The sequence below is a fragment of the Mastigoproctus giganteus genome, chromosome 6, assembly GCF_048544385.1.
Source record: "Mastigoproctus giganteus isolate SK-2022 chromosome 6, ASM4854438v1, whole genome shotgun sequence".
Lineage (NCBI taxonomy): Eukaryota > Metazoa > Arthropoda > Arachnida > Uropygi > Thelyphonidae > Mastigoproctus > Mastigoproctus giganteus.
Window position 1 is genome coordinate 176,502,284 of NC_143580.1, and position 223,419 is coordinate 176,725,702.

At 37.7% G+C, this 223,419-nt stretch overlaps 3 protein-coding genes across 3 annotated transcripts in view; 2 read left to right on the forward strand and 1 right to left on the reverse strand.

The window, feature by feature from the left end:
* Positions 1-14,556: 14,556 nt before the first annotated feature.
* Positions 14,557-133,088, reverse strand: LOC150084769 (GDP-D-glucose phosphorylase 1). Its single transcript, XM_090376351.1, has 12 exons — positions 132,868-133,088; positions 119,108-119,270; positions 106,328-106,501; positions 88,688-88,804; positions 77,581-77,688; positions 69,340-69,390; positions 61,217-61,306; positions 58,217-58,275; positions 38,446-38,548; positions 26,913-27,013; positions 15,133-15,287; positions 14,557-14,576 (listed from the first exon to the last, which is right to left on the reverse strand). Exons 3-12 carry the CDS (start codon positions 106,415-106,417, stop codon positions 14,557-14,559), a joined length of 894 nt encoding a protein of 297 aa, XP_090232477.1. The 5' UTR covers positions 106,418-106,501; positions 119,108-119,270; positions 132,868-133,088.
* Positions 133,089-151,640: 18,552 nt separating this feature from the next.
* On the forward strand, positions 151,641-163,842 carry LOC150084770 (uncharacterized). The gene is made up of 2 exons (XM_090376352.1): positions 151,641-151,716; positions 163,543-163,842. The coding sequence occupies exons 1-2, from the start codon at positions 151,651-151,653 to the stop codon at positions 163,840-163,842; spliced, it is 366 nt and encodes a 121-aa protein (XP_090232478.1). The 5' UTR covers positions 151,641-151,650.
* A 39,604-nt stretch (positions 163,843-203,446) lies between these two features.
* The window catches only part of LOC150084771 (potassium channel subfamily K member 1-like), a 313,713-nt gene continuing 293,740 nt past the window's right edge, over positions 203,447-223,419 (forward strand). The window contains exon 1 of the mRNA XM_090375524.1: positions 203,447-204,005. Coding sequence (XP_090231650.1) covers positions 203,831-204,005 — 175 coding nt within the window. The 5' untranslated portion in view covers positions 203,447-203,830. The remainder of the gene's footprint in view (positions 204,006-223,419) is intronic.

Here is a 223,419-nt window from a genome sequence, read left to right on the forward strand (position 1 = left end):
ACTATTAACTTTGATGCATCACAGCCTATCTCCATCAGAGAAAAATCATGTAATCTTGAAATGAGTTCTTCCAAATTATGCTTTAGTAGTTAAAAGGTACATTAGCTATTCTGAATGTTCTGGATTTTTTTAACCAAGGGAAAAAATCCAGAAGATTAAGATCAGAAGACCTCAGTGGCCATGGGGCACCACTACACTGTATTCTACAACTACCTTTGAAACTATGCCCCCTCAGGTTCTTAGTCTTAGCAAGAGGAAGAATCTCATTAGCATTCAGCTTGCTCAACCCATTCAAGGCCTTATGTGGACCAGGGTTCTTAAACTTTTATAAAAAAGTTTAAGAACAACTATGCACAAATAAGTTTCCTGTATATGCTGTGAAACTGCCACAGACTCAGGAGTTTACAAAATAAACCCAACATTACCTTGGTGGTGGTATCATTGATTCAGTCATATAGCATGCATATCTCTGTACTTGAGTTAACCACTCAGCTATGGTCTGAATATTAGTATGAGTATGCACACAAGCAACAATCAGCTTTAAATGTTCAGTTCTTGGCATTTTTTTTTTTGTCCAGCCAAAAGAGATGCTGATATTCAGGCTATTTGCCCATATTCAGAATATGGGCAAGCTACTAAAGCATCTTTGATCCATAAATGTTCTAGTTTGGTGAATGTGGTTTAGTGCACCTACTAGCTGATATGTATCTTTCCAGATTGTACCCCCACTATTGCTACCTCTAACATAATGCCCATTATCTAAGGTCAACTCTCCTAGAAAAACACTGTCAAAATGCCACCCCCTTTTCCCCAACCATTGTATCTGAGTCAGTTATTGCCCACCAGCTAAGCCAGTGATGGCCAACCAGTAGCATGCACAGGAGTAGATAGCAGCCACTAAGTTTACTATTAACAAAATAATATTTCTTATTTGAAGAACTTGTTTTATGTTATATTGGCCACATTAAGCAATAAAAACCATGTAATTATACAGAATTCTTTGGCAGCAGTAGCAAAGTTTTTAGAAGGCTTTCCCCCCCCTCTCAAAATTGAAACTCAGAAGACCTGTTGATGCAATGTATACTTGTTTGGCTGAATCTTTCCAAGTTGGTTAACTTTTAGTAGTCTTAAGATGGAGTGGAGAATCTTTTCTTGATACACAGGCCAGAAAATATTCATTATTACTGTTGTATGTCATGTTAAGATTACATAATCAGATTAAAATTTATTTGCATTATTACTAAAATGTCAATACTGATATCATCTGAAGTCCTTAAATTTTAAGGCCTGACACATAGCCAATATGAAAATACTGACTACTTGGCTGTCATACAGGCCCTACACACATTTGAGTTGATTAATGATTAGCTGTAATCTTTTCTGTTCTATGTGGTCATTCTGAAGTATAAACAGAACATTTTTATTAAGTAATACTTGCAAAATCCTTACTTTTTATAGGCAAATGGCCTGCTAGTTCACATAAAGCTGGGTTAAAAGCTTCATCATTTTTTGCTCCTATTAAAAATGAGAAATAACCACTTTTTATGAAAAACTTATTTAAGAACATCAATTTTGTTATTATATTTAAGATTTCAAAACTGCTACTTCAGTTTCCAAATAGAAACCTTGTTTATCACTAAGATTAATTGAGTAACTGGGCTTACTGTATTACCAGTATGTATTTATCACAGTTAACTATTGGCACACTAAATGCCGTAAATTTTTCATCATATACCAATCAACAACTAGGTTTAATTTTATACAACTATGACATGATTTTTAAACAACTAATTGTTATAAGAGCAATCAAAAATAAATCCTTCAAATTTGATATATTCAAGTAAATTGGGTAAAAAGCCTTTGTTTTGTATGAAGTGAGCAAACTAATTTAAAACTAATCTCAAATTAAGGGCTGTTACATTATATTAATGTATATAACCCATACTACAGTTTTGATACTGGTACCCCATCAATGGGTCAGTAGGCCCCATGAGTAAACTTTGTGATCCAATCTGATCAAACATTGAATGTCTTGCTGTTTGATCTGCACATGTGTTTCCTAATATTCTGACATTCCTGGGAATATGACACAAATTACTAGTTTACTTTCAGTGAGAAAGATTAACTGGGATCTAATCTTTGTCAACAGTAGATGGAAAGTCTGCAATTCATTTTGTAAGGCCATCACTGCACTTCAGTCTGTATATATTATGACTTGCAAACTTAAAAGAACTGTTAAGAAGGGTCAAAGCTGTCTTGATTGCACAGAGTTCAGCTGTAAACACATTACATTCAAGCAATAACAATACAAACATTCCCACAGATGTGTCAGTTTTTGAGCCATCAGCGCTGAAGAATTTTTGCATTGGCCAAGCCACAAGCTGCATGTAAAAATGTAAAGTTTTTTTTGTTTGTTAAAGAGTTTTCTCAAACTGCCAAGGTAGTTATGTCATGAATCATATACACTGTCCTTAGTAATTGTACTATGTTTGAGGCTTGGGAGACATTTGCAAGATGCACATTCCATTGTTAGTTAGCATTAGCATTAGTAGAGGCATTTGATGCAAGAAAGCAAGCTTATGCAGCATCACCCCAAAAAAAAAAAAAAAAAAACCACTTCCACTTCACCCCTCAGTTCGTTCAAAATACCTGTCCAGCTGAGCCTTAAACTTATTTAGGCTATCAACCTCCACCACAAGGGATGGGAGTCTGTTCCAACCAACCAACCACCTGCTGGCTAAAGGCAAATTTCCGCACGTCTATCCTACATCTGTCTTTCCTCAATTTGAATTTATGCCCTCTCAGGTGATTTTTCTGAGCTAGAGGAAGAATCCCATCAGCATTGAGCATGCTTAAACCATTCAAGGCTTTATACACCTCTATCAGATCACCTCGCTGGTGCCTAGTCTCCAGACACTGTAATTTGCAAAACTTAAGCCTTTCTTCGTAAGAGCACCCCTTTGTTCCATTCACTAATCTTGTTGCCCTTCTCTGTACTCGTTCCAGCAGCTCTACATCCTTCTTGAAATGAGGCCTCCAGATCTGTATACAGTACTCTAGGTGTGGCCTGACCATTGCCTTATACAATGGAATAATCCCCTCCTTATCCCTGCTGGAAAAATTCCTGTATATCATTGACAATACTCCATGAGCTACTCTTGCAGCCTGTCTGCACTGCTCAGAGAACTTCATATCTGCCTGCACAACCACCCCCAAGTCCCTTTCATTCTCTACCACTGTCAGCGTAGTACCACAGAGTTGATACGTTGCTCTGGGGTTGCTGTTTCCCATGTGTAGTACTTTACATTTGTCAATGTTAAACTTCATTTGCCACCTCTCAGCCCATCTGCTCAACCTTTCCAGATCCTGTTGCAGCAGCAGCATAGTGTCAGTAGTGTCCTTGACAGCCCTGCCAACCTTTGTATCGTCTGCAAACTTGGACATTAAGCTTGATATACCATCATCAATATCATTTATAAATACAGAAAACAATAATGGACCCAACACTGAGCCCTGAGGGACTCCACTAATAACATTATTCCACGATGAGCAGTGTCCATTGATTACCACTCTCTGTCTTCTCCCCCTCATCTCCAGTGCTGTCTGTATACAGATGCCAATGACTCTCCATTGCATCTTTGAAGAAAGGCAAGTCTTCTCAACTATGCAGCCAATTCACTTTTCATTTCATCTGGACATATCTCTGATACTCAGTGAGTAAACATATAGAAACAAAGCCAAAGGAAATAAGCCATGGGAATCCAACTACAAGAATATTTGCTGATGCTATCGAGGCAGTGTTAGGTGGGTTGGAAAACTGCTAGCTTGGGGGGAGACAAAGACCAATAGATTGACAGTAGCCACTGGCAGAGGTGAAAGAGATTCTTGCACTGCTTCTATTAGAATGAGCAGAAGCCTGAAAAACAAGATGCATGGTATTTCAGAGACTGCTGGGAGCCATTGCGGTACAAGTAAACACATGGGTTGTGTTAGGGTAGCTAAGAATAGAAACAGGTGCAGGTATACTTGCGTGTACACCAATGCTAGGAGTTTAGTAAATAAATTTGATGAATTTGAAGTATTGCTCAAAACATCAAAGGCAGATATTGTTGGGATATCAGAGACGTGGTGTCACACAGATATAAGGGATGCAGAACTGCAATTTGGGGAGTACAACGTTTACAGAAAGGATAGACAGGACAGGAGGGGTTATGCAAACACAAACTTTCCATATGATGATAACAGATATACTTAGTTATCTTTCAATGACATGGGGAGCTAATCGTTTTACGCTGCACCTATATTGAATCTTAATCAGATCCCACTTAAACTATGAAGCCTCAGTTTATGATCTGAATGGACGACTGCATTTGGTGTCACTCAATCCTGTTAATTGCTCTCAGGAGTGCCTTAGAAGCCTTCATGACATTAGCATTAGTAGAGGCATTTGATGCAAGAAAGCAAGCTTATGCAGCATCAGCCAAAAAAAAAAACCCACTTCCATTTCACCCCTCTGTTCGTTCAAAATACCTGTCCAGCTGAGCCTTAAACTTATTTAGGCTATCAACCTCCACCACAAGGGATGGAAGTCTGTTCCACCAACCAACCACCCGCTGGCTACAGGCAAATTTCCGCACGTCTATCCTACATCTGTCTTTCCTCAATTTGAATTTATGCCCTCTCAGGTGATTTTTCTGAGCTAGAGGAAGAATCCCATCAGCATTGAGCATGCTTAAACCATTCAAGGCTTTATACACCTCTATCAGATCACCTCGCTGGTGCCTAGTCTCCAGACACTGTAATTTGCAAAACTTAAGCCAAGGAAGTGAAGCCAGTTGACATCGCTGGACAGTGCAGTGTTGAGTCAGTTTGGTGTGACATAAGCATTGGGAGATCAAAATTGAGAGTAGGAGTGTGCTATAGGCCTAATGACTCTGATGAGTATAATAAGGAACTGTACAGGGAAATAGAGTGGGCCAGTAAATCAGAGAGTCTTATAATGGGAGATTTTAACTTCCCAGATATTGACTGGAATTTGGGGGCTGGTTACTCACACACTAGCAGGGCTTTTGTGGATTTATTGGATGATTGTTTTCTACATCAGCATGTTCAGGAGGCAACAAGAGGGAGTAATACTCTTGATTTGATTATCAGCAGTGATTCTTCATGCATTAAGAATCTGCAGATAAATGAACCACTAGGTGGCAGTGATCACAGTGTGCTGAAGTGGGATTTACTCAAAGAGGTAACTACCATCAGGGGTAAAGGGAAGGGTTATTGCTTCCGTAAAGGCGACTACGATGGACTGAGACAGTATTTAAATTCTATACAGTGGGACCAACTGATGATGTTACCAACGGCAAATTCAAAATGGGAAGCATTCAAAGAACTTATCTTGGAAGCTACTAGGCTTTACATACCAACTAAGAAATATTGTTCAAGGTTTAGGCCAAAATGGATGTCAGATGAACTAATGAGGCATATGGCAGAGAAGAAAAATGCATGGGATACTTACAAATTAACACATGACACAAAAGCCTATGATAGATACAAGTTGATATGCAACCAAGTTACAAAGGAGGTTAGGCAGGCGAAGGCAGATTACGAGAAATCTTTGGCAAGGGAAGCAAAGAAAAACAGCAAAGAGTTCTTTACTTATGTAAACTCTAGAAGGAAGGGGATGAATCAGATTGGTCCACTTGATATTGATGGGTCAACTGTTGATGATCCTGCTCAGGTAGCTAACAAACTAAATGAATATTTTGCATCGACATTCACACATGAGGAGTTATTCAGCAAGGGGAATGCCATAGGTGTATTCAACTCTAGCAGTAAGCTACAGAATCTTGAAATAACTGGGAGTAAAGCGGAGGAGAAACTGTTGAAGATAAACACAAGAAAGGCACCCGGGGTGGATGGGATCTATCCAGTTATATTAAAGGAGGCAGCAAAGGAAGTAAGCAAACCCTTAGCCATAATTATGAGAGCTTCCTTGAACTCAGGGGAGGTACCCATAGACTGGAAATGTACAAATGTGACCCCAATTCACAAAGGAGGATCAAAGGCTGACACAAGTAACTATAGACCTGTGAGCTTAACTTCTGTTCCAGGAAAATTAATGGAGGCACTGGTTAAAGAAGCACTGCAGGATCATTTAGACAAGACTTCAGTTATAGCTCAGACACAGCATGGTTTTGTTAAGGGGAAGTCTTGCCTGACCAACTTGATTGGATACTATGATGCAGTCACAAAAGAACTGGATGCAGGGAATAACTTTGATATTATATACTTGGATCTTAGAAAGGCTTTTGATACTGTTGCACATGGAAGACTGCTACACAAATTGGAGCAGTGTGGCATTGGAGGCAAGTTGCTGCTATGGATAAAGGGGTGGTTGAGGGGGAGAAGACAGAGAGTGGTAATTAATGGACACTGCTCATCGTGGACTAATGTTATTAGTGGAGTCCCTCAGGGCTCAGTGTTGGGTCCATTATTGTTTTCTGTATTTATAAATGATATTGATGATGGTATATCAAGCTTAATGTCCAAGTTTGCAGATGATACAAAGGTTGGCAGGGCAGTGCAGACAGGCTGCAAGAGTAGCTCATGGGGTATTGTCAATGATATACAGGAATTTTTCCAGCAGGGATAAGGAGGTGATTATTCCATTGTATAAGGCAATGGTCAGGCCACACCTAGAGTACTGTATACAGGTCTGGAGGCCTCATTTCAAGAAAGATGTAGAGCTGCTGGATCGAGTACAGAGAAGGGCAACAAGATTAGTGAATGGAACAAAGGGGTGCTCTTACGAAGAACGGCTTAAGTTTTGCAAATTACAGTGTCTGGAGACTAGGCACCAGCGAGGTGATCTGATAGAGGTGTATAAAGCCTTGAATGGTTTAAGCATGCTCAATGCTGATGGGATTCTTCCTCTAGCTCAGAAAAAATCACCTGAGAGGGCATAAATTCAAATTGAGGAAAGACAGATGTAGGATAGACGTGCGGAAATTTGCCTTTAGCCAGCGGGTGGTTGGTTGGTGGAACAGACTTCCATCCCTTGTGGTGGAGGTTGATAGCCTAAATAAGTTTAAGGCTCAGCTGGACAGGTATTTTGAACGAACAGAGGGGTGAAGTGGAAGTGGGTTTTTTTTTTTGGCTGATGCTGCATAAGCTTGCTTTCTTGCATCAAATGCCTCTACTAATGCTAATGCTAATGTCATGAAGGCTTCTAAGGCACTCCTGAGAGCAATTAACAGGATTGAGCGACACCAAATGCAGTCGTCCATTCAGATCATAAACTGAGGCTTCATAGTTTAAGTGGGATCTGATTAAGATTCAATATAGGTGCAGCGTAAAACGATTAGCTCCCCATGTCATTGAAAGATAACTAAGTATATCTGTTATCATCATATGGAAAGTTTGTGTTTGCAGTATATGCTTTTGGAAAGGAAGTGCAAAGTCCAGTGTTAAAGCCTAAGGACCAGATAACGCTGATGTTACTTGTTAGCTCAGGATGAAACTGACAGGTTTTTTTGCAAAAGTGGATGGCTGTGGTTTTTAATGCAGAGAAGTAGTAGCCAGTATAGGGTGTCCAGGGATATTTATTTATTCAGAACTGAAGATGTCATTTAATGAAGGCACATTTTCCACTGGAGCAGATAAGTCTTTACCATTTCAACTTAACATAGTAATAGAGACATGTGATGCAAGAAAGCAAGTTGTATGAGCTTTGTAGCAGCAGCCAAAAAAAAAAAAAAAAAAATTCACACGTCCATTTCCTCTAATTGTTTGTCCTGTTTCTCCTTGAATTTTTTTAAGCTATCAACTTCCACAATGACAGATGGAAGGTTTGTTCCAGCAATTAAGCACTTGCTAGCTAAAGGCAAATGTACACACATCTATTCTACAGCTGTCTTTCCTCAATTTGAATTTATGCCTGCTCAGGTTCATAATCTGAGCAACTGAAAAATTCCATCAGAATTCAGCATGCTCAACCCATTCAAGGCCTTACACACCTCAATCAGATCACCTCACAGGTGCCTAGTCTCCAGCCGTTGCAATTTGCAGAACTTAAGCCTTTCTTGGTAAGAGGACTCCCTCGTTCCCCTCACAAGTCTTGTTTCCCTTCTCTGTACATGCTCAAGCAATTCTACATCCTTCCTAAAATTAGGCCTCCAGACCTGTACACAGTACTGAAGGCATGGCCTGACCATTGCCTTATACAAAGGGATAATCTCCTCCTTTTCCCTACGAGCAATATTCTTGTCTGCATTGATCAGAAAACTTCATATCTGACTGCACAATTACTCCCAGGTCTTTTTCATTTTCTAACACCCTAAGTGTAGTACCACACAGTTGATATGTTTCTCTGGGATTACTTCTACCCATATGCAGTATTTTGCATTTGTCAACGTTAAACTTCAGTTGCCACTTCTCAGCCAATTTGCCCAAATTTTCTAGAACATTTGCAGGAGCACACTGTCATTAACAACCTTGCCAACCTTTGTATCATCTGCAAACTTCAAGATTAAGCCTGTATACCTTCATCAATATCATACAACAGTGTGCCCAAAACCAAACCTTGGAGGACTCCACTAATAACATTAATCCACGAAGTGCCTACGATTACCACTCTGTCTTCTCCCACCCAACCACCCTTTTATCCATTGTAGCAACTTACCCTTAATACCATACTGCTTCAATCAGTAAGTGGCAAAAGATTTGTTGAAGTCCAAGTATATGGATATCAAAATTACTTTTTGTATCTAGATGCTTTGTAACCACATCATTCATCTCCTTCTAGAGTTTATATAAGTAAAGACCTCGTCGTTTTTCCTTAGCCAAATATTTCTTGTAATCTGCCTTTGCTTGCCCAACCTCCTTTGCAACTTGATTACAGACTGGCTTATATCTGCCATAGGCTTCTGTGTCATCTGATTTATATGCATTCCATGCATTTTTCTTCTCTGCCACGATTAGTTCTTTTAGTGCTTCCCACTTAGAATTTGCTGTTGGTGACATCATCAGTTGGTCCCACTGTACAGAATTTAAAAACTGTCAGACTGTGGTCACCTTTATGGAAGCAAAAACCCTTCCCTTTACCCCTGGTGGTAATTATATCTAAATAAATCCCTCATCAGTACACTGTGATCACTGCCACCTAGAGGTTCCTTTATCTGCAAATTCTTAATGCACGAATAATCACTGCTGATAACTGGATCAAGAGTATTACTCTCTCTGGTTGCCTCTCAAACATGCTGCTGCAGAAAACAATCATTCAATAAATGCACAAGCCTTGCTAGTGTGCGAGTAACCAACCCACAAATTTGTTTATAACTAGGAAGTTAAAATCCCCCATTATAACATCATCTGATTTACTGCCCATTCTACATAATAAAAGAGGCCTACGTGCTCCGGATTCATAATGTGAAAAAATTTATTTGTTGCACAGAGCATTAAACTACAATACATAAAATTAGCTTTCGGCTGGGTGGCAGCCTTCATCGGATTAAAATACTTGAATGGCAGCTAATTTTTTCGCATTGGCCCATTCTATTTCTCTGTACAATTGTTCATTGTACTCATTAGAGTCAGTAGGCCTATAACACACTTCTACTCTCATTTTTGCTTTCCCTGTGCTTATGTCACACCAAACTGATTTACATTACACTGTACATCTATGTCAACTGGATTCACTTCCTTAGATTTTGTTTTTCTTAATTAACAGCATAACCCCTCCTCCCTATCCTTTCTGTACACATTGCACTTCCCAAAGTCCAATCCTGCATTCCTAGTATCTGTGTCACACACCATGTCTCTGATATCCCAACAATATCCACCTTTGATGTCGTAACCAGCACTTAAATTCATCAAATTTATTTTTACTGTGCTTCGAAGATTGGTGTACATGCAAGTATACATGCACTTATTCTTAGTTACCCTAACACATTATGTATTTATGTTTCATGATGACTCCCAACAGTCCCTGACAGCCCCAGCACCCCACCCTCTGCACCACTGCTCATTCTAATAGAAGCAGTGAAAGAATCACTTTCACCTCTGCCTGCGGCTACTTTTAACCTTTTAGAAGCCTCTATGTTCCTAAAAGAGACATAACAATAGATGAAAGCTTGATGCTATACAAAGGAAGACTGTGGGTGCAGTACATGCCATTGAAGCATGTACTGCACCCAACGCTCAAGATTTGGCATAAAGTATTATACACTGTGTGAATCCGAAAGTGGCTATGTTTGGACTTTCATAATATATGTAGGAAAAAGTACAGAAGTGGATCCAGACTTTATTGGTCTTCCAATAAAGTATGGAAGAGTGATTTGTTTGTGTGATTTGGTTTTTAGGAGCATTAGCAACTAAGGCCATATTGCTCCGGGATATGCAGGGGTCATTCACAGACCTTTTTCCGCATCCTCCGTATTTGGTGGTGACGGGCTCGAACCCCGGTTTAATCAAGAAGCGTGTGCTACGCACTGCTGCTCCTTCCCACCTGGCTACGGAGGCGCCTAAAGAAGAGGATATTGCCTCACAGTTAACAATTATTATACCAAAAAATACTACAGGAAGGTTTTCTTTCACCTAATGGATCTAGCTTTGTGGAATTCATTTCTCCTGTATAAAGCCATGATTTCAGATGGCCAAAAAGCTCTTTCACCCTTGAATTTCAAATTGGACCTGATTGATGAACTTGTCAAGAAATATCACCAGCAAATTTCACCAGTTAGTAAAAGAAGACTGTCCTCAACACCCCATCCAACTCGTTATTCACCCCATTGATATTCCACCAACTGAGAAAAACTTTCCAACTAGAACTTGTTGGGTATGTTCCAAAAAGCAGAACAGACATGGTAAGCAAATCTGAAAGGAGACATGCTACATGTGTGAAACATGTGAAATTGGCCTTTGCATCACTCCTTGCTTTATGATCTACCACAACAAATAAAATTACTGTTTGTTTTTGATGCAATTCCTTTTTTTATGGAATTCAATTTGTATTTCAGGAAATAAAGTAAATTTGCATTGTTTTGTGTTTTCCTGTTCTTTTCTTTTAGCTAATTTATTAAGAAAAGCTGTATAATTTGCACACTTTTTGGCATACACGAGATAACTCGGCATAGCACCAATGGCTTAATTACTCCCATGTATTTTCTACTAAAAATTTTTTTAAAAAACAAAAACTATACAATGAGTATTTGCATGATGCATACTTTTAATCTGTAAAATAAAGAAAGTTGATCCGTTATGGCACATTTTCAGGGAAAAAAAAATGTTCCAGGAAGGGGTTAATGAGGAGTTGGTTGAAGGGTTGGGTAGATGCCCTTTAAGGGCATCTACCCAACTCCTCAAACTCTCGTAAGCATCCATTAGAACACTTGAGTTGCCACCTAATTTCTTGACATTATCTGCACTTAGCACACACAAACACATCCTTGGGCTAGATCATGTCCTGTTCCAGATAGTTCCGCAAACATTTCACAAGTTGCACATTTTTTTTTAGGCTGTGATGCAGTGGAGAATTTCTCCTGCTCGATTTTCCCCAGAGTCACAGCACTCCTGCTACTTTGTGCCCATTGCTTTGCTGCTCTAGTCTGGGGCATGAAATTAACAATGAAAATTAATAAGATTAACAAATTTAATTAATTAATTATCAATAATACACTATCTAATAGATTCCTAAATGCAGTGATATGTATTATGCTATCTAGTTTTACGTTAGAGCTACCTATTTACCACAATTAAAAATTTGAATTCCTACCACTCACTCTATACGAAAACAATGGCTGCAAGATTTGAAAGAAACAACAGTTTTACATATATTAAGTAGTAACCTACAAAAACTATAAATTAAAATAATGAGCTTAGCTAGAACTAAAGCTAATTATAAAGTAAAATATAATATGACAATTAAGTAAATAAAATAGCAAAACATGCTGTGGAGCTTGTTCACAGCTGTAACTTGTAAAGAGAGTCAGCACCCTCTCTGTCAGGAAGAGATTTACCATTCAGTTGTTTGATTTTATTCCAAGATTTTTTACTGTCCACATTCTTTATAACAGTGAAAAACCTGGATCCATGTGCATGTCTTAACTTTAAGGTTTTTGAAATTAATAAACTTATCAGTGGTTGGATACTTAGTGAACATATTAAGTTGTTTTTTTTTTTTTGTTTTGCATGATAGTGTGACAGATTCTTGTAGCAGAAAAAACAAACACTATGTTTCAAGTAGTGATGGATATAAAGCAAGAAGTCATAATTAAAAATTTTACATAATACAAAATCATACCTATACACACAGCCAAGTGGTGGTGTAGGACTTATAACATTATTTCCTGATAATGTCAATTCAAATATTATTAATTTTTTTTAAATGTGTCATTTCTGATAATGCCCATCATAACTTTCAAGCAGCAGCACACTGGCAATTATTTAAAGCTCTATAAGCATGTATATAATGTAAGTTATTGCAATTTTCTCATTAATTTTTTTCCTGCCTCCCTTTTATATGTAGATTTGAGTGCATTTAGAATTGATTATTAGAAAAAATCAACTAATTGAAATACTCTCACTCCCAGTTGCTTCAGATAACTAGAATTCTACCAATGGATAAGGCGCCTCCATAGCCAGGTGGGCAGGAACAGCAGTGCATAGTACACACTTCTTGATTAGACCGGGGTTCAAGCCCATGCCCACCAAATACGGAGGATGCGGAAAGGTCAAGGAATGACCACCGCATATCCCCGGAGCAATATGGCCTTAGTTGCTAATGCTCCTAAAAACCAAACAACAAACAAACAAACCAATGGGTAATCCTCTTCTAGAAAATATATATGTTGATTACTAGAGCTTTCTGGTTATTTTGGTGCTACATACATCCTGATAAAATAATGTGCCACATTTATGTGCAAATGGTCTTAATATTCTAGTAGGCATTGCTATCTCTTATCTGAATTCCCAAGTGGCTGTAAACAAAGTTGCAAAGGATGGCAGCACCAAAATATCCTTGAAAATCTGAGAAAGTCATCACGCTTGTCCAATTTGGGCTACAAAAGCAAAAATTCCTCTAGCATTCAGACACACAAAAGTTGAATTTAATGATATGTAAATAGAGCATATTATTTCACTAAAAAAAAAAAGTAATTTTTTTTTAATTTTTGGATGATAATTTCACTCTAACACTGTGAAACTAAGTCAAAGTAATAGCAAATAAATATTTAAAGGCATTTAACTTGCATGGGCTTGAGCAAGCTCAAGCCCATGCAAGTTTGCCAAATTCACTCCTGAATGGAGTAAGGAAGTATGAAACTTCTATAAAATTATACAATTTTTTTAAAACAGAGAGCAACAATTATTTACGTTATTATTTAAAATAAAAATATTTTACAGAGCCTGATATTTGCAAATTATTTGTTATTAGCATGCAGCCTTGGCTTCCAATATTCATGATATCTTATTTAAACATAAATGTTATTTAACTTTCCTCTAACTCAACCACTGACCACTACTTAAAAAAAAAAAAATTATCAGAAGAAACAAGAATCAGATACAAGAATTCAGATACAAGAATCAGAAGAAAAGTAGAATGCTAACAAGTCAGTTTTACAAAATTCAGGATGCAATAAAACATCAGGTTGTATAACAGATGTGAAGGTATAGGAGTATATATTAGTTTTCTACTCAGCCTGTTCAAAATGAAGTTTGGATTAATAACCATTTTACAATAGTTGCGAGGTAATGTAGGCAGAAAATGAAGCTGGAGATTTGAATACAACCCAATTGTGATATTCTACATTCTTTTCTTGAACAGCCTTAGCATATTTATTGGAAAACCAAGGTTTAGATAAAGAACAAGATTTTAGGGTGAATGAAGGATTTTATTTGTTGGTTTGAATTGGCTTGATCTGAGCAAACAGGATCAGAAAATTTAAAACAATCCACTCAAGGACAAAACAAATATAAATCATGCACAATGTTAACCTAATGGTACGAGGTTGATAATTACTGCAAGAGCCCACTACCAAGTTATGATCTGAAGTACCTAGAGGACTGCTAACATTGACTGTTCACTTTGATGGGTTGCTGCTGAGGGAAAAGTCAAAGATGTTGGTACCTAATTAGGATCGCCTGTATTCAGGTAGGTAAATGCAGAAGTTATGTAAGACTAGCTGGGTCCATATAACTGGAAAACTGAAGCTAGCTGAAGTTATGAACATTAAAATCACCAAAGAAAAATAGACTGGGGAAAGTAGTTTCAAAGACAGGAAGTCAAGTTCTGAGTGAGTTGTAAATTTGGGGGAACAATAGATGCAACAGATGATAACAGAATGAGAGTAAAGAGAAAGCCAGAAGAATCATAGAACAAATAATATAACCATGTTGGTTGAGGTACTTATAATTGAGATTCCTTTAGAAAAGTATGGGGACTTGTCAGATTGTGCGGGGAATTGAATCACTGAGACTAGATTGAGATCATGTATATTTGTGAAATGAGTGAGATTTTTTTTTTGGAATTTAGATATTTTTGTTGATGTTTGTTCCATTTGTTTAACTATTCATGATGCATACTATGAATAGTAAAACATTTATGAAAATATGAAATTTTTTAATGTTGTGTGTACATATGAATGTACACACAGCAAGACTCCTTGAGATAATGACCGAGCTCCTTGAGATAATGTGGCCTTGACAGTACTCTCTCTCTCTCTCTCTCTCTCTCTATCTATCTCTCTCTCTCACACACACGTCTCAAGCCAGCACGATTATACACTGGTTCTGGATTCTTCCCACAGAATTATCAATAGGTTTAGTTTAGTGGAATATTAGATCTTGCCATGCCTCATACCACTACACATAGAAGAGATGGGAAGTTGCTAGAGCTTTGCTCTGGAGACTAAACATGGTTTTCACCATTTCAAGCCTCTAATTAAGCAAAAATGGTCATACTGCACTGGGTAACGAGAATTATCACCCAGTGCACTGAGAACTTGAATATAAAATGCAAGCTTTGTACAAAGCTAATTTTTATATTCAAGTTTGCAAATGTGAAAAAAGAGGAAACCATGAATATGGTTCTCACAAGTTTTTATCTCCTACTACACTATGTTTTTAAATATCACTTACCAAATGATGCTTTTCGAGCCCACATATATATTCGAACTGCTTTATAAGTTTTAGTATCCTCAGTACAACTTTCTTGAAATTTAGTTCCTCTAGTGATGAATAAATTATATGGAACAGATTTTTGAACTAGAAATTTAGCCACTTTCATTATAGACCTAAAACAGTAAATTTATCATTTATTAGCCATTCGTATTATAAGTTTTTATATACTGTACTGACATCCCCACCCACCCATCTAGCACACTTATGGATACTTGCGGGTTAAGAGAATTTTCTAGAATTTAGAGCCTCAACATAACTTAAGATATTAGAATAATAAAAGCATTCTGAACTAACATCAGAGATGTGCACTTAGAGAACAAGTAAATCAAAGCTGTAATTCAAATGCAATTTTTTTATAGTCAATTTATAAACTGGAATTACATTCCAGATAGATATAATATGAGAAAAATTATTAATGGAAAAATAGGTTAAAATTATTAGCTAACAACAATTGTAAATAATACAATAGGTACAATTATAAAATAACTAATCAGAACATAATAAAAATGCAAAAATAAAACTACATGCACAATTTTGATAATCTCGTTGAAATAAGCAGAGTTGACAAAGCATCAGCAAAAACTTAATATATAAAATAATATATCTAAAAAGAAGTAAATGAGAACATGTAGCTATACTTTATCACTACAAAAGTTAATGCACTAATATCTACAGAAAAAAAAACTGCAATAAAAATCAAAACAATTTAAACAGAAAAGAACTCTGAATGTCAAAAAAAAAAAAAAAAAAAAAAACAAGCATTTTCCCTCATTATTCATAAAGCAAAAATTACAATTAAAGATGACTTATTTCTAAAACAATTATAGCAGGTAAAAAATATCAAGTACATAGTATGCTAAATTCAATCAGTTTTGAATGTAACTGGATTTTGGCACACTGGATAAGTGATCTGGTATCATGTCATTATGGAGGGGTGGGGAATCTCATTTTTGTAGTTTATCTGGACCTACTAATAAATATCTTACAGCAGTGAAGTGCATTAATATAACATACTCTAATGGCTTCCACAAAAGCATCCTTTTTTGAAATTCTGCAATGTGGACAAGCCATATTAAATGAAAACAAGAGTACAATGCATCACATACTCAAAGGAAGCATGGCTATATTTTATTCAATATTTACAAACTAATCAAGTATCTATTCGAATTATTGGCCATATACACCAGTCAATGAGGACAGAACAAAAAAGATACTGGAATAAACAATTTTCTTTAGGGTACACTAATCGAAACTTTTTCCTATGAGGTGCAAAGTATTTACATAACAGAAATTATTTAAAATTTAAAATTGTAGTAATAAAAACCTTAAATACTTGAGTCATGTGGATCAGCATAGATGTTAACACCAAATCCACCCTCTAGAATGGCAACATCACAGACCATGCCTGTTTTTCCACTAGCCTCAGAACCTCTAGAAATATACACACACATAATACAAACCCCAAAAAGAATGGCAAACATGTCAATTGGAAAACTATATAACTACATCTTAAATGGAATCTCAAAACTTAAAGGAGAGAAATACAATATGCTTTCTGCCACATTACTTCCAACATAGCCTTATCAAAGTTTGCCAAGTGGTCATAAAAGAACAGTCTCATGGAGAAATCATGATTCACCATTTCACCAAAATCAAGTACATGCTGCAAGAAATGAATACCAGGGGATAAAAAATAAGAAAGAATTACATTGATTAATTTATACCTGAAAAAGACAATCCTATAAAGATCTTAGATGAAGCTGCTGGGAATATGTCCCCTCCACCCAGATCTTCAGTCCCATAATGAGGAACAGGCACTAAGAAAATATCAAATGAGGAATCTCAGCAGTATAGTGGACAAAATAATATACCAGGATAACCAAGAGCCATCATAAGAAAAGAAAATTAAAGAAAACATGATGCTTGGTTAGAGCTGGAGTTCTAAACCTAAACCTATAAGTAAAGCATTCCAAAGACATTAAACTGCAGATCTTGGAAATGCACTTTAGCTCTTACCTAAAGGAGGGTATCTTCCCCTCAATCTGAAATATGACCTTGGTAAAAATCTTGCTGAAAATCCCAGAAATGCCCCTAACAACAATCAACTTTTATAGATCATTTCATTATTATCAACCTTGGGCAAGACATTTCAACATTTAATCAGTGCCCTCTGTGAAACAAAGGGCCTCACTAGGAAAACAAACTTTGTGGCTTCAAACTGGGAGGAAAAAAAAAAAAAAAAAAAAAAAAGAGTAGAAAGTTCCCTTGGAAATTATGATGAACATAATCCAAGATTCCATCAAAAAGTATATTTTGTCATCATCATTGATTTAAAGGAGCCTTTTACATACTCTGATGGCAAAATGTTGTTAGGCTGCTTCAGACAAATCTATAAGATTATTTCAAGGCCAAAAATATAGTGGCATACCCAAAAATTCAATAGTAAAGAATACCAGTGAACAAAGGTTTTCCCCTCAAGGATCGATCCTGGGTTCTGGTTGTGAAAATAGTCTTAGATCAGCAGTTCCCAACCTTTTTTGACTCTCAAACTCCTTTCAACATAATATTTATATCGAGAACCACCAAAGTTTGCCTGACGTGTGACTGACCAGTGCGTTACATATTGGCACGTTCGCACCCAATCTCCCTCACTAACATCCTGTCGCACACAGCGCACTATATAAGGGTGTGTGACCCAAAAAACAACTAAATATAAACTAAATCTAAGCAGACACCATTACAAAAATTTTAGTGCGAATCCCCAAGGGTTTGCAAACCATCGGCTGGGAACCGCTCTTAGATGAATGCCTACACTCACTCTCAACCTGGTGCCAGATGTACAAACAAACAATCTTCATAGCAAAGAGCAACAAATACTGTATATAACTATGATAAAAGTGCTGCCCAGAATCATTTTTGCACACATCTATAACAATTTATAATATTTTGAAACAACAATTTATGGCAAAACAAAGTTTGCCAATAGACATCATTATATTGCACCTGATATTGTAAATTGCTTCACAACAAGTTAGCATTAGCAGTGGCAAACAATGCAAGAAAGCAAGTTTACATACAGCATCGGCAAAAAAAAAAAGAAAAAAGACATTTCTTCCCATTTTACCTTTTCATATTCCCTCCAATAGTTTGTCTAGTTCTTCCTTGAATTTATTTAAGCTATCAACTTCCACAATAACAGATGGAAGTCTGCGCCAGCAATCAACCATCTGCTGGCTAAAGGCAGACTTCCACATATCTGTTCTGCAACCATCCTTCTCAATTTGAATTTGTGTCCATCGCGTGTGGTCTGAGGAAGAATCCCATCAGCACTGAGCTTGCTCAATCCATTCAAACCCTTAAACACCTCGATGAGATCACCTCACAGGTGCCTAGTCTCCAGAACAAGGGTTCCAGCAGCTCCACATCCTTCCAGAAAAATGAGACCTCCACCTATATGCAGTACTAAAGATATGGTCTGACCATTACCTTATACAGGTAATGGTCAGACTAATTACTCCTTATCCCCACTAGCAAAATTTCTCTATATCACTGACAAAACCCCATAGGTTGTCCCGACAGCCTGTCTGCATTGCTCAGAGAACTTATCTGACTGCACAATTAACCCCAGGTCTTTTTCATTTTCCACTACTCTGAGTGTACTACGATACAGTTGGTACATTACTCTGGGGTTACTGCTACCTACAGTATTTTGCATTTGTCAATGTTAAACTTCAATTTCCATTTCTCAGCCCATCTGCCTAACTTTTCTAGATCCTGTTGCAGTAACATACCGCCATTACTCTCGTAAACTACCCTGCCAACCTTTGTATCATCTGCAAACTTGGACATTAAGCCTGATATGCCTTCATGAATATCATTGAAAAATATATAAAACAACAATGGGCCCAACACTGAACCCTGGGGGGGGACTTCACTAATAACGTTAGTCCACAAAGACCAATGTCCATTGATTACCATTCTCTGTCTATGTTATCTCTCTGTTATCCGTAGCAGAACTTGTCCTTAATGCCATGCTGCTCCAATTTGCAACAGTATCAAAATCTTTCCTGAAATACAAGTATATAATATCAAAATTATTTTTTTGCATCCAGTTCCTTTGTGACCACTTTGTAGTCACAAAGGAACTTTGTTTCCCCTTAATAAACCCATGCTGTGTCAGAAATATAATCGTGGCCTTGTCCAGATGATCCTGCATTACTTCTTTTTTTACCAGTGACTATTATTTTCCCTGAAACTGAAAAAACTAACAGGTCTGTAATTACTCGTGTCATCCTGTGATCCCCTTTGTAAAATGGGGATACATTCGCACTTCTCTAGTCCATAGGGGCCTCCCCAGAATGCAAGGATGATCTCATAATTATGGCTAAAGGTTTGCTTATTTCCTTTGCTACATCATCATCATCATCTTCTTCCTCACTGTTCTAACTTAAGGTTGGGTCAGATGAGTCAAAGCCGTCCATCTTTTTTTTTTATCTTCCCAGATCTTGTCCTCTATCATTCACTCCCACTTTTGTTTTCACATCTTCTCTAATCTGATCTCACCATCTCTTCCTAGGTCTTCCCTCTCAGCCTCTTCTTTTCCATTTTGATCTCAAATATAGTAGAGTGTAGAAAATCCAAAAGTCAATAACCTGAATGACCTTTAAATAACCTGAATAACCAATGTTCATTGATTACCATTCTCTGTTTATGTTATCTCTCTGTTATCTGTAGCAGAACTTGCCCTTAATGCCATGCTGCTCCAATTTGCAACAGTATCAAAATCTTTCCTGAAATACAAGTATATAATATCAAAATTATTTTTTTGCATCCAGTTCCTTTGTGACCACTCTGTAGTATTCAATAAAGTTGGTCACACAAGATTTCCCCTTAATAAACCCATGCTGTGTCAGAAATATAATTGTGGCCTTGTCCAGATTGTTTGTTATTTGGTTTTTAGGAGCATTAGCAACTAAGGCCATATTGCTCCGGGATATGCGGTGGTCAATCCCTGACCTTTTCGTATCCTCCATATTTGGTGGTGACGGGCTTGAACCCCGGTCTAATCAAGAAGCGTGTGCTACGCACTGCTGCTCCTTCCCACCTGGCTACGGAGGCGCCTGCCTTGTCCAGATGATCCTGCATTACTTCTTTTACCAGTGACTATTATTTTCCCCGAAACTGAAAAAAAACAAACTAACAGGTTTGTAATTACTCGTGTCACCCTGTGATCCCCTTTGTGAAATGGGGATACATTCACACTTCTCTAGTCCATAGGGGCCTCCCCTGAATGCAAGGATGCTCTTATAATTATGGCTAAAGATTTGCTTATTTCCTTTGCTATATCATCATCATCATCTTCCTCACTGTTCTAACTTAAGGTTGGGTCAGATGAGTCAAAGCCTTCCATCTTTTTCTTTTTTTTTCTTCCCAGATCTTGTCCTCTATCATTCACTCCCACTTTTGTTTTCACATCATCTCTAATCTGATCTCGCCATCTCTTCCTAGGTCTTCCTCTCAGCCTCTTCTTTTCCATTTTGATCTCAAATATAGTAGAGTATAGAAAATCTGAACGTCAATAATTTTAAATGTCAATAACCTGAATGAGCCAGCATTTATTTATTTATTTATTTTTTTATGCTGATGCCATAAAATAATTACAGTAAGGGCAGGTTATTGTGATCACAGTTGTGAATTGAATTTTGATTTTATTAAGCAAAAATCAGAGAAATATTATCCACAGGCTATAAAAATGAAGATATAAAGCACAAATTTACACTTTTATTACCTTACCAATTAACAAAATTAAATGATACAAGATTAAGTGAAAATCGGAAGAATATTATCCACAGGTTAACAAAATAAAAATAAATTTACGCTTACAAACATAGCTTAATTAATATACATACAGTACTAACTAAACATAACACTTTGTAATCTGTTATTTATATCTGTGCACATTTTTTTTTTTTTTTTTTTTTTTTGGGAGTTGTAAATCCCAAATAGTTAAAGATAAGCATCAATCAATAACAAAGCAATCAGAAATTGCTGCTAAGATTATATGTGCATGAGATACGGAGTAAAAAGTTTACAAAGTTTAGATATAACAACTGAAGAGAAGAGTCTGAACATTTACAGAGGTTTATTTTACTGTACTGGCAGCTTCTTCCTCGTCTTTTAAAAGAAAGCAGAAATTTTTAACAAATGAATAAAAGACAGATTTTAAACAGACTTTCAAAGGGAGAAGTGGGTCATCGTTAGCAAAATTTTACAAGGATGGAAAGTCAACCATAACAGATACTAAAAACAACAAGGAAAAAGTTTTAAAAGTTTGCATCGAAACTTGATTCAGATGAGAGTGCAAAAGAAAAACTATGAGTATAGCTAATGATCCATCCCTCGAAGATGCTGTTTATTTGTGGTTCACACACAGATGAAGTTTAGGAGAACTCATATGGACCTTTGTTGTGTGCAAGTGCTGGATTTTAACAAAAAATTAGACATCCCTCAGATTTTAAAGCCAGTACAGGTTGGGTAAAAAAAAGTAAAGTAAAGTGCAGCCATTATCAACCCACTGCAGGATGGAAGCCTCCTCAACAATTCATGTTGAGGGAAATGGACCATAATCTGCCACGCTGGTCCAGTGCGGGTTGGCAGATTGACCGTATTCAGCAGTCAGGGGCTTGAACCCCGGTCTACTCAAAGAGCGTGTGCTACTGCACTCCCGCTCCTGCCCACTCGGCTATGGGTAAAAAACTTTAAATCACGGCACGTCATTAGAGAACTTCACATTGAAGGTGAAATTTTATCTTGTGATTTTGCTGCAGCAGAATCGTTTAAAAAAAAGTTTACCAGTCTTATGGAAAGTGAAGGATATTCCAAAGATGACTTAAACAACACTGACGAGACTGGAATAAACTGGAAGTCACTGCCTCTGAAAATCTCTTATATCTCACCGTGAAACAGCTGCTCCCGGGCGAGTTAAAGTGAGTAAAGAGCAGGTTATAGCTATGGTTTGTGCTAATGCCGATGGGATTCATACTTTGCCATTTGATGTTAATAGAAAAAAGGCCTTGATTATCCTATACAACATCCTCCAGTGGAAACATTAAACAAAATAGACGACGGATTCAAGGTCATGTTTCTTCCACCAAACATTACTTCACTCCTCCAACTGATGGACCAGGAAGTCATTGAAAAGTTGAAGAGAATCTACAAAAAACAACTCCTGCGTTGTTTACTTTTAGCAGAAAACAACAAAGAAAGCATCATAGCTTTTTCAAAAAAGCTCAGTCTTAAGGACAGCTGCTACATGTTAGTTGACGTGTGGGAATCACTCACTGCTCAGAATTTAAAAAATGCTTGTAAAAAAACTGTGGCCTATTGCACAAAAAACCGTAGGAGATGAGCAGAATTGAACTGAAGATGATCAACTCATTTCACTCAATCCATGGGTTTGAAGGTTGCGATGAAGGTTTGAAGATGTGATGATGCAAGGGCGTGGGTGGAAAAGAATATTGATGCTACAGGGCTTCCTGTTTTAGATGAAAATGAAATTACTGGGGCTCCTGCAATATATTAAAATATTTATTATTTATTAAAATATATTAATAAAAACAGATCAAATTCTTATTCTTCAATTAAGATTACAAAACAATTAAAAACGAACAATTACAAAACAAAACAATTAATGAGAAGGATGAGCCTGGTTAACCAATGATATTTGGGTGCAATATTTGAAATTGCTGACCTTGTGTCATCTTCTGGATCAAGTCAGAAATGCTGTTTTGTTTTTATAGCTGTTTATTTTGAGAGAAAAAAAAAAAAAAAAATATATATATATATATATATGTAGACCCGAAAGGTAGCAATGTTTGTATCACCATTTTCGATAATTTTGTATACTCGTCTCGAAGAGATAGCCAAAATTTTTCACAAATAGTCTTGAAACGAGCATATAATGCTTCATCAGACAACAGGTCAACAAGATCTTCCTTTTGCTCAATGAAATTTTCAGACATGAAAAAATTTCAAAGGCAAAGGCAATATAGGCCACAAATCCAATACAACTTTTTTTTTCTGGAGATACATTAAATCATTTAGAAAATTCTTAATTAGCATTGTTATGTGGGTGGCAATGATATCCCTAAATTGTATAATGTCAATATTATTGCTATTAACAAAATCAGAAAAGCATGGGAACATTTCAGTATTATCACTCTCAAATTCAGTCTCCCAGAGTTAAGTTTATTTTTGAAAGCTATTTTATCACTGAGTATTAATATATTTGTTCCCTGTCCTTGAAGGCTTAAATTTAAATCATTAAGTTTTTGAAATATATCAACAAGGTAGCTAAGTTTTCCAAGCCATTTTTGATTTGTAAACAATTGAGCAAGGTTCTTATCTGTATCTGATAAAAACAAAACTTCATGTTTGAAGCCATGAAGGATCCCATTTCATGAAAAGGTATAGTGAAAAGTCTGCTATTTAAGCTTCTATTTTCAGTAAAGTTGGTATCTGGTATAGTTGTTAAACAACCGTGTTGGTTAAAATTATTAAAAACAATCCTGGTTGTTAAAATGTTGCTATGGTTTTTAACACAACCTAAATCTTGGTATGTTTGTTAAAACAAATCAGAGCCATCAGTCCCTCTGACTTCTTGAGACTGATGACTCTGACATAGTGGTATCTCATTAACTACTTTGTAATATGCAACTTTGTACAGAAATATAGTCCAGGTTACTAAAGTACAGAAGTCTGATAATTCAGCATCCATGGGACTGGGGCAGATATTCCAGACTACTGGATGTTTACCTCAAAAGGCTTAAAATAATCTAAAATTTTTGGTGTACAGAAACACATCTGTATGATATTCACTTTATGTTCCATATAGCCATTATTTTATGTAATAAAATAAAATAAAAATACAAAATAAAATTAAATTGCACCATAGCCTTATAGCACTATGGTTTTAGGTAAATGTTGGAAAAAACATTGCTATATCTTCCAGATGCAGTGTTTTTGTCAATACCAATCAAACTCAAGCTATTGTATGACTTTTAATAATTAAACACAGTGAAAAGGCAAATTAAAAGCATTTAAGTTTTTTTTTTTTTTTTTTGGTTTTTTTTACAAGATTAACTTAACTTTCATTCCTATGTGCTCAATTAATTTTGCTTTTCAAACACCAGGGTATCAAAGCAATAATGGCATATGTACTCAAACCTAGACTAGTAGACTTTAACTGAAAAAATAAAATATAAAGTATAATAATCAATTTACACTAAAATAAATCTGATAGCGCAAATCAACACAGCTGCACTTATGTGCTCAGGTTTCTTGGCAGTTTTCCAATGTTACAGCTCAAGGAAGCAATTAAACTCATTGTCAGAGAAAACACACCCTAAAAGTGAGTACTGACAATGCTATCAAGCTGAAGGGGAAAGTCATTAATATGCAACCAATATGCAGGATAGAGGTGGAGAGTGTCACACTGACGTTGTCCAGGTGCTGATTTACATTTATGATTTCATTTCTTAAATATCTCTTTGAATAGGGTCAAGCAAAAACTATAGTCTAAAAGTGAAATGGCTACTGTGCAAATTGGAAAAGACATATATAGGGTAGTGGCTATTTAAGGGACATCATTTTCAAACTCTGAGGAGTGTTACATCAAAATATTTATGTTACACTCCTCAGAGTTTGAAAATGATGTCCCTTAAATAGCCACTACCCTAATGAAATTCATTCATTTTCATCATGAAAGTTTTGTTTCAATTGCTCAGGTATCTGTGGACGATTTACATAGACTTTGGATTTTAAGAAACCCCATAAAAAGAAATCACAAACAGATAAGTGTGGTGATCATGGTCGCTAATTTATTACCAAAATGAAACAGTATAATTTCAAAGTGTCCATACAAAGTCTTGCGATATGTGTCATAGCACCATCCTGTTGAAACCAGACATTTCACAAGTTGATTCCTTTTTTATGAAGATCCTCTCTTACACATTCTTCAGTTTTGACAAATTCAGGTTTGCAAATAGGGCTGAGTAACTGTGACACCTCAATCATTAGCATTTTCATAAAAGTATGGACTGATAATACTGAAAGCTGACAGGAGCTTTTACGCCCTACTCCAACTAGTAACTTTTTGTTCATGAAGGCAATTTTCAGCTACCCAAATCTAAAATTTTGTTTATTTGCATACCCATTCAAATGAAAGTGGATCTCACAATTAAACAAGTGATTAAGTCCAGATTGTTGTTAACCTTCTGCAGGAAAAGATTGCAGAAATTCGAAAGTGTGTCCAGATTACAAAAAAGTAATTACTAAACCATTTGCATTTTATATGAATGGAACTTTAAATCAATACACAATATATGGCATACGCTTCGTTCCTATAAGTTCAATTCTCTTGATTGATGACCAACAGATATTTGAGGCCTTTTTGAGGAGATATCTGCAAGGTTTCTGATTCTTTCAATGTTTTCCAAAAGTATGTAGGTTTCACATCTGCTATAGTCACTGTTCTAAATTTGTAAATCCAACGTGTTAAGGTCTTTCAACTTGGAACAATACCATTTCTTCCAACACTGAAGTGGAGTCTAAATTCACTTTGAGTACCCACAAGAGTCACCAGATATAAAAAAGGTTTCAACAGCATATGCACAGTGTTTATTCAACCACCACTCTATTTTTACTGAATGCATTAGTGTATTCTATTCCAGGGCACAAACCACAACACCACTACTGCAACCACTTATGAAATGGCACCACTTCTAAAATAGGCAAGTGTTTTTGCCTGACCCTGTATAATTGCATTTTTTATATATATACAAAAACTATAAAACTATTATGAAGAGTAAAAATAATGCAATAAAGGGATGATTGCAAAAATAAGTAGCTGCCTATGCAGTATCCAACAACATATCTCATAATATACAATAGGTAATATAGAGGCAATATTGCCTCTATATATTGTATGCACACTGTAGTACTGTGCTTAACGGTGATAATCAAAGAAGCCACCCAACAGCATTTATAGGTGAATTAATATTATGAATCTGCAATAATATCTAACCATAAGCACCATTTTATAATGATCTTGTTTAATATTATTTTTGCACAATGCTCTGCTCTCAGGAAACAAAAGGACAGAGAACAGAGTTGCCTGTACGTTTGATTTTAAAGGTGTGATTATTAAAAAAGTAAAATCAAAAACTTATTTTTTAACAAATTTTAAAATCTTCGTAACAATTTTACCATTATTACTGAAATCAAACATGGTTGCTTGACAATAACTGAAGCATGAAATTCAGTTTATTCTTTTTGCAATGTAACATCTATATTACAGAGGGAAATTATTACTAGAATGACTTCTTTTAAGAAAGTATGAGGTCATAATCAAAGTGATAATCAAATAAAGTGATTTGATAGCCTAAATAAGTTTAAGGCTCAGCTGGACAGGTATTTCGAACGAACAGAGGGGTGAAGTGGAAGTGATTATTTTTTATTTTTGGCTGATGCTGCATAAGCTTGCTTTCTTGCATCAAATGCCTCTACTAATGCTAATGCTAAAGTATATTAAATTATAATTTTACAGTTCTCTCCACCCCCTCCCACTAACAAAAAAAAATAATTAGTTCATTTCAAGATTTTTACTAATTTTATTTATAGTAACAGTAATGAAGGTACCATACTAGTTAATTTTTTAATTGTTAAGTCATATTTCTTACCTTACAATATTGCAGACATCTTTGTCAAGCAACTGAAATGCAAATCCTTTTGAGGGAAAGTCAGCAATCTCAAAACACTCTCCAGCTATACACGTTACAGGCTAAAATTAAATGTGTAAAGTTTAAATTTAATAGCCCTATAACTTTTTAATAGTATTATAACAATTTAAAAAGTATATTCTGTCATAATGTACTTGAATGGTGTTGAAGATTTTTTTTTTTTTTTTTCATATTAATAACTGATCAGAAAGCCAAAAACAGGACAAACAAATTTCAGAAACATTATGAATATGCTGATTTCATATGCCTCAATGCTATAGCCATGGAGGGAGGGACCAACCCACTTTAATATGGGTCTTACAAGTTTTTTAATGAATATCTTGTAAAAACCACAATGCATACTAAAGGGTTGGAAGAATCCTTTCTTAAGAAAAATAGTTTTTGTGGACATGCACACTTTTTTTTCTTTCAGCAATAGGTACGTAGTTTCAGATCTAGGCAGCATTAACACCAAAACTTAGTATCACATTTAATTTCCTCAAGGGGTGTGTGTGTTCTGAGACCAAGTAACAGAGGAATAACCCCACCCCTCCGTTCCTAAGTTATGTGCAGCAAACTCATCAAACAAAAACAGAGTAAAATGTTTCCATTCTAGCAACCACTCTTCTCATAGAACATAATTACTCTTCATTGATATAACATTTCACCTAGTGCCATTGGTCCTATCTGGCTCCATAATGGACTGAAATATGCCCAACTTCATTTGAATTAAATACAGTAGAACCCGGATAAGAAATTCCTGCATGGGAAGTTTTCCCCTGTACTAGGTTTGGTTTCTTAAGTCCCAATTCCAACTCTATATGCTGTAACAGTAGTAATAGCGGCATGTGATGCAAGAAAGCAAGCGTGTGAGTTTATGCAGCATCAGCCAAAAAAAAAAAAATTTTTTTTTACACAGCCATCCCCTCTAAATGTTTGTCCAGTTCCTCCTTAAATTTATTTAACCTATCAACTTCCAAACGACAGATGGAAGTTTGTTCCAGCAATTAACCACCCGCTGGCTAAAGGTAAATTTCCACAATTTTCATAATGTATTATTTTCCTGCATAAGTTTTCCAGGTAAAAAGTTTGGGATAAAGAATATTATTATAATGACGTTTTCCCACTTAATGTTCTCAAAATATAGAAATTATTTATTTTTATTATTAAAAAATATTAAATGATATAAACATTTGGTAATCGAACAAGTTAGTGCCAAGCATCATTTTAGTTCGCAGTAAACCGCTGAAATAAGTGAAATGGCATCGTTTTTGATATATATGTATTTCACATTGTGAATGCCTTCACAATGAGTTGCCCTGATATTGCACTACCTCCAATAAGCAATGTTTCGCCAATGAAGAAAACTAATGTTACTCATTCTCGGTGGATACCACAACGCAGGGGTGGCAAAGTGTTGCCTATTCGAGAATCCGTTGTTGGAGCGTCGCTTATTCAAGGTAGTTCCATATCAGTGCAACTCATTGTGAAGACATTCACAATATTAGATATAAAAGGAAACGATGCCATTTCATCTACTTCCATTGGTGATTTACTACAAACTAAAATGACACTACGCACTAAATTGTTTGATTAGTGAATTTTCCGTTCTGAGGCTTTCAACGATAAAACCTTTTTATTATAAACATTTTGATATAATGGAAGTGACATATTGCAATTATTTTCATCAATATCCATAATTGGATACGTAGACAAGTTAAGTTCTGATGGTTGTGAAAAATTCTGAATTACTTAGTGGATTGTTGCTCTGTCTTATTGTAATTGTGACCTCTTAAGGTATGTTGAAACTCCACAGGAACTCATTCTTCCAACTTCGTAATGAGTTTAAAACAGAATGTTAAGCAATTAGAAATCCTCAATTTAAAAATTTTTGCTATAGGCAGAGTAAAATATTCATAAATTCTGAAATAGTACTTAAAAATCATCATTAACTTATGTATATCTTTTCATTTTTATTTGTGTAGTTAATATTTTATACCCTCAGGTCATTTTCCCTTCTAACAAGTTTTCCAACGTAAGAAGTTCTAAACTTCCAGTCCCTTGGAAAACTTATTCAGGTTCTACTGTATGTCACAACAGTTTTTTAAAACCTCTGCTATACATAAGAAATCTAGTTATAAAATTTTGGAAAGTTTAAGTTAAGCTGGAAAGTTTGAAGTATATTAAGGAAATAACATGTCTATTGTTTTGCTATAATTTTATTTTAATTTAAATTTTCAGGGTGGGAAAGCATGCAAAGATTTTAGTGCAGTGGAACAACAGTGCGCCTACTTCAATGTAATTGATCAAGGAGTAGAAAATGCAACAGTCTTGGGAAGGTATCAATTTTTGAATGAAGGCAAATGACCAAAAATTGGTTAATTGTTATCTTATTATTGTAATGGACAGAATATATGGAATACACACCATTTTGTCCAGTGATAAGCTGGATTATGCTTATTCTCAAAACACAAGCCGTTTATGCTAATAGCATTTTGCGAAGGGACATCACGGAACAGCTGGAAAGTGATATTTGTTGACTGGGCGCATGGGTTCTGGGACCGTAAATGGCTCGAGAGCTTGCAAATGTGCTTATCCGATAACAATACCATTAATAGGGACAGAGGCATGCGTATGCATCCCCTCTTTGAAACTGTGGTCCTGAGTACGGATGAGCGGTTCCGTTTGACACACTCCCGAGCTATTCCCGCTTCCAGTTCAGACCATACACTGGTTGAACCACGTGTGGAAGCACCGTGAGCCTGCTATTTAAGGAGATGTTGCAAGAAGCTTTGATACTGTTGAGGAAGGAAGGTGATGCTTCCGAAAGCTACAGGTTTTACTGCTTTTAATTAAGCATATGTTTTATAGTATTTTATTATATTTTATTTTATAGTAACGATGTTTTAAATACAGTTATCACATTTTATAATAGATTACATCAGTTTCATTTATTTTATTGTAAATATAATTTATTATATTTTTGTATCAATATTTTGTTTACAGTGATAACTGAACTTAAGGTTGGTGTATGAGTTGCTTATTTCATTGACACGAGTTTTCCCAACCTCGGAGGACTTTTTCGGGATAAGTGATATTTGTTTATTAAAAAAAAAAAAATTTTTTTTTTTTAATAACTGCAGTCCAGATATTTTTGGATCATCATCATCATCATGAGCCATTTTCAATCCACTGCAGGATGAAAGCCTCTCCAGCAACTTTCCAGTTCCTTCTGTTTTGTGCAATGGTCATCCATTTACTGCCCATGAACTCTTCAATTTCATCTGTCCATCTCCATTGTTGCCTTCCAGGTTTCCTTTTAGCTCCTCTTGGTACCATTCTGTTATTTTCTTAGTCCATCTGTCATCATGTCTTCAAGCTGTATCCTGTTCAAGTTCATTTCAGTTCTTTAGTTTTGATAAGAGTGTCCTTTACTTGAGTTTGCTGCTAATCCATGTGTTTCTCTTCTTATCCAACAGTCTGAATTCCTAATATCATTTGTTCCATTCTTTGCTGTGTAGTTTTCAGCTTCTCTTCCATTCTTTAGGTGAGTGCCCATGATTCACTTCCCTAAGTCATGGTGGGTTCTGTTTCAGATAAATTGGGATATTGCTCCTCAGGTTGTGACTATATTTCCTGGATGCTATCCATCCTAAATTTATTCTTCTCTTGACTTCCAGCCATTTATCATTATTACAGCTAATGAGTTGTCCAAGGTGATATGAATCCAACTTTTCAATTTCTGCTCCCTCAATGATTACATCCCTTTCTGTGGCATACTTGTTCATCATTACTTTTGTTTAACCATATTCATTTTTAGTCCGAAATCCTTACCAACTCTGCATAAATGATTAAGATTTTCCTCTTATTCTTTGGGATCATGGATTTTTTTTGGATTCTTGCAACTGCATTCATTTTTATGTTTCCTACATTTAATGTAGACTCCTGACAAGCAAAGGAACTGAAAACATTTTTCAGAGTTTTTTTGAAAACACTAGAGTTCTTTAGCAATGGGATGCTACAGTTTTGTGATGTCATATCAGGAAGCAAGGCTGTAATGATTATGCTGGAATAGGTAAATAATGTAAAAACACACACTCACACGAAAATGTATGTGAATTCACAAAACAATGTTATTAAAATAAAACATGAAATGCCTGTTAATTATCCCTAGTACTGCTTCCTGTATTTAGTTCATAGAGGGATGGCACAGATCTCAGAAAAAACATGCACTATGTGTTAATGCAATTATTATTCATGATAAATGTACTTCCAACGGCAACAACATCCTGAACACACAAAGTTCCTGAAGAGTGTTTATTACAGTAGTGTACACCATACCTCTGACATAAACCCACAGAAAAAAGTCAAAAGGATTCAGATATGGTGACTGAGCACACCATTTAATCAGCAGCCTCTAGCATCCTGCATAATGGATAAACCCACAGATAAAAGTCAACAGGATTCAGATATGGTGACTGAGCAGACCATTTAATCAGCAGCCTCTAGCATCCTGCATAATGGATGGTCAGGAAGCACTGCACCAGTTGGGTGAAGCGTGCAGGTGCACTACTGTGCATCAACCACGAGGTTTTAACACTTTCCAAAATCACTTCTGAAACAGATAATAAAGTCCAAATACTCATTTCCACCAAGATGATCTTGTGAGGTGTGGCCAAAAACTATGCCCATCACTATTCTGATTCAGATGTTGAAGGGAAAATGCCACTGGTGTATGTGATACACATGTTATGTAATAACCATGTCTTTGTTAAGAGCTGACTTGTAATCAACCAACTCTTTGATTGGAACATTGCCTGTATTCATTACAAGCATTGCTCCCTCTAACATAAACATAGTTATTTATTACAACTAGAACATCCATAGTGCAATGTTGAGAAAAACAATGTGGTACAGCGATCCAGAATGCCAACCGACAACAGAAAAAGAAATCAACAATAACATTAAATACAACTATTAATCAAAAATAAATGTGGCAATCAATACGTTATTAAAAAATCAGCAGTAATAATATTCCCAGTTTAAGGTCTAATAAAAAAAATATATATAAATTAAAAGTATGAAACTTTATGTGATCTGATCAACTAATGATTACAAAATTAAATTAACTTTTTTTAACCACATGCAAATTTGCTGTCAACTGCACCAAGTTTTATGCTTGCGAGACACTGCTTCTGCCTGCATCCCAGCTGATATTAAACAGACAAACTAAACAATATGAAAGAAAATTAAATTAACCAGCAAGAATCAATACTTATCCAGGGAAGAACAACAGCACAGAATTCCGCAAAGGTAGCTGTGAAAGAAGCAACAACTCCACATCCAAAGCACAAGCCTCAAAGCAATGCTGACATACAGTCAAAAGAAGAAAACTAACACAAAAGAAAGTTTGAGGGAACCATTATAACAACTTGAGCAGGGAGGCATCAGCTACTGTGAAAACAAATTACACTGGACAACAGCTAAAATGTTTTGGTAATCAAATTAGTCAATTTCAACTATTAATGTGCTAAATACAAATATGACACTTAAAATTGATTATTAGCTCTAGTTCTGATGATACTATACATGTCACTTCATGTATAGTATGTTTTTGTATCAACATGTTTTTGCTTGATTTTTGAGAAAATTTGGCCTTGCACAGGGAAGGGCAACGAGATTGGTGAGAGAGAACAAAGGGTTGCTCTTACCAAGAAAGTCTCCAGACACTGCAATTTGCAGTGTCTGGAGACTAGGCACCTACACGGTGATCTGACTGAGGTGTATAAGGCTTTGAATGGTTTGAGCACGCTCAATGCCGATGGGATTCTTCCTCTTGCTCGGATTACACACCTGAGGAGTGCAAAAATTCAAATTGAGGAAAGACAGTTGTAGAATAAATGTGCAGAAATTTGCCTTTAGCCAGCAAGTGGTTGATTGTTGGAACAAACTTCCATCAGTCATTGTGGAAGTTAGGTTGAATAAATGCAAGGAAAACTGAATAAACTTTTTGAGCAATGGATGGGTGAAATGGGAAGGTTTTTTTTTTTTTTTTTTTGGACGATGTTGTATAAGCTTGCTTTCTTGCATCATATCATATAACGGACTGTTATTTTTGTATAGTACCACCTCTTCAGCAGAGGGATTTCTAAGGGGAAAAAAATGGACCTTAAGCTACTCAAATATACCATCTGCTATTCGACCAGTACCCTATGGAGGACTTCCTGTTTGTGAGTCACCAGCTGAAATTGTTTTAGAATTTGATGAAGAGTCAGGTGATTGCTGAGATAAATAACCTGAACGTGCCATATCAACAGATCCTGATTTCATTACCAACTAGCAGATTTGAAGTGACTTAAAAATTATTGCCACCTTGTTTGGAATGTAGCATGTAAACTGATCAGCAAATATATACTGATCAGCAAAATGCATAAAAGCACTTGATTCACATTTTACACTTCACCTGTCGTTTGTACCCCTTCTCTTGTCACAGTCCAGCAATAGTCAGCTAGCATTGTGGAGTTCCATTTGCCTTGGTGTGTGTATATATATATATATATACAGTCAGTCCTCGTATAGCACGATAGTTGCGTTCCTAGAAACCCTTGTGCAATGCAAAATCGTGCAATATAAACAACAGGCCCTATGGGAAAAATGGGGTTAGGTGCCAACCACCCAAGATTGAACACACATTTGTAACCAAAACATTACCAAACACAATAAATAATCGTAATAAAATACTTACGCATTTTATTACGACTATTACGTAAAAATATTGCTAATGCTTTTACTTCTATCGTAAGCAAACTTGTTTTTTGTTTGATTTTCTATCCAAACAGATGACAGGCTTTCCATCTCTTCCAATTCTTTGTTTCTTAATCTAATGGATTTTAATTACACTTTGAGTTGTTCCTGCTATGAAAGATTTTATTTTCTCTGCATTCTTTGTAATTCTCGGCGTTGCCTCATTTAGGTCTGTAGCACGTGCAATATCAAATGGTCTTTCATTTCGCTCAAAGCGTTTCACAATTTCATATTTTTTCTCTATCGACAGAGGCGGACTGGCCACAAGCCTTACCGGGGAAACCCCGGTGGGCCGGAGGCTGCTGTGATTTTGGCCATAAACCATAGTATGAGGCCACTATAAATTTTCCCGGGTAAGAATTTTTGACCCAGTCTGCCTCTGTTTATCGATATTGTTTTTCTTTTTCTCTCTGAATCTGCAGTGTCTTCACCAAGACGCTTCCTTTTCACACCTTTTAAGTATTTTATACATTTTTAGGGAATAACGAACAATTACAAAACGAGGAGGCACGCTTGATATACATAAACAAAGCTGCGCGTGTGTAGCAACTGAATAAACAACACCGTAAAGGCAGATATACACTATTAACACCTCACATTTTACTAAAGCACATTTCTAGGGGTTACTACCATAAAACAATAAAAACAATTTCCAGTTGTTTCTGCTAGTGAAATCTGTTATAAACTGGTAGTAAACTCGATCTAATTGCATTTGCGATTATACTGATAGCTGGAATTGTGTTGGTTTTTACGTTATTATGATGAAATGTGTTTCCCCTTCACTGATATAAAAAACAAATACATTTTCAGAATCTTCTCTTCATTCCTATCGTGTTGCGTTCGGTTGGGGTGATTCTGCGTTCGACTGCCATTTCTTGTAAACACAAAGGCGAATCGTGCATAAGCGAATTCGGTTGGTGATATATAAGATATCGTTCCCCTATTTATAAATCGTGTATGATTGAATTCGTGTAGTGTAAACACGTGTTATACGAGGACTGACTGTGTGTGTATATATATTTTTTTTTTTTTTTTTTCAATAACTAAAAACGTATCAATCCTTATTATTTTAAACTGTTTTTAAAGTATTTTTATAATACTTAATGGTCCTTGAGGTTGTCACAGACATTGTCTCAGATAGGCCAGACAAGCTGTACTTCCTACCTGGGAGTCTAAAACGCTGATGGAACTGATATTCGGGTGACACTCAAGTCAAATGGACCCAATTTCGGCGAAGTCCGGACAGTCCGTGACAGCCAAATCCTTTGCCCGCACCTTCATGATGGCGGGACTGTTAGCAATCCTGGGTATAACCTCCATGCACAAGTACATGGTGGGTGACCACCCAGGTGTGAACCAATGTAAGCAGGGGTCGAGGTGTGGCACCCAACACCACATGGAGGAATGCCGCCCCTCTATGTTACCAGGCAGTACTAGGTGGTAGATGACTCTCATCAACCAGTGCAATACCACCACTTTGCTTATTGGAGGCTTGAAGTGGTGGAACCCATGTTTAGTCTCTAGAGCTAAGTTCCGGTCAACCCTTCCCTATCTCTTCCATCATGCAGTATGATTTATGACTTTTGAGGTTATGACGAACATCGTGGCGAGATCCATTATTCCTTACATTTCGAGGGTACAGCTCTAAAACGGTGTTCGCAGGCCGGCCGCTAGTCAGTACACCGGACCGAACCTATTGGTAACTCTTAGAGGCTTCCGGATCAGCTAAATTTATTCAATTTCAGCTTTTGTATCAGACAACTGTTGTTTCATGAGGTTTTTCTTCAGATTTTCAAATTTTCTAACTACTATCTATTATAAACGGTTTCTTTCTTCGATTATCTGTTAGCACCAATTTAGATATGGCAGTACCCATCTGAAGTCTTAGAAAATTCATACATAAATAGAGACATTCTCTGAAATTAATTGTAATGCACTCCACTGAGCCCACACATGAAAAATATATATACATGGACATATATACAAAGGGTACTAGGAAAGTTTTGCAATACAGCTTTGTTTATTTAATTTTTTCAAAGTAATTTCCTCTACATTCAATACACCTCTCCATCCTCCGAAACCAATCTTTAAACCAGTTCTGCCAAGTTTCACTAGGGAGTAAAGCACACTCGTTGTCCCAAGCCCGTAGAAGGTCCTCATCACTGGAAAACCGCCTCCCTTTTAGCTTCATTTTCACATGCAGGAACAGTGCAAAGTCGCAGGGAGCAAGGTCTGGCCTGTAGGGAGGGTGCTCGAGAAGTTTCAGTCCTGTCGTGGTCAAATATTCGGTGCAGGCTTTGGCGCGGTAAGCTGGAGCATTATCGTGATGGAGGTACCAAGTGTCCATTCTTGACTTTGGCCGCAGGTTCTTCATAGATCCGATGACTTTAGGCAAGCATTGTTCAGTATACCACTTAGCTGTGACTGTCTTCTGCGTGTCCAAAACGACACGTTCCACAATTCCACTCGATTTGAAAAATACAGCTATCATTTTCTTCTTTACAGATCGGGATTTTCTGACAATTACGGGTGTGTCGTCATCATCAAAGACCCAAACTTTGTTTCGAGCCTTGGTCGGCAGATCGTAATAGTACAGCCAAGTCTCGTCACCTGTCACGATGTTGTTCACATACCGAGATTGTCCCTTATCAAACTTTTTTAACATCTCCCGGCACCAAGTCACACGTCGTGTCATCTGCTCTTCAGTCAGTTGATGCGGCACCCAGAGAGAACAAAGTTTCTTCACGTGCAAATGATCTTGCAGAATCGAACGAATTGCTGGTGCATTTAGGCCCAAAGTATCCTCTATCTGTTGGTAGGTCACTCGCCTGTTTTCGTCAAGCATTTTCCTCACAGCAGTAACGTTTTCCTCCGTAACTGATGTTCGTGGCCTTCCCGGCCTCTCAGAATCCTCCAGAGTGAAATTTCCCCTTTGGAATTCTCTATACCACCTGAATATCATTGTACGATGTGGACAATCATCATCTAGTGCAAGAGTCATTTCTTCTAAGCGCTGGTCTATGGTTAAACCACGCACGAAATTATACCGCAAAACTGTCCTTATCTCATTTCGTGACCGCGATGCCATCGCAAGCACTTTACACTCTCACTACTAATGAATAACTGAGCCCATCGACTTGGCGCGGCGGCTACTATGCACGTATGAACATGTTTCAACATGCAGCAACAAGCAGCTTCCTGTGATTCATTGTTGCGTCATATTGCAAAACTTTCCTAGTACCCTTTGTATGTGTGTACGTGTAACTATAAAAATAATATGAAAAGGAAAGAGAAGAAAGAGTGGGAAAAAAATTTATAGGAAAGGGCCACTGATAGAAAGCACGAAACAACCATAATTGCATAATGCATAGATAAATAATAGCTGCCGAGAAAAGAAAAGATGAGTAGGTAGTATAGCTATTAAAAAAAATTAATACAATTTAAAGCACTATATAGAAATAAATATGTGTAATTATATAGTTCTGTCATCTCTTGAAGTGTCAACCATCAGAATTACACAACAAAGTGACAACAGTGTCCTCTGTTTCTAACAAAGTATGTGCCATGGTAAAGTAAAATTAAATAGAATTAAGAAAAGAGAAGGAAAAAATTTTTTTAGACACATCCAAAGTAAAAATATATGTGAAAATAAGGGTATAATGGAGGAAATATAGAAAGCCAGCATGTAATATATGGTTGGCACAACAGAGGAACAAAACCAAAATATATCAAAAGAAAAAAATATATATATATAGATGAGAGACTAAATTAAAACAAAGAACTATTAATGTAAGATACAGCCCAGATTAGCAAGCAGCCAGTGGCAGGAATAGTGGTAAGAAGCACATGGAAGTTGTAACTAAGTAGCATGTGGTAGATGTACAAATTACTGACAAAAGCAAATGAAAATTAAAGAAAAGTTATGTAGAATGCAGCAGATAGAATGTGTAAATAAGACAGCGAAATGGATAATTAAAGCTAAAGAAACATGGAAATAGAAGCAAACTTACCTAATATGAAAGAAACTAATAATATGACGGAAATGAGTCAAAAGAACCACGTAGGAGAAAGTTAACTAATTAAGGACGTAGATAGTAGTGACCTCAGGTCAAAAATGTGCATGGGAGGAAAATGTATCCAAATTAAAATTTTGAATTCCTGTGACCACACAGCTAATTATCCAGATTTGGACATAAGTATTAATGATGGTCTACTATTATTAACATTTACTCCTTTTTGGCTTTCAATTCAGGTTACTTTTGTCTTATTTTTATTTTATTCAAAATTTAATTTGGATACATATGAAATCCAATATGTTTGGATTTAATATTTTCTCATGTTTTAGATCTTAGTGTACTAAGATCTTGGAAGGGAAAATAAACAATATAAGATGTCCACACTATAATCTTTTAAATTCTGGGCCCATCAGATTCTCTCTACCCCCACGACTCCTCTGAATCATACATTCATAAAATGTAACAAAATTTTTAAGGCACAAAATTGATTTCTGTGCTACTTATGGATATGCTATGATATAAGGATATTCACATATCAACCAGAACTTCTGATATACTTTTCTGTTTACACTAGGGCTCATATCAGTTGATTTACATCTCGAATAAACACCAATAAATATTTTCCTCATTAAATAAACAAGTAATAAAAACTAGTCAAAACATGCAAAACTTACTGCACTTTCCAAATACAAATGATGTTGAAGATAATAGACATGAAAGTGACAATGGTTAACTGAAGCATAGGCACCTAAACTGTTAAAGCCCATTCGTAAACCACTGGAAATGAAACAAATACTAATCTAAACATATCTGGCCATTGTGTAGTTACTACAGTTACTTTAAACTGTGCTTCTTAATAATAGCTTATTATTATTATTACACATATAACTCAGCACATATAATTCATATAGATGAATTATATACAACTCAGTTTTAATAATATTAGCAAGGTTCTTAATTATAAAATGGAAAAGAAAGTAGAAAGTTTAAAAGAAAGCACAGCTGATACAAAAATAGTTTTTTTTTTTTTTTTTTTTAATTTTTAATGTTTTAAGTTTACTGAAACAAGTTAAATAATTCTGACTGTGCATAATCAAATCCTTCTGCTGCACCTTCATGTTGACAGGCCTATTAACAACTCTGCATGCATATATTCCCCAGACAAGACTAATCATAATACACTTTCAAACATACAGATATTAAAAAATTATTGCAATTTAATGTGGCATACTCCCATCCCTCAATGATGAAAACCTGTTTTACAAATTTTTGTTATAAAGCTTTTCATGTTTAATACCTTTCTCAAAATTAATTATGAAATCATCAGTCCACTTCTAAGCATTACACACACACACAAATTTTTGTTATAAAGCTTTTCATGTTTAATACCTTTCTCAAAATTAATTATGAAATCATCAGTCCACTTCTAAGCATTACACACACACACACACACACACACACACACACACACACACACACACACACACACACACACAAGAAATATATGAATGATTTCCATGGCTCTGATGATATTAACATTATTAAGATAGAAATCTGGCAAAATAAGATGAGATAAGAAAAAAAAGTTGACCTGCAGGACATTCAAAAGTAGGTAGCAGCATGTTTTGAATAATTAACTAATGCAGACTTAACTGAGAATGATTTCCATGGCTCTGATGATATTAACATTATTAAGATAGAAATCTGGCAAAATAAGATGAGATAAGAAAAAAAAGTTGACCTGCAGGACATTCAAAAGTAGGTAGCAGCATGTTTCGAATAATTAACTAATGCAGACTTAACTGAGCTTGATACTGAAAAGTTATCTTCAGAAGATGACTGAATTATCACTACACAAACCAAAAAGACTGGGCACTAAATCTCTTGACAACACACTTGCATGGATAAAAGATCAAGACTTGAACTTGAAACATTCTTTGGTACAGGAAGCTTTAAGGAGGTAGAGAACAATAAATCAATTCTTGCTTCTTCAAGCCTCACATATCTAATTTCCAAATTCAGCAGAATGAATGATATTAAGCATTAACCACGTAATCAAAAAAAATCTCCAAAAACTCATTTTTTTGGCCTACTTTGCAAAATCTGGTTGGCTCATGATTCATGTATTGTGTCCCACCCTGACTGGGGGTGGGAGGTAATTTTTATCCACTATTTTGAAACAATGAAGCCATTTTCTGATTCAAATCAAATTTAAATACTGCTAGGAGGGGAGAAGATGCACCCTACTTCTATTTTGATCCATCATATTTAAACAAGATGGCTGCCACTTAAAATATATGGCAAGCTCTTTGAATTCTGTTTATAGTCTAATCAAAATAAAATTTCTCATAGTTGATTTACAATACAAAATTGTCTAGTTGCACCAAAATCATTCCCAGCGTCACTTTCTGAACTAGTAATACCTGATAAGTTGTAAATGTCATAATTATGAGAGCATCCTTGGACTCGGGAGGTTCCCACGGACTGGAGATGTTCAAATGTATCCTCAATTCACAAAGGGGGGGTCGAAGGGTGACACGAGTAATAACAGACCAGTTAGTTTAACGTCTGTTCCTGGTAAAATAATGGAGTCACTGGTTAAAGATGCGTTGCAGGATCATCTAGACAAGACTGCAGCAATAATTCAGACACAGCATGGGTTTGTTAAGGGAAAGTCTTGTCTGACAAATTTGATTGGTTATTATGATATGGTTACAAAGGAACTGGATGCAAAAAATAATTTTGATATCATATATTTGGATTTCAGGAAAGCTTTTGACACTGTGCATGGAAGACTATTGTACAAATTGGAGCAGAATGATGGTATTAAGGGTAAGTTGCTACAATGGATAAAAGGATGGTTAAGTGGGAGAAGACAGAGGGTGGTAATCAATGGGTGCTGCTCTTCATGGACTAATGTTATTAGTGGAGTCCCACAGGGTTTGGTGTTGGATCCACTGTTTTGTATATTTATCAATGATATTGATGAAGGTATATCAGGCTTAGTGTCGATACAAAGGTTGGCAGGGTTGTTAATGACAGTAATGGCAGTGTGCTACTGCAACAGGATCTAGATAATTTGGGCAGATGGGCTAAGAAGTGGCAACTGAAGTTTAACCTTGACAAATGCAAAGTACTGCACATGGGTAGAAGTAACCCAAGAGAAAAGTAACTGTGTGGTACTACACTTAAGGTGGTAGAAAATGAAAAAGACCTGGGAGTAATTGTGCAGTCATATATGAAGTTTTCCGAGCAATGCAGACAGGCTGCCAGGGCAGGTCATGGGGTTTTTTCAATGATATATAGGAATTTTGCTAGCAGGGAAAAGGAGGTGATTGTCCCTCTGTATAAGGCAATGGTTAGCCTTGAGTACTGCGTACAGGTCTGGCGGCCTCATTTTAGGAAGGATGTCGATTTGCTTGAGCGTGTATAGAAAAGGGCAACAAGATTGGTGAGGGAATGAAGGGATCCTCTTACCAAGAGAGGCTTAAGTTCTGCAAATTGCAGTGGCTGGAGACTAGGCACCTGCGCGGTGATCTGATTGAGGTTTATAAGGCCTTGAATGGGTTGAGCACGCTGAATTCTGATGGAATCCTTCCACTTGTTCAGATTACGAACCTAAGAGGGCATAAATTGAAATTAAGAAAAGACAGATGTAGAATAGATGTGTGGAAATTTGCCTTTAGCCAGCGGGTGGTTAATTGCTGGAACAAACTTCCATCTGTTGTGGAAGTTGATAGGTTAAATAAATTTAAGAAGGAACTGGACAGACATTTGGAGGGAATGGTGTGATTTTTTTTTTTTTTTTGGCTGTTGCTGCATAAGCTCATACACTTGCTTTCTTGCATCACATGCCACTACTACTACGTGTTAATATGGAATCTTATTCAGTAAGAAATTTCCATTTCTGAATCGCTGTTATCTGCCAATTTTCTTTAAGAAAATCAAAATAATATAAAAATAATTATCATAACTATTCTTGAAAGAAAAGCTCCAGCATTATTTTTTTTGCTATTTTTACAAATAATAAAATGACAAACACCCCAATGCTAGTCAAAGAAATGTTCATGTATGCATTTATGCAATAAGTAAAGTACATACACATTGATATTATTGAACTGATGAAAGTACAACCATCTAGTAGTCGAAAGATAATTATAGAAAAATGGCACCATTTAAAGGTAAATAACATAGTGCTATGATAGTTTAGTGAATATCTGTGTCCAAAACAAAATCAAGATTGATACAAAAGGTGCAGGTACCACATACAGGCACGCAGTTAATATTATTACTATATTACATGCAGTATTCAGTATATAGAAGAGACAGTGAAATAAAATTATTTAGTACAGAAGAATATTTAATTAATACACACTAATTTATTTATCTATAAAGATAAGTGTAGTTTTTATGCAATTCCATTTCAATGTTTTAATATACATCATAAATATTTCTTTTTAAAATAACTCTAATGCCTTTTTCATTCACACAAAATGATTTTCCTGAAAACATTCCTATCATAAATCAAGAAATAACTGTACACTCTATAAAAAAATAATAGATTTATATCAAATAAAATATATAATCATAAAAGTTTAAAAAATGAAGTTAAAATGGCATATTATCATTATAAATAATAATAAACAATTATCAATATCTATCAAGCTGGAGAAAGGTGTACTCACGACAAGTGCAGCATTCACACTAACACACGGAAATGTCAACCCTCTAGCACAAGTCAACTACACAATACTATTACATTTGTACAATGAAATACCTGCACAAAATTAAACCTCTAATTGCAGTATTTAATATTATATTTTTTGGTGTGATAAATTCCAAAATAATTAGTAGTAATTAGGTTGCTCCTTTTGTATAGGTTAACATGGAGTGGGGCAACAAAGAAAACCGAGCAGTTGTTATAACACTGCACAAACAAGAGTAAGTTTCACCCAACATTTAAGTTGCTTCACTAATTAGGATTTAACAGAAAATTTTCCTATCATGCTATTAAAAGATTTCAGTGATACCAATGATCAGCTTATACACAGCTAGAACTCTAAAAGTAATCAAGAACTATTAGAAATGCAACGCAAATTTATTGAAATCCTCTCTACAAACAAAATGTGATCATCAGGGAAATGGACATCTCAAACAGAACGATGACAAGATTAATAAAATCAGATTGAGGGATGTATGCTTTTTACAGGAGAACATTGCAAGTGTTAATTCCTGCTTTAAAAGAAATCAGGAGATTGTGGGAAAGGTCATTATCCTGTATTCATAACTGTTTGGTGGAAGTGTGTGTGTGCTATGAAGACATAACACACATTTCTCTGAACAAGGAGTTAAAACTTCTACAGAAGATTATAAAGCCTCTTAACAAAGAGATATTTCACTGAGGCCAATGAACCCTTTCAGTAGGATTCAGCTACTTTTGAAAAGTTCAACACTGCATCACAAGTATAGCTACTGAAACATAAAGTAGATTTCATCAATTCTTTGGAATGGCCTATAAGCCCTGATCTGAACTTGCTGGTCTACAGGTTATAACCAAAGTTGGAGTTTGTGACATGCCGCAAAACACTTTCTAATACCGAGGACCTGAAGCAATCAGATTCTCAGCATTAGAAAGGACTGGTCAGAGTAGCAGCTAATATTTCATTGGACACTGTGTGCATTGTAATATATGAGTGCTTTGTTAGGACTGTGTAGCACTAGCGATGCCCATTTTCAATAAAACTGCTGAGTTTTGTTTACTAATACAAAAAAATCCCACTACAATGAATACCATTTTAACAAAAACTGTTAAACACTATCACAAGAATATTTCCAAGTATTTGAAAAAAATAATTCAATTCAATGAATCACTTCCAAGGTCTGTCATGAATAAAAGGCATTTGTTTCCAAAGAAAGAAAAACTGCATGAATCATGAATGTTTACTGCAAGAATGAATAAACACTAGTTTACTTTTAGCAGTTGCGTTTGAAACTCATTATCTAGACAGAAGTCAGTAGCAAAGTTCATTCTGACAGAGATTTCAGTGCCAGGTTTACTCTGGTTTATTGCCTTTCTGGTGTCAGTGATGAATTTTTCAAACCAAGTGGGATGACTTAAATTCTTTGGAGGGGTGGCTCCACCTTTTATAGAATTTACAGTTCTGCCCCTGATTTAAAATGCATTAAGGAAAATCATTCTTAATCACATTATTTTTGAAAATATAGTAATATATCTATCATAATAATGCACACAAGATGCTGACTAATTGAACTAAAACTGAAATGAGAATTGTTGCTTGCCAATGCCTTACTATTGTGCATGTCAACAGCATTCATATCATGCTGTAGCTTATTTTTTTCCTGTACAGATCAGTTTTTGTTTGTTGCAATCAGTTAAATTTTGATTCAATGTGCCTCTTTATCAGTGTTTTAACATTTCAGTGAAAAAATGAGTTATCATAATTTAGAGCAAAGAATTGTTATTAAATTTTTAGTGAAACTCACTAAAAATGGTGCAGAAACGTTGGAGATGTTACAGAAAGCATACAGTGATGAAACCATGAGTCAACCAAGTATGGATGGCACAAATAGTTCAGAGAAGGGTAAGAAGATATCCACGACAACAAGAAGACCACCAACTTTAACAACAGACAAGAATGTTGAAAGAAAATTCGAGATCATGCACCAAGACCATCAGATGAGCATTCGACTAATTGCAGAACACTAACACAATGACAAAGAGATAGTAAGAACAATTTTGACAGAGCAGTTGGGCATAAAAAAGATATGTGCACAAATGGTTCTGCATGCCCTGACAGACAATCAGAAGCAGAAACATGTGGAAGTTTGCATTGTAAATTTGGGTGAGGGGGAATTGTGAAACACACTGCTTTTTGGATTCAGTGATTTAACAGAAGATGAATCCTGGGTCTTTCAGTTTGATACACAAATCAAGTCAAAACATGGTGGCAAACTCCATTTTCTCCCCATTTAAAGAAAGCAAGAATGTCTCAATCAAAGATCAAGTTTAATGCTAGGAGTTTAGTAAATAAATTTGATGACTTTGAGGTGTTGGTCAAAACATCAAAGGAAGATATTTTTGGGATATCAGAGACATGGTGTCACACAGATATATATATTGCAGAATTGGAATTTGGGGAGCATAATTTGTACAGAAATGATAGACAAGATAGGAAGGGTTATGCTATTAGTTAAGAAACACACAAAATCTTAGGAACTGCAGCCAGTTAACATGGGTGGACAGTGCAGTGTTGAGTCAGTTTGGTGTGATATAAGCACTGGGAAAGCAAAATTGAGAGTAGGGGTGTGTTATAGGCCTAATGACTCTAATGAGTATAATGAACAACTGCATAGAGAAATAAAGTGGGACAGTAAATCAGATTATCTTATAATGGAGGATTTTAATATCCCAGATATTGACTGAACTTGTGGGTTGGTCACTCACATACTAGCAAGGCTTTTGTGGATTTATTGGATGACTGTTTTCTTCAGCAGCATGTTTGGGAGGCAACCAGAGGGAGTATATACAATATTCTATACAATACTCTTGATCTGATTATCAGTAGTGATTCTTCATGCATTAAAAATCTGCAGATAGAGGAACCACTAAGTGGCAGTGATCACATTGTGCTGATGTGGGATTTACTGAAAGAGGTAACTACCATTAGGGGTAAAGGGAAGGGTTTTTGCTTTTGCAAAGATGATACTGTGGTCTGAGACAGTTTTTAAATTCTATACAGTGGGACCAACTGATGATGTTACCAACAGCAAATTCTAGGGAAGCATTCAAAGAATTGATCTTAGAAGCTACTAGGCTTTCATCCCAACTAAGAAATACTGTTCAAGATTTAGGTCTAAATGAATGTCAGATGAACTAATGAGACATGTGGCAAAGAAGAAAAATGTATGGGATACGACTTATAAATTAACAGGTGACACAGAAGCCTATGGTAGATATAAGCAAGTCACAAAGGAGGTTAGGCAGGCAAAGGCAGATTATGAGAAATCTTTGGCAAAGGATGTAAAGAAAAACAGCAAAGAGTTCTTTATTTATGTTAATTCTAGAAGGAAGAGGTTGAATCAGATTGGTCCAATGATATCAATAGTTCAAGTGTTGATGGTCTGCTCAAGTAGCTAACAAACTGAATGAGTATTTTGCATCAACATTTACACATGAGGAGTCATTCAGGGAAGGGAATGCCAGACGTTTATCAAACTCTGGAAGTGAGCTAAATGATTTTGTAATAACTGAGAGCAAAGTGGAACAGAAATTGTTGAATATAAACATAAGAAAGGCACCTGGGGTGGATAGGATCTATCTAGTTATATTAAAGAAGGTGGCAAAGGAAGTAAACAAACCCTTAGCCATAATTACGAGAGCTTCCTTGAACTCAGGGGAGGTACCCATTGACTGGAGATGTGCAAATGTGACCCCAATTCACAAAGGAGGATCAAAGGGTGACACAAGTAATAACAGACCTGTTATAGTTGAACTTCTGTTCTGGGGAAATTAATGGAGGCACCGGTTAAAGAAGCACTGCAGGATCATCCAGACAAGACTTCAGTTATAGTTTGGATGCATTAGCATTAGCAGAGGCATTTGATGCAAGAAAGCAAGCTTATGCAGCATCAGCCAAAAAAAAATAAATAATAAATAAATAAATAAATAAAAAATAACCACTTCCACTTCACCCCTCTGTTCGTTCGAAATACCTGTCCAGCTGAGCCTTAAATTTATTTAGGCTATCAACTTCCATGACAAGGGATGGAAGTCTGTTCCACCAACCAACCACCCGCTGGCTAAAGGCAAATTTCCTCACATCTATCCTACATCTGTCTTTCCTCAATTTGAATTTATGCCCTCTCAGGTGATTATTCTGAGCAAGAGGAAGAATCCCATCCGCATTGAGCATGCTCAAACCATTCAAGGCTTTATACACCTCTATCAGATCACCTCGCTGGTGCCCAGTCTCCAGACACCGTAATTTGCAAATCTTAAGCTTTTCTTCGTAAGAGCACCCCTCTGTTCCATTCAGTAATCTTGTTGCCCTTCTCTGTACTCGTTCCAGCATCTCTACATCCTTCTTGAAATGAGGCCTCCAGACCTGTATACAGTACTCTAGGTGTGGCCTGACCATTGCCTTATACAAGGGAATAATCACCTCCTTATCTCTGCTAGAAAAATTATTATATATCATCGACAATACACCATGAGCTACTCTTGCAGCCCATCTGCACTGCTCAGAAAACTTCATATCTGCCTGCACAACCACCCCCAGGTCCCTTTCATTCTCTACCACTGTCAGTAGTTGCTCTGGGGTTGCTGTTTCCCATATGTAGTACTTTACATTTGTCAATGTTAAACTTCATTTGCCACCTCTCAGCCCATCTGCTCAACCTTTCCAGATCCTGTTGCAGTAGCATAGTGTCAGTAGTGTCCTTGACAACCCTGCCAACCTTCGTATTGTCTGCAAACTTGGACATTAAGCTTGATATACCATCATCAATATCATTTATATATACAGAAAACAATAATGGACCCAATACTGAACCCTGAGAGACTCCACTAATAACATTAGTCCACGATGAGCAGTGTCCATTGATTACCACTCTCTGTCTTCTCCCCCTCAACCACCCCTTTATCCATAGCAGCAATTTGCCTCCAATGCCACACTGCTCCAATTTGTGCAGCAGTCTTCCATGTGCAACAGTATCAAAAGCCTTTCTAAGATCCAAGTATATAATATCAAAGTTATTCCCTGTATCCAGTTCTTTTGTGACTGCATCATAGTATCCAATCAAATTGGTCAGGCAAGACTTCCCCTTAACAGAACCATGCTGTGTCTGGGCTATAACTGAAGTCTTGTCTAGATGATTCTGCAGTGCTTCTTTAACCAGTGCCTCCATTAATTTTCCGGGAACAGAAGTTAAACAAACAGGTCTATAATTACTTGTGTCGCCCTTTGATCCTCCTTTGTGAATTGGGGTCACATTTGCACATCTCCAGTCCATGGGTACTTCCCCTGAGTCCAAGGAAGCTCTCATAATTATGGTTAACGGATTGCTTACTTCCTTTGCTTCCTCCTTTAATATAACTGGATAGATCCCATCCACCCCAGGTGCCTTTCTTGTATTTATCTTCAACAATTTCTCCTCCACTTTACTCTCAGTTATTACAAGATTCTCTGGCTTACTGCCAGAGTTGAATACACCTCTGGCATTCCCCTCGCTGAATAACTCCTCATGTGTGAATGTCGATGCAAAATATTCATTTAGTTTGTTAGCTACCTGAGCAGGATCACCAACAGTTGACCCATTGATATCAAGTGGACCAATCTGATTCATCCCCTTCCTTCTAGAGTTTGCACAAGTAAAGAACTCTTTGCTGTTTTTCTTTCCATCCCTTGCCAAATATTTCTCTTAATCTGCCTTCGGCTGCCTAACCTCCTTTGTAACTTGGTTACAGATCAACTTGTATCTATCATAGGCTTCTGTGTCACGTGTTAATTTGTATGTATCCCATGCATTTTTCTTCTCTGCCATATGTCTCATTAGTTCATCTGACATCCACTTAGGCCTAAACCTTGAACAATATTTCTTAGTTGGTATGTCAAGCCTAGTAGCTTCCAAGATAAGTTCTTTGAATGCGTCACATTTTGAATTTACTATTGGTAACATCATCAGTTGGTCCCACTGTATAGAATTTAAATACTGTCTCAGTCCATTGTAGTCGCCTTTACGAAAGCAATAACCCTTCTCCTTACCTCTAATGGTAGTTACCTCTGAGTAAATCCCACTTGAGCACACTGTGATCACTGCCACCTAGTGGTTCATTTACCTGCAGATTCTTAATGCATGAAGAATCACTACTGATAATCAAATCAAGGGTATTACTCCCTCTAGTTGCCTCTCGAACATGCCGATGTAGAAAACAATCATCCAATAAATCCACAAAAGCCTTGCTAGTGTGTGAGTGACCAGCCTCCAAATTCCAGTCAATATCTGGGAAATTAAAATCCCCCATTATAAGACTCTCTGATTTACTGGCCCACTATTTCCCTGTACCGTATCTTATTATACTCCACAAAGTCATTAGACCTATAGCACACTTCTACTCTCAATTTTGATCTCCCAATGCTTATGTCACACCAAACTGACTCGACACTGCACTGTCCAGCAATGTCGACTGGCTTCACTTCCTTGGATTTTATGTATTTCTTAACTAATAGCATAACTCCTCCTCCCTTCCTGTCCTGTCTATCCTTTCTGTAGACATTGTACTCCCCAAATTCCAGTTCTGCATTCCTTATATCCATGTGACACCACATCTCTGAAATCCCCACAATATCTGCCTTTGATGTTTTGAGCAATACCTCAAATTCATCAAATTTATTTACTAAACTCCAGCATTGGTGTTCACGCAAGTATACATGCACCTGTTCTTTTTCTTAGCTACCCTAACACAACCCATGTGTTTACTTGTACCCCAATGATTCCCAGCAGTCTCTGAAATATCCTGCATCTTATTTTCCAGGCTGTAGCTCATTCCAATAGAAGCAGTGCAAGAATCACTTTCACCTCTGCCAGTGGCTACTGTTAATCTATTAGTCCTTGTATCCCCCCAATCTCATTTCCGACCCACCTAACACTGCCTCGATAGCATCAGCAAACATTCTTGCACCTTTTCTATTTAAGTGTATCCTATCCCATCCCTGTAGAAGGAGTCTCTCCTGTTAACAAGTACAGACCAGGCTGAAAAAAATTCTACCCCTTGAGACTTGCACAATCTTTCCAGGGCCGAATTGATCGACAGGGCTCTCATCATATACTCCCTCCTATCGTGTCTGGGCACAATTGCAGACACTTTCAAATTCAACCCTAATTCATGGCTTTTTTTCAACAGTGACCTGTACTTGTTAAGTAATTCCGCCGGTCTCCTACTCTTAATATCATTAGTGCCAACGTGTACAACTATATCACCTTTTGTGCCCTTAAAAGATGATATCCGCTCTACAACGTCATCAACCTTTGCCCCTGGCAGACATACCCTGGTCCTGTTCCACCTATCCTTTTTACAAAGCATGTTTCCCGTTTCCCTGACAATAGAGTCACCAACAACTACTAGTTCCTTTGGGACCAGCGCATTCTGCCTTGGGGCTGCCGTTGTGTCGCGTGATGACCAAGTGCAAGCTCTGGCATTGGTGTGGGCAGCTGAGAGCTTGATGGGCCCTCTCACTTTTAATCCTTCGAGGGCATCCACCCTGTCCTTCAAGCTCTCATATAGGCCCATAACAACGCTGAGTTGTCGCCTGATTTCCTTACATCGCGCGTGCACACCCCCCATGGCAGTATCATGTCCCGTACCGGACTGCTCCACAAACATCAAGCAAGTAGTGCATTTTAATAGGCTGTGATTCAGAGGGCAATTGCCCCCCTCAGTTCTCCCCTGAGCCACAGCACTCCCATTAGCTTGAGCCTTTTGCTTTGCTGCTCTGGTCTGAGTCATGATTTCGATTTAATTTCAATAAAATTTCAATTTCAGTACAAAATTAAAACCCTAAACTTAGATCCCAACACAGTTATAACACTATATTTATGTTTCAGTATTGAGTGTTATCTACGAAATCCCTTTATATAACTTCCGTATCAAGTTAAGTATTAATTATTTATTTATGTTACGTAACCCAAGTCGTTATATGTATAGTTAAAAGTACAATTTAATTGACAATGAAGTTCAACAAGATTAATTATCTGATTAATTGACAATATTATGTACTATACTATACTATATTAAGCTTATGCTATCTATTTCAAGATATTTTGTATCGCGTAACAATGGCGGCAATTACGAACAGTAAACACGTGGATTTGATACCCTTTCCGATACTAAGTAATACCTACAAAATCTCTATCTAAGCTACTTTAAGTATCATAAATAGGAATATTAAGCTACTCTAGAAAATAAGTTAATATGCCAATTTAAGCTAATAAAACAGAAAATAAATCAGAAAAAACTTCTGTTCCAGGAGCGGCAAAAATGTACGTCCGCACAGGCTATTCTCGTTCTCAAACTCTATGCAGCAAACAAACCTATGCAGCATAGGTTTGTTAAGGGGACGCCTTGTCTGATCAATCTGATTGGATACTATGACGTGGTCACAAAGGAACTGGAAGCAAAGAATAATTTTGATATCATATACGAGGATCTTAGGAAGGGTTTTTGGTATTGCACATGGAAGGCTGCTGTACAAATTGGAGAAATGTGACATTAAGGGCAAGTTGCTGCTATGGATAAAGGGATGGTTGAGTGGGAGAAGACAGAGAATGGTAATCACTGGACACTGCTCTTCATGGACTAATCTTATGGAGTCCCCCAAGGTTCAGTGTTGTTTTCTGTATTTATTAATGATATTGATGAAGGTATATCAAGCTTAATGTCTAAGTTTGCAGACAATACGAAAGTTTGCAGGGTTGTTAATGACAGTAATGACAGTATGCTACTGCAACAGGATCTAGAAAAATTGAACAGATGGGCTGAGAGGTGGCATCTGAAGTTTAACATTAACAAATGTAAAGTACTGCATATGGGTAGCAATAACCCTAGAGTAACGTATCAACTGTGTGGTTGTTGTTTGTTTGTTATGTGGTTTTTAGGAGCATTAGCAACTAAGGCCATATTGCTCCGGGGATATGCAGTGGTCATTCCTTGACCTTTACGCATTATCTGTATTTGGTTGTCACGTGCTCGAACCCGTCTAATCAAGAAGCGTGTGCTATGCACTGTTGCTCCTGCCCACCTGGCTACAGAGACACCAACTGTGTGGTACTACACTAGCAGAGATAAGGAAGTGATTATCCCCTAGTATAAGACAATGGTCAGCCACACCTTGAGTACTGTATACAGGTCTGGAGGCCTCGGTTTAGGAAGGATGTAGAGCTGCTGGAACGAGTAAAGAGAAGGACAACAAGGTTAGTGAGTGGAACAAAGGGTTGCTCTTACGAAGAAAGGCTTAAATTTTGCAGATTACACTGTCTGGAGACTAGGCACCTATGAGGTGATATGATTGAGGTGTATAAGGATTTGAATGGTTTGGGCAAGCTCAATGCCGATGGAACTCTTCCTCTTGCCGAGATTAATTGCCTGAGGGGACATAAATTCAAATTGAGGAAAGACAGTTGTAGAATAGATGTGCGGAAATTTGCCTTTAGCCAGCGGGTGGTTGATTGCTGGAACAAACTTCCATCTGTTGTAGAAGTTGACAGCTTAAATAAATTCAATTCTAGACAAACATTTGGGGCGAATGAATGGGTGAAATGGGCAGGGTTTTTTTTTTTTTTTGGCTGATGCTGTATAAGCTTGCTTTCTTGCATCACATGTCTCTAACTAATGCTAAAGTCCATGCTTGTCGTTTCCTTTGATTTTCGTGGTGTTATTCTTCATGAATTTGTCCTGCCAAATCACACACTTTACATTGATATTTTAAGACTTCATGAAATAAAATCTGAAAAAACGGCCCAATTTACGGCCGTACTTTTTTATCGTGACAATGCTATGTGTCATACCTCTGTTGCAATGAGAGTTTTTTAAAAAAAAACAAGATTACAACATTGGAGCATATGCCTTATTCACCACATCTGGTGCCATGAAACACTTTTTCTGTTCCAAAAAATTAAATCACTGCTTCCACTGCTGTTTTAGATCCTGGAAATTGCAAATGGAGCACTGCTTAGGCATGGCTGGAAAGTACTTTGAAGGGGATAAATACTGAAATAGTATTTAAAATCATAAATGATTTTAAAAATATTTCTCGTTTCTTTTTAGCCACATCTTGTATACACTGCCCTACCATTAATATCCACATCTTCAAATAACCTGTACTGAAATCTGACAGCCTCTAGTTCCAATAGAACTCGCCACCAGATTTTTTGTGAATGTCCTCTGATATTTTCCACCATTCAGCTTTCATTGCAGTGACCAGTTAAGCTCTGGTTTAGTCTTTTCTTACATGCACCTGACAATTCATTTTTTCCTAGAGGTTCTCTATAGAATTGAGGTCAGGGTTCTGGGCTGGCCAGTCCAACTTTTCAGTACTCGTGTCCTCAAACAAAGTCTGTTAAAATGCAAGCAGTATGAGATAGAGCACTGCCTGCTAATACAAGTATGCCTTTCTTGACATGCTGCCACAACACAGGTAGTAGTAGTAGTAATAATAGTGGCATGTGATGCAAAAAGGAAAGCGTATGAGTTTATGCAGCATCAGCCAAAAAAAAAAAAAAAACTTACACAACCATTCCCTCTAAATGTTTGTCCAGTTCCTCCTTAAATTTATTTAACCTATCAACTTCCATGACAGATGGAAATTTGTTCCAGCAATCAACCACCAGCTAGCTAAAGGCAAATTTCCGCACATCTATTCTACATCTGTCTTTCCTCAATTTGAATTTATGGCCCCTTAGGTTCATAATCTGAACAAGTAGAAGAATCCCATCAGAATTCAGCGTGCTCAACCCATTCAAGGCCTTATACACCTCAATCAGATCACCTCGCAGGTGCCTAGTCTCCAGCCACTGCAATTTGCAGAACTTAAACCTCTCTTAGTAAGAGAATCCCTTCATTCCCCTCACCAATCTTGTTGCCCTTCTCTGTACAAGCTCAAGCAAATCTAAAATCCTTCCTAAAATGAGGCCTCCAGACCTGAACGCAGTACTCAGGCATGGTCAATGGTCAGGCATAGCCTGACCATTGCCTTATACAGAGGGACAATCACCCTTTGCCCTGTTAACAAAATTCCTGTATATCATTGACAAAACCCCATGACCTGCTCTTGCAGCCTGTCTGCATTTTTCAGAAAACTTCCTATCACAATTATTCCCAGGTCTTTTTCATTTTCTAGCACCTTAAGTGTAGTACCACACAGTTGGTACATTCCTCTGGGGTTACTTCTACCCATATGCAGTACTTTGCATTTGTCAATGTTAAACTTCAGTTACCACTTCTCAGGCCATCTTCCCAAATTTTCTAGATCCTGTTGCAGTAGCACACTGCCATTAACAACCCTGCCAACCTTTGTATCATCTGCAAACTTCGACATTAAGCCTGATATACCTTCATCAATATCATTGATAAATATACAAAACAAGAGTGGACCCAACAACGAACCCTGTGGGACTCCACTAATAACATTAGTCCACGAAGAGCAGCGCCCATTGATTACCACTCTCTGTCTTCTCCCACTCAACCATCCTTTTATCCGTTGTAGCAACTTACCCTTAATACCATTCTGCTCCAATTTGTACAGTAGTCTTCCATGCGCAACAGTGTCAAAAGCTTTCCTGAAATCCAAGTATATGATATCAAAATTATTTTTTGATATCATATATTTGGTATCATATACCACATCATAATATCCAATAAAATTTGTCAGACAAGACTTTCCCCCTTAAGAAACCCATGCTGTGTCTGAATTATTGCTGCAGTCTTGTCTAGATGATGAACAGAAGTTAAACGAACTGGTCTGTAATTACTCATGTCACTCTTCGATCCCCCTTTGTGAATTGGGGATACATTTGCACATCTCCAGTCTGTGGGGACCTCCCCTGAGTCCAAGGATGCTCTCATAATTATGGCTAAGGGTTTGCTTGCTTCCTTTAATATAGCTGGATAGATCCCATCCACCCCAGGTGCCTTTCTTATGTTTAACTTCAACAATTTCTCCTCCACTTTGCTCTCTGTTATTACAAAATCATTAAGCACCCTGCTACAATTTGATAACCTTCTGGCGTTCTTAATCCTTAATAACTCATGTGTGAATGATGCAAAATACTCATTCAGTTTGTTTGCTATCCAAGCAGGATCATCAACAGTCAAACCATTGATATCAAGTGGACCAATCAGATTCATCCCCTTCCTTTTAGAGTTTATATAATGCATTATTGTCCAGTATGTCTAGATAGACCTCAGTATTCATGGTATTGTCCAAAACAATCAATGGGCCTTAATATGAAAAACAGCCCCAAACTATCATGCTGCCTCCACCAAACTTCATTGTCAGGATGATACAGTCCAGCAGGTAGCTTTCTCCAGGCAATCTGGCACACCTAAGCATAAATGTCAGACTGGTAGACCATGTACCATGACTTATCACTCCAAAGCACAGTTTATCATTGGTCTGTGGTTCAAGAATAGTGGGCCTGACTGTAGTAACCCACATCGCACAGCATCCTGCACAGGTGCTGATAGTGGTTCCAGTCATCTCACTAAAGGCTTGTGTGTATGTGCGTAACAATACTGACTTGCATTCTGTGCAGATGATTCTTTGCAGGCTTTCTTGTTACTTTCTGTCATCTTTGGGGGTTTTCTGGTCATTTTATAATAGTTTCAGCACTAGTCCACTTCCATTGTCGACGGAGGGATATTCAGATATAGACTGATTACTTATGTGACACCCTATTATAATTCCACACTAGAAGTCTGTTAAATCTGTCAACTGCAACTTCTCATATTCAGAATTGTACTACTATCTCTTTTGAAGGCCTATAAGCATACTTATAGCTGTGTCTAACATGTGGTGCTTGGGTAAGGCATTATCAATTAAACATAATACACACGTAATATAGTAAAATGTCATTAATACAAAGTTCAAGGGACCAATATTTTCTTGGTTTTTAATAATGAGGTCTGCAGAAATTATCAAGACTGCTCTCCCCACCCCCTTTTGTACATATACTGATGGGCAAAACTTAAGGCCCAATACTATTTCTAAAGGTTACAACCACAAAATCAAATGAAACAGCCTGTGGCAATTTGAATAACTGTGGCCGTTCAGTAGAAAGCTGGTGCACATGCAAAAATTTGAATCCTGATGAGAGGACTCACATAAACAGATAAAGGCAGAAGTTCAGCAGTTATGTGTAAATTACTGAATGGTGAGCACAACTGTTACAGACGTTTGATTGGTTTCATACAGTGCTACAAACAACAAAATGGCCAGTAGACAACATCTGGATGACTTTTACCAGGGGTTGAATAATTGGGAAGCTCGAATTGCGAGGAGTGTGGCTGCAGAGTTTGGTATCGCCCATAGCATTGTCTCACATGCAGCTGTTCGAAGGACCAGTAGTCATCGTTCACGAAAAACAACGCCCAATGATGACTGCTATATACTCCTACAGGACAAGAGGGACCGACACCAGACAGCGGGATTCATTGCAAACCAATTGCACAGGACATCGTGGTTTACTGTGGCCAGGCGACTCCACAAAGGTGGGCTGTTTGCCTGACAGCCAGTAAGCTGTGTCCTTTTAACACTTGCCCATCTGAGACACTTTTTACAGTGGTGCATCGAACACAAGGTCTGGACAGCAGTGCAATGGGGTAAGGTACTCTTTACTGATGAGAGTAGATTGTCTCAGCAGCTAATCTGGTGAGAGGTTGGCACATGGTATCACCCCACAAACATTACTGAAAGGGATCGATATGGCGGTCAAGGTGTTCACGTCTGGGGAGGCATTATCTTGGATGGATGTACACAACTCCAGATACTGGAAGGCAGTACTGTGACCAGTGCACGCTACCGTACTGAGGTAATCCTTCCCCCATGTGTGTCTGTTCCGAGGTGCCACTGGCCCCGAGTTCGTGTTTATGGATGATAACACCACACCCTCGCACTGCAACTGTTGATATGCTTTTGGAAAAAGAGGACATTGTTCATATGGATTGGCCTGCCCGTTCCACAGATCTAAATCCCACTGAACACATATGGGATGCTCTGGGGAGATGCCTAGAGGCACGCCCACTTCCACCAGAAAATGTTCACCAGCTGAAAATGACACTGACAGAGGAATGGATGATGTTACTGCAAGAACTTATCAACAACATTGATAAGCCACTATCAACAACCAAGCTACACGTATTTAATTAAATAATAAAATAAAATAATAAAAATAACAAAAGCCTTTCTAACAATAATAAGAATAATACATTTTCTCTTATTTTATTTATTTATAAGACAAACTACAGAAAAAGAAACAATTTAAATAAAAATATAGTATACATTTAATTTAATTCTTCTGACATTATCAAATGCAACAATTGTTTCTTTATCAACGTTACTGAAGGCTAACACATTCTCTATTATGTTCAACACATTTTGGACAACTTTTTTTAAAAGGCAGAGTGAGTGCTTTTTCACTTTCACCACTGATAACTAAAACATTGTTTTGCTTGGTACTCAGCTCTTCTCGTGTGGTAGCAACTCCATCATTCACCTTAACAAATGTCTAAATTTGTCAACAAAATCCATATGCTCCTTCAAAGACCTCCATTCTTCAATGTTGCTATCACATTCGTTTTGTGGACCATGTTTTTTGATGATATTCTCTCCAAAGCCACTCTTTTTGAAGCACTTGATTGTTACACTTGATGCAATACTGTCTGAAACAAAATAAACAACCAAAACATTCCACTTTGGCTGAAAATTGTTTCCTCCTTCTATGTTGTGGATCAGTGGGATTGAGATTACAAATAATGCCTTGATCTAATAGCTGCATAAAACTGATGTTAATGGGAGGTAAAAACAAAAGCTGTATATTCATCAACTTAAGCCTCAGCAGAAAGTGTGGTGCAATGATCTAGAATCATCAAAATGTTCCTTTTTTTTTTTGAAGCGATTCTTCTGCCACTCTCAACAACCAAGAATGAAAATTCTGACCACAAGCTATGCACTTCAAGTTGGCCTTACAATCACAAAGAAGTTGATAATTCCTAAAATACCTTGGGCATGGAAAATTTTACTGCTGCCACAGATGGCAGTACAAAACAGAATAGCAATTTTTTTGCTTACTTAATTATAACAAGTTCCATAAAGATATCAGCTCAGATCCTTTTAAAAATGCATTATAACAAAAGATGGTACAACTGCAACTGACATACAACTGATATTTTTCAGAGCGTATTTATGTTGCATATACCATAAACAGGTTTTGTTTACATAAAAGTAAATTAACAAGTCAGTCTTCCAGGAAATTTGAACAAGGTGGCCATACACACGCTGGCAGTAGGGCAATAATAAGATGAGTGTATCGAGCTCCATATTAACCACACAAAATGACATTACTTATTCTCATCATGGGGTAAAAACAGACTTTGTAATACATTAACTGAATTTTATAATAAATGAATATGTTCACATAGAAAAGCTATCCTTTTGCAGGGGAATGATAAATGCTTCATACAAATGGGAATTTATATTAACAAGAGTTTATATTAATAACTTTGTATTAAAGAGATTCTACTGTATATATATGATCTAAATGAATCATATCATTTACACTTAATACTTTGGCTCAACTGGTATGTATAATTGCATTTTAAAAATAATTCAGTGATTCCAGTAAGTCATTAGTTAAATCACAAGTTTAACTTACGGATTTGAACTTAAGAGGATAACTTCCAAAGCAAGCCTTAATCCATTTTCTGTGAGGATCTGAAACAAATTTATTTATACATTTTTTATTGTACATGTTATTAGTAAATTAGTACATGTTATTAGCAACAAACATTTTCTCCTTAGTGTAAAGTATGTGATTCTTGTATTTTTTTTATTCCCTGATTATAAGAAAAAAAAAAAGAAAATGAAAATTGTGTGAAAGGGGGAAAGTGGGGCCAATATCTGGTTAGCCATTAATTATGATTCAAAGGAAATTAAGGTTGAAGAAGTGGATCATGCCAACTGTCACTTAATATTTTGGCAATGTTTCGAAGTTCAACTGAATCCCATCATCAGGCCTATATGGGAAGTAAAAACACGAAGAAATCAAATCAGATGTTGTAGGGTTACAACAGGATTGCATTAATGAATTTTAATTAAAAAAAAAAAAAATTAACATAAGTTAACTCTCAAAGGGGGGTGACACAGAAGTAAAATCTAAAGAAGGAATATCAAATAAATAAGATTGTGGAGAGGGCTAACCTGAATTTTGGAGAGAGAGAAAATGCTTGTTGTTGTTATTTGGGAGCATTAGTGTTGTGAAGACCCAGTTGTGAAGATAATCACACAATATGAGAGATGCCAAAAGGTGTATAAGACAATATTTAAAATAATTAAATGCACAAGGCATAATACATTAAGAGTTTAATATCTATATAATATCGGTCTGTAGATACACCATAGACAACCCTTTGTGGGCATCATTTGCTCTTTCTCATATCTTCACAACTGGGTCGTCAGGTGCAATACTAGGGTACCCGCCCACCCACTGATGATAGGCCAATAGCCTTGAAACATGTCTGGGTGGTGGTACTCACTGAAAATAAGTAACAATAGTCTTCTCTATTAGGGAAGCGTTACTTATTTGAGGTAGTGCAATATCATGGCAACTTGTCGTGAAGGCAGAGCACAATATGAGAAAGAGCAAATGATGCCCACAACAACTACTTTGTAGTTTTCTAAGAGTTGTCTATGGTGTATCTACACACCGATATTATATAGATATTAAACTCTTAATGTATTATGCCTTGTGCATTTAATTATTTTAAATATAAAACTAAGGAAAATCTTTCAGCAACCTGCCAGTTCATGAAATGAGCAGAATATAAACCAGCCAGTTTGTGAAATGGAGGAGTTTTTTGCCCAGTTCATGAAATGGGGGAGAGGAGAGGACAATGCGGAGAATGCACAAAAATTTTCCCATTTCATAAAATGGTCAAATTCACAATCCAGGTGTAACATATACGTATGATTCTCAATTATTATTCAATTGAATTTAAAGATTGCTAACTCAGACTTCATTAATGTTCATTGAAAAACACCATTATGGGAATAATGGAATGTTTTTCAATAAACATTAATAAAGGTCAATATTAAAAGTCAGTGCTAATTAAATATCATTAAATATTTAATTAAATAATTAAATGCTTTTCTCACAGCCAGTTTTGTGTGGCATGTTTATAATATTAATAGTGTCAAATGTGGCAAAAGCAAGCTAATACAGCATCAATCAAAACAAAAACAAAAAAAAAAAAAAAAAAACCACCAACACTTTCAATATCATCTGTCCATCCCTTCTAACAGTGTATTTAGTTTCTTGAATTTATTCAAACTACCTACCTCTACAACACCAGATGTAAGTTTATTTCAACAATCAACCACCCACTGGCCAACAGAAAATTTCCACACATCTATCCTGCAATCATCCTTCCTCAGTTTGAATTTATGCCCCCCTTGTGTGTAGTCTGAGCAAGAGGAAGGATTCCATCAGCACTGAGCATACTCAATCCATTCAGAGCCTTAAATACCTCAATCAGATCTTGCAGGTGTTTAGTCTCCACACACACTACAGTTTGTAGAACTGAAGCCTTTCCAGGTAAGAGCACACCTATGTTCCTCTCACTAATCTTATTGGCCTTCTCTGCACCCTTTCCAACAGATCCACATCCTCCTTTAAATGAGGACTCCAGACCTGTATTCAATATGCAGCCTGACCATTGCCCTACAAAATAAGATAATCATCTCCTTATCCCTGCTGGCAAAATTCCTGTATATCATTTACAAAACTCCATGAGCTATCCTAGCAGCCAGCGTGCAGTGCTCAGAGAACTTCATAACTGACTGCACAATTACACCAGGTCTTTTTCGTTGTACCACCCATGTGATAGTAAATGGTCACTACATTAATGTGAGATTACTGCTCCCCACATGAAGTACTTTGCATAGTCTTCAAGCAGTCAATATTAAACTTAAATTGTCACTTCTCAACCAATCTATCTAATTTGTCTAGATCTTGCTGAAATAGCATACCCGGATTACTGTGATTAATCACACTACAAACTTTGTATCATCTGCAAACTTAGACATTAAGTCTGATATGCCTTTAGTATTATTAATAAATATAGAAAACAATAATGGGCCCAGAAATTCTTGGAATAATAAGAACATTAGTCCAAGAAGAGCAGTGCCCATTGATAACCACTGTGTCTTCTATCACTCAACCACCCCTTTATCCATAGCAGTAACTTGCCCTTAATGTGTCATGTTCTTTCACCAAGTAGCAATAATGTCAACATTTAGTCTACAAGGTTGCACTGCAAAAGGTTTTTTCATTATGTTAATTCAAAATTATGGGAGTTTGATAACAATAATAACCTGAATTATCAAGATGCTAATAAACAAACATTTTTATGACAAAAAAAAAACAAAAAAACACAACTGGATTTTAAAGTGTATCACCCATTTCAATATAATGCTTACATCACAAAACAATATAGCTGTGTTTATCAATCAGAAATGCATCTATTCAGTGAAGATAATATCAGACCATATCAGATAATATCAGTTGACTAATTAACAAGTGTCCAGACAATTCTGGCAAGAAGCAACTTTTAATGAGGATATAATAATTATACAAATCTTATATATATTTAATTACCTGGGGTAAACAACTGTCCAGAAAAGGTATTAATAAACTGTTGCAGAATTCCAGAGGACTAATATTAATGATCAGTAAGTGACTTGAAGGCTGTGATAAATGGATAAATGAACATTTAATGTAGTAAGATGTGGATGTACTGTTACTTCAAGGATTAAAATCCATCTGAATATGCAAAGAGAAAAAAAAAAAAAATTTAATTCATTGTTTATATATTTTGTTATTCATATGAAAAAATTAACTTTTTAAGAATATAAAGCAGCTAATTAAAGACTAAGCTTTATAAGTAGTTTAAAACAGTTATGTTATATAAAAGATTGAGGACCAGAAAATAATTGTTAACTAACTGTAGTTTAAGTATCAATTTTAACTGATTAAAAAGAAAAGATTTGGTAGTTAGTTTGGGAAATCACAAAAAATTCAAAAATTTATTTAAACAAAATCTATGAACCTTATATATGGTAATCACTTTCTAGGAAAACATAGCTGCATATATATTTAACAAGGAAGACTGCTGTAGATAAAAGGAATCACATATCAATCAATGCTATAATTACCATTATATGTAGAATTATAGTTTTGTGGTATAATAACATCTTTTTTCTACAACAGTCTTCAAGAAATAGCCGTGTGGGGTCTTAATTTTATTAAGACACACACGGCTATTTCTTGAAGACTGTTGTCTCAATTTTATTAAGATACATGTGGCACGAAAATCATAAATAACAAGAATAATTAGTTAACTTAAACAAGCCATATATCTGGCTTGCACCAAAATTTACAGTTTCATTTCCAGCCTATAATAAAGCTGAAACCGTTGCAAACAAGTTAACAAATCCAAACTTGATTTTGAAAAATCCAGAGTGGAAAATTTGTCTTCTGTCCAAATGGCGGTCAAAGTTTCTAGCCCTCCCCACTTGCAAAAGCCATTGGTTGCACTTTCTATTCACTCTTACTTCTACCTCTTATGTTCTGACTACTCTATTGCATTTTCATTTAAAGATAAATTTGTACTACTCGCATCTTGCTTTTCTTGCAGGGGTAATCTGGGAAAATCTCATGTGATTAAAGATTAGAAGAATCATGGAAACCTTTACAGCAACAATGAATTAAATATGAATAAAACCAATTAAAACACATGAATTGCTGTTGAAAAACACAAGTGAATTTTATTATGTACGAAGTATTACATTAAATATGTTAAATTCCCACACAAGAGAGCTACTTGATAATTGACAATGTTTCTGGATCCCATATTGAATCCTCCCAAGAGTGAATTTTATTGTGTAACTTTACAGGGTAGAAGACTATTCTGTAAAGTGATACAATAAAATTCAGCTTTAATTAGTATTGTTCACATTTAATTAATTCATCATGAATACTCATATTACACTCTCCTCTCAACACAAAAAGGTTTTTAGGTCCCAACTACTTTCCTTTAGATGTTCTTAAATCTGTGCTAGATTCAATTCTTGTTCTGTGTTGCCCTTTGGTATCTTTCCTTATGCAAAGAAATCTGTCCATATCCAGCTAAGTAACTAAGAGAGGGGGAATAACAAACATTTGGCATTCACTTTTAGTTCTTTCTAAAGTAACGGAGAGGTCATTCTTCTATTAACCTGTACCAGGCACATATATATATAAAAAAAAAAAAAGAGGCAGTAAGCACACTGATGAAAAAATTTCGCCAATCAGATTTTTTTTGGGATAAATGAAATAGCTAAAAATGAACTGCCTCAGCAAAAATTATTTTTTCCATAGCGGTTCACTGGCCACCTTGACCCTATCTTTTGCTTTCTTAGCTACTGATTTTTCATAATCATCCTCTGCCAGCCTAACCATTTCTGAAGTACTGCTATATACCGATTGATAGCTGTTGTAGGCCTTCAGTATACTTTCCATCACTCTGTAACTTACCCATGCCATCTTTTTTCTGCTCTACTAAACTGGCCAGCTTATTATTCAACCATCTCAGCATCTTGTGTCATATATTTTCTTAATGGTGTATATATATAAACATTTGTGATTTCTGTGACTATTGCTTTATACAGAGCTGCCAACTCTTGATTTTCAAAAAGCTGGAGTTCAGGTAACTGTAAGCAGAAGGAAAACACAAGACTTTTTTAAAATCCACACTACACTATAAATTAAACTTCACTGAAAACATATACAATATATACATTTTATATCAAAATATAGCCACAGGATTGCTTACCATTATAGTAATCAAGCATTACCTTAATTAGGATTTCTGTCTGTGGATGTTTATTTGAATTATCTGTTAGACATCAACTGATTATGATTTCTTCAAGAAAGAAACTGCTGCAAGCCTTGTCCTCTTCAGAAATGCCGAGTTCTGTGTTTTAAAAGTTTTCTTTATAACAATAGCGCTGCTGTTTAGACTTGAGTGTCAAGAGTATTTCCAAAACTTTACCAGAAGAAGCTCTGAAGTCACTTATTTTCTGACCTTTCAATACTCTCTCACACTCAGCATTGCTATGAGAAACTACTAAAATGCTAAGCATGACTTGGAATTTATCCAACCAAGCACCATCTTTATCTTCAATGATACTGAGAAGTAACTGGAAACTTTGTGTGCTTTTTTTTTTTTATTTATTTATTACAGTAGTGTCAAAAATCCGAACGAGCCAGCATTTTTTTTTTATTTATTTATTTATTACAGTAGTGTCAAAAATCCGAACGAGCCAGCATTTTTTTTTTTATGGTGTCGTAAAATAATTGCAGTAAGCTCCAATTATTGTTGTGTTTGCAAACCGAATTTTGATTCTATTAAATGGCAATTCTAGTAAGCAAAAATTGGAGGAATATTATCCCACAGGCTGTAAAAATGAAGATAAAACTTGCACTTTTATTACCTTACCAATTAACAAAATTAAATGAGAGAAAATAGGAAGAATATAATCAATAGTTTAGCAAAATAAAAATAAAGTTACGCTTACGTACATAGCTTAATTAATATACATACAGTATTAACTAAACATAACACTTTGTAATCTGTTATTCAACAGACTTTGTAATCTGATATTTCACACACCTTGTAATCTGATATGGTTTACCAACGATTTTATTCCGAATGTCAAGAAGTATCATGAATGAGAAGGCAAAATGGGCAAGGTTTTGCTTATCCTAGACAACGTGCCATTACATCCTTCAATAGAAGCATTAAATAAAATAGACACTGGATTTGAGGTCATGTTCCTTCCATAAAACGTTGCCACACTTCTCCAACTGATGGACCAGGGAGTCGTCGAAAAGTTGAAGCGAAGCTACAAAAAATAAGTCTTGAGTCGTTTACTTTTAGTAGAAAGCAACGAAGAAAGCATCATAGTTCCTACGTGTTAGCTGACACGTAGGAATCATTCACTGTGCAGAATTCAAAAATTGCTCGGAAAAAATTGTGGCCTATTGCAGAAAAAACTGTAGGAGATGGTCATCTTATTTCAGTCAATCCTTGGGTTTGAAGATTGAGATGAATGTGATACAAAGGTGTGGATGGAAAATGATATTGATGCTGCGGGGTTTCCTGTTTTAAATGAAAACAAAATTGTGAATGTAAAAGAAACTGGAGCTCCTGAAAATGATACAGACAAAGATGGCGACGATGAAGAAAATGACATCAACACTGGGTCTATATGCATTTGTGCAGTCTCTAGCACAGCATGCATTTGCTGTGCTAGAGACTGCAATGGCTTGGTACAAGCAACAAAGTGAATGCTGTCCAACTCAACTACTCTTGCTGAAAAGAGTGAGAGAGCAAAGAAACGAAGTTCGAAAATGGTGCAACAAAAATAAGCAATTCTTTTTTGCTGCACCTTATACATATCTTATTGTAGCTGAAAGTTCCATTTGTTTTGTTATCTATGAATAAAAATACGTAAGTACAACCCAGTGATTTTATTTCTAAACTTACTAAAACTTTTTCTTTTTTTTTGTTTCCAAACAGTATTTTTGATAAGTTCAAAAATCCAAACAAATCGGAAGTCCAAACTACCCGCGATCCCAATTAATTTGAATTATCAATGCTCTACTGTATTTAACTTTTAGTTTTTTTATTAATCTTTACTGCTTTCTAAATTGAGAGAAGGTATCACCCTTTAGGCTGTTATCGTATGCATTTGTTGGAAACAAAAAACCTGCCGAAAAAAGTCTGCTTTTTTTATCGTTAACTGAAGAATTAAGGAAAACTGTCAGGTGTTTATTATATATTCATTAATAAAAATAAAAGAAATTCACATGATTTTTAAAAATAATTCTAATGTAGTTTTATTATTTTTTTTTGTGAAAAGAAAAAGATGGAGGAAACTATGTTACTACATAGTACAGTGATCACAGTGTAACAGCTTAAACTGCCCCATAGGCACCCAACCAAAAATTAAAACACGTGCCTTAACATTTAACAACAGCAATTGACTGCTCTCACTCTAAAATCATCCAACTTATAAAACTCTGCAATCATGCCCCACTAATAGTTCCTGTACTGTCCGCCCTATAATGCTATCAGAGAGCATGGGTGATTATCAGTTCAGGAATATTCCTGGTCCTAGTACCTTCCCTAATATGCTGCTACAAAAACCATCTACTTCACTTAAAAACTGTTAACCATGGTGATTTTCAATATCACTTTCTCCACTCAATAATGGGCAAAGTGAAATCACCCAACAAGGTATTGCCACTTGTTTGCCATTATATTTGCACGTAGAGGCTCTCATCATACTCTTCACAATATTCTTGTTTGTAGCATACCTCCACTCATTTTACCTTAACTTCCAACTATCTCCCACAGATTCTATCCTGGCATGCCTATGTACTGAATCTGGGAAAGATCTTGTCATGTGCAAGCTGTTGTTGATAAGAAACATGATCCCCCATCCCACCATCACCACCCCTTCTATCTTACCTATCCTTCCTAAGCATAACACAGTGGACTTCATTATCCCTTATTTCTGGATGACATCGTTATTGTTATTTGGTTTTTAGGAGCATTAGCAACTAAGGCCATATTGCTCCGGGATATGCAGTAGTCATTCCCTGACCTTCCGCATCCTCCGTATTTGGTGGTGACGGGCTCAAACTCCAGTCTAATCAAGAAGCATGTGCTACGCACTGCTGCTCCTTCCCACCTGGCTATGGAGGCGCCTTGGATGACATCAAGTTTCTGTTAGCCCTATATGTTAATGCTAGTTTAACATTTAACATTTAACATATAATAGTGAATTGGAACTTCCTAACCAGAAGTTCCAATTCACTCATTTTATTGACAACAGTCTGGCATTATTGTAGATAAAGTTAAAATAAACTGTACTGGTATTTTTTATGACTTTAACATGCCCCTTTAAGTTATTTTAAGTTGATCCCTAGCATTAGGTTCTATTTCATTTAAATTTTTATGCTTCAGAAATTCATGGCATTTCTGAGTGTACTTTTAGTGGTAATTCTAAAAATTCAAACCACTTTTTACCTATTCACATACAGCTTTTTTAAAAACAGTAAGAATTTCTTCCTTAGATATACATTTCATAACACATAATTAGCATACTATTTCCTTTGTGACTATCAGGTACAGATGGGCTCAGATATGTTTAAACATGTTGAGACCTGTAATTAAGGCAGCTGTATAAACCTGCAAACTGTTTCTTCTGTATTCAGGTGCTTTTTGGTACAGTCATGCTAACTATTAACTACTTCTAACATGATTTTTGTATTCTGTGTCACTGACAATGGCAACTTGTGGTTTTGTGAACAACAATCCAAGTATATTTTGTTACATTTGCAGTAAACAAAAGGCAAGATATAACTTCATTTGTGAAAAACATATATGTTGCATATTTCGGAATTAAATTAGATGACCAAGATAAAAGTTTGCTTCCCCCATAAAGCGTTCCATACATGGATGGAGGGCTTGCAATTGTGGGGGAAAAAAGACATTTGCCATTCCCATGGTATAGAGGGAATCTTAGGATCATATTAATGACTGCTACTTCTGTCAATGTAGCTGGTTATGGCGTGAAGAATAAGAGCACTCTATACCCAACAACAGTACTTCAATTGTAAGGCCAGTACCCCATGGACCTGAACTGCCAGAAGCAGCTCCACCAACTGTTCTTGAACATACGTCATCAGATCCTGAATCTGACATTAGTGATCTAGAGGATAATATAAACTGTTGTAATGAAGAAATTGACAACAGTGGATCACATCTGTTTATACAAAGTAATCTGACAATCTTAGGAGAAAGCCCAAAGTGTTTGTGCAGCTTTAAGGTGAAAATTGAAATCCCAGAATCTTCTGACCCCAAGGAGTGGTTTTTTCATGGTATGAATATCATGAAAAAGAACTGGTTCCCCAATTTTCCAAAGGCTCAAATGGTATATTGCAACAACATTCCTGCAGTTATGAACTTCTCTGGAATTTTCTACCAACCAGAATGGAGCTATTAAGGTGGGTCTCCAGATTTCTGACCCCTGTGCAAAAACGATTCAAAGTCGATGTTGTGAATAGAATTTAGAACTTTATGGAAGGGATCCTGAAACTTTCATCTCCAGAACTGTTACTGGTGATGAAACATGGGTTCATCACTGATCCCAAGACCATGCAAGAATCAATGCAATGGAAGTACAAGGGTTTTCCCCACCCAAAAAAAAAATTTGGACACAGCCCTCAGCTAGGTAGATTATGGCCATCATTTTTTGGGATGCTGAGGGAATTTTGTACATTCACTACTTGGACACAAGCAGACAGTCACTGGGTGTCACATGCATCCCTACTGTACAACCTAAGGGACATCATACAGGAAAAATGCCATGGTAAACTTTCCAGAGGTGTGCTGCTTCAGGACAATGCATCAGTGCACAGGTCACATGCTATTACTGTGGGAGACTGTGACTTTAGAGAACTTAACCTTACAATTCAGATCTGGCCCCAGTGACTATTTCCTGTTTCAATACCTCAAGAAAAACGAACGTGGACGTTGCTTTGCTGATGATAATGAACTGAATTCTGCTGTTTCTGTATTCTTTAATGGACAGGGAAAAAAAAGAATTTTATTTGTTTAGTATTTCTTCATTGCCAACAAAATGAAACAAGTGTATTGAAGTTCAGAGAAGTTACACTGAAAATTAAAAAATATTTTTGTCTATCTCATTTCCTTCATAGGTAGGTAGATAATTTATTGAATGCCCCTCATAATTTTGAATAATTATTTTTTTGGATTCTTTAAAGTTTTTAGGGTGTTAACCTGTAATTTATGACAGTAGAGTTTTCAATAAAATTTCTTTATTTTTCCTGTCTAATTATGTCTTGAAAATAGAGCCCAAAGAGGTTCCAAAATATTGACTACTGTATGCTTTGATAAATTTAGTTTGTGGAATTTGTTTTGGCATAACCTGTAAATTTCATTAAATTAATTAGTTATGCATGATTTACATAAATTTATGTGCTCAATGAATTATGCATTAAAAATTTAATCTGCTCTGATGCATGTCTTTCACACACATATCAGTAAATAAACTTATTTTTTGTCACATTATGAGTTTTTCTTTTATTTTGTAGTCCAGTGTTTCGATTATCCACAAACTTATTTCCCAGTCACCCTGAACAGTCTAATGTAATGTACCTGGAGTATACAGTAATAACCTTTGTAAGCCAGTATACTCTGTGATATGGAATGTTTAAATAAGTGTTAATACAATTAATCATCAGCTTCAACCATCCTGATGGTTAGAAGATTTCTTAGCATAGCAGAACAAATATTGAGTGAATTTTATTACAATAAATGCTTACACAGTAGTTAATATTTTTTGATTTTAAAAATATGGCATAAATCTTTATATGCTTCAAAATTATAGTGAAATAATTACTACAACTGTATAACAAATTACTGTCTAGAAAAAGTATACATTAGCATATTCCGAGATGCATTAAGAGTATGTGTTGTAGTTTCAGATTAACGTTCAATAAATATACTAAGAACAAGCATGATGAGAATGTCATATTACCAAAGTATATTATTGCCTGCTGTAAAGATATAATATGAAATTCACTCTGTGAAAAGTACTTTCCATAAATGTTTCAAAATATTTGAAAGTAACAAATATTTAATTTACCTCACAATTTGGTTCACTATCCCAATCTGTTGGCATTGGTCTGAACAGAATCTATAAAAAATAATTATATCAAAAATGTATAGAGTTCTCAATTTAGTAATAATATTTTTTTTATTTACAATTTATATAAAATCAAACTAAATTTTGGTATACTAAAATCATATTACTCTCTGTGTTATTGTAGGCTGACTTTCACCCAATGAAAAGAATGCAGATAGAACTCTGACATGGGAGTCATACGGTAACAGAGCACTGTGCTTGGCAGTTATAAACTTAACATATTTAATAAATTATTCCAATATACAGATTAGCCTTACTATTCAATCGGTGCATATAATAACAGAAAGACCATGATATCAAACATTTACAAATGACAGAACATGTACATTAAATTATTACAGAAAAATTCCAAATAAAACCATTCAAATACTCATTATAGACAAACTGATGATTAAAAGAGTATGAGTATGTAATGGCTGAATAAATCCAATGAAATTGAAAAATTCTCTTCAGTATTCATTATTTATGACCATCCATTGCATTACTCCCTTCTGCTATATATTAGTGGTGATTTCTGTTTTGGTACTGTAATGAATACTCATTAACCATTATTGGTTCCACTCTGGGAAGTGATTAAACAACAGATAACCAATGGTAGATCAATATCACCGAAAAAAGAAGATGAAAAAAATATCTATTCTGCCCTATGCAGAATTAATGTAAGTTTCCCCCTTTTATAATAACCACAAACAATAAATGTTACCAGAACATATAGTATTTTTGTACCATATATGGGCTGAGGACTGAATTTGTAGTATCACTACAAACTCTGGATCCATCCCTATGAGATTTCTGAACAAGCCTTTTCATGTTCTTCAAAACCACAAAAACCAAAGAGCTAGTACCATATGAAAAAAAAAAAAAAAAAACAGGAAAACAATTTGATAACAAGTGCATATTTGCCAACTTTTGGCTTTCAAAAGTTGGCAAAATTGACATTTGAAAATTTTTCAAATTTTCAAATGTCAATGTATATCATTGACAAGACACTACACGCTGGGAATCAGGTATTGGTAAGCAGGAGGGAAACAGGAACACGGGTTTTTGGGCCAAAACAGGCAAAAAAAAAAAAAAAAAAAAGTAGATTTCTGGAGGAGGAAAAAAAAAAGTAGATTTCTGGAGGAAAAAAAAAGGAGTGCTTCCCAAAAAAATAAATTTTGAAAAAGTAGGAGGGTTTAAAATACACACTGCACTACTAGAAATTAAATTTCACTGGCAAATACATTTTATATTAAAATATAGCCAAGGGATGTTTACCAGCATATTAAATTATTAAAATGCCAAACATGATTTGGGATAACCTGTTATATTTCAAACTTCCTTGTGCACTTCTCAAGGACCACTGCACCACCAATTCATCCTTCTTTCATAATAGCATATAGTAAGTTCTCACACCGAAACTAACAGAACCGATGCTGCAAAACATATGTTTCTTTAACTTTCACAACACAAAGTACAGGAAACTTGTCCAAAAAAATTTCAAATTTAAGAATGATGCACTGACAACTGATGAAATTTGTGCTACCTTGGCATTTATAAGAACAATTTTTCAATGGAAACTTGTGTACCATGTAGTCATGGTGCACAAGTATAGATTCATGAAGTCATTCCATAAAGTACTCCCTCACTAAGCACCAATAATAACATTAGTCCACAAAGAGCATTGTCCATTGATTACCACTCTCTGTGGTAATCAATTGACAAATATAAAGTACTGCATATGGGAAGCAGTAACCCCAGAGTAACGTATCAACTGTGTGGTACTACACTGACAGTGCTGGAGAATGAAAAGGACCTGGGGGGAATTGTGTAGGCAGATATGGTTTTCTGAGCAGTGCAGACGGTCTGCAAAAGAGTAGCATGTAGTGTCTTGTCAATGATATACCAGAATTTTTCTAGCAGGGATAAGGAGGTGATTATTCCCTTGTATAAGGCAATGGTCAGGCCACACCTCGAGTACTGTATACAGGTCTGAAGGCCTCATTTTAGGAAGGATGTAGAGCTGCTGGAGCGAGTGCAGAGAAGAGCAACAAGATTAGTGAATGGAACAAAGGGTTGCTCTTAGGATAAAAGGCTTAAATTTTTCAAATTACAGTGTCTGGAGACTAGGCACCTACGAGGTGATCTGATTAAGGTGTATAAAGCCTTGAATGGTTTGAGCATGCTCAATGCTGATGGTATTCTTCCTCTTGCTCAGAATAATCACCTGAGAGGGCATAAATTCAAATTGAGGAAAGACAGATGTAGGATAGATGTGCGGAAGTTTGCCTTTAGCCAGCGGGTAGTTGGTTGGTGGAACAGACTTCCATCCTTTGTTGTGGAAGTTGATAGCCTAAATAAATTTAAGGCTGAGCTGGACAGGTATTTGAAACGAAAGGAGGGGTGAAATGGGAGCGTTTTTTTTGGCTGATGCTCCATAAGCTTGCTTTCTTGCATCATCATGTGCCTCTACTAATGCTAAAGTACAGGTCAATGTTGAAAAAAAGTCACAAGTTAGGGTTGAATGCGATTCTGCCCAGAAATGATCAATTCGGCCCTGGAGAGATTGTGCAAGGCTCAAGGGGTAGAATTTTTTTCAGCCTGGTCTGTGCTTGTTGACAGGAGAGACTGCTTCTACAGGGATGGGATACACTTAAATAGAAAGGGTGCAAGAATATTTGCTGATGCTATTGAGGCAATGTTAGGTAGGTCAGAAAACTGCTAGCTTGGGGGGATACACAAACTAAAAAGGTTAACAGTGGCCGCAGGCAGAGGCAAAATTAATTCTTGCACTGCTTCTATTAGAATGAGTGGCAGCCTGGAAAGCAAGGTAATGGAGATTTCCAGGAATGCTGGGAGTCATAGTGGAACAAGTAAATACATGGGCTGTCTTAAGGTAACTGAATAGGAACAGGTGCATGTATACTTGCATGTACAGCAATGCTAGGAGTATAGTTAAATTTGATGAGCTTGTGCTAGTCAAGACATCAAAGGCAGATATTGTTGGGATATCAGAGAGGTGCTGTCACACAGATAAAGCAGTGCAGAATTGGAATTTGAGGAGTAAAATGTGCACAGGAAGGATAGACAAGACAGGAAGGGAGGAGGGGTTATGCTGTTAGTTAAGAAACAACATCTAAGGAAGTGCATCCAATTGATGTTGGTGGTTGAGTCTGTTTGGTTTGAAATAAGCACAGGAAAGGAAAAATGAGAGTAGGTGTGTGTGTGTGTTATAGGCCTAATGAATATGATGAGTATAATGAGCAATTGTGCAGAGAAATAGAGTGGGCCAGTAAATCAGAATGTCTTTTAATGGGTGATTTTAACTTTCCAGATATTGACTGGAACTTGTGGATTGGTCGCTCACACACTAGCAAGAATTTTGTGGATTTATTGGATGACTGTTTTCTACAGCAACATGTTCGAGAGGCAACCAGAGGGAGTAATACTCTTGATCTCATTATCAGCAATGATTATTCATGCATTAAGAATTTGCAGATAAAGGAACCACTGGGTGACAGCGATCACTATGTACTGATGTGGGAATTACTTAAAGATATAACTACCATCACGGCTGAAGGGAAGGGCTTTTGCTTTCGTAAAGGTGACTACAGAGGTTTCAGACAGTTTTTAAATTCTGTACAGTGGGATCAATTGATGTGTTACCAACGTTGAATTCTAAACTGGAAGCCTTCGGGGAATAAATTTTGGAGGCTACTAGGCTTTTCATCCCAACTAAGAAATATTGTTCAAGGTTTAGGCCTAAATGGATGTCAGATGAATTAATGAGGCTTGTGGCAGAGAAGAAGAATGTATGGGATGCATATAAAGTATCAGGTGACACAGAAGCCTGTGGCAGGTATAAACTAGTCTGTAATCAAGTCACAAAGGAGGTTAGGCAGGCAAAGGCAGATTACGAGAAATCGTTGGCAAAAGATGCAAAGAAAAACAGCAAAGAGTTCTTTACTTATGTAAACTCTAGAAGGAAAGGTATGAATCCGATTGGACCACTTAACATAGATGGGTTGACTATTGATGATCATGCTCAGGCAGCTGATAAATTGAATGAGAATTTTGCATCTATATTCACACATGAGGAGTTATTCAATGAGGGGAGTGCCAGCAGGTTATCAAATGCTAACAGGGAGCTAAGTGATTTTGTAATAACTGAGAGCAAAGTGTAGGAGAAATTGATGAAGTTAAACATAAGGAAGGCAACTGGGGTTGTTGGAATCTTTCCAGTTATATTAAAGGAAGTAAGCAAACCCTTAGCCATAATTATGAGAGCTTCCTTGGACTCAGGGAAGTCCCCATGGACTGAAGGTGTGCAAATGTATCACCAATTCACAAAGGGATTTAAAAGGTGAAACAAGTACAGACCTGTTAGTTTAATTTGTATTCCAGGGAAAATAATGCAATCACTGGTTAAAGCACTGCAGGATCATCTAGACAAGACTGCAATAATAGTTAAGACACAGCATGGGTTTGTTAAAGGGAGGTCTTGTTTGACCATTTGATTGGATACTATGATGTGGTCACAAAGGAACTGAATGCCAAAAATAATTTTCATATCATATACTTGCATTTCAGGAATGCTTTTGATATTGTTGCACATGGAAATCTGCTACACAAATTGGAGCTCTATGGCATTAAGGGTAAGTTGCTACAATGGATAAAGAGATGGTTGAGTGGGAGACGACAGAGTGGTAATCAATGGACACTGCTCTTCGTGGACAAATGTTATTAGTTGAGTTCCCCAGGGTTTGGTGTTGGGCCCATTGTTGTTTTGTATATTTATCAATGATATCGATGAAGGTATATCAGGTTTAATATCCAAGTTTGTAGATGATACAAAGGTTGGCAGGGTTGTTAACAACAATCAAGACAGTATGCTACTCCAGCTGGATCTAGATAAGTTGGGAAAATGGGCTGAGAAGTGGCAACTGACATTTACCATTGACAAATGCAAAGTACTGCATATGGATAGCAGTAACCAAAGATAAATGTACCAGCTGTGTGGAACTACACTCAGGGAAGTGGAAAGTGAAAAAGACTTGGGGGTAATTGTGCAGTCAAATATGAAGTTTATTGAGCAGTGCAGATGGGCTTCCTGGGCAGATCACGGTCTTGTCAGTAATATATAGAAACTTTGCTAGCAGGGACAGGGAGATGATTATCCCGTTATACAAGGCAATGGTCAGGCCACACCTAGGGTACTGTGTTCAGGTCTGCAGGCCTCATTTTATTACGGATGTAGAGTTGCTAGAACGAGTACAAAGAAGGGCAACAAGATTGGTGAGGGGAACAAAGGGGTGCTCTTACCAAGAAAGGCTTAAATTCTGCAAATTGCAGCACCTGAAGATTAGGCACCTACGAGGTGATCTGATTGAGGTGTATAAGGCCTTGAATGGGTTGAGCAAGCTGAATGGATTCTTCCTCTTGCTCAGACTAAGAACCTGAGAGGGCATAAATTCAAATTGAGGAAAGATAGTTGTAGAATAGATGTGTGTAAATTTGCCTTTAGCCAGTGGGTAGTTGATTGGTGGAACAGGCTTCCATCTTTTGTTATGGAAGCTAATTGCCTAAATAAATTTAAAGCTGAGTTGGACAGGCATTTGGAACGAATGGAGGGGTGAAGTGGGAGGGTTTTTTTTTGGCTGATGCTGCGTAAGCTTGTTTTCTTGCATCGTATGCCGCTACTAATGCTACTCAAGCTGCAATTACAGCCTTGCAACAATCTGGCATAGAGTTAATCAACTTCTGGACATACAGTTGCCCAATTTCGTGGTATCACACACTTACAATGCTCTCCTGCAGCTGAATCTTACTTGTTGGCTTCTTCTGAGCAATTTTATATGACATTATGTACCAGAAATTTTCAATAGGGTTCAGATCTGGACTGTTGCCGGACCAGTCCAACACTGTAATGCCAGCATTTCTGAGGTATGACTGCACCTTAAGGAAAAAAACAAGGGAAAACATTGGTGTCAGTATGTTTTTAAGCCTTGTGAGCCAAGAAGACAAACTCATCATTAAATCTAAATAGCATAAAACTTACTAATTTTGCTGTGTGGCAAGGTGCTGAGTCATGTTGAAAAATGCAGTTTTGGACGTCTGTGTGGTGATCCCTAATAACGGGTTTCAGGCACTCCTTCAAGGTAGCAATGTAGGTTTCTGCATTCACCGTTTTATGCATCCCCAGACCATCTGAACAGCAGGAAACTTTACAGTGTGTTATGCAGTCAGGATGGTATGCCTCCAATTTTCTTTTTCTGACATATCGCTTCCCATCCAAGCCATGCAAGGCTGAATTTCAATTAGTCAGAAAAGATGCTCTTTTGTCCATGAAACATACGCCTCATGTTTCATGGACAAAAGAGCTTAATTTCGTTTGTTTGGTGTTTCGTGTTTCATGAAACTCCACACAGATGTTCATTGCTCTTTTGTCCATGAAACATGAGTTTCAGCCCAAGAAAGTCACTTCTTCCTCATTTGTTCGGTCAACAAAGGCTTCTTCTTGGGCCGATTGGCATGCATACCAAATTCCAAAAGCCATCTTTGGATAGTTTGTGCACTTGTTTCAACACTAGAGGCCATCTCAAAGTCCAATTTTAGATCAGGAGCACTAGCATGGCGATTATGAACGAATGGTGGTTTCAAATATCAATCTTGGGAAGGCATAACCACTTTCTTATGGCCTGATCCAGGTCTTCTTTTCCATCGCCAGTTTTTTCACGTTTTAATTTCAGCATCCGGGATACTGTTGACTGGTGGCAGCCTATTTTATCAGCGATACAGAGAGTAGTAGAAAGCCCTTCCTGGTACAGAGCAACAGCTACACTTTTTTTTCTTGATATCAACTGAACATATGGAGCAATGCTTATACCTCTGCAAAACAGGATGCTAATGAGCGTGTATACCCTTCCAATGCTGTATTTATAGAAATGGCTGATGCAATACCTTGAAATTACTGTCTGATGCATGATGCAATAGAAGTGTTATCTGACTCAATATCTCTGCTTTGCGACAAACAAAATGACTGTAATCAAACAATATCTTATACATTTCACTACAAATGTTACTTCTTTTTAAGGTGATGCAGTTTTTTTTGTCCGTCACTGTAAATACACAAATCAAAGGAAATATGTGCTGTCCTCATATGAACACTTTCAGGAGTAACCTGTAGATCTACGTTTTTCATGTGCCAACTCTGGGAGTAAGTATACAGTTCTACAATCTAAGGGCTGCTTCAAACAGTGTATCCATTAATGTACGAAATATTCTTGAAATGTTTCGAGTACACGTTGCTATCTCTTATCTGTGTTTTCACATAATTGTAGACAATTTATAATAGATGGCAGCACGAAAACACCTTTGAAAATTACAGAAGGATATTGCACCCGTTGACTTCGTTTGTTTTGATTTGGGGCTTACAAAAGTTGAAACTAAAGAATTTTTTTGTAATCCAGATTCAGAAGTTAATAAAACTGTTCCAAGTAGATATAAATAGATGTAAAAGATACTGATGGATCAAAAAAAAAAAAAAAAAAAACGAACAGGTTTTATTTACATTTTTTAAATTCTGATTTTAAAGTTTTATTTGTGTTGATCAACTAATAAGGTTCTACTAAAAGTAATATAAAAACAATATTAGATTGATGATCATTGAAGAAAAGTGATTCTTTTCAGTTTTCAGTTTCACGCTATGGGACTATATCTGGACTATTACAGTTATATCTATAGCACTGCTACAGTTGCAAGATGCCTCCGTAGCCGGGTGGGCAGGAGCAGCAGTGCGTAGCACATGCTTCTTGATTAGACCGGGGTTTGAGCCTGTGACCACCAAATACGGAGGATGCAGAAAGGTCAGGAATGACTATCACATATCCCCGGAGCAATATGGCCTTAGTTGCTAATGTTCCTAAAAACCAAATAACAAACAAACAGCTACAGTTGCAGTTATAGCTTTAATATTCTTAAGGATGCTACCATGCCCAGCACCAGCTCAAAAATGAACCACTGCTTCTGGATATGGTGACATCTTTGAGAGGAATTATGGGGGTTGGGGGGGGATTTTTTTTATTTTAGCATTAATAAGATTGAAATATTTCCTGCACTTGTGTCACTGTCCTCACAAGAATTACAAAATCACATTGACAGAGTAAAATGAGGTGAATATAAGATAAAAATAACCCTATTAACCTCTTCTTCTTTAATCTTCAAGAAATTGAAAAGGGTCTTATCAAATGGCATAGCAATACTTGAAACACTTTGAGGTCTTCTCCTTTCTATGGCTCTTCTTGTATTTAACTGAAATGACACAAATTCTAAGATAAAGGATATATTATTCTAAGACAGAAAAATTTCAAAACTTTATTTATTTAGTATATAATATTCCTCATTATCTGCAAGCACAAAAAAAAAAAAAAAAAAAATGTATAATTTTTTTAATACAAAAGTAAAAAAGTCTGTATAAAGATATCTACTAAATATACAATTTCATAGACAGAAATCAATAAGGTCTGCTATGTTGTCATCCTTTAATTTTTGTAGCATAGGTACTTGGGGCATCATTTTGGTAATCAAATGATATATCCTTTTACATCCTTTTCCAATTTCTTAACAGGGAGTATGGGAAGAGGAGGATATTTCTCTCACATGCCCCTATATAAAAACTGGAAACTGATTCAATTTGCCTGTGTGGTTTCAGCATTCAAATGATATTTATATTATATCCCTTTCCAGTTCATTAACAGCAAAATACGAGGGGATGAGTAGTAGAAATAAATAAATAAATTTATTCTTGAGACAGCTGAGGACAGATGACATTACATATTCATTATGATTCCATGTATACTGATTTATTACGGCCTGCCAGAATTTTTTGGTGATACAGTTCACGATGGGCTATGCATTTTTCATGACAGCACACAGGTTTGAACTTGTGACTGCACCAAAGCTGGTCAAGTTTCTTCATATGTTCTTGCATGAAGAAAGGTGAAATTTTCATTTGGTACATTGAATGAAATTCCTACATTTATGCTAACTAAATTAAACAATTATAATGACTCTAGGCTGATTCAAATAGCGTCATGCTATTTCATTAGAATCACTGAATCACAGCTTGAAACTGAAATTTTAAAATCTTATCTAATGTGACGTCTCTCACATACTTGACATTGTAACAATGACATAAGTAACACTGATCACCTCATTTACAAATATGCCTTGATCAATAATGATATAAAAATGTGTGATTTCCCAATGCAGATGCTGTACATCTTCTACATGCACACGCTCAACAAAAGAGAGAATATCAATACTTTCAAAATGGAGGATAAAAAAATTAATTAACTATTTTTTTTTTTTTATGTGAACCCCAAACACGAGAGGTATTAGAACCTACAGTACTTAGTACCGTGCTTGGGTTGGAGGTTGAGAACATGAAAGAATATTTGCTGACATTGGACTTGAACTTCTGTAGATTGTAATTTTCACGAAATACGTATGAAGGAAGGTTGTTCCAGAAAACGGCAGTTGAATGAATAAATGAGGAAGATGAAAAGTTGGTTCTGTGGGTTTGAAGTTGGACAGTAAATGGATGTTGGCTGGTGGTGGCACGTGTTCGGACTGTTTTGAAAGAGAGAGCAGGAATTATAGAAGCCAATTCAAAAGAACAGTGCCCATGGAAGTATCTGTAGAAGAGGCACGCAGCAGAAACAGAGCATCTATGAGAAAGCGAGTGGAGAGACTCTGTTAGAGATGAATCATTAATTAACCTAACTGCCCTCTTCTGAATGGAATCAAGAAGACTGAGAGAGGTTTTGGGGGCACCACCCCAGATGTGGGAACAATATTCCATGGTAGGGCGGATTTGCGATTTATACAGAGTGAGCAGCTGTTTGGAAGAAAAGTAACGCCGAGAGCGAAACAGAAAACCAAGTTTTTTAGATGCAGAGGAAGCAATATTTGTAATGTACTTATGCCAAGAGAGATTAGAAGTCAGAGTAATCCCCAAAAGAGATATATCATTTTGCCTAGAAATAGGAGTGTCACTAAAGATAAGCATAGGAGCAGAAGAATCCTTTTTGCAAGATATAAGACAAGACTGAGTTTTAGAAGGGTTGAAATCAACTAAGTTGTCTTTGCCCCACTGGAGAATTACTTGAAGATCAGCATTTAAGGAATTGGTAGCAAATTTTCGAGAAGTTGAAGCTGATTGAGCAGGACAAGGTTTCTCAAAACAGAAAGTGGAATGCAATGTGCTATCATCAGCAAAACTATGGATAGGATTTACAATCAATGGAAGAAGGTCATTAATATACAAGAGGAAAAGAGTGGGGGGAAGAACTGAACCTTGGGGGACACCAGAATTAGTGGAGAAGTTAGAAGACAGAGAGCCATCTACCATCACCCTCAGTGAGTGGTCAGAGAGAAAACTGGATAACTAATTACTAAAAACAGTTGGCAAACCATAAGATGGAAGCCTGTTTAGAAGACTTTTATGCCAAACATGATCAAAAGCCTTTGAGATGTCAAGGGAAACTACTTGTGTTTCACCGAACCTTTCCATTGAATTAGTCCATAAATGGTTAATATAAGCAAGAATATCACCAGTGGATCGACACTGACGGAATCCATACTGGCGATCATTGATCAGACGGAAGGTTTCTAGGTAGTTTAAGAGTTGGCGGTTAATTGATTTCTCCATTACTTTAGAAAGAGTAGAAGTAATTGCAATGGGACGATAATTGGATGGGAGGGATTTGTCACCCTTTTTAGGAACTGGCTGGATATGAGCAAATTTCCAAGCAGAAGGAAAAACACCTTTGGAATAAGAAACTGAAAAAAGGCGGCAAAGAATAGGAGTAAGTTCAGGAGCACAGGTTTTGAGAACAAGTGGAGAAACACCATCAGGACCTGGAGCTTTCTTAGCATCAAGATTCATCAAAATCCTTCTGATATCCTTTTCATGGAAGATCACAGGAGGCATTGAATGGAGCATGTTGGGAATGGTGGGAGGTGTTTTACCAAGATCATTAATACATGAGCTGGAAGAAAAATGGGATGCTAGCAGGTCAACTTTATCCTTGGCTGAAATGACAACAGAACCATCTGGTTTGGACAGAGGTGGGAGCAGAGATGGGCAAAAGTTGCAGCCAATAGCTTTGGCAAGAGACCAGAATGCTCGGCTACCATTAGGGCAAGAAGCAAGTTTTCTACTCTTAGCCTGTTCAAACTCTAGTTTGGACTGATTAATAACTGCTTTACAATTGTTGCGAGCTTTGGTGTAGGCAGAAAATGAAACTGAAGAATTAGAAACAAGCCAATTACGATATGCAACATTCTTCTCTTGAACAGCCTTAGCATATTTATTGGAAAACCAAGGTTTAGATAAAGGACGAGATTTTAAAGTGGAGTGTGGGATAAAGGATTCCATTCCTGCAAGAATAATTTCACTGACACAATCTGAGCAAACTTTGACATCAGAAGTTTTGAAACAGTAATCAGACCAAGGAAAAGAAGTCTCGCAGGTCATCCCATTTTGCATTCTTGTAATGCCAAACAACACGAGAATGGGAATAGCCATGAGATAAAGGTTCCATTGGAGAAGAGACAATCACCAAGTTGTGATCTGAAGTGTCTAAAGGACCTCTCACTTCGACTGTGTACTTAGAAGGGTTGTTTGTGAGAAAAAGATCAAGAGTATTGGCTGTATGATTAGGATTGTCTGGGATTCTTGTAGGTAAATGAACAATCTGTGCTAGGTCATTAGTAATTGCAAAAGCCTCAGCATCTCGACCTGCTGGGTCGGTGTGACTAGAAAACGGAAGCCAGCTGGAGTTGTGAACATTAAAATCACCAAGGAAAATTACCTCACTGTTAGGAAAATTGGACTGGAGAAAGTCAAGTTGCAAAGAGAGGAAGTCAAAGAGCTCCAAGTGATTAGTGGAGTTGGGAGAACGGTAGAGACAACAGATGAATTTGACACAATGAGGTAGAGAGATTTTAAGCCAAAGAAGATCAAAGAGAGGAGATTCCAAACTGCCAAGTCTCTGACAGGGAATATCAGAATGGACATATGCACAAGTACCACCTTTGCGGCAAAAGGATTGAAGTATGTAGAAATATTTTTCAATTTCTCACATGTAATAACAAAGATCGTTTCATTTTTTCTACCACAATAGTCATGCAGCTCGATATATATGAACCATACATTAAAACATGAGCTATGCTGATTAGTATGTATAACTGTACTTAACTGCTAAAAGAGATGGTATCCTCATTTTGGGATATTATTTGCTGTTTAATACTTGTATCCAGGCAAAAAAGTGACATTCCTCTCTTTTAGCTTTTTCACTTATTCAGTAAATGTTGTCATTCACTTATGCAGACTGTTCTCACAAATTACAGTTACATAACCTGGTAGCTAGTCATATAGTGCTTGTATGAACACATGATTGATTTGACTTGCATCAATGGTTGAAAGTGAAGAGACAGAAAATAAACAGCGTGTATGGGTACAGCTGGAAAATGCACATTTGATTATAATTATTCATCTAGGTTGTGTGGAATTAAATTATTTTTTGCACATGTTCAAATTGGAACATCGAACATGTTCGAACATCTTGCAAATCAGTTGTTGGTTTAAGGATTTATTAGGCGCATCGGCAACTATGGCCATAGTGCACTATACATATGGTAAGTATTAATGCTATTTCCTGTCAGATAGAGATAATTGCAAAAAATAGTACCAGCAAGTTAGTTTTTAACTAGTTAAAGGAGGTGGTATACATTAATCATTTTGAGAAAGGTAAAAATGCTTGAGACATTTGCTTTATTGCCTAAAAGTGAAATAAGTGTAAGAGGGTCTTCTGTTGTGGCTGGAGTGAAAAGATTCTGGTGTTCACTTGTATATTTTAGACATTCAAATGATTGCAAATCAGTGTGTTTTTTTTTTTTTTTTTTTTTTAAATTGTGCTTCATCGTAGTGTATAGTTGCATGTGATATTTCCCTTTCAAGCTACTTCAGGTAATCTTTTCCATAAATTAGAAACTTATTTAAGCACACAAAAACCTGATTTAATTCCACACAACCAAAGTAAAATTTCACAATTCAACTGTAATGAAATATACAATTTTATAGCTGTTCTAAATTGACATCACACAGATCATCAGCTCACACAAACACTGTATGACCAGCTTACATAGCTGTAATTTGCAATAGTGCATCCAAAGTTAAAGTTCACCGAATGAGTGAAACACACACACAAAAAAAAAAAAAAAGTTAGTTAATGTACACAATGCACTACATTTCAGGAACATTAACAAATAGTAATAACTCATGATTTATAACAAAATAAGTCAACCCATCAACACAAAAATTTGTTACAAAGATTTCTAAAATAATCTATATAAGCATTAAAATTTTGTAGTGAATCAGCACACATGTTCCAAAATTATAGTAATATTTCTATAGGGGGTAAAACTGGGGAGGAAATGCTATGAAATCAGCACTGAACTTAGAACAACAGAATACATGTTGAAAATTTGGTAGCAGCCTACACTTTTCTTGTCAATTAATATGAAAACATACTTTCATTTATGCTGAGTTTTGTAAGGTGGAGGAGGGAATGAGGGCTATGAAATTGTAACTGGACCTAGAAATTTCCCAAGAACCAGCTGAACACAAACTAAAAATTTGGCCTTAAAAAAAAAAAAAAAAAAGTTCTTCAGCCCACCCCCTCCAGTGACCAGGAGGAAATCTATTCTTTTATATGAATAGATTTCCTGGTCATGAGAAGAGGCTATGATTGATCTTAAAAGCTTTCCAAGGACCAACACAACGTATGCCAAAAATGTGATATCAATTGAACTTTTTCTTATTATTAATATCTAAACATCCAGTAACATAATTTAATTACAAGTTAGGTAATCTAGATAGTGACATTTCAGGCACATACTACTTTTTTCTAAATTGATTTTTTTCCTTTTTCTGTTATTAACTGAAATGAAAAGTAAATACAGTTATAAAAGCCCTATCAATTAATTACTAAGATTATAACTTTACAGAACACTTAATAAAACTATAGTTTTTATGTTCTCGAAATTTAGCCATTCAATTTAACTACAACTGTATGTAACTGTTGGTTCTACAAGTTTGAAATAGGACAGTAAAAGGATGCTGACTGATTCAGCATGTGTTTGGACTGCTTTGGAAAGAGAGAGAGAGAGAGAGAGAGAGAGAGAGAGAGAGAGAGAGAGAGAGAGAGTGAGGAGGGGGGAATTACAGATGCCAATTCAGAAGAATAGTGCCCTTGGAAGTATTTATAGAAAAGGCATGAAGCAGAAGATGGATGTGCGATTTGTACAGAATGAGCAGCTGCTCGGGAAAAAAGTAAAGCCAACAGTGAAAGAGAAATTTTTAGTTGCAGAGGAAGCAATATTTGTAATGTGCTTATGCCAAGAGAGATTAGAAATCAGGGTAATCCCAAATAGAGACATATGATCCGGCATAGAAATCAAAGCGTTTTCAAAGATAAGCATAGGAGCAGAAGAATCCTATTTGTGAGAGAAGACAGGACTGAGTTTTAGAAGGATTGAAATCAACTGAAGAATTACCTGGAGATCAGTATTTAAGGACCTGGTGGTGGATATTCGAGAAGTTGAAGCTGTTTGTACAGGGCAAGGTTTCTTAAAATTGGAGGGTGGAATGTAATGTGCTATCATCAGCATAACTACAGATAGCATTTATGGTCAATGGAAGAAGGTCACTAATATACAAGTGGAAAAGAGTGGGAGAAAAAAAAGTGACCCTTGGGGAACATCAGTATTAGTGGAGAAATTAGAAGACAAAGCCATCTACCATCATCTGCAGTGACTGGTCAGAGCTGGATACCCAATTACAAAAAACAGTTAGCAAACCGTAAGATGGAAACTTATTTAGAAGACCTTTAAGCCAAACATAATCAAAAGCCTTTAACATGTCAAAAGTAACTGCTTGAGTTTCACGAAATTTTTCCATTGAATTTGTCCACAGATGAGTAACATAAGAAAGAATACCACCAGTGGATCGACACTGATGAGATCCATACTGGTGATCGATGATGAGATGGAAGGTTTCTTAAAAGTTTAAAAGTTGGCAGTAAACTGATTTCTCGATTACTTTAGAAAGAGTAGAAGTGCAATGAGAGGATAATTTGATGTGGTCACAAAGGAACTGGATGCAGAGAATAACTTTGATATCATATATTTGGATCTAAGAAAGGCTTTTGATACTCTTGCACATGGAAGAACAAATTGGAGCAGTGTGGCATTGGAGGCAAATTGCTGCTATGGATAAAGGGATGGTTGAGTGAGAGAAGACAGAGTGGTAATCAATGGACACTGCTCATCGTGGTTGTTTGTTTGTTTATTTGGTTTTTAGGAGCATTAGCAACTAAGGCCATATTGCTCCGGGGCTATGCAGTGGTCATTCCCTGACCTTTCCGCATCCTCCATATTTGGTGATCACGGGCTCGAACCCCGGTCTAACCAAGAAGCGTGTGCTACGCACTGCTGCTTCTGCCCACCTGGCTACGGAGGCACCCTCATCGTGGACTAATGTTATTAGTGGAGTCCCCCCAGAGTTCAGTGTTGGGTCCATTGTTGTTTTCTGTATTTATAAATGATATTGATGATGGTATATCAAGCTTAATGTCCAAGTTTGCAGATGATACGAAGGTTGGCAGGGTTGTTAAGGACACTAATGATAGTACGCTGCTGCAACAGGATCTAGAAAAGTTGAGCAGATGGGCTGAGAGGTGGCAAATGAAGTTTAACATTGACAAATGTAAAGTGCTACATATGGGAAGCAGTAACCCCAGAGTAACGTATCAACTCTGTGGTACTACACTGACAGTGGTAGAAAATGAAAAGGACCTGGGGGGTAATTGTGCAGGCAGATATGAAGTTCTCTGAGCAGTGCAGACGGTCTGCAAGAGTAGCTCATGGTGTCTTGTCAATGATATGCAGGAATTTTTCTAGCAGGGATAAGGAGGTGATTATCCCCTCGTATAAGGCATTGTCAGGCCACACCCCAAGTACAGAGAAGGGCAACAAGATTAGTGAATGGAACAAAGGGTTGCTCTTATGAAGAAAGGCTTAAATTTTGCAAATTATAGTGTCTGGAGACTAAGCACCTGCGAGGTGATCTGATTGAGGTTTTTTTTTTTTTTTTTATGAAAACCCCAAACACGAAAGGTATCAAAAACCTATAGTACTTAGTATCGTGCATGGGTTGAAGGAGAAGTATGGGGTGGAGGGGGTGGCAGAAACTTTGCTCTAGAGACTAAACATGGGTTTCACCACTTCAAGCCTCCAATAAGCAAAGTGATGGTATTTCACCAGTTGATGAAAGTCATCTAAGCCTTGAATGCTTTGAGCATGCTCAATGCTGATGGTATTCTTCCTCTTGCTCAGAATAATCACCTGAGATGGCATAAATTCAAATTGAGGAAAGACAGATGTAGAATAGATGTGCGGAAATTTGCCTTTAGCCAGCAGGTAGTTGGTTAGTGGAACAGACTTCCATCCTTTGTTGTGGAAGTTGATAGCCTAAATAAATTTAAGGCTGAGCTGGACAGGTATTTGGAACGAAAGGAGGGGTGAAATGGGAGCTTTTTTTTTGGCTGATGCTCCATAAGTTTGCTTTCTTGCATCATCATGTGCCTCTACTAATGCTAATGACTGGTTGGGAGGGATTTGTCACCCTTTTTTTAGGAACTGGCTTGATATGAGCAAATTTCCAAGCAGAAGCGAAAACACCTTTGGAATAAGAAAGTGAAAAAAAAAAAAAAAAAAAAAGAAACAGAACAGGAGTAACTTCAGAAGCACAGGTTTTGAGAACAAGTGGAGAAATACAATCAGGACCTGGAGCTTTCTTAGCATCAAGATTGTTCAAAATCCTGCAGACATCCTTAAAACGGAAGGTCACAGGAGGCACTGAATGGATTGGTACTGGGAATGGTAAGAGGTAGTTTGGAAGAAAAGTAGGATGCTAGCAGATTAGCTTTATCTTTGGCTGAAGTGGCAATAGAACCACCTAGTTTTGCCAAAGGTGGGAATAGAGATGGGCAAACTTTGCGGCCAATAGCTTTGACAAGAGACCAGAATTCTCGATTTGGATAAGAAGCAAGTTTTCTACTATTAGTCTGTTTGATATCTAGTTTGGACTTATTAATAACTACTTTACCACTGTTGTGAGCTTTGATGTAGGCAGAAAATGAACTTGGAGATTTAGATACAAGCCAATTGCAATATGCACCATTCTTAGCATATTTATTGGAAAACCAAGGTTTACATAAAGGACAAGATTTTAAGGTGGAGTTTGGAATAAAGGATTTCATGCCTACAAAAATAATTTCACTGACACGATCTGAGCAAACATTGACGTCAGAAGTTTTGAAACAGTAATACAACCAAGGAAAAGAAGAAAGGAAATCTCGCAGGTCATTACATTTTGCATTCTTGTAATGCCAAACAACACGAGGTTGGGAATAGCCACGAGATAAAGGTTCCAATGGAGAAGAGAATTCCAGGTTGTGATCAGAGGTGCCTAAAGGACCACTCACCTTGACCATATAATTAGAAGGGTTGTTTGTGAGAAAAAGCTTGAGCTTTGGCTGCAAGTTTAGGATTGTTTGTTATTCTGGTAGGTAAATGAACAATCTGTGCAAGGTCATTAGTAATTGCCAAAACCTCGGCATCTTGACCAAGTGGGTAGGTAGTGTAGTGATGGTTGTGTTAAATGCTTATGGAATTGTGCTCCTTTTTTTTTTAATGTTTAAGCATGGTTTAAAGAGTAGTTATTTTTGTAAAATATTTGACATGGATTGAGATAACTTCGGTGAGTCATAGGATAAAATTTTATTGCAGGTATTGAAGAGACACACAAGATATCAGTGTTTGGAAATTGTTTTCGAACTCTAAGAGCGACATATATAGACCATAGCTTCCTAGGCTTACCATAGAGGATTTTCCCTTGTGAAAATTCCCATAGATTTTACATTGTCCCATTGAGATAACATTACGCAAAATGGAGACTTGTTATCTTATTGATTTGGAAATTTACTGGCTTTGGGGTAGCCCCCTTTAGGGAGAAGCCATTAAATATTTATATGTCACTATATACTGGGAATATATCAGTCTTTATTAGTTAGAGTTCACATTTACATTTCAGAAAATGTCCCATAGATTAACATGGTGCTAGTTTTGGGCTACTTTTAAAGAAACTTAAAGTGGCTATAACTCTCTTAATTTTGGAGTTGAGCATCTTACTTTGGAGGAAAAGAATCTACTTGAAATTACTCATTTTGTAAATAATTTTGTGGCACCCCCTGCCTGTTAGGGGCTGAGACCCGTAAACCAACCTTGACGAATTCTTCAACTCTTATGCAGATTTCATCCCGGGTGGGGTAAAGCATCTATATAGACATATATTAAAAATTCAGATATAAGACAAGACTAAAGCGGGTGGGTAAAGTGCCTGCCTGGCAACCCAAAGGTCGCGGGTTCGATTCCCGCCTCGGGCTTGGATCAAAGTACTGCAAAAAAACCTTGGGAGGTGCATTATGGCCACAGAAGCCTATGTGCCAACAATTACCAAAAAAAAAAAAAAAGACTAAAGGTCATTACTTGCATCATTATAATCTTTTTTTTGCCCCCCAAAGCAATTTTAGCAAGGAACTGATTGGGAAATTCCATCAAATAAAGGAGATGGAAAGATATCAGGAAAGCAGAATGTAAACGTGAGAGTGAATAGCTGTTCTCTGAAAGGGGATGTCTGGAACAATTCATAAAAGAAAAACTACAAATTTCATTTGAGACAAAAAAGGCCTTAAATTTATTGCAAGAAATATGGTCAACCTTTGTAAGCATTCACTTTTGTATTAATATTCTAGTTTTTTCTTTAACCAAATTTTGTTCATTTCATTACAGAAGAGTACATAAATTGTTATCTGAAAAACTTATATATAACTTACGAAATAAAGAAAAATGTGTTTTTCTTTTTTTCCAACTTAGAAAATCTTAAAATGTAAAAAGTGAATGTCAATTTAAAAATTTGTACAGCTTAAGGATTGTAACAATATATCAGGAACCCTTATATTCTACAAGTTTCAATTTTCAGGCCTGTGTAATTAAAGAATTTGATGTTCTGAAACAATGCTCAAACTAGGGTTACCTCTGAAGAGATTTAACTAAATTTTGAAAAATTCTGAGAATACAAAATTACTCAAACTATTTTAAAAATAAAAATAAAATTTCTCACTTGGGTTACAAATCCATACTTTCCAGAAAGAATCTTGGTTTCTAACTGGTTTATAGTATACCTAAAATATCCTTTATCTGCAGCATTCTTCCATTTTGATTGAAGTAAGTTGTCAAACTGAATGAAATTCAAATAAAATCTAAGCAAGGAAACTGAAATCATAACCTTATATATAAACAATAGTTAAATTGGAAAGTTAATTAAATTTAAAGTAATCTTTATATTTTTTCAAATATTTATTAACTGTATTTATACAAAATTTACTATAGATTTCCAGTGCTTCTTGACTACTAAGAGAACAAAAAATTCACACATTAAGTTCAATTAATTCTTTATCTGGCAGGTTAAAGTATGACTCACCAAAATCAGTAAAACTTGTCAATTTAAATATCTACTAACGATCATTTAAGTGTGAATTTTAGTATTCCTCCAGTATAATATTCACTTTAGATCTCTATAATTGGAAAAGTTTAGCTGTAAAAAAATTCTTCATGCATGTCGAAAAAACATACTAATGGTATAGTCGCTTCAAAGACTGGAAAATTTCCTTTTGACTACCACTCATGGTTCCAATTTTTAGTATTAATAGTGACATATGATGCAAGAAAGCAAAGTTTATACAGTATCAGCAAAAAAAAAAAAAAAAATCGCATTACCTATCCATCCCTCCAATAGTTTTTCTAGTTATTCCTTGAATTTATTCAAACTACTGACATTCACAACAACAGATGGAAGTTTGTTCCAACAGTCAACTACCTGCAAGCAAACTTCCATCTATTTGCATCTGTCCTTCCTCAATTTGAATTTGTTCCACTCTTGTGTGCAGTCTGAGAATGGGAAGAATGCCATCAGCATTGAGTTAACTTGATGCAATCAAAAGCCCCAAATACCATAATCAGATCTTACAGGTATGTCATCAGATATCAAAATTTGCAGAACTGAAGCCTTTCTTGGTAAGAACACCCTTTTTGTTCCCTTTACCAATGTCATTGCCCCTCTCTGCACCTGCTCCAGCGGATGTACATCCTTTCTAAAATGATGCCTCCAAATCTGCATGCTGCACTCAAGATGTGACTAACCATTGCCTTGTTATTTGTTATTTGGTTTTTTTTTTTTTTTTTTTAGGAGCATTAGCAACTAAGGCCATATTGCTCCGGGATATGCGGTGGTCATTCCCTGACCTTTCCGCATTCTCCGTATTTGATGGTGACGGGCTCGAACCCTGGTCTAATCAAGAAGCGTGTGCTATGCACTGCTGCTCCTTCCCACCTGGCTATGGAGGCGCCAACCACCATTGCCTTACACAATGGTATAATCACTTCCTTATACCTAGCAAAATTCCTGTATATCATTGACAAAACTTCATGAGCTGTCACAGTAGCCTGCCTGCACTGCTCAGAGAACTTCATATGACTACACAATTAAATTAATCCCAGGCTTTTTTCATTTTCCACCAGCCTGAGTGTAATACCATATAGTTGGTACCTCAATCTACAATTACTGCTACCCATATGCAGCACCTTGCATTTGCAAATGTTAAACTTCAATTGTCATTTCTCAGCCCATCTGCCTAATTTTTCTAGATCTTGTTGCAGCAACATACCTTCATTACTGTCATTAACCACCCTGCCAACCTTTGTATCATCTGCAAACTTATACATTGGGCCGGATATACTTTCATCAATATCATTAACAAATATAGAAAACAATGGACTTAGCACTGAACCCTGGGGGTCTCGAGTAATAATGTTAATTCAAGAAGAGCAGCATTCATTAATAACCAATATGTCTTCTCCTACTCAACCATCTCTTTATCCATAGCAGTAACTTGCCCTTAATGCTACACTTCTGAAATTTGTGCAGCAGTCTTGTATGAAAAAGTATCAAAAGCTTTTCTGAAATCCAAGTATACAATAAATTTTTTTTTAAAATTCAGGTCCATGCAAACTTAGTTATTATTTATTTGTTACTTGGTTTTTTTTTAGGAGCATTAGCAACTAAGGCCATATTGCTCCGGGATATGCGGTGGTCATTCCCTGACCTTTCTGCATCCTCGGTATTTAGTGGTGACGGGCTCGAACCCCGGTCTAATCAAGAAGCGTGTGCTACGCTCTGCTACTCCTTCCCACCTGGCTACAGAGACGCCAGTCAGTCATCATAGTATCCAATCAAACTGATCAGACAAGGTTTCCCCTCAACAAATCCATGTCTCACTGCAGTATAATTGCAGTCACATCCAGATGGGCCTGTATTACTTCTTTAACCAGTGGCTGTATTATTTTCCCTAGAACAGAAGTTATGCTAACAGGTCTATAATAATTCATATTATCTTTGATCCCCCTTTGTGACAGGATCCTCTGAATCTAAAGATGCTCTCATAATTATGGCTAAGTGTTTTCTTACCTCCTTTGTTGCTTCCCTTAATATAATTGATAGATCCATCTGCTAAGGTGCCTTTTTATGATTTAGCTTCAACAATTTCTTTTCTACTTTCCTTTTCACTGATCATAAAATAATTTAGTTCCCTGTTAGACTGTAATACACTTCTGACATCCCCTTCTCTAAAAAGTTCCTCACATGTGAATGTAGATGCAAAATATCTATTCAATTTGTCAACAAACTGAACTGGCTAAACAATAGTTAACCATTCACATAAAGTGGTCCACATTTAGCTGTACAGGTGATTGAGAAAAAAATTTTTTTTTTTTTTTTTTAATAACAAGAGTATTGTTTCTAATGGCATTTTTTGGCCTTATATGCAACATAAGATCAGTATTAGAATAAATTTTTAAAGTTTTTCCATTTTAAACTATTTCCTGCCTTTTTTCCCCAAAAAATTGATCGATAAAGTACAGATAACCATGTGATGTGTTTACTGTTGTTATCATTTTTAGTGCACCAGCTAGATGGTTAATAAATTGAACCTATTATCTAAATAAAACAGCAGATTATCCCATATCTTTTACCAGTTACAATTAAGGAAGGAGGCATCCAAGTAGTTTAATTATTTGGTTTCTAAAAATATTTATTCTGAGTAAAGCTTTGATTTGCTACCCAATAAATAATAATAATGCTGCAAATAATCATTAGTAAAGACATGGAATTTGAAAATCAAGCAAAGTAAGTGAACTTTGCTTACTAAATTTTGCTTGCTTGCTTCTTACTTTTTTTGAACAGTTGGGAAGACCAAATAGTTTGCACAGTAACAGAAAACAAAGGAATCTATTCTCCCCCCCCCCTTTCCCCCACCCCACGCCATTGTGCCAAACAGCTAAATATAGAACCTACTTTTGTCTTAACACTGAACATATCATGAAGTTTGATACAATAAGGAAGGTTGGGCAGTGAACAATTGATGATATAATAAGATTAGTTATTAACTTAAAAATACATTAATAATTCCCTACACAGAACCAGAGAAACCATACAAAGAGATATGTGTATGTGTAATGTCACAAAAATATAACATTTGCTACTATAACATAAATGTTAAAAAATATAACATTTTGGGAGAAGCAGCACCAGATCTCCCCGGACGATGCTATCATCGCCGATCGGGAGCATAAGTTCTGGGACCGCAAGTGGCTCGAGAGTTTGCGGATCTGTTCCACAGTGAACATTAACAGAGATAGAGGAACGCGGATCAATCCCCTCTTTGAGGCTACTATCCCCAGAAGGGATGAACGGTTCCACATGACCCACCCTCAAGCCACTTCCGATTCCATAACATAAGAGAAAGGAACACGTGGGAATGAAACACGTGATGAGTACCGTGAACCTGCTGGTATTTAAAGACGCACCGCAGAACAAAGAAAATACCACTGAAGAAGAAGGCAGGAGCCTTCAAAAGCTATGGTTTTATCACTTTTAATTTAGTATATTTTAATATATTTTATTGTTCTTAACCCAGTATATTTTAATGTATATTTCATATATTTTAGTTGTAAAGTTAAATATAATTTATTGTAAATACAGGCAAATATAATTTATTATAAATACATAGTTATCAAGATTTCAGTTTTCGTTTTCTTTGTGTTTTCTTTCTACATAAGGTTGGTGAAAAACATTTAAAACTACAATATATAATAATTTGCTACTATTATAGTCAGACTGCTACTAATAATAAACTGCAGATAATCATGTAGAAATCATTCTAAACGTTCCAGGGAAAAAAAAACAAAAAAATAAACTATGGCTGAAGAGAGGACTGACAATGACAAAGCAGCCATTCACATTCAAAAAGAAACAAGATTGGTGGCAGTTATCCATTAACACTGATCTAGGTTAATGTTAACTGTTTCAGGAGTATGTAGGCAAATTTGTTTTCCAAGGTCGTTTCATATACAATCCAAATAAATCATCAGTTAATGTTTTAAAATCTTCCAGTATGTGCTGCTATTTCATAGTTGTATTTACAACTAATAGACACAGTTTTAATAGATGGCAGCACAAAAATTGTTTTTAAAATCAAAGGAGTAGGAGATTGTAATAAAAAAATAATCACCACCACAATTTTTTTGCCCATAATTCCACTCTGATATTAATAAATCAGCTCAAAATAATATTTAAGGATTCTTATGAAATTTCATGAAGAAACTCACTCCACAGAGACCACCACTGTCAAAACTTCACTAAGGGAGATCCAGATCCACACATTATATCACTTTTGAAGGGATTAAGTGAGTTGAGTATCTATGGTCTTCCTGACAAACTTAACTCCACCATATTTCAGAAGTTAATGTGATTGTGTGGCAGAGAACACACAATCACATTAACTTCTGGAATATATGATTGTACGTGGCAGAAGACAGATGTAGGAAAGACCTGATTTTTAGCATATGTGGGTTGTAAGCACATACCTAAAGTTGCAACACACAATACAAATCTTAGCCATGGTGTAGTGCTGATGAGACCATCCATTTAATTTGATCAAAGGGTTGCTGAGAAGTTTCACAAGAGATACATACAATAAAATTTTGGTCAAATATGGGAAAAGGATATTAGCACTCTGCCCTAAAGACCAAACATCACAGTTCAGTTTTTAAAAGGATAGGACTTCAACTCACTAGGGTATGGCCTGCCATACACTACAGAAAAAGTGAATGAGAAACTGAAGTCTCCAATAATATTTTTAGAAGAGCATGAATATTTATATCATTTGTCAGAATATTTTTGATGCAATTTTTTTTATGAGTAACTTACCCGTACAACAAACTAATTATTAGTTAGTAACAGACTCAAAGTGAAAAAATTATCTAATATGATTCTTTTTTATTCATTTATTTTTTACTCATTTCAACTTTAATTATTATCCTCCCCATCTTAAAAATCTGTCACACCTATTTGGAAATATACTCTGCAATTTAAGAATAAAGTGACTAGATTTTTTGTAACACAAAGTGGGACACCTCATTATGACATGACCACGTTATAACAAGATATCCAATTTTGAAAGTGAAAAATCAAGCCTGAAAAATCGGTAAGCAAAGAATATATAATAGTTAAACACGAAAACTTGATACAAGTATTCTGTTTACTGATGCTGAAAAACTGCACATTAAGTTAGGATACACATCCAAATAATCTTACCGTGGGATGTACTCCAGCCATCCCCTTTGCAAATGTCCTCCACATTGAGGAAAATATAGGAATAGCTGTAGTGCATCCTGTGATCAGAATATCTGAATGTTCTGGATATGTCCTAAAAAAAAAAAAAAAAACAACATGGCCAAAATGCATCCTGGTGGATATAAGGTAGGTTTTAAGATAGCCCAAGCGAAGTGTCCCAGCTGATATAAGATGGATTTTATGGCATAGCTTAAGTGCATTCCAAGGATATCTTTTATGACACAGCCCAAGTGCATCACAGTCCATTTAGCATTACCCCAAGGCACACCGTGTGGAGGGGAGCTGACCTATACCCCAAAAATTGTCTGTATTTTTCTATTTTCACTTTATTTTTTTTTGTCATTAGTAGCTTTGTTCTTATTAAAATATAAAAATATTACCAATTTTTTTTCTGTTAACGAGCCATTAATCTGAATGAAATTAAACCAGTGATGCCCACAGGCCATTTGCACATTATGCAGGATGAACCAAACAAAATAACTCAATTAGAGGTAAACCCTAGCTAAATTATTAGGAGGAAGTAGGAAGGATAACCATGTTTCCTCTGCTATGACTGAAAGAGGTCCTGAAGAATTCCTCCAGTTTTCAGTTGTTGTTGTTATTTGGTTTTCAGGAGCATTAGCAACTAAGGCCATATTGCTCCGGGATATGCGGTGGTCATTTCCTGACCTTTCCGCATCCTCCGTATTTGGTGGTGACGGGCTCGAACCCCGGTCTAATCAAGAAGCGTGTGCTATGCACTGCTGCTTCTTCCCACCTGGCTAGGGAGGCGCCTCCAGTTTTCAGTGGGATTTGAACTAAGACCTCTCTGAATGAGAAACAGGTGGTGAACCTGCTTACTATCTTGGAAACATATGACTCTTAAGCCTTATTTACATTGGTTTAGTAAGCAGGCAAGTTGCTGGAGCACATTGCTAGCTTCTAGTAACCAAATCTATGTAGACCTATATTTTAGTACCATCTAGCAATGATACAAGTTAGGTGAATCAAGTGAACAGAAAGACATTCTATTCTCTACTCTTTTTTTTTTTTTCCCTTACCACACAATTTTCTCATATGACTGTATACTAAACACGTGATTATTATTCTCAAAGCATTTCCAATTCAATGGTCATGGTTTGTGTAACCTTAGTGATGCTGCCAGCGTTGAAAAAAAATAATAAAATGTGAAAGTGAAGAAAAGGCAATGTTGTGAAATCCGTGGGGTTGTATAGAGAACCTTAATGTTTATGAAATGTAGGCATTTTTCGCAACAACCAAACACAGGGTGTGACCAGTTCAGCGCTGTTCAACAATTTGCAATGATGGATTTACTGCAGAGTTCTACAACTGTTTCCTACAGCAAGGTACAACGCTATTTCAAATTTTGTTCTCACTAGTAAAGCATCCCTCATTAAAGTGTCAAAGCACTGAATTAAAGGAGGGATTAGGCTCAAGGAACCAAAACTTTACACACACTCAAGCATATTTTGTATTTTTGAGGATCTTTTTTAACATGTTCACTGCACCAAAGTAATTTGCCATGATGCATATATGCAGTCATTCTTAATTGGTCAATAAAAGTGCTGTAAAAGCAAAGGCACATGAAATAATAATTGTTTGATATCACACTGTTGAACTCTGCTATATGCAGCAACTCTTGGTTGTTTTTGTTTATCATCAACCATGTGCTGTAAAACTTGTTACACAGTTTTATTTGTTCTTTGCTTGTGTTGAGATTAGTACACGGAATAAACTTTTTATAAAATTTTGGGCTCCGTTCTGATTTACAGCTCAGCTCAGCTCAAAAGTAAAATGTCCACTTTTAGCTATGGTTTTCAGGCATTTACTTCGCAACTATTATTTCTTTTTAGGCATATATTAGCATTAGCATTAGTAGAGGCATATGATGCAAGAAAGCAAGCTTATGCAGCATCAGGCAAAAAAAAAAAAAAAAAAAAACCCTTCCACTTCACCCCTCTGTTCGTTCGAAATACCTGTCCAGCTGAGCCTTCAATTTATTTAGGCTATCAACTTCCACAACAAGGGATGGAAGTCTGTTCCACCAACCAACTATCCGCTGGCTAAAGGCAAATTTCCGCACATCTATCCTACATCTGTCTTTCCTCAATTTGAATTTATCAGATCACCTTGCCGGTGCCTAGTCTGCAGACACTGTAATTTGCAAAACTTAAGCCTTTCTTCGTAAGAGCAACTCTTTGTTCCGTTCACTAACCTTGTTGCCCTTCTCTGTACTCGTTCCAGCAGCTCTACATTCTTCTTGAAATGAGGCCTCCAGACCTGTATACAGTACTCAAGGTGCGGCCTGACCATTGCCTTATAAAAGGGAATAATCACCTCCCTATCCCTGCTAGAAAAATTCCTGTATATCATTGATAAGACACCATGAGCTACTCTTGCAGCTCATCTGCACCGCTCAGAGAACTTCATATCTGCCTGCACAATTAAGCCCAGGTCCTTTTCATTCTCTACCACTGTGTAGTACCACAGAGTTGATACGTTGCTCCGGGGTTGCTGTTTCCCATATGTAGTACCGTAAACCCCCGCTATTCGCGGGGGTTACGTTCCTGAGAAATGCCGCGAATACCGAAAACGCGAATACTGAGTTATGGCTCCCATAGTAATAAAGGGGTTCCGTTCCAAAGTATGAAATACAGTATATAAGAAAAACTAGTCTAAAATTGTGTCTATGTATGTATTATATGTACCTTCATAATATGACTATGTACATAGACAGTACATAGTGAAATGCAAGCATATGGCATCGAAATGAAAATAAGAAACAATTTAATATTAAATGTAATATTTATTAGAAATTTCAAACAAATCTTTCAAACCAGCGCCTTTGCTAGCTAAAAAACTTATCCCGCCAGTGCTATCACCAGTTTCGCTAAAGTGTTGATAAAGGAGTTTTGCCTTTTCACCAATGATGAGTGAACTTAACGGAATTTTATTTTGAGTTCGGTCTTCTATCCACAGATTTAAAGCTTTTTCCATTTTTCCTAATTTAACATCACGAGTAACAAGCAAATTTTTGAAGAAATTAGCGCATTTTTTCTTCCGATTGATCATACCGTTGACTCATTGATTTTATAATGTTTTGCCAGTGAGGAGACACTTTCACCATTAGAAAATTTATCCAATAACTCAATTTTATTCGCTAATGTCATCACCTTCTTTGATCTTTTCACATTTCCCTTGTTATTCGTAGCCATATTTTTGTACGGGTTAGAAAAAGTCTGTTTTACACTGCAAAACGGTAGATTTATCATTTTTGTAAGCATATCAATTTATAAATTGATAAATTTATTCAATTTATAAGCATATAAATTAAAAGCAAACAACAAAACCTTCCATGACAAGCGCATAACACATACTGAACAAGGATTAGCGAGAAACATTCACGCTCGCGATTTTGTCACCCCTCTCCCCCCACCCACTGAGCGCTGTTTCGACCGAGAAAGATAATTTTAGCCACGCCCATGTATTTTTATGGCAGAAAATGTTCACGGTGCTTTAAAATTCACATTTTCATTTCATTTTATATTAAATCAGCGACTGCGAAACGCGGGGGTTTACTGTACTTTACATTTGTCAATGTTAAACTACATTTGCCACCTCTCAGCCCATCTGCTCAACCTTTCCAGATCCTGTTGCAGCAGCATAGCGTCAGTAGCATCCTTAACAACCCTGCCAACCTTTGTATCGTCTGCAAACTTGGACATTAAGCTTGATATACCATCATCAATATTATTTATAAATACAGAAAACAATAATGGACCCAACACTGAACCCTGAGGGACTCCACTAATAACATTAGTCCACGATGAGCAGTGTCCATTAATTACCACTCTCTGTCTTCTGCCACTCAACCATCCCTTTATCCATAGCAACAATTTGCCACCAATGCCACACTGCTCCAATTTGTGCAGCAGTCTTCCATGTGCAACAGTATAAAAATCCTTTCTAAGATCCAAGTATATAATATCAAAGTTATTTCCTGCATCCAATTCTTTTGTAACTACATCATAGTATCCAATCAAATTGTTCAGGCAAGACCTTCCCTTAACAAAACCATGCGGTGTCTGAGCTATAACTGAATTCTTGTCAAGATGATCCTGCAGTGCTTCTTTAACCAGTGCTTCCATTAATTTTCCTGGAACAGAAGTTAAACTCACAGGTCTATAATTACTTGTGTCAGCTTTTGATCCTCCTTTGTGAATTGGGGTTACATTTGCACATCTCCAGTCAGTGGGTACCTCCCCTGAGTCCAAGGAAGCTCTCATAGTTATGGTTAACGGATTGCTTACTTCCTTTGCTGCCTCCCTTAATATAACTGGATAGATCCCATCCACCACAGGTGCCTTTCTTGTATTTATCTTCAACAATTTCTCCTCCACTTTACTCTCAATTATTACAAGATCATCTAGCTCACTGCCAGTGTTTACTTCATCTATGGCATTCAACTTTCTGAATAACTCCTCATGTGTTAATATAGATGCAAAATATTGATTTAGTTTGTTAGCTACCTGAGCAGGATCATGAACTGTTGAACCAGCGATATCAAGTGGACCAATCTGATTCATCCCTTCCTTCTAGAGTTTACACAAGTAAAGAACTCCTTGCTGTTTTTCTTTGCATCCCTTGCCAAAGATTTCTCGTAATCTGCCTTCGCCTGCCTAACCTCCTTTGTAAGTTGGTTACAGATCAACTTATATCTATCATAGGCTTCTGTGTCACATGTTAATTTATATGTATCCCATGCATTTTTCTTCTCTGCCATATGTCTTATTAGTTCATCTGACATCCATTTAGACCTGAACCTTGAACAATATTTCTTAGTTGGTATGTAAAGCCTAGTAGCTTCCAAGATAAGTTCTTTGAATGCTTCCCATTTTGAGTTTGCTGTTGGTAACATCATCAGTTGGTCCCACTGTACAGAATTTAAATACTGTCTCAGACCATCATAGTTGCCTTTACGAAAGCAATAACTCTTCCCTTTACCCCCTGATGGTAGTTACCTCCTTGAGTTACCTTCTGCCACTCAACCATCCCTTTATCCATAGCAACAATTTGCCACCAATGCCACACTGCTCCAATTTGTGCAGCAGTCTTCCATGTGCAACAGTAAAAATCCCACTTCAGCACACTGCAATTACTGCCACCTAGTGGTTCCTTTATCTGCAGATTCTTAATGCATGAAGAATCACTACTGATAATCATATCAATAGTATTGCTCCCTCTAGTTGCCTCCCGAACATGCTGATTTAGAAAACAATCATCCAATAAATCCACAAAAGCCTTGCTAGTGTGTGAGTGACCAACCCACAAATTCCAGTCAATATCTGGGAAATGAAAATCCCCCATTATAAGACACTCTGATTTACTGGTCCACTATTTCCCTGTACAGTTTCTTATTATACTCATCAGAGTCATTAGGCTTATAGCACACCCCTACTCTCAATTTTGATCTCCCAATGCTTATGTCACACCAAACTGACTCAACACTGCACTGTCCAGCGATGTCGACTGGCTTCACGTCCTTGGATTTTGTGTTTCTTAACTAATAGCATAACCCCTCCTCCCTTCCTATCCTGTCTATCCTTTCTATAGACATTGTACTCCCCAAATTCTAGTTCTGCATTACTTATATCTGTGTGACACCACATCTCTGATATCCCAACAATATCCGCCTTTGATGTGTTGAGCAATACCTCAAATTCATCAAATTTATTTACCAAACTCCTAGCATTGGTGTTCATGCAAGTATACATGCACCTGTTCTTTTTCTTTGCTACCCTAACACAACCCTTGTGTTTACTTGACTCCCAGCAGTCTCTGAAATATCCTGCATGTTATTTTTCAAGCTGCTTCTCATTCCAATAAAAAGAACAAGAATCACTTTCACCTCTGTCAGTAGCTACTGTTAAGCTATTAGTCCTTGTATCTCCCCAATCTAGCAGTTTTCCGACCCACCTAACACTGCCTGGATAGCATCAGCAAACATTCTTGCACCCTTTCTATTTAAGTGTATCCCATCCCTGTAGAAGCAGTCTCTCGTGTTAACAAGTACAGACCAAGCTGAAAAAAATTCTACCCCTTGAGCCTTGCACAATCTTTCCAGGGCCGAATTGATCGACAGAGCTCTCATCATATACTCCCTCCTATCATGTCTGGGCAAAATTGCAGACACTTTCAAATTCAACCCTAATTCACGGCTTTTTTTCAACAGTAACGGAGTTGAAGGAGTTGCTCATCAACATTCTGAAAATTATAGTACACTTAACACACCTTCTCAAATATAGGCAGCAGTGAACAAGTTAAGAAGCAAAGTAGAAATCTCCATGTATAGATCTTAATCCATCAGCAAAATCTAAAGTTTTCATCACACATGAAAACTTTAGACTTTGGCACATGTGTGGGGTGAAAATTACCCACACAAATATATTTCCCATTATGCTAAGAAGCCATAAATTACAAAATATATATAGGGAGCAGGAAGGGGTATGCCTTAACAAAGAAACAAGCAATAAAATTTTAAGGGGCCTTTTTTTAAAATACAGATATTAAACTTAGGTGCACACAACATTACAAAAAAATATATATAAATAAATAAAAATTAATTACAACACAATATAATTACAATAAATCATATTCAAGCGTTATCTCAGCTTTGATCTAAGTTCAGAAATGTTAATACACACACAGAGTAAATCTTAATCAGGTAATAAATAACCGTGTTTACATGGAAGTTCCCAGAGCAACTCAAGAAACACCCTCAATATATTACAAATGGAAATGTTCTTGAAAGGTACTACCAAAGAATAGAGGCTATGTCCACATATTTTGAAGTTTTACTGTTTAAGCTTCATTGGGTAATCTTTATTCCAGTGTACATGCTCTTGATTATATCCATTTTCCAACCTAGAGTTTTTTCCCTTATTCATTTCTACAAGAATATCCAAATGTTCATCATATAAAAATGCAGAAACATTTTAATTATCATCTGTTTAAAACAAAGTATCCATTTTTTCACATGCACTTGCTAACTAATATAAAATGCACTGGTCTCAGATGAACATTCACTGGAATGACTTCTGTCTTATTAACAAATGGAAATGATCTACGAAAACAATCAATCATGTTTTTTTTTCTTTATGTTATAACTGTAAAAAAATTAATAAATAAAATAAACACACACACTACAACGAATGTGAAGGAATACTGTCGGCCGATGTAGCACGCGCGTGTCGGGGCTTTCCTGCTTTGATTAGAGTGTCAGTTATCTTTATCATGTAAGGTTCAGTTATTTTAGTTATCTGCTTATTTGCCCTTTAGCAGTGAAAATATTTTTAAAAATTATTCTGCTATATAATTTTAGCCATGCGCCGGCAAAATAGAGTGAGAAAGCTAATTAACTTAGACATTAAGAAAGAAATAATTTCCAAGCGAGAACATGGAAAAAGTGTAGGAGATCTAAGTGCTGAATATGGTATGGCTAAATCAACAATCAGTACAAAATTTAAAAAACAAGAAATAAAAAGTGCACAGGTCGCGAAGGGAATCTCTAGGTTAAGCAATTCACATATCATGGAAACTCTTTTATTAGTGTGAATTAATGAAAAACAAATGGCAGGTGATAGTGTCAGTGAGGTGATTTGTGAAAAGGCTAAACAATTGTTTGAGGAACCTGGTGCTAAGGCTCCTAGTACAAGTACTGTTTCTGTGAAGGAGTTTTTTGGCACAAAGGGGTGGTTTACCGGATTTAGGAAAAGGACTGGATTACACAGTGTTGTGAGGCATGGTGAGGCTGCCAGTGCAGATAGGGATGCTGCTGAGCAACATCGTGAGAAACTTAAAAAAATAATTGAGAATGGAGGCTTTCTTTTGCAGCAGGTGTTTAAATGTGATGAAACTGGCCTTTTCTGGAAGAGAAGGCCACACAGAACATAGCATTGGTAGGTATAAAAGATTATCAACCGAATATTGCCACTGTGGAAATGGGCCTTAATCATTTTAATGACACCTTGATAGCCCACTTTTGGAGGGTCCAAAAATCCAGAATAAAGCAGTTAACTCTGGATTCATTCTTCAAAAAGGTGGACAAATGCCCTCCAACTGATGAACTTCCCACAGGACAGTCACCCAAGATGATTAGGTACAATGACTCCTCTCCTTCCACCTCTATGTGATTTTTTATGATTTTTATTAGGGAAAGTTTGTTTATATTTTCACTGGGGGAATATTGTTTATGCTTTTCATGTGCGAAAGATTTTTTATGCTTTCCATGTACGAAAGATTTTTTATGCTTTTATTATTGAAAATTGAATTATAGTTTTCACTAGGGAAAGATTGTTTATCCTTTTCATGTGCATTAGATTGTTTATGCTTTTTATTAGGGAAAGTTTGTTCATTTTTTTCACTAAGGAAACATTGTTTATGCTTTTCAAATTTTATGTACAGTGTATAAAAGTTAAATAAATTAATTTTATATTATTTTTACACTTATATTTTTAATTTTGTATTATATTTTTCCCATTTAAATCATTGTATTGGATGGTAACTTTGTTCTAGACTGTGGGCCTGGAACAAATTACCTAAATACATATATTTAAATGTATGCTAGAACGAACAGATGCTATAATGAACAAGGTTCTAGAACCAATTACGTTTGTTCCAAAATATCCCACTGTGTGTGGGTATATATATATATATATCTTGAATAAATTTACACAAACTCACTCTGTGTGTGTGTGTGTGTGTGTGTGTACGCAAATTTATCCTACACAAGACACTCATTACCATATGCTTCATTCATCTTTTTAACTGTTTCTGATGCATTTATGCCCCATCTGACACAATAACGAATCACTTATTGCTGTTCAATCTGTATGTCTGACATGATACTTTCTTCAAAACGATAGTCAGTGACACGCAGCTAAAAAACTCTTCATGCAACACTAGCTCGACAAGTATTGGCATGTGCACACCACAGAGTCTGCTCAGTAGTGATCAGAAAGAGTGCTTGTAGCAGCAGTTATGGAAAGTTCATGCAGTAAACATAAAACCTTGCATCGGTCTATGAATTAAATGATCACCCCTCATATATGCCTTCATCAATATTGTTAAAGCACAAAAAGACACTTCTACAAAAAAATACATGATATGGATATGAGTGAAAAGTTCATATACTGTTAAAATAATTTGTCCAATAAAATATTTCATGCTATCAGATTAACTCTTTTGATAGGATCAAAAAGATCCTATATATCACAATCTCAGAAAATAATTATATAATTTCTGAGAATTCAAAAAAAACAATACACACATTAACACTAGAACTGTCACAACAGTCAGTTTGACCATTTGCCTGCTTTAATTGTTGCAGTTCTGCAACCCTTTTAACTACAGAAGTGCGAGTCCATAACACTTTCTGACTTTCCATTAACTCAAGAGCATTCACAATTGAAAATAATTTTGCACACATTTTTCTTTTAATTTTAGCTCTACACCTAAAACTGCCAAAGCAGTCACAATTTGTCTGTTTATAAAATTTCTATAAAATTAGATAATTTTATACAGTTAATCAAGTTTTGCATTTATCTTGTAAGAAACATTTGCGATTTGAATCACCCTGTGGTTTGTGCAAGTACACATCCAGACGTGTATGTCTGCACATCTGTGCACGCCACTTCAGGTCTGACCATGTGTAGAAGTCATTTATTATATATATTACAGCACCATGCCATTTTAGTTTAGTCTGAGTGAAACTTTATGTGGAAAGGTATTTCAACAATTTTTACAGTTTTACAGAGACTGTCATTTGATTGCATTACTAAAATTTGACAATCTCATGGTCTTATCCAAGAGCAGATTCAAAAATATCCAGAGGAATTAGAAAAGCTATCTGAAAATGTGACTGGAGATTAATTTAGAGAAAAGAAAGTGGCAAATAGATTCCTAATGAAAGAGGTGAGGAATCTAGTAGTGAAAATGATACTTCTGATCCTTGTACATTAAGTGATATTGTAGATGATAATATCACAGCATCATAATTGTAAAAACTGTATCAGTGGGCAGCAAACATACTTCAAAGTCTGGGCACATGTCGGAAGTTATAAATCTGGTGGTGCTTCAGCTGGACGTGCACTAGAAAGGAAAATAATTCACAATAACCCTGGGACAACTCTTTACACGACAAAATGTGTGTTCTGGATTCTGTGGTAAGTGCAACATTAGCAACTAAGGCCATATTGCTCCAGGGATATGTGGTGGTCATTCCCTGACCTTTCCGCATCTGGTGATCACAGGCTCAAACCCTGGTCTAATCAAGAAGCGTGTGCTATGCACTGCCGCTCCTGCCCACCTGGCTACGGAGGCACCTGTAGTAAGTGCGTTTCAAATCTTTGTAGACATTTCAATGGTAAAGAGTTGTCCCAGGGTTATCGTGAATTATTTTCCTTTGTAGTGCACGTCCAGCTGAAGCACGAAGACAACTGAAGGATAATAATTGGTCTACATCCATTCAAGAATTTGATGCCTTTATCGCTGTACTTTTAGCTTGCGGAGCATGCAGTGCTAGAAATTTAGAACTGGAGAGTTTGTGGTTAACTGTATAGGGAACTCAATTTTTTAATGATACAATGTCACGTAATAACTTTTGTGAAACTTAGCAGTTCATAAGTTTCGACATACATTCTTCAAGGAAGAAGCGGCTACGAAATGAAAAATTTGCTTTAGCTTCAGAAACATGGTGCAAATTTATTTCTAACTATAAAGCTTGCTATACACCTGCAGCAAATATTACAATAGATGAACAGTTATTTCCAACTAAAGCCAGATACCGATTCACCCAGTACATGTCCAAAAAAAACCAGACAAATTTGGTATATAGTTTTGGTTGGCAGCTAACAAGTTCAAAATATCTGCTGAATCTTATTTGGGGAAAGACTATGCAACCAGCTAGTCAACCACTTTCTGAATATGTTGTTCTAAAATTAATGGAACCATTTTTGAATCGAAGTAGAAATGAAACCACTGATAACTTCTCTACCAGTTTTGAATTGGCAAAGAAATTAGTCCAAAAAAAAAAAAAAATATTACTATAGTGGGAACTGTGAATTGTGCTTGTAAAGAAGTTCCAACATCCATACAAAAAAGGCAGAATTATATTCCACTTTAGTTTTCAAACTTGGTTCCACTCTGAAAAATTATCAGGCCAAAGCAAATAAAAATGTCATAATCTTACGTACACTTCATACAGGTGTTGCAATAAGTAATGGTACAAAAAATAAGCCTGACACAGTATTATGTTATGACAAAAAGTATGGAATTGATGTTTTTAGTAATGCAACCAAATGACTAATATTCAACAAAAGCAGGTTCATGTAGATGGCCAGTTCACATCTTTTTATAAAATATTAGATCTTGCAATAATCAACCCTTGAATTATTAATAAATTGACAGGAAAAGTTATGAAGAAAAGAGATTTTATATTGAATCTAGCTGAAGAACTCAGAAAAGAACATATAGATTCACAGAGAGCAGCAGCTCAAACCAGTAACAATAGCAGCCATATCAAACCTCTCAAAAGGCATCAATGACAAATTAGGCAATACAAGGCAAACAAAACTATAGCTATATGCACAGCACGTAAAAAAGTATGTACGTGGAAAGTGTACAGGAACTGTTTAAAAAACTGTAATTTGTTTAAATTGTGCAAATCAATTTTTAAACTTCAGTTTATTTCACAGACGAAAAAGCTGTGTTCAAATTTTTGTAATCAGAAATATTAGTTTTATGTGTATTACCACAGGACAACACTATGTACTGTTGCCAGTTATTATATCAATGATTATACTAAAATGTTGAAACCACAACTTAGTCTATTTTATGCACAGATACCAAAATGACCAGCAACAGAGATTTCAGGTATTTTTGCAAGCGGGCAGTTCTAGTGTTAAAAAGCTTACACAAAAAACCACAGAAAAAGAAAAATAGTATTGTAATTACCTTTGAATCATATGTAGAGGAAAATTCTTTGGCAATATTAAAAATAAAATCCTTGCTACAATATTCAAAATCATTACATGGAATGGCCATACTTCAGAAGTGAAAAAATTACTTTAATTTGGCACTTAATAGTGTCACAAGAATAATGATCATTCACAACTGCAGTGTTTCTATCTGGAAGGAAGAAAAAAACAAAAAAAAAAAAAAAAAACAGGATTTGATACATAAAAATTATAAAAGATAAATTTCACTGACAGGAATAACAACTATATGTATGTTATTTGAATGCACTTAAGATAGTCATAACCAGATGTATAATCCAATTATTTATTAAAATATTGTTCGAGCCGAGTTTATGCATATTATAAATTGTGGCATTTATTCCTCTACTAAAACAAGTTGTTTATTGGTTTCTTAATATATAATTTAAGATTAATTACATTAATTTTCTTAAGTCTGGGTGGTGATAAAGGAATGGATTAAAAAAATTATCACAATTAAAAGTGAATAAAGCACCAACAGAAGCTGAACAATTTGCCAGTTATAACAAAGAAAGCAGGTTGTCAAATCTTGATAATAATAGCAGCATCACCAACATCAAACATATTCTCTATGGACTGGAAATACAAAAATGATTCTAAAGTTGAGAGAAGTAATAAATTTTACTTTCGTTGCATAAAATTTATTGACTGTCATTAGTGCAGGACTCACTCAAACAAACAGAATTATAGAGGAATTATAGTGTGTTTTTGTTAAAAAGTAACAATGGCCAGATAACTGATGGATAATACTGTTGTTTTGAGAATTTTTGGTGCATCAACAACTTGTCACAGCACATCACTTCACATGCTTTGTATGTATTACGCCTATACAATGCATGTTTGCTGGATAGCCTGCATATTATGCAAAGCAAAAAACCTGAAATATCTTTTGGCAAAATTCCCCTTCCTAAGATTAGCTAACTACACCCTCAACCAGTGGTGATCGAGCAACAAATTAAATTTTGCAGCCTGAGGCTTAAGCCCTTAAGCATTTTAAGGGCTAAAGCCTCAGGAAAGGAAAAGGCCCGGGATGTCCCATTTAACAACAGCAATAAAACTAACAGACTGGCTATGCTCCCATTTGAGGATTAGGTTATAGCAACAGCAGTGGCAATATGACACATACAAGTTTGTGCAAAAGCAGCATATTAGTATGCAGCAATTCTAAAAAAAAAAAAGCTAAAAGCAGCATCATTTTAGTTATATCTCATATTGTGAACACCTTCACAACTGCAATATCATGGCAACTCATTGTGAAGGTATTTACAATATGAAATATAACTAAAACAATGCCTTTTTAGCTTTTTTTTTAGAATTGCTGCATATTAATATGCTGCTTTCGCACAAACTTGTACAATGTTTACAGCTTTAACACTTTTGCTTCCTACATTTCCTTCAACCTTTGACCTGGGATTGAAAACCACAAGATTGAAAAAGACAGACATTTTTGTCATCACTTTTATCTTCTTCCAGTCATATAGTTCCCTGAGGAGCTGTTGTGGCCATCAACAAAATCCTCCAACTGCATTGATCATATGCCATATGAGCGGCATCGCAAAATGTCTCACCCCAAAGTTCACTGATCCTATCCTTCCATCTAGTTGCAGGACTTCCTTTAACAGCAGTTTTTGGAGTTGGTTTTGTTATGGTCTTTGTGGCATCAGATAATGTGGTGGTATGCTATTGCCTACCACATGGCCAATTTTGAAAGGGGCCGGCTTTAATCATAGGAAGAGTCATCATGCATCCCACGAGATGCTCTTGAAGAGGAAAGGTGACTACAGCAAAGCCCCACTCAGTGCCCCCCATTATATTTTTTTTAATCAAGTGAGGTGCCACATTATCACTCTTCCTTTCTCAATCTCCAGCTAATAATGTCCAAATATATTAATGATTTTTGAATTTTCTTAAACATATTTTCATGTTGGTTTGTACAGGCTTAGTCCCAATGAATAAATTTTAAATTATAGCCAGATAAAATGTTAAGTATTTATGCTATGCTGTAACATAGGCAAACAATCAGCTGACTGTTAGAACTAAGAACGTTCCAACTGTCAAATAAATGCATGTGTGTAAGTAGTTGAATAATACCTGATATGGTGCAAAAACACTCAACCCTAACTACAGTGCAACTCGTTAACAAGGTGATCACTAAGAAAAATCAAATAACTCTTCTTAAAATCACATTTTAACATAAAATCCAGGAGCACACAGTAACCACGTTAAGCATAGACAGTACTACCACTACTGGTCACTATATCACTTTTATAGATATTCTAATTTTCAGGTTCTTAAGGCGTTCTCTTCTCACTATGACTGAATTAGTCAGCCTCCGGTGAAGGTTGATTGACAAAAATATCTGGTTTTTCTTCTGTCAAATCGTAAGAAAAAAGTTAAAAAAATAGGGTGTTTTTTCCCCTCCAAGTGGATTAAAAACCTGCAATGCCGAGGGAATCCTTCTCTTTCTCAGGTTACATGGGATGGGGGTGGCACAAATTCAATTTTGAGGAAAAATAGTTACAGGATTGGTATGTGTGAAAATTTACTTTCGGCCAGTAGGTTTGATTGTTGGAATGAAATTCCATCAGTGTTGTAGAAATGTGTAGTTTGAATAAATTCAAGGAAAAACTAGACAAATTATTAGAGAGAATGGACAGGTGACATGGAAGCAATTTTTTTTTTTTTTAGCTGATGCTGTACGAGCTTGCTTTTTTAAATTGTTGCCATTACTAATACTAACAAACTGCCAAAAAGAAAACTTCACAAGATGCAGCTGCCGTTGCTGTGGGGGTTTAATGGTGCATAAGCTGCTTTGTCTCTGATGTGCCTATTTACTTATTATATAAAGAAATCATATTCTAGTACAGTCAGAAAAATCTGTAATCAATAAAGATTAAAAACTCCAGTATTCTTAAGGAAATTGAAAATTTCAGAAATATTTGCCTTGTCACCAATGAGATTCTCTAGTGTTATTGGTTTACAAAGATTAACCAGTGATAGCATTGTTGAAGTTCTGTCTTGTTTATGGTAGGGGCAGTCAAATGAGAATGTGCTTAACAGTCAGATTTACAGAACAATGTGGACACTATAGTGGATCATCTCCTGTGAGTAAATGAAGGTGGGTGTGACCTATTCTTGCCTTTGAAAGGACTACTACTTCTCATCTTGATGTGCGGACACTGCAGGGCCAAATTTTCAGATCCTGTTTAAATTGAAACAGTTTATTATTAGTTTGAGAGTGCCATAGTTCTGTCTATTTTGATAGGCATGCAACATGTATGATTAGTCTGATGCTGGAACAGGGATATTTCTTAAATCTAAGGTGGTTGGATTATTTTAAGCTTTATCAGCCAGTTCATTGCCCATAATACCAGAATGTGCTGGAATCCAACAGAAGGTAACCAATGGATGACGTTTTTCAATTTGCAGTAATAAGTTTCTAATTTCATCTAGAACAGGGTGAATTTTTCCATGAATGAGCTGAGAGAATCAGTGAAATAAAAGATTTTAAATAACAGTCAGAACAAATATTTTATAAAGCTAGTTTAATTGCATATAACTCAGCCGAGAATATACTGAATTCAGAAGAAAGAGATGTTGAAATATTGGTATTCGGAAACACTACAGTTGCTCAGTTTTATTAGTTTTAGAGCAATCTCTATAAATTGGGAACAAATCAATATATCTTTGAGTGTGAACTGCATGAAGTTAGCATTAGTTGAGGCATATGATGCAAGAAAGCAAACTTATAGAGCTTATATAGTCAAGGAAAAAAAACTTCCCATTTCACCATTCGGTCACTCCAAATGTTTGTCTAGTTCAGCCTTAAATTTATTTTTTTTAAGCTATCAAGTTCCACAACAACAGATGGAAGTCTGTTCCAGCAATCAACTACTTGCTGGCTAAAGGCAAACTTCTGCACATCTATTCTACAACTGTCTTTCCTTAATTTGAATCTATGCCTCCTCAGGTTCTTAATCTCAGCAAGTGCAAGTATACTATCGGCACTGAGCCTGCTCAAATCATTCAAGGCCTTATACACCTCCAGCAGGTGCCTAGTCTCCAGCTGCTGCAATTTTATTATTATTATTATTAGCATTATGGTGCAAGGAAGCCTGAGGCTTATGCTGCACCAGCCGAAAAAAAAAAAAAAAAATTCTGAGTTACCCTCAGAGAGAGTCAAAAGTAGAAGAGAATCATTAGCATTAGCATTAGTAGAGGCATATGATGCAAGAAAGCAAGCTTATTCAGCATCAGCCAAAAAAAAAAAAAAAAAAACCCTCTCCCATTTCACCCCTCCGTTCGTTCGAAATACCTGTCCAGTTGAGCTTTAAATTTGTTTAGGCTATCAACTTCAACAAGTGATGGAAGTCGGTTCCACCAACCAACCACCCGCTGGCCAAAGGCAAATTTCCGCACATCTATCCGACATCTGTCCTTCCTCAATTTGAATTTATGCCCTCTGAGGTGATTATTCTGAGAAAGATGAAGAATCCCATTGGCATTGAGCATGCTCAAACCATTCAAAGCCTTATACACCTCTATCAGATCACCTCGCCGGTGCCTAGTCTCCAGACTCTGTAATTTGCAAAACTTAAGCCTTTTATCCAGCTCACGACCCTGGGTGTGCCAAGCCTATACTCACCAGATGTGAGCCCTTGGAGTTTGTAGAACTTAAGTCTCTCTCTCTCTCTCTCTCTCTTGGTAAGATAACCCCTTTGTTCCCCATCTTTGTAAACGCTCAAGCAAATCTACAACCGTCCTAAAATAAGGCCTGCAGACCAGTATGCAGTACTCAAGGCATGGCCTTACCATTGCCTTCTAAAAAGGGATAATCACCTTTTCCCTACTAGCAAAATATCTGTATATCATTGACAAAACCCCATGACCTGCTCTGGCAGCTTGTCTGCATTGCTCAGAAAACTTCATAACTGACTGCTCAATTACTCCCGGGTCTTTTTAATTTTCTACCACACTAAATGTAGTACCACACAGTTGGTACGTTCCTCTTGGGTTACTTCTACCAATATACAGTAATTTGCATTTGTCAATGTTAATCTTCATTTGCCACTTCCCAGCCCAATCTGCCCAAATTTTCTAGATCCTGTTGCAGTAGCACACTGCCATTACTGTCATTAACAAACCTGCCAACCTTTGAATCATCTGCAAACTTCGACACTAAGCCTGATATACCTTCATCAATATCATTGATAAATATACAAAACAACAGTGGGCCCAACAGCGAATCTTGCGGGACTCCACTAATAATATTAGTCCACGTAAAACAGCGTACACTAATTTCCATTTTGTCTTCTCCCACTCAACCACCCTTTTATCCATTGTAGCAACTTCACCTTAATACCATTCTGCTTCAATTTGTACAGTAGTCTTCCATGCATAACAGTGTCAAAATCTTTCCTGAAATCCAAGTATATGATATCAAATTTATTTTTTGCATCCAGTTCATATGCAAAGTTAGGGTACAACTTTGCATATAAATACATATAAATTTTGCTTAATTGGGACCAAGGACTAACAAAAACACTAGTTTAAAAGAAAAATATTTAATAAAATTGCAGTGATTTATACATATTAATACAAATTATGTATTAAAAAAATAAATGAATTACGTAAAAAAGTTATTTCGACGTCAATGGCTTCATAAAATCTAACAAATTCGTCTGACGACACAGCGCCTTTTTTTCATGCAGAATTTCTTCGTAGCAAGCTAATAATTTTTTATTCCTTGCTTTGTAGGTATAACGCGTTCTTCGTTGGAGTCTATGTTTTCTAAAAATTTTTAAGCTCTTTTTAATTGAGCTGAGACCTTCTGTCAAGCTTGCAATTGTCATGTGCTTTTCTGGTGGAACTGGGTCTGAAGTGTCGGATAATTCAGTGACGTTTTGCTCACGCATCTCTATGAGCTCATTCATTGTCAGCTCCTCACTATGTGAATCCAACAGCTCGTTGACATCATCACCACTGATTTCCATATCTAATTGCCCGGAAAGATTAACGACTTCTTTATCATATGAGCGACATGATCAGTTTCTGGCGTTGTTTTCGTCTCGTTTTTGAAAAAAAACGGACAAAGTTTCTTCCAGACACCATTCAATGTTTTTTTGTGAATTTCATCCCAAGATACTTCAATGATTCTTACTGCATCTAAAACATTGAATTGTTTCCAAAAGTCTTTAACAGATATCTCACTATTTTGTCTCATAGCTTCATTCAGACGTGCAAACGAACGCCTCATGTAGTAGGCCTTGAATGTTTTGATGACTCCCTGGTCCATCGGTTGAAGCAAGCTGGTTGTGTTTGGAGGCAAAAACACAACTTTCACACGTTGGTCGAAATTAATTAGGGTGGCAGGAGGGTGACCGGGTGCATTGTTAACAAGAAGGATCAATTTAAATGGAATCTGTTTAGACTTGCAATAATGTTCGACTTCGGGTATGAAGTGGTGACCAAACCAGTCCTCAAAAACGGAAGCTGTCACCCAAGCTTTATGATTTGACTTCCAAATCACTGGTAAGCTAATTTTAGATATTTTTTTAAAACTCTTGGGTTTTCGGAGCGATAAATTAAGAGGTTTTAACTTGCAGTCACCAGCTGCATTCCCGCCGACCACCATTGTCAATCGGTCTTTGGAAACCTTAAAGCCTGGAAAGTTTTTCATTCGTGATAACGATGTAATTTCCGACAAAAGTTGAGCACGAATTCGAACGCACACATATAAATATGACAGTTGGAATGCAAATTCTTGTATATGTGTGCAGCTCATGCAGCAGCAAAGTTGAATTTTGTTCATCTTTCGCTCTTACTCTCCGCCGTCGCACCGTATATCGATAGCATAGGAAAAACGACCTTGAAGATAGTGGGCGGCAATGTTGCCAAATTAAAAAAATCAAGAACCGCGTAACTCTGAGTTCGCGTAAGTCGGGGTATTACTGTATTTCTTGTTTGTTATTTAGGAGCATTAGCAACTAAGGCCATATTGCTCCGGGATATGCGGTGGTCATTCCCTGACCTTTCCGCATCCTCCGTATTTGGTGGTGTCGGGTTCGAACCCCGGTCTAATCAAGAAGTGTGTACTAGGCACTGCTGCTCCTTCCCACCTGGCTACGGAGGTGCCACTGTATTTCTTAGTTGGCATGTAAAGCCTAGTAGCTTCCAAGATTAATTCTATGAATGCTTCCCATTTTGAATTTGCTGTTGGTAATATCATCAGTTGATCCCACTGTATAGAATTTCAATACAGTCTCAGACCTCCGTAGTCGCCTTTATTATGAAAGCAAAAACCCTACCCTTTACCCTTGATGGTAGTTATCTCTGAGTAAATCCCACTTCAGCACACTGATCACAAGCAAATCTACATCCTTCCTAAATTGAGGCCTGCAGACCAGTACGCAGTATTCAAGGCATGGCCTGACCATTGCCTTATACAAAGGGATAATCACCTTTTCCCTACTAGCAAAATTCCTGTATATCATTGACAAAACCCCATGATCTGCTCTGGCAGGCTGTCTGCATTGCTCAGAAAACTTCAGATCTAACTGCTCAATTACTCCCAGGTATTTTTCATTTTCTACCACACTAAGTGTAGTGCCACACAGTTGGTATGTTACTTCTACCCATATGCATTTGTCAATGTTAATCTTCATTTGCCACTTCTCAGCCCATCTGCCCAAATTTTCTAGATCCTATTGCAGTAGCACACTGCCATTACTGTCATTAACAAACCTGCCAACCTTTATATCATCTGCAAACTTCGACAATAAACTTGATATACTTTCATCAATATCATTGATAAATATACAAAACAACAGTGGGTCCAACAACGAACCCTGCGGGACTCCACTAATAACATTAGTCCACGAAGAGCAGCATCCACTGATTAACACTCTCTGTCTTCTCTGACTCAACCACCCTTTTATCCATTGTAGCAACTTACCCTTAATACTATTCTGCTCCAATTTTTACAGTAGTCTTCCATGCACAACAGTGTCAAAAGCTTTCCTGAAATCCAAGTATATGATATCAAAATTATTTTTTGCATCCAGTTCCTTTGTAACCACATCGTAGTATCCAATCAAATTTGTCAAACAAGACTTTCCCTTAACAAATCTATGCTGTATCTGAATTATTGCCGCAGTCTAGTCTAGATGATCCTGCAATGCATCTTTAACCAATGACTCCATTATTTTACTCAGAACAGAAGTTAAACTAACTGGTCTGTAATTATTCTAACTCTAAGGTAGATGGCTCTCTGTCTTCTAACTTCTCTACTAATGCTGGTGTCCCCCAAGGTTCAGTTATTTCCGCCACTCTTTTCCTCTTTATTTATGACTTTCTTCCATTGATCGGAAATCCTATCCATAGTTTTGCTGATGATAGCACATTGCATTCCACTTTCCAGTTTGGGAAACCTTGCCCTGCTCAATCAGCTTCAACCTCTTGAATATCCACTACCAATTCTTTAAATACAGATCTCCAGGTAATTCTCCAGTGGGGCAAAGACAACTTAGTTGATTTCAATTGTTCTAAAACTCAGCCCTGTCTTATATCTCGCAAATATCTGATCTGCTCTTATGCTTATCTTTGGTGTCACTCCGATTTCTAGGCAAGATGATATATTTCTTTTGGGGATTACTCTGACTTCTAATCTCTCTTGGCACAAGTACATTAAGAATATTGCTTTCTCTGCACCCAAAAAACTTGGTTTTCTCTTTCGCTCTCGGCGTTACTTTTCTTCTGAACAAGGCACCTCCGTAGCCAGGCGGGCAGGAGCAGCAGTGCATAGCACTCGCTTCTTGATTAGACCGGGGTTCGAGCCCGTGACTACCAAATACGGAGGATGTGGAAAGGTTAGGGAATGACCACCGCATATCCCCGGAGCAATATGGCCTTAGTTGCTAATGCTCCTAAAAACCAAAATAACATCAATAACATCTTCTGAACAGCTCTTCACTCTGTACAAATCGTAAATCCGCTGTACCATGGAATATTGTTCCCACATCTGGGGGCAGTGCCCCCAAAACCTCTCTCAGGCTTCTAGATTCCATTCAGAAGAGGGCAGTTAGGTTAATTAAAGACTCATCTCTAACAAAATCTCTCCAATCTCTATTTCATAGACGTACTGTTTCTGCTGAATGCCTTTTCTACAGATACTTCCATGGGCACTGTTCTTCTGAATTGGCTTCTATAACTGCTGCTCTCTCTTTCAAAACAGTCCGAACATGTGCAGCCACCAGCCAACATCCATTTACTGTCCAACTTAAAACTCACAGAACCAACTTTTCATCTTCCTCGTTTATTCCTTCAACTGCTGTTGTCTGGAACAACCTTCCCTTCTTGTGTATTTCCTGAAAATTACAGTGTACAGAAGTTCAAGTCTAATGTCAACAAATATCTTCTTTCATCTTCTCAACCCATTCACAGTACTAAGTACTATATATATATATATATATTAGTAGTCGGATAATGCTAATTCCTCTCGTGTTTGGGGGTTTCATTAAAAAAAAAAAGTCAAACCAACATCAAGTGGACCAATCTGATTCATCCCCTTCCTTCTAGAGTTTACAAAAGTAAAGAGGTCTGTTGTTTTTCTTTGCAACCTTTGCCAAGGATTTCTCGTAGGATTTCAAGCCTTCGCTTGCCTAACCTCCTTTGTGACTTGGTTACAGACTAGCTTATATCTGCCATAGGCTTCTGTGTCATCTGCTAATTTATATGTATCTCAAGCATTTTTATTCTCTGCCAAGAGCCTCATTAGTTCATCTGACATCTATTTATGCCTAAATCTTGAACGGTATTTCTTAGTTGGTATGAAAAGCCTAGTAGCTTCCAAGATTAATTCCCTGAAGGCCTCCCATTTAGAATTCACTGTTTTTAACATCATCAGTTGATCCCACTGTACAGAATTCAAAAACTGCCTGAGACCTCTGTAGTCACCTTTACAAAAACAAAAACCCTTCCCTTTACCCTTGATGGTAGTTACATCTTTAAGTAAATTCAACAGCAGTAGACTGTGATCACTGTAACTTAGTGGTTCCTTATAGTCTTAGTTGCTAATGTGCCAATAAAACCCAACAACAACCAACCTAGTGGTTCCTTTAACTGCAAATTCCTAATGCATGAGTCATCACTGCTGATAATCAGATCAAGAGTATTTCTCCCTCTGGTTATCCCTCAAACATGTTGCAGTAGAAAACAATCATCCAATAAAGTCACAAAACTCTTGCTAGCATGCAAATGACCAAGTTCCAGTCAATCTGGAGAGTTAAAATCCCCAATTACAAGATCCCCAAAAATCAAGACATTCTGATTTTCTGGCCCACTATTTCTCTGCACAATTGTTCAATGTACCCATTAGGCCTATAACACACTCCTACTCTCATTTTTCCTTTCTCATTTTCCTTTCACACCAAACTGACTCAAAATTGCACTGTCCACCCATGTCAACTGGATGCACTTTCTTAGATTTTGTGTTTCTTAACTAACAGCATAACCTCTCCTCCCTTCCTACCCTGTCTATTCTTTCTTGTTTGACATTTGTGTTTGCAAGATATTCTTTCTCCATTGGCAGAGGTAAGTGTCGCAGGTCAGTATAGAAGGAGGAACCCATGGTTTTTGAGTGCAAATTGCCACCTGTTATACAGAATGTATGGAAACATTCTAAACCTGCATCAGTTTAAGAAGGCAAAGACTAGCTAGTTTTACTATGCCAGGTTTATTACTGTAGAGGATTTCTAATGGTGGATTGAATAGGTATGGTTGAATGGGAAGCAAGGCACAACTTTGTATCTTGACAGCATACTTCAGTAACTGTTTTCCTATGTAAAGTTAATGGGACTCATAAGCATCAATGTAGAGGCTATGTGCTGGCAATGTTCTAAATGCACCAAATGCAATCCTAAAAGCACTGTGTTGAATTGGATGGATCAAGCCAGTGTAATGCACACATTCTAGCAGAATCGTAAATGGGAGCTCCATAATTAAGACAGGCTCTGATTAACGCTCTGCATAACTAAAGCAGGGAGAGAGAGGTACGATCTGCACCCCATGTTTGGACGGATAAAGCTCCTAGTATGTTTAGCTTTTTCAAACATACGTGGAAGTATGTATGTTTTTAATATGATCTAAGAAATTTAATTTTTTTTCAAGGATTAATCCTAGAAATCTGATGTTATTAGTGACTGTGATGAAGATATTAGAGATTTGAAGTTCAGGATCCGGATGAAGCTTGCATTGTCTACAAAAATGGATAGCTACTGTTTTCTGCTGTGAGAGTCGATAGTCATTGAGACTGGCCCATTTCTGTATTTTATTAAGTGATATCTGAAGCTGTCATTCAATAGATCTCATGTTTTGTGAAAGGTAGGATACTGAAAGGTCATCTGCATAAAGATAAGTGTCTACTGTATTTATAAGTTGTTTAATTCACAAGATGCAACCTTTTGTTAATTCCTTATATTCTTGATATTAGGGTCAGGATGTATAAATAAAAAATCTTCCACATAAGGTTACATATTTATGTATCCTGGTTATTGTTTCACCCATCAGCAAGAATATATCTATATCATATCCCGTCATTGTACTCATTCCATTCAGGACCTGACACACTTCAAATCTAGTAGCCAAGTTTGCAGGCCATACCTTTCTAGCCCACAAGAAGTAACACAAAAAAAAAAAAAAAAAAAGTTTCAAATTTCAAGTTATGCTGAATTTTATTCACCATAACTTTGGTCCATGGTGAATAAAATTTACCATGGACTGGTTCAAATGATATTTCTGCCAAAAAAAAAAAAAAAAAAAGTAGTTTATAATTGTATATCTTTGATGTCAGTCAGCATTTAATATTATAATCAAGACAAAATGCATTTAAATTTCAAAAAAATTAATTAATTTAAAACAAGTAGAAATATGATACATATTTACTATATATTTTTCAATATTACATATTTTCAATAACTTTCACAAACGTTTTTCAAAAATTAATTTGGAACCGCAACAAAAGGTTTTATTACTTAAAAGCTTTTATAACTTACATAAAAGGGTTTTAAAATTTTAAAAACTAAATTTAATTTTTAAAATTTTTTTTATATTTTTAAATTTAAATTTTTATGAACATTTTGTATAAAATGACTTGCAGAAGTTATATAAACTTTTTCCAGTTCGCTGCTAGATATCTACTCAGATATTTATTTATATCAAATTACCTTCCAAATGTGCCTATTATGTTTGGCTTGCAATGGATAGATAGGCCATAATGCATTGTACGAAAATCTAATTTGCAGTCACTTGGTGAATTTTGCTCCCCAATGAGAAAAGACTGATTTTTATTAGTGCTTTCCTTCATTTCTAACACAATCAGTGATGCAAATCACAAGTTAAACAAAAAAAAAAAATAAAAATAAAGGAATAAAAGAATTTCAATTAAATCACTTTTTAAGATACAGTATTTTAATTTTTAAAATTTTTTTGGCAAAAAATTACTACCCACTTTACTGCTGTTGGGCTAGAGTCTGGCTGCCTTTTTGAACACTCCACTTATTCAGTCATTTACATGCAGTCTCCAGACTCAACTACAGTATTCAAAATGCAATCATCTCACATAGAAGAATAATGAAATTCTTTTTCTTTCTCTCTCTCTCTCACAACAATCTGATTAATCATTGATATGCTTTCCCCCCACGTGCTTTCCCCCCACTTATTTACACTATCTAGTAAATCTCACATAATCCTTCATCCTCTTCATCCTGAATTATCATTAAATAACACTCCCTCCTCCAGTCTGCAAGAATTTATTAGCTCAGTTACTTCAGGTTCGTTTATTTCATACATTCTTTCCATCCTACACAACTTGAGAGGGTTTACTGGTGTATGGTGGCTATCAAAAACTGAAAAAAATTGTGTGAATATTTAGAAATTTTGAAAATATTATATTTGATTAAATTATATTACTTTAGGAAGGTTAAACATTATATTATTCCTTAAGTATTTACCCCAATATGCATCATTATTTTTTAATTGAAAAGTACAGCCATAAAAAAATTCTTTAAGACTCCACGTTTGAGTAAAGAGTATTAGTAATAGCAAATGATGGAAGCAAGCTTATACAGCATCTACCAAAAAAAAAAAAAAAGAAAAACGCACCCCATATTTGGATTCCTTATAATAATTTGTCTAATTCTTCCTCGAATTCTAAATTTCAAACTGTCTAAGAAATTGAAAATTAAATTTCAAACTATCCACTTCCACACCATATGGAAGTTTGTTCCAAGCGCCATTTATTCTCTGGCTGAAAGCTAAATTTCACACATCCAATCTACAGCCATCCTTTTTCAATTTAAATTTAGGCCCCCTTTCTACATATTGTCTGAGAAAGGGCAAGGATGCCATCAGCATTTATTTTACTCAATTAATTTAAAGCCTTAAACACTTCAATCAGGATCCTTTACAGTTCCTCGGTTTCCAAGTGCTAAAATTTGCAGAATTGAGTATTTTTTCATATCCTTGATTAATCATGGATATGAAATTATTATTATTATATGAAAATATTAATCATGGACATCCATTCCAACAGATCCACATCCTTCTTAAAATGAGGCGTACAGATACCTGTATGCAGTACTCCAGATGCAGTCTAACCATTGCCTTATACAACAGGATAATTACTTTCTTGATCAGATATAAATTTCAAACTATCCACTTCCACACCCCATACGGAAGTATGGTATTCACATCCCTAAAAACTTTTTCACACATGAAGGTAGACACAAAAAGTTATTCAGTTTGTCAGCAATCAGAACAGGATCACCAATATTTATGCTATCCATATTTAGTGGGTCAATGTGGTTCATTCCTATACTTGTAAGCAGTGGCGGATAAAGGATAGTTGGGGCCCCTAGGCAAATTATATTTGGGGGCCCCCAAAAAATAATAATAAAAAAAAAAAGAATAAAAAATAAATAAAAGTTAGGTGGCAAATAAATGAAATTTTGTACTTTTGAATTTTTTGCTTAAATTTATCAAGATTTACAATGTTTACTGAAAACAATCTATTTTAGAACACTATAGGAAAATGTCTTGGCTTGGGGACCCCCAGGCACGTGCCTCATTGCCTTAATGAGTAATCCGCCACTGCTTGTAAGTCGTTAGGGAAAAAGGAAGAGAAAGAGATACATGGCATGAACCCTGCAAGCTGTCCTAGTAGACTGTCTACATTGCTCAGAGAACTTCATATAGGACTGTACAATTACCCATGTATCTCTTTCTTTCTCCACCAATCTTGAGTGTGGTACCACCCAACTGTTATGTTATTCTAGGATTATTGCTGCCCATATGCAATACATTGCATTTATTAATGTTAAAACTTAATTGCCATTTCTCAGCCCATCCAATTTTCCACGTCTTGTTGCAGTAGTTGCTCCGATTCCTGTCACTAACCACCATACCAACCTTTGTATCATTTGCAAACTTAAGAAATAAGTTTGATATGCCCCTTATCAATATTGTTAATAAACATTGACAACAGCAAGGAGCCCAGCACTGAACCCTCAGGGATTCCACTAGTTCAAGAAGAGCTGTGCTCATCTACAATAACAATCTGTCTTCTGCCACTCAACCTCCATCCTTTTATCCATAACAGTAAATTGCTTCCCATGCCACACTGATCCAATTTGTACAGAAGTCTTGCATGGGGAAGAATGTCAAAAGCTTTACCAAAGCCTGAGTATATGATGTCAAATTTATTTTCTGCATCCAGTTCCTTTGCCACTCAACCTCCATCCTTTTATCCATAGCAGTAAATTGCTTCCCATGCCACACTGATCCAATTTGTACAGAAGTCTTGCATGTGGAAGAATGTCAAAAGCTTTACCAAAGCCTGAGTATATGATGTCAAATTTATTTTCTGCATCCAGTTCCTTTGTTAATGTGTCATAGTAGCTAATCCTGTTGATCAGACACCATCTCCTCTTAACAAACCTATTCTGTAAATTCTGTATAATCACATTGTTGTTGAGATGTTCCTGTAATATTTCTTTAACCACTAACTCCATTATTTTCTCAGGAACAGAAACTAGGCTTACAGGTCTGTAATTACTCAACTTCACCTTCTGATTCCCCTTTGTGGATAGGAGTGAAATTTGCACATCTTCAATCTATAGGATCCTCTCCAGAAGCTAAGGATGCTCTCTCTCTCGTAATTATGGCCAAAAGTTTGCTTATTTCTCTTGCTGCTTCTTTAAATATAATTGGAGAGATTCCATCAGCACCAGATGCTTTATTTACTTTTGGCTTCAGCAATTTCTTTTCCACTTTCTCAGTTATCACAAAATCATTTAGTTGTAAGTTATAACTTGGTATACCACTGGTATTCCCATCCCTAAACACTTTTTCACACATGAAGGTAGACAAAAAGTTATTCAGTTTGTCAGCAATCAGAACAGGATCACCAATATTTATGATATCCATATTTAGTGGGTCAATATGGTTCATTCCTATCCTTGTAAGCAAAGAATTCTTTGTCTTCTTAGCCAAAGACTTCTCATAATCTGCCTCAGCTTGCCTCAACTGTTTATTTCTACATTAAATTGCTAAGGTCTTTAGTAACTTGACTGCAGATTGGTTTGTACTTACTGTAGGTTTGTGTCACGTGATAATTTATAATCATTGCATGCATTTTTATTCTCTGACACAAGTCACATCACAGTTTATTTGAAATTATACTGTTGTCTCTCCCAAAATTTCTCAACATCCATTCAAAAGAATTCAATTAATTATTTCCTTCTGTCACATTCTCATTGTAGTTTTTTCCCTCTAATTTATTATTGTGATCAACTGTTTATTTCTACATTAAATTTATTTCTGATATTGTTGACTTTATCTCTATCAATCCTTTAAATAGTATATAGCTTACTTGTATCTACATTTTTAAGTAAAAGATTTTTATCTTTACTAGATTGTGGTCTGATTTAATGTCTGCTCTTGGAATGGTCTTCGCCTATATGGCTATTCTGATATTCTTGTTTATTACTGTATAGTCTATTATTATTATTATTATCTTATATTATTTCTCCCTGATTGGGGGTTCCACCTCGTGACGGGTATTGCTACCAAGTACACAGGGTGGTTGTTGTTATGTCTGGTGTTATTCTCTGAGTTGAGGAACTCTGACTATACTACAGGTGTTCAGGACTGCGGCTTTCTGGAGTTCCTTGTAGATGTTCACTGGGAGACCTATTGTTGCTAGACTTATGTAGGGTCTTTGGCACCATACTGGTGGTTGACACGATGATCGGGATGGTCATTACTCATTGCATATGCCACATCTCTTTGATCTCCTGTCTTAGGTTCATGTACTACCTGATTTTTTTCCCCCATGGGTTTTCTGCAGGTTGCCAGTGTTGGGTACCACTATGTCAATCAGATAGGTAGCCTTTTCCATTTTGTCCACAAGGGTTATGTCCGGTCTGTTGTGCGAGATTGTCTTATCCATTATTATGACACGATCCCAGTACAGTTTGTGGGTTGGGATCTCTAGTACTGCCTGGGGGTTCATACTTTTAGTATAGTACACTTTCTTCGATCAAATGGTATTTCCTTGCTAGCTTCTAGTGTATTATCCTGGCTACCTGGTCGTCTCTATGAGTGTACTCAGTCTGGGTGATCACCTTACATCCCGTGGTGATGTGTTAGATGATATCTGAGGCCAAGTGGCATGGTTGATATGTGTCATCAGACACTCAAAGCTCCTTGGCAATGCATTTTCTATAGTTTCTGGTGTTGATTACCTGGTCTTGGATGGTGAGCACGAATCCTTGAGTCTCAGGGGAGAGTGTCCCGCTTGTGAGCCATGTATTGGAAGCAATTTTATCTATGTGATCTTGGAGATAATTGCAGTGTCTTCTCTGCTCACCTTTCTAGCTTCGTTTGTGCCTCCTGATTGGGAGAGGGCTACTGCTTGATGAGATCTATCAGCACCCTTCCTCCTCTTTCTGAGCAATTGTCAGTCCCTCCATGGCTGACTTTGGGTGGTGTTAGTGGCTCTTGGTCATCACTGTCATTGTCTTTCTCATGATATCCTCCAGTTCGGTATTAGGAAAGGTCTTGGCCTATATGGCTATTTCTGATATTCTTGTTCATTACTGTATTGTCAATTTATTATTATTATCTGTTTATTGCTCTGCTCTCGAGCCACCCCCTTGGACAGCAATAAGCTGAGGGGGGGGGGGTGATTATGGAGTTACATGGAGCCACATGTGTGATTAACCTGAAAGGAACAGTATTTACAGAATTCTTTAATTACATACTTGAAAATTGTGGAATACCGTGGTATCCCAAACTAGATAAGCAAGATAATATTTGATTTGGTTTCTTATATCTGAAGAATTTTCTTAAGTATATAGCCTATAGTGTTCAAATAAAATTATTAAATAAACAATATATATTTCTTATATAATTCAAAGGTGCCTGTAATGTAACCTTACATATACATTTACCTAACTTGCTTGTGTTTATCCATTTTCTAATTTTTAGAGGAGTGGGGGAAATATTAAGTTTTGTATTGCATGGCTGCATTTCTAGGTAAATGTTTTTAGTTTCAATTATTTATGTCGCCTATATATAGCTTGCGGTAAAAAATTGAAAAAATAAAATTCAGATATTTTCTCCATGAATTTTTTTTTTTCAGGAATTACATTTTATCATTCTACTAGTGACAGTAATTGTCAGAATAATCACGGGTATACTCTAAAGGTCACCAGAACTTCTGTTGCCAGCATCTGCCATGGCTACATTATAATAAAGAATGTAGTTTACATTACAAAGAATGTTTAATTACTACCAAAAACAGGCACATGATGAAGATTATTAGTATGAAGTGCCTTACATTGAAAATGCTTTAGAAAAAGCAATAATTTCTGATTTATAATAAAATAAATCCATTGATCAACATGAAAATTAGTTACAAAGATTCCTAAAATATTCTAAGTAAGCATTCAAATTTTGAAATGGATCAGAGTTCCTGTTACAAATTTATAGTAATATATGTGTAGGATAAACTGGAGAGAGAATGCTATGAAATCAGTATTGAACTCTTTGACGAATTTGAGGTGCTGGTGAAGACATCAAAGGTGGATATTGTTGGAATATCAGAGATGTGGCATCACACAGAAAAGGAATTCAGAATTGGAATTTTGGGAGTACAATGTGTACAAAAAGAATAGACAGGAGAGAAGGGGTGATGCTGTTAGTTAAGAAACACAATCTAAGGAAGTGCTTCCAGTTGACATGGGTAGACAGTGCAGTGTTGAGTCAGTTTGGTGTGACACAAGCATTGGGAAAGCAAAGTTCAGAGTAGGAATGTGTTGTAGGCCTAATGACTGAGTATTACGAACAACTGTACAGAGAAATAGAGTGGACCAGTAAATCAAAATGGAACTTGTGGGTTAGCATTAGCATTAGTAGAGGCATATGATGCAAGAAAGCAAGCTTATTCAGCATCAGCCAAAAAAAAAAAAAAAAAAAAACAACCACTACTCCCATTTCACGTTCGTTCGAAATACCTGTCCAGCTGAGACTTAAATTTGTTTAGGCTATCAACTTCAACAACAAGCGATGGGAGTCTATTCCACAAACCAACTGCCCGCTGGCTAAAGGCAAATTTCCGCATATCTATCCGACATCCGTCCTTCCTCAATTTGAATTTATGCCCTCTCAGGTGATTATTCTGAGCAAGAGGAAGAATCCCATCAGCATTGAGCATGCTCAAGCCATTCAAAGCCTTACACACCTCTATCAGATCACCTCGCCGATGCCTAGTCTCCAGGCTCTGTAATTTGCAAAACTTAAGCCTTTCTTCGTAAGAGCAACCCTTTGTTCCATTCACTAATCTTGTTGCCCTTCTCTGTACTCGTTCCAGCAGCTCTACATCCTTCTTGAAATGAGGCCTCCAGACCTGTATACAGTACTCAAGGTGTGGCCTGACCAATGCCTTATACAAGGGAATAATCACATCCCTGTCCCTGCTAAGAAAAATTCCTGTATATCATTGACAAGACACCATGAGCTACTCTTGCAGCTCGTCTGCACTGCTCAGAGAACTTCATATCTGCCTGCACAATTACCCCCAGGTCCTTTTCATTCTCTACCACTGTCAGCGTAGTACCACAGAGTTGATACGTTGATCTGGGGTTACTGTTTCCCATATGTAGTACTTTACATTTGTCAATGTTAAACTTCATTTGCCACCTCTCAGCCCATCTGCTCAACCTTTCCAGATCCTGTTGCAGCAGCATAGTATCAGTAGTGTCCTTAACAACCCTGCCAACCTTGGTATCGTCTGCAAACTTGGACATTAAGCCTGATACACCATCATCAATATCATTTATAAATACAGAAAACAACAATGGACCCAACACTGAACCCTGAGGAACTCCACTAATAACATTAGTCCACGTTGAGCAGTGTCCATTGATTACCACTCTCTGTCTTCTGCCACTCAACCATCCCTTTATCCATAGCAGCAATTTGCCTCCAATGCCACACTTCTCCAATTTGTGCAGCAGTCTTCCATGCGCAACAGTATCAAAAGCCTTTCTAAGATCCAAATATATAATATCAAAGTTATTCCCTGCATCCAGTTCTTTTGTGACTACATCATAGTATCCAATCAAATTGGTCAGACAAGACCTGCCCTTAACAAAACCATGCTGTGTCTGAGCTATAACTGAATTCTTGTCCAGATGATCCTGCAGTGCTTCTTTAACCAGTGCCTCCATTAATTTTCCTGGAACCGAAGTTAAACTATCAGGTCTATAATTACTTGTGTCAGCCTTTGATTCTCCTTTGTGAATTGGGGTTACATTTGCACATCTCCAGTCCATGGGTACCTCCCCTGAGTCCAAAGAAGCTCTCATAATTATGGCTAGGGGTTTGCTTACTTCCTTTGCTGCCTCCTTTAATATAACTGGATACATCCCATCCACACCGGGTGCCTTTTTTATGTTTATCCTCAACAATTTCTCCTCCACTTTCCTCTCAGTTATTAGAAAATCATCTAGCTCACTGCCAATGTTTACTTCACCTACGACATTCCCCTTCCTGAATAACTCCTCATGTGTGAATGTAGATGCAAAATACTCGTTTAGATTGTTAGCCACCTGAGCTGGATCCTCAACTGTTGAACCATCAACATCCAGTGGACCAATCTGATTCATCCCTTTCCTTCTTGAGTTTAAATAGGTAAAGAACTCTTTTCTGTTTTTCTTTGCATCCTTTGCCAAGGATTTCTCATAATCTGCCTTTGCCTGCCTAATCTCCTTTGTGGCTTGGTTACAGACCAACTTATATCTATCATAGGCTTCCATGTCACCCATTAATTTGTATGTATCCCATGCATTTTTCTTCTCTGCCATATGTCTCATTAGTTCATCTGACAACCATTTAGGCCTGAACCTTGAACAATATTTCTTGGTTGGTATGTAAAGCCTGGTAGCTTCCAAGATTAGTTCCTTGAATGCTTCCCATTTTGAATTTGCTGTTGGTAACATCATCAGTTGGTCCCACTGTATAGAATTTAAATACTGTCTCAGACCATCATAGTCACCTTTACGAAAGCAAAAACCCTTCCCTTTACCTCTGATGGTAGTTACCTCCTTGAGTAAATCCCACTTCAGCACACTGTGATCACTGCCACCCAGTGGTTCCTTTATCTGCAGATTCCTAATGCATGAAGAATCACTACTGATAATCAGATCAAGAGTATTACTCCCTCTAGTTGCCTCCCGAACATGCTGGTGTAGAAAACAATCATCCAATAAATCCACAAAAGCCTTGCTAGTGTGTGAGTGACCAACCCACAAATTCCAGTCAATATCTGGGAAATTAAAATCCCCCATTCACACACTAGCAAGACTTTTGTGGATTTATAGGATGATTTTTTTCTGCAGCAGCATATTCAAGAGGCAAACAGAGGAGTAATACTCTTGATCTGATTATCAGTAATGATTATTCATGCATTAAGAATCTGCAGATAAAGGAACCACTAGGTGGCAGTGATCACAGTGTACTGCTGTAGGATTTACTCAAAGATTTAACTACCATAAAGAGCAAAGGGAAGGATTTTTGCTTTCATAAAGGTGACTACGGTGGTCTCATAGATTTTTTAAATCCTTTACAGTGGGACCAACTGATGATGTTACCAACAGCAAATCCTAAATGGGAAGCATTCACAGAAGTAATCTTGGAAGCTACTAGGCTTTTCATACCAACTAAGAAATACTGTTGAAGGTTTAGACCTGAATGGATGTCAGATGAACTGATGAGACTTGTGGCAGAGAAGAAGATGCATGGGATGCATATAAATTATCAGGAGATGAAGATGCCTATGGTAGATGCAAGATAGTCTGTAATCAAGTCAAAGTAGGTCAGGCAAGCAAAGGCATATTATGAGAAATCTTTGATAAAGGATGCAAAGAAAAACAGTAAAGATTTCTTTATTTATGTAAACTCTAGAAGGAAGGGGATGAATCAGATTCGTCCACTTCATATTGATGGTTCAATTGTTGAGAATTCTGCTCAAGTAGCTGACAAACTGAATGAGTACTTTGCATCTACATCAACACATGAGGAATTCTGTAGGAAGTTGGAGGCCAAAAGCTTATCAAACTCTAATGGGGAGTTAAATGATTTCGTAATAACTAAGAGCAAAGTGGAGGAGAAATTGCTGAAGTTAAACATGAGAAAGGCACCTAAGGGTGAATGAGATCTATCCAGTTATATTAAAAGGAGGCATCAGAGGAAGTAAGCAGAACATTAGCCATGATTATGAGAGCATACATGGACTCAGGGGGTCCCAATGGACTGGAGATGTGCAAATGTATCCCCAATTCACGAAGGAGGATCGGATCGAAAGGTGATAGGAATAATTACTGACTCGTTAGGTTAACTTCTATTCTGGGGAAAATAATGAAGTCGCTGGTTAAAGAAGCACTGCAGAATCATCTAGAGAAGCCTGCAGTTATAGTTCAGACACAGCATGGGTTTGTTAAGGGGAAGTCTTGTCTGATCAATCTGATTGGACACTATGATGTGGTCACAAAGGAACTGAATGTAAAAAAATAATTTTGATATCATACACTTGGATTTTAGGAAAACTACTGATACTGTTGCACATGGGAGACTACTGTACAAGTTGGAGCAGTATGGCATTAAGGGCAAGTTGCTACAATAGATAAAAGGATGGTTGAGTGGGAGAAGACAGAGTGATAATCAATGGACACTGCTCTTCATGGACTAACTTTATTAGTGGAGTTTCCCAGGGGTCCATGTTGGGCCCATTATTGGTTTCTGTATTTATCAATGATATTGATGAAGATATATCAGGCTTAATGTCCAAGTTTGCAGACTATACAAAGGTTGGTAGCATTGTTAATGACAGCAAGGACAGTACACTCCTGCAGCAGGATCTAGAAAAGTTGAGCAGATGGGCTGAGAGGTGGCAACTGAAATTTAACATTGGCAAATGCAAAGTACTGCATATGGGTAGCAGTAACTCCAGAGTAACATACCAACTGTGCAGTACTACACTTAGGATAGTGGAGAATGAAAAAAACCTGGGGATAACTGTGCAGTCAGATATGAAGTTTTCTGAGCAGTGCAGATGGTCTGCAAGAAGAGCTGATGGGGTCTTGACAATGATATATAGGAATTTTGCTAGCAGGGATAAAGAGGTAATTATCCTCTTCTATAAGGAAATGGTTAGGCAACACCTTGAGTCCTGCATACTGGTCTGGAGGCTTTATTTTAGGAAAGACATTGAGCTACTAGAATGAGTACAGAGAAGGGCAACAACATTAGTGAGTGGAACAAAAGGTTGCTATCACCAAGACAGGCTTAAATTCTGTAAATTGCAGCATCTGGAGACTGGGCACCTGCGAGGTGATCTGATTGAAGTGCATAAAGCTTTGAATGGTTTGAACAAGCTCAGTGCTGATGGGATTGTTCCTCTTCTTCAGATTTAGCACTTGAGTGGGCATAAATTCAAATTGAGGAAAGACAGTTGTAGAATAGATGTGTGGAAATTTGCCTTTAACCAGAGGGTGGTTGTTGCTGGAACAAGCTTCCACCTGTTGTGGAAGTTGACATCTTAAAAAATTCATGGCTGAACTAGACAAACTTTTCGAGCGAATGGATGGGTGAAACAGGGAGAGTTTTTTTTTTTTTTTTTGGCTGATGCTATATAAGCTTGCTTTCTTGCATCATATGCCTCTACTAATGCTGACTCAGCAGCATTGCTGCAAACAATAGAATATATGTTGAAAATGTTATAGCACTCATTTTTTTTTCTTGTTGTTTAATGCAAAAACATGCTTTCACTTATGCTATTTTTTTTTTTTTTTTTTTATGTGTTGCTGTAAACGATGATTGATATTAAAAACATTCTAGGGATTAAGAAAACACACTTAAAGTGTGATATCACTTAACGTTTTTAGTAACGTCGAAATATCCGATTCAGATAATGTATGCAGTAATATTTCAGGCACATTGTATTTTTTCTTAAAATTAAGTTATTCCCTCCCCCCCTTTACTGTGAAATGTAAATATACACTTAGTAAAACTATGGTTTACGTTCTCTAAACTTAGGCATTCAGTTTAAGTACTGTACAACCTTATTTCTGATGAGGTCTTAACCTCATTCTCTTTGTCCCAACTGGATAATTTTCTCATTATTCTTATATCTTTTTCATTATCAACTATCTTGAGTTTGGTGAGCATCTGTATTGGGATACCTATAATAAATGGCACTGTATTAACCACTTGTCACATGTGCTGCAATGTGTAGGCATTGGAGCACCTGTGACAAGTGCTCCAATGTGGGGCACCTCTGTAGCCAGGTGGGAAGGAGCAGCAGTGCGTAACACATGCTTCTTGATTAGACCAGGGTTCGATCCCATCACCACCAAATACGGAGGATGCGGAAAGGTCAGGGAATTACCACCGCATATTCCTGGAACAATATGGCTTTAGTTGCTGATGCTCCTAAAAAAAAAAAAAATTAACAATAACAAATAGCTCCAATGTGGAGGCATACTTGACTGGAAATTGCTTAGAGTGCAGACATTGGGAATTTTGTGAATTGTAGTTGCAGGAAAGGTGATGACATTAATATGTCAGTATTAGATAAAGAGAATGCTAAAATGTGTGAGATGCACTTTAATGTGTGAAATGTGATTGTTATGATGATGAATTATTATCTACTTGATAAATCATCTCTGCAGGATTGGATCATTTCAGTCAAGTTATGTGACAAGATAGATTGAGAAATTTTGTTTTAAAAGTTCGTGCAACATTGCATGAACCAGTGAATATTATCCATTCCATTTATGGCAGCTATTCACTGCATTCAGCTTACAATAGGCCATGCATTTTTTCATGGTAATGCACAAATTTGAATGTACAACATGTGAGATAATGTATTTAATTACAGTGCCACAGCTGTCCTTTAAGTTTCTGCTAACCCTTACGGATACTCATATAAAAAAAAGTAAAGTGCAGCGCAGCCATTATCAACCCACTGCAGGATGGAAGCCTCCTCAACAATTCATGCTGAGGGAAATGGACCATAATCTGCCACGCTGGTCCGGTGCGGGTTGGCAGATCGACCGTATTCAGCAGTCAGGGGCTTGAACCCCGGTCTACTCAAAGAGCGTGTGCTACTGCACTCCCGCTCCTGACCACTCGGCTACGGAGGCCATATAACAGGAGTGTTAACAAGTTTATTGTTATAGCAGTCACATAATGCAGTTAATCAACACCAAGCCTCATGGTCATATGCATATTTGATTCTACATCATACATGCTTGGGAACAAGAAAAGTTAGCATATAATCATAGTTACCCATTAAATTTAAAAAGTTTTGGAAAAGCAGTTTTTTAATTTATGTCATATATAATTAAGTGGTATTGGAATTAATATTATGTTTATATGAGTAAAAAGTAGAGGTAAACCGCATAAGAGCAAGAAAATACAATTCATTTTTCTTATAGTTATTGATTATATTTCCTGTTTAATCGCTATCCATATGCATACCTATGTTAACTATGAAATTCCATCTGCTGAGAGGTTTAGTTGATATCTGCAAGAAACTGGTTTGTGGCAACCCTGACAGGTTCCTCCATTTTGCACACTACTTCGAGGAATAGGTCAAAGTCACAGGAAATCACATCAAGGGAATATGGATGTTCCAGCTTTTTCCAGTCCATTGATTCAGAAGTTGCTTGATTGATGCTACTCCATGATGTTATATAATTTCATGCATCCTTTCCAGTTTGAGTTGCAGAAGGCATTAAAGAAATGAATATTAGCATCATATATTGACTATTATATCTATCAGCAGAGGGTGATGGAAAATGGTACCACTCTTATTCATAAGCAATGACAAGCATTACCTTCACATTGCTTGGTTCATATTGTTTGTTGGAATATCCTTTTGGTCAAGGAATTACTCTGATATTTCAATTCAGGTTTGTAGGCCCAAGCCTGCATCTTATCTGAAAACAGACAGCACATGCCATAGATTGGTCATGTGCAGATACTTGAGTAAATTTAGCAAACAAACTTCAGACATACAAGAACTAACCCCGGGGGCTCACATCTGGTGAGTGGGGGCTTGGCACACCCAGGGTCCTGAGCTGAATATCATCATTCTTCTCTTTCTTTGTGATTCCTTTCAACTTTTGACGCTCTATCTCTCTCTCTGGGTAACTTGGAAATTTTTTTTTGGCTGGTGCAGCATAAGCTTCAGGCTTCCTTGTACCATATGGCTAATAATAATAATAATAATAATAAATAATAATAACATTTATTACTTCTCTTTTCTTTTTCTAGTCTCTTTTCTCTCTCTCTGTATATGTATCTCCTAACAAACGATACTACGTCTTCACTAGTCTTGCATAAAAATACACGCGAAGCATGCACGTACTGCATTAAAACTACATTAAAATCTACGGATTTCTTTCTTCCATACAAATTGTATATGGAAAAAAAAAAAAAAAAAAAAAGGGGGAATAATAACTGTCGAATTTCTATTTGTCCGATTCTAATGAAATTTAGGATGGCTCGTCAAATATTTCTATATAAACCAAATATAAAATTCCATGAAAATTCGTCCACTTGAAATCGAGTTATATGCGGACAGACACATGATGAAAAGATAGGCACTTATGCATATATGCTAACGCCCTTAAAAAAAAAAAAAAAAAAGAACAAAAACAGGCCACCGAAAAAAAAAAAAAAAAAAAAGAAGCAAAATTCAAAACACAGCACTGTTTTTCTAAAAGCAGTGCACGGTCTATTCACCTTATTTATATGCTCACTTCGATAGACTGTTGTGCCCTTGTTGAGTGAGGGGTTAATAAATACATGTACAGTATATAAAATTCATTAGCTTAAGGAAGAAGCTATAGTAAATGCATAACTACCAAAAATTACTTTTTTTTTTCTTTACTTAAAGAACTGTGCAAAAAAACTGGTCACGTCCTGTCATCGAAAGTTTCCTCGTTGACGCACAGATTATTATTATTATTCCTTCGGTAAGACGAAATCAAGGTCCAAATTAGGCGCTCAAAGCATTATTTCTATTGCTCTCTGATATATTGACTGACACGTTGCAGTAGAGTACTGTACTAACAAAAAATTCGAAACGAATGACAATATTGCTGAAGCCACTACTCTTGAGCGGAAAACATCCACTTAAAAAAGTGAAATTTCCAAAAAATATATATAACTTAATTATAATAAATAGATAAATAAACCACAAAATTCAGGAGGGATATAGCAGCATTTTCCAGAATATCAAATATATTACATACGAACTCTTCAAATTTTGCATTTCATGTGGCATTGGTTATTCAGGTTGGAGCTACCACATACTGGTTACGGTACAGTGCGATTGGCCAAAGATGTACATGCCTGAAGCGAATGGATAGGGATGTTATTTGGCTTTGATTAAGGCAACTAAGACAATGACCATGAAACCTCAATCAATCGTGTCTGTGTGCATTTACATGTACTGTATTGTATGGTATGGCAGTTTGGCGTCTTCCACACGGTGCCTGAGAGAGAAAAAAGTCATGCTATTTGCGAAAATAGGAGGATAAGGATATTAACTTTCCGAGATAGAATTATTATTATTATTATTAGCCATATGGTGCAAGGAAGCCTGAGGCTTATGCTGCACCAGCCAAAAAAAAAAAAAAAAAATTCTGAACTACCCTGAGTGAGAGAGAGAGAGAGTGAGAGAGAGAGATAAAAGGGAATCACCAAGGAAGAGAAGAATGATGATGTCCAGCTCAGAGCCCTGGGTGTGCCAAGCCCATACTCACCAGATGTGAGTCCCTGGTTCCAAAACTCTTAGCTCGATTCTACGATTTGATTACCCTGCACTGATCTCATTTCAAAATTTCATTTCCGGACAAATAACAGGATCCAGATAAGGAAGATCTGGATTTAATTTGAAATGGGATGGGTTCAGAATAGTCACCTCAGATTCTTAATATCCGATTCTACCGTAATGGTTCAAATTATTATATTAGGGTCACCCGCAATTCATTACATAAACCCGTATTTGTGTCTGTAAAGTGCGTTTTTCTGGTCGATTTGGCTGTTTTGCTGGACGAAAAAACCCCAGAGTCTGAGGAAAAAAACTTGCTTTCTCCCCAAGGGCTCACATCTGGTGAGTATGGGCTTGGCACACCCAGGGTCCTGAGCTGGGTATCATCATTCTTCTCTTTCTTTGTGATTTCTTTCTACTTCTCTCTCTCTCTATCAGGGTAATCCGGGATTTTTTTTTTTTTTTTTTTTTTTTTTGCTGGTGCAGCATAAGACTGAGTCTTCCTTGCACCATATGGCTAATAATAATCTATGCCTGAGATCGAGTAACTCAGCCACGGAGTGTAAAAAGCCCTTTAAAGTTCCTCGCGTCAACTACTGGATTCGAACCCGGGCCTTTTCCACCCGGTGTGGGGAGGGCGGTGATGATACCACTGTGCTAACAGTGCAGACTACCGTAATAAATAAAATTCAGTTTATTAGCTCTCGGTCACTCGTTCCTATAATGCATAGAGACAGTCTGCGTGTAGCACAGTGATATCGTCACCGTCCTCCCCACACTGGGTGGAAAAGGCCCGGGTTCGAATCCCGTCGATGACGCGAGGAATTTTTAGTTGGCTTTTTTTCACTCCGTGGCTGAGTTAGTCGGTCTCAGGCGTAGATAGCAAGGGTTTTTTCCCCCCAGAAACTGGGGTTTTTTCGTCCAGCAAAACAGGCAAATCGACCAGAGAACACACGCAATTTACAGAAACGAATACGGGTTAATGTAATCATTTACGGGTAACCCTAAAATAATAATTAGATTTTTTTTTTTTAATGCATAGAGACAACAGCTCCAGACAAGCCAGTGGTTGCAGGTTTGTCCAAGAGGCATCCTGGACAAAGTGCCGGACCAGCGTGGTCATGTGGATTTGTGCCATCAATACAGTACAAAAAACATTCTGACAATGCTGAGCTTGCCCCAGGACAACCAATGCAACAGCTATAGGACTTACAGTAAAGTATAAAGACACATACAATTAGAATAGAGTACTTAGAATACAATTAGAATAGAGTACTTTGAATACAATTAGAATAGAGTACTTAGAATATAATTAGAATAGGAGAGGCAAAATTATTGATACATGTAGTTGACATGTATCAATACATGTCAACTAAACAAACCCTTAGCTATAATTATGAGAGCATCCTTGGACTCAGGGGAGGTTCCCACGGACTGGAGATGTGCAAATGTATCCCCAATTCACAAAGGGAGATCGAAGGGTGACACGAGTAATTACAGACCAGTTAGTTTAACTTCTGTTCCGGGTAAAATAATGGAGTCGCTGGTTAAAGATGCATTGCAGGATCATCTAGACAAGACTGCAGCAATAATTCGGACACAGCATGGGTTTGTTAAGGGAAAGTCTTGTCTGACAAATTTCATAGGATATTATGATGTGGTTACAAAGGAACTGGATGCAAAAAAATAATTTTGATATCATATATTTGGATTTCAGGAAAGCTTTTGACACCGTTGCGCATGAAAGACTATTGTACAAATTGGAACAGAATGGTATTAAGGGTAAGTTGCTACAATGGATAAAAGGATGGTTAAGTGCTAGAAGACAGAGGGTGGTAATCAATGGGTGCTGCTCTTCTTGGACTAATGTTATTAGTGGAGTCCCATAGGGTTCGGTGTTAGGTCCACTGTTGTTTTGTATATTTATCAATGATATTGATGAAGGTATATCAGGCTTAATGTCGAAGTTTGCAGATGATACAAAGGTTGGCAGGGTTGTTAATGACAGTAATGGCAGTGTGCTACTGCAACAGGATCTAGATAATTTGGGCATAAGAGCTAAGAAGTGGCAACTGAAGTTTAATCTTGACAAATGCAAAGTACTACATATGGGTAGAAGTAACCCCAGAGAAACGTACCAACTGTGTGATACTACACTTAAGGTGGTAGAAAATGAAAAAGACCTGGGAGTAATTGTGCAGGCAGATATGAAGTTTTCTGAACAATGCAGACAGGCTGCCAGGGCAGGTCATGGGGTTTTGTCAATGATATATAGGAATTTTGCTAGCAGGGAAAAGGAGGTGATTATCCCTCTGTATAAGGCAATGGTCAGGCCACGCCTTGAGTACTGCGTACAGGTCTGGAGGCCTCATTTTAGGAAGGATGTAGATTTACTTGAGCGTGTACAGAGAAGGGCAACAAGATTGGTGAGGGGAAATGAAGGGATCCTCTTACCAAGAGAAGCTTAAGTTCTGCAAATTGCAGTGGCTGGAGACTAGGCACCTGCGCGGTGATCTGATTGAGGTATATAAGGCCTTGAATGGGTTGAGCACGCTGAATTCGGATGGGATCCTTCCACTTGTTCAGATTACGAACCTAAGGGGGCATAAATTCAAATTAAAAAAAGACAGATGTAGAATAGATGTGCGGAAATTTGCCTTTAGCCAGCGGGTGGTTAATTGCTGGAGCAAACTTCCATCTGTCGTTGTGGAAGTTGATAGGTTGAATAAATTTAAGGAGGAACTGGACAGGCATTTGGAGGGAATGGTGTGATTTTTTTTTTTTTTTTTTTTTTGGCTGATGCTGCATAAGCTCATACATTTGCTTTCTTGCATCACATGCCACTACTACTACTACTACTACTACATTAAGCGCACGCAATGGCACAAAACTGACTTGGCTATCATAATTCTCGAGATCAGCTAATGCATGAGAACTGCAATTCAAGAAAACAGAAAATACCGGAGTCATCTGATCAGTAGAAGGTGTATGCTCCCCTAGATATCTAGACTGTAAAAAAAAAAAAAAAATGATGATATTAGGGTCCCCGTAAACGGTTACATCTACCAATAAATTTATTTTGTTTGTAAATTGCGTGTGTTTTCTGGTCGATTTGCCTGTTTTGCTGGACGAAAAAAACCCAGTTTCTGGGGGGAAAATCTTGCTATCTATGCCTGAGACCGACTAACTCAGCCACGGACCTAGACTGTAAAAAAACCAAACTATTATATTTAGGCCACCCGAATAATTAAATTCATCTGCCGTGCAGTGTCTTATGTCTATTAATTGCGTGTGTTCTATGGTCGATTTGTCTGTTTGCTGGACGAAAACCTCAGTTTCTGGAGAAAAAACCTTGCTATCTACGCCTGAGACCGACTAACTCAACCATGGAGTGAAAAAACAGCCCATTAAAGTTCCTCACGTCATTGACGGAATTCGAACCCGGGCCTTCTGGATTGTAAAGTCAAATGGTTCGAACTGGTTGGTAATACCACTGAATATAAAAAACCGCGAAGGAATATTGGGAATACGCGTCTTGGCCACCTTCGCCAGACAGTAGAAAGATCTCGTTTATTTTTTAATGAAAAGTAAGAGGTATTAGAACTTACAGTATCTAGTACCGTGAATGGGTTAAACACAGAGAAGTTAGAAGATACTTGTTGATATTAGATTTCAATTTGTGTAGATTGTAATTTTTCGGTAAATACATTTGAAGATTGTTGTTCCAGAAAGCAGAGGTAGAAAAAATATTTAAGGAAGAGGAAAAGTTGGTTCTGTGAGTTTGAAGGTGAGCAGTGAATGGATGCTGATTGCTTGCAGCACGTGTTCGGTACAGTCAGTAGCCGTTTAGAAGAAAAGTAATGTCGAGAGAGAAAAAGCTCAGTTTTTTTTGGTGAAGGGAAAACAATATTTGTAATATGTTTATGCCTATGGAGGTTACTACTCCGAGTAAAATCCTGAGTGTCAATAAGAATAGTATTCTTTTTAGATTACTGTTCTTATGCAACAGAAACTGAACTAAGATCGCCATTTAAGGAATTCATGGTGGATATTCGAGAATTTAACCTCTTGCTGGAAAGCAAGGTTTCTTAAACTAGAAGGTGTAATGTAGTATGCTATCATCAGCATAACTATGGATAGAATTTTCAACTGGTAGAAGGAGATAAATATACAATATAAAAAGAGTGGGAGAAAGAACTGAGTCTTCAGGAACACCAGCATTAGTGGAGAAATTAGAAGACACAGAGCTGTCTAAGATCATCTGATGAGAGGTATGAGAGAAATTTCGTATCTTTCTAATAAAGAAAAAACAGATGGCAACTGCAAAGGTTGGAGCTTATTTAAAAGCCGTTTAAGTAATGGATTATCAAAATATCTTGATCTGATTATAAGCAGACTCTTCTGCATTAAGAACATCCAGATAAAGGATCCACTCGGAGGCAGTGATCGTAATATATTGATGCGGGAACTACTTAATGATATAACTAATGTCAACGGTGAAGAAAAAGGATTTTTCTTTGATAAAGGCAACCTACAGTGGTCTTAGATAGTTTTTAAATTCCTTTCGGCTCATGATGTTACCAATTGCATATTCTAAATGCATCAGCATAACTATGGATAGTATTTTCTAGGAAGTAATTACAGAAGCTACCACGCTTTTTACGCCAAATAAGAGATGCTGTTCAAGGTTTAGGCCTAAATGGAAGTTGATTGAACTGATGAGACTACTCATAAAGAAGATAACTGCATGGGATGATTATAACTTATTAGGGGACACAGAAACCTATAGGAAGTACACACGAGTCGGTAAACAAGTGACTGAGCTAACAAGCTAAGGCAGATAATGAGAAGTCTTTGCATTCTTAGCCAAGGAGAAGTCCTTGGCTAAGAATGCAAAGAAGAACTGCAAAGAATTCTCAGCTTATGTTAGCACTAGAGGGAAAGGGATGAACCCACATTGGCCCGTCAGATAAGAATGGCCTAACTATTGATGATTCTGTTCAGGGTGTTGGAAACTAAATGAGTATTCGCATCTATGTTCACACAAGGAAAAGTTTTTAGGGATGGAAACACCAGCAGTACACTTAAGTCATAATTGTGCTAAATGATTTTTCAATAACTGAGAAGAAAGCAGAAGAGAAATTGCTGAAGCTAAAAGTAAATAAGGCACCTTGAGCTGATGGGATCTGTAGATATATATTAAAAGAAGCAGCAAGAGGTAAGCAAACCCTTGGCCATAAATTGTGAGAGCATCTTGGATTCAGGAGAGGTCCCTATAGACTAGAGATGTGCAAATATCGCGCCTATTTACAAAGAGGAGAGCTGTAAACTTGACTTCTGTTCCTGAGAAAATAATGGAATCAGTCGTTAAAGAGTCGTTATTGCAGAATCACCTTGACAAAAATAGAATTTATACGAAAACACAGCATGGGCTTGTTAAGGGGGAATCTGTCTGACCAATGTGATTAGCTGCTATGACGCAGTAACAAACGAAATGGATACAAAAAATAACTTGCATTCATATACGAGATTTCTGTAAAACTGAAAAGTTTTACAGAAATCTCGTAGTTGTAGGATTTTAGGAGCTTCTGCGACTCAGGACATATTCCTCCGTGTATATTGTCTGTAAATTTCGTGCGTTTTTCAAAGAAAATCGACCAGCCCACACACAATTCACAGGCAACACATACAACACAATAGAGTTTAAGTCTTTGATGCGCCTAAAATCCTCCAACAACAGGAACTAAAACTCTAGTGGGCAGCACAGTTGGTAGGATCGCCGTCCTCCACCACACCGGGTGGAAAAGACCTGAGTTCGAATCCTGTCGATGACGGGAGGAACTTTTATGAGTCCTTTTCACAACGTGATGGAATTAGTCGGTCTCAGGCGACGGTAGTGTGGTCTTTTTCTCCCGGAAACTCGGGTTTTTTGTCGATTTTCTGTTTGCAAACAAAAAATCGACCCCAGAACACACCCAATTTACAGAAATATACAATATATATATACAGGGTGATTCACTACCAGTGCGACAAACTTGCAGGAGGTGTAGGGGACATAAAGACGAATCGGAATCACATAGCATTGCAGGGTACGAAATGCCTTCGTCATGCGGTAGAGGACGTTGAACGGGAGGTCGCGTGAACAGCGATCCCGCTGGAAGTCAGCATTTGCGAACCGGTTCCCGAGGCAGTAGGATAGACGAGTATTCAAACGTTGAACTGGCCGACATGCACCTTGCGTATTGAGCTGCGGACTGTAACCGGCGCGCCGCTCTGCGCTTGTACCAGGAACGTTTCCCGCACAGGCGTGCTCCTCATCATACGATTTTCGCACGTGTGCACAGAAGGTTACGTGAGACTCGTTGTTTCACGAGAGGTACCATGAATCGAGAGCGAACGACGAGGACGCCAGACAATGAGGAGAATGTCCTACATCTTGCAGAAGGCAATCCGAGTACGAGTACTTGAGCAATAGGCCAACGATTGGGTATTTTCCAATCCACTGTATGGAGGATACTGTCAACAAACCAAATAAGTTCATACCATCTGCAGCGCGTCCAATCATTGGAGCCTGCGGATTATCCACTCTGGAGGACATTTGCTACTTGGTTTCTTCAACAGAAACGGTTCGCAAATGCTGACTTCCAGCGGGATCGCGTGAACAGCGATCCCGCTGGAAGTCAGTATCAACGTCCTCTACCGCATGACGAAGGCATTTCGGACCCTGCAATGCTATGTGATTCCGATTCGTCTTTGTGGCCCCTACACCTCCTGCAAGTTTGTCGCACTGGTAGTGAATCACCCTGTATATATATATATTATATTAGGCCACCCGAATATTTAAATTCATATGCCTTATGTCTGTTAATTGCATGTGTTCTATGGTCGATTTGCCTGTTTCGCTGGACGAAAAAACCCAGTTTCTGGGGGGGAGGAGGATCTTGCTATCTACGCCCGAGACCGACTAACTCAGCCACAAAGTAAAAAAACCCTTTAAAGTTCCTTGCGTCATCGACGGGACTCGAATCCGGGCCTCTTCCATCCGATGTGGGGAGGACGGTGACGGTGCCACTGTGCTACCGCGTAGACAGACAATATACACAGAGCAACATTACCTTAGTCGCTGATGCTCCTAAAACTCAATAATAATAAAAACTACACCTGAGACCGACTAACTCAGCCATGGAGTGAAAAAGCCAATAAAAGTTCCTCATGTCACCGACGGAACTCGACCCATGCATTTTTTTAACCGGTCTAGGGAGGACGGTGACGATACCACTGTACTACGCGCACAGACCAACAACAGGGACTGAGGTCTATACATACGGTGTCGTAGCGTCGGTTCTCATATGAGAGCAGCTGCGCATTAATCAAATATCATCAACCGCAATCAGCGATCTAGCCTTCCACAGCGCAAAAATTATGCAATTGGTGCAAAGGGCTGTGGAGCTCTTTTCTACGGACTGACGAATCTCGCTACCCTGTTCTGATCAGATGAGTGTGTGAATCTGAAGGACATCTGGTACTGGAGTTCATTGTACCCAGTGGCGGTCTAGAAAAAAATTACGGGGGGGGGAGCACCATTTTGTGCCTTGTTTGTGCACAAACAAGGCACAAAATAATGCACAGAAGAAAACAAATGTGACACTCAAACATAATGTGACTGGTGGACATAGGCACACAGATAAAGCCTGAATTACTTTGAAGTAAACATTACGCACGAAACTGCGTGACGCCTCGAACTAGAATGGCGATCACATCAGCATCAGTGTTGCCAACTGTAGTCATTTGAAAATAACTGAGCCACAATGCAAAAATACAAATAAAATCCTATGTTAACAATGAAAAAAAAAATTTTTTTTTGTAGCTAAAGGGAATTTAAACGATTGGTGTATATTCTCCGAAAACCGACAGGGGGGTCACATTCCCCGGTGCCCCTATCCTGAATCCGCCACTGATTGTGCCAAAACAGAAGTTTGGAGGAGGGGTGTGGTTTTGGTACAGCTCTTTTGCTCATGGTATGGCCTAAGATTTTTGGTGCTTGTGCAGGGACCCACTGAACACCAATGCTATATCTTAACATCTTAGATAATTCCATGATCGCTACGATACGGCAGTTCTTCAGTACAGATCCATATTTGTTTCAACTGCATAATTCCCCATGCTATACTACCAATGCTGTTCGATAATGGTTAATGGATATGATTATACAAAAGTTAGAATGGCAGGGGCAGAGTACCGTCATCCCTATGAAACACTTATGAGAACAATTATGAGATGATAGTTATTCCACAGGATTCATTGATAGCTCAACTGGTCACTGCAGAACAATGATCAATTTAGCTATCGATTTGGTATGTGTTGAGACAGCTGCAGTCTATCGTTCGTTGGTGGAAACCCACCAGTAGGGTGAAATGAATCATAGCAGTCAAAAGGATTTGACAAGCTATTGAAGTGAGTAGCAATGAAATCGGAATGAAATCGAAGTGTGCCCGAATAAATGTTTGAAAGACAGTGCGCATATCGCTTGAAATGGTATAAAATGACAAGCTTCATATCTTGCTCCATCATGCAACTGGCGGATAGGCAATTTAATCAGACCTTTTTAAGCAGTCTTATGACTCCAGCTTTCATTTATTACACTGCCAAAATTGGGTCCCTACTGACATTCCATGGTTGCTTGTAAATGGAATTGATTCTCAATGATCCCTCTTTGAGGACAACTGCAGATATCCACCAAAACTAAACTTTAAAATATCTCTGGTACGACTGATTAATGCAGAAAATTCATTGTATATGTATTTAAAAATACACTGCGTAACAAGGAAATTGCAGCACCCAGAATGAATAATCAGAGATACATACAAATCAGCAGTCGGATGCGTTGGCCGAGATATACAAATGATTAAAATACGGGACCAATCGGAGGGGACATTCGGTTGACATAAAAACGAACGTAGAAACCGTGGAGTTCAAAGAAACACGTGTATGTGTGGTGCAGTTAACAGTCTTCTATCTTGCAGGAACCGACTTCAGAGTGCAAGGAGATTTTAGAGAATGCCGAGACAACACGTTGGACACCAATTTACCAACTCAGCGACAGAGGGTGAATTATTGGACTTCAAGGGGCTGGATGGTTGCTTTGTTATGTAACGGAACGTACGGGCCATGACAGTACCACAGTACAGATATTTTGGCAATAGTGACTGCTCATCGAACGGGTAGTGGAGCACGATGGCTATAGAACGGGAGGGTCGTCTTTTCGGTCTACAGGTCTATAGTGTGCTCGTGTCTAACGGCACCAGGGGTTCCCCCCATCTCCACGTTGCTTTCATTGTAGGTGTAACAGTTCACTGTAAAGGCCAGAGATTTAAAAGTGTATGAATTTTGTAAGTGTAGTGTTGTGTATCATTGTTCTTCTGGCCATTTAGCCGCTAGACCCCTGCTGGGGACCAACGTTGTCTACACTATGCCTGGTGGAGGCAGACCAGGTACACTAGTATTTAGATATTTACTCTGGCAGGTCCTGTCACCTAATTTCCTGAGATTTCAGTGGCTAGGACCTAAAAAAAAAAATTATACAGCATCAACAGCCATGCTGGCTACCATCCAACGAGCCACATGAGCTGGGTATCTCCCCATCACCAATCGAACCATTGCACGCCGACTGGCAGAAGAGGGCCGTCGTGTATACCGGCCATTGCGTCGATTACCCCTGACCACTGCCCATCGTCACCAGACTAAACCAAACTATTATATTAGGCCATCCGAATATTTAAATTCATCTCTGTTCTGTGTCCTATGTCTGTTAATTGCGTGTGTTCTATGGTCGTTTTATCTGTTTTGCTGGACGAAAAACCCGTTTCCATGAGAAAAACCTTGCTATGCCTTGCTAATTCAAGGTTTGTTATGTCTAACTCTGCCTGAGACCGACTAATTCACCAAGGAATGAAAAAACCTGGAATGATGCCGCGCATGGGCCACCTGGGATACAGAATGCCATGAAGTCTTCAGTGATGAATCCCTCTTCTGATTGGGGAGAGCCTGACGATCGCCGCATACACATGTAACAACGACGTGGTGAAGGCTATGATCCTAGAATCATTGTTGAACGTCGTATTGCCCTCCTGGGTAGCACGGTTGGTATTACCACCGTCCTCCCTACATCGGATGTAAAAAAACTGAGTTCGAATCCCGTCAATGACGAGAAGAATTTTATGGGTCTTTTTCACAATGTGGCAGAGTTGGTCGATTTCAGGAGAGAGTAGAATGGTTTTTTCCTCAGGGAAACTCGGTGTTTCGTCTAGGAATCAGCAAATAGACTACAAAACACGCAATTTACAGACACATTTTGGTCGTCGTTGGTGTTCGTCAACAGCAACCTGCTCGGCGCTATGTCGCTGAGATTCTGAAACCCGTCGCTCACTGCTTTTTTACTGGGAGTGCTGAAGCCATTTTTCAGCAGGAAAATGCCTGAACACATACCAGAGCAGTTTCCTCTAAGTGGTTTCATGATGTGGTCGTCTTGTTTTGGCTAGCCAAGTGTCCTTGGATTTCTTCCCTCCCTCCGTGCAATTGTGAGTCTTGATTGTACGCCACCCACAACCAGCACAGACCACGGATGTTTTGCGGAACCAGATGCAAGCGGCTTGGTGGGAAATAGCCAGTGGGAAGCTATTCTACACCTGTATGACTCAATGCCGAGACGCTTAGCTCAATGTATCTGCAGCCGTGATGGAGTAACGTCATACGATTGTCCATTGTAAGCATCATTTTGTGTCATTAAATGTGTTCACACACATACATTAATGTCGGCAATTATCATGGGTGTTTCTAAAAATCGTTACTCTAATTAGACAAAAAAAAAAAAAACAATAAATAAATTCCCATTTTACTTATCCATTCGCTCCATTAGTCTGTCTAGTTTTTCACTGTATTTATTTAAGCTATTACCTTCCACAACAGATGGAAGTTTGTTCCAGCAATGAACCAACTGCTGGCTAAAGGCAAACTTCCGTACATCTATTCTGCAACCGTCCTTCCAAAATTTGAATTTATGCCCCATTATGTGCATAGTGTGATATTCTATGTGCATACTCTATCCATTCAAAGCCTTAAACACTTCAATCAGACACCTCGTGGGTAGCACAGTTTGTAAAATCGCCGTCCTCCCCACACCGAGTTGCAAAGACCTGGGTTCGAGTCCTGTCCATGACAAGAGGACCGACTACTTCAACGTGGCTGAGGTAGTCGGTCTCATGCGAGGGTAGCATGGGTTTTTTCTCCCACGGAACTCGGGGTTTTCGTCCAGCAAACAGAAAATCGACTACAGAACACACGCCAAAGAGGAAATACTTGATGATTTCTACTTCAAAAACCTGAAAGAATTTAAATTCACACGTGAAGAAATCTCACAAGAGATCACTTTCCGATTTAAAACTAGCTCCAAATCAAAGAATACTTCGAATTGGGTGTTTGACTTTACCCCACGTATTTTTTCGGCTAACTCTACTTTAGACAGGTTATTTATTGGGTGGACCTCTCACCGATTTAAGCCGTTCACTGTTGTGACGAAGTGCTATTGTTGTCTTGCTTTCGGACACACTTCAAGTACGTGTAAACAAGAAAGACCTTCTTGTGGACATTGTGGCAAATTAGGCCATATCTTTGCTGAGTGCCCCAGCAAGGATCAACCGCCTGTCTGCATTAATTGCAAGAGGCACAAACATGATGCTAATCACTCGGTCAGAGATATCAACTGTCCTGAATACATAAAGGCTCAAGACACAGTAAGGCAACGAACAATTCCCTTTTAATATCACAGTCTTATCGAGTTCAAGCGCTTCCCAGTCAAATATTTCGACTGTAAACTTAAAATTTCTGCAAGCCAATGCTCACCATTCACGCACCGTGGCAGATGAGCTACGTCGTGTATCTGAGGAGGAACTCATTGACATTCTCATTCTTCAAGAACCATATCATAAAAAAGGACGAATTGTCGGATATCCTTGCTCTTCTCGAATTTTACAACCGACTCATACAGATCCTAAGGTAGCCATCGTAATATTTAATAAAAATGTTGACGTTTTACTCTTGTCCTGTTTAACATCACAGCATGCTATTTGCATTCAAGTCTTGAGTCCTAATCACTCGACTTATGTTATCTCAATGTATTGCCCCCCGTCATCTGACTTGACTCCTCACTTACACTATATTGATTCCGTATTCAGTTTATTAGGCCCTATTCCTCTGCTAATTTTACTCGACTCAAACTCCAAGTCTGCATTGTGGCATAGTTCTTTCACAGATGCGCGGGGATTACTGCTTGAGGATACCATCTTCTCCCATCAACTTACCGTCTTGAATCAACCAAACCAGCCATGTACCTTTTCCAATTCCCTGGGTGAATCAAACATAGACATCTCTCTGGCTACAGCCCGTATCGCTCCTTACATTATTGACTGGCACGTAGAAACTGACCTAACGACAAGTGACCATCGCTCCATCGTCTTCCTGCTGGGATCAACTCTTCCTCCTCAACAACCTCTTCGTAATCTCATACGTTACTCTCTTAGAAACATAAAATGGGAACGTTTTAATCGTTCCGTTCTCTCTCAATTGCCTGAAGACAACCTAGAAAATTTTAAATCTCTTACCACCGAACAACTAGCACTGCAGATTCAAAACATTATCATCACTGCAATTCAGAAATCTACGCATAAAAAGAAACTAAAAACTAACTGCACACCTTGGTGGAATAACGAACTATCCTCTACTCGGAAACTTGTACATAAAGCCAGAAGAAATTTTCAGCGTAAACGGCGTACTTGGCCTCAAGAAGAAGTCAACAGATTACATGAAGAATACAAAACTCTCAAAAGAAAATACGTAAAATTGATTTATGAAAGCAAATTGCAATCCTGGCACAATTTTGTCCGTACGTCTGGGAATAATAATCCTTGGGGCGTCATCTATAAAATTGCTAAAAATAAAATGATCTTGGGTGACATTTTTAACTCCATTACCTCCAACAGTATGGAAACTATTACACTAACAGACTCCATAAATGCCATCTTGGACCAACTGCTGCCTAACGATGATCTCACTATTGACACTTCACACCATCTATCTATTCGTGATTTAAACCAAAAATACCTTCCTTTAGAAGAAACAAGTCCATTCACTGCAGAAGAACTTACTTCAATCTTGAATAAAATTCAGTCAAACAAATGTCCTGGCGATGACCTGATTGACAACATATTTATCAAACACTTTTATGACCTAAGGCCCAAAGTTCTACTTAAATTATTCAACAACTGCTTAAATACTGGAACGTTTCCCAAACCCTGGAAACACGCCATTCTTAAGATTTTACATAAACCTGGTAAGCCACTAGATAATGCGAGATCCTACCGCCCCATAGCCTTGCTCTCTCACCTGGAAAAAGTGTTAGAGAGATTAATCACCAATAAAATAACCACACTGCAGGGAGCCACAAGCTCCACATCCTCTCTTCAATACGGATTTAGGCAAGGGCTTGGATGCGAAGACGCCTTATTAGAACTCCACCACCTCATTGACTGCTCCACTTCCAAGTACGTTATGGCAATCTTTATCGATTTTGAGGGCGCTTTTGATAATTTATGGTGGGAAAGTGCCCTCAGCAGACTCCGTTCCAATCACTGCTCTCTTCAGCTTTATAAACTTGTTAGAAACTATTTTGCTGATCGCACCGTCACCGTCATCACTAAAAGCACGAAGATTAACAGATCTGTCTCCCGTGGCTGCCCCCAAGGATCTATTTTAGGTCCCTTGATTTGGAACCTAGTTCTCGATGATTGGCTGCTTAGGACTCCTGAATTTCAAAATGTGCAACAACTTGCGTATGCAGATGACATTATCATTTTAGTGAATGGAAACTCAAGATCTGAATTAGAACTCTATGCCAATAAAGTACTCTTTGAACTATCGTCCTGGTCCTCTAAGAACAAATTAAAATTATCCCCAACAAAATCGAAGATCATGATTTTTAAACAAAAATTAGACTATCGCAGACCACCAGTTGTAAAACTTGACAAGAAATCACTTCCACTTGTCCGAAGCACCAAATTTTTAGGAGTCATCATCGACGACCGCTTTTCCTTTACTGAGCATATTCAACATCTGTCTGTCAAAGTTAAGAGTTTTACCGCGATGCTGCTCCAAATTACCAGACAAGACTGGGGACTGAACACTAAAACCCTACATCTATTTTATAATGCTGCCATAATCCCAATTACAACCTACGCTGCCAGCCTTTGGTTTAGACGTACTGCACTCAAAACAGTACAAACCAAGTTATCCACTATTCAACGTTGCTTTCTCCTCAGCCTACTTCACGTTTGCCGAACAGTATCAACTCCAGCTTTACAGACTCTTGCAGGCACCATACCACTTGACTTGCATGTTGTGTTTAGAGGGCTTTGCTTTTACATCCGCAAAGGCATTTCTGTGGAATTTCAGGGAATCATTGTTAACCCTCAGACTGATCCCAAAACTGAGCGAACCAGATGCTGGAATTTGTTAGTGAATACCTGGCAGAATAGATGGAATTCTACCGAAAAAGGAGCTATCACCAAAAACTTCGTTCCCGACGTAACTGCACTACTCTCATCATCCACCAGAAAATGGTTTTCACCCTCACTGTTTACCTCCTACATACTAACTGGGCATGGTTCGCTTAACGCAAAACTCTACCAATTCAGACTTTCCAATACAGTCTCCTGTCGATGTGGGCTACCGGAAGACTCTCCTCACGTACTTTTTGAATGCTCCACTTACGAGGATCTAAGATCGGCTCTTAAGGCAACAGTACCAAACTTGTGTCCCGGAGGTGAGAAGATACTCATTTCTGTCAACAATTTCCAGGCCCTTCAAACCTTCTGCAATGCTGCTTTTAATCGCAGGAAGGCTCTCAACCTCAATGTTAATTCAAGAAATGAAACTGAAAATGCATCATAAATCATAATACAACTGTGCGCTGCCTCGTCGTCCTGATGACGTCATATACAAAATTGTTGTGGCTTTCAAGAACACGCAAAGATTTTGACAGATGCTGCACTTCTCTGACTCATCCTTTATCAAGACCCTCTTCAACTAAACCTCTGCTCAGTGATACCGTCATCTACCAGAGACTTCTGACACCACTCCAGTTTAACGGAATTCAGAATTATATCTAGAACTTGTTCCTGCCGATCATGATTGAATGACATTACAACTTCTGTTTGACAATACACCTTTTCTCTTTGTGGGCCACTTTGGCAGCACTGCATACAGATGTGGGCAAGAAATGGATAAAGATTTTTTTTTTTTTTTTATTATTATTATTTATTTTAATTTTATTATTATTATTTTTTTTTCTTCTTTTTTTTTTTTTTTTTTTTTTACTTTATGCTATTCTCATCCTTATTTCTTCGTCTTCTGCTGTCCTGTTTCCTGGAGTGTGTGTGTGTGTGTGTGTGTGTGTGTGTGTGTGTGTGTGTGTGTGTGTGTGTGTGTGTGTGTGTGTGTGTGTGTGTGTGTGTGTGTGTGTGTGTGTGTGTGTGTGTGTGTGTGTGTGTGTGTGTGCGCGTGCGCTGTTGCCGGCTTGCTGGCGCGGGGTTCTTTTGAATGGCTCCAAACCCTCTTTGGACATTCAGTACGTGACTGTTGAGGTTGGCCATGGTTCTTGCGCAGTTGTGGCCTACCTCCCCGTGGTGTAGACGGACACTGGGCAGGCTTTCCAGGTGATCGCCTGCCTGGTGACAAAACGGCCAGAAACAACTAAACAACACAACAACACATACACTGCACGAATATAACGTTACACACATTTCTGGCCTGTTACAGTGCTTTCTGTAACCATCACAGTGTACAAAGACGGAGTTGAACTTTCGTTCAGGTGCCGTCCTACATAAGATACTATACATGTCTACATGTCTACATGTCTACAGAACACACGCAATTTACAGATAGTATATAAGGAGCAATATGGCCTTAGTCGCTAATGCTCCTAAAACCCAATAACAACAACCTCGCAGGTACCTAGTCTCCAGATGCTGCAATTTGCAGAACTGAAGCCTTTCTTGGTAAAACCATCTCTTTGTTCCCCTCACCCTTTGTTGCCCTTTTCTGCACTCGTTCCAGCAACTCTACATGCTTCCTAAAATGAGGCCTCCAGACCTGTATGCAATATATTCTAAGGCGTGGCCTGACCATTGCCTTATACAGTGGGATAATCACCTCCTTATCTCAGCAACTAAAATTTCTGTATATCATTGACAATACCCCATGACCCGCATCGGTGGATAAGCAAACACCATAAATGGAAGCCCTCATGACCCAATGATGAGATATATCCACAATATGAGAGTTGCTTGAAGGTTTAAAACTCAAGTAAGTTGAAAGAGAAAGCCATTTCAAATAAATAGCGGTATATTTCTTCGTACTGGAGCAATGCTTCTATTTGAGGCGCTAGTACAATATCGATGAAATTCGTGAGAGAGCTTTCACAATATGCATTTGGAGCATTTTGTAGCAAACTTTTAGTTACAACCAAAGGCTACTGACTGACCTACCTGCAATATTTAATAGTAACAGGTAGGTTAAATAGTAAACAATATTATCGAGCTCTCGCAGCACGAGACCTTCGCTCTAAATTTACTTGAATTTAAATTAAATTATAAAATCAAATATAATAAAATGATTATTATTAAATTATTGCTAAAACCCTTTATCCTGTATCATTTATAATATTGATTTATATAATAACAATAATAGTCATGTTATTTTAAACAGATTATAAATTCAGTTTTCCTGAGTTTTTCGAACTCCATCGGGTATCTACGGTAAATCGACCTTTGGGTTGATTCACACAGATTCGCGTGTCGTAGAATGATTACAATCGCTGTCTTTCCGAATCGCGTGGAAAATACTACGTTTGAATCTTTTCTTGATGGGAGGTACGTTTTTTCCGCATCCTAGCCGAGTTGGTCAGTTTCAGTGAGGGCTGAACAGATTTTGCTCTGAACAGCTGGTTATTTTATTTTATTTATTATTTTTTTAAGCAGGGAAATTAACAAACTGGCCATTAAATATCAGCAATTTGTAGGCAAAATACGCTGTCATCTCCTAACCCCAGTTTCTTTAGCACAAAACAACAATAATAATAATTAATAAATAAAAAATAACGAGGGCACATTGTTCTATCTAATTACGCCACTGGGAGTCGCAGCTGTATTTGCCCGTTCCTAGAAAACTTTACTTGAAACTTGCCTTGATAATCCCAAATCTATAAATCAAGATCCCACACCTATGATTGTCGAAAAGTAGAAAATATAATCAACAAAGTTTAGCTTAATTTAAGTACTGTAATAAAATTAACTCAAACTACAGTTTTCATAATGCTGCTTTCACAATACGGGGTTGCTTAAATTACATTCTTCTTTTTTTTCAAAATTATTTTGTTAATGAAATCCAGCAAACTTTTCGCTAACGAGATAACAAGGAAGATTTTAAAAGTTTTTTTTTTTTTCCCCCATTAGAAAACTCAATAAAGTGATATATACTTTTTATTATTTTTTTTCAGAATATTAGATAAAACGAATATTAGATAAGAATATTAGATAAGATATAATTAGATGCAAACGTATATCTTTTACGTATTATTGACAGATATATCATGCTACTAGCTATCTGAATCAGTTTCTGTGTTGCGTAACAAGCATTTCACATCACGATATCAAAACAGAATAACCACGTGTTACTAAATTCAAGCCAATGAAGATACGTTTACAGTTTATAGTGCACTACTGCTGCTGGGAATATCCCAAGTGTTCATACCTTAGATATACGGTAATCAGGGCATGAGTAATAAAGAGGAGCCTCGTGAAAGGCTGAAATGGGTAGATGAGACTATATCGTATGGAACGGTAAGTTTCAAAAATCAGATTATTTTTAAAAAGAAACTGTCGGTTAGCACTGTTCTGTTGTCCCACATAACTATATAGTCATCGTTATGTATTCTATATATTATCTCACAGACTAGAGAGCACACATATTTTTCGCACTACTTTTTTTTTTTTTTTTTTTTGCCGATTCTAATTTTAAATTACTGAAAGGAATCAGCGTCTAGGTAATGCTTTAAGTTTTTTTTTTAATAAATAAGTTTAATTATAACAAATTCATTATAAGTAAAAGTGATTACACTAATTTTCAGGAGCGTTCGCATATATACATAAGCGCCTATCGCCTTCGCTAAGTCCATCCAACCATCCATCCATCCGTCAGTCTGACTGTCTGTCCGTCCGCCCGCATGTAACATAGAGAGACACCCAGTGGACGGATTTTCATGAAATTTTATATTTGGTTCATATAAAAAGATTTTTTGAGCCATCCAAAATTTCATTAAAACTGGACAAATTTAAACAAACCGGAAATTATTTCTTTTTCCATCCAATTTTGTATGGAAAAAAAAATTTATGAATTAAATGTAGTTTTAATGTAATATTGCCAGCTTTAGACAGTCCGTGCCTGTTTCGCATGTATTGTTATGTAAGATTCGTGAATGTCGCTTGCGAACAGATATATACAGAGAGAAAAGATATAAGAATATGATAAAGAGCAATACAGTATTATACATTTGTAATTAAACTGAACGACTAAGTTTCAAGACCATAGAGTTCTAAGTGTTCGATAAAGTTATAATCTTAGTAATTAATTAATAAGCTAACTATATTTACTTTTAAGTTCAGTTTATCACAGAAAAAGAAAAAAATAATAATTTAAAAAAAAAAAAAAAAATAGAATGCGCCTACATTACTCCCTGCGTACATTACCTAACTTGTAATGAAGTATGTTATTGGATGTTTAGATATTACTTGTATTCCATTCAAAATGCCATGAGCCAACCAATACCGGTTAGATATTACTTACATGTAGACATGTATAGTATCTCATGTAGGAAGGCACCTGAACGTCAGTTCATCTCCGCCTTTGTACACTGTGATGATTACAGAAAGCACTGTAAAAGGCCAGAAATGTGTGTAATATTATGTTCGTGCAGTGTGTGTGTGTGTGTGTGTGTGTGTGTTTGTTGTTGTGTTGTTTAGTTGTTTCTGGCCGTTTTGTAACCAGGCAGGCGATCACCTGGAAAGCCTGCCCAGTGTCCGTCTACACCACGGGGAGGTAGGCCACAACTACGCATGTATCGCGGCAGCCCTCCAAACCCTCTGGTTTCCCAGCTCTTACTGCCCTAGTATCAGAGGAAAATAAATAAATAAATAAATAATAAAATAATAAAAAAAAAAAAAAATATATATATATATATATATATATACATAAATTTAAAAAATAATAATAATAAATAAATAAAAATATGTAAGTAAATACAAATTAAAAAAAAAAATAATAATAAATAAATAAAAATATGTAAGTAAATACAAATTTAAAAAAAAGTAAATAATAAAAAATAAAAAATAATAAAATAATAATAAAAATAAAAATACATAAATAAAAAATATATAAATGAAAAATAAATATAAAAAATTAAAAAAAAAGAAAGAAAAGAGAGGGGGGAAAAATATATATATATATGATCCCGCACTGGCCAAAGGCCTGTGCCAGCAGGAGTCTCCACTAGGAAGGCTATGAGGTATTCCGTAGTTGAGTGAGAAGGCGTCTCCGGCGATCAAAAGCATGGCGAGCAAATTCCTGCAGGGACTGGAAATTTTCTCTGGTGCTCAGGAAGTCCTGCTCATTTCCGGGGGCAGTGATACTTGTGGAGGGAAGAAGGTTCTGTTGAAGGTCTGGGTATTGATGGCAGTGGTATAAAATACGGTCCCAGTCTTCTGGGTCGCCACAAGAACAGAGAGGTGATTCAGCAAGGTTGAAAGTTGCAAGTTTGGCATTAAGGGAGCCATAACCAGAGAGTAAGTAGAAAGTGTACAGACCAGGATGAAACCATTTCTGAGTGGACTCTAAAATGGCAAAGGTGACGTTAGGGATGAACTTTAAAGTAACAAGATCCTTAGAGGTAGCGGACCATCTGTCTTGCGAACGCTGCACCAAAATATTCCAACAGCGTCTTTTCTCTGCCTTGGAATCCACAGTGACATCGATAGTAATACCAAGGAAGGTAACAGGGACAGCTTGCCTAATGTAGAAGCACAGGCCTCGGTACAGAAGAAAGAGATCGAGGGGCAGACAGCCGTTAAGGACCTGCAAAGCAGGGGTAGACACAGTCCTACAGGCCCTGCACATTGCTAAAAGCATTTTACGTTGAATGCTATGAAGTTTAGTATGAACTGAAACCTTCTTAACATGCCAGAACCAGGCGGCCGCGCCATAGGAACAAATTGGTAGAAACACAGCTTTGTAATATAACCGTAGAGAGAACGAGAATTAAGACCACAAGATTGTTTAGAGAGACGCAGAAGTGAGAAGGTAAGTTTTTTGACTTTCCTCTGAGAGATCCTCCAAGTGTTTAGTAAACATAAGTTTACTATCAATGATCAGACCAAGAAATTTTAGAGAAGAAACCATGGAAAGTGATTTGTTTTGTAGTTTTACAACAGGTGGCCGTGAAATAATAAGTGAACCCTTAACCAGCATCATTTTCGTTTTCGTGGAGGATATAGATAATTTATTTATAGTGGACCATTGAGAGAGATCTGACATGACTAAGTTGGCAATACTTTCAAGAGAGGCACGGGAATTGCCCTGGATCAGCAGGGTGAGATCCTCTGCATAAGCCAATTTGGAAGTATAAGGAACAGTTTTAAGGAGCCATTTGTCAAGAACGATTTTCCAGACGAGTGGTCCAAGAACAGAGCCCTGGGGGCAGACCCTAGTGACAGAGTTAGATCCAGAAATAACAGAAACTGTACGGTTTTCAAAATAACTTCTTAAAAGGTTATAGAGAGGAAGAGGATAATCGGCAGCACGTAAGCGAGCAAACAAACTAGACCACCATAACAGATCAAACGCCGCAGAAAAATCAACAAAAATAGCAAGAACGTATTTAGAGTTTGCAGAGTTAACTCGAGAAAGGAATTCAACGACTGCTTCTTCAGTTCCTCGTCCAGTTCGGAAACCATATTGATCGTCTGATACAAGAGAGGTGTTCGTGAACAGTGAAGTGAGTCTTATAGCAATCAACCTTTCAAGTGTTTTGGCCAAATGCGATAACAGAGCAATAGGATGGAAGGACTTGCCACTTTGGGTGTTTGAAGGTTTAGGAATTAGTTTAAGAAGAGCTACCTTCCAGATAACAGGGAATGTGCTTTCATTCAGACGTTTGTTGAATAGAGTCGGAAGAACCGTTGGACGTAGCTTGTGGAATTGTTTGATAAAGATGCCCTCATGAAGGTCGAGGCCTGGACAACCAGAGCTGTTAATTTTTAGGACAGCTGTGTCCACCTCCAGCTGCGTAAATGGCTGAGATTCAGAAGTAGTAGTGCAGGAGTTATTGAGCTGTCTTATTTGTTGATGAGTAGACAAGTCATCCTCTGGGCGATCAGAAGGAAGAAGATTGCCCAAGATAGTGTTAATGGTGTCCTTCCAGGTGAGAGTTTCGGTGCCGTTTGCGAGTACCGGAATAATAAACAGTAGGGGAATAGGATTTGTTCCTGATAAGGCGATAAACAAGGGCCCATGGGTCCCGATTGCCGGTAGAAGTAACCAGGTTCTGCCAAGATTTTATTTTACAGGTAGTGATGGTTGTGACGTATTGTCTTTTGTGAAGCTGATATATTGTTTTAAGACTTTCGACGTCGGGAGGTGGCCAGCTCCTGCGATGTCGTTGGTAAGTACGCCTAGCCCGATGCACTTGCTGACGAAGCAGAGTAAGTTCTCGGCTCCACCATGGAGTGGGATGGGAAGATTGAATTTTCTTTTTGGCTGCTTTATAACAGGCATGGCTGAGAGCATCATTAACATAGGAAGCTCATTCAGAAGCTGTAAAGTGATGGATGAAGTTTATGGTTTCAATTGGGAAATCAGTTGATTGAGTCATTAAATCGGTTCCACATGATGCGTCGCAATGAAAATCTTCTAAGGTCCTGTAGTGGAGGATTATATGATTGTGCAGAGAAAGTCACGGAGAAGGTGATCGCATGATGGCCACTTGAGCAAATGTTAGTATTTACTGTCCAGTCATTAATGTTTGAAGAATAACAGTGTAAGACGCAGCAGTGATGTCTATATTTGATTCGCCATTTAAAGAGCTGAAGGTATACAGTGAGTCGGGTTTATTTAGAACCGTCAGCTCATGTGAAAGGAGAAAGTCTTCTATGAGTGAACCCTTATCAGTATGGTCGGAATGCCATAGACTGGATTTCGCATTAACGTCTGACATTATAATAAGTTTGGCAGTACCTACCAAAGAAATAACTTGATCGAGGTAGGCAAGATGAAGTGTAATGTCGGAAGTTGGTGGGCAGTATAATGAAACTAGAAAGTAGGAGCCATGAGGAGTAGACACACTTATGCAGACAGCGTGTTGATTGGTAAGACTAATTATCTTGACTACGTACAATTTAGGGTTAACTATGACGAAGGCCGTACGTGGTTTAGCATGTTCCGGCTGGATAACCCTAAAAGAGATAGGGTATCCTGTTATTTTACCGCGGAAATGGTATGCGTCTTGTAAGGCTATAATATCGTCGGTTACTTTTCAGACTTCATCGGCCACCAATCGTGACCGCTGAGCATTCAGTTGAAGCAGGCTAAGTTCAGAGACTGATTCGTCTGCAGATGAAGAACTTGTAAAAGACAATGCATCCATCGTTGGTCCGTTGTCTTAAGAGATCTATGATACGCAAAAGTTCTGGGCATTTGGAGTCACGAATTGCCTCATTCATTAGCGGTCCTTAATTGTGCAATCTCTAGAGCTCTTTTATATTCATGGCAATTAGGATCGCGGATGGAGTGCCGAAAGTCTCTTTTACGCCTGTTGCAATTTATGCAGCAGGCAGGCTCGTCCTTATGAGGGCATTCTGCATGCACATGACCACTACATGCGCAATGTCCACAGGATGGGGAGTTATGGGTACAGTATTGTGTTGTGTGCCCATATCCCAAGCACAAAAAGCACTTAATATCTATTGTAAATGGCCTATGCCTATGTGAGCTACAAGCAAGAAATATTCTGTCTATTGACGAGATACACTTGTAAATTTTTGGGGAGAAACTGATTACCCAGTGTACCAATGACAAGGACCTTGACTTAGTTGTGAATCTGACGAGGTTTCTTATCACTTACAAGAAAAAGTTCAACTGATATCACATTTTCAGAGTATGTGTCGTTGGTCCCAGGAATGCTTTTAAGGTCAATCACAGCCTTCCACCGCGACCACAGAATTGTATTCGTATAAATGAGAATATGTTTTGTGCATTACTCTAAAACGAAACTCGGTTTGAAGCCAAATTTTCAATCTACGTTCTGTTAGTTCTCGGGAAATTTTCAGGCCCAGTTACAATTTCATAGGCCTTGTTGCCTCCTCCACCCTACAAAAATCTGCATAAATGAAAGTATGTTTCTGCATTAATCGACAAGAAAAACGCAGATTGCTACCAAATATCCAACATATATTCTGTTTCCCCCTGGGAAAATCTAAGTTCAATACCGATTCCATAGCATTCCCTCTCCAGGTTTCCCTGCAGAAATATTACTATAAATTTGGAAGAGGAGCTCTGATCCATTTCAAAATTTTCGATGCTTATTTAGAATATTTTAGGAATCTTTTAACAAATTTTCATGTCGATGGGTTTGTTGATTTTGTTATTAATCATGAATTATTACGATTTGCCTTCAATGTAATTCACTGCGTACATTAACTAACTTATTATTATAAGTACTGTAATGATTTCATCGTAATTACACATACAGAGACGTTCAGCACATATGCACTTTCCAGGACTTTTTCCGCAATATAGTACCATGGGATAAGGCGCCACAGGTGATCTCTCACAACTGTGATATCAGTACATGTACTCTTGTTAACTATACAAAACTCTGTAAATGGCAGAAAGTGCGTGTAGCATAGAGTGACATGGTGTTCAGTGTCAAGCGGCACCGGGGGTCTCCCCAAACTCCTCGTAGTAACTCCACGTAGTACAGGAGAGGCAAGGATACTCTGGCAGGGCCCGCTGCGGAGTTGCCTAATCTTGCCATAGCGGGTCCTAAAAAAAAAATTATAGTTGAGCATAGGGATATAGTGCAAGGGGGTAAAGCTGGGAGAAAGTGTATCGGCTGTAGAAAAGGCAGCCACCGTGCGTGTGTGTGTGTGTGTGTGTGTAGTATTGTGTTAGGTTCTGTTGTTTCTCTACTTGGCTGAAGTCCCCTAGTGGGACCCTACTTTGCCCGCCACCACCACTAGGAGGTGAGCTAGGCTGCCCATTATTCTACGGCTGATCTCCGCCAAGGTCGCCTGAGCTTAAGTGACGGAGCAAAAATATACAGAACCAGACTTAAGTTTGAAATCGGCAACTTGAAATCATTAATCCATGAAATTACGTTTCAGCTAATAATCAACAGATGTGAAGATAGAAGAATAATCTCAGTGATATTTGTTATGCCTACTCCGTATTAATCTGGAGAAACTGCATGGGGTTCAGATTAGAGAAAAGGCAGCTCAAGCAATGTTGCTTCCATGTACTGTGTCTGTTAATAAACATTGTGGGTGTTCTTAAAGTCGGTTTGTTTGTTTGCTGGAGTTAGAAATACCGTATTTTCTCGAATACCCTGCGCACTTTTTTCCTAAAAAATGCAACCAAAAATCTGAGTACGAGGCTTATTCGTGAATTTATTTGGAATTCGAGAATAAGCTGAAAATTAGCCCGAAACCTGGGATTTCTCCTGCGGATATGGACAGAGCAAATAAAAACGCAGCGTTTTTTTTTGCTCCGTACGTTATTGATTTCGCTGTAGTTACTAACAACTTAAAAGCTGTTAGTAACTACAGCGTTGATATTCTCTTGTACTGGAATGTTGCAATGAAGAAAATTTAGATTCTCTTTATTCAGAAATTAACATTTTTGCTTCTTAGCAGTGGACAGAGTTCAGTCAAATATCGGATCGTGTTATTTTTTTATGGAACTGAAAACAGATAACACCGATACTGGTTACTGCTGAGTGGATATGAAAGGTAGTAGGAAATGATGCACGTTCATTTGTCACTCTTTCTTAATCCATGACAAATTGCCTAGTCCACTTCATACAACTACAAATTATTTCTAAATTTAGCGTTCCAGTGAACGTAAATTGTAGTATATTGTATACAAATTCTGCTAAACATGAGTGTGTAATTGCGATCTTTCACAGTTGATGAAACACTGAAAATGTTTCAAGAGGCAGAAAAAAAGGTAATACTGTACTACAGATTGAGTTGGGTACAAGTCCATATTTCGACTAACGGTCAGAAACAATGCAGTGATTGACAGCTGCCACTCACTGCTTTCCACGCCCACATGTAACACGCCAAAGTCACGTGATATCGTAAAAAATCAAAGCATAAATAAACATAAAGAGAAACTACAATACGTTATTAAAATAAGCGAAAATAATTACAAATTTTGAAAAATAAGTTCGTTTGTTAATTAAATCTCTTCCGAAGTTTCGTAAAAACATAATCTTTGGTTAAAATATCTTTTACAGCTGTTTTTTTTTTTTTTTTTAAATAGGGATCTCTTTTTTCGCTATAAAAATAGCGGTGAGGAAGGGAATAAAAAGCCTAAGATTCCAGATAGCGAGGGCTGGGCATAATCTTTGGTTAAAATATCCGTTACCACTGTTTTTAAATAGGGAACTTACTTTCCGATATAAAAACAGCGGTAAGGAGGGGGCGTGGTTTAAGACCACGCCCACTGCGTAGAGAAAACTTGTACCCAAATTTTGGAGAATAGCCGAAAAAAAATCTGAAATCGTGTTGCTTGTTGAAAATAAATTCAGATAATTTTTTTTTTTTTTTTTCTTTTTTCAGGTATTAAAACATTGGGTGCACGGCTTATTCAAGGGTGCATGGTATTCGAGAAAATCCGGTACTGCTGCAGCCGTCGGAGACCAACTTAATCAGCATATACAGTATTAGATATTTATTATAATAAATATAGAAGTACTATACAACAGTGCAATAGAAGCGCTCCACGGCCTATCAGCCAATAATTAACATTGAGTACTACTGATTTAGCAAGCAAAAATTACTAAGGTAACTCTCGACTTAGATAACGTTCTCAGAACCAAAATTCAATTACACAGTTATCTCTACTGATTTTTAAAATAAGGTTTTAATTGAATCCATCAAATGCATTTAATTGAATCCATCAAAAAAAAAAAAAAAAAGTCTATGGCACCCATAAGAATATACGCTGATTTAAATTTAGCCAAGGAAGTCCCTTTTGGAAGAAGAATTAAACATTTTTCTATTTTGCTAATTATCTCTCGTTAAAGTTTTGCGAACCACATCCACCGCTGTAGTGTAATGCTTATCATGCTACATCTGCGAAACGCATACGTTGAATACTTTTTGAGTCATCTATTTTCCGTAAAGCACAATGATTCAGCCTGGTTTTATATGGTCTGCTGACTTTCGAACTTCGGTGCGCTAGTCATCCTCTATTTGTTTTACCAGCTTGCCTAATCTGGCAGGTGTGCTATTTGTATAGGCATGGCCTCTCAAACGAACAGTATACAATTACCAGGAAATTTCGAAGTAGTGGCTGAGTCTGTGGTGACAGATGAATTGTAACTTCAAATTAATAGTTCTGCAAGAAACTTTAAAGGAAATTTTAATATTAGAACTTCTATATGATTTTAATCTTGAAACTTCTATATGCATTAGTCTTTGTTTGATGCAAATAAATTGAACATCAAAACTTTAGATCAGTGGTCCTCAAAATTTTTCAGCTGACGGCACTCTAAAAGTATGCACTATGATTCACGGCACCCTTTTAAACAAGACCATAACTTAGGCAACGTATAATGACGGATACAAATTTGGTACAATAGTAAAGATGCACTGTAAAAGAAATTCAATAAAATTTCTTTTACAGTAGAAGCACTGTATTTCAACAGAAACTGTAAAAGAATTGTTACTGAATTTCTTTTAAAATAGTTAGCCGAACGAACCAGTTATCTGAACAGAAGAGCCAGGCAGGTAATTCCACGAAGTCTCTCTTTCAACTTAGATAACGTTCTCAGAACGGAAATTCAATTACACAGTTATCTCTAATGATTTTTAAAATAAGGTTCTGTATTTAATTGAATCCATCAAACAAAATAAATTTTCAAAAAGTCTGCGGCACCCATACGAAAATACGCTTCATCCATTTTGCGATCCACTGCTTTAGACTAGATACTGTATTAGTAAACGACTGAAATATGATCCTTTCCAGAGTTCATAACGCTTGAAGAGGTGGTGTTTGTGAGGTCCCTTGTTGTTATTTCATTCTATTTAATTATTATGAAAGTGGCCCTCATGCTTTGGTGGATGTAGTAGGCGCCTCCTCGGGCGGGGTCGTACATTTACATTACTAAGGGGAGAGTGTTGCTTTTTTTTGTTTCTTTTTTTTTATAACTTTATTTTACTTTTGAACATTGGGGTTTCTTGCTGCTGAGGATAGCAGAATCGCACTTTGGCAAGTACAATTCTGATTGTAACTAATTTGTTGCATTTGTTTCTTGAAAAGTATCCTGCTCCCACTGACGATTGAGGCCGAGTACTTGAATTTATATTCAACTTAGACATAAAAACTGTTAGGGTCATCCCCGGTTAAAACAGTCTGTTAAATTTTATCAAACTAATTTTTTTTTTTTTTTTTTTATAACAAAAGGCTCAAATCATTCCCAAAAATTTAACGAGGAGCTCGCCAAGCACCCGGCAACAGCTGAACGTCAGGCCATTTGTTTCGAAGTTTACTAGCTCTCGTCATCTGGCGGGTGGTCTCTTATTTGTGAACGTATGCTGAACTGTGAATACTGTATTTTGTCTGAGTGAACAGCTATAGCAGTGATGTTTGAAGTAGAACTTCCACTTAAACACACAATGACTATTACGAGTACCTTTAGCCAACAGAACTGGGCGACATTTCCTTGCGCAGTAAAATATTATAGGATTGTGGATGGATATTTCAAAGCAGTAGTTGAAGTCAAATTAACTATCGCAGATAAGCAGTAGCTGATTTGACTTCCAGCAAGCTTCGAAACAGCTATCGTGACGATGTTTCAGATCTTTAGACGTATAGATGGATTCAATTTTTTGATGTTACACAATATACAATTTAAAGATACAACTTAGGCAGAATCGTGGATAACGGCATTTGTTTCTGAGATGAACACAAGTCCAACTAACATCAAGTTCTCGGCCTCGATTTTCAGTGGGAGTAGAATGATCGAAAATCGAACGCAGTAAAGCTTATGAATTTCATTTGATTTCAACTACAGTACGGGTTGAAATATCCCCCTGCAATCTTATAGTATTTATTTTTGGGTAGTTTAACATCGGAATATTTTGAGTTTATCTTTAAAAAGTAAATTTATCGACTGGAAGATGTGTCGGCCCATTCAGAGTGGGTTGCCTTAGTTGCGATGACAACAATGGCTGTTCATCTGTAGGATGGGCTATACTTGTGACTACTCGAGGAGTAACATTAACGAAATGTAGTGTATAATAAATTGACGTTTTTTTCCGTAATGCAGTTTACATTATTTCAGGTCATTCCAACAGGGTTTTTTTTTTTACAAAACATTGTTACTTACACAATGTATAGGTAAATTCTTCCTGCTTCTTATTGTACTAATTGACCTCGTTTTTCTAAGCGTAGGGTTGATACAGCAGCGATCAAACGGACTTGACGGCCACTAACAGGACCACGATTAAAACACAAATGGTGGATTGGTGAAGGCAGACACGCGAAGGGAGTAGCACAGATCTGTCTTCTACAGACGTCACATGCTTGGCCCAGTCACCAGCTGTATTGCATTCAACAGCACAGTCCTTCATACAGCTTTTTATTAGCTTATGGATATTTCCAGAAGTTTACTTATAATACATGCCAATAATTCAATAACAGCATGCTGCTTTTTGCTGGACAGTCACAGAAGACAGCGACATCTGACGACTGCTACAGCAACACCAGCAGTGCGAAGAGGATGTCCTTAACAAAAAAGAGGCAGGATGTACCTACATGTACAGTAACAATGCTGTACAATAAAAATGACAAGTTTTGTGAAGAAATTGCTGGGAATTACTTTTGGAGTAACCCTCGTAGCCTAATAGTTGCATATTGCTACATGATGTCTTTCAGAAGTTGTCAGCATAAATTATATTAGTATTGTAATTAGCACACATTACAAGTAATGGGGCACCCCTTCTGATTGCAAGAAAACTGCATCGCACATCAAAATATGCAAAACATTTGCGTTAACAAACATTTGAAATTCTGTGCCCTGCTTTACGCTCTGCTTTCATTAACCATATGAATGCTCACTGAAATTATGGAAATTAATTATATTTTTTTTTTTTTTTTTTTACATTTCAAATAATCAAACATTAAGTTTACTTAATGTTTGATTATTTGAAATGTGAAAAACTGTCTTAACATTTCTGACTCACTTCTTACAAAAAGGTTAAAATGTATCTGATAGTTTTTTGATTTTTGTATCATATGATTAACATAACATAAAATAGATAACTATTAAATGTTACTTTTTTTTTTTTAACTTCCATCAGTAACCTCATAATTTATTTTGTTTTATACAGATATTTCCCGAAACTTCTCCTCATAGGGCCATCACAGAGAAAAATGAACTCTCCACATCTGAAAATATAGTGGGTATAGAAAAGAGCCTTAGGGACGAATCACAGATACATTTATCTTCAAAACTGCCAAATAGCAGCTGCACACAGTGCAATTATGAAATAAAACAGGGCAAAAGGAATCTCAGTGTTCAGTTAGAGCCATGGTCGAGGTGCAAATCGTTTCTCTTAGGACTGCTTGTGTTTTTTTTAATGGTTTGGGTCATGGTATTTGCCACACTCAAATCTCATAATATAGTGTAGATATTAGGATTCAGTACCGTATGCAAGATAGCTATTATGTATCAAAATTGTTAGAGAAAACTATGCAAGTATAATAACATTTTCTAGAATTAAAAAACTTTTTCTTATAACTAGAGCTCAAGGGATTTATGCTTGATTATTTTGATATATATTATTTATTGATATAATTAAAACTATTATGCCGTTAAAATTATTTCGGCAATAACCTATAACACGTACCATAACTAAAATATAAATTGTGTTCACGTATTTGCATGTCTAATACACCAATTATATATATATATATATATATATATATATATATATATATATATATATATATATATATATATATATATACTTAACTTATGTATACATTATTACTTATTAAATTATAGTACTACTTGGGAGCATCAGGTTTGTAGTGACCCCCAACCAACCCGCTAGTTATACATAAATCTAGCCCTGGTATGGATAGCCTTATATGTAAATATATAACAGATATATATATATATAAACAACAAATTAATGTAAAATAAAAGAAGATCAGAGAAAGCTGGAGAAATTTAGCAAAAGTTAGTGAAAATTAACATTCTCCCTCATGGCCATACCTCTGCTGCTTCCTCAGGGGCTTTGAGCAAACATACTAGAACAGAAGTTCCCAAACTTTCTCGGTTCACGGTGCCCTTAGTGTCCCAGTAATTTTTTCACGGCACCCCTAGGTCAAAAGAAATACCTAACACAGTGGTTTTCGACCTTTTAATATATACCTATATAATAATTTAATTCTTTAAAAATTAAAAAGATACGGTACAATGGATACTGTACATCTTTTTATAATGAAATAAATATACAAATTTAAAAAATATATATAATAATAATTTTAAGTAACTTAAACCCAAATTACACGGCACCCAAGAATGTCGTTGCGGCACCCTAGTGTGCCGCAGCATCCCAGTTGAAAACCACTGTACTAGAGAAATGTATAGCCATACTAGAGGAATGTATTATACATACCCGTTTCTGTAATCTCTATACCAGTTTTGCTGGGTTAACTTTAGGTAATTACTTGGTGGATAATTTGGAATAATGAGGGTAATCTTTTTGAATGTATGTAATTAATTTTAAATAAACAGGGTGATTTACGTATATAACAGCAAACTGTGATAGGAGATTCAAAGCCCTACGGGTATGTATCAGACTGAAATATCATAGTACCTCACCTCCATATCCTGTGGTGGTCAGTCTCAAAATGTTCAATTGAAGGTGGGAAAATTGTAGAACCCAACAGACAAAAGTTTTGGGATGGGAGATGGGCCAATGCCTGGGTTTCGGGAGAGGGGGGGGAAGGTGCTGTGGGCACTCTGTAAACATGTAAGTATAAATCCCACAATTCTCAGACCAGCTGGAGCCAGCGTCTAAAAAAAACCCAAACTATTATATTTAGGCCACCCCGAATAATTAAATTCATCTGCCGTGCTGTGTCTTGTGTGTTCTATAGTCGATTTGTCTGCTTGCTGGACGAAAAACCCCAGTTTCTGGAGGGGGAAACCTTGCTATCTACGCCTCAGACCGACTAACTCAGCCACGGAGTGAAAAAAGCCCATTAAAGTTCCTCGCGTCATCGACGGGATTCGAACTCGGGCCTTTTCAACCCAGTGTGGGGAGGACGGTGACGATACCAATGTGCTATCCGTGCAGACTGGAGCCAGCGTCAGCAGATCCTACCCCATGCCGCCAAGAAGGGGAGGGGGAGCATGGAGCCACCAAGGCGAGGGTGAAGTTTCCTAAATAGGTTACCTCTGCTGCAGTCTAATTTTGGCGAAGGGGGCTATCAGAACAACACACACTCTACATATACTGGAACGTGGGTCAGGTGCTACTCACGCCTTCGAGTGTGAAATGCCATATGGCGTCCCTTTGCAAGGTAACTCTAACCCTGCAACCTACCTTTTTTCTTTCCCTGGCCGTGGGTGAATGGGTACCTTAGGCTAGGGGTCTCCAACCTTCGTTCTCTCCCTCATCTGGAGGACGCCTTCCTACCGTCCTTCCTTCTTCCTTCCCATTTTAATTTCCCAACTTTAATATACCCCTCGCTTTCTTCCCTTATTTTTTTGGTTTATGTCAGGAAGCTCAGGCGAGACTAGCCAGAGACAATGGAATGCCTGGCTACCTCCTAGTGGTAACGGCGGGCAACGTGAAGTCCCATTAGGAGCCCTGCAGCCAAAAGCCAGAAGAACAAAAGAACATAGCACTACTCTAACACAAAACAACACAATCTGCAAAATATCTATCAGGGTTATACTATGGATCCCTTGAACAACTATCGTGCTGAAAAGATACGGCTGACAACCCATCGAAAGCAAATCTGGCAAACAAGGTGGGCTCTGTCAACCAAAGGCGAGATAAACCAGAAATTCATTCCAGATGTCCAAAAAGTCTACCCAAAATCACCTAACTGGTTCTTCCCGGGATTATTCACCACATATCTTCTCACGGGACATGGCGCCATCAGAAGTAAGCTTACCCTCCGGGTCTTTTGTGCACCTGTGGTGCCCAAAAGACCTGGGGAAACCTGCTACATGACTGTGACCTATACGACGACCCCAGAAGCAATCTCATTACTCGGCTTCAATTCATTCCGAAGAACTTTCTCTTAGAAGATGACCAGACCTATCATGCATTCTCCAAGTTTGCACAGGAATTATTCACCTGGCGAAATACCCTCCGGCCTACGCCTGATCAAATCTAAAACAATCCTCATACCGTTACCTAGGACAAACTGACTGACCCGAAGGCACATTACTGTGCTCATGGATAGGACAGAAGCACAAGGCCAAAGGCTTTAAACCCAGTGACCTAAGTGGACTACGCTGAACTCTTCCAGTTGGACTCACTCCATACGATAGAACTCCCACTAGATGCAAGACCAAACATCATTGACAAATGACTCGACTTGACTTGAAAAAAATTCACTGGACAGGATTCCTCCTATGGACAAAATACCACCTGAATTTCTCTACCCAAACTTCAACTGGATGGACGACTAAACATCACCGACAATCTGACTCGATACTATTTCACCGGACGAGATTCCTCCCATGGACAAACTTCTAACTCAATTTCCTTACCAAACCTCAACTGCCGGGTTTCGTCAGTTCCACTGTCTGGAATGTGGACTAGGCTCCAAACCAACCATGTCTGACACACGACTGGTACAACTACACTTCTTGGACGGGACCTAGTTGTCCCCAGGAACGACACCACTAGGATAGGATACCTAGATGTCAAGGACGGGATGCGCTCCCAGGAATGACTACTGGCCTGACAAAGCAGCTCCACGCTGCACATATGCCTCACTGGCAATCTGGGCCGACGACCTTGCACGGTCCCTTTTTACTCCAAGTTTCCAGGCGTGAGGAGAGGTGATGGCCCTCCTGTCTCCTCCCCTCCTCGCCAGAGTTATCTTCCCATAGTTTGTTACGGTGCAGTTGTGCGATGTCACAGAGTTATCCTTGACAGCAATCGCAGAAAACTAAATTCTATCCAACGCTCTATGCTTTTAATCATCACAAGAGCTTGTTGCACCGTAAGCACCCCCGCTCTCCAGGTCCTGACTGGCTGTATGCCCCTCCACCTTGAAGTCATCAAGAGCGGACTACATCATAAACTCAGAAAAGGGATCCTTTGCACAGTCGCAGGCATTCAGCTTGATATGGCAAATGACTCAAAACACGAAAAGAGAAGAGAAGGATAGCAGACAAACTGCGTGAAATATGGCAAGATCAGTGGGATTCTACAACAAAAGGAGCTGTTACTAAAAATTTTATTCCAAATATAACACTGACATACCCAAAGACTCCTCCCTGGTTTGCTCCCGGTATCCAAGTCACCTTCCTGCTTATAGGGCATGGTCCATTTAGACATAAATTAACCGCGCTTGGAATTGAGGAAAACCCGTTCTGTGTCTGTGGCCATGAAGAAAACTGGGAACATGTCATGTACCTCTGTCTGCAGTATGAAGACTACTGGACTAGACTATTCACCTTTTTTTCACGGAAGAAAACTTCTATATAGCTCTCACTGCGTTCACCCAAGATGTATTCCAGAGAAGGCGTTCTACCCACTTGAAGCACACATTACCAATTCGAGGACAAACGAACTGATGACGCTAACTCTTCGCATTATTCTTTCTTTTTTTTTTTTTTTTTTCCTTTTCATCTGAATACCTTTGGGTTGGTCGTGTGCAGCTGAAATCTGGCTTGCCAGATGTGGTATGCCAACATGGCGCTCTCCTTTGCAGACCTCCCTTGTTCTGAAAACTGTCTTCCTTACCTTGGCAATGGGTGGGCTCCCAATGCCAGGGGTGATTCCCACTTCTCCTTCTCATCTCTTTGCTCCGCTGGAAGATAACTTCCTTCCTCATCCTCCTCCTTGTTCCCGCTTTGATTCCACTTCTTGTACTACCTTCCCCACTTAATCCCACCATTTTTTTTTTGTCAGGGGTGTTCACAAAACTGAACACTCCTGACGGAGAGCAGCCAGAGTACTGTGGAAATCTGGCTCACCTCCCAGTGGTGGTGGCGGGCAACGTGGAGTTCCACTAGGGGCCCTGTGGCTAAGAAGCCAGAACATTACAACAGAACCCAACACAAAACTTTTCACATACAACACACTACACTTTTTCTGGCTTTTACAGAGTTCTGTATACATCACAAGAGTACTGATGGTGCAGATGTGGGAAATCACAGGTGGGGCCTTACCCAAACACTATGCCACTATGCCTCCTTGCCAACCTTCTTTTCCTTCTGGTGGGGCATAGGCATGCCCCACTGACTACCTGGGGTTGTCTTCTCTATCGTCCCCATTTTTCTCTCTTTTCTCCCAATCTTCAGTCTCCCTCCCACCTACTCTTGTCTGTGCACTAGCGTACGCCCTATACGTCCAAATTTAATTATGACAATATTCAATCGCGCTCACCATATTTGGCCTTTCCAACTCTAGCGTTATCTCCCTTTTATTTATTTATTTATTTAACATAGGCCCTAGCCACTAAAATCTCAGGAAACTAGGTGGCAGGGCGTGCCAGGGTAAAAAATTTCAAACTACTGGGTACCTGGTCTGCCTCCACGGGGCCAAATGTGGACAAATTTGGGCCTCAGCAGGGGTCCAGCGGCTAAATGGCCAGATGAACAACAATACACAACACTACACATATACAAAACCATGCAATTTTAAATCTCTGGCCTTCCCAGTGAACTGGTACACCTACAACGAAAGCAACGCGGAGATGGGTGAAACCCCTGGTGCCGTTTGCACTAAACACACTTTACACTACACACACACTTCAGGCATTTACAGAGTTCTGTTTACTTTACATGAGTACATACGGCACGGTTGTGGAAACCACCGGTGGCGCTCCTCCCCAAACACTATGCCACACTCTAATACACCAACCAAACACTCACCCGTCATACTTACACGAAATATACACGACACATTTTTTATGACAATATATATACGGGGAAAGTCACTATTTCACACACGCAAGAGTACTTTCATTCGTACATATGCCTTCTTCCATTCATCAACTTACATCCAGACAGAACACACAGTTGCCTTAAATATAAACAACATAGGAAGACATGCACTTAAAAAAAAAAAAAAAAAAAAAAAAAATATATATATATATATATATATATATATATATATATATATATATATATATATATACCAGTCACAGTCATTTATTCGATCACCGCATAGGTTACACACTGATTTTAAAGATTTTTTTAAACTTTTCACTTCTGTTTATACACTAATATGCAATTTCACTTAATTAAAAAAACAGTTTAAAAAAATCACATTTTTGTTAGGGGACAGCAAAGGAGGAAATGATTCACGCGACCCAGTTATTTAACCTATTTATTCACCGTTAATAAAAGCGTGTAATGAATAATGTAAGTATGAGTCATTCGTTGACTAAGGCCTACAAATAGAAGCAGTTACTGAAATGATAAATGAAAGACGTACTCTTTCAAGAAAACAATTAAAGATCAGAAATCACAATTGGTACATAAAAAAGCTATGGAAAACAAAAGTTTACATTCTGAAATGAATCGAATTTATAGTTAAATAGTGGCATAAAAGGAAAAGTTAGCACATTATTGTCCATAATCGTAATTTTCAATCTTTAATCTATAATATTTGATCTTTCATTGGATACATTCCCAGAATTCCGCATCTCCAGTTTTTAAATCAATTAACACTAACATCGCGCTGTTTCAAGCTTACTACGCAAAATATATCGCCACTAGATTTTTATTACTGTAATCAAACAGGTAGTAATAGCAGTAGCAGGCATGTGATGGCAGTAGCAGCATCAGCCAAAGGAAAAAAAAAAAAAAAGTGTTGAATGCCGCAGTACTTGGATGAGTTCAGAAGTCAAAAAGAAATTTATTGACATTGGACCTTGAATTTGTATTTCAAGGACCAATGTCATTGATGAATTTGGTCTAAATGGTATATATCTGGTCTGAAGACTATTTGGTTGACATAATGAGATATCTGTCAACAATAAAGATGAGCATATAACAAGATATAAAACGAATGTGTGTGTGTGAGTGAGTAAGAGAGAGAGAAGGGGACAGAGGTTACGACTGACCTAATAGCTCTGTTATGGCAACATCATGTTTTTCCTATTTTTTAAAATTTATTTTTATGCAATACAATGTGAATGCCCATATATTTATTATACAATTGGAAACAATAAAGTTGTTTAAAAGAAAAACTTTTATTCATTAATAAGTGTAATATGCTTACATTATGTAGAAATATTAAGAGAGAAAAATACAAAAAAAGGGGATAAAATTTTAGCAACGAAGTTGTGTTGGTGGTTGTGAGTCAGGTTGAAAGATTCTAGTGTCATTTCGATACATTGTCTAAGCAGGGAAAAACTTGGTTCGAAACAATGCCGAAGTCGGATCTGGGTTATTGAGAGTGTGTAAAATAGGAATGAGGAGGGGGGGGTCTCACTGATGTCCATAAAAACCCCCAAACCATGATCCCATTGCTACCGGCCTATTTCCGTCCAACCGCGCAGTCTGGTTGCAGTTGTTCACCTGCTCGCCGTCGAATACGAAATGACTTTTCAAGTCGTTCAATGTCCAGGAAAGGTGTTCCCACTGTAGGCGAAGGTGCCGATAACGGTTGGTCAACATGGGCATATGAACAGTTCGCCTACTCCGTAGAGAGCGTCCCTAGATGGTGTTCTCTGAAACGTTTCTCTGTGCGCCCTGGTTGTAGTCTGCCGTTAATTGAGAGATAGTGAGCCGTCTTGTTTTCCGAGATAGCACATGCCAACCGCCATTCACCTCGACTGTCAACCAGTGGTGATGGCCTCCCTATCCCGGCAAGGTGGGTGATTGTGTGTCCCTCTTCGGACCATCCTCGCCACATGCCTTCAACTATAGCGGCCGTCGAACAGCCGACAGTGCCTGCGGTTGCTGAAATGCTGGCCCCGTATTCCTGGAGCTGCAAATTACCCCCCCCCCCATTCAAACTCCGTCAGGTCTTTCCCTTTCCCCATTGCACAGTTGGGTACGAAGTGACAGATATTACACGTACCGTCACTATATATGCTGCAACGGTCGGTGATGTCACTTCTAATAGGATGCATCCACTCGTGAAGACAGGGGTGGTCATAGTGTGTGTGTAAAATAATTAATCTGCATGACGAAAAATGAATGTGGCTGGAAGAAAATGCACACGATACAGGTTATCGCATTATCACAAATGAGGAAATAGTTTCGTCTCATTAAACACTATTCGCAATTAGACAGAAAATGAAAATGGAGACAACATTATGATGAATTTACATCATGAAAACCAACAACTAGTGAAGCGTTTAACACCCTTCAGAGTGCAAAACGAACTGAATGCCAACCGATTATTGTGCATGAAGAAAATATAGAATTTTGTATGCGGAAAATAAGTTTGACATTCTTCAATGAGCATAAAACATTGGGAATTATTTCAAAACTATATAAGCATGTACAGTACATAATGAAAAAGTAATAAGTACAAATTACTGTTTCTCTCATTAAATTTTCCCTGCTTATGTTTTATACTGAAAGCAGATTGCATTTAAAATCGATTATCAGGAAGAAAAATCCTAGGTCTTGACTGCCTCGGCTTACTGGATGTCAATCTTTCACCTTGTTCATTATTACACGACATACAAGTTATACGGGGGAAAACTCAGTTGCGAATGTAAAAAGTGTATTTTAAGAGAAATCCAGCAACTTAAATTTTTGTACTTACACAACAGTTCTTTCAATTGTTCCTTCTAGCAGTTTTTCCAGTTCACCAGTTTATAGTTTTATTACCTATAAATCCATGAAAAAATCCTTTTAATAATTTAAAAGAAGGCCATGGCAGCTAATTCAATGTGCTTTAGTTTTTGTTCGAAACTGCTATAACACAATAATCTTCTAATTTATGGTCCAAAGAGTTGATTGTGTCACTTAATTTTGGGCGAAATAGGTTTAGTAAACTGCTGACTATTACAAAATCAAGATTTAATAGAATACATATTCCAAAACAATAAATACCAAGATGTTTTTAACAATAAAATAACCTAGAAATTATTCAGAGTTCACCAAAGAAATTTATCAGAAAACTTGTAAATAACTGATTAAAACATTCATGAACAATTCCCTTACATAGTATTGTGCAAAATCGTACACTATCATCTGAATAATATTTCAAAATTATTTCGGCTTTAGTTGTGATTGCATAATTCAAGTTTTGATATTTAACTTCAAGACGTATGTATTGTTTATTTAGCTTTTCCCTGCTACTCAAAATAAGAGCAATATTTTTCGGTTAACCCCATTCTAATGTATGAAACTTTGACTATATTGAAATGTTCCCAAGTAACTGTCAAATAAAATTTTGATTTTCCCAGCAGTATCTCTATCTCTTTATTTCCAGCATTTCCATCGCGATACGAGTGAACAACAAAAAAAAAATTCCCCGAATTTGCCTTCCATGTAGGGGAAACATCGCTGCACTATTATTCTTGAATTTTTCAGTTAATCTTCAGTCTGGCTCCGATGAATTATTGATTTGCAACACTAACTTGAGGACCGTAAGAAATCGGAACGAAAGCAAAGTGCACGTGCTTCTGAAGTTTCAACTTCTCATTTAAGAAATTCACTAAAAATCTAGAAGGTTCTCTTTTTATTTCTAAATGTACCTCGAATAATTATCTCTGACAATAGCAAAGCTAAGAAAGGGCAAATCTCTGTAAATATCTTGTTACTTCGAAGAATAGTTTCTTAAAGAATTGAGACATGGCTGTCTTGCATGTACTACGTAAGGGAAAAGCAAAAGAAAAAAAAAGAATAATGGGGAACACAAAAAACAAGAAGACAATACGTGCTGATCTTTTGAGAATGATATAAGACGTCATTATGGAGCTACAATTAGTTCCCGGAAGATAATGCCTTCATTTGTGCAAGGAGAGAGAATAATGGAGCTACATTAATGACAGTGATTCAGGACTAAAATAATTTTCAAAATTAATGTAGCTAGCTGAACTGCATAATTCAGCAAATTTAATCAATTTATTTTAATAATAAGTCCATTCTAGATTAAGAAGCAGAGGTGTGATTCCACTTTTTTGACTGATCCCTTTTCTTATATTGAACATCATTAATTTTGTTATTAGTACTATAGTCCTATTTTTGAGATATTGCGGATAGAACTAATGATTTCACTTCTTTTAAAATGGTGAATAATGAAGTCCATTTCAATCTTGTTACAAGATTCAAGATGGTAAGCTAAGATAGCCTTCAGTTAGCAGGGGGAAATTTATACTCCCAGCCGACCTGTCATATGTGGAGCATCTTCACCTCCTCATCCCAACTCCCCAAAGCAACATAAGAAAGTTGTTACTGGTGGGGAGATTCGCTAAATTAACGTATCATACGAATTTACACAATTATATCTCTCGCCAAACGTCCCAGTCTGACACTCATTCCAGCTCTGCTAAAGTTCTCTCACATTTTTAAAATTTTGGACTAAACATAAATTGAAACATAAAAGAAAGAAACGTAAAAAAAATGTAAGCTAGAATATGTATTCTTTTATTTAAAAGAAAAATTTTACACATCTGATTTATTATTTAAGTACTGTAAGAGGCTGCAAAATTCACAATATTAAATTGATGAATTTTGCAGCGGTTCGCGGATGGCACAGTGGTTATATTTACTGTGCCTTCCACACCATCTAGAAAGGGCTAAGCTCGAATTTAGTCGGTCTCGGGCAAGACCTGTCACTCATAAATACATGAGTTGTGTTAGGATAACTAAGATGAAGAACATATGCAGTATACTTGCATGTACACTAATGCTAGGAGCATTGTAAATAAATTTGAAGTACTGATTGTCATCAAATGTAGACATTGTAGGAACAGTGAAAACATGGTGTGACTTAAGTGATGCTGAATTTGAATATGGGGAGTACGATGTATACAGAGAGGACAGACAGGACAGGAGAGGAAGAGGGTTATTTAAGAAGGCTTAGTTAAGAAGAATATTAAATCTAAGGCAGTGCAGTGCACCCAGTTGACATGGGTGACGAGCGTAATGTTGGGTCGGTTTGATGTGATATAAGCACTGGGAAAACAAAACTGAGAGTAGGAGTGTGTTATAGGCCTAATAACGGTGATCAGCAGTGATTCTTCAAGCATTAAGAATCTGCAGGTGAAAGACGCACTGATTATTTTTTGTTTATACTCCGGCACGACCACTAGGTCAGTGGAGATTACAATAAATCATCAATACAATTGTTAATCGTATTTAGCAGTCACGGGCTTGAATCCCGGTCCACTCAAAGAACGCGTGCTACTGTACTATCGCTCCTTACCACTCGGCTACGTCAGACCTGGGTGGCAGCGATCACAGTGAACTAATGTAGAGACATAACTACTGTCAAGGCTAAAGGAAAAGGCTATTTCTTTCGTAAGGGTGACTACAGTGGTCTCAGACAGTCTTCAAATTCTCTGCAATAGGACCAACTGATGATGTTACCAATAGCGAATTCTAAATGGGAAGTATTCACGGAAGCAATTAAAGAAGCTACTAGGCTTTTAATATCAAACATGAAATATTGTTCAGGGCTTAGCACTTAAATGGGTATCAGATGAGCTATTGAAGTACGTGGCAGAGAAGAAAAGTGCATGGGATACATATTAATTATCAGCGATACAGAAACCTATGGTTTCAAAAGGAAGTTAGGTAAGCTAAGGCAGATTAGGAGGTCTCTGGCAATGAGTGCAAAGAAAACAGCAAAGACTTCTATGTTTATTCTAACAGCAGAAGGAAGTTTTTTGAATAATTTTGGTCACTTGATATCTATGGGTTGATGACCCAGCTTAGGTTTCTGACAAACTGAATAGGTCTTTTACATCTACATTCACACACGAGGAATAATTTGGGGAAGGGATACCAGAAGTTTATCATAAATGACATAGTGATGACTGAAAGGAAAGTGGAAGAGAAATTGTTGAAAATGGACATAAAAAGGCATCTGGGTTGACGAAATCTATCCAATTATATAAGGGAGGAACAAAGGAGGTAAGCAAACCCTAAGTCATAATTATGAGAGCATACTTGGATTTAGGAGAGATCCATATGGATTGGAGATGTGAAAATGTATCCCCAATTCATAAAGGGGGATCAAAATGTGACAAGAGCAATTACAGACTTTTAACTTAATGTCTGTTTCAGCAAAAATAAGGGAATCACTGGTTAAAGAAGTTACGCAGGACCATCTGGACAGGCATGCAATTATACTGCAATCACAGCATGGATTTGTTATGGGGTATTCTTGCCTTACCAAATTGATTCGTTACTATGATGCAGTAATCAAGGAACTGGATACAAAATTTAACTTTGACATCTTATATTGGGATTTTAGGAAGGCTTTTTATAATGTTGCACATAAAAGACTGCTGTACAAACTGGATAATGTGACATAAAGGCCAAGTTACTGCTATAGATTAAAGGATGGTTAAGTGGAAGGAGGCAGAGAGTGGTTATCAATGGGCACTACACTTCGTGGACTAATGTTATTAGTGGAGTTCCCCAGGGTTTAGTGTTAGGCACGTTATTATTTTCAATATTAGCATTAGCATTAACATTAGGGAATGATGCAAGAAAGCAAGCTTATATAGAATCGGCCAAAAAAAAAAAAAAAAAAAAAAAAAAACCTTATTTCACCCATCCACTCGCTCCAAATGTTTGTCAAGTTCTGCCGCCTTGAATTTATTTAAGCTATCAACTTCTACAACGACAGATGGAACTTTGTTCCAGCAATCAACCGTCCGCTGACTTAAGGCAAACTTCCGCACATCTATCCTACAACCGTCTTTCCTCAGTTTGAATTTATGCCCTCTCAGGCGATTATTCTGAGCAAGAGGAAGAATCACAACAGCTTTGAGCATGCTCAAACCATTCAAGGCTTTATACACCTCAATCAGATCACCTCGCAGATGCCTAGTCTCCAGAAACAGTAATTTGCAAAACTTAAGCCTTTCTTCGTAAGACCAACCCTTTGTTCCATTCACTAATCCTGTTGCCCTTCTCTGTACTCGTCCCAATAGCTCTACATCCTTCTTAAAATGAGGCCTCCAGACCTGTATACAGTACTCAAGGTGTAGCATGACCATTGCCTTATACAAGGGGATAATCACCTCCTTATCCCTGCTAGAAAAATTCCTGTATATCATTGACAAGACACCATGAGCTACTCTTGCACACCATCTGCACTGCTCAGAAAACTTCACATCTGCCTGCACAATTACCCCCAGATCCTATTCATTCTCTACCACTGTCAGTGTAGTACCACAGAGTTGATACGTTACTCTGGGGTTACTGCTTCCCATATGTAGTACTTTACATTTGTCAATGTTAAACTTAATTTGTCACCGCTCAGCCCATCTGCTCAGCTTTTCTAGATCCTGTTGCAGCAGTGTACTGTCATTAGTGTCATTAACAACTCTGCCAACCTTCGTATCGTCTGCAAACTTGGACATTAAGCTTGATATACCATCATCAATATCATTTATAAATACAGAAAACAACAATGGACCCAACACTGAACCCTGAGGGACTCCACTAATAACATTAAACCACGAAGAGCAGTGTCCAGTGATTACCACGCTCTGTCTTCTTCCACTCAATCATCCCTTTATCCATAGCAGCAATTTGCCTCCGATGCCGGACTGCTCCAAACTGTGCAGCAGTCTTCCATGTGCAACAGTATCAAAAGACTTTCTAAGATTCAAGTATAAGATATCAAAGTTATTACCTGCATCCAGTTGCTTTGTGACCACATCACAGTATCTAATCAAATTGATCAGACGACTTCCCCCTTAACAAAACCATGCTGTGTCCGAGCTATAACTGAAGTCTTGTCTATATGATCCTGCAGTGCTTTTTTAACCAGTGTCTCCATTAATTTCCCTGGAACAGTAGTTAAAATGACAGGTCTATAATTACTTGTGTCGCCCTTTGATCCTCTTTTGTGAATTGGGGTCACGTTTGCACATCTCCAGTCCATGGGTACCTCCCCTGAGTCCAAGGAAGCTCTCATGATTATACCTAAGGGTTTGCTTACTTCCTTTGCTGCCTCCTTTAATATAACTGGATAGATCCCATTCACCCCAGGTGCCTTTCTGATGTTTATCTTCAACAATTTCTCCTCAACTTTACTCTCAGTTATTACAAGATTATCTAGCTTACTGCCAGAGTTTAATACACCTCTGGCATTCCCCTCGCTGAATAACTCCTCATGTGTGAATGTCGATGCAAAATATTCATTTAGTTTGTTAGCTACCTGAGCAGGATCATCAACAGGGGAACCATCGATATCAAGTGGACCAACTGATTCATCCCCTTCCTTCTAGAGTTTACATAAGTAAAGAACTCTTTGCATCATTTGCCAAAGATTTCTCGTAATCTGCTTTCGCCTGCCTAACCTCCTTTGTGACTTGGTTACAGACCAGCTTATATCTATCATAGGCTTCTGTGTCACCTGTTGTTTTATATGTATTCCATGCATTTTTCTTCTCTGTCACATGTCTAATTAGTTCATCTGACATTCAATTAGGCCTAAATCTCGAACAATATTTCTTAGTTGGTAAGTGTGTTGAGGGTCAAACGGCACCAGGGGTTTCCCCATCTCCGCGTGGTATACATTGTTTTGTGATACAGAACACTGTAAAGGCCAGAGATTTAAAAGTACACTATATGGGTATTGTTTACGTGTAGTGTTGTATATCGTTGTTCTTCTGGCCATTTAGCCGCCAAACCCCTACTGAGGCCCGACGTTGTCCACTCTATGCCTCGTGGAGGCAGACTAGGTACAGCAGTACTTTGAGATTACTCTGGCAGGTCCTGCCACCTAATTTCCTGAAATTTCAAGGACCTGAAAAAGAAAAAAAAAAAAAAAACCAGCCCAAATATATGGAGTGATGATCGCGGCAGGGACAGCGCTAGAATTTGAATAGCCCAAAGTTTTGTGGGCGAAGCAATTTGGGTGTAGTTAAATTTGGAAGTATAGGGTGTTCACTGGCACACACATAGAGTGGGTGGGGAGACTGAAGGCTGGGAGGAAAAGGTAGAAATATGGAGACAATAGGGAAGGCGACCCCAGAGAGTCAGTGAGACAGGCCCATGCTTCACCAGGTGAAAGGGGGCATAAGGGGAGAGGAGACGGGGCCCGTCTCCTCTCATCCTGCCAAGGGAAGGGGAGTTAAAAGAGGAATCAGGCAAGAGAGTCCGGTTCAGATCGCCAATATTGGCGTTGGGCAGTGTAGCCGCACTGTTTTTCATGGTCCAGTCCAGTACTTTTTTTTTTTTCATCCTTGAGATTATTATTATTATTATTAGCCATATGGTACAAGGAAGCCTGAAGCTTATGCTGCACCAGCCAAAAAAAAAAAAATCCCGAGTTACCCCCTGAGAAAGAAAGAAGAGAGAGGAGGAGAGAGAGAGAGAGAGAGAAGGGAGAGAGAAGTACAAAGGAATCACCAAGAAAGAGAAGAATGATGATATCCAGCTCAGGACCCTGGGTTTGCCAAGCCCATACTCACCAGATGTGAGCCCCCGGGGTTTTGAGTTTGGGATGTTGTCTTCTAGTACAGTTCTTCTTGTTCTTGATGTAGGTGTCTTCTTTTAGTCCTTTTATAGTAATTAGTGAGTGCGGTTACGTACGGTATTTTCGGTCCTGCGAGTTAGTGGTGTTCGAAATTCACTTGTGGGTAACCAATGGTTTGTCTTGTGCCTGTTTGATTTTTTCAGGGTTAAACAGTAGACTCTAGGGTAGTCGCGGTAGGGTCCTTAGTCTGGTAAACATCTCTTGGGCAAATTGCGAGAGAGCCCGGTAATGGTCCTCCTCCAGCAGTATGAGGTGCTCCTGATCCTTTCGGTTGAAATGGATATTCGTGATGAGATGGCAACGGAGTTCTTCGTAGAGGGGGAAATCATGCATTAAATGCTTCCAGGTTTGCTACTCACCGCAGTGGCATAGTGGCAATTCTAAAATACTGAAGGCGGCCAATTTTCCACTGAAGGATCTGTGCCCTGTGAGCAGAAAAGTGATGTAGAGGCCAGGTCTGCCCACGTCAACCAGGTTGGTTGACGTGGGCAGACTTGCAGAATGTCAGGGATAAATTTCTGGGTCACAGCGCCCTTGGTTGAGTCCCTCCATCTGGATTGCCAGATTTGTCCAAGGAAGGTTGTAAGGCGTTTCTTCTCTGTTACGGTGTTATTGATTGAGTTGGTGGTGAAAACAATACAAGTTACTGTTCTTTCCTTTGAAAGGTGGTGGAGTAGGCTGCAATGGATGATTTCCAAGTCTAGGGGGAGATAGCCCACTAGGACCTGGAATGCGTGCGAGCTCACAGTACAGCGTGCCTAATTTTCTCCTATTGATTGCCGTGGTGGCTTTTTTAAACCAGACACCCGCAGTATATGAGAGGGCTGGGATAAATATGGCTTTATAAAAGAGGGAGAGTGTCCTCTTCTTTGGGCCCCAATTCTTCCGAGTAACTCTGACAATAAATGCTGAGTACCTCTTAATTTTTTTCTGCAGATGTACAAGATGTGGGGTGAAAGACAAGTTCTTGTGAAGGGTAAGTTGGTGTAAGGTGTATTTAGTGTCAGACTGCACCAGGGGTTTCCCCCATCTCCGCGTAGTTTTCATTGTGGGTGTACCAGTTCACTGGAAATGCCAGAGATTTAAAAGTGTATGGATATTGTATATGTGTAGTGCCGTTTACCGTTGTTCATCTGGTCGTTTAGCCGCTGGACCCCTGCTGAGGCCCAACGTTGGTCGCCTCCACCTTCGCCCCGTGGAGGCGACCAGAAACCCAATAGACTTAAGTTACTCTGGCAGGTCCTGCCACCTAATTTCCTGAGATTTCAGTGGCTAAGACCTAAAAAAAAAAGAAAAAAGTAAATAAATAAAGAAATAAAATAAAAATAAAAAAGATAAATAAATAAAGAAATAAAATAAAAAAGATAAATAAATAAATAAAAAATATAATAATAATAAAAATAAATAAAAAATTATTATATTGTATTTATATTGCATGTATACAAGTACATATATACACATACACACACGCATATATATACACACAACGTGCATACACATACCAGCTTCAATCGTGGGGTTGACGTCGCTTGAGTTGATAGGCTGGGACGTGGGCGAAGATATTTTGGATGTGTTTAAATTTAGGTGTGTGGGGCTTCGCTAGCGTGAAGATAGAGAAGGGGGAGCTGAAGACTGGGGGGAGAAAAACAGAAGTATGGGGCCAATAGGGAAGACAGCCCGAAGTTTCAGTGGGGCATGCCCATGCCCCACCAGAGTAGAAATGAGGGTGGGGGACAAGAGAATCGTCTCCCCAGGGGAGTAGGGTTTAAAGGTGAAGGGGGCTAGGGTGCCCTCTTCAGGCTGCCGTAAGGCTTTGGGAGCTAGGCTGCAGTTTGTTGTCTCTATTCTCGTCCACTTGATTCAGGTTGGGACACTCATGGGACAGTCCCCGTGCTTTTTTTTCCCTTATTCTTTTCTTTATTCCTAGTTGGTATGAAAATTGGTATGGAAAGTTGGTGTAAGGTGTATTTAGTGTCAGACGGCACCAGGGGGTTCCCCCATCTCCGTGTTGCTTTCATTGTGGGTACCAGTTTGCTGGAAATGCCAGAGGTTTAAAAGTATGGATATTGTACATGTGTAGTGTCATGTACCGTTGTTCATCTGGTCGTTTAGCCACTGGACCCCTGCTGCGGCCCAACGTTGCCCCACCTTCGCCCTGTGGAGGCAGACCAGGAACCCAGTAGTTTTAGTTTCACTCTGGCAGGTCCTGCCACCTAATTTCCTGAGATTTCAGAGGCTAGGACCTAAAAAAAAAAAAAAAACGCGCGCGCTCTTTTATATGCACGTACGTACAGACAGATCCATATATACATGCAATACACATATCCATCATCGTCGGTTTGATGATCGTTAGGTGAGGGGGATAATGCTTGCATAATAAAGGCCGAAAGAATGGACGAACGGTAATTTTTACATAATTAAGTTTTTGTGTGTGGGACATTCGCTAGCATAAAGATAGGTGGGTTTGAGACTGAAGGCTGGGGGGGGGGGTTAAGGCAGAAATATGGAGATGATAGAGTAGGCAACCCCAGAAGTCAGTGAGGCAGGCCCATGCCTCACCAGGAGAAAGTAGGGGGCGCCGAGGGGACCTCTCACCACCGGCGGGGAGGGGGTGGAAAGGCACCAGGTAAGGGAGCACGGTGCGATCGCCAACAAGCATCTGCAGGAAACTATACAATGACCCTGTTGGTGGTGTCCAATCTAGTGTCATGTCTGAGTTGTCATCCTTGGGACCTAGGTCCCGTCCTTGTTAGTCCTTTACCTTAGTGTGGTTTATTTCCTAAGCCTTCCAGTTCTCAGGAGTGTGTCTTGTTCACACAGACCCAGCTGGTGGGGTTGTCTAAGTTTGGTAGTCATCGCCATTTGTCATTCATGGGACATGTGTCCCGTCCATGTTAGTCTGTTTTGGTATAGTTTGTTTCCTGAGTTTTATAATTCTTGGGGTGGGTTTTTTCTGATGTCTCAGTCCTAGCGAGCTGAAGAACAGATGTTCTTTGGTTATAATGGTAGTGGGTTGTGGGCTGCGGCCATTTCGTTTCTCCTCCTCCTCCTCCTCCTCGCAAACAGTGCCTGTGCGTAATCCGAGAAGGCTTGATACTCCTCCTTCGTGTCTAGGAGGTGATGTTCTTGTCCCTGTCGTAAGTAGCGGATTCTGGTGAGTAAAACACCACGTAGGTCTTCATAGAGCCTGCAGTCATACATGAGGTGCTGCCAGCTCTCCAGCCCCCCGCAAGTGCAAGTTGGATCAACCTGGTAAGTTGGTATGAAAAGCCTAGTAGCTTCCAAGATTAATTCTTTGAATGCTTCCCATTTTGAATTTGATGTTGGTAACATCTTCAGTTGGTTTCGCCGTATAGAATTTAAATACTGTCTCAGACCGCCGTAGTCACCTTTACGAAAGCAAAAACCCTTCCCTTTACTCTTGATGGTAGTTACTCTTTGAGTAAATCCCACTTCAACACACTGTGATCACCAACTAGTGGTTCCTTTATCCGCAGGTTCTTAATGCACGAAGAATCACTTCTGATAATCAGATCAAGAGTATCACTCCCTCTAGTTGGTTCTCGAACATGCTGCTGTAGAAAAGAATCGTCCAATAAATCCACAAAAGCTTTGCTAGTGTGTGGGTGACCAACCCACAAATTCCAGTCAATCTCTGGGAAATTAAACACTCTGATTTACAGGCCACTCCATTTCTCTGCACAATTGCTCATTATACTCATCAGATTCATTACACCTATAACACACACCTACTCTCATTTTTCCTTTCCCACTGCTTATGTCACACCAAACAGACTCAACATTGCATTGTTCACCAACATCAATTGGATGCACTTCCTTAGATTTTGTTTTTTAACTAACAGCATAACGCCTCCTCCCTTCCTGTCCTCTCTATCCTTTCTGTACACATTGTAGTCTGCAAATTTCAATTCTGCAATACTATGTCTGTGTGAACCATGTCTCTGATATCCCAACAATATCTGCCTTTGATGATTTGACTAGCACTTCAAGCTCATCGAATTTATTAACTATACTCCTAGCATTGGAGTACATGCAAGTATACATGCACCTGTTTCTACTCTTAGTTAGCCTAACACAGCCGATGTATTTACTTGTTCCACTATGACTCCCAGCACTCCTGGAAATCCCCATTGCCTTGCTTTGGAGGCTGCTGCTCAATTGCATTTCAATAGAAGTAGTGCAAGAATCACTTTCACCTCTGCCAGCGGCTATTGTTAATCTATTAGTCCGTGTATCGCCCCAAGCCAACAGTTTTCCTACTCACCTAACTCTGCCTCGATAGCATCACAAATATTCTTGTATCCCATCCCTGTAGAAGCAGTCTCTCCTATTAACAAACACAGACCAGGATGAGAAAAAATATACACCTTGAGCCTTGCACAGTCACTCCCTCCTATCGTGTCTGGGCAGAATTGCAGACACTTTCAAATTCAACCCTAACTCACGGCTTTTTTTTTTCAGCATTGACTTGTACTTATTAGGTAATTCCGCCGGTCTCCTACTCTTAATATCATTAGTGCCAACGTGTACAACAATATCACCCTTTGTGCCCTTAAAAGATTATATATGCTCTACAACGTCATCAATCTTCGCCCCTGGAAGACATACCCTGGTCCTGTTCAATCTATCCTTTTTTTGCATAATATGTTTCCCGTTTCCCCGACAATAGAGTCACCTACAACAACTAGTTCCTTTTGGCCCAGCGCATTCTGCCTTGGGGGTTGCCGTTGTATTGCGTGATGTTCAAGTACAAGCTCTGGCATTGATGTGGGCAGCTGAGAGCTTGATGGACCCCTGAATTTAAATCCTTCGAGGGCATCCACCCTGTCCTTCAAGCTTTCATATAAGCCCATAACAATGCTGAGTTGACGCCTGATTTCCTCACACTCCTTACATCGCGCGGTTGCGCGCGCACGCACGCATACACACACAAAGACGTTCCCCTTGGCAATATCATGTCCCGTTCCTGACTGATCCACAAACATAGAACAAGAAGTGCATTTCAATAGACTGTGATTCAGAGGACAACTGCCCCTCTCAGTTCTCCCCTGAGCCACAGTACTTCCATTAGTTTGAGCCTTTTGCTTTGCTGCTCTGGTCTGAGTCATGATTTCTATTCAAGTTCAATAAAATTCCAATACAAAATATAACCCTAAACTTATATACCAATGCAGTTATAACACTATATATATACAGGGTGTCTCAAAAATATTGGTACAAACGTTTAGGGGAAGTAGGTAACATCTAAAAGTATATGAATCGCAAAGGAACCCATAATCAGAAACGTCACGGGAAAGTAACAGCAGAGGCACAAGAAGCAGAAATGACACAAGACAGTAATTAGTGGCAAACATTTATTTGACATAATATTAACAATGGAGTACGAGATGGATGCATTTCATGATGTTACAACAGATGCTCGAAGGTTCCACCATGAGACGCGATGCATGCGTGACATCGACGCAGCATGGATTGGCGAACACGGTCGAACACACCTGGAGTTTCTTTGACAGTAGCAGCGCAGACGAGTCTCGCCACGGGATCCATTTCCATCTCCACAGGCGATTCATACACGATAGATTTGAGGGCACCCCACAGAAAGAAAGCGTAGGGGCCAGGTGAGCGTAGGGGCCAGGCAACGGGTCCATATCCGCCAATCCATCGACGCCCAAAACGCCTGTTCAAATGGTCACGAGCACACCTTCCATAATGGGCAGGCGCCCCGTCATGTTGAAACCAAATGTTGCGTCTCACATTTGCTGGAACATAGTCAAGTAATCCTGGTAGAACTTGTTGAAGAAAGATCCGATATTTAGCGGAGTTCATGCGGGATGGTAACAGGTATGAGCCGACTAAGCAGTCACCGACCATACCTGCCCACACATTTATTGCGAAGCGATGTTGTGCCGCATGGGACGCACACCATGTGGGTTGTCGTGAGCACACACAGGAGCATTGTGTTAATTGAATAAACCTTCCTGAGTGAAATAAGCCTCATCCGTGAACAAAAAAAAGGCTTGAAAATTCAAGTCTTGTTGAACACTTTCTTGGAGAAACCACTGTGCAAAAGCCACACGTGCAGAATGATTCTGGGGAAGCGGTAACTGAACCCTTTGGAGATGAAAGGGGTGTAAGGAATCATCATGCCCGACAAGCTGTACACTGCAACGAGACACTCCTAAGGTAAAGGCAACACCACGTGTGCTGGTAGGAATTCTGGACGGCATTCAACACACTTTCTTCCATGGCGGGAGTTCGTGTCTAACGTAGTCTGCCCACACTACTCCTGTTACCTCTAAATGACCAATAATCGCACAAATTTTGATGCACACGCGCAAACAAACGGTTGTCCGGTACATGTCTGTCTGTCTGGGTAGCGTTCTCCATAAATTCGTTGAGCGGCTCGACCACTGCCCTCTGCTAATCCATACACTAGGTACATGTCTGCCAGCTCACAGTTCGTATATCGATGCATGCTCTTCCTGCGGCGACTACTCCTTGAATGAGTAAACCAGAAATTTTCCCTCTCGCGAACTGATGAACAGCGCCGTGTACTGACTTACGTTGACGTTTCCCGTTATGGGTTCCTATGCGATTCACATTCCTTTAGATGTTACCTACCTCCCCTAAACGCTTGTACCAATGTTTTTGAGACATCCTGTGTGTCTGTGTGTATATATATATATATATATATATATATATATATATATATATATATATTATGATAAAAAAGGAAAGAAAGTTAAAACGACAGTAACTGTAACTAATATTTATGGGTCAATGCAGTTGCAAGCAATCATGCAATACACCCATAATGTCTATAGAATATTAAGGATAATATAAAATTATTAGAAAAAGTAAATCAATCCAATAATAATATCATCAAGGACCTAGGAAAACGCAAAAAAAAAAAAAAAAAAAAAAATTATTATCGCTTTTTACCGACAATCTAGATGACTTCAACTGGGACCAACCACCCAGACTGACTGAAGGCATCTAGATTGTCGGTAAAAAGCGATAATAATTTTTTTTTTTTTTTTTTTTTTTGCGTTTTCTTAGGTCCCTGATGGTATTATTATTGGATTGATTTACTTTTCTAATAATTTTATATTATCCTTAATATTCTATATATATATATATATATATATTAGATAGCATGAATCAGAGCTGTACTACTCAATATGTTCTACGTTGATAATAATATTAGTGATTTTTTCGTTTTTTCCGTTTTAATTTCTGGAGGGTATCATACGGAAGTGTTCTACGCACTATATTGAGGTAAACTCCTCTTATTATTTTACTAATATATATATATATATATATATATATATTTCGGTATCGAATATTATCTCCGAGTTACGTTATATAACTTTCTTATCCCCTGTCAACTTATATGTATTAATTTATGATGTTACGTTTGTAAAAACTGGGTCGCCATATTTATTTAGTTAAAAGAGTACAATTCAATTGACAATGAAATTTAATAAGATTAATAAATTTTACTGATTAATTGATACTACTATACTCGCTATCTAGTTTCCCGTTAAACCTTACGCTATCTAGTTCGTTATACACGTTGTATCGTATAACAGTGGCGGCAAGTTATGAACGGTTTATCTACGGACAGGAGGTATCATTTACTTTCCAAATCGAGCAATCTAAACTGAAAATAAACCACGGAGCTTGACTAGGTCTATAAGCTACTTATAGAAAATAATTTAATCTAACAATTAAGTCAACAAAGCGGCTAAAAATAATTAAAAACTTGCCGGACAGGTGGCCTTACCGATCTAAGTAATAACCTACAAAATCTCTATCTAAATTCAAATTAAACTAAAGTATTGTTACTAGGAATATAGAGCAACTGTAAAAAATAAGTTAATATGCCAATTTAAGTCAATAAAAAAGCAAAAATTTCTCTGTTATCTGGAGCCGTAAAAACTTCGCCTATTCACGTCTACTCTCGCCCCTGAATGATATTGATAAAAGTATATCAGGCTTAATGACTAAGTTTGCAGATGTACAAAGGTTGGCAGGGTGGTTAACGAAAGTCATCAGGGTGAGCTACTGCAACAGGAATTGGTCAATGGACTGAGAAATGGCAGTTGAAGTTTAACATTGACAAATGCAAGATACTGCATATGGGTAGCAGTAACTCTAGAGTAACTTATCAACTGTGTGGCACTACACTCAGGGTAGTGGAGAATGAAAAAGACTTGGGGGTAACTGTACAGTCAGACATGAGATTCTCTGAGCAGTGCAGACATGCTGCCAGGACAGCTCATGGGGTTTTGTCAATGACATACAGAAACTTTGCTAGCAGGGATAAGGAAGTTATTGTCCCTTTATATAAAGCCATGGTTAGGCCGCATATTGAGTACTGTATACAGGTCTGGAGGCCTCACTTTAGGAAGGATGTAGAACTGCTGAAATGAGAAGCGAAAACAGCCTGGTGAAGAGAATAGAAAGGCTTCGATTCTGAAAATTGCGGCGTCATGGGACTAAGCACCTGCCTGGAAACCAGACAGGTGCCTAGTCTAAGGTGGTGATTGAGACATTTAAAGCCTTGAATGAATTAAGTAAGCTAAATGTTAATGGTATTCTTCCATTTTCTGCACACAATGAGGGATCATAAATTCAAGTTGAGGAAGGATGGTATCTGGATAAACGCGCAGAAGTTTGCCTTCAGTCAGCGAGTAGGAACTACACAAATTCTTGGAGGGTACGGATGGGCGAACAGTGTAGACTTTTTTTTTTTTTTTGGCTGATACTATATAAGCTTGCTTTCTTGCATCATTTGCCATTACTACTATTACTACTTCCCACACCCACAAAGAAACTGCGTTTATCTCCATTAGCTGATTTGGTGCAAAAACAAAACAACATTTTTCAGAAAACTTAAAATTTCATTTATTCATGCGCAAATGAGATTTATGGGGCACTCATGCTCATATCAATGTACTCAAATAAATTTAGTGTCTTGCTCTAAATTTATTTGAGTTTTAAGTCTACTTTTACAAAATAGCGAGAAAAAAATTTTGCATTATGAATATCACATTTCTACCATTTAAGTTCCTTTTTTCATCTATCCCAGAAGATCAAATAAAACTATAAACAACAATCATAAATTATGAAATGATAGCATTCTCATCAGACTCTTTTTGTTCGTCTCATTTTGCAACAAGTATTTCTTGATTCTTTCTTTATGAGTAAAAGAATGCGTAGGCTACATAAATACTGAAAAGTATACCCATTAATTTACAGAGGAGCAGTAAATATGACCAGAGCTCTTTATACGATAGTGGTTCTCTGGCACCTAGCTTGAGTCTCCTTTAATAAAAACTTTCGTTCAGATCAAAAAATAACAAATCTACTTTTTGAGGTCGCATATGGAGAGTTTCCAGAACATTCCAGATGAGAGGAAGGCGTGCAGAAAGACAACTCTGGATATCAGTATGAAAGCGATGAGGCAATACACTCGGTCTCAAACATATTATGTATGTTTGAGACCGAGTGTATTGTATAGAGCTTTGTCGCAAACACAAACAACTGAAGAAACAGACTAACACCTGTTGCCCTAATAAACAATCGCTGCATATGTGAATGATATTATTAACCTTTAACCTATTTGCGCTAAAACACAATAATTTCATTTTGACATTTATTGTACATTTTTATTTATTATGCATGGTGTCGTTTGTAAGAATATCATCGGGAAAACTCCATTTTGCAATTTACTGAATAAAATAAGCAAGCTGTGAAGGAAATGGAACAGAATATCATGCTACTGTGTCCCAATCTTCTTAAGGAAGGTAACGAGTTTGAGGTACGTACATACAGGCTATCAAGGACAATTTCCGAGTAATATAAATCGATATAATTCGTTCCGCAGCAGAAATACTAAAGAATCCTGTTATGTATTATATAAGAATAGCATACAAGAAAAAATTAGTGCGTCAATAAAAAAAAAATCTACCCACATAATTTGTCCATCCATTTTAATAATTTGTCTAATTTTTCTTTAAATTTATTAAAATTACCCACTTCCACAGTACCAGATAGAAGTTTGTTCCAAAAAGTCAATTACTCTCTGGCAGAAGGCAAATTTTTACTCACTATCCTGCAAACTATTCTTTACCCATTTAAACTTATATCACCTTGTGTGCAAGGATGCCATTACCATTTAGTTTAATCATCCTATTTAAGGCCTCCTTGCAGGCGCCTAGTTTCCAGGTACAACCCCACTCAAGTCACTATCATACCGATGCCCTCTTGCGTAGCACAGTTGGTAGAATCACCATCCTTTCCACACCACCTAGCAAAGATCTGAGTTCGAGTCCCTTCAATGACGTGAAAAAGTTTTAGGAGCCTTTTTCACAACGTAACTGAGTTAGTCGGTTTCAGGTAGCATGGGTTTTCTCCCGGAAACTCGGGTTTTTCGTCCAACAAACAAAAAATCGACCACAGAACAAACAGTATATAAGGATCAATATGGCTTTAGTCGCTGATGCTCCTAAAACCTTCTTACAACCTTGTAATAATTTTCGTTTTAATATAGTGATGTTGTTTGTTTTTTAGGAGCATTAGCAACTAAGGCCATATTGCTCCGGGGATATGCGGTGGTCATTCCCTGACCTTTCCGCATCCTCCATATTTGGTGGTCACGGGCTCGAACCCCGGTCTAATAAAGAAGCGTGTGTTAAGCACTGCTGCTGCTCCTGCTCACCTGGCTACGGAGGTGCCATTTAATACAGTGAAAAAGGCACACCTTGAATGCAGCCATAAATGTAGAAAATTATCACAAATTATCTACAGCAGAAAAATGTAAAATCCGTCACGTTTTGCCAAAAAAAAAAAAAAAAAAAAAAAAAAAAGCATCTAGGGCCATATTGTGCAATATGTACGTATGTATTATATAGGTGCAAGTGTGTGTTCACGGGAGCTTAGAGGGGAACAAGTATCCTGTGTGTTATCAGACACTCAGCCTAAAACACTGATGGATCCAATATCTCTCTATTACAGAAGATTTAGGAGAAGTCCGGTTGGCCTGCCTCCCTAAAATACACTCATGCACACCTTCTCGATGGTAAGCCCTGTTACGTCACTTAGGTGGCAACGAACGTGTAGAGTTCTTCAAGACGCCTTGTCAGCGTGAAGAGGAAAAGACCAAACTCTCCAGCATATGACAGCACGACAAAGGAACTGGAAAGATGCTGGAGAGGCCTTCATCCTGCAGTGGATTGAAAATGGCTGATGATGATGATGATGATGATGATGATGTGTGTTCACGTGATAATTTTACAATCCAGACATTAAGAAAGCAGTGTGCAACTCGTATCAACATCAATTTGCCTTTAAGGGGCCATGCAAAAAAAGGATCACATTTTCCTCCCTCCCTCCCTATCTCTCTCTCTCTCTCTCTCTCAGGGTTATCACTTATTCAGTGAATTTAGTAACAGCGCGAACTGCTCTTGCAAATTACAACTATGTGAATGGTCATACAGCGCTTGTGTAAGCAGGTGACTTTGACGTCACTTTAGAAGAGTTGGGGCTAAGAGGGAGAAAAGCAGAAAACGCCCTATAATACCGCTGATGGAAAAATGCTTAAGCTCTTCCATAAACAGCGACTTACGGATGCGCACAATCGAGTTAATTTCACACAACGAGGGTTTTTGCCACCATTATAGCTATGCATATAGTTTATAAGCTGCATTAAGGGTTAATGTATCTTCAAATCTCGAATTCGGGACACACGACGGAACCACTGGATACTTGGTATAAAGTGACGTCATATGAATGCGTTACCAGAGGAATCACAGGAGTATCATGTGACGCCAATATGCAATTCAGACAAATCTTTCCATCCACGGTTAATCTTTACTATATGTTCCCCTCTTCCGATCGATCGTTGTGGAGGCGTGGCGTGGCGTGATGTAATAATGGACAGGTCTAGCACCTCCCACCTGATGCATTGATAGGCTGCTAATTACTGCTAGTTTGCGTTAGAGTGAATGCAGTTTTTCAAACCAGCAGCGTTGCCAGGAATGCGATGTACAGGCCGGCGAACCTGACCTGTAGACTTTCAATTTCGGTACATTCTCCTCTCCCCTTTGTTTGTTGCTGGTTTAAAATCATAAAAGTTTTTTTCCGAATCTAGCGGCAAAGCGGGAGGATAGGTACTGTATACTTAAGATTAATCCGAGCAGGATTCAAGAGAAAAACTAGCTAGTTTCTGTTAGAGTGAATTCCCCCCCCCCCCCATCACCACCTCTTTCTGCTGGATTAAAATCAGAAATGTATTTTCCGATTTTAATACAGCGGTAAGGAGAGAAAAAGTACTGTATATTAAAGATTAACCCGAGAAACGGAATAAACACTAACTGAACTATGTGCAGTATACTGAAGAGGTCAGAGCTTCCAATCACTGCGAGGAAAACAACCGGTATGAGCTAGGCCTGTCCGTCACTGTTTTTTGCAACGATCCGTAGAATGGATGGGGGAGGGGAATCACATAGCAAAGATGAACCCCACCACTCTCCCCGACCCGAAGGAGAAAAAATATCAGTAATTTCTATATTTTATAAATATTATTTATTTTTGATATATATTATACACATCAATATTCAAGAAAAAAAATAAACAAAAAAATTACTGCAACAAAAAAGGAATTCCTATAATACTGTAATATACTTGGCGCCTATTGCCCATATAATTTTTTATTATATATGTATAATAAACAATAAAAATACACTATATGTATGTATAGGTATAGGTATAGGTATGTTGAGGGTCTGACGGCTCCGGGGATTTCTCCCATCTCCGCGTATGTTCTTTGTATCGAGTGACAGTACCCTGTCTATGCCAGAGGTTTAAAAATAATGTATGGGTCATGTGGTATGTAGTTTGTTGTGCCCATTGTTCATCCGGCCTGTTGGCCGCCGGGCCCCCAGTGGGACCCGGCGTTACCATACCTAGCGACGGGGACGCCGGCCGGGTGTACCAAGAGACTAATTATACTCTGGCAGGTCCTGCCACTTACTTTCCTGGGATTTCGGTGACGAGGACCTAAAATAAAGGTTGGAGTTATCGCTAAGTTGGAGTTATCGGTTTAAGTAAAATTGCATTTAGAAAGCGCTGCGTGGGGTTTTACGCTGAAAGAACTATTTCTAGAGAGCCTAAAAGGTCGGGCAAAATTTGATGTGATTTAAATTTGGACATGTGGGGCAGTCGCTGTACAAGAGAAAGTGTTGGGAGGGGAGGGTGAAGACTGGGGGGATGAAATAGGAAGAAGAGGGGTCGGATAGAGAGGTGACCCCCCATTTTCAGTGGGGCATGCCCATGCCCCACCAGAGTGAAAATATGGGGAGGCGAGGAGAGGAGAAGAGCAAATACCCCCTCCCCCTCTCCCTCCCCGAAAAAAAAAAAAAAAACCGCACAAGGGAGTGCAGTTTTGGGTCGACAGTAGGCCATTCAAATCATCCTAAAGTCTTGTCTTTCTGTGGTATGGTGAGTTTTTTTTTTTTTTTTTTTTTACTTGTTTGACTTCCTGCATTCTTTCTAGTTGGGTTGCCTTTGGTATATTTCTATCATTGTTTTCCTTCTAGAAAATAGATCCTGGGCATATTGACTGAGTGCCTTGTAGTCCTCTTGAGTGTCTAGCAGTCTGGGTTCTTGGTTGTCTGGGATATATTGGATTGACGTTATTAGCTGTAGTCGCAGGTCGTCATACAAATCGCACTCAAACATTAAGTGTCTCCAGGACTCCGGGTTGGCACAGGGACAGTCCGCGTTATTTATGATACCAAGTTGGTGTAGTTTAGCTTTAAACGGGCCATGTCCTGTAAGGAGGAAGGTGGTATTTCGACCAGGGTGAAACCACACTGGCGCCTTAGGGTACAGCTTGGTGACAGTGGGGAGGAATCTTCTGGTCACTGCACCTTTTTCTGTGTTGCTCCATCTCCTCTGCCAAATCTGGATGAGGTGGTCGGTGATTCTTCTCTTCTCATAGTTGCGGTCATTAGTGATGTCAGTGGTGAGGTCATACATCGTAGCCGATGTGTTTCTGGCAAGATGGTAGAGCAGACCACAGCGGGTAGCTTCGAGATCCAGGGGTAGAACTCCTACCAGGACTTGGAGGGCAGCCGTGCTAGTCGTTCTAGTTGCTCTCGACATGGTAAGGAGGATGGTCCTCTGAATGGTTTCGAGGATTCGTTTATTCACTTCTAGTGCCGCCCTCGCGTACCAGACAGGGGTATGTATGTATGTATGTATATTTGTATTATTTTTTTTTTGATATTTTGAGCAGTCAGATGTGTCGAGATATTCCTTGCTATGTACAAGTAAATCCAAGTGTGTTTCGCCATTAATTTCGCTTCCAATGTATTAAGTCAAACTATTTCTTTCACCTCGCTAGGTGTCCTTTACCAAACTAAAGATTCTCTCAGTCATGATATTTGAATGCCGAACTGATAAACCGAATCTATTAATTTAATTAAATTAATCGACGAAACAGCAATAAGTAAACAGTTTAATGCAGGATTTTAACTTTCCTGCTTTATGTTATAAAACGGGTCGCATTATTTGTATATGTAAAGCGGGACGCTTGGCAACCCTAGCTACATGACTAGTTTTATAACGGCGTCAAAAACGAAACGGCGATCTTTGTTATAATGTGCCCTATCAGGTAATTGCATTTCTGCACAGTACATGTTAAAATAAAAGTGTCATGTAAATTGATAAGGATTATCATAACTCTTCAAGAATTATTTTTTTTTATCCTCCAATGCTAAGTTTTTTTTGTTTTCTCTGTACCACCATTTGTTGATATTATTATTAGCTATATGGTGCAAACAAGCCTGAGGCTTTTACAGCACCAGCCAAAAAAAAAAAAAAAAAAAAATTTAGTTATCCTGAGAGAGAGAGGAGAGTCAGAAATAGAAGGGAATCAACAAGAAAGAGAAGAATGATGATATCCAGCCCAGGACCCTGGGTATGCCAAGCCCTTGCTCACCAGAGTCCTGAGCTGGATATCATCATTCTTCTCTTTCTTGGTGATTCCCTTCTACTTCTGACTCTTGTTCTCTCTCCCCTCTGATATTGTACTATGTACTAAACACACATTTAAAACTAACGTTAAGAGTACATGACATTTGCTGTGACAGTTTGAACTGTTATTTACATTTTTAACCACTTGCACTACCTTTTACTGACTAATTATGATTCATCTAACTATTTACTGACTGATTATGATCCATGGCTGCTAATTACTGTCTTACTAATCTAATATTAAAAACAGCAAGAGCTTCTTTTTAATGTCAGATGTTCACAGATGTAAATAGGTTCAGTTATTCGTGCTTAATTTTCAGTGAAATGTGCTTTTTCAAAACTGTACAACAACCTTGTATATACATCTCTAAAATCCGCAAAACTTTAAAAGTCCGTATCTATCGATCCAAAAGGTGGTGCATTTTTGAGTTTACTGTATATTTATGAAAATTAACAATCATATCACTTATTAATACAATTATCATGATAGCTTAAATATTCATTTATTCACACAACATAATATTTTTACAATAATATAAGGAGTAAATATTGAAGATTTAATATTTCTATCCTAATATTCTTATAAATAATAATTAATTTCTATATTTATTTTATTAATGTGAATATGTTCACTTTTATTAATTATATATTTATAGAAATTAATTATTATTTATAAGAATATTATACTAAATTTTATTAAAATTGGTATATGAGAAATTATTTATAATTAGACAGTATTTTTTAATAATTGAGTTCCGAAGTTAAAATTTGGCTTTCACCCACTGAACTAATGGTCCAATCTAGGAAAAAAACTGGTCAACTCTAGGCAACTCGTCACCATTAGAAGAATTTATTATAATGGCGACGAGAAATTTAAAAATTACATCAGTTTTACACAAAAAATGTTATAGCAATGACTTGAAATAAACAGTTAACGGAACTTAAATAAACAGTTAATGCAAGTTAAACCATGTTGTTCAAATCTTGTTAAGCAGCTATCACATCAATAAATAACGTTAAAATTATATCCTTTACTCAAAACTTACTTTTCACTTAGCAAAATTTCTTCTTCATCGACAAAAATGAGACTAACGAAGGGAACTCTGGTGGTCAAAAGCAAACGCACTCTCATAGCGAAATAGCTACTGAAATTTTAAATAATATGAAATTTCAGCGTATTTTATGACATTCAGCTGTCGCATGGTAACTATTCGCGCTAAATGTACGTTATATATAAAGATTGAAAATTCAAAATAAATTGAAGCTAAATTCGTGCGTAATTTTCATTTACTGTAAAATTGACAGTATAATCACACTGAGCGATCACTGAATTATGATCACCCGTATGAAATGTGAATGCGACCCGTTGACCTCGAGAGGTACGAGAGTGCGCAGTTAGTCGATCTACGCAGCATAGATAAGGTGTCAGTAGGTAGTAAAATTCCGAGCGTGATGGGTAAAAGGAAGGATTTATCGGACTTTGATAAAGGACAGATTGTGGGAGCTCGAAGAGCTTGCCTCGATTTCCCAAACGGCTGAACTGGTGGGGTGTTCGAGAGCCGCCGTAGTTAAAATGTACAAGGACTAGCGTTAAAATGGTCCAACGACCCAACGGCAAAACTGCAAAGGTCAGCAAAAGGTTGAAGTTAGAGGTGAGCACCGGGTTCGACGACTCGTACAGGCGAACAGGCGCAACACTGTTGAAGAGTTGACTACTCAATAGAACATGGGCCAACTCGGAACAATATCTGACCATGCGTCGCACGCTTGAACGTATGGGCTATACCAGCAGACGACCCCTACTGTATCCTCTCCTAACCAAGGTTCATCTGCGTAAAAGACTCGCCTGGTGCAAAGAGCATGCAAGTTGGACGTTAGAAGACTGTAAGAAGGTGTGCTGGTCGGATGAGTCACGTTAATTACTCCATACCGTGGATGGTCGTGTACGGATTTGGCGTCAATAACATTAGGCTCTTCATCCATCATGCATGGTATCAAAAGTGCAGACCGATGGAGGCGGTATGGTGCATGTTTCACTGGCAGGAACTTGGACCCTTGGCCAGCGTTCCGGTACTATTTTTTTTAGTACCGGAAAAAATAGTACCGGAACGCTCTTCGTGAAAAAAAATTGTACCGGAACGCTCGATCTCCAGAAGGCTATATGATAACGTCACATCGACTGTACAGTAACTGAATCAGACTTCAGACTCACGGTTCATAGAACAACCAGTTATAGCGTTCAGCTCATGGTGAATCAAAATGCAGCGTTCGCACGCATCACAGTATATCTCATTCGTTGGATATCTTTAGTAAGAAACGTTCAAGTTTCATTGGGAAATTTATATTTTTGTTTTCAAATAAAGTTTTAAAGAAATCTATTAATTTTAGAGATTACTATTAATATATATTTTTAGTAGCAATAGGTAAAATATACATTTCTCCCTTCCCTTTGATTATGCCATTGTTCCATAATATTAGGTGAATAAATTTAATGATTTTCTATTATGACATTTAGAAAAAAGTACCGGAACGTCGTTCCGGTCCGAATACACCACTGCTCCTAGTGCATGTGGAACAACGCATCACTGGTCTCCGCTATCGTCAACTGCTTGCTAACTGTGTACACTCCGCTATGTTATACTTTTTCCTGAATGGCAATGGTGTCTTCCAAGATGACAATTCGCCAAGCCATCGGGCACTTTTTGTGTAGGAATGGTTTGAGGAACACAGTTCTGACTTCCAGCATATCGATTGGCCTCAGAAATCCACCGATATCAATCCCATAGAGCATTTGTGGAACACTATGGAAAGGCATGTCAAGCGTATGGGTACACCAATCACCTCCATACCTGCATTGCTGGCCGCATTACACACAGCTTGGTTGGCCATACCTCCTGAACGCTTCTGACATCTTGTTGAATCAATGCCACGTCGGATAGCTGTACTGAGGGCAAAAGTAAGACCCACGAAACATTAGGTAGGTGGTCATAATTCAGTGATCACTCAGTGTATATCAACATCGTTATAATGTCTCTACACCCAGTAAAACAATTTGAACCGCTCCTGTATGGAGTGTCGTATTGCCACAATTTATTTTCTTTGTAAATCCTTCCTGGTGATTTTATTCTGGTCAGCATTGATGGATTATTGGCAGCTCTAGAGTCATCTGCGATAGCTTGTTTGTTTGTTTGTTATTTGGATTTTAGGAACATTAGCAACTAAGGCCATATTGCTCCGGGTATATGCGGTGGTCATTCCCTGACCTTTTCCGTATCCTCCGTATTTGGTGGTCATGGGCTCGAACCCCAGTCTAATCAAGAAGCGTGTGCTACGCGCTGCTGCTCCTGCCCACCTAGCTACGGAGGCGCCTCTGTGATAGCTACCATCGTGGTATGCATGTGCACTGCAGACTATCAAGTGGCCTTGCCGATTTAGTTCATTCTTGTTTTTATTTTTTCAAATCTGGTCACCTTAGATTAGGTTAATTTTTTTTTTCAAGAGCTTGAGTGATTTCATTGTTAATTTTTGGCGAGGAAAATTCCTGTTTGAAAGTTCATTATTTGTCCTCTTCGGTAGTGAAAACGGGAAAGATATTAAAATTTTAATTCAATAAACAGCTTTTTTATGAAAAAAGGGATAGTACTTATTGAAATGTAAATTTACTTCGACGTTAGCGACTTATGGTCGAGTTTAGTGTCATATTTTTATTGGAATTACGTGTAAAGGTTAAATTTAAGAAGTTTATGGGTGCAGCGTATTCAGATTCTGTGGTAAATTGGAGGTGCGGGCGAAAACTATCAAAAATCATGAGCAGATTAGTTATAACACTACCTGATGAAATGTATGCACGTCATCAATATAACTACCATAAAATTTTATGCTACGGTATAGGAGAGTAAACCATAAATTTTCTAGGGAGAGTAAACCATAAATTTTCTAGGGAGAGTAAACATAAATGGGTCGTAAGTCTACAATTGCTTAAACTCACAGGAAGTTGAAAAGCTTGTTTGTAAATATATCTTGGAAAGTAAAAAACAGGAAAAGAAAAATTCGCGGAGAAGAATATTGTTTTTATTTATATAGTGAATTAGCATCTAAGGCCATATTGTGCAGTTTGCATTATGTCTGTGCATGTGTGTGTGTGAATTAACGGGATGATTGCATGCTGTGTGGTTTGAAAAATTTGGAATAACTCACGGAAGAAACCCCTACTCTCTCCTGTTGAAAAATTTATGCTTCACACCAACCAGTAGTTAAGTAAAATAAAATATAAGTTTTACTACAAACTAAAATACATGAACTAGATAAAACTGATAAAAACAATTGTATTTACAATAAATATAATATGACTGAAATGGAAGTTAAAATAATAATAAAATATAATGGTAATAAAAGCGCTAAAAAAAACTGTAGCTTTCGGAGACGACAGACTACTTTCTCAACAGTTTGCTTCTGCTGTACGACAACATCCTTAAATAGCAGGCTCACGGCACTCGTCACATGGTTCCACAGGAATATGGTTGGAATTTTCCACCTGCGTACTGGAACCGGAAATGGCTCGGGAGCGCGCCAATAAAAACCGATCATCTCGTTCAAGAACGACGGCTTCAAGGAGAGGATGAATACGGACGCCCCTATCCCTGTTGATGGTGTTACCGCTATCCACACCGATGGACAGGCTCTCAAGCCATTTACAGTCCCAGAACCCATGAGTCCGGTCAGTGATGACCGCAGCTTCAGGGGAGATCTGATTCTGCTTCTCCCAAGAATGCTCCGCCACAGCAGACTTCGCATAATTTGCCGTTCTTATAGCACTCATGTGCTCACCCAGACGTTCTTTAAGTCGTCGCCCCGTCTCACCAACATAACAAACCCCACAATCCGGGCACTTAATTTCATATACCACCCCACTGCTAACTTCTTTTGATATGGGATCTTTAACTTGTGATATCACTGTGTGCAACATCCGCCCCGGGAGCTGCACACAGCGTATCTGGCACCCACGAACTGTACGTGCAATGCGTTCAGTAAGGCTCGGATAGTAAGGAATGTATGCAGTGATCACAGCGGCGAACGACTCACTACACGTGGACCCTGCGCCTCTGATGAATTTATCCAAAATCTTCTGGGGATAGCCACATTTCTTGAGGTCTGCTGTGACTCTAATAATTTCTCTCTCTTTATCCTCAGGGGTACTGCAGTGGGACCCAACCCTATCTATTAGGGCCTTAACCACACTGTTCTTGTGTTGGCTGGTTTGTGCCGAGTTATAATGGGTATATTGTTCCCGTCATATGGGTTTCCTGAAAACATCTAATCTAATGTACAAGATCCTGACTAGCTGCATAACCAGGTAGATATCAGACCACTTGGAGAGTCAGAACATAATGGCCGAACAGCAGAAAGGATGCAAGCGGCTGAGCAAAGGATGCAAGGAGCAATTAACCATAGATACCGCGGTTATGGAGCAAGCCTACAAGAAGCGCCGCAACATGTACACAGCCTACATCGATTACCACAAGGCCTTCGACTCCATGCCTCATGGAGGCTAATAGAGGCGCTGAACATCTGAAAAGTCAAACTTCCTAGAAGAAACGATGGCGAAATGGAGTACTCCCATTAAGGTCGAAAACATCACAACCAGGCCAATCCCCATCAGGAGAGGAATCTTTCAGGGAGATGCCCTGAGCCCATTGTGGTTCTGTCTAGCACCTAACCCGCTATCCACCATGCTCAACAGTAGCATGTACGGATATAACCTGGAAGAAGAAAGGAAGAACCTCTACACCCTCACTCACCTGATGTACATGATTGACACCAAGCTCTAAGCAGGAACCGAGAAGCACCTCCAGCAACTACTCCAGATCACCGAAGAATTCAGCAAAAATATTAGGATGCAATTTAGTCTAGACAAAGGCAAGAAAAAGGAAAGACCCACGGATTGCGCCAGGAAACATTAGTCAACCGAAACTACCAGTTGTAGACTGGTAAAAAGATCGAAGCCATGGTAGAAGGAGAGGGGATGATGCAGGCTACAAATACTTGGGGATGATGCAGGCTCAGCTGTTACAGTACAAGGAAATTAATGCCTCCCTGACCGAAAAATACCATCAGAGACTCAGAAGCCTGCTGAAAGCAAAGCTGAATGGAGGGAACTCGGTTAGAGCCATAAACACCTATGCAGTCCCAGTGTTAACATACTCCTTCGGGGTCATAGATTGGACTAACACCGAGCTGGAGGATATCATGAGGAAGACAAGGACAATGATGACCAAGAGACATGAACACCACCCGAAATCTGCCGTGGAGAGACTGACAATTGTCCGGAAAGAAGGAGGAAGGGGCCTGATAGACCTCATTGAGCAACAGAAGACAGCGATGGTTAACCTGAAGGATTACTTACAGAAACACACAGCAGCACTCCACCACGCCATAAGGAAGATAGACAAGCTGTATACACAACTCAACCTAAGCGAGGAGTCCTCCGCCAACCAGGAGGCACAAACGAAGCTAGAAAGGTGGGCAGAGAAGACACTCCATGGCAGACACTACAATGATCTTCATCAAGATCACATAGATAAAATTGCTTCCATTGCATGGCTCACGAGCGGGACGTTCTTCCCCAAGACTGAAGGATTCATGCTCGCTAGGCAAGACCAGGTAATCAACACCAAAAACTATAGAAAATACATTGCCAAGGAGCCCAGAGTGTTCGATGAGACATGTCAACGATGCCACCTGGCCTCAGAAACGATCCAACACATCACCGCGGGATGCAAGGTTTTCACCCAGGTCGTGTCTATGAGTGTACTCATAGACACGACCAGGTAGCCAGGGTAGTACATCAAAAGCTAGCAAGGAAATACCAGTTGATCGAAGAAAGTGTACCGTATTACAAGTACGAACCCCAGGCAGTACTAGAGATCCTAACCCACAAGCTCTACTGGACCATGCCATAATAACGGATAGGACAATCCCGCACAACAGCCCGGACATAACCCTTGTGGACACAAAGGAAAAGGCTACCTATCTGATTGACATAGCCGTACCCAACACTGACAACCTGCAGAAAACCCATGGGGAAAAATCAGGAAGTACACGAACCTAAGACAGGTGATCAAAGAGATGTGTTATATGCAACAAATAAAGACCATCCCGATCACCGTATCAACCACTAGCATAGTGCCAAAGAACCTCCGTAAGAACCTAGCAGCAATAGGTATCCCAGAGAACACTGAAATGGAAGTCCAGAAAGTCGAACATGAACACCATTAGGATATTTAGAGAGTTCCTCGACCAATAATAATAATAATATAAATAATAATAGTAACCACAGGACACAACAATCACATCGTACCATTACCTGGTACCATTGCAGGGCGGAAAAAATCCCATAAAGGAGAAAAAAGTTGTAATAATAATAATAAGGAGACCCACTCCCGCCCACAGAGAAGAAACGAAGATAGAAAGATGGGCAAATAATACACTAAAATGACCTCCCTCAAGACTGCATAGTTAAGATGGCTTCGAACGTATAGCTCAAGAGCGAGATGCTCTTCTCTGAGAATGAAGGAGTCATGTTTCCCATCAAAGACAAGTTATTCAAAATTAGCAACTATAGAAAATACATCGCTAAGGAGCCCAGAGTGACAGATAATGACACATGTCGATGCCACCTGGCCTCAGAAACGATCTAACACATCACCGGAGGATGCAGGGTGATCACCCAGACATACTATACACGAACGACCAGGTCGCCAGGATAATACATCAGTAGCTAGCGAGGGAATACCAGTTGATCAAAGAAGGTGTACATTATTACAAGTACTAACCCCAGGTTGTACTGGAGACCTCAACGCACAAGCTGTACTAGAAATCGCGCCATAATAACAGACAAGACGATCCCGCACAACAAATTGAACATAACCCTCGTTCACAGGAAGGAAAAGGCTACGTGCCTAACACGAGTAAGCTCCGAAAAACCCAAGAGGAAAAAATAAGGAAGTACACAGACCTAAGACAGGAGGTCAAAGAGATGTGGCATATGGAACAAGTAACGACCATCCCGATCACCACCGGCATAACTAGATATCCTGTACAAGAGCTAGCAGCAATAGGCCTCCCAGAGAACAGCTACAAGGAACTCCAGAAAGCCGCAATTCCTGAATACCTGTAGGATAGTCAGAGGGTTCCTCGACCAACAGTAATAGCCGGACATAACAACCACCCTGTGCACTTGGCAGCCAGTACTTTTAAGGGGTGGAACCCCTCCCCATCAGGGAGAAATAATAATAATAATAAATTAAAATTAAAATATGAGGAGAAATTTTTAAAAAAAATTGCAACTTCCCTGCTCGCGAGCCTCCGGTCAGACGTAACGATCTACATTTTGAGAACCTTAGCTTTATTGTGGTTAGTGATAAAATTTGATTTAATTTTTAACTTTTGTCCAGGGTAACAAAACTACAAATTGTGACCCCTCACCAAAACTCTCGGGCAGGTTTTTTCGTGCCCCCATCAGAAGTGGTCGTATGATAGTTTCGTTACTGTTTAGTCATTAGCTTACAATTTATAGATGTGCTAGATATTATTATGGTACTGGTATCGGCCATTTCGTATCCAGTTTAAGCTTTGAAGACCAAGTAGTCTTACAATTTATACATGTGCTAGATATAAAATTTCTATTAAATTTATGTTTCTAACCTATGTATTTGATATGATAATTTTAATAATTTTTTTTAGGCTGACCGTGAATATTATAATCATATCTCGATATCTTCGAAATGTATATTTATTATGGTACTGGTATCGGTCATTTCGTATCCAGTTTAATCTTTGAAAACCTTTTTCTTACAATTTATATATGTGCTAGATATTATAAAATTTCTATTAAATTTATGTTTCTAACCTATGTATTTGATATGATAATTTTAATAATTTTTTAGGCTGATCGTGAAAATTTTAATCACATCTCGATATCTTCGAACTGTCTTAGGGAATATAAAGTTTTAGCGGCGATTACTGTATAAATACTAAAAATATTTACTGAATAAAAATAACTTTTATGGTTTTAAAGATGTTTTCATTAAATACGCGAAAAATATATTTTTTTTTCGTAGTTAATAAAAATATCTTAATACAATAGCAATTCATCTTTAGTCATTGACAGTTTGAATATATTTGCTCTCCATCTTTCCAGAGTAAAAAGGATTGAGCTGCTTACACTAAAGAGCGATGTGCATTTGTCTCTCGTTTTCCAAATTTCCGTTAGGTGGCAGCTGGAAACAGGCATGCGCCGATTGTGGAGTACTGCATCTAAGGAACAGCTGCAAGTTGATAATCTTTAGCACAGGATGACAAGTGATAGATAGAGTTATAAGATGCGCTTCCAGGTTTCATTGATGAATTTAACTTTATAAGTTTCTTAAGAAATAGTGTCCGTGCTGTAATAATGTCCAAGCTGAAACAGCAGTGCTTTTTATACGCTTACAGCAGAACCGTTGGACCACCAGTAGAAGCCAATTGATTATTAGCGCGTTTGTGTATGTGCGCTCTCATTATGCAGCGGGATTTCTGTTATAGCCGTCTAAAAGACTTGCGTTTTCGGCTGTTGCTACTTGCGGTTTAATTCAATAAAAAAAGAAGCAGAAAAGTGTGAAGCAGACGTAAGCTTTCTCCTTGAACGATCAGAAGCCTTGTATCAGGCACATCGAACATGGGGCTTAATAGAAGCACCGTACGTCTCATCGTCCTTACGGCGTTTTATGTTTTATTTCTGGTGATAGGAGCCTCAATATTTTCTGCTATAGAAGCCCCACAAGAAGTTGAGATAATTAGAAACCTCAGAAGCAAAAGGGTGCAGTTCCTTCAAGATCACACCTGCGTGACCGGTAAGTAATTTTTTTCCTTTAATCAAATAAGAATTTTCTTGAATAACCAATTACTTCCGAAGCCACATGCAAACAACAGTAAAATAAGTATTTTTGTTAGTCAAACTAGATTTTAGTCCGCATAATATAACAGCTTATACATTTTTTTCTAGACCAGCAAAAGAACGACTTTTTTTTTTTTTTTTTTTTTTTTTGAGTTATTTGGAATAACTGTTGCACTGAAAATGCAACAGTTATACTTGTGCATCTGGTTTCACTGATTTTTCAGAAATATCGGAGGTTAATCTTTTGTAATCAGTAAAAAAATTATATTTACTTGAATCTTTATGCTATAAATGAAACAGAATTAATATAATTACTGGTTAAGTGCTGTTGACGAAATTAAATACTGTACCTGTATTAAATTTATATTTCCTACCGTCATATAACAGACCTCACTTGGTAGTAATGACAGCTATTTTGGTTCTTGAGCACAAAACGTCTTCAGCACAAATGTAAATACAGTATAGTTTGCCATTATAAATGTTATCAAGCTATGTGCTATGAATTTACTTAAATGTATCAAAACTTCAATGAAACAGTCATTCCAGAAATATGGTAAATGGTTAGTTAACTGAAGTTTTCATGTTGTTAACACAAATTTTATTTCTCCTTTCTGTTATGCGTCAGCAAAGAAAAAGACAAATAAATAAAATGTGATAAATATAAGCTCAGATTTTTATGTATTTCTATCTTTAGATTAAGTTGTGTAATCCGAAATCCCATTTTATTTTATAAATTTAGTTCATTTATAAATGGAAATAATTATAAATTAACTAAATGAAAAAATAATAAAATAATTTTTAAAATTAGTATAAATCATAAATGAAATATAAATATATTCATAAATGAAAAAAATGTACAGAACAGGAGAAATATTTCAGATAATAAAGCTCGAATCACTAATTTGGGGTATTTTTTTTAAAGTTAAAATATAGTATAATGGCTGCAGTGCTAAAGCAACCGATTATACGCGCCTTTCAAAAGGTATATTAATTATTGCAACATTTATGCCTAGACAAGTTGAAACTGGGAAGGGATAAAACTCCCTTCCCAGTTTCAATTTGTCTACGCATAAATTCGGCCCAATTTCTCAGTTGATTACTACGCTTATCATTTGCAGATGTGGATTAATATAGGATAAGGAGTTTTGTAATCAGCTTCAAAATGTCTAGGATTATTTTTTTTTCTTTAGAAAATATTTCATCTATCTTTGAGAAATAAATTTATTTTCTCCATAGTTTAAACTGAGAATACTTTTTAGAACTACGTAATGTCTTTGAAGGAGCTTATTACAATCACTTCATAACTCATTATTTTCATAACTTTCTACAGTGCGAAGACATTTCGAGATGCTTTAGCAAATTATTAATAATAGTGTTTCTATCATTAGGCATTTCGTCGGGCCTATCGATATCCAAGAATGAAATTACCTTGATGAAGGGCTTGCTTAGTCCTCGTAATTGAAGACCAACGTATATGCTATGTGGGACTTCCAAGCATCGCTGCACTCCGTTACATTTCTGCACTGTACTGGTTCATTTTGCTACAAAAAATAGAGATAGGGCAGCGAAAATAAATCCCATTAAATCTTTATGAATTTTTATGGCTGATGAGGGAGAGCGTTAAAGGATAGGAACTTCCCCCCGCCTCCTGAAATTTCATTATTTCTCAGTCGCTAACTGTATTAGTAATGTCAGTTGGAACGAGTGCAAAATGGAGCAATGGACCCTGTCATGATGAATTGTGGGATTTTGTTACTTTGTATTAGGGCTCTTGGTGGGACCTGGTTCCGAGCATGGCCGAACCTGGTAGCTACTCCACTGTTATCTATGTTCTAGTGAGTTGAAATTTTTTTTTTTTTTTGGACAAAAAAAGCTGTCGCCTAGGGCAGCACAATTCAGGCAACAATATATACTGTATATAATATAGATAAATAAATAATAAATATAAATAAAAAAATTAAAAAAATCAAATAACCAAAAAAAAAAAAAAAACGAATTGTCTGCTCTTCGTATGTGTGATTTTTTTTTTTTTTTTGATTTTTTAATTCCCTAATTCGCGAAATAAAAATTTAGTAAATGGTGTAGGACGATACTAGATAATTTTAATTAGGTACTTATTTTTATTGGATTTGTAGTTGACATATTTTTTTTTCAATTTTTAAATTAATATCTGAGAAGAGAGAGAGAGAGTATTTGGAATACACTGTACCGTATATTAGCATAGCAAACGCTTGTGGAACCCCAGTCCAAAATTTTAATTTTTGAGTCACCGTTATTCATGAACCTTGTTTTTTTAAGCTGCCAAAAGAAACGTTGTTTCGCTCTCTTGATGGTCTTGAAGAAAAGTATCTTTTCAATGGGGAAGTAGTAGTCCAGGAAAAGGTCACAATGAATTTCCGAGAATGTGAGTAGAAGGAACTCGAATACCAAATATACTATCAGTAAACCATTCGCCATAATTGGACAAAATACACGTTTTAAAGAGACCAGGACCTCAGGAAGCGCGAGGAGTAGTGCATTCAGCATTTTTTCGGCGTTCTTTTGTTGGCTTCGATATAAACGTGTCAGAGACATTTGGGGGCCCCTTCGGCAGGAGGGCCCAATTCGTTGCGCCGGTTCGCTGCTTGTACGCTACGCCTCTAACTCTTTACGAGTTTGTTGTGTAACGATGTAGGCAATTCAATTTTTAAATACTTTAATTAAGGCAGTAATGTAAATTTGTCCCAAATTTCACGAGAATAAAGACGAAAGTAAAGTTCCACTGCCTTTACGGAATAAATGACAAAAAATGGTTACAGGAAACGGAAATGAGGTGGTTGATTTCTTTTACAGAATCCTCCATATCTTATGAAAAGGCTACTGCGATTTTGAAAGTAGTTCAAAGTATAGCAATTGGCATGAACGACTTTTAGTTAGCATGTCTTTCAATGTATAATGTCTATCAGGGAACAAAGTTTAGCCTTCTCAAAATCCTTGTGGTGTAGCGAAAGTAGATGAGTTGAATGTTAGCAGTCAGTTCGTAGGGAATTTTATATAAAACGCTTGAAAAAGAACATAAACAGTTGTTTTCGTTGAAGGACCTGGTTTTAATGTTGGCACGAAAATAAATCTACATTTTGTAAGTGTTACTAGGGCCGGATTGGCCTGTAGTCTAACTGGAAAAGTTTAGGGAAAAAATATGTGTAAAATTTTGCCTGTGAAAAATAATATATCTAGTTACATATATTTTTAGACTCCTGTTTGATAAAAGTAAATTCATTTACCATGAAAAGCAAAAAATAAACATATCTGTAAAAGAAGTTCTTTCAAGATTATAAAACAAATTAAATATAATCTTATATATAACAAAATGTTCATATGACTGTTATAATGTATTATAAACTTTAATATTAAAATAAAATTATCACCTTTGCCATACGGCTCTCAACATTTCGAAATGCCCTTGATTTCATTAATGATTTGCGATATTAATTATATTTTTGTATTATATTCGGCATAATATGTGGACAAAGGTTGCTTTAGTATATACTACATAACGAAATTTCACTGATTAAAGTTATGTGTAGACAAAATTTTAAAAGTGGCGTACTTTTATTTCACAACAAACGTACACAGTTGTGCGAAAGGACCTAGGGGTAATTGTGCAGGCAGATATGAAGTTTTCTGAGCAGTGTAGACGGTCTGCAAGAGTAGCTCATGGTATCTTATCAATGATATACAGGAATTTTTCTAGCGGAGATAAGGAGGCGATTATCCCCTTGTATAAGGCAATGGTCAGGCCATACCTTGAGTACTGTATACAGGTCTGGAGGCCTCATTTTAAGAAGGATGTATAGCTATTGGGACGAGTACAGAGAAGGGCAACAGGATTAGTGAATGGAACAAAGGGTTGCTCTTACGAAGAAAGGCTTAAGTTTTGCAAATTACAGTTTCTGGAGACTAGGCACCTGCGAGGTGATCTGATTGAGGTGTATAAAGCCTTGAATGGTTTGAGCATGCCCAAAGCTGTTGTGATTCTTCCTCTTGCACAGAATAATCGCCTGAGAGGGCATAAATTCAAATTGAGGAAAGACGGTTGTAGGATAGATGTGCGGAAGTTTCCCTTTAGTCAGCGGGTGGTTGATTGCTGGAACAAACTTCCATCTGTCGTTGCAGAAGTTGATATCTTAAACAGATTCAAGGCAGAACTAGACAAACATTTGGAGCGAGTCGATGGGTGAAATGAGAAGGGACTGTTAAATGATTAGGTGTTAGCCAGTAAAATAATATCTTTAATAGATACTGTAGCTATCGAGACAAATCCTGTCTCTTCTTCAACAGAAATGGAAACTATAGAGATAAAATTATTCTAACGGACACAGTTGTGCGTGCGAGGGCACGAGGTAGGTCATTCAATCATTAAGCTACAGTATCTATTTATAATTAAAGATATTCAGTATCTATTTGTATTAAAGATATTATTTTACTGGTAACACCTAATCATTTATCATCCTATGGATTCCAGTACAACAAGCCCATTTATCCTCATACTAGAAGGGGCTGTGTTTTTTTTTTTTTTTTTTTTTTGTTGGCTTATGCCATATAAGCTTGCTTTCTTGCATCATGTGCCCTGCTAATGCTAATAAAAAAGTCTGCTAAATGTTCCCTACTGAACAACGGTTACAATTGAATAAGGTATTTCGGGGGAAAAAAAAAAATGTATTGCTGCGGTTTAAAGCATTCGTCATAGTCAAAAGTTCGTATTTACTCGATTTCCAGCGTCGTTACGGATAGAAGGACAGTATTTAACAATGTTTAATGAAAATATTTAACGTGAAATTTAAATTAAATATTAACGTAAACTTTAAATTATATTGCATTAACGTTAAAAGTTAAAATTGATATTTAACATTACTAAACTGACAACACATTTAATAATTATTATTATTATGTTAACGTCTAACGTAACTTTAATCTGTATAAGTGTATTATTTCACATGTCACCGTATGGATGCCCTCATGGGTAGCACAGTTGGTAGGATTGCCGTCCTCCCCACACCGGGTGGAAAAGACGAATAGACCTGAGTTCGAATCCCGTCGGTGTCGGCAGGAATTTATATGGGTCTTTTTCACAATGTGGCTGAGTTAGTCGGTCTCAGGCGAGGTAACATGGTTTTTCTCCCCTAAACTCGGGTTTTTCGTCCAGCAAACAGAAAATCGACCTTAGAACACACGCAATTTACAGACAATGTATACGGAGCAACATGGCCTTAGTTGCAGATGCTTCTAAAATCCAATAACAACAATCATTACAGTATGTGTTTGTTAAGTGCAGATCTTATCTGACCAATTTTATTGGATACTATAACACGGTGACAAAGGAACTGGATTCAAAAAATCATTTTGATATCATATTCTTGGATTTCAGAAAAGCTTTTGATACTGTTGCACATAAAAGACTACTGTACAAACTGGAGCAGCTTGCATTTAGAGAAAGTTACTGCTATGCCTCATGGACTAGTATTATTAGTGGAGTTTCACAGGGTTCGGTGTTGGGGGACCATTGTTGTTTTCTGTATATTATTGATTTCGATGTGGATACCCACATCTGGCTTCATGTCTAAGTTTTCAGATGATACAAAGGTTGGCAGGGTGGTTAATGACAGTAATGAAGGTATGCTGCTGCAGTAAGATCTAGAAAAATAAAATTAGGCAGATGAGCTGAGAAATGGCAATTGAAGCTTAATTGACAAATTCAGGGTACTGTATACGGGTAGCATTAATCTCAGAATAACTGTGTAATACAACACTCAGGATAATGAATAGGAACTGGGGGAGGGGGAGTAATTGTGCAATCTGATATAAAGTTCTCTGAGCAGTGCAGACAGGCCGTCAGGACAACTCATGGGGTTTTGTCAATGATATACAGGAATTTTGCTAGCAATTGGGGGAGTAATTGTGCAATCTGATATAAAGTTCTCTGAGCAGTGCAGACAGGCCGTCAGGACAACTCATGGGGTTTTGTCAATGATATACAGGAATTTTGCTAGCAGGGATAAGGAGGCGATTATCCCATTTTATAAGGCAATGGCCAGGCCACATCTTGAGCATATAGGTCTGGAGGCCTCATTTGAGGAAGGATGAAGAGCTGCTGGAACGGATACAGAAAAGGGCAACAAGATTGGTGAGGGGAACTAAAGCGTGCTCTTACCAAGTAAAACTTCAGTTCTGCGAATTGCAGCGTCTAGAGACTAGACACCTGCGAGGTGATCTGATTGTGGTATTTAAGGCCTAGAATGGCTTGAGCAAACTCAGTGCCGATGATTCTTCCTCTTACTCAGACTATGCACATGAGGGAAGCATAAATTCAAATTGACCAAGATTGGTTGCAGAATAGATGTGCGGGAGTTTGCCTTCAGCGAACGGATGCTTGGTTCCCAGAACAAGCTTCCATCCACTGTCGTGGAAGTGGATAGTTTGAATAAATTCAAGGAAGAACTAGATAAACTATTTGAAGGGATGATAGGTGAAATGGGAATTTTTTTAATTTAGCCGATTCTGTATAAGCTTGCTTTCCTGCATCATTTGCCCCTATTAATACTGATACTAATTTCTCTAGAAGGATGTGTTCACGGTTGTGTGGGCAGAAAAATCTGGAATAACTCACATGGAAATGTTGGAAAAAAATTACGAGTTACGATTGAATTTGAAAGTGTCTGCAATTCTGCACAAACACGATAGGAGGGAGTATACGTTGAGAGTCTTGTCAATAATTCCGGCCCTGTAGAGACTGTGCAAGGCTCATGGGGTAGAATTTTTCTCACCGTGGTACTGTGCTGGTTAACAGGAGAGACTGTTTTTACAGGGATGGGATACACTTGAATAGAAAGGGTTCAAGAATATTTGCTGATGCTATCGAGACAGTGATATATGGGTCAGAAAAATGCTAGCAGACCCGGACCAAGGTATTTCAACGCTCCGGGGAGAAAGATTTTTCGGCGCCACTTTACTAAGGATATATGCTGTCACTTTGTTAGGTACGCCCCTGCTGTGCACACAAATGCTCTGTCCCGCAACGTTGCAAGTCACATGACCACAGTTGTGGATATAAATGCAGCAGAACAACCTTTCTAGTATCAGTTAAGCGTACAAACCATAGCAAGAATGGGGAAAAGGAGTGATCTAACGGACTTCGAACGTGGCATGGTAGTAGGTGCAAGACGTGCTGGACAAAGCATCTCTGAAACGGCGTTCTCCTGAACTTTTCACGCACCGCAGTTTCAAGGGTGTATCGAGAATGGTGCAACGAACAGAAAACAGCCTCTCAACGGCACTGCTGTGGAAGAAAATCCCTTGTTGATGAGGGAGGTCAGAGGAGGATGGCTGGAATTGTGCAAACAAACAGACGGGCCGCAATGTCGCACATCACATCAGAATACAACCTTGGTGCGCAGAACAAAATATCGCAACGGACCACTAGTCGCACTTTGTCGCGAATGGGCTACAACAGCCAACGACCACATCGCGTACTTTTGTCTAAATACGGTGCTGTTTCTTGTATTCTCTTTATCTTGTGAACTCCTCTGACCACGTGGCCGTCCCGGAGTATAAACAGAAAATTAATTAATTTATTTATTTTATATGAATGAGTAGGAAACATATCTTTTCAGGTTCTGCGATTACAAAAATAAAATTTTCTTTCTAGAAAAGGTCTCGTGCTAACAGTAACAACTTGTGAAGTTTGACTCCTTGTATACAGTCCTTGAGCTGAAACTATTTTCTTTTCTCTGTTGGTTGCTCCGTCTCAGTGTTCTATATATGATCGGAAGCATGACATGAATCAGAAGCATAAGCACCAGAAACTAGTCATGCTCAACGGTTTACTCACAGCACCATGAAAGAAGGAGACTGTTTAGGACTCTCTGCTGTATTTGATGTCTTGCCAAGTTTCGGGAAGAAAGAAAGAAATGTTTGGTATTCTATCGTTCTGCAGATTCTGTCATATTGCATCCACATTATTTCTATAGGTTTCGGTAATCTTTCTTGTTTTGAATTACCATAAAACTTTACTCTTTGTTTCTTTCCTCTACATAGTTTAAAAAAAACGTTCTTGCTTTCTCTTTGTTTTGTGAGACAAACGCACATTACAAGCGTATCACCTAATACAAACGCTCATTACAGGTTGAAATGCTGAAAATAATGGATCAAATTAAGCCCTGCTTTTATTTTCATAAATACAGAAACTGTGGACTACAAACCATGCTTTGAAGAATGTAGTTTGGTATCTTTAAGACTTAAAGTGATCTTTGTAACCAGCTGGAAAGTTCTAATGACCAGACAGAATTACAGAATTGCTACAGTGGATAGCGACTCATTTCCAGTTTTGCAAGACTGTAAACTGATGTACATATATGTGGTAAAAATATAAACTATAGCCATCAGCTGGTTTCCATCGTCACCACATTGGTGAAATTATCACATGTCGTGATTTCTAAATTTAATATCAGATAAAAAAAAAAAAAAAAAAAAGGTAAACTGCAGCCATTATCAATCCACTGCAGGATGGAAGCCATCTCAACGATTCTTGTTGTGGGAAATGGACCATAATCTGCCACGCTAATCCAGTGCGGGTTAGTAGATCGACCGTATTTAGTAGTTAGGGGCTTGAACCCCAGTCTACTCAAAGAGCACGTGCTACTGCACTCCCGCTCTGACCACTCGGCTACGGAGGCTTAATATAGGGTAATACCTAGCTAATTGAGTGCCTGGGGGAAAACAATTCTTACTGCGCCACCTACATTGAATTCAGTGTATTATAACAGTCATACAATTCAGTGATGTCCAGTGCAATACTAGATAGGGTGGTCCACCTCCACGCAGTGGGGATGGTACTTCGCGTAATGATGAGTACTTTGCATAATTTTTCCTCTTCAGTCTCCTTTTCTCTGCGGTATTTATAGAAAATTCGATTAATACCCCATTGCTCTTCTTATAAAACTTACAGGAAATGTGTATCGATATGTCAAACACTAGGTGTGTAAGGTTCATTACTGAAGTGAAAGGCCGGAATTTTTACAGAGTACACGTTTTCGCAACACCTGACCTAATCGTACACGAATATTTTAGAAATAACGTGCGATTGATACAAAGTCTCTCTTTAAGAGAAGAAAATATTATTCATTCAGAAACTACTAATATTATAATTAATTTACTGCAATAACTACAATTAAAGATTTTAGAAGCACATTCGACAGAGCTTACTTGAAAACTACGTAGAAAATTAGTCCACGTTTCTCTACGGCTGTTTACGCTTATTCTGGTCGCATTTAACTGTTTTACTGAATTGTGATTTTGCTCCCAAAATATCAGACACATCATCTATGATGGAATCATCGGCTATTAAAACAACAAGAATCATTAGTTATAATCCTAAATTAAGTATTGATTACATTAATTATATTATTTATACAGTTGGTAGGACCACCTTCCTCCCCATAATGAGTGGATATGACTTCAGTTCGAGTCCCGTCGATGACGGAAGGAATTTTTATGGGCCTTTTCACAACGCGGCTGAGTTAGTCGGTCTCAGGGGAGGGTAACATGGTTTTTCCTCAGGGAAACTCGAGTTTTTTGTCCAATAAACAGAAAATCAACCTCAGAACACACACGCAATTTACGGACAATATACATGGAGCAATATGGCCTTAGTCGCCGATGCTCCTAAAAACCCTACAACAACAACATAATATTAAAGTCAAATTTAAACAAGGAGTATTCATCCGAATGACATGGATACGGAAATTAATTATGATTATTCTGGTCATCTGTTGAATTGAATTTCATCTCTACGGAAAATTCTTTTATTTGATTTGAACTAGCATTCAAATCTAAATCTAATACTTTCAAGATGTACGATATGGCTTGTGGATCACCTCATCATCATCTTTTTTTCTGTTCTAACTGGTCGTTTCATTCCTCCCCTCTAACGGAGGAGAACAGGCCGTGTAATGCCGTAATTAAAGTAAATGTAGCCACTGCCATCCTTAATTTCATTCGATGGAAGTGGTGTTTATGACTCCGTTTTCATGTTTACGAGATGAAAAACCCAGCATATCTATCACACAAGGAATAAGCCTGTACCGCCTCCTCTGAAACCGAATAATTGTATTCGCGACACACACACACACACACACACACACACACACACACACACACACACACACACACACACACACACACACACACACACACACACACACACACACACACACACACACACACACACACACACACACCAGAATTTTTCTAGTTCTTCCTTGAATTTATTAAAACTATCCACTTCCACAACAACAAATGAAGCCTGTTCCAACAATCAGCCACTCGCTGACTGAAGGCAAACTTCCGCACATATATCCTTCAACCATCCTTCCTCAACTAAAATTTATGCCCCCTCATGTGTGTATTCCCAGAAAGAGGAAGAATGGCATTCACATTTAGCTTACTCAAGCTATTCAAAGCCTTAAACATCTCAATCAGATCACCCCGCAGGTGCCTAGTTTTCAGACGCTTGAATTTGCAGAAATGAAACCTTTCTAGGTAAGAGCATCCTTTTGTTCCCTTCACCAATCTGGTTGCCCTTCTCTGCACCTGTTCCAGCAGATCTACATCCTTCCTAAATTGAGGCCACCAGATCTGTATACTATACTCTAGTTGCGGCCTGACCATGGCCGTGTACGAAGGGATAATACCTTATACTTACTAGCAAAGTTTGAGCTGTCCTGGCAGCACATCTGTACTGTTCAGAGAATTTCATATCTGATTGTACAATTAACCCCAGGTCTTTTTCATTTTCTTCTACCCTGAGTGCAGTTTCACACAGTTGATAAGTTACTCTGAGATTACTGCTACCAATATGCAATACCTTGCATTCGTCAATGTCAAACTTCAACTGCCATTTCTCAGCCCATCGACCTAATTTTTTTAAAAATCTTTTTGCAGTACCATACCAACATTACTATCGTTTACTACCCTGCCAACCTTTGTATCATCTGCGAACTTTGACATTAAGCCTGATATATCTCCATCAATATCATTAATAAATATTGAAAACAATAATGGGCCCAGCGCTGAACCCTGGGGAACTCCACTGATAACATTAGTCTACGAAGAGCAGTGCCCATTGATAACCATTTTCTGTCTTCTTCTTCTTCCACTTAACCATCCCTTTATCCACAGTAGTAACATTCTCTTAATGCCACATTGCTCCAGTTTATTCATAGTCTTTTATGTGCAACAGTATCAAAAGCCTTTCTATAATCCAAGTATATGATATCAAAATTGTTTTTTTGCATCCAGTTCCTTGGTCACTGCATTGTAATAGCCTATCAGATTGGTTAGACATGACCGAACCTTGAGAGATCCATGCTGACTGCAGTGTAATTGCATTCCTGTCCAGATGGTTCTGCATTACTTCTTTAACCAGTGCTCCATTATTTTCTCTGGACAGATGTTAAGCTGACAGGTCTGTAATTACTCACGTCACCTTTTTACCCATGTTTATGAACTGGGGATACATTCGCACATCTCCAGTCCACAGGGACTTCGCAACGATAGTAACCCCGTACCCTAGCGGGGTTACTATCGTTGTCCTGTCGCACCGTACAGAAAAAGACCTGAGTTCGATCCTGTTTTGATGGGAGGAAAATATTTATGGACCCTTTTCATTCGGAGTCAGTCTGTCTCAGGCGAGCATCTAGAGAGATCAAGTATAGAATACACGCAGTTTACAGACACAATGTATTGACTCCTTAGAGCCTTAGTTGCTTTGGCACAAAACCAAACAGCAGCAACAATGTTGTGTGTAAATTACATGTATGATAAATAAAATAAAAAAAACATTCAGAGCGATCGATTTCGACCACAGCTGCCGTACACACTACTGAAGAGTGTCTTATTGATCCTTGTCGTTGCAACGTCAAGGAAAAACAGCGAGGCCATAAAAAGAATAATAACAAGATATTTCGCCGGTGGCTCATCGCAACGTCTTTTTTTTTTTTTTTTTTTGAAATAAGCTTACTCTCAAAACGAGTCTTTTCATTTTTCGCAAACTGAACAACTTACTCTGCAGACATTCAGAAGTCTGCAGCAAGCAATGAAAGACTGTAGGGAAATACGAATCCTGTACATATGCAAACATATCATATACACTGCCCTACTGAAATATTAGACCAATATGCAAGTGCCTCCTATCGAATATAAGAAAAATTGTTAATATTAATGTATGGAAATGGGATTACCTGTAAGAACAGCAGTAACCTCTGCGACACCATTAATACCTTACTACGATGAAAGCAGACAATTTCAGCCAGCTCACGAGATGCATGATTGTCGGCGTCAGTGCAATGGTAATATCTCTAAGAGCAGCAACAAGGGTAACTTATTTATCTGGGCAGACCCTGTGAAGAATTTGCATCAGTGACTGGTTACTGGACAAAACAATAGGGAGAAGCATGAAGCAGGCCGGAAGAAGTCATCGAACGAAAACGATGACTTACTTTCCACGATGCAAACAAAAATCGATAGGGAACACCTTCGGCCCTGCCCACGCACAACTTGTACATTCTGGTATTCCCATAACAAGCACCAGGGACTGAGGACGACGGCTGTACACGTTTTTACTGCATTTTGAGCAAAAAAGATACTGTGGTATTATAAATTGTGACAGCGCTCTTTGGAATAGTGGAAACGTGAGATGGTGTCTGGCGAATACCATTTCACACTACAGACACATGCGGCTGTGGAGAAACTTCAAATGAATACAGTATAATTCGTGTATGGTTGGTTTTTAGAATTTGCGCAGAAACAGCTGAGGCCACGAGGCATAAGTATATTGTGTCTTTAAATTCTGTGCTTTCTTTGGTCGGTTTGCCTGTTTTGCAGATTTAAAAAAAAAAAAAGGGAAAAAGAACAAAAAAGAAACAGTTTTCAGGAGGAAAGAGCCAGGCAGTCCTCACCGAGATCGGCTGACTTGGCTACGGTATAGAGAGAAAATAAATAAATAAAATAAAAATAAAATAATACTATAAAAGTTTCTCCCATCGAGATGGGATAAGAATGATGGGATAAGAATCCACGCCTTTTCCACACGGTTTGGATCGACAGCGATAATAATCACTTGAAGGTTGATAAATAACATTATCAGTATTATCTTAAAGTAAATGGATACAGCGTGCACCATGGTCATCATTAACGGCGCTTCTTTGGTGTGGAAAATGTTTTTGTGGCACTTTTTAATGAAGGCGATTCATCCAACCAAGGACAATTCTTCATTGGTACATAATGTGATGCTTGAGTGACATGAATTTTGGACGAGTTATGAAAACAGCACATATCAATTAGAAAATGCCACGTTTATTTGTCCAAAGTGGTTCTCCATTTAAGAATAATAAACCGAAAAGGTTTCCTGTTATGGAGGATGTCCGACTTTAGCAGGTCAGATATCAAAGTTTATCTTTACTATCTACCTACCTAGCAACCCAAAGGTCGCGGGTTCGAATCCCGCCTCGGGCTTGGATCAAAATACTGCAAAAACCTTGGGAGGTGCATTATGGCCACAGAAGCCGATGCGCCAACAACTACCAAAAAAAAAAAAAAATCTTTACTAGTAATGAGTTATTTTAATGACATCGCATCAGACCAGTGTTATCATTGGATCATTAAGTGAAATATAGCTTATACATGAACCTCGTCCTTAAGCGCCTATTTAACAATTTCTTATGAGACCTGCTTTACCATAATAACAGTTTTCCGTGACTTAGTGCATATCGATGCTAAATTACCAATGGGACTGGAGTTCAAGTTTCGCCCCTGATAAGTGAAATTCTTAGTTATTTTCATTTTATATTCATTTAAACAATCTGAAATAGAGAGAATAAACCTGAGGCAAGCTATATCGCTAGTTCGAACTCAAAAGAGAAGGAACAAAACATAAAAGGCTATGCTAGCAGCCTTTAACTTGTGTCAGAATTTTATCATCATTTGGCATTTTTTGGAGTATTTTTAATTTAAATGATTATCAGTCCTTTTATGTGACCCAGATTATTTTAATTAGCTCAACCAAATTAAAACTTCAAGTTTTACCATGCAAAACAATACGCATGGCGGTGACGCACTTATGTTTAGTGGCATATTATTGTCTTTGTACTCGATAAGATAAGCAGAAACTCTCTGGCTATTCCAACTTACAATTACAGTTCTGTTACGACTTTTTTTTTTTTTTTTTTTTTTTTACTTGAGCTTTCTTCATCGGCTAACAAGCATATTACATAAGACATGCTTGTTAGCCGGGATTCAGAATTATTTAAAGGGACCAATTAGTCCTCCTCTTCCGTGTAATGATTTATTCTCATTTATCTTCTGTATCAAATCTTTCCATTGTTATCTTTGGCGCTTCCCATTAGAGATCGCTTGGAGATTATACATTGATGTCCTAAAGTTAAGTTGCAATTGTAAAATCTGAGATATAAAAAATATATTTATGGAATTCCATCAAGTGTTTTGTGGAAGAGTGCTATTATAAGATTCAGTTACATTTTCGAAAAGAAATATTCTTTTTTGTTTTACTCAAAACTGAGGAGTCTGTCTTCCATAACTCAGACATTTTATATGGAGCGATCACATCTGAAAACCATGATCTCAACTCTTGACGAGTTCTGAGAGAAGGTTGACACGCTCCAGTTCATCATAAAGTATTTTAAATATGCTCAATCGAATGTAGTTCTGGAGATTATGTTGTCTGCTCTATTCAAAGAACACTCTGTTCTTACTTTGAAGGAATTCGCCCACCGCCTAAATCCTGTAAGTACAGTATTATCGTCCACGATACCTATGAAAAGTCTCCCGCTCAATGATCCGGTTTTTGTACTTTTGAGCAGTGAAGGCTTCTCCCTCAGAAATGCGATCAGTTTTGCAGTTCATCGTAATACCTCTCCAAACCACCAGACTACCGCCGGCAGCGGTTAATTTTTTTGACGCTAGAATGGTTTAGACTGAATTTTGATTAATCTGAAAAGAGATGATAGGCTCATTCTTTATATTGAAGCCTTCTGTGTAGTTTTCTTAAAATTTTCATTCTTGTGATCGTTGAACACACACACACACACACACACACACACACACACACACACACACACACACACACACACACACACACACACACACACACACACACACACACACACACACACACACAGAATCCTAGCTGTCTCTCCTCCTATGTTGTCCCACTTTTTTGGCAATAAAGCGGTCATTTTGTTGATAGATGGCTGTGTAGTGCACGTGCTTCTTCTCAACTATTAACATCAATTAATAAATAATATGGTGTTTACAAAAATCGCTACAAAAAGAAAGACTCGTAAAACTGAATATTGTTACATACAGAGGAAGTCATTAAAAAATCTCAATGCAATAAATATAAAAGTAAAACAATACAGGATAAAGTTTTCAAAAATCTTTACATGTAATTATATATATAAAAATGATGCATCAAATTATAGAAACGCTGTCTCTTTCTCTGATTTATCTCTATTCTTTCAAAAGTTACGCAAAAATAGGAGGCCCTTCGTTTCGCACACCCTCATAGCTTAGCTTTGATGACAATAAATCGGATGTTATTATTGAGTTATAATGCTTTTAATTAACAGAATCATGTTATAGCTCCGAAGAAACTCATTCTGAAGAAATACTGTTCTTGACACTTTTAGGACTCAGGTCAACTCCGCCTACCACTGTCCTGCCATCATCATACCAGCAGCCACTCACCGTTCCGGATCTTCCAAACTTTTACCTTCCATTCTACAAATTAAAAAAAGCTCAAATTATGGTTATTTTAACGGCAATCGACTTGTTGCGTATATCCTATGTGTAGCTAAAGTGTGTTCACGCGCAGTTTTCGTGTTGTGCAGGCTGAAAAACCCTGAATAACTCAAGCAGAAGCGAACGCACTCCTCTACCTGAAATCGGCTAACTACAGTATCGACTAAAGAGCACTTCAGAAATTCCTCCGGTCATCGACGGGAATCGAACCCAAACCTCTGAGAATGCAAACGGCGTTGACGCATTGCCGCAAAATGTAAATTAATTTTCTTAAGGCCTTTCTAACTCGTGGGCTGAAGGTATTCTCCGGAAGTTCGGGTTTTTTGTTCTAAATAGGCAAATCGATCATAGAATATGCGCCACACACACGCACACACACACGACTCCTCATTTTTGCAGATAAAAATTTATTTTCTCATTTGTAGCTTTACTAATCACAGTGATTTTGATAAATGCCATTCGTTTTGATTCACATTTAAGTATACACAACATCTTATAATCTTGTCATGTCATGTCAATGTGTTCTATTTTTAAATATGTATGCTAGTTTATCTATCCTTCTCTATAATGAACATCATTGTGAACATACATCATTTTTGCTTTCATTTATCTGTTGTTTTACATCTATTGTTTTGAATAAATCTGTTGATATGCAATCTGTCATAATTATCAATGAGAACAAATGTTTTGTTTTCGGTGTAATTTGTCTCAACCACTATGGAATTTTTCCCAGACTAATATACATAACAGTTTGTACTCGCATCATAGTTTACATAGATGATGCATCGAATTTTCATTAATTTGAGACTGCTTATTAATGAAAAAAGTGAAGAAGTAGTTATTTATATTTCAGTTGTTTCCGCTGGTGATTTCAATTGGTAGTACCAATATATATATATAAACTATGAAATTAGTGGATTATAGAGAAAAGTAAAAATAAAACAATAAAGAGATCCCTGCAAAAACAAGTGGCTGCATATCCAACAAAATGTCGCATAATATACAAAGTATAATATGCATATCTGTATTATTTGAATATTGATTTTCCACGATATTTAAAGCAGGTAGAGAAATTAAATAATCTGCCTAATTATTTAATTTCAAGTTTATCGCCGCATACCAGAAATCTTTTTAAATAAATTACTTATCTACACTAGCAAAAGCACGGGAAAACAGAAACTGCAGTCTACTTTGCTCTGGTACATTCAGTCATCCTCGGGCAGAGAAGAGAAAAGAGTTCCAAAGCGTCACTATAATTATGCGTAGGTTATTTGCTATATGTAAGCAATGAAAACTAGTTTTAGAGTGGCACGTCGCTTTGTTCTGTTGACTCACGAATACAAGTGTATTACGTAATATTTAATCTTTACATTGGTTATTATAAATACAAAGTAATCACAAATCAGTAATAACAAAAGTTTAATTATTGATTTCAGTAATAAAAAAATCAGTAATAGATACGAAAAGCTAACTGCTTTTATTTCTTTAGATAATATTCGGTGTTTCTGCTCACCAAACTGTAACATATACTTCGTTTATAACCGTTTCCAAATAATTACCTGTTAATACAGTATTCCAAAACTATAAAAAAATACGCTGTAAAGTGAAATATTTTTACAGTTTAAGTACCCGCCCTACTATTACGATATTCATAAGTTGGATATTATTTCATTATCATTTGCACATAAAAATAATTCACTACTGCAATCCTATATCAGTTGATTACTTTGGAAAATACAAAGCGGGTAGATTTACAAGGGAATAACAATTATCAGTCCGTGTGAGAGTATTCGGAGCAGTTTCTCTGAGGAGGGGATCACGTCTTTTACGTACCGTTTTTAAACACCTTGGAAAATATAAAGAACCGAGTAAAATAAGCATCACACTGAAATTCGATTTGGTTCTCTGATTAAAATAATCAGAGTAACGTAAAACAACTAATAAGCATTTAAATTAAAATACTCCAAACATCCAAAGAAGTATCAATGAAATGGCAAGTCTTTGACTCAGTTTAAAAGCTGACACAATTTAAACGCCTCAAATGTCGCCATTACATTTTCTTCTTGCTCCTTTGGGCTCGAGCCAATGACACAATTGGCCCCAGGTTATGACTTCTGTCGTCCTTGAGCTCACTCCGCCGGCAAGGTTACAAACTGAGGAATTTAGGCTGAGATCCATTCATTCATTTCACTCACAGCCACAGAAACGAAACCTGATCGCTTCGAAAACACGCAGAACAATGCTATAATGTATTTATTTTTCACACCTTGAAGGACACTTGTTTTTCATGCCGCTTGTTAATGGATTTTTTAACGTTTTAATCTCTCAATATTTATTATGGACGTTCTTCTATTACTTTAATACACAAAATATACAAAAGCCTACCACACAAAACTGAGAGTGATATGAAAATGGTAAAAGAGATGGCTGCTGATTACAGAATCTTCCAGATGAACATTATAAAATACTTTCTTATTTTAAGATTATAAGAGATGAATTCATCAATAAACTAGTATATAAAAGTTAATGTAAGGCAAGTTTTTTTTTTTTTTTTTTTTTTTTCCAATTTACAAGAGTAATTGCATATATTTTTATATGAAATTTGAAGTCCTCGTGGAATTTAAAATAATTCCGAACGTCAGAATACGATTTTAAGCTTTGAAACACGGAAATACGGCGGGTTATAAAAGTGTGCAATACAACAGCCATTCATTTCTAACCAGCGCGATAAAGAATCTGATTAGTTTTTTCTTTCTATAGAATGCAAAGGTCCTACTTGGTAACTTAGTCGGCATGATGCATCGCCGTTTTCGGTGATGTACCATACCGATCGTAGGCCTTAAGAAAATGACTTTACATTTTCCGGCAATGCGTCAACGCCGTTTGCATTCTCAGAGGTTTGGGTTCGATTCCCGTCGATGACCGGGATGAATTTCTGAAGTGCTCTTTAGTCGATACTGTAGTTAGCCGATTTCAGGTAGAGGAGTGCGTTCGCTTCTGCTTGAGTTATTCAGGTTTTTTCAGCTTGCACAACACGAAAACTGCGCGTGAACACACTTTAGCTACACATAGGATATACGCAACAAGTCGATTGCCGTTAAAATAACCATAATTTGAACTTTTTTTAATTTGTAGAATGGAAGGTAAAAGTTTGGAAGATCCGGAACGGTGAGTGGCTGCTGGCATGATGATGGCAGGACAGTGGTAGGCGGAGTTGACCTGAGTCCTAAAAGTGTCAAGAACATTATTTCTTCAGAATGAGTTTCTTCGGAGCTATAACATGATTCTGTTAATTAAAATCACTATAACTCAATAATAACATCCGATTTATTGTCATCAAAGCCAAGCTATGAGGGTGGGCTGAAACGAAGTTTCCTCCTATGTTGCATAACTTTTGAAGGAATAGAGATAAATCAGAGAGAGAGAACGTTTCTAAAATTTGATGCATCATTTATCTACATACGCTCCACCTAACTCGATATTTCGTCCAGCGCTTAACAAATTTTTCCCTGCCATTC

Coding starts and splice junctions, on each gene's coding strand:
- LOC150084770 (XM_090376352.1), top strand. CDS start 151,651: ATGAGTAATAAAGAGGAGCCTCGTGAAAGGCTGAAATGGGTAGATGAG. Junction 151,717..163,542: donor AGACTATATCGTATGGAACG/GTAAGTTTCAAA, acceptor TGTTTTATACAG/ATATTTCCCGAAACTTCTCC.
- LOC150084769 (XM_090376351.1), bottom strand. CDS start 106,417: ATGGCCATTCCATGTAATGATTTTGAATATTGTAGCAAGGATTTTATT. Junction 88,805..106,327: donor CCTCTACATATGATTCAAAG/GTAATTACAATA, acceptor AATTTCATTCAG/TTTGACAACTTACTTCAATC. Junction 15,288..26,912: donor GATGTCTGCAATATTGTAAG/GTAAGAAATATG, acceptor TTACTGTTTTAG/GTCTATAATGAAAGTGGCTA.